This window comes from Agelaius phoeniceus, chromosome 6, assembly GCF_051311805.1.
Source record: "Agelaius phoeniceus isolate bAgePho1 chromosome 6, bAgePho1.hap1, whole genome shotgun sequence".
Taxonomy (NCBI): domain Eukaryota; kingdom Metazoa; phylum Chordata; class Aves; order Passeriformes; family Icteridae; genus Agelaius; species Agelaius phoeniceus.
In genome coordinates this window covers 25,583,609-25,868,547 of record NC_135270.1, presented here as the reverse complement: position 1 = coordinate 25,868,547, position 284,939 = coordinate 25,583,609, and the positions used below count along the sequence as shown (strand labels likewise).

At 46.0% G+C, this 284,939-nt stretch overlaps 8 protein-coding genes across 26 annotated transcripts in view; 4 read left to right on the top strand and 4 right to left on the bottom strand.

Annotated features, from left to right (window-relative positions):
• CHST1 (carbohydrate sulfotransferase 1) overlaps positions 1-6,118 on the bottom strand; it is a 9,697-nt gene extending 3,579 nt beyond the window's left edge. The window contains exon 1 of one of the 3 annotated variants that reach the window (XM_054635088.2): positions 5,900-6,118. The gene's annotated coding sequence lies outside the window, so the exon portion shown is untranslated. Of the gene's footprint in view, positions 1-5,134; positions 5,372-5,461; positions 5,755-5,899 lie in introns of those variants that run through there. The other 2 variants (XM_054635085.2, XM_054635087.2) reach the window with 2 other exon arrangements.
• A 56,472-nt stretch (positions 6,119-62,590) lies between these two features.
• On the top strand, positions 62,591-66,066 carry SLC35C1 (solute carrier family 35 member C1). Its single transcript, XM_054635266.2, has 2 exons — positions 62,591-63,203; positions 64,930-66,066. Exons 1-2 carry the CDS (start codon positions 62,657-62,659, stop codon positions 65,487-65,489), a joined length of 1,107 nt encoding a protein of 368 aa, XP_054491241.2. The 5' UTR covers positions 62,591-62,656; the 3' UTR covers positions 65,490-66,066.
• Positions 66,067-67,176: 1,110 nt separating this feature from the next.
• Positions 67,177-89,783, top strand: CRY2 (cryptochrome circadian regulator 2). Of its 3 annotated transcripts, none has more exons than XM_077180163.1 (12): positions 67,177-67,414; positions 70,240-70,348; positions 73,867-74,009; positions 80,806-80,990; positions 82,292-82,380; positions 83,355-83,495; positions 83,992-84,303; positions 85,327-85,478; positions 85,606-85,808; positions 86,281-86,370; positions 86,872-87,010; positions 87,496-89,783. In XM_077180163.1, exons 1-11 carry the CDS (start codon positions 67,218-67,220, stop codon positions 87,006-87,008), a joined length of 1,758 nt encoding a protein of 585 aa, XP_077036278.1. In that variant the 5' UTR covers positions 67,177-67,217; the 3' UTR covers positions 87,009-87,010; positions 87,496-89,783. The 3 variants fall into 3 exon arrangements, with proteins under 3 accessions (XP_077036278.1, XP_054491331.2, XP_077036279.1); XM_054635356.2 differs by having other exon boundaries at positions 67,178-67,414; positions 86,869-87,010; XM_077180164.1 differs by lacking the exons at positions 67,177-67,414; positions 70,240-70,348; positions 73,867-74,009 and adding an exon at positions 78,229-78,278 and having other exon boundaries at positions 86,869-87,010.
• A 3,568-nt stretch (positions 89,784-93,351) lies between these two features.
• Positions 93,352-118,543, top strand: MAPK8IP1 (mitogen-activated protein kinase 8 interacting protein 1). Of its 2 annotated transcripts, none has more exons than XM_054634688.2 (12): positions 93,352-93,503; positions 100,631-100,736; positions 108,230-108,463; positions 112,122-112,203; positions 112,735-113,607; positions 114,238-114,313; positions 114,750-114,922; positions 115,213-115,322; positions 115,445-115,564; positions 116,612-116,682; positions 116,989-117,087; positions 117,528-118,543. In XM_054634688.2, the coding sequence occupies exons 1-12, from the start codon at positions 93,418-93,420 to the stop codon at positions 117,598-117,600; spliced, it is 2,103 nt and encodes a 700-aa protein (XP_054490663.1). In that variant the 5' UTR covers positions 93,352-93,417; the 3' UTR covers positions 117,601-118,543. The 2 variants fall into 2 exon arrangements, with proteins under 2 accessions (XP_054490663.1, XP_077036276.1); XM_077180161.1 differs by lacking the exon at positions 93,352-93,503 and adding an exon at positions 98,547-98,632.
• A 216-nt stretch (positions 118,544-118,759) lies between these two features.
• FREY1 (Frey regulator of sperm-oocyte fusion 1) lies at positions 118,760-119,322 on the bottom strand. The gene is made up of 3 exons (XM_054635915.2): positions 119,255-119,322; positions 118,999-119,072; positions 118,760-118,896 (listed from the first exon to the last, which is right to left on the bottom strand). Exons 1-3 carry the CDS (start codon positions 119,320-119,322, stop codon positions 118,760-118,762), a joined length of 279 nt encoding a protein of 92 aa, XP_054491890.2.
• A 1,110-nt stretch (positions 119,323-120,432) lies between these two features.
• On the bottom strand, positions 120,433-127,331 carry PEX16 (peroxisomal biogenesis factor 16). Its single transcript, XM_054635607.2, has 11 exons — positions 127,127-127,331; positions 126,962-126,997; positions 126,660-126,736; positions 125,254-125,387; positions 124,842-124,948; positions 124,290-124,370; positions 123,172-123,324; positions 122,775-122,847; positions 122,372-122,491; positions 122,098-122,162; positions 120,433-120,965 (listed from the first exon to the last, which is right to left on the bottom strand). The coding sequence occupies exons 1-11, from the start codon at positions 127,296-127,298 to the stop codon at positions 120,907-120,909; spliced, it is 1,077 nt and encodes a 358-aa protein (XP_054491582.2). The 5' UTR covers positions 127,299-127,331; the 3' UTR covers positions 120,433-120,906.
• A 12-nt stretch (positions 127,332-127,343) lies between these two features.
• LARGE2 (LARGE xylosyl- and glucuronyltransferase 2) lies at positions 127,344-150,998 on the top strand. 4 transcript variants are annotated; one of them, XM_054634724.2, is made up of 15 exons: positions 127,344-127,443; positions 144,318-144,491; positions 144,774-145,030; positions 145,425-145,507; positions 145,776-145,903; positions 146,319-146,486; positions 146,642-146,746; positions 147,010-147,122; positions 147,230-147,355; positions 147,504-147,659; positions 147,768-147,931; positions 148,211-148,489; positions 148,824-148,970; positions 149,118-149,313; positions 149,422-150,998. In XM_054634724.2, exons 2-15 carry the CDS (start codon positions 144,392-144,394, stop codon positions 149,617-149,619), a joined length of 2,220 nt encoding a protein of 739 aa, XP_054490699.1. In that variant the 5' UTR covers positions 127,344-127,443; positions 144,318-144,391; the 3' UTR covers positions 149,620-150,998. The 4 variants fall into 4 exon arrangements, with proteins under 4 accessions (XP_054490699.1, XP_077036263.1, XP_077036262.1 ...); XM_077180148.1 differs by having other exon boundaries at positions 149,402-149,598; XM_077180147.1 differs by lacking the exon at positions 127,344-127,443 and adding an exon at positions 132,911-133,044.
• Positions 150,999-152,137: 1,139 nt separating this feature from the next.
• Positions 152,138-284,228, bottom strand: PHF21A (PHD finger protein 21A). 11 transcript variants are annotated; one of them, XM_077180154.1, is made up of 19 exons: positions 283,771-284,228; positions 283,052-283,137; positions 253,605-253,645; positions 249,717-249,852; positions 245,448-245,480; positions 243,248-243,334; positions 185,160-185,360; positions 181,200-181,454; positions 179,351-179,434; positions 176,799-177,095; positions 174,979-175,077; positions 173,890-173,941; positions 173,005-173,084; positions 172,500-172,560; positions 169,899-170,062; positions 165,191-165,346; positions 163,489-163,564; positions 163,053-163,156; positions 152,138-161,170 (listed from the first exon to the last, which is right to left on the bottom strand). In XM_077180154.1, the coding sequence occupies exons 4-19, from the start codon at positions 249,768-249,770 to the stop codon at positions 160,916-160,918; spliced, it is 2,058 nt and encodes a 685-aa protein (XP_077036269.1). In that variant the 5' UTR covers positions 249,771-249,852; positions 253,605-253,645; positions 283,052-283,137; positions 283,771-284,228; the 3' UTR covers positions 152,138-160,915. The 11 variants fall into 11 exon arrangements, with proteins under 11 accessions (XP_077036269.1, XP_077036270.1, XP_077036265.1 ...); XM_077180155.1 differs by having other exon boundaries at positions 243,248-243,313; positions 283,771-284,227; XM_077180150.1 differs by having other exon boundaries at positions 179,351-179,437; positions 283,771-284,226.
• Between the last annotated feature and the right edge of the window lie 711 nt (positions 284,229-284,939).

Below are 284,939 nucleotides of genomic sequence, written 5' to 3'. Positions count from 1 at the left end.
ACAGTGCAATGTTCCTGGTGTGTGGTCCCTGCAGAGCCCACAGCAGCTGCCATGGTGTGTTGTTCCCATGTCCTCAATATGTTCCACGCCCCGAGGAGACCTTGTCAGCCATCAAGTGATGCCAGGAGGGCAGCTCAGACCTACAGGTGAGTAAAAAAGCCTTGCTTTTTTAAAATTAATATTTTTATTGTTTACTGATTGCCCCAGCTGATTTGTGGAGGCAGGGAGCTTCAGGAACTATCAACTCCAGTGACCTCTCACTGGGAGCAGGGGTTTAGAGCAGGACCCCAGGACAGGAGGGCTGGCACAGCTGTTGCATGCAGCTGCCCACCAGCACTCCCTGTGTCTGAGCACTAAGAGCTGTGCTTTAGACCCAAAATGATGCTTTGAATACAGGGTGCTTTCACCTCGACTGCTGCCTGCCAAGGATTGTGGTACATGGCGGGAGGACCAAAGTCAGAGATGCTTGGCTATTGCTGCTGCTGGATTTGGGTTACCCACCCTGCAAAGGGGAAACTCCACCCCAGTGTCAACATGGGATTCTAGCCCTTGGATAAAGTGTTTTTCCAGGTCTGGTAAGGCAGAACAGGACAGGAGAGTCCCTGCTGGGGTCTCCTGGCCCAAGTGTCTTCTGCATGCTACCTAGGTGGAAGCTGTAGTGGGAATGCTTTCCTGCTCTCTAGTGATGGCCAACCACACTGCATCCCTCACACAACCTCAGCTCCTACTCTTTGCTCTATTGCTGATGGATGCTGGAGCAGATGAGACTCAGATTGTCCTGATTATAGCAGAAACCTGCTACCAGCTCCCCAAAAAAGGCAAACCAGAACTCAGATGCCTTCTTGGTCCCAATTCTCACCAGATCACTCACTGGCTGTGAGCATTTCAGGTTCTCCACCCACACTGACCCATTCCCCTTTGCAATGTCCCAAGTGGCAGAGGGGAAAAAAACGGGGCGTTGATTCACCTCCTTGACTGAGCAAGTGCTAAACCCCAGCCCAGCTTCAGCCTTTGCTGCCCCTTGACGTGTGCCCTGCCCATCTGCTGAGCTGCAATCAGGGAGGGGAAGGTTTTGGGAGAAGGCTTCCCTCCCTGATGTCTCATCTGTGGCCTTTAAAGCCAGCCAGAGCCTCCTCTCACCTCCCAGCTGGCTCTTCTGCCTCCTCCCATCACTGCCTGTCTCTGAGGGGCTGCAGTTCCTGCTCAATCCTGCCCTGGGCTCCAGGGACAGTGGCCACTGGCAGCTGGGTGCTCTGGAGGAGCTTCCAGGGCAGCAAAAGCACATAGCACCTGGGAGCTGCCAGGACAACTGGGGATCACTTTTATTCCCACTGCCCCTTGTTCATCTGTCAGACAGAGCCAGGCTGGTGTGACCACCTGCCAAGGAGGAGCTGTGCTGGGCTCCCCGTGGCTCGGAGGGGCCAGCTGAGCAGTGGCTGCAGCCACCATGCCCCAGGAGGATGTGTCCTGCACATGAGCACAGCAGGACATTCCCATTCCCACCCTGAGGAACTTTCTTCTTAAACTGGCCTGATAGCCAGGGCTGGCAGCTCAGACAGCAGCTGAGAGAGGGCCATGCCCACATGGAGCTGCATCTGAGAGTCCTGTGTGAGGCATGGATCGTTTTGGCTCCTCAGCCCCTGACCATGGGAGTCATTGGATACACTGGCCTCCTAGATGGTTCTGTGCTAGAAGTGTTCTCAGTCAAAATCACCCTCTGCTCTGTCTCCAGCTCAGCTCCACCAATGATGAGCAAATGCAGCCCAAGGGGGGAAGCCAAGTTCAGTGTGTCCCTCCAGGGAGTTGGGACTATGAGAGGGAGCATGGGGTGGGGGTACATCACTCACACCTTCCAGCCCTGGCAGTGCTGGTACTGCAAGGGGCCTGCCAGAAGGCACATGGGCTCTTTTGGGACTCTGCTGGGGCCACCACTGCCCCTTTCCCAACCCTAACCCCCTTGTGGTCACAGCATGACAGACGGCACTCTGCTGCCTTGCCTGCATTTCTGTGCAGCTGCCTGCAGTCGCACTGGGACCAGGCTGTCCGCAAGGGACACACAGCATCCGGCAACCGGCTCTAAGTGCAGCAGGAGGCCAGCCAGGGCCTGGCACAGGGACAGCAGCATTGTCTGTGCAAAGAGGAAGGTGCTGAGCCTTTCCTCTCCCCTGCTCCACTTCCCGCAGCCTTGAGCCTAGAGGAAGGGAAAGGATGGGCGCAGGCAGCGGAACCTCCCCCACCCTGTACACCTGCCAACGGCAGCAGATACGTAATCACCTGCCTTCCTCTTCCTCCTCTACTGACTCCCAGCACTGCTCTGAGGGAGATGAGCAGGCAAGAAGCCAGCAAGACAGCCCCGGAGTGCCGGGGAGATCGGAGGTGATGAATTAAGCTGAATGGCATCTGTGAGTCACCGGTGCGGGGAGCAGTGAATGCAGCCGGCCGGCCATGGTGCAGCAGGCGCCGGGAGCTCCTGTTCTGGGCATGGTTTGATGGGAATTACCTGCTTTTGGAGCCATGCAGCCAGGCCGTGGCACTGAAGGCTGCACTGGCAGCTGAGTTCAGGCACTGCCAGGCAGGCTGGAGTCCGTGGGGAAGTTGCAGGGGTCAGTACCTCTCACCTCTCCGCTCCAAAAGCAGCTAGGTGTAATGCAGGGCAGTGTCTCATGGCACTCTCATCCTCGTGCGGCACTCCCATAGCATCTCCACATGGGCAGCTGCCTTGACTCCTGCCCCAAGCCTTCCCTGAAATTCCCTTGCTCCCCGGAGTTGGCCATGTTCAGGCAGCTCAGGAATGATCGCAGCTTTATGCAGGAGCCTTTGCAGTTACTGCTACTGCTGTCCTGAAGGATCTCTCACAGGGCAGTCATAAGAACCCTGCTCTTTTGGTTGCCTTCCAGGCTGTCCCCCTCTCTCAACAGCTCCCCAGAAGCTGTACCCTCAGCCTGGCTGGGCTCATGCTGAGCTCCCTTTCCACTGTCAGGGAAACCTCTCTGCTTCCCCATGGCAGGAAGGAAGGGAAAAGGGAGCTAAAGAAGGTGTGAGGGTCTGTGCAACAGACATGCCTGCTCCAGCCTTTGTAAAAGCCCTGGCACACTGGAGGAGTGCCTGAGCCTTGCCAGTTCTTCCCGCAGGCCTGCCTGGTGCCAGTCCAGCTACCGGCACCCTCTACCCCCATAACCGATTCCCGCCAGCAAGGCTGTTTCCATGGAAACGGCAGAGTGACTCAGGACTTTGGGACCAGCTAGAAAACACAACTGTGAGCAGTGATCGCCTGAGAAGCGCTGGGCTGGGGTCTCAGTGCCAGGGAGAGGGGTGGATGGCTGCAGGAGTGGGCAGGGCTGCCTGCCCACACGCTGGGCACAGGCACGCTGGCACAGAGGGGCACACCCTGCACAAGGCCATGGGTTGTAAGGCAAAACCCCTCTCCTGACACAAGTGAGACTGCAGCAGGCTCACCAGGGGACACATCCCAAAATGTGACTCATGGCAGACAACCCCTCTTCCCCCTTTCCCTTCCCCCACCCAGAGACTCATGCATGCATAGTCACCCAGAGAATTCACAACACCAACTTCAGCGCCTGCTCAGCCCTGCACCTGCACCTCTGTCCCCTGCCCTGCATGTAACACCCCTGCATGCCGTGCCCACAGCAGTACGGCTTGTTGAGGGCTGCTGGAGGGGACAAGTGGCAGCCAGTACCCTGCAGTGCCCCCCCCGCCCAGCCAGCAGCTCCCTCCTGCAGCCCCACTCCTCCCCACCTCACCACCCAGGCACAAAAGTTAAGTTGCAGGCTTGCAAAACAACTCTCAGCCAGTGACCCACTGGCAAAGGCCCTAACACATGCCAGCATTCTCCCACTGAGCAAAGAGTTTATCCTGTACAACAACATTGTGGCCACCGAGGCAGGGAAGACAGGCTTCTGGTGGGGTGCAAGCACCCACTTGGTCGCAGTGGCTTAGTCATGCTGTTGGCTCTGCAAAGGCTGGTGGACACCAAACACGCCTGTGGGCTACCCAGCCTGGGCTGCACCCCACCACTCCCCAGAGGAAAGAGAGACCACTGAGAAAAAGCAATGCTGAGCTGTCCCCGATCCCCTGCTTGACTCTGGGCACCACCACAGACACGTGAGCAGGGCTGGTCTCTGCCCCCAAGCCTCCCCCTCAGCAAGCCCCACCAACATGAGATCCTGATGTGGTGGAAATGAATTCTCAGCCTTGCCTCCTCTTCAGCCGTACAGGATTAGAGCTTCCCTACAGTCACAGCTCCAAATGCCAGCTGGGACTCGTGCCTGCTACCTTCCTTGGGTGCCTCACTGTGTGCCAAGTGGAGGTGCTTCATGCCCCCTTCATTCTGCTCTTGCATTCATCACCTCCTGGAGCACTTTTCTTATGATAAGGCACAGGACTCCTGCGCTCAAAGCCATCCTGGCACGTCCCCTGTTCCCCTACCTCTGTTCTTGCTCTCTGCGTTTCAGTGGGACCAACAGATCCCTTAACACCAGAAGATTACTGTCCACTTTGACCAGCACTTAAACAGTGCAGGACTTTCAACAGGGAATCAGTCTCTTTCCTACTGGCACACAGCACACACATTTTCGCTTAATTAATCACTATCAAGTTATGCCAACCAACCCCAGCCGGTCCCAGAGTTTTCTTATCACAACATCCACCTGTGCCTGTTTCATCCACTGAACTGCATCTGCCTCTTCCCGAGGATGCAAACGCCTCGGTAAACCAAATACAGGGGGTTTTGTGCTCTCCACCTTCCCCTGAGCCACCCACCAGCCTGCTGGTTCCTGCTCACTCCCAGAGCACTCCCTGGCAGGAGCTGGGAAGGCTCTTTTGGGATGAACGCGCTCATTCACCACCTCAAAACACTCTTTTTGCAACGTCCCTAACCTACGGCTGCGTCAAGAGCCCAAATCTCGAACCGCACAGCTTTCCCGTAGGATTGCTCCATGCTATGGCGTGCTTGCACCCCACTCTGCGAGGTCTCCTCGTCAGCCTGCGCCCTCACGGCAGGTTTCTCAGACCGCCTGGAGGTCTGACAGTAAACGCCGGGGCATTTGCTCCGCCGGCTGGCGCGGCTACGCGGCCGGGCAGGGCATCTGGCCTCCGTGTGCCACCGGGGACTTACTTGCTCCAGGCGCAGCTCCTCGCCCAGCAGCAGCCCAAGTTTCGCGGCAGCTCGTTCCCCCGGGGATCTGGGGCCAGGGCTGCTGTGTCCCCGCCGCTAAGGCAGCCCCGGGCGGCGGCTCCCCCTGGGCGTTCGCAGCGCGGGCCGGGGTCCCGCCGCAGCCAGGCTGGGCACCAGCGGGAAAAGTCCTTCCCGCCGCTGCGGGCGACGTCGCGCTGCCTTGGAAAGTTGGTGGCGCGGAAAGGGTTACGAGAGAGCCCCAGCCCGCCGCCCCCGGGCACCCCCGCCGATCTGCGCCGCTCTCCCCCCACCGCCGGCGCCCCTTACCTGGCGGAACGCCCCGGCGGGCTGCCCCCCGCATCCCCGGCCGCGGATCCTGGGGCGGGGGACGCCGAGCCCGGCCCGGCCCGGGGGCGGCAGCCGGCGGAGCTCAGCGGGCGGCGCTGCGGGGGCTCATCCCTGCCCGCGCTGCCGCCCTGCCCTGCCCTGCCCGCGCGGGCACCCGCCGAGCGGGGCCGCCTCTCCACGCCCTCCGCGCCGGGCGAGGGGCGGGCGGTGAGGGGGCTGCGCCGCTTCCCTCCCTCCCTTCCTCCCTCGGGCCGGCAGCGCGCACGGGCGCACGCAGCACAGCGCCAGGCACCGGTACCGGCAGAGCCTCCGCTCCGCGCCTCCCCGTGCCGCCCGCACCGCGCCGCCCGCTCACCGCAGCCCGGCCGCCGGGCCCCCCGGCTTTGCCGGGCAGGAAACTCCCCTTTCCTTATTTACCTCCCCGAGGCGCCCGGCCGGAGCGGCCAGAGCCCCTCCCGTCGCGGGGGCGGGAGGGGGCCCGGTGAGGCTCCCCCCGTGAGATGTGTCCCCCAGGCTGGGTGCTGACAGGGACAGGCGATCCCTGCGGCCCGGCTGGACGCGGGGCAGCAGGTCCCTCACACCCTCCGCTCGCCCCACTGTGTCCCCTCGGACCCTGACGGACTCAGTAGTGACGATGGTGCACATTCATCCCCTTGTTTTCCGGTGGCCTTTGCTCATCAAAAACAATATTGTCACGGGGACTGGTTATCCAGTGCCAGGAATCCTCCTTGGGCCGCCTAAATCAGGGCTCGCCGCCACGGGCAGAGTCCAAAAACATCCTCAGTGGTGCCAGTGCAAAAATACTGGCAGGTGATGGCACCTTCCCACCATCCATCCCACCTTGGATGGATGAGGACAAGAGGAAAAGAAGCATGGGGGTGTGTCAGAGCAGCTGAAGTGGCTGTGCTCTGACAGTCACATTCCTCCTTCTGCTTCTGTTCGACCCCTAGAAACAGGTCAGACATTTACTCTTGGCAACTTTTGAATGTTTCCCTCTTATCTAGCGCTTGCCAACTAAACTGCATTTTTAGCAGTTTAACTGCAGCTCTGCTGAAATGGTAGCTGCCAGCAAAAGATAGGTTACGATTCTGGAGATGCAACAATGGATATTCATTTTTTATATCCCTGTTTTATTTGGGGTATGTTTGGAGCTGCCTGGACACTGGGCACAGCAGTTTTCTTCTTACATCCACGTGAGCAACATCCATCTCCTGAAAAATCCTGAGCTCTGCAAGCAGCTGTCTCCCAGCTCAGGGGTTTCCAAATCTTTACCTCTGACTCTAGGATTGGCAGCATGTAACTGTGGGATCACAGGACCAGCATGATCAGCAGCCTCTCGGAACTACACTTGGCAGAGAGCAGGCTACGAGTAGCAGTGGGGCCCAGGTCTCTGTGCTACACATGTGTCAAGAGAAAAATAAATCCCTGGGAACACTGGGCTCGCCTTCCACTCTCAGAGGCCTGCCAGGCTGCGACAGTGAGTTCAGAGCTATGAGATTGCCTTTCAAACTCGGGAAGCACAACGGCAGATTGTCACGTTTGTTGTTTAGCATTTTGGACTTACATTTGCTGTTTTAGGAGTACTCAGATCTTGTGTGTCCAAAAATACTGGTATTTCTCAAGTTTTTTACAATATCCTGACAGCCCTAGCCCTCTTAATCTAATTTTAGAAAACTTTGTAGGGATTTTATATTTATAAACAGTTGGTGCTTAAATATTATTTCCCTCACCATAGCAACAGCTCCCCATTGTAGCATTCGCTATACAGTGCTGTTACATTGGTGTATTCCTGTTTTGAATGAGAAAGCCCTGAAGCCACTCTCTCTCTTGCTTGTTTTCATACACCTCGCAAATGACAAGGACTGAGGCTCCTGCCTGTCTGACTCTTCCTGGAGCTGGGAAAGAGCCATGCCACCAGCTGCTGCTGGAAACAAGCCGGTGGCCCTGGGATTTCTGTTGCTGGTGCTTCTCAGGTGATGTGCTGCTTAGGCCATCCCCTTCCTGCTGATTCATTTGCCATGGTGTAGCCCGCCTGGTATCTGTGCAATGGCCCCAGTGCCACCCCTGTGTTGCTTACAGGCCTTGGGCAGCTCCAGGTGCCCATGGCATGCACCTGACCCGTGCGCCCACTTAGCTGGCACCTCCAGCGAGTGGTGGGGAGCAGCTGCGAGCAGGCGTCCAGCTGGCCCCCAGCCATGGCTGTGCTCCACTCCCACTGGGGGCCAAGGCAATGGAAGTGCAGGAATGGCAGGATTTCAAGGAGTTTGGCCAAAGGGGGCATAAACCAATCCAGGGACCAGTGCCAGGAAGAAATCAAGGGGCTCGCGGTAAGAATACGAGCCCTGCATGCTTCCCAGTCTTTCCAAGGAGTCAGGGTTTGTTCCTCTCTTACACATCACTGAGACTGCTCTAAACTTCATCTGCAGCAATCCAGGGTGTCCCGCAACTTGGAACAGTCCCAGAGATACTTGGACTTGTACCCTCAGGTTCTGTAGAGGCTGTCTCATACAAAAGAAAGCATTTGAGGGAATAGTGCAAGAAAAAAAAAAAAAAAAGAGGAATAAAACCAGGGTTGAAGGAGAAACAGATGCTTCTGATGATTTCAGCTGGGCATGATCATGTTTTCTGATGCTGCCCTGGTATTTTAAGTGTTAATCTAGAGAGATGCTGTTTGTTAGTACATATTACAGCTCTCTATCTCTGACTGTTGAGTATTAAAATATTAATTAGGCTCTGTGGTGTGTGTTTGTGGGCAGAGTGTTTTCAGAGGGAAGGACTGCTGTGGCTGTACCTCACCCTCATCAAGAAAATTTGGTTCTGTTTAAAAGGCATCATTTTCCCCCGCGTGGCTCCAGGCAGGAGAGCAGAGGGACTGCTGGTGACTTGGTGAGTCAAACTCACCTTGTAAATTTGAAAGTTTGAAAATATCCAATTTCCATGCTCTTCAGCAACAGATTACTGCAAAGGGTTTGTATTTTCCTCTCTAAAGGTCAAAAAAACCTACCTTAACAACATGTTTGGGAATATATGTAATAAAATATCAATGTGGCTGTTAAGGTGATATGAAGGTTACTGTTCTAATCACTCCAAATGCAGTCCGGAGCAAGGTTATGATTCCGTCAGTAACCAGCCCATGTCACATACCCCATATATCCTGCAAAACGTCGGTAACATAAAGAGCAAATCATTAGGGCACATAAATTTAAAGGCAAACTAATAGAAAACATTATTTGTGTGCCTAAGCAGGGCGTTTGGCAAGTCTGTGTCAGACGGCAGTGTAGTGTTTGTAAGCCCACCTGCGTGCTACGTGTTTTTTCTGCCGGAGGAGGGGAGGCTGTCCCCGGGCTGCAGCGCCGGCAGCCGCTCCGGCAGCAATGCAGGAGCCCTCCCGCCGGGATCAGGCTTCCCACGCTGGAAGGAAGCGCCTCTCTGGAAGGCCGAGAAGGTAAAAACTTTGCTGCCGTCCCCGGAGGATGTGGGGTGTGTGGCACAGGAGGAGCTGCCGTGGCTCGGTGGCGGCACGGCCGGGGCGCTGCAGCGGGCTGGGAGCCGCGGGAGGGCTGCGGCGGAGCGGGGCTGCCGCTGCCTTCGCCCCGCCCTGAGGCTCCCTTTGGAGGGCTGCAGGGTGCAAGCCTCCCTCCGAGGAGCTTCGAAAGTCTGCCAGAGCGCGATGGGGTTGCTGAAATCGTTCCTAAGCCCCGCAGGAGCGCCGGCCGAGATTTCTCGCAGAGTGATTTTTTTGATACCTTGATCTTAAGGGACAAAGACTGGAATATTTTGGGGACACCTGACTTTCAGAAAATGTTCTTTCTCATTGGCCTTCATGTAGAAGCTTTAACAAAATACTTGACACTTATCATGCTTCTGTAGTTCAGAAGGGGAGATAAACAGCTCATGCTATAATCCCCTCTCTTGAGCAGCTAATAAATTCTGTGTGTGCAGGAGTGGCAATGTCCCAAGGATGTGTTTATTTACTTCTGCCTTTCACTCCCCCTTCCTCTTCAGTTTGCCCTCCCAAGAGCTACAAGAAGTCAATATAACACATAAGGTAAAGGAAATGGATGAGGACAAAAGTAACTGCCTCAGTGTTATGCAGTCACTTTGACATACTCACAGAATCGTGGCTACAGATCAGTTTTAAATTGCTGGGCAGGCACGGTGGGAGAGATTCTCCTCCTCTATACAAAAATTAATTCAATCAACCACCCATTTGTAAAATCCCAGATTTTCTGTGCCAAATAGTCATGGTGGCTGATCAGCCTTGCCCTGTGGGTGACAGGCTACAGCCTTGTACCCAGTAATTCCTGCACCAGAGCTGTCAGCATGGGCACACCTTTTTCTCAGGAGAGAAGCCTTTGCTGCTGTGAGTGAGTTGTTCCAGAGCTTGATGTGCCTGATGGTGAAACATTCCCCTTATTTCTAGGCTGGAGACATTGAGTTTTGGCTTCCAGCCACTGGATCACATTATGCCTTTGCCTATTAGATTAAAGAGCTATCTACTATCTGAACTATTTCTCCTGTGTAGGTATTAATAGATCATGATCAAGGCACCTCTTAACCTTCTCTCTGAGAAGTTAAATAGACTAAACTTCTTTATCTCTCATACTGAAGCAGAGTTTTCTGGACTTTTAATGATTCTTGCTGGTCTCTCCAGCCTGCCTGATGTCTGTTTGAAAGCACACACCCCACAAGCACAGAGAGCATCTCAGGACTGACCATGAGAGCAGCTGTGCTAACTCAGCTAAGGATCCTGCCTTAGCTCAGCACACCTGCTCAGCACACTGTGACCCATAACAGCCTGGGCTGGTCACCCCCTAGCATCCCATCTTACTCCTGAGAAACCTCCCAGGAAAAGGTCAAGCCTTATAAGCTCCTGGGGTCTGCCTTACTCCTAGCACAGAAAAGAACATAAATGGGACACAGTGCAGTTCTCCCCCAGCTTTGCTCAGACCCCAGGTCATCCCTCCCAGGCCTGTTCCCACATCCCCTGAGGTGAGGTCACGAGGAAAATCATCTACTGCTGGAGACCCCAAGCCAGTATCAAAAGCCATGTTGGACTTACACATATCTTTGTATTCTTGTTTTCTTCTCTTTACAGGTGTACTTCAGGCTTCACCATGTTAAATATGTCCCATAAATCATGCTGTATCCAAGTCAACGCTTTTACTCAGCCTGTATCTTTTGTAGTCCCATTTCCTTGGGAGTTAGAAATACAGTAGTAACTTTAGAGCTGCTTCTGGTGTTTTTAATAAAAATCATTCATATAGTATGAATCTGCAGAGGGGTTGGGTGTGAATTTACTAAGACACTCCATATTTCACTGGACTGAAAAAGGGGGATTCATGAAAGTGTCAGTGAAGACTGGAGATTGAAAGCCTGGTTAAAGAGCAGTTTGTCTTTTTGACAACCCACACCCCTTCCTAACCAGTCCTGGGCTGCTGCCTCCCTGCCAGCCCCACAGAGCCTTCCCAGCTGCCTCACACAGGCAGAAAAACTCTCAGAAACGATCTCTCAGAAATCCCTGGTGGCATCCTTGGTGACGTGGGTTGCTTTGATCCCAGAACAAATGACAGGGCTGTCAAAGCCAGCCATGAGTGCTGCCTTCGTGCCATGCCAGGGTAAGGTGTTCCACGTTCACACGCTTACATGTCCTGAAAATTCCTGTCAGGGATTGAATAGTGGGGGTCATTCAATCATGATGCAAGACAGCAAGGTCTTACAGAGGGGAAACTGACTTTATTATACAAAACCTCTAATGTGTTGCCCCATTCATGTTCTCTTATGTACAAACACCAAGATGTGTGTCCCCAAGAGTTTTCCAGGATCTCTGTGACCCAAAGGATAGGGGATACTGGTTGCTGGGTCCTCCCTATGATTCCTGTGTTCCTCTTGCTGGGAAATCCTGAACTAGTTTTTTGGATTGATGTTGTCTGTCTGTTCAGAGTTGTCTTTTGCATCTATGTTCCTACTGGGTTAACAGGAAGAAATAACATGGTGCTGTCTTCTGCTAACACAGCATTTGTCCTGAGGCTTATCAGACCTGGGATTGGTGGTGCTCTACTTGACTAGCTAGAAGTGCATCCTTGCTTATGAATACAGCCCTTCTTTGAGCCCCCATTCTGCTTTTCCCCCAGTTCATACACGAGTTTGCATTTGTCTAGCATCCATACCAGCCTTAGTATTTTCATTACAAGACTCTGCAAGGACTAAGACATGTAGGGGGATAGAATATAAGTAAATAAAAGTAGTATAGAATGTAATTGTACCCCCTAAAGAATTGCAGCTGGGTTAATTATTAAGGATTATTAAGGAGCAGGCCTGATGTTAACAGGCCACAGCTGTAGCCAATCAGAAGCATGTTATAAATGAGTGGATTGGTTGGTTGAGGGAACTGGGGTCTGTTGGCTACTGTGAGGACAAGGGAGAATCAGTGCTTAGAGGAGATGCCTGCAAGAAAACATCAAGGAGGTATGAAACTCTAGCAATATGGAACCCTTGCAATGTAATGACAATGGAACTCTTGCACTATAACGACAGCAAAGACAGGGAACAGCCTGCCACCTGCTAGGCCTGGATGCCGTGTGTCCTGTGTGTAGGGGGAAATAAGACCAACTACTTACAAACTGCCAAGGCTGGGATGCTGGTCTGAGAGGAAGGGTTAGGCTCTGCTGGATCTTAGAGCAGGTCTGTCTCAGTATTCAGGCATTTTGGGTGAGATAAATTTCCTATTTTGTAAAAAAAGGATGCAAGGTCTTAGATTGTGTGTGGTGCTGTTTGTTACTTGCAGTGCTTTGGGGGTTTTTAAGTAGCTGTGAGGTCAGTACAACCGTGGCCACCACATTTGATAGGGATGCCCCCCAGAGCAGAGACACCCTGAGAGGAACTGGCCAGTCCCCAGGGAAAGTGTGGAGGCTGCTGTATCCTGCCTGCAGTACTTGAGACTAGAGAAAAGTCTGACTGGGGGGGACTATAGTTCTGTCCTGAGATAGTTTTGCCTCTATTCCAGCTCAGGGATTGCACTGGTGAGGGCATGTCTGCCATAAGGGATCAGGGTGCTTGCCCAGGAAGGGGCTGCTAGCCTGTCCATGCAGCAGCAGGAGGTGATGGGACCCACTGTGCCCCTGGCCCTGACCCCAAGAGGCAAGCACTGTCTCTGCCAGAGTGCCCAGGGCGGTGGAACTGGAGCATCCCAGAGCTGTGTTTCTGCTGGAGAGCTGGGTGAGCTCACCTCACCAGCATGCACAGCATCTGCTCTGCCTCCCCAGCCCTTTTCATGTGGTTGTCACACTTCTGCAGAACCTTAAATTAGCTTGGCATCAGTGGAGTCTCTCATTTCATCCTAAACTGCCTGAAGTTCACAAAGCCTCTGCTGGAGCCTCCGCATAACTAGGATGCACATGAGTTGGTGAAATTGCCACTGCAAGCGTAGCCCAAGCAGCTGCCCATCTCTCTAAGGACAGATGGGTCCCCAAGGAGACCCTGCCTCCTCCAGCTGCTGCTCAGAGGGTGCAGCAGTGTGTGCTCTGAATCCCTGTGCAGTGTTGGGTACCAGCCCCATGCCCCCTCCCCAAAACATCGTGGCATCCACGAGCCTGAAAGGGCTTCCTCACTGGCAGTGCACTGCTCCTTGCTAGTTTGCAGGGCTGCCCTGGGAGGGAAGGGGATGAACCTACTTTCCACTGGGTCTGTGCTGGCAAAGGTGGGGAGCTGCTGCTTCACCCTGCCCTGAAACCTCAATGCCTGAAACACTGCCTGTGTCCCAGCACAAGACATGGCTCCAGGGCTCAGAGAGAAAATGCTGTTTAACATCTGACAGGTCATGCACCCAGGTCACTGTGGAAGTAATTTTTCCTTTGACACACCTCTCATGCGAGTAGGGTGGGAGAGGCTCGGGGGCTTGCCTCTGGCACCCTGCCACCCCTTGTGAGGTACGTTGCAGCCTGGCTTCCCTTGGCTGCAGGTGCCGGAAGCCTCGGGGCCAGCTTCCCCAAGCAGGCGTCCTTCCTTCCTCTGGTTTGTGTGTGTGCTGGTGGCTGCAGGAGCTCCAAGGGCCAGGGAGGGCTGGCGTCCTGCCACTGTTCCCTCCCCAGCCAGGCTGGCTGCACCCAGCCGTGTCCCGAGGAGAGGGGGAGCCCATCAGCTGCTTTGGGGAGCACCGGAGTGGTGGTGGCCTTCCTGAGCAGAGCTGCAGCTTCACATGGAGGGCTGGGGACGGGCAACAAAGTCACGTCTGGAGAGCTCAAAGAGAGGGGATGCCCTGCCAGGGTGGTGGGAGCGGCAGGGTACGGGGCAGGAGGAGCAGAGCCGAGGTTGTTCTCATCTGGGAGCTGCAGAAGCGCATGCCGGGTGCCTCATCCCGCTGCAGCCCCTGGCTGCGGGCAGCGATACAAACCAGCCCTATCGAGGAGCCCTGCGAGCTCGGGGCTGCCAGCGGCCAGGCAAGGGCAGGCTGGCAGCCCCTCTGTGTGCCCGCGTCCCTGCTCCGCCCCTGCCAGCAGTGACCCCCTCAGGGAGCCGCCCAGCCCCGCCGGCCAGCAGGGACGGGCAGGCCGCAGCCAGGGGCTCCTCCTGCCCGGCCGGGGCCATCTCCCACCCTGCCGCGCCACCCTGCTGGTACAGCTCGCTCCCTTCCTGGGCCTGCAGGCTGCCTCATAACTGGGCTTCCCCTGCAAGCCAGGCTGGGGAGCAAAGAGGCTGGAAAGTCAGGGCTTTGCTCAGGATGCCAGTAGGGAATTCGAGATGGTCCCATGGGACCATGAAGGCCATGTAGGAGCTTAGGTTGGGCACCAGGCAGCCAAAGAGGCCCCAGTACCATGGCATGGGGCACAGGCTGGTTGGGGTCCACAGGAGTTTTCACTTCAGACTTCCACTTGTGTACCTGTGGTTACTGCTGTCAGTATCTGAGCATCAAAATCCTGGATTAGCTCAGTGATACAGATTCAGGAGGTGCCTTCCAAGTTCACCCAGCTCCCTAAGACCTCCTGCTGCTTCCTGCTTCCCTGCTCAGGGCTTGCCCATGCTTTTGGCTGTGCTGGAGGGGGGAACAGGGAGGCAGCCTTTTCCCCACAGGACACCTCTTGTGCTGAATCTGCATCTTGATGCTGCTTCTCCTCCAGGCATAACACTGGAAGCAATCCCCAGGCTGCTGACCCAGCACCGTGACAGGAGCAGGCAAGGACATTGTCTAGGGCAGGCACACTGCCTGGTGCCCCAGAGGAGGGCAAGAGGACGTCTTGGGTCCTCTCAGGCCGAAGCAATGAGCAGGGTCTCTGGGCTGGAACACCTCCACTCTAAATAGGGGCAGCCTGGCTCCTCCAGGAGATGCCCATGAAAAAGGTTCATGGCTGCAAAAGTGAATGACAGCGTACATTGTGTTTGTGCCCTGTTCTCACAGCAGCCAGCAACACATCTTGGGACTGTCTCAGGGCTGATCCTTCCCTGAGGAGCATGGTTAGATAGCATGCAGTGAAGGCAGAAAGAAGGAAGGGTCACACATGGAGCAGGAGGCACCAGCACAGGAGGTCAGCTGAGGCACAGGGCTGGGTCCCCAGACAGGTGCAGGACATCTCTGCAGAGAGCACTGCCATGGGCTCCACAGCAGGACTCATGGAGGCTTGACACTGGAAGTGTGATGTCTTGAGCCATTTTGTTGCCCCACATATTTTGAGCTCTTACTCTATCTTTGTTCTTCCTCAGTGACTTCTTCTGCTGTCCTAGGCAGCTGTGAAGCTCCTTGCTTGCACCTTCCAGTTTGATTTGGTGGGCCACTTGATTTTTCCACTTGTTCTTTTGTTGTGCCTCTTTTAGAGCTGTATTGATTTCTCTCTTTGCGTGACTTCCACAAAAGCTGCTCTTTGCTCCCAGCTGTGGATGCTGTTTTTTGCCATCCCTTCACTTCCCTTTGAAAACACTCGTTTTGCTAACCCCTGCAAGCAAGGAGACACTTAAAACCCCTGAGGATGGATAGATGAAAGGCTTGGATTTATTCCCCAGTGTAAACTGCAGCAGCTTGGGGTCTGCTGTAATTTAAACAGCCTCCTCTGGAGGTGCCTCATCCATGAGCCACCCCCTCTAGAAATGGTCCAGAGCTGGCAGCAATTCAGTGGAAACCGAGGGGTGATATTTTGGGTTTGATGAAACTGCCCTTTCCCAAGAATTTATTGGATGCCATCTCATTTCATTGTGGCTTTCACCTGCCCACTGCTATTCCAGCACCAAGGGAACCCTCCTGTGGCTTCCTAAGGATAGAATCAGAGACCATCTTGGTGCTTGCAGAGTCAAGGTTTCTTCTCACTTCCTGTAGCCTTTGGAGAGGCAGAGGAGAATGAAGCAGGGATTTCAGGCACTCACTGGGGATGGACTGTACCCACCATCTTTGCCAGATGAAGAGGTGGATCTGGGACAATGCCCTGCTCTGCAAAGGGTCATGACTGGCTCCCAGGAGAAGGGACAAAACCAGGTGTCTGACTGGACCCGAGTGGGTTTGTGTATTGCCCAGTGCCCCCTGGAAAGCTTCCTCCTGGCCCAAGGCAGTAGTTCCCTGGGAGAACAGGTGAGAGGGCTCACTGCTTTCTCCTGGAGCTGGGGCAGCCTGAGCCGTCTGACAGTGGGAGTGCGTCCAACATGCACAGGCACCATCTGCTGCAGCATGATGCCACCTGTCCCTGCTGCCCCCACTGCTGTCCCCTCTCCCCTGCACTGCCTGATCCCACCGTGCTCCAAGCAGAGCCAACAAGCCAAGCACATAAAAAACTTAATGTAAAACTAATTTGTCAGCCATAAAAAAGTGGAAAAGGCTTCAGCGGATTTTCTGCTCATTTTATTCAGCTCCCCCAGCAGGCAATGTGTGCCTCCCATCTCTGACAAGGCAGCTCTCCCTCAGCACCGTGGTGGGAGCCTTGCACTGCCAGGGGGAGAGGGGCTCCCTCAGGGAGTCAGTAAAGGGGAAGGCTGGAAGGGGCCTGTGAAGTAGGGGGAGGGAGGAGGGAGCTTCTGGCTCTGAGGGGAGAGCTTCAAAGATGCTGCCACCAACCTGAGCAAAGTTTAGCCCCTTGCAGCTTGGGAAAGGTCTGGGACCTCCTCTCAAGTTTGTGTGGGCAGGGGCTTAGGGCCACAAGAAAACTCACAGGGACTTCAGGTAGGTTTAAAGTCCTACCTCCTCCTCAAATCAGGATCAGCTATGGGGCCAGACTGGGCTGCTCATGGCATTATCCAGTCAGGTCTTGCAAAAGTCCAAGGATGGAGGATGCCATGATATTTGTGGGATTTTTCTCCTTAAATAGTGGCACCAGACCCAGTTTCCAGGACTGTGAAGTGTGTGAGAGACTTGGGCATCCACCTGCAGGGGAAGGGTAGGGTGAGGCATGAGAAGGGAAAGCTTGATGGGCATGTTTTGTTGTCTTGCTAGGGAGCAGGGATGGAATTATGATGGATCCCCACAGGACTGCAGGTTGAAACTGAGAGTAGCATTTGAGGTTGGGCATGTCTTTGGCATGGCTGATGCAATCAGTGGGCAGTCTGTGCCTCTAGAGAGCCCCAACAGCATCCTGGGGTACCATGTCCAGCCCAGGGTGGCTGCCAGAGGCTGAAACAGACTGGGATAGTTTGTTTAAAAGCAGGAGAACAGGCTGGGAAGCTGGAATGTAGAGAGCAAATGAGCCTTATATCTGCTTAAGAGATGGAGCCAGGGTAGCAAATACCTAAGGGAGGAGGGAGAAGAGGGATGAAGCTAGAGAGAAAGAAGTGGGTGAGAAGCTGCCTGGTAATCCCAGGTCCAAGGCTGCAGAATGGTCCCTGGGAAAGAAGTGTAAGTCTTTCACACGAGCCTGGACAAAGCTCCTCAGGGAATCAAGCACCAGGCAGAGAGCTGCAGGCTGTGGGGTTTGCCCACGGCATGGCCTCTCCCCAGGCTGCTGGGGCAGAGTGGCAGCAAGGAGAATGTGACATCCCTAGAGGAGTCCAGGTCATGCCGTGACTCGCTGGCACCATGGAGCTCAGTGGCAGCCAGGGCTGGTGGCTGAGCAGCAGGAGCTGAGACATCTGTCCCCAGGAGGGAGCTGCACAGAGAGGGCGTGGGTGAGCCTGTCCCTTGGGATGTGTCCATGTTAAGTCACCTCAAAAAGCATTATCTGAGAACCAAGATTGTTTGTCCTTTCCTGCTCTTCCAAACTTGAAGGACCCACAAACAGGAGCCAGCAGGGCCTGACCACCACTTAGCCCTCTGGTCATTGGGTGCTTCTCCAAAATATTGCCGTAGGGTCTTTGAAAGCTCTAGATTAGCACTGGTATTTGAATGTTGCCCATTTCATATTAGCACACAGAAGTGCAGCAATTCAATACAAACCATATACTGGTGTGTTGTACTAAATGCATATTAATCCAAAGTGCTTCATGTACTGAGTATGCAGTGAGGTATTTAAATTTGTAGCACCTGTTACTACTGCCTCACATTAAACCATATATTTATCAGAATTGGTGTTTTGATGTCTGTAATATACCACCAGAAGCTATGATTCTTTTTAGCCTTCCAAACTGTTTTTTCCCTTGGTTACCATATCTGTGATACCAGGTCAGGTTGGGTCAAATCCCTAGGAGCTCTGGAACAGCAATGCCCCCATGGAGACATCCCTGCCACAGGAGGTGTTATTGTGGAAATCTCAGAGGTGGAAGCACTGGGATTTCCCTGCTGTCATTTTTCTGCTAGATCAGTCAGGGCTAATGCTGTTTTGTTTCTCTGCTGTAGTCATGTGGCAGAACAGCGCATGTTTGCCCACTGCTGCCCGCAGAGCACACGGAGGGGCTGGAACTGCTCTGGGAGCCTGGCAGGGAGGGAAGGAGGGATGGGTGAGGGGGGGCTCAGGAAGGCAGCTCTGGCATATGTAGGAAGGCTGTACCTGGCTGTCAGGAGGGTTTGTAGGGGAGCAGCACAAGGAGTGCAAGCACTGGAATGCAGGGGTGCTGCGGGCAAAAGCCCCTGCATCGAGGAATGGAAAAGTCAAAGACTGGGAAGGAAACTCAACAGAAGTGGCAACAGGGAGAAATACCAGAGTAAGGAATAGGCTTCAGCCTCTGAAATTTGATGGTCTTGGGCAAAGTCATTCAAGCTGGGCAAAAACTGACCCCATCCTCTCTCATGTGCCTGTGCCCCTGCCTATGCCCTGGGCTGCTGGGCACTCCCAGCCTCCCTGCTACCCTTCCCCAAAGAGAAGGCACTGAGCTCCCTCCTGGCAATGCATAACCCATACTGCAGCCCTGGGGGGACTGGCCAGGACATGGCAACAAGGATGGGTTTAGCTGTCTGTGGTCCACAGTGGTGGTATTCAGAATGTCCCATCTGCCACAACTTCCATCTCCAAGGGTCACAGGTGATGCCCACAATGCCAGGCAGCTCCATGGACCTTGTTGGTCTCAGGAGAGTTCGAGCCAGCAGAGCTCCAGCCCTGCAGCACAGTCCCACAGAGCCAAGGTGTGAGCATGCCTGGGGTTCAGCAGAGGAACTGCTTGGTCCCAGCTGCCTTCTTTGACTGCTGCCTGGAGAAGTGAAGGATAATGTGCTCAGGCAGTCAGTGATGGATGGCAGGGCAAGTCCTGAGATGAGGAGATGGATTGCACTGCTTGCAGGAGGAGTGGGAGGGAGGCTGAAGGGCATTCCCTGGAGCTGTGCAGAGCTGCTGACGTGGGAGTTATGGCCCCTTGGCATTCAGCAGGGTCTCCAAAGGCTGGAGGTGTGGGAGAAAGGCTACAGGAACAATTGGGAGCAGTAGCAGTACCTGAGGGGCTGCTTAGATCCCACTCCCAGCACCTCCTTGCTGGATGTGTGGAAAACACTGTGGTCAGAGTCTGTCCCACAGCACTGAGCTGCTCCGGCTGCAGAGAGTAACATCCTGCCACAGAGGGGGGCTCCTTCCCAGGGCACAGACACACCTCTGGCTTGGAACAAGGGAAGAGAAGGAGCAAACAGGTGGGGACCTGAAACACCTTCTCAGGCAAGCAGCAGTCACAGCCTGTCCTGGGAGGCCAGGGAGAAGTGGTGTTTGTGCCCATGTAGCACAGCTTGGGTTGTGCTAGTGCTTACAGCATGATTGGGGTTTGCTTTTGTATTGATGGGCAAAAGAACAAAGGAATGATCTTTCTCCAAAGCATCAGGCAGCTCCTAAGCCTGCCTCCAGCAAGTTCTCCATTTCCCAACAAACCAGGCAGTGTTTTTGGGTGGAAAGGGATACAGTGAATCCATTACTGTCCACAGGGCACCTACTGCTTCTGTCATTTCTAACCAGCTCTATGAGAGGAGTGAGTGGGAGTTACTCATTTCTGCAATAATCTCTGTTTCCCAACAGCATCAACAAATGCAGGCTGTACCCCAGAAAATGGCAGGGGAAAAAAGCAATGTCCTTCTGGCTAAGGGCAGTACTTTTTCTCCAAGCAGATCACTGCTTAGATATGGAAGATTTGCCACAAATCAGGGGGACGCCCAAAATGTGCCCAAACCCACACAAGAGTAAACTGCTATCCTATCTTCCCCTCTCTTATTCACCTGGGAGGGAGGAAAGTCATGTGCTGGCATCCAGAGTTTCAAGCACCATCCTCTGATGGACAGTCACAGCTGAGGTTCTGGTCCAGAAAAGTGGGGAGAGGCAGCCCCTGGGGGCCTCTGTGACCAGTGCATTCTTGGGTTAAACATGAACCCACCTGAGAGGGAAAGTGGGTCAGGGCAGTCTCCCTCAGCTCCCTATCAGGTTAATTTGATTGCTCGTTTAGTCGGAGCAGAAGGAAATTGTGGGCTCTGACTCCCACCCTTCCCTTTGATCTGTTTAGGTTGCTGCAGGCTCTTGCTTCTCTCTGCAAAGACTGGATTCAGAGCCCTAAAAAGCTGATGATTGTTTGCAAGACAAGACTCTGGAGCAGGGTGAGATGGATGTGGGGGATGGGCCTGGGAAGAGCCCCTTCCCCCAGCAGAGCAGTGGCACGGGTCAAAGCACCAGCTTTTTGCACATCAGCCCTGCTAGCCTTGCCTTGCTGCTGGGCCGCAGCAGCAGCTCCCCAGGGCTCACCATCAAGGACACCTGGACAGCACTCTCCTGCCTGTAAAGTGCAGTGGTGAGTCCAGGTCTCCCTGGGAAACAGAGACACCATGAAGCTCAGCACTAAAATAACCTGTTCCCATCTCTGCTTCCAGTGGTGAGAGTCCAGGCAGAGTCTGGGGAAGGGGAAGGCCATCCTTCCCTGAGCTGATGGAATGGGATCTCTCCTGCTCACCTAGAGCCTGGGAGAAGTTGGACAAAGGGCAGCATGTTGCTGGCAGGTGGCACTGGTGCCTTTGTGGTCCCAGAGCTGTGTGTTTGTCCCATGTGCACAGCTGCCCTGAACCTGTCTGGTTCCAACATAGCTTCCCACACTGCAGGATATGGCTGTGCAGGCACAGGAGCTGTGGGCTTCACCTGCCCGAGCACAGGCCACATGGATCCACCTGTCCATCCGTGCTGCTGCTGCTGCCAGGGCTGGCTGCACATGCTTTGCAGGGGAGAGTGCAGCCATGCAAGTGGTGCTGGTTTATTTTGCAGGCGACACTAATTTTCTGCCTGCTGCACACTCCTTAATTAAGCGCTCAGAGGATGTGGGGCAGAGGCGTAATGAGCACTCCGTTTGCATATCAAAAGGCAGCATCATTAATATCCCTGCGTTCACAAGAGCTCTCAGAAGGCAGGCGGGTCAGGGGCAGGGAGGCTGAGGCCCTGCCCTGCTCGGGGTGCCAGGGCTGCTGTGCTGGGCAGGGGGCAGGAAGCCTCAGCCTCGGGCCCTGGAGGGGCAGCAGAAGGGCTTTGTCAAGGCAGGGAGGTAACAGGGCACTTTCTAAGCAAAGGGGGGGGTCTCCCTGAGGATTTTTGGCAATGTTGCCCAGATCCAGCCACATCCCAGGCTGCTCTGCAGCAGTTCCTTTTCTTGACTCTCCTGCCAGGCTGGAGGAGTTGTCCCCAGGCGACCCCTTGCTGGCCAGTTCGAGTGGCCCTGGAAGGCTGCACGAAGTGGCTGATTGTTCAGATAAAGCTTATACTGTTACCCAGGCTGTTTGTTGCCATACAGCATTTGCACAGAGAAGTCCCTGTAGATCTCAATTTGGCCATGCTCAGACAGCAGGATTAAATGTTCCTTTGCTTCTGTCTCCTGCATGGAGGAAATCAGCTACTCGGGTGATGGTTTACTCCTACACATGCACTTGTCTTTCTCCTTAACTCTCTTCTAATTAAATATAAAAAATTCCCAGGGGATAGGGAAGATGGCATGCCAGGGCATCCTTGGCTCTCTCTGCACGTCTGGACACAGTGTGCTTACTGGGATTCTGTCCTTGCCAGGCTCTTGAGGTTTTTTGTCAGCAAGAGGCTTGTTTTGAACACTCGGGTTAGCCCGTGCACTTACTGGCAGGCTGAGCAGGCAGCCCCAGGTGGGACTTGTCTGGCAGGCACTGGGTTTTGCTTCTGAAAAGCTGGGGGAAGTCTGTGTAGGCTTTGCAAAGTTCTGGGATGAGGAATGTAATGCCCAGGATTTCTTCTACTCTGCTCCCACTTTCTCTCAGCTCCTTCTGCTTCCATGGTGCCTGTGTTTTGTGTGGGTAACCTCACTTAGATGGTTTCAAGGAGATAAGGATTTCCAGCTCCTGGGGGAAGGGGACAAAAGAATTTCTAAGTCTTGATTTTCTCCCTTGATCATCCTTCCTTTTAGACAGGGCACTGAGAGATACTGTTAGGGGCTGCCTGTAGCTGAGAGCACATAAGCTGAGACACCAAGAGGGACAAACACCCTCGTGAAGGTGTAGCAAATACCTGGCTCTTTTCCTCCCTATTCAGGTGCACTTGGAAGTGCCTTTGGAGGAAGTAACCCTATCTGAACAGGAATACATGCACTCCCTCAGCTAAAGAAATCTTTCCTGACTCCCCTGACTCTGCCTGGCTCCCCAGCAGCCGTCTCTGTCTGAGCCCCTCCATGGCCATGGGAAGGACAGGGAGGGCTTTGTGAAATGCAGGAGCTCTGGTTCAGTAGCAGAGCGTGTTATCAAAGGGAATTCTACCCTCCAAGTTCATTATCCATGCTGCCAGTCAACAAAATAAACTGATTTCTGTGCTGTGCCTCAAAAACTTTATATAAAAGCCAACCAAAGATACACTTAAGTGGATCATATTGTAAGGCAAATTTACTACCAGGTTCCTTTAAGCCAGTTAGAGGTAGAACAACACAATGATCAAATTAAGGGCACAATTAAGATTAAATTGATAGGTCTGAATGTTCAAGTGCCAAGTGAACACCGCAGGTAATCATATCAAATGGTGAGGCTGATATTAGAAAGGATGACATGGTATTCATCTTCCATGTGCTCTGAGAGTCAGGGAGCAGCTGAATCACTTTCAGGTGGGGCTTCTGCCAGTGTCATGAGGGCATGGGAGCCGGGAAGGAGCTGCAGGATGTGCAGGTCCCTAAGGTCAAGCACCTGCTGCTGGGTGAAACTCCTGGTAGCAGTCCTCCACCTGGCTGAAGCTGAAGCCACTCAGGGTATGGTGGCACAGTGGTGGCATTGGACCTTTTGAGTCTCGGATTTGACTGTTGAAAAGACACACATAGAAGAATAAAAGTAGGTTTAAATGAGTATTAGTTCAAAGACATGATTGTGGCCACCCAATGCTTCCTTGAATTGACAGGTCCTTACAATACGTTGTATATGGATATTGAGCACATGAATTTTACTATTTTCATCCTGTCTAATGAGCCAGACATGTGCTTCCTTCCTTATTTGCTGGGATCAGAGCAAAAAAGTGACATGCATGGCAAGGTCTTGCACTCCTCCTGTTTTGGAGATCAATTTCCTGAGGATCATTTGGCAGCTTGTCTGGGAAGCAGAAGGAGGGATTAACCATGAGTATCATCACAGTCATACCTGACTGAAACATGGGGGCTCTCAGTACTGATGCTCAAAAAGGAGGAGCTGTTGCAGTGTGTGTCCCAAGCAGGTGCTGGGTGCTCTTAGTCCTGTCCCTCTTCACTGCCTGTTATTTACCTGCACTGCTTCAGTGTCTCATTCCCTTTCCCAAGGGGTTAAGGACAGCCAGATGCTCCCATCAGCAGTGCTGGCACATGTGCATGTGGCAATAGGTAGGAGAAGAGGCTCTATCCCCAGGCAGAGGGGACATAGCAGTGGGGGTGGCTGCCACAGCATCACTTTTTGGGGAGAAATCCTGACCATCCTTGTTTTTGTCCAGGACAGTTTAATTGCATTTCCTCAGGGAGAAGCATTTCCATCTAATTCAGCTCTTAATTAACCCCATGCACCCCAAAGAAGTTCCGCAACCACTTATAAATTAAATATGAAAAGCATTATTTATCTAAGAATAGCAGCCTAATGGCTGCAGGTCTGATGTTTATAGTCACTAATGATGATGTATATGGGAGAGAGAAGTTGGGAAGGAAATGGAGGGGAAGAGTTTCTTTGCTCTTAAAAGGTACAGACACAGATGTGTAAGGGATATGTTCCTGGGACAGAAATGGACTCTTTCCTCCCTTGATTAAAAATTATTGTGAAAGAAGCACCAGGATATTGGAGGAGCATATTCCCACTGTAATAACCTGTGTCCTATACTGTGTTGTGGCAAAGTGAGCCACAGGGCTGGTGTTGCTGGTAAAAGAGGAAAAACAAATCTTCCTGTTGCAGTGGGAAATAGTTTTGTGGCTGATAGGAGCCAAAGAAAAATGCTAGGACCATTTCCAACTTTCCAAAGGAGGGCATGAGAGATGAAGATGCCATTACTGGGCGGATGCACTCACCTGTTGCCCCTACAAGCCCTTTATGGGCCTGGGCTTTACCCCCAGCAGGGCGATTGCAGGGTTAAAACTGGCTTAAAACTGGCTCTGTTTGTTGGCATAAAAAAAAAATTATGCCCACAAGCACAGCTGCCTCTTTGGAGGCTCAGAGGGAGAGAAAACCAGGAGAGTGGCAGTCTGGGGCTGATCCCAGTGCGAGGGTTGGCTGGGGAGAAGCTGCGTGTGAGCCGGCCGGAGCTGGAGCAGCGCTGCGAGCCTGAGCTTGGCATTTCCTTAAGGCTTTCCACTTCCTATTCTGTCTCCGCTCAAAGGTTTTGTCCCTTTCAGCAGGCAGGAGAGCTGAAGCCAGCTGCCTGCCTTCTCACAGGGGAGGTTTCTTCCTGGCACAGATGGAAGATATTCCTGGTGAGGCGTTCCCCAGGGCCCAGCGTGGTTTCCGTGACAGGTACGCAGCTGTCACGCAGACCAGGACAGGGGTGGGATACTGCGGATCGGGGGGTGAAGGCCATGTCTGGGGCAGTTCCCCTGCTATGGGATGCTCTGTGCTGAGATTTAAGACTGTCAAAACTTTTCAGGCACAGGGTGCCAAGAAGGAGAATTTTTGTTCCTGGGAGGTTTCCTTGTGCCACCCTCCAGCTGTGCATTCATTGTCCCATTCAGCAGTGCAGGATTAACTCTTGATAGCAGGTAGGACCTGCTTCTGCATCTCTGGATGCAGATCTGGGGCAGGGTAAGGAGCAAGGAGCGAGGCTGGCACAACAGACATGGGGCAGCCTGGCCCCCCAAGTCAGGCAGAGCCCCAAGCACAAGGCACAAATGCACAAAACGTCACCAGTAGTAGTGATGCTCTGGGTTACGTGTTTATCTAATACAGCATCGAATCTCACTGAGTTTCTGGCCTCAAACAGCTATTTCCTGTGTCAAAGCCACTGTTATTTACTCTCACATCGGGTGAAGTGGTGTTTTCCCACATCATCCTGCTTTTGTCTCACTGACCAGCTCTTCTTCTAGGCAACTGAGAAAACTCTGCTTTCACATCTTCTCTCTGCCCCTTGTAAGGCTGGCTAGTGCCTCCCCTCCCTGGCAGCTGGGGTCCCCATCCCTCGGTGTCCCCCTCCTCTTGCTGTCCCCTGCAGCCTGGTGCTGTCCCTGTGCTGCTCTGCATGTCACCAAGCCTGGCCCGGCCTCATGGAGGCTTCCTTGGCTGCTTCTGCTCTGTCAGCAGGACTGTGGCCCAAGGTGTTCCTGGGGCCTTCCCAGCTTCTTCTGGAGGATGGTACAGAAACCTCCCCTGGTTTACAAAAGCGTGCAAGTTTTGTGCTGCAAAGTGCATTTCTTTGCATCAATATGATTTGTCACCATAGTACCCTTCGGGACTCTCTGATGCTCCTTGCTGTATCCTGTGCTCGTAATCACCTGAAAAATTTTGCACTTGTTCCTGCCTCCCCTCTCTGCTCCTCCATCCAGGCTGTTAATAACACCCCTGCGTAGCAGGAAGCCTAGCATGTGTCCCGACTTCCCCACTGCTAATCTTCTGCCATTATAAACCCAAACTATTTATCCTCTCTGCCTTGGGACTCCTTGCCAGGTTCCCATGCAAGAGAAAGATGGTGCCTTTTGCCCTCTGGCTAATTAGCTGTTTTAGCAGCAGTCTGGACAATCTTTTGTCGGAGGAGCTCTAAATAAATAGCCACTTCGTTGTTCTGCATCCGCCACTGGGCTGATACGTTCAAGGAAGTCTGGGAGATTAGTGACATGGTTTTCCTCTGAGACACGCACACTGGGCTGTATTATGAGATGTTCTGTTTTTAATTATCATTCCAATCAATTTGGTGCACGCAGATGTGCAATTTACTGATCTGTAATTCCCCAAATTACCCCTGGAGGCTTCATTTTTATTGTCAGTGTAACATTTGCTACCAACTATCTGCTATTTGGTTTTTTTGGGGGGAAGGCTTTCTTCTTGTTGTTTTTTTGGTTTTACACCTTCAGCCATCTGCTCTCCCGAAATCCATTTTGCCTCATTTTTTTCTTTCTTGTTACCTGCTGTAATTTCTTGTTGCCAGGCAAGGTTTTGATTTCCCCATTTGGGAGTACCCCTGTGTGCTGCAGCCAAGCTTGCAGGTACATGGAGCCCATTCTGGGCTGTCACAGCCATCCACTCTGCAGCCAAACCCTTCCTGCTGTAACCCCACCCGGGTTTCCCTGCCATAGCAGGCAGACACTGATCCCACTGCAGCTCCAGATATACAGCTTAATTAATTAGTGCTTGTAGAGTGCAGACAGGAGGTTCTGGGGAAGATGAACGTGTCGTAAGTGCCCTCTTTACAGAGAGATGTAATTGCTCCTCTCGGGGGGCTGCTGGTGTGAGGCAGAGGCAGCTCACAGGGCTGGCACAGACACACCCTCTGTGAGGAGGGGGCAGTTGGCTATATCCCCTCGAGGAGATACAATTTCCTCTCAGGAAATGGGCGAACAAAGCAAAGAAACGCAGCAGGATGGAGGTGTCTGTGTCTGGCCAACAGCTCTGCCACCTGGGGGCATTCCCTGTGGGGCCAGGTGCCAGTCTCACAGACCCAGTCCTGGTCATTCCTAGACTTGTCCATGCCCCAGCAGCCCTGGAAAATCCTCTCCTTATCTGAGCCTTGCATTTGTGTCCCTAGAGGATCCCAGAGCCAAGGGTTCTCCTAATAAACACCCACATCTGTGGCTCACTGGTCACCTGCTCAGCACTGGAGGTTCTGAATCTGCACTCCTGGGATGCTCTGTGTCCCATGGGCTGCTGCAGCCCTCCTCTGCTTATACTCTGTGGGGGCTTAATTATTGATAACAAATTCCTCCAGCCCTGCTCTGACAGGGAGCCACAGGCAAGCTTGTAGCCCCTTGAGTCTTCCATACTGGACCTAGGCAAGAGACACGGAGGAGATTTAAATCCAGCCCTTGGGTTGGTGGGGACCTGGGCTGCCAGCACTGCAGGGGGCAGGGGCTGCCCAAGAGGGAGATTTAAAAAGCACAGCGACCTGGCAGTGGCCATGCGTGCTAGGTTGGAGTTAAGCTCCATTTAATTCTTTTTCAGATAATCCAGTCTCGGCTGTGTCCCATGCTCCCTGACCCCTTAATCCTATTGCCACAGAACCTGTTTAATGGGGAAGCTGGTGAGGGCTTCTGTGAAATGGCTTTGGGCATCCCTCTGGGCCCCAGCTCTTTGTCTGGCCCACTTGCCTCCTCCATTCCTGCAGCATGGATCTGGCACTGACAGATCCCTTTCTCCCCCTTCTCAGCTCTTTTTCCTCCCCACTGGCTGAGAGAGATCCTCAGCCCCAAAGCCAAGAGCAGGCAGGGAAGGGGACCCAGCTCCCAGGCACATTTACTGGGCAGCTGTGAGGTGATCTATCTGGCAACACAAACTAGACACCAGTTCTGCGAGCTTTGCTCTGCTTTGGAGAGGGTGATTGTGATGGAGACAGCTGGAGGGGGAGAGCAGAGCAGCCATCCCTTGTGTCCCAGCTTTCAGGAAGGAGGCTGGTGCATGGTGAAGCAGCCAGTCAGCAGTAGTTAGGACATGGCCAGGAGGAAATTTGGGTTATAAATTTCGGAAATGGAGCTGGTGGAGAAGCAGGTGGGTTTGCAGTACAAAATCTCCCCCCCCAGTTCTCCTCCTTGGTAGTGAGCAGGCCGCTGGTCCAGGGGTCAGAGCAGAGCACAGCCACCGGGGCTGGGTCCTCCTGGCTTTGGTCAGCTGGGATCACATCCACCCTGCTGCTCCTCTGCTGCTGGCACACGTTTGCCTTTGTACTTCCAGAGCAGTGGGGCTGGAAGCATTGACCCTGATGTGCAGATACACACACACACACACTGCTGAGGGTTCACTTGGGCAGCTTCCCTGGGTGCCAGTGAGCAGCCTGCAGCTCCAAGCATTCCCTGGGGATGGGACCTCTGTGTGTGAGGGATCTACATAGCTCAGCTGAGGGGGTCATTGCTGGTGCCTTGCCAGTGCTTGCTGGGCTGCTGCCAGACCATGGAGAACTCTGATCCTCCTCTGTGGCTGTAGAGCCACTCATTCATGAACAAGTTGTTCCTACGAGTCACACAGTCAAGCAGTGTGGTGCTCTGGGGACAGGAGCCGTGCCCGACCGACAGACTGCACTCCCTTGTTGGCTTCCCACCATCCCTCTCTGAAAGGCTGGTGGGGTTTGGATGCTGCCATGCCCTGCAAGTTCCCAGCAGGAGCCTTTACCCTCCACTGGATTTGGGAGTGAGAGCACAGATGTTCAGCTCCTTGGAGCCAGACAACAGGGAAACAACCTGTTCCTGTTCCTCTTCACGCTTCCCTGGACTGACACTAAGGGCAGATTCAATCATTTGTGAGCCTGGAGAGGAAACAGAAAGGTGAAGCGTCCTGAATTGCCTGGGAAAGTTCATGTCTTTTCTGCCTTGCTCATCACCCCACATCCCTCCTCAGTGGGAGTAAGGCCACAGAAGACATGGGATCACAGGGTAGGGGGTTCAATGCAGGCTCTGAGTGTCTCCCAGGATGCTCTTTTCTGTCAGCTTTTCCTGCAGTGTCTCTCCTTGGCTCTCCTGCAGTGCCCACAAAGCTGGAACCCTGTGAAAGAGGTGGATGGCTCTGCTAAAACTCTTTTGAACCTGAAGTTTTGCAGGGAGACACTTCATCTCTTGCTCCTTTGCTCTTGCATGCATATTGAGCCAGAAAAAGTGCTGTTCCCCTAAGGTGAAGTGGTAGGATATTAATTTTCTGAAGTTCTCGATAAGCTATTGAAGATTAATTTTAGGGAAAGCCAGGGGATATGATGGATTGGAGCCCAAGCTTGTTTAAATATGCAATATTAAAAATTGATCGTTGTCTCTCCTTGTCATACACCCTGCCCTGGTGTCTGGGGCAATCCCACAGTCTGACAAAATGCCAGGAAAATACTCAATAAGCCCCACGCCCAGCTGAGTGCAGATTTTAATAACTTGTGTTGTCATTATTATTTTTTAAATCACTTTTATGAGTTTTTGTTTTGTTTTATGCCTGGCTCTGTTGTGCAGATTGGCAGCTGGGGGCTTGGAAATCCTCCTCTAGATGCCAGGCTGTGAGACATCAGCACCCAGCACAGCCTGCTTCCCTGTCCTCCCCACCAACCCCAGCCATGGGGGTGATGCTCCAGGTGACCGAGGAGCCACGGTGAAGGCAGCCCATGGTGGGACCAGGGGCAGTGGCCAGGCAGGTGCAGAGGGCTGGCTCAGCCTGGAGACATCCAGAGGTGGTGGATGCAGCATCATTGACACTTTTGAGGTTTCTTGGCTGCAGGAGGCAGCACTTGGTGCACAAGTGGAAGCTGCATCTCAGTCTTACCTTCTTCAGTTGGAGCTCGTGGGCAATTAATCCTTTTGCATCAACATGGCATTGCAAACATTCACTCTGATATTTCTCACTTGCAGAGAAACAACAACATTTTGCCAAAATATTGGAGTTCTTCAAAGCAGTGAAGAACTCTTACAGGTATTTTGGAAGCTGGCTGCAAAGTGGGGGTCCCTCTGCAGCAGAGTCCACAATGACTCCATCAGGGCACTCAGAAGCAAGAAGAAAGCTCAGTGGGATTCCCATTCGTTCCTGCCTGGCTGGGGGAAGCCCAGGCAAAATCCACCTTATCCACTCTAATCAGAAAGCTGCTGACATTATTTTCCTCCCTGCAGCTAATGATTGCAGGAGGAGGGATTTGCTGGCATTTGCACTTCACAGAGAGCTGCGAGAAGTGAGTCCCACCGAGGTTTCAGGGAGAACAAGAGGCATGGTGTAATCTGGCATCAGGCTTTTCTAGCCAAGGTCCAGAAGCAGCACAACAATACCGAGATACTGAAGTGCCTGAAGCAACATAACCATCTTCATAGCCAGTCTGACCACTGGCTACTCCTTTGTTGTTGGTGACTAGTTTCAGCTGGACTGCAGAGGCATGTGTTGGGACCCTGAGAGGTGGCACTGTGACCCATTTTGCTACGCATCCTCTGAGATGAGGTCAGCATAAGAAGCCACAGTTGAATACAGAAGAGTAGCGTGCTTGAGCAAAGAGCTATTATTTGCCAAAGGTCTAGTCATCCCTGATTTGCACTTGGGCTGTAGTGGCACTTGTCCTAATGATTCATCCATGCTCTTCATTGCAGCAGGCTGATGGTGAGGAGTGATGTGTTTCCACAGCTCCCAGGGGTGTGCTCGGAGTGCTGTGACCCTTGTCAGCAGCCCCTGCAAAGGGACAGGCTCAAAGCACTTATCTGGCCTGTTTGAAATAGATGCCAACTGGCCTCCACAGCTATAGCCAGTGGTGGCCACCTTCTTCTCACCCATGTCCAGAGGTCCAGGAATGGGGAGACCCAGCAGAAAGGGCAGCAAGCCCTAGCTTGAATGGACAAGCAAAGACTGATCTCAGGCAGTGCCATGCTGGTGTGAGTGCTGGGGGACAGTGGTGATGCAAGCACTGAAGAGTGGTGCCAAGCATGAGTGCTACATGGGCATTGGGGACAGGATGGTACAAGCTGAGGCCACCCTGGGTCACTTTGGGTGACACTTCAGGGCACAGCATTTTTGTGACTAGATTTAATGACACAATAGAATGTGACTCTGCAGTGTGACCCCCTCAATAGCCAGCAGCTCGGGCAGGTGTGCTAACCTTGTGCTCTTGTGCAGATAAAGCCACCCTGCAGAAATATCAGCTCCTTGCACACATCAGCAGCCATGGGTGCAGCACTGTGCTCCACCAGTGGCAAGGCCAGGCAAGGGAAGAAAGACAGCAGGAAGGGGCGAGGAGTGGGGCGTTTCTTTTCTCCACCAAATGCAGTTTTATTTCTACGTTAAAAATTTATTGAGCCCTTCATTTAATATTTATAAAGTGAGTGTCTTGGTGATAAATTACTAGGGAACACAACAGGGCAGCCTTACTGCTTGTCTTGGAGTGCTGGATGGGGACTGGGAGCTCCCCTTTCATCCAGTCTGCCCAAACCCTTCCTCCAGCATCCCCAGATCATATCTTGGTTTGTGGGACTGATAGAGATACAGGACTGGGAAGGAGGCTCCTCACTTTTCCTAGCCAGACTTCAGGGTGCCTCTGACTGAGCTGCTTTCTCCCACCCACCCTCAGTTTGAAGAGTGAGACTGCTTTGAGCCATGAAGTGCTGTGAGGAACCCTGGACTGGGATCAGAAGGGGTTCCCAGGAAGCCTGCAGCATGTGCTGGGGACAAGGAAAATAGGGATTCAGGGGAGGCCAGAGAGCAACCACCAAGAGCTCTTCCTGGAGGAAGACTGGGTTTCCATGAACTAGGACAACATTTCAAGGTGACCTGAGCATCCTTTGAAACTGGGCTGGATCAATGCTATTGATACTCTTAATTGTTTCCTCTCCAACAAATCTTGGAGCAGAACTCCTGAGTTCACAGACAACCCATCAGCCTCCTGCCACAGTGTTCCAGGGACTAGCCAGGAGCCCAAGGACTCCCATCCTCGTGGATGTGGACCTCTGTGACACCTCCAGTTCCTTCATGATGTGCCAGAGCTTGCACTCCCAGGGTAAGGGACACAGGGCAGTGAGGAGGGTCAGAGCCTGGGGAAAGCACATCCCTTCCACCCTGCTCCCCTCACCCCTGAGACAGGCACGGGACACTGGTGCTGGCAGGAGAAAGGGATGGTTATGGCACATTACCCAAGCTCTGTTCTACATCTTCCACGTAGCAGCCACACATCCCTGAGCTTTCCTGCTGCTGCAGGTCCTACCTGCAGCCAGCAAAACAGTGAAAGCATCAGTGTAGGCAAAATATCCTAAACTGCCTGCATTTCAGCCACAGAGTCCCTGTCTGCTCTGGACCAGGTTAAATGACGCTTCCCTGGAGCATTTCAGGAACATTTTCTCTCTCGCTCAAGCTTCCTAACTAGGCCCAAGGAGGCAGCGAGGGAGCAGGCGAGGTGGCCGAAAGCAATTTCAGCCCTTCTAAAGAAATAACTGGCATGTAACAGTGACAGGAAATTGTGCAATTAGTACAACAGGGCAGTGTCAACAAGCTCTTAACGCCAGTTGTTATGGCAACACCAGGAAAAGCGATGTCGGTGCTGGAAAAATCCAGAGACTGAGAAATCACAGCAGCAGCCGGGGCGGCTCTGGCTTTGCCTGCGGGGCTCCGGGGCCGGCAGCATCCCGAGAGCAGCCCCGGGTCGTGAGCACCGCCCCAAGGCCAGAGAGCACATGGGCGGAGGTACAGCACCTGGTCCAGCAGGCAGGAAGCCAGAGCCATCAGCGAGGACCAGGGAAGACTTTCCTGCATGCAGCCCCATGAAGCTCTTCCCTGTGGCACTGCCCCGCAGGAGGGACAGCCTGGAGCAGCCCCCATCATCCCTGGACACAGGAGTAGAGCATCAAACAGTGGAGAGCTGGCATCCCCAGCTTGGCTCATCATGCCAGTAAAGTGGCAATGAGTGAACTGGTGAGAGGGAAGATGGAGTGTTTTTCTGCTAGCAGAATTGTGGTGCCCTGGGTCTGGCAGCCCATTCTCTAATCCTGGTCAAGCGTGTGGCTAAGCATGTCAACCAAGTGTGTCTCATGTGGCTCTGTGGGCAGCTGGCTCCTTTGCATCCATGCCAGGCACAGCCAGACCTTTCTAGCCCCCTGTGTGCCCCCACTTTAACCCAGCACTCACTCTCCATGCCCACAGTGGGGTTGGTGCAGGGGAGAGGAGGGAGGCAGAGAGCTGCCCTGGAATAGGCTCAGCCCTCTGTTCCTGCATGAGCCCTGCTACAGCTGTGCCCATGCTACAGACCCTGAGCCACTGCTTTGGCTTTCCAGCTTGAGCCTGGACTCACCTGGCTGAGCTGAGGCTGTCCTGACTGGGTGTCACCAGCCCAGCTCTGCAGCCCTGGCTCAGCTCTGGTGGGAAGTTCAGCTGCCCAGAGAGGCTGGGATTTGTGCAGATGGAGGTGTCTGTGGTAATGTGAGAGAGAGCCATTGATGCTGGAGCTCAGAGCAACTGTGACACTCACCAGTAGAAAGGCAGGGAATTTCTCAACATGCACAAAATGTGCCTCTTTTACCCTGTCCCAAAAATGTCAAAATGGAAAGGATTTGATTTCAGCTCACTGGGGCGTACAGCAGCTCCCTCCCTCCCTTCCTCTCTCCCTGTGCTCCTGCCAGCAGGGCAAGTCCCTACAGCAGGGTTCCCCCAGGAGTCATTCAGACTTCTCTGGTTGTACCCTCTGGTTTACCCCAGCATGAGCCAATGCATGCTCCTTTCTCAGCATTGATAGAGCTCTCTTGCTACGAAATTTGGTGCCCACAGAGCAAAGCAAAAGATTTGAGTTACTCCCTGTTCCCTTTCTGTGTAACATTAGATCTTTTCTGGACAAAAAAAGCCTTTGCAGGAGGAGCAGGAGAGACTGTAAGATGCTTTCAGAGAGAGCCAGGATTCCCAGAGTCACAGAGAGCATCATCCTTTGTAGCTCAGCTCTGTTGTCCTCTAAGGCTTGAGAATCTGGAGGGGCAGCAACAGAAGGATGCTGGTCCATGAGAAGCTGCTGCAACATGCACACCCATGAAAGTTAAAAGCATATGGCTTCAAAGGAAGTAACATTCTGAGGCTTATGGAGAAAGCTGAGCAATGGAAAGATCAAAGCACTAGAGAGAATTATGTTTTGTTTAAAACTGTGGTCTTACAGCAGCTTTTGAGGGGAATCTTAAGAAAACATAATAGAATCTAATAGAATCTCTTAGAAAACAGCAATGCAAGCCTTGCAGCTGGTACAATGAAGATGACAAAGAATTCCATGTGCTGTTGGTGAAATGTTATTGCTCTTGCAGCAGTAGCTGACTTAGTCATTCAAGTAATTTAAGATGTTGGTGACTGAGTTTGTTTGTTGGTGACTGTTGTTGTTTTGAGTACAAGGGGGTGCTTTTCTACCAGCAGAGAGCTGTGTGTTGTGCTTCCATCTGACCAGACAGGAACACCTTTCTTCATTGCACAAAGCATCTTTCCTTGGGACTGCTCTTTTTGCTGGAGCTGTTTGCAGAGCTGTCGTGTGTCTGTAAAGAGGCACAACTGGGCCCTCAGTGAGGTGGAAGCTTCCAGAAGGCCAGTGAGCTCCTAATGAACATGGCTGATTTCCTGATGCTCTTACCTGTGAAGGCAGTAACAGCATGTGTACGATGGTAGATCACTATAGCACAGCCTTGGAAAACCTCTAGCACTGATCCTTCCCAAAGATGACAGAACCATCAGGTCTCTGCACTTCTGGGCCTGGTGGGATGTGATGAGGTGCATCAGTCCACTCTGCAGGTTAGGTCTAGGTGAGGGAGCATGACTGCAGAGTGCAGAGGGTGGGCTTGGATTGTGCTGCCTCTGCATCCCTCTGCAGCTGCTACATCAATTTCAGAAAGAGAAAACTGTTCCAGAGAGGTAACAGGGAGCTTTGATGATTCTATTTCCCATCCCAGCCCACCTGCTAGGAGACATCTGGAGAGCTTCAGCATGACATTCCCCCCAGCACAACTGGTTGGTTCCTTGCTGGGGATCACAGTGAGCATCCTACACTGCCTGTGGTTGTTCTGGCCCCTCACTCGTTTCCCACCTGGGATCAGAAGCAAGGCAGGAGTGATCCCATGCCTCACACTCAGCTCCATTTCATCCTTGTCTTATTCCTTCTCTTCATCTGTTTGTCCCCTGTTCCCAAGTTATCTGCTGGTGTTATTTAGAACTGAGGGAGGGAGACTTTCTCCCCATCCCAGTGAGCATGGTCACTCTCCAGCCCATGCCGGGCATCAGTGGTCAGGAGACACTTTGTCCACTCTAGGAGAGCAGCTCCAGCCTGTTAATACATTTCTTTCATCCTTGATCCTTGTGAGGTCACAAGGAGAAGGAGAGCAAGTCTCTGACGCCACAAGCAGCCCTGGGACACCTGTGGGAAATCAGCTTCCTCCTGAGGACACCATGGATGGATGTTCACTTACATCTGCAGCAACTCTCTACTCTGCATGAATACATAGAGTAAAGAAACTGGCAGTTTTGGAGTGTAGCTTGTTTGAGTTCCTGGTAAGTCTATCTTGGGGGGATTTCATCCTTTCTGGGAGGGAATAAAGTGAGTGGGCTGGAGAATATGTGTGAAGGAAATGTGGGCAGGAGGGCAGCACACTGGCAACACAGGAGGCAGGAGTTCTCCAGCAGCAATCCCAAGCTCACCTTGGCACACTTGGGCTCACAGCAGGGAGGGAAAGATGAAAAATCTTTGTCAGGATAGTCAGTTGTCTCCTCTTCCTGTGCTCCTTCTCTCAAAGACAACCTTGCACCTGGCAGCAGTGTTGGTGTGCTGCCAGGACACGTGGCTGCTGAAGGTGAGTGTGGCAAAGGCTCTGCTCAAACACTTAGTGCCTCTTTGTGCTGTAGTCTAAGCCCAGGAGAGGTCAGAAGCAAAGGGAGCCTGAAACATTGGAAAGGGCCTGCTTCTCCATCAGGAAAATCTCAGCAAGGAATTTTGAATATGAATGGTTACAGTTTGGGCAGAGGAAGAATGTGCAGAGAGCACCAGAAATAAGACATAGGACAGGGCCTGTTGCCCTGGAGTTTTTTGCAGGTGATTTTTTCACTCTTGTGTAAAGTTTTCCAGAGGCTGCAGCAAATCTGCAGATGAGAGGGATGATGTCCCTGGATCACTGGCTTCTCAAGGGCCAGGAAGCACAGTGTGAAAATACATGGTGAAAATAGTGCACGCAGTAGGACTTCTCTTAATGAATGGTGCAAAGAGGAGCAAGAAAGTAATCTGATTTACCCATCACCACGTATTTCAGCATCCCAGCTTTTGTGCTTCTGAGGCATGCAACTCAAGGGACTCTCCTTCCTCCAGTAGTCAAGGTTTCTTACGTCCTGGCTTTTCCTCTTGCTCCCAGCTCAGTTTTCCAAGTCCTGTGATCAGCTGAGGCTGACCTCACCTCCTCCCTCCTCTCTGGACCATTCCTTGGATAATACTTGCAGGAAGAAGAGAGAAGTCATAACTTCTCCAGCCCTGTTAGTGAGTGTGTAAGTTTAACTCCCAGTCCTCTTGCTCCTTGGCCATACTGAATATATGCTGGTTCTGTGCAGCCTCCTTTGATATCTGCAGAGGAAGCCTTTGCCAGCAGTGGATCTGTCTGATTTTTCTCACTTCACTGTGGCAGCTTTGGAGCTGCTGAGATCCCTGGAGACTCAGCAAGTCTTCAAACAGTCAAAGGAGCTGAGATCCGGTCTCCTGAGACATCTGAGCACAGCACAGCATCCGCTTTTTGATATAATGCTATCAAGACGTTTCTCTGTATTTCTTTTTTTTTTTTTTTTTTTTTGCAAATCAAGAGAATGGAGCTGGTTCCTCTCCTGCTGTTGTTGGGGGCTCTTGAAGAAGGAGGTGTTTAGGTGTTTTCATTTCAGCTCTTGAGTCAGAGAATAAAGGAGGAGGAGAGGGTGGGGGAGAGGAGGCAGGGAAGGAATATCTGAGAGGATGACAGGGGAGAACACCTGCTCATGGCTTTTCTGTGGGGCTCATCCTCTCTGAGCCACTGAGGAGGCAGTCAAAGGGCATTGCCTGGTGCTGGAAAGCAAAGCCCAAGTTGCTGGAGGTGAGCAGTAGTGAAGGGGAGGTGGACAGCTGGGGGGCTGCAGGGGGCTAGGACACACCAGGAGCCCAGCAGCACTTGGCAGGACAGGACTGAAGAAGCCACTGGCTTTGCTGAGCTTCCAACCAGATGCCTTGACCCTTTGGCAAGTAAGTTGGTGTGATTCAAGCCGACCTCCTCCTTTCACCCTTGCAGGGGAAGCATTAGTTTTGCCTCCTCCCAGTTCTGTGAGGCACCTTCTTGTAAAGCCCACCCTTCAAGGACTCGTGGCTCTCTTGTCCTGGGAACCACCTCTGGCAGTGCTTCCTGGATCCCAGTCCCTGCTCCTGCCCTGGAGTGCTTCTCACAGAGAGTGTCACAGGGACCAAGCTGCTGAGATACAGCAATGCTCCAGGTTATCTGGATGATCACCCACATTGTCCCTGGCTAGCACCTGCCAAGCAGCCGGGCCTGGAGCAGGATCTGGCAACATTCTGCCTTGAGTTGCAAGGCAAACGTATTATTCCTAATCCCCACTGAGCTCCTTCCTTGGGTTTAGCTTGCAACCATTAGTATAAAAAATAGCCTTGGCATACAGTACCCCTCCTGCTTGGCTTAGCTCCAAACTTCTGCCCCACTGGACATCCCAGAGCCTTCTGCAGGAGTCTGCTTTGTCCCAGTTCTGCTTTGCCATGCTGTAATTTCTGCCTCAATACAACCACCTTGAAACCAGAGCCTTGCTGGAGCCCTCCAGGCACACTCTGTGTCCGTGCAGGTACTCTCTGTTCACTTTCCTCTCATGTCCCTTGGCACCAGCAGGACACAGGATCTTCAGCCAAGCTTCTGCTGTCTTGGTGGGTCATCTCAGCAGGGACTTTGCTTTCCCTTGGAGCTGGCTGCAGGTATGGTGCCACTGATAATAGGCCCTTAAAAGTCTCTCTGTACATGCAGAGAATGCATCAGCTGTTAATACCCATATTTCCCATACTGCCCATACTTATTCCCTGCTTCCATATGCATATTCTCTGACAAGCTTCCTTTCTTCTGCCCGAAGCAGGTTCATTTTTAATTCATCTGTGATTTCCTCTTGCTGCTCAGGGCACACAGACTCTACGGCTGCATCCCTGCATGAGAGGGAAGGGAGAAATGAAGGATGCTGGCAGACTATGGCACTCCTCCCCCACCTCTCTGCACTTGAGCCCTGCATCTTGAGAGTGCATCTCTCCCTCATTCTCCCCACAGAGGGTCTAAGAGGCTTTTAAGCTCCCCTCACATAGGCACACACTCAACTCTCCACTAATCTGTGGTGCTATTTATTAACCGACCCAGCAAAGGCTGGGCAAAACTTGTGAGTCATTAATTCAGCTGGAATGATGAGCTAATGAGAGGAACCTTGCGAGCTTCCCTCCCCACTCCTGGTTGCTCAGTGCATATTAATCTTCCTGAGCACATGTGCCAGCAGCATCCCCAGCAGCTGAGCACACTGCTGCATGTTTGCTTTATGGGCCGTTGTCCCCCGTGCCCAAGACCTCTGCTTGACTTGCTATAGTTCTTCCCAGTGAATTTGTTCCAAACCAGATGATTTAGTGGCAAGCAGAGCAAGAGAGGTTGTGCACATTAATGAAGCCCCTGTTAGTGCTCATGTGCTGCCACCTGGGCGGGGCCACAGCCAAAGTCCCCACTCCCTTTTGCCTGGTGGGACCGAGCATGGTGCATCCTTCTGCACATGGTGAGGGGCTCTGGGGTATGGATTTGTCCAGATGGGCTGGATCACAGCACTTCAGCTGCTATAGGGCAGTCCTAGCATTGCTGAAGTATAATTAATTCTGTGCACTACCCAGGGGGCAGTGGGGAGTTTGAATATGAAGGCTGTAAAACTCTCCTGGGTGAATGCATCCATCCTGATTTGAGCTTTGTGAGCTTTCCCAGTTGTATATCTCCTAAAAATATTCCCACAGAGTCACAAATTCCTGTAGAGGAACTGAAAGGCTGCCAACAAGAGGCTCACTTTTCTTACTGTTAGAAATAGCCCACAGCACTCTTGAGATCCATTGACCCCTGGCTGTAAACCACCGACCTGCAGCTTGTAGGGGAGGGAAATGAGAGGGCAGCACTGTGATTTCCACCCAGATGAAGCTGTGCACTCCAAAGGTGCCAGGGCAGGCTGTCAGTTAAAAACCCCTGCCTGCCATTATACACCTGGCCCCATCAGGCCGAGGGCTGCAGGGTCCCTGAGATGCTGGGAACAGGCACCTGCCCAGTCCCTGCCAGGTCTGGCACAGGACGAGGCTCGGCACACGCTGGGCTCCAGTGCACATTGTCTGCAGCATGGCTTTCAGTTTGTCTTCTGACCATAAATGCTTTCTCTTTAAAGGAAAGTTTCAGAGGTCTGGTGGCTGCACCCAGTGGAAGGTTGACCAACCTCAACCTGGCCAGGAAACAGGAGCGTGTGGTTTGATGCCATCGAGTAACAACCCAGTTTTAGGTTTGAGCGTGGGAGGACTCTGCTTCTTCCTCAAGCTCAGATGGCTGCTATTGCCTGAGCCCTAAGAGCAGGATGTATTTAAATATTACTGCTAATTGGGAGTATTTTAGGTCTGTATTTCTCCTAGAAATTAGTTCTCTTGATTGGAAACTCTAAGTCAAGGCATGAAATAACTGTAGGTTGATAAACCTCATGTAAATGTAAGTACTCACAAAATGCATGTTTATTGCCTAAAAGCTAAGGCTGAGCCAAGAACTCAGGAGGTGCCCAAAACCTGGAATGAGGCACAGCACCAGAATATGGCAGCAACAGTGGCCTAGGTGCAGCAAAGCACTGTCCTTGGCTCAAGGATGAGCTTGGTCACACTTGAGAGTCTGCTGCAAACACCAAAAAGGAGAAAGGCTCATTTTCCACCCTTGTCCTAGCAGTGACATCTGCAAGGCTGAAATCTATACTGCTGAAAATCCACAAGGACCCCATAGCCAGAAACCAAGCAGAGTTCATTAACTGCCTCTAATGCTGCCTTTAATAAATTGTATGGCTTTTAAATGCAAACATATTTTGAGAGACCTCTTTTGTCTTGTATCTAGGACAGGTAAGGCAGGATCATAAAACCAAGCACAGATTCTGACTTTGCACATGTTTCGGTTAATTAACATCCAAATTAAAGCTTATTCAACTGATGAATTTTAAAAAATCATCTAGTGAATAAATGCAATATTAAGCCTTTCAACACAAAGTAAAAAAAAATCCGAATAAATGTTAATTACATAATAGCTCTAATAAGCTGGTTTAACTACAGTGGAAGCTGGCAAAAAGCAAGCATTGGGTTTTGCTGACCAGCACCAGTCAGCTTGCTTCAGGGAAACAGGGAAGTAGCTCAAATGTGAAACAAGATTAGAGTGGATTATTTAAAGGCTTCCTGTTTACAGATTTAGATCAACTTGAATTGAAATCAATTTATCCTTCCTGCCTGGAAGCGATTTGGTGAGGAAAACTATGATGGTGGCAGATCAGGGATTGTGGCAGGTGTGATTCCCCCTCACTACCTTTTCACCTCTCTCCACCTCCAGAGAGGTGCTGTACCTAGTTCATATTTTTCAAAAGAAGGCTATGAGACGAGTGGATCATCTAGCAGTACTTCTGCTGAAGAGACATTATTGAGCAAGGCATTTCCATTTAACCTAGGATGCCACAGCTGCTGGATCATGCCATGGAGCTGCACAGCTGGCGATACCCTCGCGAGGTCCTCACCCTTGCAAGGAGGGAAGCAGGATGCTGGGTGCCTGGCCACGGTCCCCAAGTACCCCAAAGCTGTGTCTGGACCCTTGTGTCCCCATGTGCCCAGCCAGGAGAGGGACTCCTCCTCGCCACCCCCTGACAGAGCTGCTGCAGACGGGGCCGGCGTGACAGACAAATCCCCAGCGCCCCGGCCCTGCCAGATGCCTGGCACGTCAGTGTTGCTAAGCAAGGAGAAGTTTTAACGTGTTGATTAATGCCCTGACTCTGGGTGAGTAATTAGAATTAATGTGGGATATCAAATCAGGAAATCAGGCATTATTAGGAGGAATTAGTGATTTATTTTCATTTTACGCCTGGCTCACCCCAATCCCCCAACACAGACGGGGGATTTGACAAGAGATGAAGTTCCTTACTTAGAGCACAAGGATGGAGAAATAAGTGGTGATGGGAGGAGGAGAAAGAAAGTGGAGAGACAGCTCCTACATAGTTAATCTCATCACAGCCAAGTCTCATCACTGCCTGTGACTCCTGTGAGCAAGGTGCACAGCAGCAGTGAGGGACCCTCACCGCTGCTTGGAGTCCCAGCCAGCTACAGCTGGAGATGTGGCAAAGGCCCAGAAGCCCCTTGAGCAGGGAAGTGCCATTCTGGCACAAACCCTGGCTCTTCCCTGCTCTGGTTGCTTGTGCTTGTACAGACTGTGGGTAGGACAAACATGCCAGAGGTAAATCCGTGCCCCTACAACAGGCAACACTGCAGCATGGCAAAGCAGGGGAGAACCTCAGTGGTGCTGAAGCTGGGGATCTTGGTCCTCAGAGGGGTCCTGCTCTGGCACAGCAGTGGTGGCCAAGTGTTTTCAAGCTCCACTGGGCTGCAGAACCTTTGTCCAAACACCCTGCCACATCACAGCCAGCACGTGGCTGCCAAGCCACTGTCAGTCAGCACGTGGTTGCAAGCTAGCACGTGTAGCTGACTAACAGCTTGCAGCAGACAGCTTCCCAAGCCACCACAGGGTGAAGGCAGGCTGGAAATCATAGAGTTACAGAATTGCTGAGGTTGGAAAAGACCTTTGAGATCACCAAGTCCAACCATTAACCTAGCATCACCAAGTTCGCCACTAAACCATATTCCTAAGTGCCACAGTTACATGTCTTTTAAATACTTCCAGGGATGATGACTCCAACACTTCTTTGGGCAGCCTATTCCAATGCTTGACAACCCTTTCAGTGAAGAAATTTTTCCTATTATCCAACCTAAACATTGCCTGGCACAGCTTGTGGCCATTGTCTCTTGTCCTTATCACTTGTTACTTGGAGGAAGAGACCAACCCCCACATCGTTGCAACCTTGGTGAAAGGAGCAGGAATGCTTGGGGTGGCTTAGCAGGGACAAACAGCAGCAGAAGCATCCCACTAGCCTTTCATCACCCAAGCTCTGCATTTGCAGGGAGAATTTAAATGCTAAGGAGACCAGAGATGGTGGTGGAATAGCAGACTCAGAAGTGCTGGTGCCCAGCTGGAGTGCTGGTAGGAAGAGGCAGGGGGTAACCTCAGGGGGCAGTGCCCCAAAAAGCTCCCTTTCATGATCAGACCCATTTGCAAATTCATCTTCTTAGGCAGAAGTTTTAGGCAGAATTTTTTCACTCTTTCTTTTTTTTTCCCCAAGATGAAAATGTCATTGGAATAGTTCATAGTACCCCCTGTAGCATCTCAGCCGTATTTAGTGCCTTTGATTTGTGCAGTGTGCGTCCTCTCTCCCTCCCATGCAGAGGGAGAGAGCTTCAGGAGCAGTGCTCAATATGCACAAAGGCTGTCTCTCAAGAAGTTTATCTTCACCAAAAAAGGCAGGCAACCTTTCTATTTATAATTACTTTGAGTCTATAAACAGGTTAAAAAGCCTCCTCTCTCTCACTCTCTCTCTTTCCTTTCTGTTCATTTGCCAGAGAAGAGAGGAAAGCAAACAAGCATAATACAAGATGCAGCACTGTGTGGCTCAGTCAGGCTGTGTAGTGGAAAAATCCTATGCTGTTCTGGGCACTGCAGATGGAGCCTGAGTGCCACAGCTCAGCCTTTACCTCATGCCTGAACTTTTCGTCCCAGCTGAAGAGACAGTCGATCTGCTCTTGCACAAAAAGGAAACAAGACTTAATCAATGAGGTGCCCAGGAAAAAAAACAGTCCCTGCCCTGGCACACAGTCCTGTGCAGGGAGGCAAGGATGAAGAGCTGGGTTTGGCAGGGTATGAAGACAGCAAGTCCTGTCTCCCAAGCAGGAGGGCCTGGGAAGTTTCAACCCCCACTAAGGTTCATTGACCATGCACTCTCAGAGGAGGCATAAGAAATTGCAGAGCCAACTGCTAAAATGCAGCCTGCTGTGAAACATCACAACGATTTACATGTAGATTTTAATCAGAATTGAGATGTACTTGTTTAATTAGCACCACAGGCTTGGATGGAAAAGCTTCACTGGGGAGTCAGGTTAATGCAGAGCTGGACACTGGGCACCCCAGGAGAACAGGCTGCATCCAAGAACTGCTACATTGGGACAGCTCGGTCACTCCTGCACGAGGAGCCAGAAGAGGCTTTCTAATGTGGCACTAGCAGGGAAATCAGCTCTTGGCTTTGACAGAAGATGCTTTAGCCTGAGGAAGAAGAGCTAGGGGCCATCACAGCAATCTGCAATCCCAGCCCAAGTGTGGCAGGAAACAGTGGTTTTTCACCAAAAGCAGCATATGTCACTCAGTTGAGTTAAGTGAGGCTTAAAAACAACAACAAAAAAAACCCAAATAAATCCAAAGAGAAAGAAACATGTCTTTAGAATAGTCTGCTTTCTCAGCCAGTGTCTGGAACATTGAGTCTCTGCCTGAAGACACCCCAGCCCAACCTGGAGCAGGAGGGAAGGGGTGGTGCCAAGTGGCACCTGCCAGCCCAAACACAAGGACACTCTTCAGAGCAAAACCAGGAGCTGCCTTAGCTGCATCTGAAGGGACAGGGTCATCCAGCTGGGGTTGCAACATGCTCCCAGCTGCTCTGTGGTGGCACTGACAGCCCAGATATGAAGTTGCACGTCAGCCATACCAGCAGCCAAGAGACATGAAGATACCACAAAAAAACTGCAGATGTCTGCATGTAAATTTTTGCCGTCTCGGGTGTTTCCAGCCTCACAGAAAGAAACTGGGCATCTGCTCAGACCTGCTGGCAGAGCAGTAGTATTCTGGGCCCTGGGCTTGGGCACAGCTACTGAGGGACACCATGGCAAGGAGCTGATGAGGGGCAAGAAGCAAAGGCAAGGCTGGGGGGAGAGAGAGACAGAACTATGTGAAGGGGAAAGCCCAGTACAGAAGGATGTGAAATCACCAGTGGGACAGGGCAGATGGCAAGGGACAGAAGTCCCAGGTGGCAGGTGCCTGCTGGCTGTGGAACAGGAACTGTGTCCTCCTCTGGCCATTTTCAGGGAGCAGCAAGTGGACAGTGACTTTCCCTGATCAGCTGGAGGGGAAAACTTGGATTACTGCAGGTGTCACTTTAGGTGCTGACTCCTGTACAGGGCAGGAGCAGGCTGAGGATGTTAAATAATGAGGAACGATATGCCTGTGAGCTCAGTGATGGATAGAGAGTGGCATTAAATGGGACTTGGTGCCTGTCTTTATCTTGTCTTTAGCCATCACAGAGTGGGTGACATAAATGCCAGGCACTGAGGCCATGGGATCTGCTGCCTTTGCTGGCCTGGAGGCAGGTAATGCCAGAAGCAGAGTGCAGAAGGGGCTGGGGGCATCACAGACTCCACAGCCCTCTTTGCTCCATGGTGCTCTGGAAGGTCCCTTCTGAAAGGAAATGTGTTTGGAGGTTCTGTAATCCTAGCTTACTAGAAATTCTTCTTATGTTCATCCTCAATTCAAAAGAATTTGAGGAAGAACAAGTCAAATCAAATCAAAGCTTTTCTCCATATGAGATACTCTATCTCATCACATGGAGCTAAAAGATGTGCCCACTGCCACTTATGTCCCTGTGAACTTCTTCCTTTGGTGCTGTCAGCCCTGATGTCACAGGGATGGGCTTGACTCACCCTGTCCAGGGCTGCAGCTCCTCCTCCCAGGGCAGTACTTCCAAGGGAGTGCGGAGGGGGAGAGGGTGGATGGGCAACCCCAGTGTAACCCTGAATGCCCAGCCCTAATCCTGGGCTCTGCAGAGCTTGTCTCAGGGGCTGCCATGCTACTTCCACAGTGCCCCTCTGCTCCTTTTTGTCCTCATCTCCTGCAGGGCACACCTCATCCAGCCCAAAGCAGGGGGCTGCTGAAACAAAGCACTAAGGAAGGGAGCAGCAAGTGCCACGTGGGGACAGGCCAGGGGCCAGAGCAGGCACAGAGGTCCCTGGCTGCATCCCCCTTGCTGCCCTGGCCCCGGGATGGAGCCCTGCACTCCAGTGCTGCAGGATGGGAGCTCCCAGGCAGGAGAGAAGGCATTGGCAGCAGGGTGGCCACGGGCAGGAGGCTGCAGGCGGGCTCTGGCACTGGCAGTGGCAGGCACACAGACAAGGCTGGGCTCCACTGCGGCAGATTGATAGGTGTCTGCTGGAAAACATCCTACTGATAGTCGAGAACAAAACACAAACAGGGAGAAATGACAGCTGTTCCTGTAGCTTTTCCATCATCTCTGCCGATAGCAGCCGCAGCGCCTGCAGCTCCACGATTGATGCATCTCCGGGGACGCCGGGAGTGCGGATGCCACAATCAGGAAGGATAAAAGAATTGCTGCTGGAACCCAGAGGAGACTTCGGATCCTTATCAGGAACAAAAAGGACATCAATCTGGTGCCAGCACAGGCCCGTCAGATGCAGCCACACACCCAGCAGCCAGCCCAGCAAGGCTGGCAGAGCACATCCATCGCTGCCCGGCCCCCTCCCTCCCTCCTAGGGCAGCTCTGTTCCAGCCAAGCAGCATCGGGCAGCAGCACCGAGACACAGCCACCGCTTGGCCAAGGAAATCCTTGGCAGGAAGGATGTGGTACACAGAGCAGGAGATGAGGCTCTTCGGAGTCCCAGCTGGCTCTGGAGGGTTGGCCCTCCTGCCTGACGCAGCCTGACAGACCAGCTGGCTGCCCTGTGAGCCCCAGCCAGAGCTGAGGTGCCTCCAGCTGGTCCCTGCTGTCCAGCCCTTCGGAGTCCTGTGCCCTCAGCACACGGGACTGCTTCGCACAGCACTGCCAGTGGTAAGCATCAACTCCTCCACAATGCACAAAGCTGGCATTTCTCTTTCAGGTCTACAATCAGGTTTAGTTTCTGGCTATGCTGAGAGGTGCATGCCTGTTGGCTGAAAAGTACCCACGTGCTTGTGTAAACTGGGCTCCTGGGACTTCCAGCCAAACCCTGCTGCAGGAAGCCCAGCTGCTGCACCTCTGGTCTGTGTGAGGGGCCTGGTACTCACGTGCCATAGCAAACACCTGATACTCATGTGCCTTGGCAAACACAAACAGCATCCCTTTGTGTGCCAGCACTCGTGGCCTGGAGCTCCCCACTCGGGGCACAGCGATCCCAAAGGACCTTGCTGCTGCCTCTCCTGATGCAACCTGGCTAGTATGCCTCCAGCTTCTTCTGGGGTTGGACAAACCAGCTGCTTGGTAACCATACCTTTCAAACATGCAAAGATTAAAGACAGCTTCACAGGACAGTCTGTCACCTGGGCACAGCCAGGTCCTGGGCTGGCACAGGTCCCTCTGTCATGGGTGGCTGGGGCAGCTGGGCTGGTGTATCTGGAGCTGGTCAGATGGATGGAAGCTGCCAGCACTGACTCTGAGGCTGCCTCCTGCTGAAGGCTTACATCCCCAGAGCCAGGTGTGGAGCTTCTTTACTCTCTGGTGTGTCATGACAGGGCTGAGGGGACCAAGGCTGCTTTCAGGACTGCACCCATTCCCATCACCCACTGTCCTCCACCCCAAAGCAGACATATAGCACTAGGAGCACCATCCCCATAAAGCTAGGAAGAGTTGATTGACATCACCATGCAAAGAGCTACTGCCTAATGCACTTGTGACAGCTTTTGGTGAGAATACAGCTATTTCCTAAAGTCCACTCCCTGTCTGATGGGTGAAGTAGGACAGCACATCAGCAGCCTGCTCTGAGCTGCTCCCCACCTGCAGACTGGCTCAGGGATCATGGAATGTCATGGCACTGAGGTATTCTGGGACATGCAGGTAGACCAAACCACTTCTTTAAGCTTTCCTGGTCATGGTGATCAGTAGCAAAACCAAAAGATTCGTGTGGCAAAACCATTTTTTAGCCAGAGAGATGTTTTGTTTGGCACACAGACACAGGGCCCTGAGGTGTGCACAGCCACAGGAGCGGCGCTGATGGAGTGAAGTGTGCCCAGACCTCCCTGTGCTGCAGAGCAAGGGCTGAGGCTGGACAGAGAGCTCTGCACAGCTCAGAACCCAAGCCAGGAGAGAGTTTTCAAAATCATGGGGAAATTACATTGTGGCTATTTGAATGTCCACTGCTATTGCCCTCTGGGGAAGGCTGGAGATACTTCTTCCTCTTCTGTATTGTCTGTGACTCAATTTTGCATGAGCACTTCAGCTGATACAGGGCTACTGGAGAGCTGAGCTCCAGAGGAGGAAGGGGTTTGGGATGGGTTTGAAGTGCTGCAGCCCACACACTGGGCCATGCAGGGCAAGCTGCAGTGGTGAAGGAAGGTAGTGGGAGACATTTGGAAAAATATGAGGATTTGGGGATGAGGTTTTGAGACTCACAGCAAGCTGGAGAGCTGTAAAGGGTGACCCCATTGCTGTGCTTTTCTCAGGACTTGCTGTTTCTTCTGCAAACCCAGTTCCCGATGGCAGGAGTATGTTTTTCTCTTTCTCCCACCTCACTTCACTTTTAAATAAGCTTCTATCCCTCACTGCTTGGAGAAACACTTTGAAAACCTGACCCTGATGCACCCTAAAAGCTCAGAAAGCAAGAAGTAAATAAAAAGAGCATTTTCTCTTCTAACTTAAAAAATCACATTTAAGAAAAAAGCCCAGCAATCTCCTAACCCTTCTTGCCCTGATTCAGGAGAAATTTTTTTCCTCTTTCCTTTCAAGACTAGTGCCTCTGGGGGATTTGGAGTTGTGGTGCCAGTGCAGAAGAAGCCAGTGTGGCCTCTGTGCCCCTTCCTGAGGACATTCAGTTGTCCCAGTAGCTGATGAATGCTGTTACCTGCCAGCCAGCCCCTAGTGGCTGTGGGGGACCATAGCACTGCTCTCCCCGACGTCCTTTCCTGATGTAGAGCTTTACCACGAGCATGGGTGCAGCCACAGAAGCTGTGTGCTTGTGCTGAGAGACTTGCCACCCTTCTCTGGCCACAGGGACTTTGCAAAGTCTAATTTATAGTCTGGCAAGGGGCTAATGCACTCCCCTGGAGCTCTCTGGTGGCCAGAGCTCTTCTGGCTCTTCTGGTCCCTGTCCCAGTCCCAGAACCATGTCCTGGGCACACGGGTGTCTCTGGCAGAGAGAGCATCCAGCCCTCAGAGCATCCATGGATGAAGGTGCTCCATATCTGCCCCCCAGTTCTGCTCATCAGCTGTAGCTGCTGGCAGGAGATCTCGAGCTGGAAGGCTGTGAGGCACTGGCAGGTAATTGCTAAGGCAAGCAGGGCTGCATTAACGGGGATGACAGCAGCCAGCAATGTGCTCTCCATTAGGCTTGGCTCTGCAGCAGCCTGTGGGGAGGCAGGAGAGACAGGGGAGCAGGGGACAGAGTCTGCTTGGCTACAGTGGTGCTTCAGGCAAGGCAGTGCAAGGGGACAGATGGGAAACCTGCCTCCCTCTGGGTACCCCGGGCATTGTTAGCGGCACCTCCACCTCTCACTGCGGCTCCACACCCCCTGGTGTGGCTGTGCCTTACCCAGCACCAGAACTGGCTTTGCTGATGTGCACTGAGGATCCCTGCTGCCCAGGGACAGTCGTGCCAAGGAGATGCAAGTGGCTGAGGCAGCCACAGGGTGGGAGGCAAGCAGCCATCTGTGACAGGCATGTGCGTGCCCAGCAGGGAGGGGCGGCATCTCCGCCCCCCTTTTCGCCCCCTCTCCTCCCACCTGTTCCAGAATCGTGCTTGGAGGCACTGCAGGCCCCGGGGGGTGTCGCAGCACCCTCTTCCCAAACGACTCCTTAATGAAAAGGGAAGGTATTACTCATGCAACACGTGAGAGTGGGAGAAGAGGGAGGCGATGCAGGCCGGGAGCAAGGGCTGTAAACTGAACTGAGGAGGGAGCTCAGGGCTGCCAAGGCAGAAATTTGGCCTCAGAGCTGGGGAGTGGCTGCAGACCTGGCTGGCTGAAGGTGCAGCAGGATAGAGGGACACAGCACAGCCAGATGTGGTTCAGATCCTCCTGCCTCAGATCTTGCCTGGGGCCACCCTGCCAAGCTGCTATCCAAGAGCAGGGATGCTGTGGGTTAGCTGGACCTGCCAGACCAGAGGATTCACAGCACAGTCCAAGGCTGCTCTGCCACTCTGGAGCAACTGGGAGCTGTGGCCACAGGAGCTAATGGTTGCAAAGTGAATGGGAAAGAAACAGGTTAGTTGGTGTGGTTTGTCTGCAGTGACAGTGAGATGAGCAGGGCTGGAACGGGGTGCCCAGAAGATGGGCAGCAGCCAGTGACCACTGTGCCATCCTCCCTGCTGTGTGTCATGGGCTGAGCTGCTCTGGAGATGGATGCTCCTGAAGCCAGTGTGTCCCATCCACCAGGGATGCACCACTGCCCAGGGAAGGCTGCCAGCAAGATGAGGGACCCTGCTCTGTGTGGGGCAGAAAACAGACACAGCTGCCCAAAGCTGTGTGCTGTAGAGATCAAAGCCACCCTCATCACAGGTGTTCCTTTCAGCTCAGCCACAATGCTGCCCACTGAGCTGCAGGGGAATGGTTCAGTCTAGGGCTTCAGGAGAAATGGTTCAAAAGACCATCCAGTGTCACTGATGTGCAATGTGAGAGCCAAGGGTGAGGGCAGAGCCCTCCCCTGTGTATGAGGGGGGCTTGCAGGCACTGCATGGCCCAGAGAGGCTCTTTCAGCAGGCTGTCTCTTCCACACCCAGCACACAGAGCCTGAGGAGGGACACCAAACACCTGCAGGAGCATAAATATCTCCTCTGGCCCTGACCACCAGGGACCCCAAAGGCAGAACCTCACTGCATCCCATAGTGGGGCAGCTGGCAGGGAGAAGGGAGGAGCTGGATGCAGCTGTTATGGCAACAGAAGTTCTCAAGATAGGGAAGGGAAAAGGCACTCTTTAAAGCATGTTTCCATGGTAACAAGCATCTTCAAAGGCCTCTATAAAAACAGAAATTTTAAAAAAATAATAAAAAGGTTTCCATAGAGGTGGGAACTTCTGTGAGCTGAGCTGTCTCAGGTGCTTTGAGAGATAAGTGAAGAGCCTGGGACTTCCTGGGAGGGGCAAAGGAGGAGTGGGGGGCAAAGTTTTGCAGCCTGGGGGCTGTGTCATGCCCCCTTCCTCCACCCCACATTTGCTGGTTTTTTGCTAGATGGGCCTTTGCTCTGTAAGATGGCCAAGTCTGGCAAAGATGACAGGAAACAAATAGCCTGGAAGAAGCTGAGGGGCAGGAAATGCCTGTGCTCTTGCTCTGGCTCTTCCAGCCTTGCTTTCCCTACCCAGGGAAGGACAACCCCACAACCTCCCTGCTGCAAGAGCTTGTGAGCTCTGCACCTCCCAGGGATGGAAGGCTGTGGATGGTGAGCTCTGGGCCAGCGCTGCAGCTGGGAGCATGCAGAGTGACTGCATCCCTGCTGAGGACAGGGATGTGGCAGCATGGCCATGGCTGATGTGCCAGCAGAGGGCCAGCTGTCCATGTGGGAGCAGCAGTGACAGCCTGCTCTGTGTGGGGATGGGCTGGCATGGCACTTCCTTCAAGTGTGTGAGGGAGATTCTACAAACCAAAAAGGTGCAGCCTAAAGGACTGTCTGAGCTAGCTGGATACCACAGGGCTGCATGGCAAAACCTTTTCCTAGCGTGGAGGAGGCAGGAGGGGAGTGACCCAGAGCAGGGCACTGACTGCCCAGGAGTCCCCTGTGCTGCTGCAAAGGCAGGAGGCACCACAGCTGCACTCCAGCCACTGTTAACTCCCACCAGCAGCTCCAGATAATAACACCAGGGTAAACCACTCACTTCAGTGACATTTATCAGGCAATCAGAGTCACATCAGCAGCCCCACTGGCACAAAATGAGTTATGAGAGCCCATGTGTTGTAGAGCTCAGCACGGGGTGTGTAACAGAGAGCGTGGTTAGTGATCCTGGGAGGATCAGGGTGATGCCATTCCAAGTGTGCTGGGAAGTATGAGCAAGGGATGAGCTGGGGACAAGATGCCACCAACAGACCTCACTCCTCTCCCTGTCAGCCCCCAGGCACCTGCATCAGGAGCAGTTAATGTGGAACATGCTGTGGGACTGGCTGTGCCCGTGAGATTATTCCCCTCCAGCCTTTGGTATCTGTTTTTCTCTAGTCTGCCTGCCTGTCCAGCAAAGGATCCTGGAGATCAGACAGAGCTGGAGTGGGGCAGCAGTTACATGAACTAGTGTTCAGTGAGCTCTTGGGCATTATCTTTATACCCTTTTTATATCTTTTGATGAATAAGTGGAAGCAAGGAAGGAGTGCCTGCCTTTTGGTTCTTACTATATGGACCCATACAGAACAGGGCAGCAGGGAGGCCATGCCACTAGATGCACTTCTGTTCTGTTATCAGAATACAGGCTGCTGCAAGGAGTCCTGCAGCTCCTATGATGTGTTACAGTAGCCAACAGCTCCTCTGTGAGGTGTAAACTGGCCCTTCTATGCTTTAATCCATGGAATAATTTTCAGGCTGCAACTTGCTGTGCATTGGAGCACTGTCAGCAGCCCTCTTGCTGCTCATATCCTGCGTTCTTGATCCACACAGAAAGATAAAAAGGATTGCTTCAGTTCCGCCCCAGCAGGAGCACTGAGCCACCTTCCTGGCCCCATGCCCAGCCTGAGCTGCTTCTCAGCCTCACACAGGCTTCTCCTCAATTGCATTTACCTTTCTATTCACACTGAATCACAGAAGATGCTGAGTTGGAAGGGACCCACAAGGATCATCAAGTCCAACTCCTGGCCCTGCACTGGATCATCCCCAGAAGTCACACCCTGTGTCCAAGTGTATTGTCCAAACCTCTTGAGCTCTGTCAGGCTGGTGCTGGGATCTTTTTCCTGGGGAGCCTGCTCCAGTGCCCAGCCACCCTCTGGGTGAAGAACCTTTTCCTAATACCCAATCTCAGCTTCCCCTGACACAGCTTCAGACCATTCCCTTGGTCCTGTCACTGATCACCAGAGAGAAAAGATCAACATCTGCCCCTCCTCTTCCCCTCATGGGGAAGTTGCAGACTGCAATGAGGTCTCCCCTCAGTCTCCTCTTCTCCAGTCAGAACAGACCAAGTGACCTCAGCCACTCCTCATACAGCTTCCCCTCCAGGCTCTTCAACATCCTTATGGTCCTCCTTTGGACACTCTCTAATAGTATCATGTCTTTCTTATATTGTGGCACCCAAAACTGCACACAGGGCTCAGCTTTACTGAAATCCAAAAAGATTACATCAGCCAGCTTCCCTTGATCAACGAGGAGGGTTTCTCTGTCATTAAAGGAAATCAGGTTTGATAAGCGGGACTTTCCTCTCATGAAGTCCTCTGGCTGTGGCCAGTGACTGCGTTGTCTTTCAGTTGTCTTTCAATATCTCCCAGAATAATCTCCATAACTTTACCGGGACCTGACATGAGATTGACAGGCCTGTAGTTTCTGGAGTTCTTGCCCTTCTTGAAAATCAGGATAACATTCACCAGCTCCCAGTCAGCTCAGACCTCTCTGGATTCCCAAGACTATTCAAAAAACATTGAGAGAGATTTTGTGATGACATCAGCATTTCACTGAGGCTTCTTGGATGAATCCCATCAGGCCCCACAGATTTGTAGGGATCCAGCTGGAGCAGCAGATCCTGCGCAATTTCAGGATCAACTAGGAGGTGATCATTCTCACAGTCATGATCCCCAAGCTCAGGGTTCTGAGACCCCCTTTGACCCTCATCTGTGTTGAAGATGGAGGCAAAGAATGCATTAAACACAGCTGGACATCCAGAAGCAGCTCCTGCCTGTGGGCAGCCCTCACTTGCTTTCCTGCTGCTCCAAGAAGTTCGGGAGATCAGGGTTCCTTGCCCCATTTCCTCCCATCCACTCATGAGTGCTGGACTCCTGTGTGTCTTTCCATTTTCTTATTAATATTCTGGACGAGAGAATGTTCAACATCATGTCAACAGGAGCCAGAGGTTAAAAAGCACAAATATAATGTCATGAAAATTCTCCTGTGCAGCCAAGTGGAATGGCAGGGGAGGAGGCAGCTGGAGAGAACTTTGCTGTCAGCCTCCACTCTGCCCTGGGTTCCTCTGACCAGGAATTTTTATTGATTTGGGGTAGTGCCTCCTCAGTACCAAGTTCCCAAGCTACAGGGAGGTCGAGGATTTCAGCTTATTAGTTTTGGAAGACACAGTTCCAATTTGATCCCCTGTGCCCCATGCCAGTTCCTGTCCTCCCTAATTGCTCACAGGTCCTTCAGGTGTACGGAACTGGGTGCTGGCTTTAAAGCATCCACTCTTGCATTTGCAGTGTGGTCTTCATGCTATACATATTCATTTAATAATAGCCAAGGCCCAGGGTATTCCCAGCCAAGCTTGACCTAAATTCAACAGCAAGGTTTATTCTGCAGCTTGAATTGCAGTGGCTGGAGGAAAAAAAAACAAACCTTGAAAGGGAGAAACTTGGATTGAATTAAATCTGAATCAAGTCACAGCCATCTCCTCTGTGTTTCTTTAATTGGAAGTTCGAATTCCATTTATTGTTCCCAACTCCATCATTTTTAGTTTCCAGTGTGCTGCAGGATTTGTGATCTCAAATGGCTGTAATTGTTATGCAGGGAAATTTTGACTGCTGTGGCTGCTAGAAATTGAGCAAGGGCTGTGGTGTAGTTTGGATGATGGTTTACCAGGTTCAGAGCTAGCCCTGGGCAGAAGGTTACTGCCTCTGTGAGGCATTACTGGTTTGTTCTTTCATCACCTGTAGAAGATATTCACTGGGCTGATTTATTTTGTGTTACTGCTGTGACATTCAGGCATAAAGGGCATAAAGAAGTAGCTTCAAAAAACTGCTCTCAGGGAAAAAGAAAATTTTCAGGGCTTAATAATGACAAGATAAACAGGTCTTACTCACGTGCCTTTAACCACTGTAACCCCAGGAGGGTTAGAGCAATGATATGCTTAATCCTGGCCTGCTTGGCCACCTCTTAACTTTGTTAGTCAGCTCCCTGGAGGAGGAACAAAGCTGCTCACGTCTGTACAGCTCTAAGCTATTGGCTGTGCTCCAGAAAACGGTCCTCTCTGCTGCTGGAGAAGGATGCTCATCAAAGCTTTGCTTGTGCTCATTCAAACACAACCCCTTAAGAAATTAATGCTCAACAGATCCCACCTGAAATGTGCAGAGAAAGGAAAATGCCACTCTTCCCTGAAGAGCGGCACGAGCACACTGTTGGCTTCAAGTGTGGGCAGGAGCCAATGCTGGGAGTTTTCTGTTAATGCCTTGTGCTCCTGAAGAAGCTCAGGCTCTGACACCCTCTTTAGCAAAGCCTTGGGTCCACCTCCACCATCTCAGCCAGCTCAGCAGTGCTGGAAGAGACTGGGAACAGAGATGGATGGAGTAGGATGAGGAGGGAGATGCCTTGGCTGGCCCTCCCCAAAAACGCATCAGAACACACCAAACACCTGAGGGAGCCAGGCAGGAGTTTTCAGAGCCCAGTTAGGGGCAGGCACTGGGCCCAACTGGCCAGCAAAGCAGATGCCACAACAGATCCACATCTTAGCTGAACAGCCAACTTCAGCCCAACTGCAGAGAATGAAGTCAGAGCAGAGCAAAAGCAGAGTCACCCTTTGGTTTCTCCACCCGACCTAGCCTTAAAAACTCAATTTGAAGGTGGCATTAGGGAAGTAAGACATCGTTTATCAGGAGTGACAGATACAATCTATAAATTAGCATGCTCAGCCTGGGAGTCAGGAGGCAGAGATATCTATCACTTCCTCCCCAGCAGGCTGATACAGACACACAAATTTGCCCAGATCCCCAGAGCATCATCTGGTCTCCAGCAGATCTGACAGCCCAGAAGTTCTGGGGAGGCAAGTGGGGATATTATGTAGGAGAGACCTGGAGAAGAATGCAGATCCTGACTCCACCCCAGCCTGTCCTCTGTGACCTGGGACAAGTGGACCCCCAGGAAAATGGGGTTCACATCTCGGTCCAAAGGCACACCACGTTTTTAAACACACTGTCAAGGCATCTGAAATAGGATGAGTTGCAAAATGGCTGCAGTCCATTAGAGAAAAGTTGGCTATTTTAAGATACTTCTACATTGCTTGCATCCAAAAGAAAGGATAATTTATGTAAATTATATTTGCTTTTTATCTATATAAACTACTTCTCTGTGCGCAGTAAATCTGGGGTGTTAGCCTAACCCTGGGAGGTTCTGGGTGGCTTTTGGTGATACCTGGCATGACTTTGCTGTAAAAGACACACAAACAAGGACATTCAAACATTGTCATGAGGCACTTGTCTCACTGAATCCCTTTTTTACATAAACCCAGGGAAACTGGCCCAAATGCTGGAAATGGGTTCATCAGGATGCCCCAGCACAGCCTCACTCCCACCCCAGGTACCTGGGTCTGTGAATCAGCCAGTCCCTGTGGGGAGGAATGGCTGTTGGGGTGGCTGAAGGGACCACTCCCCCCAAGGCACATGGAAAGGAATGATTAGGGGGCTCAGACGGTGCAGCCAGGAAGACTTTTAAAGGCCTCGTAAATAAGAGCCCATGTAGACAGCAGGTACTGTGGGGCTTTATAGGGCTATAAAACACCCTGAGCTGCCACTAAGGCTGGAAGGGTTGGGTAGGAAATCTAATTTCACAGGATTTAAAGCAGGTGAGAGAGATATAAATGTATGTTTTTAATAGTAATTAATGCTGCCATTTAGAAGCACTTAAGCACTGGGTTTGGAGAGATTCCAAGGGCTTGCCTCATAAATCACAGCCCACTACCTGCCTGCCCTGCTCCTAAGGGGCTGGGCTACTGCTCCCTCACCTGACCTGGCCTTGGCAGCAGGGGCATTTCCAGCTCCAGGCAGAGAGCTCAGCATCACTGCAGCCAGGCTGCTCCCAAGCCATGGCAAGCAGAGCCATCCCCAGCCATCCTTGCAAACCAGGGATCACCCTGGGATGCTGATCACCTTCCCTCATGCTATCCCCTCTTCTTCAGAGACAGAGGCACAAAGGAGCATCTTCTTCACGCTTTTTTTGCTGTGGGCTGCCAGTTTTCACCCTGCCTTGTTGTCATTTCTGCTGCACAGGCAGTCGGGCCCCAGCCAGCTCCTGCCTGGCACGAGTGGAAAGCAGAGGCTGCCGCAGCCCACGGGGATGAGGTGGATAGTGAGGGGTGCCCGGGAAACATTCAGGAACTGGGCAATGTATGCAATCTGTGCTGGTTTGTGTCATGCTGTGATTTCTAATTTGTCACCTGGGCCTTTAAGGCTTGATTCCATACCGTTCTTGGGTGGTGACAGAGGCCAGCATGGGCAGCTGGAGATGTACCCCTTGCCTTAGCATCCCCATGCACCCCAGGAAGCAGTCTGCACCTGCACCCTAGTCCAGCCCCAGGCTTGTGCCACCCCCGCCTGGGAAGGTTCCAACCGTGTGCCAGCCCTGCCCTCTAGTGTCACTTCTGCCACAGCCGCTCCCTGTAATCCAGATCATCCCCCAGCACCGTGCTACAGATGCGCAGTGGGGACTTCGGTGTGACTGTTTCCAACAGAGCTTGGCTTTCACGCCAGGGGAGCAGCAAAGGGGAAGCATCGAGGCTCAGATATTTGCCAGCAGATGATAATGTAATTTGGGGTGGAAGGAACCTCCTACCTTTACCTCCAGTCTCTGCCCATGGTTAAAGCAGGTACCCACCATTTCAAAATTCTGAGGAAGCCAGGAGGGGACAAGACAACCAGGAGAAACCTTCATTAACTCTTTCTTATGCCCTTCCACTTATGTGCAGTGAGACCATCCTGGCTGGGGATACAGCATACACCAGATGCAGAGTCTGAGGTGTGGCCAGTTTTATTGGCTGATGGGACACCTGCACTGCTTCGAGAAACAGCTCAGATTTGCAAAGCTCAGGACTGCTTGGATGTGGTTGAGCCCTTGTAGAGGTTCTGTTGCCTCTCTATAGAGCTGAGTCAGCATGACTGCTCCAGGGACCTGGCACCAGACGTCCAGAGATGGAAGAGCCCAGGCAGTGCTGGTTTTGATCCAGCTTCAAAGCTAGTTTGGATCCAGCTGGGAGTTAGCCCCTTCTGGGCTGAGCTCCAGCAGATTCTGTGTGATATTCTAGGGTCCAGGAAGGTGTCTGAGCTGGGTGCAGCTGGATCCAAGCACTTTCCAGCTAGTGTCAGCAGGCTGCTGGAGGACAGCATGTGGGGGAGGCACCAAAGCATCTTTCCAGCAGCTGTCTGGGCCAACAAAGCTGGCAAAGAACCACAGCTAAAAAACCCACCTAGACCAAAACTGTTCCAATTCTGCAGTGACACCAAGCCTCCTCTGCACTGGACTCCCCTGGAGTTCCATGTTTTTCCACAATGAAACTGCAGTAAGATCTATTATCCTGCTACAGCAGCAGGAGGGCTACAGCTCTGCCAGGGCCATGTCTCCTACAGACAGGCGGAGTCTGGAAAAAGCTGCATTGTAATGGGAAACACTGCTGCTAAAACAGGTGTTGTTTGAGGACAATACCAAGAGATTACTCAGTTGTCTCCCCTGATTCGTGTTTACTACCCTAGCAGAGAGAGACCTGATTCAGCTAATCTGATCTGATAAATCTTAGATTTTGAATTGGCCTTCTTCTCCTGTATTGATTATCAACAAATGCTAAATAACAGTATGACAGCTGAGACCTGTCCTTACCAGGCAGTATCTGCAGTTCAAACTTGAAACCTCAAAAGCTCCAGCTAATTTTAATTAGATACACGGCAAACCAGAGGAATCACCAGTAGGTCCAGTAAAGTAATACCCCTGTCACAATAAAGTAATGCTCCTGTCACAGATGAGCCCTCCTGGGTTGTTGGTCCCTGCTTGGACACCATTGTGGCACCACACCACCTGTACATATTCTGAGCATACTGACACACATATGCATATGTGCAGATATAAACATACTAATATGCTTGTATATATGTGTACATTGATACATGTATGAATCTGGATTGACATCTTAACTTGTAAGCTCCATACTTCATAAATGTCAGCATCAAGGATGTTTGTATTAACTGGAAATCAGATACATATGCTTCTAAGGAACAATAAATTCTTAAATACACTGGAATGACCTCTCTGCTGAGTGGATTTTTTCCCATGTCCCATTCTAGGTAGTGGAATAAGTCCTATTTCTAACCCTAAACCCAGAAACAAAACTGGCAGTGTTTTCTGCTGCATTGTTTGCTCTTCTACATGACTTACAGAGGGCCTATTCCCACAATAACACACTGCTCGATATGTCCAGGTCTCTTGTGTGGCCAGGAAATGCAATCTGTACTGTCTCACCACCAGGTTTGATATACACCCCAAAGCCTCTTGCTGTTTTATAAGCCAGGCTGCTGGCTATCAGCTGATTTGCATGCTTTCAAGTAGGTCACCTAATTTTAGTGGGAAGGGGAGAGCTCTCCCCTCAGAGGAGCAGCACCTCTCATAGTTAAAAAGGTTTTCTGATCACATAGGAAAGAAGTAAATAAGAGGCAGAAGTGTATGTATATGTGTGTGCACACCAGCAGCAGGCAGGGCATCAGGTGTGCCAGGCACCAGCAGCAGTGCAGGCATCTCACAAGACATGGGAGCAAGGACACTCCCAGCCAGATTTCCCACATAAAGAACCTGTCAAAGCTGCTTATTTTCCAGCCTCAGACCTTTACTAGTGTTAATTGCTTATTTTGTAAGCACTCAGGCAACATGGAGCAGCACATCCCTAAACCAGGAATAATCCTGTGCTGGCTCATCACAATATGTGCTACCATGTTAATACACAGCCAGGCAGCAGGGCAGGAAAATACTGAGGTCTCATCTGCATACAGAAGTGAATCTTTGCTGCTGTAGCATAATAAACACGCTCTGTAATGAAGTTAAAATAATTTATCTTCTCCAAAAACAAGGCTAAAAGGTAGCTTCATCTGCCTGTAACTGCTTGCCTGTAAAAGAGTCAGCAAAGCTGTAACAAGATCCATTGAACCGGGCAATGCCAAGCATGAAAAGCAGTGTGCATTATTTAGTGGGAAAGAACCAGCCATCAGAATAACATTGCTAGTGCCCTATTGAATTCAGTCTTTGGAATTATTTTTAATCAAAATTGATTTTGTTTTTCTCATAGAAAATCAGGATTAATTCAAGTAAGATTTCATTCAGGGAAGCCTAAGACTGATGTTGTGCAGGAGGCCAGGCTACATTGTCTAAACCTACTTATTCCTACCTTTATTCTGAAATTTCTAAACCTCTGACTTTAAACCAGCTTCTTCCCAAAGCAAAGCACCCTTGGGAGGCAGGTAGGCAGGCAGGGCTATGGCAGAGTAATTCTGCTGGTCAGTTTTTGCACCTAGGAAAGCCTTTATTCAAAGTGCTTGTCAAACCATTGCCATGCTGTAGACAAGCTCTGCCTAGGGAGACTGACCAGCACAACTATCACAGAACTACCTCATTATTCAAGAACAAATCACTTTTATTTTGGAATACACTGTCAGCAGCAGAGAGTTATATTGGCAGAGGTGAGAGAGTTATTCTAGTTGATTTTCCCATGCAGACGTGCCATACATGTGTGATAGGGCTGTAGGATAATCCCCCAGGAGAAGCAACAAGGATTTTATTGATTGGGATATTTCAAACTTCTGCAGGCCAAAGCAATCTTCTGTGAACAGAATGAGTGAACACAATGCAATGGGAGGGGGTTTTTGGCTTCTTCAACCCCCATGTTTAGTTTAGAGAAGGCACTTTGAACAATGCTAGCAAGTGGCAGAGAGAAGAAAAAAAATTATATATGACTCTGAATCTGCCAGAGGCATGCCATTCTTGCAATATTAGCGGTAGGAGAGGTCAAATTCCTTAAAATTCAAGCCAAATTATATGATGCTGAAGCCACAGGTATGTATAACAGGCCACAAGGACCTATGGAACAGACCTATGGAACACAGTGCCCTGCTCTCTTTGCTTTCTTTTTTTCTTGACTGACACCACTCATGACAGGAGTGCTGGGACAGGCACCGGAAGAAGGTGGATGGAAGGAACACAGGATATGAAGAAATGAGTAAATGCTGGCTGACCTCTAGCAGCAGGATCAAAGGCAGCTTTCCCTGCCTTAATGCCAGCCCCTCTGCACAGTCACAATCTGCTGTTTCCATGGCAGGAGCTGCAGGCCTGCATCCAGGGGATGTCACACCCCATGTGAGCTTGGGCGAGCACCATGCATGGGGTGGCTCTCCCAGCTGTGCAGGCAGAGCGGGGAGGTGGGTGAGGTGAGGTGAGCAGGCTAAACTCACTTGGGGTTGTAAGGGCTCCACCAGGCACATATCCCAAGGTGCAGTGCTGAGATGTTGCTCAGAACACAACCCTGAACACTCCCTCACCCTGCAGGCACTTGGGTAGCCCAAAGCAAGCACACCAGCACCAGCTTTCTTTGTCCAGAGGAAACATGCTTCCCATCAGAGCCCAGATGCTGCTTAGAAGGCAAGAGTTGTGAGGAAGGGCAGCATCATTTTCTAAACCCACTGATGCACCTGGGAGAAAAAAAATAGAGTGACTTCAGAGATTTGAGAAAAGCACGTTATGCCTGAAACATTTTCCACCCGCACCAAGTGGCCTAATTAAGTACTCTTCTCCCCAAAACCCCTACTATCCTTCCATCCTTCCCAACTGTAAGAGCAGCAAAGATTGCTATGGGGGCCAATTAACGCTGCTGGCTTTGCTTCCAAAATCCTCTTAATTATGCCCTGTGCAAATTGCTGGGCCCCAGGATATTGCAAACCAGACACTTTGCAGCAGTCTCAGCTGACATAAGTGAGGGTCACACTGACCAATGTTTGACAGAGCTCACTGCTGCCTCCCCCACCACATGGAATCTGGCATTAATTCTAATTTATTTCATCTTGTCCAGCAGTTTGAATTCACAACATGCTAGAGTTTCTTATTGAAAGGCTTCTTTGTTATAAAGCACCATTAAGAGAACATGGGATTTTTTGGCATGTGATTATGGGCAGAAGGGTGTTTTATACCTGGAATGATGATGTGGGACTGTGGGATAAGTGAGTTAGCATGAGAATGTGTGCAGCCTATCCTAACACCCAGGCTACATTGAAAGCATTAGCCCCTGTATTGCTTGCAATGTAGCAGGGTAGTGCACAAGTCAGCACAGGCTGTACCTCAGTTTTGGAGAGATAAATGGCATTGGCAGACATTCCCCTGCTTAGATATGAAAATTATTGATGCAGGAATGGGAACTAGGCAGCCAGCTCTTGCCTGTGCTGTCCTTGCTTGGACATATCACCATGCCTACTTCATTTAGGTCATATTGGGAAGGTTTTATTTACCACTACAAAAACTCAAATCTGTTTTCTGTACAGAAGGTTTAGGCAGCAGAGCACACTGTGCTTTTGATGTGGGCAAAATCCACACTAGCAAACCACTGCCTGTCCAACACCCAGATCTCACTTGCTCCAACCAGCACATGAAGGATGCTGACAGGAGTAACCACCGGTTACCTCCTGCCACCACTGCCCAGCGATGCCAGGTGGATACAGTGCTGGTCACCATCAATATCCATGAGTGTGGCAGCCCCTCTCCAGCAGCAAGGCCCTCTCTCCTGGCTGTGGAGGGTGCCCAAGGACCATCCTCAGGTCCTCGTTAAACTGCCCCAGTTGCTGTCTGTCCCTGTTTTCCCCAAACAGGTTCTTTCATGCAGTTTGCAAGACACCAATCCACACACAGAGTTGAGATATTTAATTTATTTACAGTTCTGCATGTTAAGGGGTGCTGGGTTGCAAATCCAGTGTGACAGCTACCAAAACTTTTTACTATTCACATATTTTCACAAACAAAGACATTGTTTGCTATAGAACAAAGCTAATTCTTGTTGACTACAAGTTCCCTAGATTTTTTTTTTTAATAATATTCCATCTTCTATCAAGATGATTTTCTCGCTTCTCATGTTTATTAGTCCACATGCTCTGTCTCTCTCTTCTTTTGGGTCAGTGGGCTTCCTGAGCTGCTGGTCAGTGAGTTGGTGGTTATAATCTCCCTGGGTTGGAATTACCTTTTACCCAGTTGGAGCTGATCTCAGCACAGTTGCTGAGTTGTCTTTATTAGTTTCTTCCTTATCTTAGGGGTCCTGCCAAAGGTCCTTAGGGCCAGTAAATTCTACATTCTTTGTGTGGCCTGTCAGCTTGCCCCCCAAGCTTTGCTAACTTCCACCTGGGTCTGAGGTCGTTGAAATGCGTGAAGACTTGAACCTTAACAAGGCTATTCTGCCGACAAGTAATTTCTTTTTGACACCCGGGCATCACTTAGAGCTTGCTTGTTCGCTGCTCTCTGTTCCACGGAGAGTCTCCTATCTTGTTGATTCGGCCTGGAAGTACAAAGTTTAAATATCAAAGAGCATCCTTTTTTAAGAATTTTTTAATAAATTCCATATTTGTCAGAGCCGCGCTGCCCCTGCGGCCGGGGCTGCCCCGGGGCGGAGCGGGCGGCGGGGCCGGGCCGGGCCTTCCCCCGCCATGGCGCCGCGGCCGGGGCGGTGCCGAGCGGCGCCCGCGGGGCGTGAATAAAGGACGGCGGGCGGAGCCGCAGCGCTCCGGGACGCGCGGGGCTGGCGGCGCAGGCGGTGAGCGGGGCAGGCGGCGGCGGTGGGCGGCGGGCGGAGGCGGGGGCCGGCGGGCGTCGCTGGCGGCCCGGCCCGCCATGAGCAGAGCGCAGCTGACGCGGACGGGGATCCTGCGGATGGCGCTGGGCGGCGGCGGCGGCGCTGACCCGCTGCTGCCGGCGGAGGGCGGCGGGGACCGGCGGGCGCCCTTCCTGCTGCGGGCGCTGCGCATCGCCGTGGTGGTCTGCCTCTACTGGTTTACGTCCATCGCCATGGTCTTCCTCAACAAGTACCTGCTGGACAGCCCCTCGCTGCGCCTCGACGCCCCTCTCTTCGTCACCTTCTTCCAGTGCGCCCTCACGGCCGCGCTCTGCCTGGGCCTCAGCCTGGGGGCGGCCTGCGGGCCCCCCTGCGCCGGCCTGCCCACCCTCCGCCTCGACCCCAAGGTGTCCCGCAGCGTCCTGCCCCTCTCCGCCGTCTTCATCGGCATGGTCACCTCCAACAACCTCTGCCTCAAGCATGTCGGCGTGGCCTTCTACAACGTGGGGCGCTCCCTCACCACCGTGTTCAACGTGCTGCTCTCCTACCTCCTCCTCAAGCAGACCACCTCCCTCTATGCCCTTCTGGCCTGCGGAGTCATCATAGGTGAGGGGGAGCAGAAAGGGCTGCTCCCACCCGACAGCCAGCCCCGGAGAGACGGTGGTGGGATGTCTTTCCTTTGGGAAGTCATCCCCACCTGCATGGCAGCTCCCTGGTGAGGTGGGGTAGCTCAGGGCTCGGGCCTTGCTCTGTGTATGGCAACCAAATTTGTATGTCTGGAGGATGTAAGTGACTCGCTATTGAGAAGAAATTGCTCTCATTTGACACAGCTCCCTTTTTCCTTCGAGCACTAAAACTTCTCTACCCTCTAATGAAGTTTAACTTGCCTTACCTTTTTCTTTCTTCCCCCTTTACAGGCCATAAAATAGCAGGTGGCTTTCTCCCTGTTTCCAAGTTCTTGTTGATTATTAACTTTGGTAACAATAACATTTATGTCAGCACCACTGGGACCATACAATAGGGTCAGCCAATTGGTTTTGACAATAGGCTGAATGCATGTGATAAAGGGTTAGCTGATCAAGCCAAGCGTAAAACACCACCCGAAAATCTGGGGGTGTGTTTAGGATGTAGGGCAAGGCATTGAGTGGCTTAACAGGAATGCTTATAAATCGTCCATTCCAAAGGCAAAATAATCCCAAAAGCTACCTTCCACTGAAGGGCCATTTAGATGCCAGGAATGGTGAACTGTTGATTCCAGTCTGGTTCCAGGTGTGCATGCATTCACTTAGTGTTAGACGGCTAGATGGAGTCAGATGAAAATACGGGAATCTCATCTCCATGGAAGAAGTGAACCGGAACAGGCTACTGTATTTTCTGCAAGTGATGAAAGCAGTTGCCTTCAGCTAATCTTTTGTTGAGGCACTGCCCAGGAGTGTGGTGCCTGGCAGCCTGACAGGGTTTCTCTAGGGTTAAGGCTCTGTCCTCCTGGCTCCATCTCCATTCTCTGTGAGAGGACTGCCTGTGTGCCTATAGCAGCATAGCTGAGTGTCCTCTGTGGCCTGAGGCAAAGCCCCTCCTGACGAGGGATGGAACCCATTTGTATTTGGGCTTGGTTTCAAGCAGGCAACTTCCCAGACAGCCTCCAACAAGAAGCAGCTAATGAAAATGTGGTGCAGTGCTCCTTCAGTAGCTCATCTCCCTTTTATGTTTTGCTTATGAGCTGGGTGGGGAGAGGTCTCCCTCTCTGCCCTGGAGAGCAAAGCCTGTAGCTCCTGTTTTGGAGGCGGTTAGACAGTGCTTTGCCCATCAAAATTTAACATGAAGATACTGCATACAGTTTCTGCCTTTTGATTTTTTTATCATGCTTAATATTACAGCCACGTTTTTACTATCTTTCCATCTTCTTCTCTGACCTATATTTTCCTTCCTATTAACAGCAGAGAAAAGTCTATAAAGTTAGGTTTTCTCAAACTTTGATGAGTATTTTTTCTACCCATGTGTCAATTTTCAGCCTTTTCAATTAAAAATAAAATGCTGTCCTGAAAATTACCCATATGCAAAGACTAGCTGGAATAGTAGTTTCTGAACTGCTGCCTGCTCAGTGTAGGAATTAGTCCTCTGAGGTGGCATTACCCGCAGAGTAAATTTCCTGCACTCACAAAATAAGTCTTCCCAGTCGTGGCATTTTGTGGGTTCGCATAAAAGAAGGGGGGAGCCCTTAAGCCTGTCTCTCGCTGTTGTTGTTCTCTATCAAGTAAATGATGAATTTTTGACTGTATATTTTGAGCCTTTCAGCAGTTGTTCAGATGATGTCTGATTTGTTTGGTTGCAGGTGGCTTCTGGCTGGGTGTTGACCAGGAAGGAGCAGAGGGTACTCTGTCATGGACAGGTATATTCTTTGGGATCTTGGCAAGCCTTTGTGTCTCTCTCAATGCCATCTACACCAAGAAAGTGCTGCCTGTGGTGGATGGTAGCATCTGGCGCCTGACCTTCTACAACAACATCAATGCTTGTGTCCTGTTCTTCCCCCTCATGGTGCTGCTGGGCGAGTTCCGCACCCTCTACCACTTTGACAAGCTGGGGAGCCCCAGTTTTTGGGGCATGATGACCTTGGGGGGAGTGTTTGGCTTTGCCATTGGGTATGTGACTGGACTTCAGATAAAGTTCACTAGCCCACTCACCCACAACGTGTCTGGGACAGCCAAGGCCTGTGCACAAACAGTGCTGGCTGTTATCTACTTTGAGGAGACAAAGAGCTTCTTGTGGTGGACGAGTAACTTGATGGTTCTGGGGGGCTCCTTTGCCTACACGTGGGTGAAAGGACTGGAAATGAGAAAGGTGCAAGAGGATCCTAATGTCAAAAGTGGTGAAAGAAATGACACTGGTGTGTAGGCAGCTCTGCACCTCTATTTTTGGGCCTGGAGGGGATAACCTTTGGTGCTCCTTTCCTCTTGGGGAGAAGAACAAGGAGCAGGAAAAAATGACCTGCAAAGTGTATGGGAAACTGTGTCAGGAACCAGAGCCAAAGACCTGACTGGATCATGTTTTATCTCACCCCGTGTCAGAGCCGGGGAGAGCACGTGTTGTGGAGATCAGCTGGGTTGGGTTTTTTTGTGATTGTTTTTTAAAATGGATGTTGTTATTTACCTATTCTGGGAAATTTGTATCTGGGGAGTGGGAGGGGGGGGCACATTGGGTTCATATCAGACAAAGACTGGAATGGGAGCTTTGTGTAGTTAGGGATCTAAAATTACCTGAATGAATGCAATCTGGAGTTATAAAATCCTGAACCTGCAGGCAAGGAAGGGGCAAGTAGCCAGACTGTTTGGGTTAGACTTCAGTAAACTGTTTTGCTGTATAAAGTTTTTGCAACAGCTGTTCTTCCTGTTGCCCCATTCAGTGAAGAGGATCGAAATTCTCTCCCTTCTGGCTATGTACAAGTCTAAGCAACAGCAGTGCCTCCAAAACACCTTTCCAAAGAGTCAGTATCACATCCTTCTGAGGTTTTTTCCTGTGTTGCTTTACACCTGGTTTCTCAATTTGAGGAAGCATGGTAAGAGTCAGGAATTAAACTTCTCATTCTCTGCGCTGTATGCAGTGAGGGAGAGCATGCTCGCTCCAGTGGCCTTTCTCACAGGAGAGTGAGCTTGGCCTCTGTGTCACTCGGTGACTCGCAGGAGTGGAAAAGTTACTCTGAAACACTTGTTGCTGTAGGGTGGGGATCCCAGTACACCAAGGGTTTGCAACACTTCTCCTTACCCTCTTTGTAGGGGGTAGGTGTGTATTGAAAATGGGGTTGTTGTCCATTCCCTTGTTTCAGGGGGCTTTTACCATGTTTACTTTGTAGCTCCTCTGTGAATCCTTCAATGCAATGAGTTTCGCTCTACGGTATCAATTCCTTTGCTTGGAACTTGCTGCTGAACAGGTCTGCAGAAATCTCTGCCCAACCCGCCCCACCTCCTCAGTCTGGTTCTATGCAATAGAATATGTCAGTGCTGTGATTTTTGATTCCTGGGGTCAGTAGCAACAAACATCCTGTGGTGAGCTGTGATGTTGCACCAGCTTTCTAAATGCCTGGCCCTTTTAAACATAAAGTTACTCCCATAGCAATCCTGGGCAGTCCATGCCATTGCTTCATACCCCGCTCCATGGATCCTACATGATGTACCATGTCCCGTGAGTGATGTCTGACCACACCTACCCAAGAACACTCAATTTCTGCCCAAAATATGTTCCTGTTGAATTTGGGGGGGTGGAAGCTGCTCCTGCTCCAGGGTTCATGGCTGCAGGTCCCTTTTCGATGCAGGCAGCCATTTGGGGGTGTTTGAAAACATTTTGGTTTTTTTCTTTTTTTTATTGGAATGGAGATTTTTAACGTTGACCTGTGGCGACCCACCCTGCTGACTAAACTGGGGGGTCGCTCTCTGGGGGTGGCAGCGACATTTCCGGGCCGGTTTCGGGCGACGCCGCCCCGCAGGCGGCAGCTGCGGCCTCGGCCGCTGGAGGGCAGCACAGCGCCCCCGCCGCGCCGCCCGCCCCGCCCCGCCGCGCTGATTGGCTGCCCCCGCGCGCGCCAGTCACGCGGCGGGGCGGGGCGGCACCGCGGCTCGGGCGGCGGCGATGGCGGCGGCGGCCGCGGCCGCGCTGGGCCCGGCGCCGGCCTTGTGCCGCTCCGTGCACTGGTTCCGCCGCGGGCTGCGGCTCCACGACAACCCGGCGCTGCAGGAAGCGCTGCGGGACGCCACGTCCCTCCGCTGCATCTATATCCTGGACCCCTGGTTCGCCGCCTCCTCCGCCGTGGGCATCAACCGCTGGCGGTGAGTGGCACCGGGCCTGCGGGCCGCGGGTGGGACCGTGCGGGACGAGGCTCCCGCGGCACCGGAGCGCTCTGGGCGCGGTGTGTGCCGTGCCGCTGGGGCCGCAGCAGCACCCGCTTCCGTGTTGGGCCCACTTAGTGCTCCCCCGGCCCTCCTGCAGGAGAGCGGCTGTGCCTTGTCCGCTTGGCCTCGCCGCGGTTTTCTCAGCAATGCTGCCTGCCTGTGTGGGAGGATGCCTTCAACTTTATATAATGTCATTAGACTTTATCAGTGGGGCGAGTGCGTGAGAGCAGCAACCGATGGACACTTAGCTTTGGGAAACCCTTTTCCCTGAATGTAGAGACGAGGGCAAAGAATGCTCAGCTTCGCGGCTGCAGCACGCCTCCCCTCTGCCCTTGGGCTGCCGGGCGCGCGTAGGCATGTGCGCACGCAGCTCCGGTCCTCCCATCGCTCCGGTTTTAGGGAAATGCACTGCGGCTGCTGCTACGAAACTAGAGATGAAGCTGAATGGGCTTTTCCTCATCTCTGCAAATGGAAAAATGTATAGCATGAGTCACGCCTGTGCAAAGATCAAGACCTCACGTACCTGTAGCCAGTAACGTTATATAATGCTGTTCTGGCAGGTCTCAGCAGCCTAAATATTTGGAACCCCAGTCCAGATAGGGATTCTCCCGGGCAAGACTTCCTTGCATACAAGTGAAGCAGATCTCCTACTACCCTCTCAGAGGAAGTCGACAGACAACCACCCGGCTAAAGATGCTTTGAAAGCTCTTGGAAATGTCACGTGGCTGTGCACTAGGGAAACTGGAGTTGTAATTGATTGCTTCTACTGTGCACCTTAGCTTCATTTCAAGGCATGGGATTGTATGGGTCATATCTATATGTTTCTAGAATCCCACAGCAGACAATGGCTTAAAAATTGTAAATGTGCAGAAGTTACTTAAGTGTAGTCATTCAAAGTGCAGAAAATTGTGAATTCTGTTATAGGAATCTGATTTGATTTTTCCATAGACCAGACTTTCTGCAGACAGCACCAGACAGAAATGCCTTTCACGTGCTGCTGTTGTTGCTGATTGTCCGCATTTGGAAGAACCAAAGTGGTGGCACAACAGATTAATTCCTGATCTGTTTAATCCTTGTTTGTTTCCACCAACATTGTGAAGGGAGGGAAGCAGTTAGGAGTCTTCTTTATGTTGTAATCATGGAATATATGAGCAAGCAAAGTTTTTAAAAATAATGTTTTCTTGGAGGTGTGGAACTACTGCAGAGGTCAGAAATGAGTGCCACTGGCTGTTAGGCAAAAAACGTATTAGCAAGTTACTTATGTTGGCTAAAGTCCCATTCATTCCCATTGTGAGCCTTGGGTTTGTTTTGCTGATTTTTTTAATCCAAATATTTTTTCAGAGTTTTCAGAGTTCTGTTCTGTTCTTCAAAGGCAAATGCTTATGTTTTACCTAGTTCTCACAAATTTATTGTGTTGGAAAACTTATGTTATTTAACTGCACAGCATGTGTGAGCCATATAGGACTAATTAATGCTTGTTAAAGTTTTTAGAACACCTCGGGCAGTTGATGCTTGTACTTAATAAGTTGAAAGTGGGCTGGGGCTCACGGAGTGGTTTGTTTAGGTTACCAGGTTGGACCTGGTTCTGGGTGTTCTCCTTTGTCATAGAGTGCCCTTCTTTTTGAGCCCTGCACCCTTTTCTCCTTCTAGAAGTGCAGAGCTAACTTGCTCTATCTGGAAGCTCTCAGTTCACACTGTGGGCAGTGCAGCTGAGGAGAGAGAAGTTGCCACTTTGCAGTGCAGTTGTAGTAGCTTGGCTTTCCTTGGTTGTGGGGGGTCTTTAGGGAGCAGAGGGGTTCTGGCAGATCACACTGCACAGTGGGCGTGGAGGACAGAGGGAAAGGTAAGGGTTGGCAGGCTCACTTACAAAGGGTTGTGGGTTTGCCAGCAGTGCCAGGTGCTGAGGAGACATTAAAGTTTTAAAGCTGGTGTCTTTTGCAGAGTTAAATAAAACAAAGTGAAGTTACTCTGTAGATGGGGTGATGTGTGACTGGAAAAGCAAATGTTATACGTTTGGTGGTTTATAGCTTAGTGGGGGATTAGTAAGACATACCATTAAATGCAGAAAGCACTTACATGGCTTTTTAGAGTTTTGGGGTGAGAGGGAGTAGAATAATGTCTCGGTATGCTCTCATCTCTGTGCCTTCATGGTGCAAGGTGAATTGCAGTTCTCTTTGCAATTATTCAAAGTACAGATGATTCTTGCCTTGGGAGATTTTGGTGCTCAGTCTTGTGCTACTGATGAGCTGGGAGAGTACATTTCTCTGCTGTGACATGATGTATTTATAGCTAGAACTGTAAAACCTGCACAGTTCTTGCAGTATTTCATTACTTTCTTTGGAGTAATGCATCAGAATTGTTCTTCTTCATATGCAACATCCCTTTTTGCCCCAAAACCTGTGAAAAAACATACAGTAGGGAATTACATGGTTTATGCTTTCTCCATGTAATGTGGAGAGAAGAACTGACAAGGGTGTTCTCCCACCTCTGAGGGAGAATGTGGGAAGTGGGTTGCAGTAAGAAGAACATCCTAGAAGCCTCTTGGATCTGGACAAGCACAAATTGCATGTGAGTGAATGGGAGCTGGCTGGTGCTGCAATCTCATAAAAGATGTTAGACAGACCAGAGGTAAATATGAATTCTTGTTTTCTGGTTCTTGTCCAAACTTCAGCTTCATTTGGTGATGCAGGTTTGCTGGAGTTCCATGCGAATTCTCATTTGCCTTTTAGCTGACACTAACTGCTGTTGTTTCTTCTCTGCAGATTTCTTCTCCAGTCCCTGGAAGATCTGGATAACAGTTTAAGGAAACTGAACTCTCGCTTGTTTGTTGTGCGAGGGCAGCCAACAGATGTCTTCCCAAGACTCTTTAAAGTAAGAGAGTAATTTTTTGGAGCATAACAAAGAAAAATTGGTGACCTGGTGCTAAACTTGCTTTCACTTCCTAATGATTGGTGATTCCTTCGGCATCTCTTTAACTATAACTAGTTCTTCACTATAACAAACTTTCCTCCTTAACTACAACTAACTAACTACTATCTATGAGGAACAGCTTGGGAGCCAGATCTGCACCAGAACTCACACTTGCAAAGAAATGTAGTTGTCAGGTGGAACAGTTACCAGGGTGTCCAAGCTTCTGGTTTTGGATGGTGGTCTTGAACTTAGTTTGTCTAAGTCACCTCTCACAGGGCTGTGAACACACAGACCCTTCTTTGTTGAGAGCTTCTTCCCTAGTGGCAATTTGCTTATTGCAGTTTTTACTTAGGAAGACTGCTGTGTCCATAGACCTTTACAGACAACAGAAGAAAGTTCACTGATCTGTATGTGAATTGCAAGTAGGATTTTGTGTTTAAAATTCAAAATTCAGGAGCTTTTATGTTAGCTGACCTTCCTTTTCTTTTTCTGTTCAAGACTGCAGTTTAGTCATCTCAGCAGCAGGATATAGCTTGGGTCCAAGCTTCCTGCTGATGTACTGTTTAGGAATATGCAGTTACCTTGGTGATCAATAATGGATCATTGGAGCACATTTCTAATATGATATGTCAGTGCTGCAGATGTCAGGGCTAACAAGAGCATCTCCTTGAATATCAGGGCTTCTCATACAGTGTCATTCTTCTCCATCCTGTTCTAAGATTGTATTTCCCAAGGTCTTTGAAGCTTTTTGACAATGTCTTTGATAGTGTTACAAAACTAAATGAAAAAAATGTGGCTCTTAATAGTTGTATGAGTTGGGGGTGTCATGTGGGCTGTGCCTTATATGGTTGACAGAACTAGTGTCCCCCAAATCCTACTGCAGAGCAGCTGCCAGAGAAGGAGTGGTGAACTTGAATATGTACCCTCCTTGTGTAAATGGTTCTGATGTGTATTTTCTGGAGGAGGGCAGTTAGTACCGGGGAGGAACTGGACTGTGCAGATGAGAAGGGGCACTGATACTTATTTTGGCTTCTGCATCTTAACACATGACACAAACTATGTGCTGCTTTTAGCCTTTTCAGAGTCTGGATTATTTTTATCTTTTGATCTGCAAGTAAGTTCCAGCTAATAGTAGTTCATGCCCTCTTTACTTCAGGGTATTCACCGGATAATTAAAACTTTATCGGAGGAAAATGCTCAGTTGGTTAAAGAACAAAAACTAGTTGGCAGAGTCTGAAGTTTGGAGACACTGGTTGTGTAATCAGCCAGAACTGCTTTTTGCTGCAGTCTGTTTTGTCTGGGTAGGTGAGCTGATGAGTATCTCAGGAGTACTGCAACAGAGCTGGAAAAGGTAGAGGGAAGTTTATAATTTACATGATAAATATATGGCTTTGGTAGGGATTGAGACCTCTCCAGAGCTGCTGCACTGAACACGGAATTAGCAGCAGCTTGTGCCTTGCTGTCAGCTTTTGTGAAGAGGAGAGTTATGTCACATTTGCTACTGCAATACTTAGGCCTAATGTAATTTCTGCTCTCTCTGCCAGTAGCTGAGCTATGTTGTCATTAACAGTCACCACAAAGGCACTGCTGTGTATGGATACCATGACAAGTGTACTTGTTAGCAGTGTGTTAACCTGTGCAGAAGTTTTTTGTCTCACTTCTTCTGAATAAACATCTGTAGTTTTACCTCTTCTATAAAAGTGCACTGTTTGTTCACTGAAGTGTTTTCACAATTCCTTTGGTGCCTTTTCCCCTACAGTTTTTCTTTGCTCTAGGTTAGATACTAAGAGGCAAGTCATTAGTCATAACTTTTCTTTTGTATATCTGCAGCAATTTACTGTCATAGAGGTAACAGATTTTCTGGTTGGTTGTGCTCTGCTTCCTGTGTACTCCTGCATCACATAGAGCAGTGGCCTTCTCAAAACTGTAGGAAATACCTGAATTTAAAGTGTTGGCTGCTTACCTAAAATTCCTGTAAGCCTAATGATTTTTTATTCCATTCTTTCAAGGCAGTAATGTGTAGTTCTTTGAGACCAAGCCATCTTTTCCAAGTCCTCTAGTTGCTCCTGGCTTTCTTGTAGAAGAAAGAAAAGTTTAAAATTAAACTGCTAAATCACATAGGAGCAGGGCAGGGCCTGGAATGTCTGTCTGACCCCTGCTCTGAGTTATGGATGCTGTCATGTTCTTACTTTGAAAAATGGGTGGGGGATCTCTTTAAGATGTACATTCATTGGTATATAACTTGTTAATTTCTCTGTCCTTCTTAAAATTAATTTTAGGCTTGAGTCTGCAAGTTTAGAAATGTAGGTGGCTTGTAAAGTTGTTTTCTGCTTCAAAATCCCCTTCCCCATATTTGGCATTATTTTTAATGGTCTTCAGGGAACTACCACATTTGTTCTTTGTGCTTTGCTTCTGTTTGGCAGGTAGAAAAGTCTCCTGTATATACAGGGGTGATTTAGACTCTCTCACTTGGAGAATGGTGGTTCTTAGTTGTGTGAGGGTGTTTTTTAAATGTCTGTAGATTTCTGGTTGTGTTTGCTAAACAAATCTGTGGGCTGCTGCTCTGCTTGATGGATGTCTTGGGAAGGTCGCTGTGGAAACCATTAAACCTCTTCTCATAGGATTCATTTTCTGAGGAAAACTAGGCCATAGACTTTGAGAACAATCTGTGCTCTAGAAAAGCCTGGAAGAGTCTGAGTGCTCTTTCATAAGGCCTATGCCATGTAATTTGTGAGGGATCTATTAAAGCTATGAAGATGAGAATAAGTGCATGGCTTGACTAAGGGGGTTGGAACTAAGTGATCTTTAAGGTTCCTTCCAGCTCCAACCATTCTATAATTCTAGAGTTCTAAAATAACTCCAGAAAGGCAGGACTTTAAATCTGAATTGCAGTATCATGTCCTTCTGTGCACACCAGAAAGGTTCACTCAGTTGCTGTCCTATGTCCTGCAATTTCCTGTTTCCTTCTGTTTGGGATGGATATTGGTTTCCTATTGTGTGATGTTTTTAAAGAGATATCAGGAAAAATTTAGACTGTATTGATTTTACTTAATGTTGCCACATAAAAAACATGGGGGGTTGAGCAGAACTTCTGTTGGAAGAGCTTTCTGAAATGCTTTTTCTGCAAATGCTGGAAGAGGATGGTAAGGTTACTTCAGGACAGCATGTGCAACAAAACGTGTTACTGGTAGGGCTCAGGAACTGAGCTGAAATCTAAGAACAGTAATAGACAAGAACTGAACCTCCTCTGATGTGTTTTAAACCTGACATTACAAATTTGCATAGCAGATCTGATGTTTGCTAGAGCTGATAAAATTGTTGCTTCTTTGCTTATCTCAAATTCAGATTGCTGTTCTCACAGCAACACTCAAAGCTTCCAGAACTTTAAATTGCTCAGGAATTCTGAAATCTTCATTTGTAACTGTGTTGGTTAGAAATAGTCTTCTGTTTGACAGCTGGGTGTATTGTTTTTCTTGCAGGAATGGGGAGTCACTCGTCTCACCTTTGAATATGACTCGGAGCCGTTTGGAAAGGAGAGGGATGCAGCTATCGTCAAACTGGCCAAGGAGGCTGGTGTGGAGGTGGTGATAGAGAACTCCCACACCCTCTATGACCTGGACAGGTATGGGCAGAGAAAGGGCAGAGGTGCTGTCAGGGCTAGGCTGGGATTGTCCTGTCTGCAAAGACTTCAGTCTGTTCCATTACACTGATCACTGTCATCCTGAGTGAGCCTGTAAGGATTACTTGGCACACTCCACTTTGATTAGAACACGTCAAAGTGCTGACAGTGACGTGAATGTACAGAAAGGTGTTGCCTCAAGCTTATTAAACTTTGTACTTGAGTGGCATTTAATTTGCTCAGCTGTGTCCTATTGGTTGCTCCCCTTGAGCATGTCCTCAATGTATGGATTGCTTTTTTTTTTTTGCTTCATTGTAATAAAGGTAGTTGAGCTGCTGTCTCAAACAGGTTATGAAAGCAGGGCTTTTAACTGATGGATGTGTCAGGACAGCTGGAAGAAGTAAAACAAGGTAGATTGGAACAAACTTCCCTTTTTCTAAAACCTGAATGCTTTGTCTTTGTTGTGTGTTTGCTATGTTTGTTGTTTTGATGTTGAGTTTTTATATATTTACTTATATGTATAATCCCTCTATATACATGTGATTTTAAATGGTGGTGACAGTCTTTCAGCTAAGACTCTAATGTATGCTTGACTTCAAAGTCAGTACTGTGTTTTAGAACTATTCTTACAGGTTGCTTGCTTTTTTTTCTTTCTCCCTTTTTTTTCCCTTTTCTTTCTGATGTGACTTGTGCCAGTAATGCTGAATGTAGATTTTCTCCTGTAAATCTTTAACATCCATAATTTCCTACGGGAAGGAGCTTTGCAGTTAGCACATACTGTGTGGAAATGTTTGTCCCTGGAGTGAGAAGGATTCTTGAACCTGTCTTGTGAGCAGGTGCTGTTTTCTAATTCTGCATTAGAATACCATGTTTATTACCAAAGTTTATTACATTCTCACCCCTCCAGTGTCAACGGCCATCACATTCTTCTTCATGTCACCTATGTCTTTTCCAAAGTGGAGTTTCAGATGGAATCTGTTCTAAATCTCTTGTTTTATCACCTTTCTTTATACTTCCAGGTATTTCTAGAGGTGGAGAGCAGTGATGAAAATGACAAAAAGTGCGAAAAATGTAGAAGCAACATAGATTTTTAGAGTGCTATAGTGTATCCTGTCTTTTCCTAACAGTAGCATTATTTCTGATTTTTCTGAGCGCTGCTAAACATTAAACTGATGTCTCAGGGCTTCCTTCGAGAATGGTCATAGCTATTTGAGAGGCTGCTACTCTGTAAATAAGTTTAGGATTGCATATGGAGAAACAACATGACCAACACTGCAATTTCATCTGATATTTTTGGCAGCTGGTTGTGGTATATAGGGAAATTGTTAAGTTGCATTTTATCTTTAGCTATCCCAGATGCTTATTGCGTCAGTAATCTTTATCATCATGCTCTTTTTTGTCCCTTCCCAGATATTTTTGTAAAAAATATTGAGCAGCACAAGCCCTAGTTCAGCTCTGTGTAGGATTTCTCTTCCTGTTGGAAAAATAGATTCCTTCTCTAATTCTGTAAATGAAAGAATTTTCTGTCTGCATGGATCTTTTCCTTTATTGCAAATTATTGTGGTTTCTTTAAATTTTTTCATTGAGGAATCTCAATGAAATTTCTCAAAATTCAGAGGATATATTGACTCCTTTGCCCCAGGCTCAAATGTCTCTAATAGATTTTTAGGCACAACTTCCCTTTTACCAAGGCCAAATTAACCCTCCAACATATTGCGTACATCCATGCATTCACTGTTTCCATTAGTGTTTTCTACCCATCTGCCTAATGTTCACATCAGTCTATTCATTTGTCCCTCTGATGCCCCTGAAATGCTTTTAAAATCAGGAGTGGTATTTACTTTCTTTTTTCCCCCACAGTATTTGGACAGTTACAATTTCTGGGTGAATAGTTGGTGGCCCTGGCAAGCTTTTAAAGTATAGCATGTAAAAAATGTACTTTTTTCCACCAGGCACTCTTTCCTGGTCTCCCAATCTGTCACAGCATCTGATAACATTTTCTTTAAAAAAACCAAGAGTCATAACCTCCCTAGATACCTCCATAGTGAATACACCTACAGAAATATATGCAGGTGCTCTTACAGTCTCTCTTTAATGAGTTTATCACCTCTTGGGCCTGTAAATATCTTGGAGTATCTGTAAATGGGATGGTCTTGGTTAGATTTTGTTTTACTACTTATGCTTTTTTTAAAAAGTTTCTCAAACTTTGATTTTGATTAGGAGATTCAAGAAGGCTGTGGTTTTTAATTTAACCCACCAAAGTTTGGTGGGTTTCTGTTTTTGTCTTCATTTTTTCAAAAGATTCTGCCTCTCTTGTCTTAGCTGATGCTATTCTTTAATTGTTTTGACTCTTGTGATCTTTCTGAAATAGCTTTTCACATCTGTATGATATTGTTGCTCCTGGAAGAGTGTTAAATTGATGCATGCTAAAGTCACAGAGCAGGCAAGTGATAACTAACATTTTCAGCTATACCTTAGCACTGTCTAAGACTAAATAATGAATTAACACTTCTTGTGGGTTCTTGATTTCTTGTTTCATGAAGCAGTCGTTTATGGCAACTTGAAAACTGGGTTTTGGCAGGTGATGGGGTGTGATAGATGCCCAGTCTGTGTGGATGTGCTTGAGGTGTCCGGTTACTCTGACATTTCTTGGTTCTTGGCATCTCTGAGATTTCTCAGCAGGTGGTAATACAGTTTGTGATACTGTATTTCTCCTGGAAGTCTCAGACTATCTCTCCTTCCAGCTTCTAACTCTTGGTATGTATTGTCCCTCTGCTCACCCTAATGTTTTTCCTGCATAATTAGCAGGTGATAGTAATACCTGGTGGTGGTATCCTACTTCTCATCTTTCTTTAATCAGGTTTCTGACAAGATTGTCAGCCCAGTTTCAAACAATTTAGACTAATCTTTCACTCCTACATAAATGAATCCAGCACTTCTCTTGTCCCCTGCAGTGTGTTCCTGGTACCACCTTCACCAGGTTCTTTTAAACATTTGCCAAGAGCCTGTTCAGTTAACTTGTGAATTTGACCAGTTTTACCCAGTAGGAAGATTACAGTTTGCCCCTTGTTGGCACTGCCAGCATACCTGTGTGATTATCAGAGCATCTTTCACCTCCTCTTCCCCAAAACAAGGAGAGAGGTGTAGAAAATTAACATCAGTGCTGGTAAATACTCCTAAGAAAATCTGGGAAATCCCAATCAAGCTGAGCAATGTTCAGATTGTAGAAGTCAGACAGAAAAAATAATTTCTTGGGTATCAGCTTAGCCTGTTCATAAGCCTTTACTTGACAGTTATTCTGTCTGACAGCTTCCAGGTGACAGGTTGCTTTGTCTCTTCCCTGGATCTGCCCATTTTCTCCTCCTTAGGATCGAAATCCTTTGTAGTGTGTTTACTTGTGGTCAGCACTGTGGGTTCTGTAATCCCAGGCAGGCTGGGTTGTTCAGCAGGAGTGGTGTAGGTCAGAAAAGAATGCTGTGATCTTGTGTGCTTGTAGCATACATCAGGATCAGCCTTGCCCGAGGCTAAGGCTGAAATGACTGTAGAATGTGTTCTCATAGGAGCACGTGCTAACTTAAATGAACCCCGAGCCTGGGGAGCTGTGCGTGCCTTGGTGCTTCTGCAGTTGAGTACACTGTGCCAAAAAGGTGGGTTATTTCTAAGAAGGTTTACTCAAACTTCTGCTTGCCACATCTTGTTATCCTCTCCTGTCTTGCATGGTGCTCTGGTGTCAGGTGTTTTCCCCCACTGCTGATACTGAGCCTGTCATCAAGTCACTTCTTCATCTCTCATCTTCTCAGTATGTGTTTCTGCGGAAGTTGAACTGCTTGTTCTTTGTTCAGCATCTGTTGGATGGACAGATCAGTTGCTTATCTCTCCATCTCTTCTCTGAACCTGTAGAAATACCCTTTGTTCTACTAGACAGAACCCTCCATGAGCTCTCTGGAGCGGGGATTTGGATCAGAGCAATTGCATAAGCTGGCAAGGCTAACAACACAGTCCGCGTGAATTGGTACTGGGCTGCCTTGGGCAGCCTGCGTGCCGAGTGCTGGCAGCCAGCTCTTCCTCCTGCAAGGAAGCAGGGCAGCACATTCAGTCCCTTGCCAGAACCCAGCCTTGTCATTTGCTAGCGAGCTGAGGTGTCAGGTGTTTGAGGCCAGCAGCTTTCCTGAGCCCATTAGCCATCCTGCAGGGGCACTGCTGTGGAGATGATTCAGAAGCTGACACCTGTGAGGACATGAATTTGAGTCTGCAGACACTCTGCTGTCACAGGTGACTGACTGTAGCATACCTTATAATCATAGCAGTGCTGGAATTGTTTGGTCAGGTTTGGGTTGCCTGCTTTCCTGAGGTGAAGTGTGACTGATGGTCAAACAGACCTTCATAACTTCTGGCATCAAGGTACTACTGTCATATAGTGCTGGGCAGCAGCATATTGCTAGTTTGGTAGCACAGCCAGTTTTGGGTGTGCTCACTAACTAAGGTAAGGTTCTGTGTGATGAATACAGCGATTCTCTGTTCCACTTCAGGAAAGCTAGAACAACTGCTGCATGTGGCAAATTGGGCTGGGGGAGATGGGTGAACTGGGAGTATTAAATCCTGGGGAGGGGCCTCCCATTTTGTCATTGAAAGTCATGTGAAAGTGTATGGCCTGGATTAGAAGGTCAGCCTGGTCAGAAGGACCCCTGCTTGGGGAGCTTCCTGTACAATTTTTTGTACAGAAGGCCTGAACAGTACTACAATACCCAGTAAGTGTAGTATAATACCCCATATTGTGCAATATCCAGTATTCAATACTTCTTTTCCTCGCAGTATTGTGTAAGGTCCAGATTTAGTGCATAATGCCAGTGTCAGGTGCTGTGAAATGTGCAACTTGTTCTAGTCCTATCTTAATATATTTGTGTCCCCGATCCAATAAGTCTTTATGAATTCAGGAGTGGTAGTAGGTAACTTCACTCATATTCACATCCTTGAGGATTTCAAGCACAGACACTAGCATCCATCTGCTAGTCACAGTGATTTGCTCCAAGTAGCCAGCTGTCCACAGAAGTTTTAGCTGTGGATCTTGTACAATGGTGTGGATCTCAGACTCAACTGCAGCTTTAGCAGGACTGAAAAAAGAGGCAGTGTGGAAGAAGTAGCTTCCCTGCCCCTGTCACAAGCACCTCAGGGCAAACACGGTGCAGCTTTGTCACATTTTCTCTTCCAAGCTCTGAATTCCTATGGAAACAATTGAGCCTCTCTAGAGTGCTGTAACTGGAAATACCTCACTTCTCATCCAGTGGAAACACTGATTTTTCTGGGAATCTTTGGCTGGTCTTGTCTGGGGACTCACAAAGCAGTCACAGAGAAGAGTGTGGTGGGTGATGAGTTCTGTCATTTCTTGCCATCTCTGGGGTGGAACGTGGAGACAGCAAAAAAGTGCACGCAGGAGAGCAGAGGAGATGCACTCTGGTGGTGATGCAGGACAGAACGTGTTGGCTGTAAGGCAAATGCAAATATATCTGTCTCTGTGGCTTTGTCTATGTCAGAGTGCTGTGCACATCCCGATGGCCTTCCCTCCCTCCTTGCCCTGTTCGTTAATGTCTTTATCTCCTAGTGTTTACAACTTAAAAGCAGAAAACAGGGAGGAAACTGCAGGCGGCTTCATTTTTACTCTGTTCAGCCGTGCTGCCCGTGGGGAAGGCTCCGCTTCCCTCGGCCGGCTGTGCGGGAGGGCTGGCTCCGGGCCGGTGCCGGGGAGCCGGGTCACCGCGGCGCACACGTGCGGGAGGGAGCCCCGGCCCCGGCGTGTCGCTCCGCCCCGCCACACGTGCGGCCCCGGGGGAAGGGGCGGCACATGGCGCCGCCGGAACACTCGGCTCTAAGCCCGGCCCCTTGCATAAGCTGTTGATTGAAATGGGTGGGGAAGGCTGCTGTGCTGCGGCTACTGTGTGAGCCGTGGGGTTGCCTGCCTCCGCTTTACGTAATGCTGGCGATCCCTGTGCTGTCGGCTTTGCTGTTAACTCCTTCCACTCCTACAGGAGAGGGGTTAAAAATGGCATCTTTCAGCCTGGGGAAGTTTACCGTGCCCAGGGGGCTTCTCAAAGTTCTCTGTCCCAGGAAAAATAAGACTGCATGGCCCCAGCAGGCTGTGGATGCTTGATGAAGTAGTGGAATGGAGAACCTTGACTGTCTTTTTCCATAGTGTGATCTGACACAGGTCAATACCATGAGACAGGGCTGCTCATGACCTTATGGCATGAAGGGAGGATAGTGATCTCTCTAATCACAGGGAGAGAGGAATGATGCAAACTGGGATTTGTCTCATCCAAGATAGGTGGAGGAGGGGTCACTAACAGGCTGAGTCTTCTGTGTCAGAAAAGAAGGAAGTACGGTCAGAATCAGATTAGGATATCACAAGGTGTCAGGGGACCCAGATGCAAGTCTAGGGTTTGCCACCTTGAGGAGACAGGCAGTAATCAGGTAGAGGTTTCATACAGGGGTCTGATGAGCTCCAGGAGAGAGATATGATGCTCAGCTTGATTCAGCTGGAGCTGTTTTGAGGTGTTTTTTTTTCCCCTGTGGAGATGTGGAAATATATGATATTTTGTCTTCTGATGTATTTCAGAATTTTGTTTGGCTGATTTTAATATCCCTTTGAGGGATGCATCAAGTGAAACAGGTCTATAAGGATTTCAGTAATCAGAGTGAAAGGCTATCCTGAACAGAGATAGCAGGGTCCAGTCTGGCTGTCATTTCCTTGTGTTGTCTGTGGTAGTGAGGCTGTGTTGTTTCATCTTGTTTATTTTATCTCCAGAATAATTGAGCTGAATGGCCACAAGCCACCCCTCACCTACAAGCGCTTCCAGGCCATCATTAGCCGTATGGAGCTCCCCAAGAAGCCAGTGAGCACTGTAATAAGTCAGCAGATGGAAACATGTAAAGTGGACATCCAGGAAAACCATGATGATGTCTATGGGGTCCCATCCCTGGAAGAGCTGGGTATGTGTCAAGAGTGAAGGCAAGGACTACTGCTAGCTGAAACAGGATCTAGTGGAACTGTTTGCAGTGGCTGGCACATGTTCTCACCTGACATGTGCTGCCTCTAGCCATAGCATGGCCTAATTCTTTCAGCAAGTGCTGGACCTTGTGATAACACACTGGCATCTCTTGCACTGCTGCTGATGCCCAGCATCCCCTTTAGCACAGCTCTGAAGGGCTCTGCATCTGTCATTGTGCTCTCTGCTATACTGAGCATGTAACCACTGTACTAGGATCTCATGTCCTCACCAGCTGCTTTCCTCCTACTGCAATCTCAGGCATGTTGTGTAACAGACCTGAGGAGGTAAACTAACTGTGTACCAGGTTTAGATAATTTCATTCTGGTATTGCCAAGCGGCACCAATTTGTGAAGTTAGCAAGACAAAAGATATTACAAAAATTCCTTCCACTCATCCTGCTGTGCCTTACAGTCCTGTAAGACTTGAAGAAGGAGAATGAATAGCTGAGGCATGAGGAATGCAAGACCTACATCAGGGAAGTGAATCTAAATGCAAGGGAAGAAAAGACTAGTGCAGAATACTGTCTGTGTGTCTGTGACTGGAAGCTCCATACCAGCTTTATAGGAAGTATCTCCTGACACCTTAAGGCACAGCTTCCACAGTCATGTAAAAGCATGGGGCTTCACAACAGGAGTATCCTGAGGGCTGCAGTCCTGCATGGATCTACTTTCTTTATTGTCTGGCCAAATGTGAGACTACCTGTAACCTTACACTGCTCTGCTTGCCGCCAGGGGAGGCTCCTCTGTGTGCCCAGAGCACTGTAGGGGGACTGCATTATTGCTTCCCCTGTTGCAGTGGTTCTTTTGCACTAATCCAGTGCCTTCCCCAGCACCAGCCTCAGCAGAATAGGAGCCTCACCAGGAGCAGCTGGGCTACTTAGTGAGCTGCTGATGTCGATGGCAAGGTGTTTTGTAAGGCAGAGCTTTGAAGCAGATGTTTCATTGTCAGCTGCTCTGGCCTGTGGGTAGTGCTGACATGCCAGAGAGAATGCTGGCTGTGAGCAATGGGGAAAGTCACCATAAGGCTCCCTGTAGCATTGCAGGGAGAGGCCCTTGAAGTGCTGTATCATGAGCAGGCTCTCCCTATATCCTACATGATTTGCCTGCTGTACAAGGATTAGAGCAGCAAGTAAGCCACGTTAGGTAACTGTAGTATGTACTGTCTTGCTGTTGTTAGTGCATTATCCATATCTATGCCCTTTGTCTGGCATAGCTTCAAATCTTACAAAGTTCTTTCTCTCAGGCTTTCCTACTGATGGTCTTGCCCCTGCAGTCTGGCAAGGAGGGGAGACAGAAGCTCTGGCACGGCTGGATAAACACTTGGAAAGAAAGGTAACCCCTTATTTAAGTGGTGTTTCTTGCAGACTGTGCCTCCAAACGAAAAATGTAGTGTTGCCTATTACCCCATTCCCTGCTCTTCCTAGCAGTGGTCATAATGTTCACCTGTGGAAAGGAGTGTATGGTCCAAAAATTTAGAGCAGTATGTTATTTATGCTGCTGTTTGAAGCACATTGGACTCTTTTTTGTGTCTACTTCTCAGTTTCCTTTAGAGGAGTGCAAACTTGGAAATTCTTCTGTTAAGTTTTTCAGTCCTTGCTGCACACTGCACACCACCTCTTGTTATCTTTGCCTTGGGTATTAGTGTGAGTACATGCTTATAAAAGAATGCCTTCCCTTTGTCCATCAGCATCTTAATAGGGTGTCTCACTGGCTGGCATTCCTTGAGCCCCTTGTTGAAATAATCAGATTTTTTTAAATGGAGCTGGTGTTCTTGATTATAGTGCACAAGGCAAACAATTTCAAAGTAATGAAAGGTGACCCAGCTGCCAAAGCATGGCTCAGTTTTAACCATTTTGTACTTCTTCAATCCATCCAGCTGAGTGGCTTGATATCAGTTGTGGAAATCAAAGCATAAATACTTGTGCTGAAGAGGAGATAAATTATCAACATAATGTTCCACAAAAGGGTCTGAATCTCCCCAGTTTATTTGTTCAGTGTGTAAAATGAGATAGATGTACCTGGACATAAACAGTTGTGTTAGCTGGTATCCCTAGGAACCCTCCAGGTTGTTAGCTCCTGTATGCAAAGCAAATTAATCCTCTTGGGCAAAATAACTTTGGTTTAAATCCTGGGGCAAAGGTTTTGCATTTCTTGAATAGGACATGGGGTTGAGCAGTGGTTGGAAGTAAATAAAAGAGACTGTGTTGTCAGATGTGAGTGTCCTCACCACCTGCACAGAGGCTTGCCTTTAGCAGTCTCCCACAAATACAAGGGGGTTTTGGCTCATTTCTCCTGAATCTGTCTAGGCATGGGTTGCAAATTACGAGAGACCACGGATGAATGCCAATTCATTGCTGGCCAGCCCTACAGGACTCAGTCCCTACCTGCGTTTTGGCTGCTTGTCCTGCCGCTTGTTTTACTATCGTCTCTGGGAGCTGTACAAGAAGGTAAGACAAAAGGTTCACCTGGAGGGCAGGTGGGGTTTGAGCATGTATAGCATGATGCTGGTTGCCAGACAGTGTGCCAGAATTGGTGCAAAAGATAAGTTGCCTCCCTAGCATTTAATTGTTGGGCTGAGCTTGTTGCTACTACCAGAGGAGGCTTTTGGGTAAGAAAGTAATTCTCCTGTATGTACTCACGCAGGCCTTAAATCTGGTGGTACCTTGTTCTTCAGTCTGGACTTCTGTTTTATGAGCCATGTAGAGCCATTTACAGCTAGTTTTACATCGTTCCAGTCACTTGTCATTGTACTGAGTGATCTCTGTCAGTGCTCTGACTTTACCATCTGGGCTTTCTGATAAGGGGGGATCCAGCACTGAGCTCCTTTATGGCAGTGGTCAGTAGCTGACTTGGGAAATGTGTGTAAGTGCATGGGTGCCTCACAGCTCAGCTTCATGAAGGCAGTCCTTCAGTGCTTGTGACAGCCATGTTCCCTCTCCACAGGTGAAGCGGAACAGCACACCCCCCCTCTCTCTGTACGGACAGCTGCTGTGGCGGGAGTTCTTCTACACAGCAGCCACCAACAACCCAAAATTTGATCGCATGGAGGGGAATCCCATCTGCATACAAATCCCCTGGGACAGGAACCCTGAAGCCTTGGCAAAGTGGGCAGAGGGCAAGACAGGCTTCCCTTGGATTGATGCAATCATGACCCAACTGAGACAAGAAGGGTGGATCCACCATCTGGCCAGACATGCAGTGGCCTGCTTCCTGACCAGGGGTGACCTCTGGATCAGCTGGGAGTCAGGAGTCAGGGTGAGTCCTGGCATTTTCAGATATTTGCAGGAGGCCATAAGGAAAACAAAGTCTCCCTGGCACTTGCTGCAAGGATGGGCACACAGGTATGGCTTTTGCTTCACGTGTAAAAGGTGCATGGAAGAGAGGGTTTGCTAGCAGGCTCTTGGCCAGCCAACAGCCTGACTTCTTTCTGCCTTCTACTGCAAGGCTCTGACTGTGTCACAAGCCTCAAGTAACCATAACTAAATGGGGGGGTGCTTTTAGTTTTGGGTTGTTTTTTTGTAAAAATTCTCTCAGTCCATCTGTTTTCTTTGCAAGTTTAGTGTCACTTCTTAACCTGACCTTTTTCCTCATTATAAAATCCATCACCGTGCCGGTCAGGGAGCGCTCCATGACTGTGAAATCTGAGTCTAGAGTCTCTCAAGGAAAGAGGTAAAAGACCCTCCTCTTGGGCCATCTGAAAGGACACACAGCTTGAATCTATCCAGTGTACATACTGCCCTACACAAAAAGTGGAGGCAGAGGCTTCCGGTCACAAAGCTGACAAAGAGCATAATTGAAAGTGCTGCCTAAAGTGCAGCATCTGTGCATGGATGTGAGTGAGATACTGCTGAAACTGTTCTGCCTCTCAGTGGTAGTGTGCTCTGGGACCTTCAGAAAGGTTCTTTCTTCTTGCTTTGGCGCACATTCTTCTGTGCAGCATCCTCTCCTTCCTGGGGCTCATGCTTTACATTAGTTATGCCTGCCAGGCTAGGATCAATACCCAAAGCTTGCTGCAACACTAGGTAGTGATTTAGTCTGTAGCTGCATGAGAGATAAGCCAGCACTTCATCAGTGTGAGCAGACCATGCCTCCCTAAGTGAAAGCGTCAGGAAGTGAGATGCATTGACCAGCCAACTGACTTCAGCCAGCAGATCACCTCTGTGCTGCTGCTCTGTTCTCATAGCTCAGTGCCTGCCATTTGAAATAGCATCTTGGGTCCTACTGCCACAAAGTCCTCCCCAGGGAAGGTCTCAGTGCCTTTTCCTCCAATTGCTGCAGGTGTTTGATGAGCTGTTGCTGGATGCAGATTTCAGCGTGAACGCAGGCAGCTGGATGTGGCTCTCATGCAGCGCATTCTTCCAGCAGTTCTTCCACTGTTACTGTCCTGTGGGCTTTGGACGTCGCACAGACCCCAGTGGTGACTATGTGAAGTAAGTGATGTTGACTGGAGCTGATCTTTGTTTCTGCATCTCTAAGCTGAAGTCAATCAGTGGCTCACAGGTGCATGGCACTTTCTGTGCTTTGTGTGTACTGCACTGCTTTCTACTTGTGTTGCAGGAGGTATCTGCCCAAACTAAAGGGTTTCCCTTCACGATATATCTACGAACCATGGAATGCCCCAGAGTCTGTGCAGAAGGCAGCCAAGTGCATCATTGGGGTGGACTACCCCAAACCCATGGTGAACCACGCAGAGACCAGCCGACTGAACATCGAGCGCATGAAGCAGATCTACCAGCAGCTGTCACGCTATAGGGGCCTCTGTAAGTACCAGCAATTGCAAAAGTTTGTGTCTTTAATAGGAGATAGAATGCTGGGAGAAGAGGTCATGATTTAAAATAGGTGTTACTTGCTTCTCTGGCCTGTCTTTGCAAGAGGAAGCAGTGCCTGCCAAATCTGCTCAGTTGGTTTCCAGGGAGAGCTCCATTATGTTCTCAGACAGCTAAGAGTGGAGTGCTTAGGTCTGAGAGCTGCTGATAGCGTAGCACCATCTATATTACCACCAGTGGTCCATTGTTCACTTTGTAAGAAAACCTAAGCAGTGTATTCTAAGTAAATGCACAGCTGGATCACAGTGTGTGTCTGTAGTCAGCACTGGGTCAGTGCAGCTCTGAACTCCTCCTGCTTTGGGATATGGATGTGCTGGTTGGTGATCACTAAGGTATTTCTGTGAAAAGCTTCTCCCAGCCCAGGTATGTTTTGTTTCTTAACTCAGATCCTCTTGCCATTCTCTAGGTTTGCTGGCATCTGTCCCTTCTTGTGTGGAAGATCTCAGTGGCCCGGTCACAGACTCGGCTTCAGGGCAGGGCTGCAGCACCAGTACAGGTGAGTTGGACCTATTTGTGTGCTTTTGATTTGCATGTCATGTTAAAGGTTACAGGCAGGAGAGGATCCTTTTCTAATAAGAAGAGGCTACGTAGCTAGTAAAACATTCACATTCCTTTACACTTTTTTCAAAAGTCCCCAGTGAGCCTTCATGTCTAAAATGGCTGAAGAATAAGAGTTCATTAATGTGAGTCTTTTATTGCCTGTATGGGATCATATGCAGCCACTTAAAGGAGAAGTGCAGATCACTGTAGGGTTAATCAGGTATAATTAAGCTGTCCTCTGTCAAAGGAGGATACTCTTGTGTTTGGGGTGACTTAATTCTGCTTTTAACAAAGATTTTTTGGTAAAAGTTTTCAGGGAAACTGTGACCAAATGGCTCTGTGCTTGTGCAGTCTTCTTTCTCCCAGCTCTGTGGCAGGTTAGGCATGAGTGTACTTGTGAGGCCATCTAAACACAGGGAAACCATTGCAGTGATGACTCTTCTTCCTTCTACAGCAGCGAGGCTGTCTCAAGCAGACCAGGCTTCTCCAAAACGCAAACACGAAGGAGCGGAAGAGCCATGCCCTGAAGAACTGTACAAACGAGCCAAAGTGACAGATCTCCCCACTTCAGAGATCTCTGGAAAGAGTTTGTGATTGTGAGTACTTCCTAGTGTGATCTGGCTTAAACTACCTTGTTCTGGAAGCTAATAAGGCTCCATTTTTACTCCCACCATTTTAATGAATGAAGTGGACTTCCTTGCGGAGGGATGTGTAAGGCTCCTAAGTGTAATTCCACAGCCCATAAATATGGCAGTGGTCTGCCTGCAGGTCGTTCGGATTTTGTGTGACACACTGTTAGCTCCATTGTCCGGTGGAGAGCGGTGCCCGGTGCTGGAGCTGTCACAAAGCACAGTTGTTGGTGCATTTGCTCTTGTGAGGTTGCTTCTCCTTCCACAGAGTGGGCTCACAGCCGGGTTCTCCCATCTGGTGAGGGGATGGGCTAGAGCAGATCAAGCAGGTCCAGTCATCTGCCTGCAATGCTCCAGATCCCTGGAGGCAAGGAGCTGGTCACATGTTCTGCCAGCTTTTCAGTATGACAAGGGAGGTCAAGACAAATCGTCTCTTTTACTGTCTCCTACAGCCAGCGACAAGCACCTTGCAAGTGAAGAGAGAGAGTGCTGAAGAGGTGACCAGAAGAGTAGGAGCTGCTGTCAACAGAGGGACTGGAACTTGCCATCTGCAACAGGAAATCCAGGGTCTCGTATAGCTGTGTAATTCCAATAGCTGCCACAGAAGGGCGCTGCATTACTTGTGCTTGGGAATATTTGGCTTTCTGGTCTCCAGGGAGCCAAATACGTCTCTTCTCAGCCATGCCCAAAATCTGCCCACATTTAACAGGACAGGAACATTCTGTCAACTTGCTCACTCCCAGGTGTATCCTTCTTTTCTGACAATGGCTCAGTGTGTATGAGTTGATGCATTGATGTAGGAATCAGCATCTGCACATCTCAGAAATAGTGAGCATCCTTTCTCAGCAATAGTACTTGGTAGTGATGTATGCTGATTAATTCAAATTATAGTAGGAGTTAAGAAGGAAGCTGCTACAATGTCAAAAATAGAGTACCTATCCTACAAGAGAACAGGGAAAACTCAGTATTTCTTTCATTAGGCTGACAAGGAAGGAGATGCTTTCTGAGTAAATCAAGGTAATGCTATGTGGGATGGAAACAAAATGAAGGTCAGCTGTAGCACAAGAACAGATACACTTGAAAGACACTTAAAACTTTCCTTGCAAAAGAACATTGCCACTGCAAGGTGAGTCATAGTGCTATTGCCTGGAATGGGCCACTTCAGAGCTGTTTGACATCTGGGGAAGAGGAGCTCTCTACAACTCCCTGTAAGGAGATTGTAGCCAGGTGGGGGTTGGTCTCTTCTCCCAGACAACTAGAGACAGGACAAGAAGACAAAGTTTTAAGCTGCACTGTGGGAAGTTAAGACTGAACATAAAGAAAAAGTTCTTCACAGAAAGAATAGTTGGGCATTGGAATGGGCTGCCCAGGGAGGTGGTGGAGTCACCATCCCAGAGGTGTTTAAGAAAAGCTTGGATGTGGCACTCAGTGACCTGGTCTAGTTGACATACTGATGTTAGGTCATATAGGTTGATCTCAATGGTCTTTTCCAACCTAGTTGATTCTGTGACTCTGAGAAGGAGGAATTCTTCAGAGAATAAGATCATGCCTTGATATGAGCAAAGCACTATCTCAGAATAGATCTGATCCAAGTAATAAGGAAGCTACACCTGGGCCCAGCACTCCTACAGCATTTCCTTCCCTGATTGAGAGCTCTCAAATGGAGCCTGTGTCTGGTGTGTATCCTGTGCAGTGCCTCATACTGACAGAGGATGTATTACACATCAGCTCCTTGAAGTGAGTCTTCCTCAAGTTCAGAGTCCAGTGTCCATTCTGTTTGCTCTCTTCTGTATTGGCATCTGTGTTTTGAATTTCCATACAGTGAACTCCTGTACCTGCCCACTGCTCCTCCTTGCCACTTGCATTCACGCTGGTGCTTTGTAGCCTAGCGAGGTGATTGTGTAGCTTTCCTGGCTCTTAACCATACACTCCTTGCTGGGTCCTGTTACTTGTCAGGTCAGCACAGTGCTGGCAGAGTGCCTCTGCCTGCACCAAAGAGTGCAAGGGAGGGTGCTACTGCAGGAGATTCTCTCTCGAGGTTGCTTCCAAGAGGAATTAGATGGAGTAGCTCGTCCCGTACAATGGGCTGCTGTTGGCACTGTTTTCATTTGCTGTCCAAAACCTTTCATCCCTGCCTAACACAGATAGTGTGGGGCTATATGTGAGCTTATGGAACTAACTGCTTGGGGAATACAGGAGTTCTCTCCCACTGGGATAATCAGATTCAGTTTTGGAGCCTGTGTTTGAACCCAGAGCAACAGGGCTGTGAATAGAAACTGAGTCAAATGTACCTGAGAAACCTAAAGTGGTTGAATTGAGTCTGTGAATAAATTTAATGAATAGCTGAATAACCTTTCTTTCCTATTCCCTGGGGCTTTGATCTTATGTTCTTTTTCCACAGAGAATCCACTGGGCAGACTGAACAAGTAAACAAAGAGTCACTTTTCCTAACCTTACTTTATTCTAAACTACTATTCATAGTCTGCCTGGTGGATAACCCAGTCATCAACAGGTCTTGTCCCCTTCAGTCTGACCCAGCTGTTACTCCCATTGTCTTGGGGGAAGAAAGGTATAAAGAAAAAGAGATACTCCCCTACCCCCCTCTTCTGCTACAGAGAGAAGAAAGGGGAAAGACATGCACTTTGTACACATAGGTTACAGAAATTGTGACTTCTGTCATTTGGAGAGTTTCATGCTTAGGAAATGGTCTGTAAATAAAACTTTTTATAAGTGTCTTTAACCCTCTTTTTGATGTCATCCAATTATTTCACTTGGTAAATGGAATTTTTGGGGCTGGATCTGTGGGAGTAAAGAGTCAAAGGGAGGGTAGGCTGCATCTCCTAAGTGATCTAGGAGGAGATCTTTGTGGAGGTGAGGATCTTTGTGGAGGTGAGGGAGATCACATTTCCAAGGTTTCTGTCAGTACCTGGGATATGGATGGTGGTATTTGGAAGAGCTGCAGCTCAGGTAGTAGCACTGGGAATGATACACACACATCAGGCCAGCCAAAGAAAGATAAGGGAAAAGCTCCCTTCAAGAAACCTTGTAAGTAGGCTGGGATTCACCCACTCTGGCATCTTTTCCCAACTGAAATGATAAAGGTGGGTAAAACTGTGTGACAAGTAGGGAATGACTGTTCATTGTTTTCATTAATATTTAGAATTGAGCATGCTTGGTTAAAGTACAGGATGGCAGGTTGAACAAGTCTATGCCTTGCTTAGCTTTGTGACAAGTTCTTCCTCAGTTATGGGTGCTAACAGTTTGAGTTCAAAAAGATTTGGCAAGTTTATGGGGAAAGAAGCAGCCATCAGTAACCATTAATAAAGATACCATCTTTGTTTCATAAGCAGCAGAGGACTGCTGGAGGCTGTTGTGAAGAAAGTAGCATGAAATGGATGCCAGTTTGGGCGTTTCTGTTTCCTGTGTTCTGTGTCAGGGGAAGCTGGCAATACCTGACACAGGCACCCCCAACATGGGCACAGTGTGAGCTCTTGGCTCAGGCAGAGGGAGCAGTGGCTTTGGGCTGCTCACCAGGATGGCCTGAAGGCTTCTTTCAACTGAGGGTAGACATTGGGGCAGAAAGTCCTACAGAGCTGTGAACAATTGTTCAACTAGGGTCCCCTGTCAGTGGTGGACCTTTGGCTAATGACTTCCAAGCTAAGTCATGAGCTTGTATTAAATACACTAGACTTAGCAATCAAATCACTAGCAAGGACACAGAGTACGCAGAGTCAAGTTCTTGTGCATCCTGCCCTCCTCCTTGGTGCTCCTGTGTAGACCCACTTAGTGGAACCTCTAACTTAGCAGAGTTCCATGAGGTACAGTACTTTTGTTAGTAACCAGCAGGACTTAGGAAGTGCACGAAGCCATGCAGTTCCTTGTCGAGGTTCAGCAGTGGGGCTGATCTGGGACAGGAGTGCCTCAGCTCATGGTATTGCTGAATTGTTCTCTTGTTTCTGGCAACGACCGTCTGGTCTTGAAAAAATAAAACTTCAGTGCTTGGGGTGGCTCACACATGGCTAAAACCTTTTGAAAACAGCAGCCTGTGCCTTAGAAGATGACAAGCCAGAATGACAGTAAACTCAGTCCAGCTTTTTCTAGCCTGAGTGGAATAATGTAAATTAAAGCTGGAGAGATTGGGTCTGAGCCTCTTCCTCCTCTGTGCTGGCCAGGATATCTGTTTTACCTGTCACAGGAATGATAGTGATGTGGCTCAGGATTGGAAATGGCCAACCTTGCATTTTTAGCAGAACTGCCTGCTCCATGTGCTGGTGCTTGAGAAAATTCCCTTCCTCCATGTCTCTTCTGTCTGCAAAAGGAAGGAGCCGGAGTGACTTCAAGAGAAGGTGGCTGAAAGGTCTGAAAATAGAAAACACACCTGGATATGAAGAAATGGAGCTGGAAATGTGGTCATTTCAGGCAGAGGGGGAAAGAGCAGTGAGAAGGATGACTGATGGAAAGAGAGCAGTCTGGTATCACAGCTGCATCTGGGTGGAGACCAGGTGGTTCAGCTGGGGAAGAGGAACAGCAAAACTTCTCTGAGCACATAACCTCTCCTCAGATTTCCTTTAAGGCTGAGTTGGTCTGAAGTGAACCTGACGGTCAGTTGGACAATTTGAAAGAGAAAAATCAGCTGATGCCTTGTGAGAGAGATGCTGGCTAGGATGGAAGTGCTGTCTCTTAATTTGCAGCAGATGTGTGTGCACGCTCCCAGGGGCCCTGTGCTCTGCTGTGCATCTAAGGAATTGACCTGACTGACAGCAGTGCAGGTAGGAAAGTCAAATTGGGTCTTCTGCCAGGCCAGCCTGAGGCAGGGCTGGTGGCCTGACTAAAGGTCAGGTCACTAAGGGGTGAGCTTTTGGTGCTTGGCATCCAAGCAGAAGGTGAGCTGCAGTGGCGGTGATCTGGCTGTGGGACAAGGCAGCACCTCCTGCCCCAGGTCAGAGGCCAAATAACAGCCATGCTGCAGAGAAATCACATTTTGGTAGGCGGGGTTTGTGCTTTGAGATGCAGCTACGTCAAAGCTCCCCCAAAGCTCCCTGAGTGAATGCTGGTGAGTCTCTTGGGTCCTGCATGTAGTACAGTTCAGTCTCTGTGCATCTAAACAGCAAAGGGGATGCATAGATCACCCTCAAGAGGCTGCCCCAGGGTTACCTGCACATGGTGACCCCTCGGGGGTGTGCTTGTCTCCATGCTAGTCCAGGAGTAACATCTCTTTTCAGTTTGTCTGGCAGGAGACTAAGACTCCTGAGAGAGAACAGGACTGTATGCCTTGGAGGGCTCTGCTTGCTCTTCTCTGGAGGAGCAGCTGATGTCCTGGGTCTTGGCCAAGAACTAATACATGGCCTCAATGGCAGTCAGCTCTGTGGTGTGAGAAACACTGGTGGGACCGGATGTTTGGACTGCTAAAGAAGTGCCACTCATGCCATCCAGGACTGTCACAGACAGGGACTGGGAGCACAGTGGGCATGCAGGGAATGAGGAAAGTTCTCCTGTTCAGGTACAGAAGTAGCCTTGAGATCTAAAAATACTGATGCTGTCCACTTCTGTCCACAGCAAAACCTGCACAGTTTTCTGAGCTTGCAAAGCATGGGGAGGAGAGGCAGGGAAGAGAAACCTGCTCAGGCTGATAAGGAGGAGTAGCAGCAATGAGTACCCACCCAAGACAAAATGCTTCTTGAGACATAGCTGGATACAAAAATGGGTCTACCCTTTCTGGGGAGAGACCTGAAACCTTGAGATGCATTTTTTCCCTCCTTTGTGCCTGTGGAAGGTGTGTGTATGCTGCTTTTTTCATTCCCTTTGCAGTACTTGCAGCCCTGGTGAACTTCGACAGGGACAGGGTTTTGCTGGGGCTGCCAGACCTGTTGCCAGGAGCGGTAACCATGCCATGGGTGCCAAAGCACAGCCTGGCTGCTCCTGCTGTTCCCGCTGCCTCCAGGCCCCTCCTCGCTGCCGAAGAGACCCCTGCAAGCGCCCCTCTATGCCCAGCCCCTCGCCCCGGGCTCCTGCCTGCCCGCTCAGCCGGCCAGCCCCCGCACCTGCCCGTAAGGGTGCAGCCTCCAGCTGCAGGCACAGCTGGGGGCCGGTCCAGCTGCGGACACATCTGTCCCGCCGGGGCCGGCGTTCCCCGAGCCCCGGGCGGAGCGGATGGGGTCGGGGTGCGAGGTGACGCCTCCATCTGTGCCGTGCCTGTCCTGCAGCTGCCGCCGGAGCCGCGGGATGGAGCCTCCGGGCCGCGCCCCCGCTCCCCCCGCCCCGGCGGCAGGTATGTCCCTCCCCGCCGGCACCGCCAGCATCCCCCTCCCTTCATCCCTCCTTCCCTGCCTCCCTCCCTCCCGCCCGCCCTCCGCCTGCATGGAGAGAGCCACAGAATGGCGGAGCGAGAGAAAGGAGCTGCATCCCCGCCCGCCTCCTCACCCTTCCTGGGGCTGCACCTCGCCTCGCCCCCCAATTTCAGGTACCGGCCGCCGTCCCCCCGCGGAACCCTCTCGGGGCAGCCCCTGCCCCTTGCCCGGGGCAGCGCTCCCCCTCTGCTGCAGCCCCCGACCGCACGGCCCCCGCCTCGTCCAGCGCTTCTGCCCTCGGCGCGCAGCCCCCCGCCCCCGCCATCCCTTTGCCCCCCGCCCCAGGCACCGCTGAGCCCCCACCGCGGACATCGCTCCAGCCCCCATGGCTGCTCAGCCCGCCCACCCAAGCCGTGCTGGCCCTCGCCCCACACATACACCACTGCAGATTCCCAGCCCCCTGCTTGGCCTCATGCTCCCCTCGCACCCCATCCCGCCCCCTTACCTGCCTTGTCTCCTCTTCCAACACCTCTTCCTCATGGAAGAAAAAAGCTTCATCTCTCTCCCCTCCCCAAGGAAAGCCTTTTTCCAGCCCTTTCCTAGAAATCCCAGTTGCTTCTGCTTCCTTCCTGCCCCTGTGAAACAGGAACCCCAAGTGAGACGGTGGGAGAGTGCCAGAATTGATTCTCTTAGCAATACCAAGTGCTCCCATCGATTTGGGATGCAGGGGGCTGTGTCTCCTCTGAAACCCAATGAGGCTTGTCACAGGGACTTCCGATGGCATGGGCCAGGCTACGGACGCCTGTGGGCTTTGGAGCCTCTGGTGCTTGCTAAGGGTAGCTCTGGGACAGGGATGTGCTAGGTGGGTAAGGGAGGAGCCCTGCCCCTGCCTGCAGGTGCGGTGTTCACTTGCCATCAGGGGTGGCTCGCTGCTCCTGGAAGCTGTGCCCTTGTCAGCCATTGCTCTCTGCTTGCCTCTGCCATCCAGGGTGCTGGGGGGAGCTGCCTGTGAAAAGGGGAATGGTACCAGCTGCCTTGCATGCTGAGATTTTGGGTGGAAAGGAGGGGATGGTCCCTACTTAGGACCACAGCAAAGATCATGCCCTCCTCTGTCAGGCCCAGCCCCTGAGGCTGGGGAACCAGTGGGTCCCGGTGAGAAACAGATGGGTGCAGTCGAGCAAAGGTAGTGTTCAGGCAATGAATATTTGAAGGGCTCTGCTGCTGGCCCCCCGTTGCTGGTGGCTCCAGCTCTTTGGCACTGCCTCCAATTGCAGCGCTGCCTGCGAGAGCTGCTGGGAGCTGTTGCAACATGGCTGGTGTGCCCTGCAAAGGCAGCGATTCAACGCTGCCTCTGGAATCCTCCACCACGGAGAGGGGCTTGGTCACCGAGCCAGGGGCTGCAGGCTGAGCTGCCGAGTATCTCTGGGCCCACCACCTGCTGTCCTGGAGGTGTGGCTGTGCCCTGGGCACCCTCCTGCTCCCCAGCAAACAGCCCTGCCCTGGGAGGGAGAACGAGCTGCTGCTTCTGCCTGTGCCTCAGATCTTTGCAAAAGGAGCCCTGTGTGCCGCCAGCCTGCTCCAGGGAAGAACTGACCTCATGAAGGAGGCTGGGCAGCTGGGTGGAAAACTGGGGAATCGAGACAGGAGTGCAAAATCTTCCCCGGGCACCAAGCTCATGGTGTAAGCGGAAGAAGATGCAGTGATGTGTCTGAGCCTGGGGCAGGGTCTGGCAGATCAGAGGCGATGTTGTGGCGGGGAGTGTCGTGGGAGAAGGGAGCCATGCTTGTGAAACACAAGCTGGGTTATGTGTCACAGCTTGGCTTGTGCATGTCCCAGGTCCTGCATCCCTGCTGCAGGGCTCAGCAAGGGGCTGTCCCCCGTGGATGACCCAGCAGCGATGAGTGCAGTTCAGAGTGAAGGCTCAGACCATGGCTGGCAGTGAGGTGGGCCCTGCCCTCTGCCCCTTCTTGCTGCCTGCAGGATGAGGTGTTTCAGGTTTCTGCCCTTTGGCACATGCCCCTGCACTCCCAGCTCCGAGTGGTGACACGCCAGCCCAAGCATTAGGTGATCGATTGGCTTGGATTGGGAGAGGGCTTGGTCCTGGCCAGCAAGCAGACTGAGCTCTCAAGAGACCAGGCATAGTGGCCTGCCCATGGTAATTTGGTGTTGTCTGAGAAGAAGTGGGAGGAAAAGGATGGTGAGGTGATCCCTCCTTTAGCCAGGAGGTCCTCCAGAGGTGTCTGTTCATCATAACAAGAAAAACAGCATTTTAGGAGACAGCAGTAAAAAAGTCATTCTCATCCATCCTCCCTGTTGGCCTTAAGCTTCCCAAAGCCTTGCAGTCCAGTCTGTGTTCACTGGAGCTCCTCAACATCTTTCTCTGGGACACTGTGTTGCAGCTCCTTGCCCTGCTAAGGAGCTTTGGCAGTGCTTTGTGGTAGGCTTTCCTGTGAGGGGCTCTCTGGGGCCTCTCTGGGTTAGAGGTCCCTCTACCCAGCATTAGAGGGACAGGGAGGACTGGCACAACTGGGGCACAGCTGGATGCAGGGCCCTGCAGAGCTCACGGTGTTGCCTGCCCTGCTGTCCCCAGGACTGTGGCTCTAATGTAGCTGGAACCTGGGAGGGGTCACTGAATGATCCCCTCTATCTCCTTCAGCTTTCCCTGATAAAAGCAAAGGGCATCCACCCAGCTTCTGGGTAGGAAGGCACCTAGGAAAAGAAACGCTTAGGGAGTTATTTCCACAGGTCAGGAAAGAGGGGAAACTACTCCCCTACTCAGGGAACTGTCAGAAATCACAGCCCTTTGGGAAGGGAGGGGCTCTCTGGGGGAAGAAGTTCTCTGTCTTGTCGCGAAGTTCAAAGAGGCACCTTCAGGCTGAGGCAAAAATCATTTTAGCTCTGTGGTTTATGTGTCTGTCGTGCTCCTCTGGAGCTGTCAGCAAAGCCTGTTTGGAGGCAATGAATGAGCTGGGCGTTGGAATGGGGCTACCTGTCTTCTTGTGAGGGGAGACGAAAGGGTTGTCCTCCTCTGATGGAGGGGGAGAGGCGCCTTCCCATCCATTCGAATGAAGCAGTCTCTGGCCACTGAGATGGAAGAAAGAGACAGGGGCCAGCCAAATGTAGGTTAGTGTTATTTTTTCCACCGGTGCTGGTTACATGACTTGCTCACAGCACCTAACAGCAGACTATCAGAGCAAGGCTTGGGCACCTGGGCCTGTTGGAGCACCCAGCTTCATCACATCATTTTTTTTGCCCTGGTTTTGCCCTGCATGGAAAATCCTCTGCAGTGGCAGTGGGCTGACAGGGGATGGGGTCAAGAGAGGCACAGCAGCCAGGACTGATTTTAAGGCTGTTCTTTGGACTGTGATCAAGCTGCTCCTGCCATGGGCAGGTAACATCTGCTTCTGTTCATTCACCCACGTGTGTACTCTTGCTCACGGTTCCTGAGAATCCCAAGTTTATCACTTCTCATGCATACAGCAGGGCTGCCCACCTTCAGGTGCCTCTTGGCACATCCTTCAGGAAAGCACTCATAACCTGCAAGCACAGGGTTCTCCTACCCTCATAAATGGAGACAGACTCCCAGATACCTGTGATGCCATGGCCATTGGCAAGGTAAGTTGGCCAAAATACATGTGTATTGTGTATTTTGTACAGTGAAAGTCCTGCTCAGACTTTCACTGCCAGTGATGGAGCTGAGAGGAGTCAGAGCTGTTTCATTTTGCTGGTATTTTTAGCCTCTTTGAGAAGGAAGAGAGAAAGGAAGGGGTGTTTCCACCACAGGGAGCAGAGGTGGGTAATGGAGAGCCTTCCTTGTGTTTCCTGGAGCATCCATGTGAGAGGAGCAAAGGGCGCAAGTAATAGAGAGATGGAGATTTCTTTATTCGTTGCATTAATTGAGGCTTCAAGCAGATGAGGTGCCTCCAGGCAGAGCTGATAGGGAAGATGGAGTCCTGCATGCTGTTCTTGTGGGGCTGAGTGACAATGACCGCAGTATCACGTGTGACATTCACCAGTGGTGAGGCACTGATGGGGAGAGAGCTTGCAACAGGTTAGCTGCGTAGGGCAGTCCAAGCCCTGAGCTGGGCTCCTGTGACATCACCCACCTTAATCTGCCCAGGAGCAAAGCAGGTGGTGGAGATGCACCCATTACTTGAAGCTCCTGGAGTGGGTGTCAGTGAGGTGCAAGAGAGCAGTGCTGTGATGGGTGGCAGTGGGGATGCCACCACACTGTGCATCAGAGTGGGGAGGGGGATGCCCTGTCCCCATCTCAGAGTCATGGTAGGTGCCTCTTCTAGAGCTACTTTGACTTCATCGTGATGGGGCAAGGAGTGAGTGGGTCTGAGAGGTGTGGGGGTGGTTTAGGATTATCTGAGGCTGCTGTACTAAAAGTTTGTCAGCAACACCTGATAGGCCCTCCTGGGAAAGACCCCTATTTCCTTCAGCAGCAGAAGAGGGGTAGGAGCTGGCAGAGCAGCTCACCAGGTATTTCCCTGGCCCTCAGCATGGGTTAGAGGTTGGGGAAGCCCAGGAATGATCCTGCCTGAGGCAGGAGTGGGTTTGGGGGTTAGGTGGGGGCAGACAGGGAAGGGGTAGTGCTGCTAGCACTGCTCTGCACTGGCTGGGCTTGTCCCTTGGCAAAGGCACTCCCCTCAGCTTGGAAGTGCAGCTGGCCATGACGCCGGTCCCGCTGTGCTGGAAACACTCTGGCCTTTGCATCAGAGAGGGGCCTCGCTCCACCTGGTGAGAAGCTGGACAGATGCTCCTGTCTGTGTCCCCCTGCTGTGGGGGACAGCAATGCTGCAAGGGCAGGAGAGGTTGGGTGCTGAGGGTTTCCATGATGGGGTTAGCAGATCCCCTGTGCCCGCTGTGGGTGCTGAGGAGCCGAGTGCTGGAGCAAGACCAGGAGCCAGGCTGGCTGGCTGGCAGGCAGAGGCAGTCAGCATCCCCAGCAGAGTGCAGGGACTTGGCACTGGCTCAGCTGGGGAGGTTATTTTTTTTTATTTTTTTTCCCCTCCAGGACAGCTGATTCCATCTATTTTTAATGAGCTTGCCCAGGTTGCGCAGTGAGGATAGAGAGCAGCGCCGGCAGCCACAGACTGCGACGGGGCAGGCAGAGAGGCAGTGGGCACCCAGGGTCAGCTGCCATCTCCCTCACCACTCCTCACAGCAGGTCTGGGGGTGTTTTTTGGTGTGGGAGTGTGTCCCCCGGTGAAGGGGGGTCCTCCTCAATGCAGCTGCCCTTGAAAATGGAGTCGAGCACCGAGGAGGAGAGCTGGCTGGAAGATCAGTGGGAGAAATGGTAGGGGACCGGCTGGGCCTAGGGAAGGGGGGGCCTGTCCCGCGGGCATGCAGGGGGGTGAGGGGCAGCCCCTTGCTCCTGGGCACATCACCCTTCTCTGCCAGTGATGGCCACAGGACAGGAGCAAACTTGGCACGCAGCTGAGCCCAAAGTTTTCCTGGCTGGGCAGGAGCTGTGTGACAGCCAGGCAGCAGAGTGGCAGAAGGTGTCTGGACACCTCCTGCTGCGCCCCAGCATCGGCAGGCAGGGCCAGTGCTGGGGAACCCGCTCAGCATCTCCCCATCCCGAGGGCATGGACAGGGCTGCCTGTCCCCATGCGGAGTGGGGGGCACTGCCACCCTGTCAGGCTGCTCCTGCAGAGCCAGGGAGCCCTGGCAGCCCTCGGCAGCGTTGTGCCCCTCAGCGGGCCCGCAGCACTCACTGCGCTCCCGGCATGGCGGGCGAGGCCCCGGGCATTAGCAACGGATGATGTCCCACCCTGGCGACCCGTGTAACCCGAGAAGAAATCAATTTGTGCTCTGAAGGCTCATCATGAGCCTCCTGCTCCGCGTTGTCTCCCTTCCACGGGCAGCAGGAGGAGATAGGCAAAGGGGGGTCCAGCCATCCCACCCTGGGCTGAAGGCTCTGTCCTTGCATTCCTGTTGTGTCTTGCAGGGGCTGCCTCCATGGGCGTGGTTGCTCCCAGTTGTCTTCACCCCAGGAGACCACTACTAGTGGGGTCCTCAGAAACACAGAGGGAAGATGCTGCTTCTCCCATGGGCTTCTCCCACTCTTTTCCCTCTCCAGGAGCTGGGGCAGGGGAGATGTTACCCCTCCATGCCAGTGGGTTAGTGGCACTGCATGTGGGGTCCCCAAGATGTGCAAGCAGTGCTTAAAGTGAGAGTGGGAGCTCTGCAGGTCACAAAGCACCATTCTGATTTCTTTCTCACTGCATTGTTGGGGACCAATCCAGAGAGGGGTGATGGACTTGGCACAGCCCTTTCACCCAAGTGTCTCCCAGCCAGTGGAGCTGGGAGCAAAGGGAAATGGTAGCAAGCAAAGCAGTGTCCATGGCCACTCCAGACAAAACTCAGGGGTCTAAGTAGGTTGGCCAAGGACTTTTGAGTTGGGTTCTTTCATTTACCCCTGTGGTAATGAATAAGTGAGAAGAGCATTGAAGTACCACTATGTTGAAATGTTTTAATGCTCAGAAGCCAGGAGCACCTCATCACTCCCCTGGGGCTCATCAGCACATTTTCAGCTGCTAAAAGGATCTCTCTTATTTTGAAGGGGTGTAAGGAGACTGTATGGCTGGGACTGAGAGCCCTAAGGAACCCTGAGGCCATGCAGACCAGCTCAGCAGCACTGATGTTCACAGGCATGCCCATAGTCACCCTGGGGAGTGATTTTGGTGCAAAGGGAAATCGCTGCCCTCTCTTACTGCAGGCAGCTGGGCTGGGACATCCCTGCCAGCTGCAGCTCAGGGGCTGGTTGTGCCATGGCTGAGAGGTTTGCTGTGCTTACAAGTTCTGTGGGTCTTGATATGGTCACCTGTCCCAGCAGGTCCATCCTCCAGCTGTGCCCTGGACACAGCCCTTCCAATTCCTGTAACCCCATCCTTTGCCCTGTTGGGTGTCTGTGCCCAGCTGGGACAATCCCAGAGGCTCCCTGGGATGGTGTGAGCAGAACAAGCCTCCTGTGATGGGGCTGGCTGTTCTGTCTGTTCCATGTACTCTCAACTTGCATGTCCCTGCTGTCTTTGGTCAGGCAGGGACTGCTTTGGGACACATTCCCCCTGCCTCCCAACAGCCATGGACTGTGCCAAGCCCAGCCATTCATGGGGACAGACCTATCCCATCTGGGAAGAAGCTGCCTTCCCAGTCTTTCTTCCTAGTAGAGACTGGGACAGCGTCTCCTGGGGTGTCAGTGCTGCTCCCAGCCCACAGGCACCACAGCACCCTGCACCCTCCTGTCCACCACTGGGGCAGTGGGTGACCAGGCCATCTCCACTCCCTCCAGGCTCACCCATGACATCAGCCTTGAGGAATTTGAGGATGAAGACCTCTCTGAGATCACTGATGAGTGTGGAATCAGCCTGCACTGCAAGGAGAGCCTGGCCAGCAGGGTAAGTGTGATGGGGATGGGGAGAGGGATAGGGATGGGCAGAATGTACCAGTGGGGCTGGCAGGACCATCAGCCCACATGCAGGACCACTGGGTCCCCAGATGAGTGATGCTTTCTCAAGGAACCCACTGCCATGGCCCCATCCCCTCTGCTTGGCAGTGCCCTCTCCTCACTCCAGCACAGTGCAGGTCCTTTCTGAACCAGCCAAACTCAAGGGACTCAATCTCAAAGCTGGTGTCATTTGGTGCCTACTGTGCTATTGGGGTTGGAGTTTGTTCCTCAGGGATGAGCCCAAGGATTTGGGTGCAAATGGTGGCATGCCCCCATTTGAGCAGGATAACCAGCGAGCATCTGGCACCTGGCAAGCATTCTCAGGAATCAAGGACATCTGCAAGGTGGCACCAAAGGTCCCACCTGGGCTGTGCCTCTTGTCCCCACATGCATCCCTAGACCTGGGGATGCAGCTGGGCTGGCATGGTGAGAGCTGCCTCTGTTCACAGGAGGTATTCTCTCTGGCTTGCTAGCGAGCTTTAGCTACAGCTGTTCACAGGTCTTTATGAGGCTGGAGACCTGGAAGCTCCTGAAACAGGGATGAAGGGGGTAGCTCTGACACCAGCAGGCAGCAGGCGGAATAAAGATGGGAGCTGAGAAGCCTGTGCAGGTACCTAAATTGGGTGTCCCATCCATCTTAGAGCAGGCTGTCAAGAACCTGATGGGGTTCACACCACTGTTTGAACTTCCCTAGAAGGCCATGGAGGCAGAAATGTGGAGATAAATTGATTATTACATTGGATTTGGAAATATGCAGGGTGTTAAAGGAAAAGCCACAGCCTGAGCATTCTCACACCACTCAAGTAATCACATACACACCACCTGAGACTTTAACTGCTGGGAGGGGACTCTTTGTAGCAGGCAGCTCCAGTAAGCTGACAGGTGCCCCTTTTGACCCCTCACTCAAACACACACTCTCTCAAGGCTGACTCCTCCTCCTTCAGGCTCAACCCTAGGTTTCCTGTAGCAAAGCCCCCAGCTCAGATTTTATAAAAATAGTTTAGTGGTACAGCACCAGGTCAGATCAAGCTGGGTGCCTGTGGAGAGGGACCCTGAGCAAAGAAACCCCTGGGTAATTATACCCATACAACTCATGCACCCACCCCTCAGACACTCTCCATGCACCTCTTGTCCAGTGGTGATTTTTGGTCTGGGGTCTTCTAACATCTTACTGGGTTCTTTCTCTGTGTCTGTGCAGGCAGGCCATACACTGTTCTTATCTTGTGGAGTTACAGCTTCTGCTGACAGCTGGAGTCTCCTTGTCTTCTGGTTTGTACTTCTGGTGCACCTGCTCGCTGGCAGAGCATGGGGAAATAAAAAAGCCCTAGGCTTGGGATAAACACTATTCAGCAACAACCACAGCAGCATCAGTGTGTTATCAATGCTCCTCTCATAAGAAAGACAAAACACAGCACTGCACCAGCTACTAGGAAAATTACTAGGAGAATTAAGTCAATTCCAGCCAAAAACATCTCTAGATGTAAACTCACGGCTTGTGTCCCAAGGCCTCAGCAGATCCAGCTACTGATGCTAGGCAAATAAAGCTGAGCAATCAACATAGTACATCACACAGTATATAACTCTATGAACCCATTCTAACTCATTCTACTGAAAGCTTACTTATTTAAGCTAAGAACTAATACCTCTCAACACAGAGTTTCTGCATTTTGTCAATGTGTTTCATGCTAAAGGATGCAAATGCTGGAGGAGCAGCCAAGTGGTTTGGGAATCATTCTGTCCCTCAGAGGAAATATTTCCTCTGCAAAACTGATAAAGACCCAGTGAGGACAGGAAAGGTACAAGAATTTGTCGCAGATTTAAAATTAGAAAGTGAATTTGTGTCGTTTGGAATTCCTCACTGCAGGCAGGACAGTACAGGCAGACCTCATCCTTGGGAGGTGCAGGTGTCTTGCTGTGCTTCTTGGTCTAATTCGTGACCTTCCCACCAAAAATTTGTCTGTTCCCAGCTATGGGGCTGCTGCTCGGTACCTCTGCTCCAACTGCAGGCTCCTACTGCTGCAGGGTGTTATGGCCAGACTTCCCTGGGACAGTCTGGGCTCATGGGCTGTGTATGCTGAAGGAAGGAGGGATAATGCTGCAGGGAAAACCAAGGGCAAACCCAGTGCTGGGCATCCATGAGGGCACAGCCGCAGTGAGGGCCTGGCATTGGGAACATCATCTGCCTGCAATAGGTGAGGCAGACAGAGACTGGGGGTTTGTTGCTGGATTCTTCCCATTAGCCATCCCAGTTCCCCACTGCTGATAGCACCACTGGGCTCAGGGCAGGATTTTTTTTTTTCTCTACAGATTGACAGCCCTTGGCTGAAGTTTGGCAGGGAGGGGAAGGGGCAGGGGGGACTTGCATCTCAAGTGCTGCAGCCCTTCCTTTAGGGAGAGGAAAACCAGCCTCTTTTGCCCATTTGAAACAGTTTACTCAGAGGTTTCTGAATCCCTGTGTTTCAACACAGAGACCAAACCTCTGTATCCCTGTGTTTCAACACAGAGACCCAAGCCTCATCAGAGGGTTTGCTCAGGCTCTGAGAGCGAGCCCCATGCCTTCCCTGGGGACAGCTCAGAGCTGCTTTACACAAATGTCCTGGTGCACTGAGAGTCTGCTGGAGTGGGAGGGGGATGTGAGGTTGCCGTAGGGGAAGCAATGAGTTATTCATAAACACAGCAAAGGAGGAAGCTTATCATGCTCAGAAAAAATGCCTGCTAAAAATACGTCCAAATGGTTTATATGGGACGCGGAGGATTGCCCGAGGAGCAGAACTGAAAGTGGTGACAACAATGGCTGTGAGAGAGGCTTTTCAATCCCAAATGTTGAAGGCGAGAGCCAGGGAGCTTTCCAAGCTGATTGCCATCCAGAGCGAGCTTGGGGCAACAAGGTTGCAGGATCTGCCTGATGGAAGCAGTCAGGCCCAGAGGGAGCAGCGTGGCCAGGTCTGGGGGAGGTGCAGGGGCTGGCAGGGCAGGAATGGCTGAGCAGGGCAGGAATGGCCAGCAGGGCAGGAATGGTCAGCAGTCAGCATCAGCCTGCTGATTGCATCGTGTGGAGCTGCTGGGGGTGGTGAGTCAGGGGTGCTGGGACCAGAGCGTGAGGGGGCTTTGCTGAGGCCCTGCCCGTGGCAGCACCCAGTGCCCCAGAGCAGCTGTGGTAGGGAGGTGGAAGGGTTGGCCCTGGTCACCCCTGCAGGCCAGGCAGCGGGTGAAAGCCTGGCAGTGGAGCAATGCGAGGTGAAAGCAAGCTGCTGGCTCAATGAGTCACACCAGAGCAGAGAGCCACGGGCAAGGGGCAAAGGATCTGGGGAGCACCGTGGGACAAGGGGCTGGAGTCATCCAGCTGCCCAGCAGCGAGTCTCTGGAGAGGTGGGCAGGCACAGTAACCCAACAGCGAGCAGGAAAGCACTGACCAGGAGCAAGGGGGACAAACCCTACCTGAGGGCTGCAAAGGGGACAATCTGTGTCCTTGATGAGGTGGGGGGGTCTGGGCAGAGCTGGTTCATGACAAGACCTGTGGCTGTAACAGAGATGGGTTTTGAGGATTTATTTGGTCCCAGAAAAACAACGACCTCGTTATGGGCTATTTTAGCAGCTCCTCAGAAACAGTGGCTCAGACACACAGAACTGCAAGGAGGCATAGACTGATGTTTGTGCAGGAGGGAACTTTCCACTGACAAGGACCACACCTCATGGATGGGAGACCATGCTCTAAGAGGAATAATAACATGTGTGGCTGAAAAGAAACTTAATTTCAACAAGAAGTCCCCAGTGAATGAAATGAGAAGTGAGATAGGCTGAGCAGAGGGCTTGTAGAGGAAGCAGAGCTGTCTTTGGGGCTGTTGAATGGCAAGGCAGGAGGCCAGCTGGGAAGGAGTGGAGGCCACCAGGGTGAGGGACACAACCTCCATGTCACCAATGGTAGCAGTCAGGTATGTTGAGAGGGATACTTGCAAGAAAAGCACCAGACTTGGGGTTTGGCCTTGTTTTAGTGGCTTGGAAATCCAGAGTGACAAGCTCTGGTTTCAGCAAGATGGATCCCAGCAAACAGCCAGGCAGAGGTTAATACAAGTTTAGTGCCTCATCTATTTTCCAGGAACTGTGGAAATGGTTAATGCAGGAATTTAAAAAAACAAAAAAATTAAAAAGAAATACCTCTCTTGGAAGTACCTAAGAGCTTGAGAACAAGCGCCCAAAGGGAAAAGAGCTGATGAAGGGCTGGGCTGAGCCTTCCTGGGTCTGCATGAAAAGGTCTGAAACAGCCATAAAGGCACAGAAATGTGGAGGAAAAAGACCATTTTTTTCAGCATAATAATATTGCTGGAAATGCCAGGGGCTTTTTCTTGATGTTCAGCGCCACTGATCCAAGTGTGCTGCTGCTCGCAGAAGGCCAGCGGGACCCACTGCAAAGAGGGAAGGAGCTGCCATGAGCCTGCAGCCCGGGGACTAGTGGGGAACTGGATGTGTGGGCTGGGAGCAAAGGACAGGGCAGCGAGGTGGCTGCTTACTCCATGCAGCTTTTCACAGGCTGTCCCTTGAAGCTGCCTCTGTGGTCCATGGCCAGCTGTGGCTGTGCCAGGCTGGGGGCAGAGAGACTTCTCTTTCTCCTGGTGCTCTGAAGCCAGCCAGTGGTGGGGAGAAGGAGAGCAGTTGTGCCTTCACTCAGCAAGTCCCCCTTGCTTCCCTGCACTCATAAAATGCTTTTCCCAGCTGAGGGTTTTGCCACTCCTCTGACAGTGAAGGCTGTGAGAGTGGGGCAGCAGGGAAGAGACTTGCAGCACTCAAGCAACATCTTGTGTATCTCTCCACTCTTTTTGCAAGAGCCTTTCATTCCTAGGGAAGCAAGCAGCTTCCTCAGGTGGGCAGCAGCCCCCACACAGGGGATTCCCCAGCTTAGACCGGTGCTCCAGGGGTGATCTCAGTACCTCCCAATTGCAGCAGGGTTCTTTCTGCTCCAGTCCCCTGGAGCCATGGATCACAGCATTGGGGCTGTCAGAGACCAGTTGCTGGGCACTAGGACTTTTTGCCATTGCAACAGCACGGTGCAGGTGGGAGGTAGGATCAGCAGGGGCACACCAGCATCACATCAGTCCCAGGGACAGGTCTGTAAGGAAGCACGAGTGTCCCCATGACTGCACTGAAGATAGGTGTGCATCTTGTGTTTATTCTGCCACAAGATTTGGGCACTGGTACTGCTTTCCCACACACCCTAATCTCTCCCACGGGGTGAAGGGACTTTGGGAAGTCACCTCACCATTGCATCTGTGCTGAGACATGAGCCTGCTCAAGCTGACCTTAGGTGATATTAACTTGTTCCTAGAGGGCTCCCAAGGCAGCCTGCTCTGGTGTGGCAGTATCCTTGCAGTCAGAAAGGCTTCCCAATGTCTAGTGCCTGCCCTTGCTTTGCAGATCACTGCAGGTCTCACTCACATGGTAAGGTGATTGATTTCTGTGTGGTTTCAAAATCACTTTGTTGAGCTACAGGCCACAAATAATACCTGCAGTGGCTGTAGTTTCCTCCTAGTTTTTGAACCTGAAATGCTGCACCCCTGCTAGGGTGCCTTTTTCTTCAGAATGACAGTGATTTACTTTTCTGCATCCTTACGGGACTTTTCCCTCTGTGAGTTTCCCAAGTGATTGTTACAGCTACAGGATTATGGAAGCAGCATTATTAGCAGTCTAGATTGAATGTCACCAGCTGACTCCAATACACCCACTTTGGCTAGGTATAATCTATTCAGTTGGCATTTCCCTGCAGTTCTTTTCCCGTGCCTCGGTTTCCTTGTTAAAATCCTGTGATTTGTCACAAACAGAAATGCAGAACTTGTAGCATGAAGGCTAATGCTCAAAACAAGAGATTTAAATGTTTAAAGCCTCAAGAGGACAAGTATCTGTGGCAGTGCTTCTCCAGTTGCTCACCCACTGCAGGACTTCAGCAAGGACACTGGAGGGAAGTGACTCCCATGAGAGGGTTTGTACTGTGCCTGCAGCAGGCAGAGCCCTGCCTGTGCTGGCTTTTGTCTGACAGGTCAGGAGCTGGTAGCAACAAGAGCTCTTGGAGTGGCTGCCTGAGCTGCTGGGGCTGTTTCTTCTCACATGACTCAGGGGGCATCCTCCATGCAGCTGGAGACATGGATAGTATTCAGCTGCAAAAACCCCTCCTTCCCCACCTCTGCCTGCTGAGGAGCTTGCAGTCACCACAAACAGCTGATAACACAGACAATTCAACTCCTCAATGCCAAGCTGCTGCCTTTATTGCTGGCTGCAGCAACTTGTGCATGTGCAGGTCCAGTTAATACAAGGAGGGGGCCTTGGGAAGGCACCCACAGACATTTAAACACACACAGAGGTGACACTGGTGCCTCTTCACCCAGCAGCACAGCCACAAGGAGTGTGGTGGCTCTGCACTTGTGCCCAGCCAGGGGGGTGGGATAGGACATCTGCTCCCCACAGACCACAGTGGTCACCCTGTTCCCAAAGGTGCAGGGGAAAGAGTGGAGCTGCCTCCAGCCAGGACACAGCCAGCACCAGCAGGCGACTGGAAAGCCAGTGCTGGGCATCCCTCCCATATGGCCTCAGGTCTGATATATGCAAATGTATGCAAGGAGAGCTTGTCCTCAATGAGTAAGACAAGGGGGAAAGAGCTGCTGGTCCAAGTGGGCATTACAGGGAAGGAGGAGCCTGACTCCTTTCAGAGGTGTGCAGTGAAAATTTCAACCCAGTAGAGAGAAAAAGTAGTAGTAACGCAGTACACGGTGCCAGCATGGTGGTGGGTTCTCCACCTGTGAGGATGTTCAGGTGTGATGGATGAGACCCCAGGTGACCTGCTTCAGGCAGGGGATAGACCAAGTCTGATCAAACTGATTACGTGCTTGTATGAGTCCCACCTGCCAGGACACGAACCAAGAAAGGGAACAGTCTGCCTTGGAAGGAGGAATCATAGGGCAGCCCAGGCTGGAAAGGATTTCAAAGGATCACCTGGCCAAACCCTGTGCGGGAAAGGGAGTCTGGGTGAGACGATCTGGCACGCTCTCTAGGGGCGTCATGAAAATCTCCAGCGATGAGGACTCTACCATTTCCCTGGGGAGATTGTTCTGCAGAATGGTTGTTCTCACTGTAAAAAATGTCCTTGTTATGTCGAGATGAAACCTGGGTGTGCACGTTTGTGTGCTGCGTAGTGAAAGTGACGGCTGCATGTACCTGCAGACAGACACCTGCCGGGAGTAAGCCCCATCACTAAGGGAGGAGGGATGCTGCCCACACCTGCCTGGGAGGCGGGAGGGGACGCGGGGCTCCCGGCTCCGCGAATAACATCGCTGCCCCTTTAAAAGGCAGCGGCCGCGGGTGCGGATGCGGCGGCCCCGGCCCCCCTGCCCGGCCCCGGCGGGAGGCCCGTCCCGCCCGCCCTCCCGGTGGCCTGATCGCGGGCACTAATCCCGGCAGGGCCATGTGAGCCGGGCGGGCGGCGCGGCCCGGGCGGCGGGCGGCGGCGAGGCCAGCCGGCTGCAGGCCGAGATGCTCCAGCTCGACCTCATCGACGCGGCGGGAGACACGCCGGCCGAGGAGCAGACGGCGCCCGAGCCGCTGCAGAAAGACCCCCCGGCCGGGACCACCGAAGTCTACAGGCCGAAGCGACCCACAACCCTCAACCTCTTCCCGCAGGTGCCTCGCAGCCAGGTGAGGCGGGATGGGGAGCTCGGGGCGATTGGGTGGTGCGGAGGAGGAGGAGGAGGAGGAAGGATGCTCCCGCCGTCTGCCGGGGCTTTTGTCTCGGGCGGATGGAGGGAGGGGGAGGAAATAGAAGGGGATGGTGGGGCTCGGCTCCGCTGCCCGCGGTGCTCGGCGCAGCAGCCGCCCCCGCCATCGGGGTCCCTTCTCACGGCCGCTCGCGTTACCCCGGGCCGGGGGCAGCGCAGGCCGAGCCGGAGGGAGCGATCTGCGGACCCGGGGCTCCCCGGGTGCCGGGGACCTGAGAACGCCCTGCCCGGCCGCCCCTGCGCACGGCCGAGCATCCCAGCACTGCGATCGGCGGGGGTTCTTTGAGGGGGCTTAGGCGCCGGGTGGGTCCTTCTTTCATCTCTGGTGCCGAGGTGGAGAGAAAACGCCAGGAATCCTGTCGGGACTGAGATGTGCCCCGGCAGGGTCCGGGTGGCCTGGCAGAGCCGTGCGGCAGGGGCAGGGTGGGAGCTGCGAAGGGCTTCCGTGGGATGGGGAGCAAACGAGGCACGGATACCGAACGCGTGAATGAGCCATCGCGGGACGGGGCACCACGCCACGGACTGGCGAGCCCAGGGCCGGCACCAACAGCTGGCTGGGCTCCAGCTGCCCCGCGTTGGGGCAGCACCAGCTCTAGGGCAGGTTGGTGACACCAGGTGCCCCGTGCCTGACAGTGGGGACCTGGTGGCCTCAGCTTCTGAGCGGTGGTGCCTGGCAAGAGAAGCATTAATGTCAGAACCCCATACAAAATCTGAGAGAGAGAAAAGCAACGCCCAAAATGGTGGCCAGGAGAACAAGGAGGTACTGTTGTCTCGCTCACACTCAGATTTTGTAAAGATTTTGGATGGTTTTAGCCAAGACTGCCTGCCCCACACAGCCATGGTGTTACTGTCACCCTGGAATGGATGATGACTTGGTGCCCTGCATCCTGACCCCCGAGGCAGCGGCTGGAGCCCCTTTGCTCTGCCGTTTCTGCAAACTTCACAAGCCCACGCAAAGTGCACGACGTGCAGGGCTATTTTTGCTGCCCTCCTCCATTCAGCTCTGCCTTCTGCCAAGTAGGAGGATTTTCGTTGCGGTGACGTTCAGCCGAGGAGCATGAAGTGAGAGGCAGGTGTCCCCGTGGGTGACAGATGGGGAGTAGTCAGAGCTGGGTGTCACCAGCCCAGCACCGGCAGCTGATGCCAGCTCTCTGCCTGAGGCCATGGGTGGGAGGAGGAAGGCACAGAGCCAAGGATAGGCGCCCGCAGGCAGCTGGCACCGGGGACAAAGGCGGCAGGGCTGGGGAGGCGGGGGGAGCTCCACTGAGCATAATGGACAAGGGGACAGCAGCAGCCTTGTCCCACCCTGTGCAGGGACCCCCAGGAGCAAGTGGTGTGTGGCAGCCACATCCAGCTGGGGGAGGTGGGGAAGATCAGGGCCTTCTCCCAGACACTTGGTCCTAACCAGTGTCCTGGGGTGGGAGCAGGTGTCTGGAGAGGGATGGGGGTGGGGGGAGTTGCAGAGATGGTAGGCTGTGGAGGGGAAGCTGATGGTCCCCTTGCAAGGAGATGGTGGAGGCTGTGGAGCTCACTGTGAGGTGTGGGCACAGCTGAGCTGAAGACATGGGGAATGGGAGAGGGGGCTTTGCTGCAGCTGGCAATGGGAGCCTGGAGCCAGTGGGGATGGTGGCACAGGACTGTGGCATGGCTGGCCAGGTAGGATAGTGTTGTTGGTAGGATCTAGTGAGAGGCTGGCTGTAAAGTGCTTGGGTTCCTGTTCTGGATGCCTACCTCTAGCCAGAGGCACTTTCTCCCTGTCTACATGGGGTGCCCTGAGGAGAGGGCAGGGTGCAGGGCATCCCTTGGGGACCAGCCTGTCCGCAGTCTGTTTCCACTTGTGTGAGACACTGCATCCCCTTGACCTGCTCAGCTCCCTTCTCCTACAAGTAGTCAGAAGAGGGACCATAGCCATGCATCCTCTCTTGAATGCCCAGTTGGGCACCAGGCACTCTGCCAGACAGGGTGTTCACAAAGCACAGCATCATCCCACCCTCTGCTCTTGTGGGGCCAGGATCCAGTCTGGTGATGTCTCAGTTGCTGCTGGGCGCTCTATGATCATCATCCCAGGCAGGTGGCCTGGAAATGGTGAGAGGAACATCCCCAGCTTCCCAGAGGGCAAGAAACAGCTATTGTGACTGGCTAGGTTCATCCTCTGAGACTTTGTGAATGCCTCTCCACCCTGGCAGGGCATTACAGACCCCTGAGTGCTCTGGCCCTGTGGGCATGGGTGGGCTCAGTGGACTGTGCCTGCTGCATTGCTGCCTTCTTTCCCAGTCCAGGCAGCCAGGCTGGCTTGTGTGTGCTGGCCCTGTGGCACTCTGCACGCAGAGGCCATCGTTGTGACAGCTTGCCTGGCCCACATCCCAGCCCAGCGTGTCCCTGGGAAAGGCTAGCAGGGACATGCTGTTATTTGCCTTAGCACAGGCAGGACTCATGGAGGCCATGGTGGGAGGTTGCCAGAGCTCTGTGAAGGGGGTTTCTCCCTCCCCACACGGAGGCAGGGATCTGGCAGGCATGGTTCAGCCGTGTGTGACATGATGGAATTTTGGGGCAAAGGCTTCCTTCACGTCAGTGAGGAGGCAAAGTAAGGACAGGGCAACTCCTGTGCTGCTGGGAACAGCTGTGGGTTGGTGATAAGGCTGTGAGAAAATCCAGGGAGTCCCAGAGGGGCTTTGGTACTTTAAGCAAGGCCTAACAGTGCAAAATGTTGCAGCTGGGGCAGAAACATTCAGTGCCCCATTGGAGGGGCTGAGAGTGGGGAGTCAGGGGCACACTGGGGATGGATGAGGGCTGGCACTGCACCAGGCAGGATGCCACACCCTGTGGAGACAGGCAGGGAAGACTTATCCCCCATCTGCAGGAGGGTCCTCATTAGAGGGGACTTGGTGCCCTTTGCTCCTTGGGTGTTGCAGCAAGGCTGAGCATGTGTTCCCTTGCGCCCATGCATGGCCCGCCACCCAGGGCTGGGCAGGCAGGGCACAGCACCCACAGAAACTCTCCCAGGCGTGGGCAGCATGGATGGTCTGATCCTGCCTCTCCTCTCACGCTGCTCAGGATTGACATCTGCTAGTGAACTGTGTATGTGTAGATTTGCATGCATACACACTATCTGTGTATGCTCCTGTGTACACCCAATATGGATGTCTCCAGAGGCAGGAATTAATCTATCCAGTAGCTGGCTTCTAGCTGAGGAGCAGCATAACACCTGCTCCTTGGCATTTCCCCTATTTCATTTAGCTAGGTGGTTTGAAGGTAGGCAGGGCTGGCAGGATGGGAGCAAAGCATGCAGGCAGGCTCAAGTCTTGAATTTTTTCTCTTGGGACTGTCCAGCTGTGGGCTTCTGCAGCCAAGTTTTCCCTGGTGGAGGAATGCTGCCCAGCTGGCTCCTTGCCCACCCTGCTTCAGCCATCATGGCACTCTTGCAGCAGCAAGCATGGTGAGCTGTGGGGCTGGTGGTCTCCCTGAGCATCACGTGCCCCAGCAGAACAGGGTGCTGTGGACCCAGGGAGGAATGGGTGCTGCTGTGCCACGTGCTGTTTACTGTTCAGGCTCTAAGGCAGCTTTGTTCTTCTCCTCAGGACACTCTGAATAACAACTCTCTGGGGAAAAAGCACAGTTGGCAGGAGCGGGTGTCCCGGTCGTCGTCCCCTCTGAAAACGGGTGAGTTCTCCAGCTTTTGGCCAGGATCAGCTCCTTGCACCCTTTCATGGTGCTCAGGAGCCTGAGGCAAGTGGTGCTGGAGCAGGAGGTTGGGGAAAACATACCACATGGATGCAGGGTACCTGTCCATCTTGCTCTCTACAATTACCTGAAAGGAGATTGTTAGTGAGCTGGGAGTTGTTCTCTTCCAAGTAGCACAGAGCAGGACAGGAGGAAATAGCCTCAAGTTGCACCAGGGAAGGTCTAGGTTGGGTATTAGAAAAAATTTCTTTGTTGAAATGTTGAACAAGCATTGGAAGAGGGAAGAGCTGGAATTAATGTCCCCGGAAATGTGGAAAATCGTGTAGATGTGGTGCTTAGAGGTTTAGGTTTAGTGGTGGGCTTGACAGTGTTAATACTTAGACTTGAGAATCTTAGAGGTCCTTTCCAACTTAAATGATTCTGTGAGTCTGGGTGGCATCCCTGGACACCTTCCCCATCAGGGAGCATTCCCTCTGTGTGGCTGTCTACACTGCTCTCCTCTCCCTACAGGTGAGCAGACCCCTCCCCATGACCACGTTTGCCTGAGTGATGAGGTCAATCACCAAAACAGCACAACCTCCACCAAAGACCGGGGCACATCCACGGAGAGCCCGTGCCGGCGCACAGCAGCCACGCAGATGGCCCCAGCCTGCGTTGCCTCATCCCGGCCGCCCGAGAAGCACCAGGCCCCCAGCCGGGCCCCACCGCACGGTGCCAGCGTCGTGGTGGTAACCAGGGGCCCCGAGGCCCACCGGGACCGCATCCGCTACCAGACAGATGTGAGGCTGGAGGCCACGGAGGAGATCTACCTGACGCCCGTGCAGAAGAACTCGGACCCCCTGGAGACCGACAAGCCGTTCCTGTCCCAGTCCAGTGAGAACCGCATGTCCATCAGCTCCGACATCGACACCTCCGGCTATTCAGCCCTGGCAGGGAAAACCAACCCCTCCATCAGTGAGGAGGATGAGGTGCTGGACTACATGTCCTCCCCTGACAAGACAAACCTGCCCAGGGCCTCCTGTGGTGGCGGGAGTGGTGGCTCCCGGCCGGGGCACAACCTTCAGAGAGCCTCTGTGAGTTCGGACACCAGTGCCCTCTCCTATGACTCTGTCAAATACACACTGGTGGTGGATGAGAACGTGCAGCTGGAGCTGGTCAGCCTCAAGCAGTGCTACTCAGGCTACAGCGATGAGAGCGACTCAGCCACGGTCTACGACAATTGCATCTCGTCACCCTATGAGTCGGCCATCGGCGAGGAATATGAGGAGGATGCGCTGAAGCGTGACTCAGTCTGCCTCTCTGAGGACTCCACCCCCGAGGCAGACATCCACTTCTCCAAGAAGTTCCTCAATGTCTTCATGAGTGGTCGGGCACGCTCCTCCAGTGAGTGCTGGGCACAGGGGGAAGGTGGGCTAATGGCTGCCTGCCCTGGCAGCCCTGCCTGTCTCTGGTACATGCTCAGGAGATAGGAAGCTACCAGCAGACCTCAGCCCCAGTTCTGCTTGCTGCAGCCTGTGGCTTTGTTCCTAGTGGTTCAGGAGGCATGGTGGGGCTTGGAAAAGTGTTGTGAGTGTCAAGTGCGGGTGGCAGTAGGTGTTTGAGGCTGCATTGAGGCATGCCCCAGATATGACCATGCTGAGGGGGAGGTTGAGTGAGCTCACAGGGGGCCATCATGTTCCTGGCATGCCACACTCCTCTCCAAGCCCAGAAGAGCACTGTTGGCATGCTCCAGCAGGCAGGGTTTCCCATGGTGTGGCTGGTCCCATGCCAGTGTCACAGCTGTTTGTGTTGGTGCAGGGAGGCCTTGTTCCCAGCAGGGACTGATGGGCACCAGCACAGCAGCTCCAGCCATGTCCCTCTCCTGTGGCATCACAGGAGTGTTCCCTGTGAGAGTTTTTCATGGATGAAAACCATCCTGCAGGAGCCTCAGCAGATGGCCTGGCCCATGTCCTTCTCTTGGCTGTGATGCTGATCCCTCAATGCTGACATGTCCTCCTCTGCCTTTGTCCCCAGGTGCCGAGTCCTTTGGGTTGTTCTCCTGCATGATCAACGGGGAGGAGCAGGAGCAGACTCACCGTGCTGTCTTTAGGTGAGCTTGCAGGCACCAGGCAGTATCCCCAGTCTCTATCAGGGGAAAGCTGGTTCTGCACTCCCACCAAGGTGGGGCCAGCACAAACTCCAGTGTTTCTGGTGTGGGAAGCCCTGGGGAACAAACCTGTAGCCTGTAGCTCATGCCCTGCCCAGGAGCAACATTTGCCCAAGCTGCTGCATGGGCAAGACCTCCAAGGGCAGTCAGGGCCTCTGAGGAGCAGCTTGGGTGGTGCAATAGGGAATACCCTTGCATTAGGTGTCAGGATGCTGCTGCTGCCTGTTAAGCCCAAACTTTCTTCAATGCTTTATTTAGCATGTCAGGTCCCCATGGCTACCAGGGCACTGCCGGGGTTGTGGGGGGTGCCCCAGCAGTGTGCCAGTGAGAAGGGCACCAGCGCTGCTGGCCAGCCAGCTGCTATGGCCTCTCTGCCCAGGTTTGTGCCTCGCCATGCGGACGAGCTGGAGCTGGAGGTGGATGATCCTTTGCTGGTGGAGGTGCAGGCAGAAGATTATTGGTATGAGGCCTACAACATGCGCACAGGAGATCGGGGCATCTTCCCTGCCTACTATGCCATTGAAGTCACCAAGGACCCAGACCATGTAACAGGTATCAAGCCTCTGTGTGCAGCCTGCTGATGTTCCCACATCCTTGTACCACATCCTCCCTGCTGAGCAGTCTGGTGCTGAGCAGGGCCTAGGGGGGAGGACCAAACTGGGCATCCAGCAGGGAGCAATGAGCAGGTTCTGCTGTGATGCTGGGAGTTGGTAGCTGGTGTTGAGGGAAGCTTTTTCTGGGCAGGGAAAAGCACAGGGGTGGGAAGGTGGAGAGCGGAGGTGGAGCTCAGCCCACATAGCTGGTCACCAGAGATGATCCCTGCCATGTGCTCTGTCTTCCAGCTCTGGCCAAGAGCAGTGACTGGGTGGACCAGTTTCGGGTGAAGTTCCTTGGCTCCGTGCAGGTTCCTTACCACAAGGGCAATGATGTGCTCTGTGCGGCCATGCAGAAGGTAGTGTCCCACTTCATCCCAGGGAGCAGGAGTGCCTGCTCCATCGGGCAGCAGGACAGAGCCTCAGTGGGGAAGCATCATCACTGCTCACGTGTCCCTCTGCTTTGTCTGTCTCTCTGCAGATTGCCACCACGCGCCGCCTCACTGTGCACTTTAACCCCCCTTCCAGCTGCGTCCTGGAGATCAGTGTGCGCGGGGTCAAGATTGCTGTGAAAGCTGACGACTCCAAGGAGCACAGCAAGGTAGTGCCCCCCTCCCTGCTCATCTCATCCCTTCCCTCATTGCTGCTCTGAACTGGCTCGTGCCCTCTGTGCTATAGGCCATGATTGCATATCAAAATTAAGGGTCTCCACCCCTTGCATATGAAAATTAAGGGTCTGAGGGTGTGAGAACACCATCCATCACCATTTTAGGCCCACTGTCAAGATCCCCCATGCCTCACAAGGCCCCAGCTCCGGGCGGTACTGCCAACTGATGCTCTCACAGCTGCCAGGCACGTCACTTGCTGGGATGCTGCGAGCTGAGCCATACCCGGTAATCTGTCAGCTGCTTCTAAACCTTTCTGCTGCTATTTTGAGTGGTGTCCTCCAGATCTGCCCTGTAATCTCTTTATCTGGCAAGGGCAGGCTGCTGATTAGCATTCTGCATAAGTAGCCTAGTAAAGCACATTGGGATGCTGAGCAGAGGAAAGTGAGGGCTTTGCAGCAAGCTGTTGGGAAACCTCCCTTCCAACTGAGGAATAGGAGTAGCTCATGGCTCTAAGTGCTGTGATAGAGCTGGCATGAGGTTTCTACAAATCTTGCCTAAATTCAGAGGATGCCATCAACTTAGCTGCACTTTAGACTTGTCTAAGTTTTCATTTCTGGCTGGGACCCTTTGACACCCAGGCTTGAATTGACTTGTTTAGTTCTAAGTTATCCATTCATCTTCTATGTACTAGTGTTTCTGGGAGCCTTTTTAGTGAAGAAGGAGGGCTGTGTGTGCTGGTGAACAGCAGCACTGACTCTAGCTTGAGTACAGTCTGACTCAGGGCCTCCAGGGAAATCCTGCAGGAGCTACTGGCGGCAAAGGCAGCTGAGGTGAGAGCCAGCAGGGCTGCCTGGAAAAGCTCCCTTTGTTCAGGTGCTTGGAACAATCCTGAAACTGCTGCTGGTAGCAGCCCAGGATTAGTCTCCAATTAATTTCACTCCTCAGTCTCCAAGTGCATATTTCCAGTGGCCAGAGACCAGCTGCACTGCAGGGTGTGGGGAGAAAAGCTCTGACAGTTCCCCCCTCTCTCTCTCCCCCAGGTAAACAAGTGTAGCCATTTTTTCCAGCTGAAGAACATTTCCTTTTGTGGGTACCATCCAAAGAACAACAAGTGAGTAGCAAGAACTGTAGTGCATCTCTCAACACCAGTAGCTCAGCAGCAAGGCTCTCCTGCCTTCCTGCTCCCTGGGGCTAGGAAGGGAAGAAGAGGTTTTCCCGAGCCCTGGCTTGGAGGGCTCCCTGTGAGCCCAGTGCTGCAGCTCTGGACACGGGCTGTGGCATGACCTTGGGGTGGCCACCAGGATTTATGGGGGGGCTTTCAAGTCCCAAATCCCTATGCTTAAGGGAGGGTACGCCTCAGAGATGCTGGGGTACCTATGCCTACTGGTCCAGTCACATCTACTTTCTTTGCCCTCAGATATTTTGGGTTCATCACCAAGCACCCTGCTGACCACAGATTTGCCTGCCACGTCTTCGTCTCAGAGGAGTCCACGAAGCCACTGGCGGAGTCTGTAGGGTGAGTCCTGGCTGGGCAGAGAAGGCTGGCTCATAAAGGGCAGGAGGAACAAGACAGCCAGGCTGAATCCTGCCCTCTCCCCCTACATGTGGGGCTTGGACCTGGCCCCAGGCTGGCACCTCTTCCTCCAGTGAGATGCTTGGCTTGAGAGTCAGGGCTGACAGAGCTATGGGCAGCATATTCCTGACAGTACTGGAAAAAGTCCCAGTGCAAGGCTTTGCAGGCAAATGGCTGAAAGTCATGCACTATGCTGGGAATCAGAGCAAGGATGGAGACCCTGTGGCTCTGATGGCAGCTCTGGGGCTAATGCAGAACAGCTCAGGGCCTGGGGGGGGTCAAACAGGCCACGGGGTAAGGAGTGAGGGTCAGGATGGAAACAAGGATCTATAATTGCCTTGTGGGGAGGCTGCTGCTAAGCTTTGCCTGGTGCTGTGTTGCAGGAGGGCTTTTCAGCAATTCTACAAGGAGTATGTGGAGTACACGTGCCCCACAGAGGACATCTACCTGGAGTAGGGGCTGGCACAGGCACCTCCTGCTCAGCCAGGGCTGCATCTCGCCCCTTCCCCGTGTTGTGCATGGACAAGAGCTGCTTTGAGCCTGGAGGAGGAGCGGGCCCGGGGCAGGGCTCCCCGGGGCATGGAGCGCCGCCTCTTTTCGTGACTCCCCTTCCTCGGGCTGGGGGGACGGGAGGGGGGAGGGCTGGACAAATTGTGTTTATTGTACAAAATACTCTTAGTTTATTCTATGGGAGAAGCACCCACTGGGTGCCCTGCTTGTGAGCAGTTGGTGGGGGCAGTAGTGTGCTCTTGCCCTTTCCAGCTGCAGGCTGGGGTGACAGCATCTCCTCTGTGTGACCATGGCACAGCTTCCTGTCACATCCATCTGGGGTGACTTTTAATTGCAGTGGCAGAGTCAGTCTCTTGCAGTATGATGACACAGCAGCTAAAGAAAACAAGACCCACATGCTGGCTCCTGCCTGGGAGATGGGATCACCTCCCTGCCAAGCCCTGGGGAGATGGCTGCTGGGCAGGGGTGGCAGAGGAAGCCCCAGTATCTCCTCTGCCAGATCCAGAATGAGATGAGACAGCTTTCCCCTGCCTCTGTCCCCATCCGTCCCCTTTCCATCTTGTATCCATGCCCTGGGGAGAGAGAACAATTCCCCTCATACCTTCCTGCAGTAACAGTACCCTCGGGACTGTTCTCTGCCCCTTTCCCCTCTCCCCCAAACTGCAGGTGGCAGAGGCAGGGCAGGGGCACCCCAGCTCAGTGGGACTCAGCCCCTGCACAAAGCTGGGTGTCTGCCTGAAGTGGGAAGGGCTAAAGGCTGCAGGGAGCTGTGTGAAGCACCAGGGAGGTAGAAGAGCTCTCCCGGTCCCGGTCCCTGCAGCCAATGATCTCTGTGCTTCAGCTGGATCTGCTGTGATGGCAACAGCTATTAAATATGATGGTTCCTGGAGCAGAGCTACTGTGGTGTTTGTTTCCCCACTACAAGGGGTTTGGGCCTTGGCTTCTTCTTTCCCTTGGGACCCCAAGAGGAACTGGAGCTTCTCAGTACTGGTCCAGGAGCCCTGGCTGCACTCCTGAGAGGCCAGAGATCATATGATGGCCCAAAGGGCCTTCTGGCAGCTGTTGCTCCAGCCCTCACCTGGGGAGCTGTGGGGGGCACGCGGGCTCACAGGCGCCCATCCTCGTAGTACTCCAGCAGGTCCAGCCCGTCACGCTTGCTTTTGCGGGCTCTGCGCAGCTCCGCCAGCCGCGCCGGGGCCGCCCGCGTCCTGAAGCCAGGCTGCTTGGGCTTGATGCCGTAATCTGCATGGGCAGGAGAGGCTGGGCTCAGCTCCAGGACGACCGCCCACCTGGAGGGGTGAGTGCATGGAAAGGGGCTTCAGAGGGGCAAGGAGAGCACTGTACCATCCACCAGGCCGAAGTGCTTCTGTGGAAGCTCCAGGGGAGCAGAGAAATCCTCAGGAACTGAGTAGCTGTTCCTACAGAGGAAAACAAGGACCAGGAGTGAGCCAAGATCCTACAGGCTGGCACAAGAGCTCCCACGTGCTGCATCTTCCAACCAGTCTGGCCAGCTCTTGAGGCCAGGTGCCACAAGTCCCAGCCCATGTCAGGGACCCTGCAGGTACTGGGGCAGGGAGGAGGAGGAGTGAAGTGCCATCACCTCTGGTGTGCAGGCCGTGGGAGGGCAGCCCCCAACAGCAGGGCGAGGAGCAGCAGGCAGCACAGCATGGTGCACACTGACCGGTTCCACTGGTTCCATAGCAAGGTCACAGAGGAGCCACCCTGGTTGCCCAGGACACCTGCTGGGTGGGGCAGGGGACTTGGCCCCTCCCAGCTACTGCTGCTGTCCCTTCCTACCTTGTCCCCTTCAGGTCCTGGGCTGCCTCTGCCTGGGCCCTGCCTGCTGCTGAGCCTTCACTGTTCTGGTGTGTGTCCCTCCATACAATCAGAGCTCCAGGGCTGTCTCTGTCTCTCAGCACCTGCTTGTGCCTTCCTCTCAAAACCTCCAAAAGCAGACCCTTGCATCTCATCCCGGTACCACTGTGTCCCAGGAGACAACAATTCAGCATCTTCCTCTGCTATAAGACTGAGCAAAGGGAGTACAATTCCTTGGTCATGGCTTTCCTGTGCTGCTGTTACCATGTTGCAGGGCCTTGCCAGCTGAGGGGCAACACACCCCTCACACTGGCAATGTCCTGTTGTCCCCAGCTGTGGTGGCCCATGAGGTATGTGTGTGTGGAACTGCATTTCCAGTGCTGGGTGCTGAGGCAAGAAGGCTGTGACCCCTGCATCCTGAGAAGCCCTTAGGGATGGTTCAGGTAGGAATGCTCCTGATACCCACTTGGGGACACACTAGCCAGACAGCTGGGTAGTAGCAGGGCAGGGAGCCTCCACAGAAGCTCTCTGTGCAGACTGGTGCCTCAACTGTCCCCCCATTAGAAGAGACACAGGCCTGTCCTAGGCCCTTTAAATGCAACAGCAGATTTGCTGAATTAATCACTTTTCCTCTGCCCTTGGCCAAGCCCTGGCTGGCAGCCATTCTGCAAACTCTTTTAACACACATTAGGTGCTAGGAAAGCAGCCTGCACACTGCAGCTCTGTGGACCCCCAGGGGCACCCCAGGACTCTGGGGACTGAGGCAGGCACTGGGAATTACAGAGGCTGTAGTCATCAGCTGAGCAACATGTGGGTCCCTGACTGACACAGGCCAGAGCAAAAGGCTTCTAAGGGACAGAGTACCCCAGGGTAGACAACTGCAAAAGCTGCTGTTTCTGACAGAGAGACCTGCTGGCACCCAGAGACAAGGGATCCCATGCAAAGAGGCAGAGGCTCTTCAGCCCAGTTCTCTCCATTCAGTCAGTTTATTTGACAGACAAGTCTGCTCCAAGCAGATGGGCCAGGCATGGCCAACACAAGCCGGTTGTGGGTCAACCTCAGCGCCATGACATGTGAGACAGTGCTCTCCCAAAATCCACTACGCTGCCTGGCTTTGTTATAGTGCAGCTGTACAAAAGAAGAAAAATCAAGTGCTTCAAAAAAGAAGTTGCCCCATCACCATCACTGCAGCCACAGAATGGTCCAGAGAAATAGGTGGCCAGGGTCTCCCCACACATTTAGTGTCCATCATTCATGCCTTGATCTGTTAAAAAATTGTATACAACCCCCTCCCTGCTCTGCAGAACAGGAACTTCTCATTTATGATTTAACTGAAAATTAGACATTATCAACATCCCTCCCCCAGCCTGCTTGCACTCCTTAGGAATGTCCAGCCATGATTTTAGCAGAGAATAATCGTCTTCTTTTCTTATCTTATCAGCCCCAGTTATAGAAATAGATTTTCTGCCAAGCAGGCAAGTAATCCATCAGTGGCCCTGAAACAAGAGAACAGAGAGATCATACATGTAGAAAGGCAACAATGTAAAGCAGTGTATCTATGGGGTATATCCCCCACTTCTCATTATGATCCAAACAACCCCAAATCTCCACTTACACAACTCAGATGAACCCAAGAATTCTATTCTGCCAAGATGTAAGGCAACACTGCAATGTGGTGCCAGAGATTAGAGCAGGACCAAGAGGGGTGTGAAACATGGTCAACACAGCCATGGTGTGGGACACCCACCATTCCCTCAGAGCTGACATGTTCAAACTGCAGTGGGAAAGGGGATCTGCAATGTGCAAGGGGAAAACCCACATGCAGCGAGTCAGGAGAACACTGCTGTGACAGGGAAGAAGGAAGATAACGCAGCAATAGTGAGCAGGTGCAAACAGAAGCATCTGCTGTAGAGTGAAAATGCTTACGTTGCACAGGGCTTAATGCAGGCTCCAAAGCCTCTCTGAAACACTAACTGGAGGAAGTGGCTCCTGAGCTAGCCAGCTTTGTGACCTCCCCAAAGAAAGGGCAATCCCATGATGCCAGGCTGATGTAATGTCATATCACCGCCATGAATCACTCCACAAAAGGATTAACATCATCAGGGGAAGAGTGGAGGGAAATGAAACGCTGGCCTATAATAAAGGGATCCTCTGGTGAAGAACTAGAACACAGACTTGGTTTGGCCCTTTGATTTACAGTCAGTTTCTGCCTGGTTCAAGACTTCTACACACCCGTTTACCCCTCATGTCCACACTATAGACTAGGGATCAAGGAAAAGAGCTCAGAACAGGGATGCAAAGCTGGGGCCGTGGTGTACCAGCTGAGGTACAGAAAGGATGCCCAGAAGAACAGGCCTAGGTGGCAGACACTGAGCTCTGCAGCCTCAGGGCACACAGAGGTTTACTACTGTCATCAAGCCAGGAAGGAATTAATCTTTTCCTTCAGCATTTAAAAATTATTCAGGCATCAACAACTGCTCTAGTGCTAACCTCTCTAAGGACTTCCCAACTCCTTCCCCAGACTGGAAACCAATTGACAAATGTTCCCAACTGCCCTCATTTTTCTTCACCAGGCAGAAATGGGGATATAAATAAATAAATGCGGATGTAACAGTGGGACCCACTTACGTGTGATGAAGCCAACTCCAGGCACATAATCAGCCAACAAGCGCAGAAGGAGGAGGATCCTGCCCCTAGAAAGGGAGAGAATATGAACAAGTCCAGCCGGACATCTCTTGCCCCAGCTGTTGAGCACACAAACAGCAATGGCAGCTGTTAGACAAGGGCTCAGATTAACCTGGTCACAGGCACCCACACATCTCCAGATCTACTCACCCAGTCCCCTGACGCTACCACAGTTAAAAGGGAAATTTTCAACAAAAGCCCATCAAGGGCCCCTTACTCTGAGTATCGGTCATAGAAAGGAGATCTCAGCAGGTAGTACAGCAGTAGGATCGTGCGTCGCCTCAGCTCCGCCCGCTCTCGCCTGTTCAGGTCTTTCAGATCACTCAGCAAACTCAGACTGGAAGAGGAGGGCAGAGAGCTAAGACACAGCAAAAGCAGCCAGCAGTGAAAACAAAGGGGGCTTCTAAAGTCCTCCACTCTCAGCTCCACGCAGAGCAGCCCGCACCAGCTCAGAACAAAGAGCACTGTAAGTGTTGTAGAAGATGTGTCAATCTCCAAGCTAAAGACCATCCCGGGTGCATATTTCTCTCAGTAGGGCCTGCCCAGGACTGGGAGCAGGGAAGTGTGATGCCCAGCCACCACCAAACCGAGCACCTAGAAAGACTGTTCATCAGACTGACCTCGAGATGTCCAGGACTGCTGAGAGGAGCCAGGGCTTCCATGATCTCTGGCCCCATACTCCTAGACTCAGTACTAGGAACACACAGTCAAGGAATGAAAAGATGAGAGATTCCTAACAAGAGGCACACAGAGAAGTGATCCCCTGCATACCCACAAAATTCTGCCAAATGCAGGCGAATACCCTGAGGCAGGGCTGGAGGCCCGGGGGAAAAGGGCTGGAGGACTTGCACCCACAGCTCCAGTGGCTGAGGCCAGTCACCAAAGCGTAAGAACGGGAAGAGACCCGGGTCCCGTGCCCAAGCAGAGCCGCTCCCTGCCCGGCACCCGGGCCGAGCCCGCAGCACCCTCTGCTGGCACCGCGAGTGCCGGGAGCCCGCACGGAGAAGGGCAGGATACGGTGGAGCAGGGGGCGGGTAATGTAGATGGATTCTGCGATGGTTTCTTGGAGACCCAGAGGAGTGGGAGGCTGGTTGATCTCCTCCGTTCTTCGGCTCTGCGACTCCTCCCTCTGCTGGGGGGACCCCCAGTGCCGGGACTGCAGGGACGGGGCTGAAAGAAGCAGGTCTGGTTACTAGCACAAATAAAAGCTTTGTCCGAGCTGGAAACTACGTATCACATGACTGCTAGCTCACTCCATCTAGCCCTGGAGCCCTTCACCTCCCCCCGCCGGTTGGATGGGGAGAAGAATCAGAAAAAGGTAAAACTCCTGCATTGACATAGAACAGTTTAATAATTGAAATAAAAATGATAACAATTTTAACAGTAATGAAAAGGAAGACAACAAAACCCAAGAAACACAAGTGATATACAACTACTCACCATCCCCAGAGTGATGCCCATCCCATTCCCAAACAGTGATTGGCCCCTCCCAGCCAGTGCCCCCAGTTTATACAGTGGGCGTGAGGTTCTTGGCATGGAAGATCCCTTTGGCCAGTTCAGATCACCCATCCTGGCCATGCTCCCTCCCAGCTTTTTGCGCATCTCCTCACTAGCAGAACCCAGGAAGCTGAAAAGTCCTTGACTTAGAGTAACTGCTACTTCTCAACAACCTACAGTATCAGTTATAACAATGTTATCAACATTAGTCTCATACTAAACCCAAAACTCAGCACCATACCAGTTAGCAGGAAAAAAACTAATTCTATCCCAGCCGAAACCAGGACACTTTCCTATCATGTTTCCCTGCTTTCTGCACTGTGAAGGTGTGAAAGGGGAAAGCCTGAAGAGGTACTTGTAAGATCCGTGCTCCTCAAAGCATAACCATGATGAAGAGCTGTCTCTGTTGCACAGCTCACTTGGGAAAACACAATTTAGTGCTAGCCTTGCAGCATGTCTCTGGTTGCTTTGATACGCCCACCTATCCACAGTGGGCCCAGATATGAGGCCCTTTGAGTGGCCTTTATATGTCCCATTTTTATGTCCCAAGGTTCTACCCTCTACTGCTCACATCCATGCCATCCATGAAGACACAGAGCAGGAACAGCTCAGGCTGAAAAACAGGCTCAGTCACTTACTGCTCTGTAGAGAGCGCACAACACGGCTGGAGCGCCTGCCAACATAGGTCTGATCCTTCCCTGAGGAGTTGTCTTCCATGCCTGCAGAAGGAAACAGCCACAGGGGTCAGGCTTCAAAGCTTCATACCTCAGAGCCGCCACCAAGAAGAGCAGATTGAAAGGCTGATTTAGTGCAAACTGGACAATTCTGCAGGGGCTAACAGTAGGCAGAGGGTGAAAAGGTAAATCTGTCTGACATTGCACAGGTCTCGGGCCTCTTTCCTCATCACTAGACCAGAGCACATACAGCCTGACTCATGGTTCAGCCAGAAATTCACAGCTTGGACTTCTCCATCCCCTCCTTCCAGGATGGTCCAGATATTGGACAACCCTGCCAGTAAGCTAACTCGTCCTCTGCAAAGGGTGGAAAGTTGAACACAGCTCAGCCTTGAGTACAGACACCTTATGGTTCCATGTGCTGCACAAGCCACTGCTCTCATGAGTAATTCTAGCAGGACAAGACATGTGGCTCAGCAAGGCACCAGGCCAATGATGACAACACCATGGGCTCACCTTGAGGGTGGAGAGGCTGTTGCTTCTCCCTGTTCAGTGGCACAATGGGAGGAGACATCTGGATGCCAGCTTTGTACCACAGCAGGAGCAGGAGCCGAAGGATGGCTCTGTGAACAGACATGTGGAAGTCTTCAATACCAGACTATGGAGCTGGGTTCCTGTTACACTGGACTGATGGCTTCCACAGAAGAGGGAAACACTCGGGTCTCCTCAGAGCAAATGGCAAGGTGAGAGGTCTAAGTGCACCCTTCTGTGGCACAGAGTCCAGTACACCATGGGGCTCCAAATTCCCCCAGCCTCAGGGAGTGGCAGCTCAGTCCTGTGTGGGATTTTTTCCAGGGTACTATGGAGTGCCCTTCAGGTCCCCTTTCCAAGCGCACACTGCCCCTTCCCCTCTGCCCACAGCACTTACTTAGCCAGCTGGATGAGGACAATGATGGTCCACCGGCCCATCTCCCCCCACACCCTGGCTGTCCCCATCTCTGCAAAGACCTCCACGCATTCTAGTACACTCAGCCAGGTCAGCAGCTTCTGCTGGGGCAGCGACTGCAAAACACAGAGGGGAGGAAGGGGACAGGATGCAGGTTCTGCTCAGGAGTTAAAGAGGGCAGAAACACAGCCCAGTCTGGTGGGACCCTCAGAAATAAGCACCAGATGGCCTTGGAAGTCACAGCTCCAGAAAAAAAAAAAGCAATGTCTCCACTGTGGCTGGAGCCTACATACAAGCCCACTTATCTACGTCCAAGCAGGGGCAGACTGCCACATCACAGATCACAGTTACCGCTCCAAAAATAGGGAGAGCATCACATCTGTGTTTTATATTGCCTCTACCCTAACTGACACAACAGGAAAGCCTCCTGGGTTGTGGCACTGTGCCTGAGCTGCACAGCAAAACCCTCCCCTCCCCCTCATCCCAGAGCTGAGACACAAGACAACCTCCTCTCTGGACAGAGCTGATGAGGGAGCGTACTTGAAGTAGAGGGAAGGGAACCCAGAGTCCACAGCCACATCAGAGTGAATGTTGACTGAACACAGCATCAGACTAGATTTCAGGCATGAACCCCAGGACAGTGGGTCCTCTTCCAGTCTAGGTCTCTGGTATCCACATGGGAACTTACTACTGCTGTCAACCACAGGGTTTGATTCACTGAAAAGCATCAATAAAGACAATACAGCTGGAATTCTATTCAATTTTAACCAGGGAAGCAAGTCTTGTGCATTTCTGTTTGTTACACACCTCATGCTCCATTCAGGGAGCTGCCAACACCCAAGCCACACACTGGGCAGGTTTCTAACAGAAGAACCTTGTCTGGAAAAAAACAACCTCTTCCCCATTCCCCAAAGGGTTTAGGAATGCTGGGAGCCAGCCTGGGGCTCATGCAAGATAGACATAGTAGCAAGCCGCTTACATTTGTTTTACTCAACACAGTACCCTACCCAAAGGAAGAGTCTCACGGATGGAATCAAGAGCTTCAGTGCTCCAGAGCCACTGCTGTGTAAACAGCAACGGTTTATTCATCAACACCTCTACCTAGTTCAAGTTCTGAGCTTCTCAAAAAAGCCTGTGAAGCTTCTGGTGCAAGTCAGGGCCTGATTTCTGTGGTCCAGGGAGTGCTCCGGCCACACCTTCAAGCCAGGAGCTAAGGGACAGGGCTGATATTTTAGTTGCATTCAGAGGTTGCCTCTGGCTTCTCCATACCTGACCACAAAGAGAGGCCTTAGCAAAGACCTGTTAAGTTTCTACAGACATTTGCTGAAAGCTCCTGCAAGGAAGAAAGCCTATGTCCCAAATCCTCCTCCCACACGCTCCAGCCTTACCACTGGCAGGCTTTCCTGCAGGTCCTTTCGGAGAATCCAGTCATTTAACAGCACTAGGAGGTTGGAGGCAGAGTACACTGGAAAAGGAAGAGAACAACGCAGAATGGATGCACAGGAAGCAAGCCAAACCGGCCCTACTGTGTCTGTCCGCGACAGGGGATGAGGGAAGGAGGGTAGCAGGATATGCAGACTCCTCCCAGGAGCTGCCCGAGAATGCATGGACAAGAGCAGGGCCCGGGGAGCAAGACCCGCATGCACCCGGGTAAGGGCACAGCACCGGCCCCGACCCGCTGCCCACCTACCCAGCTCCGACAGCGCGTGCGAGTCCGAGAAGCGACCTGCGAAGGGAAGAGAGCGGCTACAGCGAGCGCCCAGAGCCGGGGGAGCTCCCGCTCCCCGCTGGGTCCCGGTGCCCGCGCCCCCCCGGCCGGAGGGACGAAGGCTCGCCCGCCCCCCCGCTCCCGCACCTGGCAGCAGGTAGGAGAGCCCCCGCACGGTGCCCTCCAGCTGGGCCGTGGCGGCCGGGTGCCGCCTCACGTACTCCTGGTAGCGCTGGCACAGCAGGCGCAGCCGCCACACCGGGCCGGCTCCGCGGGAACGGGCCGAGGCACGGGCCGAGGCCGCCGCCGCCGCCGCCATGGTGCCGCCGCCGCCGCCGCGCTGCTTCCGGGGCCGCCCCCGCCGCGCCCCGCCCCGAGCAGCCGAGCCGGGCCGAGCGCCGAGCGGGCGATGGGCGGCGGGGCGGGGGTTTGAAGGAGCGGCGGTGGCGGCGGCAGCCGGGCAGGTAAGGCGGGCTGGGGGTGTCCCGAGCGGGGACGCAGTTGCCGCCGGGTGGGAAGCTGGGGTGCGCTCAGTTTTGGGGCGCCCCGGGAAGGAGTCGTTCCTGGAGCCTTGCGGCGGGCGGGGGTCTGCCCACGCGTGGGTCTGGCGCTCCGCGGCATGGCTGGGGCGGTGTGCGGGTTACCGGCCGCCCGTCGGGGGCTGCTCGGTGCAGCTGCCGGGGCTGGCTACGGTACCGGTAAAAAGTTCCCGGTGGCGCTGGGGAATGAGAGCGGCGCTGGGAGCGGTGCTTGCCCCTTCGTCACCCGCCGGGGAGCGGCGTGCGGCGACCCCCGTCCCAGCCGGGGGCTCCCATGGATACTCGGGTCGCTGCTTGCCCGGCAGTGGGGAGCCTCGCTCCGCACCTGGCGAGGGCTCTGCGTGGGGAAGGGTGAGGTGTGAGCGAGGAGGCAGGGACAGCCCCGCTCCGCTCGGGGCTGAACGGCCCGTGCCCACTCGCTGCCTGCGGAGCAGGGGAGGTGGTGCCCTGGGGACACGGAAAGGTCGGGGGACCTCGGGGACAGGGCTTTCATCCTCGTGTCCGTGCGTGACAGTGTCTGTCCCCGTCCGGGGTCGGGGGGACCGGAGCAGGGAGCAGAAGGGCGGTGGCCGGGTCGGGCCGTGCAGTGGGGGCTCTCCCGGAGCCCAGGGGCGGCCCCGCAGCGCTCAGTGCTTGCCGCACTAGCACGGGTGTCCCCGTGGCAGGCGGCAGGAGCCGCGGGGCCCGCCTGCCTGCAGCCTGTTGCAGAAGTGGCTCCAGCCTGTGCCCGGTGCCGCGACCTTCCTCCCGCCGTGCCGTGCCCTGCCCCGGCTCTGCCTCCCGCTCAGCCCAGGCTGCCGGCCAGCGCCCCTGCCCGCAGCCGGGCCTGGCTCCGCACGCTGCCCGGGGCAAAGATCGGCGGTGCCCGTGGGCGAGGAGGCGCTTCGTGGCCTCTCGGGTGCGCACAGAGCTGGGCCGAGCCACCCCTCCTTCCTCCTGTCCGGTTACCTCCGCACAATGGGCACAGTGTGTGCCTGCGGCTTCCTCGGCGGGAATTACAGTTGCATGGGCAGGCACTTTATCCTTCCTGATCTCTCCTCTTCCCCCGAGGGTTTGTTTTCCAGCAGGCTGAGTTCAAAAAGGGCACGAGATACCGCTGGCAGCAGTCTGGCGCTAAACAAACCTTTATAGTCAGAATCACATGGATTAGACCCAACTTTCCTTTCACATGCAGTGCTACCTGCGAGTTTCTCTGAATTTCACGGTGGCTGGGCTGCTACTGTAAGTGCGAAGGCGGGTGAGATAGCACCCGAAGCCTGTGACAGAGGTTTCCAGCACAGCTTACCGGGGTAGGTGTGTGCTGCTGGTGACTCTAGGGGCATATCCAGTGCAGACTGCCAGAGCCGCTCTCCTTCAAGGAGATGCTCTAGCTCTGCCAGACAGCAATCTGAGAGCTGGCTGCCTAGGAGACTGCCAAAGACACCTTGTCTTCAGCCAGAGGTGAAGCTAGATGCACAAAGTCCTTGGGCTGCTCTGAACAGCACAGCTAGATTCTGCCCCTGAGTAAGAAGCATTTTGGTAGATGCTTCCTCTTCACCCCTTGCCCCCAGACTGTCCCACCAACTGTCATGTCCCCTTTTGTTCATCTCCTGCTTGCAGCAAGTGAGTTTGGAGGACAGTTTGAATAGCATCATGCTGCCTTTTTATGGTAAGTTGCAAGGGAGCACTGTAGGATGGGCAGCTTCTCAGAGCAGCAGCAAGTCCGTGGGACTGGGCAAGACTTAAATTGCCTTGGCTTATGGTGCCCACGGTGTGTGTGGCAGCAGGAGGTGAAAGGCTGGGTTGAGGGACAAATTTCTCTCTTGACTGTGCCCAGAATGATCTAGGAGCAACTCTCTTTAGTGCTTACTGCCAGTCTGGGTGCTGAGGGCTTGTGCTTACTGAAAATCCACTGGCTGTAATCCACTGAGGCCAAATAGTTCCAATGCTCTGATGATGAGGGGTGCAGGCTCAGCACTAACGGTAAGAAAAGAAGCAAACAAAAAAAAAAAAAAAAGCAAGTGTTCTGCCAGCCCATCTGTGGGTACAGTGCTGAAGTCCAGCTTTCTTGGCTGCCAGTGTCTTGCTGTTTGCTCAGATCCATGAGACCATGCCATTTCTGGGAAACCTGACTCCAGGCACAGCACTGCCACGGGTATAAGGCAGCTCATCCTAAGTAAGCCTCAAACACGTCTTTCAGAGTGCTGGGGTGAGGATGTTTTTGTACAGGGTTGGAGCTGGGGAGCAGAATGTGGGAGGACACACTCAGTATACTGATGCTTGGCTGTGTCTTGGGAGATGGGTATTTGGGGTGGGAAGTGGATATTCTCCCCAACCTTGTCTTCCTGCTGACCTTCCCCTGCCAGAAGGGAAGTGGCCTGGCAGTATGAGGTCGGGGATGTGGGTCTTGTTGGCTGTGGTTGAAAGTGAGCAGTTGTGATGAAGAATGAGATGGCCCTTCTGGCCCTGCCTCTTTAGGGCATGCCTTCCTGCCCTCCTCAGCTCTCACACCATGGTCTGGCTGTGTATTTTCTTTGCTTCTGGATGAGCTCAGCCAATACTTTGGGATAGATATGGATAAATTATTACTTGCTCCAAATAACCTGTAGATGGAGGCATGTCCAGGGAGTATTTTAGTCCCTTTTACATGAACCCTCCCTAGAATGGAAGGCCTTGTTCACTCATGATATCCCACTGGAGGCCAACACCCTTTGAGAGAGCTCCAAATCTCTGTCCAAATGAGGAGACAAGGGCAATGAAGCACACATGCTCTGAGCATAGCAATGCTGGTGGTGGTGGCTTGTACTTCTGATCTTGGAAAGCCCTCCTGGGGTCTGGAAAGGCAACAGCTGGCAGGGGAAGCTGGTGGTGTAGTACCTGAGTTCCTGAAGTGTTGCTGAGAGGTCTGTTACTTGAAGCAGTAGTCTGATGGGAAGGGAAACACAGGTCAAACAAGCTTAAGGGGCCTTTTAATGTGTGCTTTGACTTGGAGGCATTTTGTTGCTGTTTTCTGTCAGGGTGCTCCTGCCCTTCCCAGCTTAGCTCAGACTTGGCATCTCTGGAGAAAGACTCTTTTTGGCTTCCCAGGAGGAACAACATGTCTGGCAATGTGTGCAGAGCCCTGCTGCGAGATACTGACTGCCTCCTGCCTCCAGATGCCTTTTCCAGAAAGCCATTTAGAGCCACAGATTGTTACTTGGATAACTCCCTTCCCTGATTCATTAGCAATGTGTAGTCTCTCCTGTAATACTCAAATCTGCCTGTGCCAAAGGCTGAAAGGGAGAGGCCATGTCTTTTAATAACCATGTGATGCAGTTGGAAAAAACTTTTGGACACATAGTTCTCTGGTGGCCTGAGTTGATGGAAACAGTCCAAGGGAGAGATACAGCTGGGTCCTGAGGGAGAGGGCACTGCAACTCCCTTTGGGTGTATGACGAGTAACTGCTTGTGGTTTCTGACCTTTCCTTCCCCCAGCATCACCCTAAGCTCCCCTGACCCCACCTGGAGAAGGCAGCAGACCTTGAGATTGGTCCCAGCACACTGCCGATCTTGCAGGTCCTGTGTGTGGTGCTGTGTAATAACTGCTGGTGGCTGGGTTGTGGCCGTGTGATATGAGGCTCCTGCCATGTGCAGATGGGAACTCTGCTGTCCCAGAGATGCTGTGGTGGATCCCAGGGGACAGTGCTGCTGTGTGACAGGCACATATCTGGGTCTCCCCACTCAGTATTATCTCTGCTGAAGGGGCCTTTGCTTTTTGAGCTCTTTGTTGTTGATAGCACTCAGTGTTGCTGTCAGCAGCTTCTGCTTCCTAGCCCAGGTGGAGGGACTTGGCTCTTACCTGCTGAACTGTTCCCTGGAAATATAAAACTCTGGTAGCACCTGGGCAAGGGCTGTGGGGTGTATGGCAGAAGGGTTTGGCACTATGGTTCTGTGCCTGCTGCTGCAGAATATCCATCTCCTGAGTTTCCCCTCTTAGACCCCTTTGGTCTGAGGTGGGAGCTGACCGATCAGGACAAGCAGAGTGGGGATGATGGAGGAGACAGATGTGTGTTTACTGACATGTGCTGTAGGGTCCATACATGTCCTCTCTCACTGGCTGCCACCTTGTAGCCAGAATCTGAGGGAGGCTCAAAAAGCAGAAGTTTTGTTGGGCCTTGTTGCTGAAGAAGGGTTTTGCTGAGCACTGCAGTGCTGTACTTCCCTCTTAGAATCGCTGGATTTCACTGTTCAGGTAGCAGCTGTTGTTACTATTTTTTATTTCCAGCCCTTGTTGGGATTGATGTCACCTCCCTTCTGTCATACTGTACTGTGCCAGGCTGGTCTGGGGTTTGCTGTGGCTAGAGGGGTGCAGGAATGCAGCACACTGCACACTTGTTTCTCTGTTTGGCCTTTTAAAACAGGTGGGACAGATCAGACCCATAGGTTTTACTAGGTTTTTACCTGCTTTTACTAGGTTTTTACCTGCTTTTAAGGTCCTGCTCCTGCTGCATCTTAAAGCAATGATGTGTGGATAGAGGGTCTTTAAAACAAAATTCCCAGTTCTTCTCCAATTCCTTTGCCCCAGCATATTAGTATGTCTGCACTTCTTTTTGGGGCTTTTTTCCTGATAATGAGCTAAGAATCTGTCTAGCCTCCTGGGAGAAGGGCTTATCCATTTCATCCTGCAGTTGTGGAATGTGTGTGCCCAACTCTGTGGGAATTGGAGCAAAGGGGTGCACTGGAAAGATCCCAGCAGAGGAAGAGGATTTCCTCTGAGGAGGAGTAACATGTGCAGACTGCTGTGCTCTCTTCAGCACAAGTTGCATGTGTGATGTTTTTTGCCTGCTTTCTCTCTCCTCTGCCTTTACTCCTTCTCTCTCCCTGTATTCACCTATTTGGATAGGCTCTCTTAGCTGCCATTATGGGGCTGCCCAAAGCATGTCATGGGGTCTCAAGTTACTGGACAAGATAGTTAATCCCTTTATTGCCTCACAAGTTAGACACTTGCTGCTGCTATCGTGTTTGGGAGGGGGCCAGAGAACTTGCATCCCTCCCTCAGCTCCTGATGCTGCTGAAGGATTGGTGTGAGGACTCACATGGTGGCTGTGGCTTTGCCAGCAATTCTGGGCACATGTGTACAGTCCTCCTTGCATGAGTGGGGAACTTGCAAACGACAGTGCAGTGAACTGGGACTGGGAATATGCAGGTAGTCATCGTCCCCTGGGCTGTCTGGGTAGCCTTGGGTGACACTGAGCCATGCTTTGTGGCAGGCTGGAGGATAGGGGCAGGACCAAGGTGTTGGGTGCTCTTATCTGTGACTCTCGGATGTGCAGGGGCCTGTCCTCAGAGCTCTCTTATGCAGTAGCTCTTCACGTGACTGTCTTTTGGGTTTCAGGTGACAGGAAGCTCCAAAACTCTCAAGTACAGCTGAGATGTCAGCTGAGATGTCTTATCTGCCCTTCAAGCTGAGAATCTTTGGTTAGAGGGGGGTCCTCACAGGCACCAGCAGGCTGTGCCAACTTCTCCAGCTGTTCCTAGCCACTCCTGCAACCTTGGCAGCCTTCAAAGGTTAGTTATCATGTATGTTAAGTAGATGGTTTACATGTGGTTGCTCCCTTGCTGTTTTAGTGCTTCTAAGTCAGTATACAGGAGATAATCATGTAGCAGAAGGGCTTGGCTCTCTGGATATTTGGGACCTGTGGGAGGCTCTGGAGACAACACTGGGACTTGCAAGCCCCCACAGCCCAGTTCTCTGGAGGGAAGGACCAGATTCTCCATAGCAGTCCTTTGAATAAAGTGTGATCCCATCTCTGTGGCTCTTCTCCTGAGTGCATGTCTGGATCCTTCTCCCCGGACAATACCATGGTCTATTGCTTATTTCTTGCGTAGTGGGCAGTAAGTCGCTGGGACCTGGACTGAGGAGCTGGAACAAGCTCTCTGGGCCGGGGAAAATGGGAAGACCCCCTTCTGAAGGCTGGGAGCTTGTGCTGGCATTGTTCTGTCCTAGCAGCATCTGAAGACTTCTGAAGGCTGTGAGCTTGTACTGGCATTGTTCTGTCCTAGCAGCTTCTTTTCCCTCTGTCTGTTACATCAAGTGTTTGTTTGGGGCCACTGTTCTCAGTGGCCACCTCTCTCTCCCTGCCCCTCATTAGTGTAGGGCTTGGCATGCCAGCAGGAGGGAGCCTCAGCAATGTCTATGCCTTGATCGGATTTGTCAAGGCTCCTTCCCTTTTCTTCCTGTTCATTGAGGTCTGAAACAAAGCAAACAGAGGAGAGGAATGCCAAAGAATAGGAGTGAGGGAAGAGAGGAACGCTGGAGTGACAGGCTGCCCCTGCACACAGGCAGCCCCCTGCCTTAGTCTGCTGGGGCAGAGCTGGTGGCAGAGCATTGAGGGAGGTGAGGCCATTCCTTGGCAGTTCTATTCCCAGCTCTGGCAGCAGCTGTCTGTCTCCCTGTGCTGTGGGACTCCTATCCTCACTGCTCAGGTAGCTTCCAGAGCCTCAGGCTCACTGCCTACTCTGCACAGGCACGTGCGCCTGAGCACAGCTTGAGGGAAACTGCTTTGTTTGTCTTGGGCTGTGGTGAAAGGTTTCCCTCTTTACCTGTGTCAGGAAATTTTCCTCTGCCAGGCAGATCCAAAGAAGCCCGACATGGAGCTGAAAGTCCTGCCTGGGTGCCAGGGCAGTGAGGCACTGGCCCCTCCCCATCTTGGAGCCAGATAAGTGCTGGAACAAGGCCCTTTTGTGCAGACAGGTGTGTGAAGTGGAGACAAACATTGCTCTGGCACTCATATTGCTTCCCAGGAGGCAGGAGACTCTGGAGGGGAGTCGTGGCCAGCCAGACAAAGCTGCCACAGGTAAAGCTTTGTCCAGTCTGATAGATCTCCTTGCTCCCTCCTTTGTCACCCCAGGCCCTCAGGCAGTTTGCCCTTCATCCTGCCCCTGACTGACCCATAGATTGGATCAGGGAAGGCAAGAGGATGCTCAACAGCCCCAGTATAAAGCACTTGAGGTGAAATACATCCCTGCTAGTAACACCTTCCCCTTGCATTTAAGCTGCAAGGAACAGCCTTTAAGCCACAGTCTCTTCTTCCCTTTCCTTCTTCCTCCTTGTTCTCTACCTTCTGGCAATCTTTGCACTCCACAGTTTAATTAAAGAGCAGAGCAAAGTGCTTAGACTCCAAAATGTGCAGATTAAGGGGTTACTAATCCTTTTCCTCAATGGGTGCTCACATCCTGTCCAGCCTGTTATCAAGCTTCTGTTCCCTGAGTGGAAACTTGGCCAAACTTGAGACCTCTACCTCTCTTCCTGCCTGCTGCGCTGAGGAGGAAGGGTGAGGAGTGACAGGAGAGCCATGGGGGAGAAGCCAAGAGAGTTGTGGGCCTACAGAATTCTCGAGGTGGATTTGTAGTCAGCACTGACTATCTTTGCTTTTTGTGTCCTGTCTCGTTTTGGTGCTCCAGGTGCAATAAAGCAGGGCTTTGGTGTTTTTCCTTGAGTGCTGTCTTCCTATTCTGACAAAATAAGCTTTCTGTCAGAGGAAGCAACTGCTTCCCTTTGTGTGTGTGCTTGTGTGTTTATTTGCTGGGTGATTTGGTTCAAGTGTGTGCCTTCCCTGTGCATACACCCCTCTCTTGATTTCCCAACAGTCTCCTCTGTGCTCTTATTCCCAGTATATGCACAAGTGCTGCAGCGCTGCTGAAAGAGCAGGAATCCCTCACAGCAGTGGGAGGCTGGTGCCTGGCAGTGCTGCATGAGGCCGGTCACATCCTCATCTGGGGAGGCTGAGATCCCTTCATAGGGACATACAGTGTCCGTGAGAAGAGGAAGGTGGATCCACATGGAGGCACTAGGAGGGAAGAGGGAGTAGTGAGGATGAGTGTGGTGGGAAGGGTCTTCCTAGAAGCATCCTGGAAGACCTGATCACAGGATGACCTGAGATGTTATGCCTATCCTGTTGCAGGCTGGGCACTGCACAGAGGTTGCTGTGGATTGCAGAAGACATGAGCTTTTGTCCTCAGCCGCTCATCTGCTGCTTGGTTGAGTTGAGCTGTGCTGTTTCTTCCCTGCCTTTGTCCTTTGGTGTGCAAGTTCACGGTTTAGCTCAGCAGTGTGAGAAGCCCCAGGGACAGGAACACAAGGAGCAGCAGTAATGAGTTTGGATGTTGGGAGTATTCTCCTTTCCACTGCCTGGCTTTGGGAGCTGCCTCCCCTCTGGGATCCACTTCCCCTCCTTTTTTGCCCCCATCAGTCGCTACCTCATTTCCAGTTTGCAAGATGCCCTATGTGGTTTTTTTGCAGGTAAGTTTTGTGTCTTAGCCTGGACAACAGTTTTTTCTCCAGTGTTGTCAGAGCCTCTAGGCAACGTGCAAGCTTCTCTGTAGCTCAGAATCCCTTCTGGTCGTACAAAATGCCCAGGGCACCCTGAGTGGATGGCACTATTGCTGCTTGGGTTTTTTAGAGCCTGCCCTGAGCCATTCTGGTTTGCTATTTATAGTGCAGTTGTTCCATTCCTGTGTGGATGAGCTCTGCTTTCAGCCTGACTTGGGCACTGAGGGCATTGGTGCCAGGAATAGCTCTGGACAGGGAAGATATAGGAGTGGCTGCTTGAGCACAGCTCCCAGTTTGAGCTAGTCCCTTGTGGAAGAGGTACTGGGCTGCATCCATGAGCTCAGCTGCTTTTCACACAGAGGAGAGGGATCGCCTTTCATTGTCGGTCAGTGCCTTGTGTGTGCCGGGCTGCTGGACTAGAGTTTGGCATTGTGAGAGATGGAATTTGGAGGAGTTGCTCCAGTGACTGATACCAGCAGGACTAGTGAGGGACCAGGGTGTCACGAGCCAATGGCATGAAGCTGTATCAGCAGAGGATTAGGTTGGTTATTAGGAAAGACCCAGAGGGTGGCTTGGGCACTGGAACAGGCTCCCCAGGGAAGTGGTCACAGCACCAAGCCTGACAGAGTTCAAAAAGCTTATGGACAATGCTCTCAGGCACATCGTGTGATTTCTGAGGTTGTCCTGTGCTGAGCTGGGAGTTGGACTTGATGATCCTTATGGGTCCCTTCCAACTCAGGATATCCTATGATTCTAGGCAGGGCAGTTGGCATGGGAAGCCCTGCTCCTAGCATGTCCTCCAAGCCCTGGTATGACCTTGTGTCTCCTGAACTGCTGCCCACTGAGCAGGTGGGTCCCTTGTGGTGGGGTACCTGCCATTCCTTGCACAGGGCCCTGCTCTCTTCTCCCCAGGGAATGTTTGCTAACCCCGAGGGAACTCAAGCTAAGGCCTGAAAGGAGCCTGCAGCACAAAAAAAATCAACACCCTCCTCAGAACTGCTGCTAGGGCAGAGCTGTTCCAGCCTTTTGGCTCATGATGTTCTCAGCTTGTCTGGAGACCAGAGCTAGACAAATAATTAATTACTTGATTTAGTGCCCAAAATGAAAAGCTGGAGGGAGAAAAACTCAACACAGACAAATTTGAGAGACCCTTTATCTTTTATTTTAAATGCAATGCAGCTCAATTGCAAACAAAACAATGCAAAATGAGACTTTTTTGCTTGGAAAACAATGCTTTTTGTTCTTGTCCAAAACTTGTAATGAAGGAGCAAATAGCTCTGAGTTGTCTGGAAACTGCAGTTTTCAATCAATAACTATTCAGCCAAAAACACCCAGTTCTGCTGGTAACAATGCACAGCAGGCACCTGACAACCTGGCTCACAGCCATGCCCCTGGCACCTCCCCAGAGGTGGATGGTGTCATACCTCTTGTGAGCTTTTCCAGGTAGAGTGCCAATATGGGGTTGTTGGAGTCCCTTTGTCTCCTTTTTTTTGCTGTAATTAACCTAATTAATTTTGCCTGAGGTGGTGTGGACTACAAGCATGTGTAGGGGCTAAGTCTGGCCTGTTGTGCTGGGATATGCACAACATATCCCAGTCTCCCTTGTCCCGCCAGGGAGCACCACCTGGTGCAGGGTGTTCAAGAGCATTTCATGGGAGCCAGGGGGATGTGGGGTTAGTCCCTACCCATGGGCACTGCTAGCTGGAAGCTTGGGCTATCAGTACCACACAGGATGAAACTCCCAGCCCTTGCTGTATTGGCAGGATGCTTGCTGGGTGTTCCAGCTGTGCTGATGGCAGAGCTGGAACTGGTGGAGGGCTTGCTGCAGGCTGCCTTGGAGAAAAGCTGGAGTTCCTGGCTGCTGGCCCTGCTCAGCTCTGACCCCAGGAACTGTTGCAAGCCCGCAGCAGTGAAAGTGTCAGGAAATGGCAGGGTGAACAGGTATTGATGCCCGTAGCACATCCGGAGACCAGGACACGGTGAACTTAATGGATTCAGAGCTGGCCATTAGCTGCAGCACAAACATCAGCAAAAATGCAGATAGTAGAAACCTAATCCCATGAGAGAGGAAGGGAGCTAGAGATCAGCCCCTGTTGCTGCTCCTGTTTCAAGAGGCAGTTGGGGTCCCACTGCACAGTGCCCAGGGCTGGTCCCTCCTGTGCCAAGCTGTGCTGGCCAGGGAGGCATGAGGAGGAGATTTGATTCAGTAGTTTGTGGCCTCTGTGTTTGTCCTCAGTTAGGCTTGAGCTTCACCAGGCCCAGAGAAAGGCCAGTCAGTGTTGATACTTCACCTGCTGAGTATCCTCTTAGCATCACATGACTTGTAGTCCAGGGAGGTAAAGCTGGTAGCAGTGTGTTGAACACCTCCGCTGTGAGTTTCTTGGGGTCCTTCCAGCTTCTTCTTGGGCTTAAGAGGAATGAGAGCACTTGGGGACTGTGTTGCTGTCTGGGTGGGCCCCCTTAACTTTGCCTGAGAGTTGTGGCAAAATGCAGCTGCCCAGCTTGTGAGCACTGCAGGATGCCTGGTAGGCTCAGGCCTCGTACGCCACACACTAGCACATTCTGCTGTGGCACTGCTCTCCCCGTGCGTGCCCCCTGTGGCTGATGCTCTGCCGGGCAGCTGAACCCAGTGCCTGGTTGCAGGCAGGGAGACTGACTCTGCAACGGCAGACTGTGCCTAGCAGGACCTTGTGATCGGAGTGCCTGCCAAGAGGAGCTGCTCCCCTGATACATTCCTGGGTTTCAGACATGAAGAGGTAAGCAGCACGGCATTCCTGTCAGTCCCAGCCTGAGCTTGCTGGTTTCCTCTGGAAACAAGGAAACAGTCTGGTGACAAGAGTCGCTGCTTCAGCCAAGCTTGGAGCTTCAACACCCTTCAGAGACTTTTAGCTCCTCTTCCCCAAGTGCTGTGGTTCTGCCAGAGAACGAGATGGTGGCTTTTCAGAGTCACCTCTGCAGAATAAAAAACTGAACTCAGAGTGGCAGAATTGTGTGTGTGGTAATCTTACGGGCCTGAGAAGAGCTTGATGTTTGAGAATGAGCTGTAACTGAGGCACAGCTGCCTGTTGTTCCAGGAGGGTCCTTTCTGGGATTTTCTCAGTAGCTTGGTGGTGTCTGGGAGCAGTGGGAGATGAGGATGCTTCCTTTTGCAGCATGTGTTGGTATCCAACTCTGTGAGTTCTACTGGATCCCACCTCTAGAACACTCTAGTGGCTCTTTTGCCAGAGGTTGCTCTTTCCAGGGAAATGCAAAGGTGAAACTCTCACTTAGGGTTTGCTTATCATAAGACTGGGGAGGGGAGGGACCGCATGGTAATCCGGAGCATGGGGTTTTAATCCTGCTCCCCTGGGCAAATTCCATTCCGCCTCTGTAAATTCCTGCAGCTACCCTGCTCTGCACTGCCTGTGTGGTATCTGCCAGCTGGCACAGCCCCCCTCAAGCAGCAGCATTTCAGGCATGGGGAGCAGGACAGGGAGGTGACCCTGAATCATAAGGCACTTTGTCAGATGGCTGCTGCAGTACACTTTAAAGGTGATCTGCTGAATGAGGAACCAGCCTGTCCCCTCCATCTGTAAAAGCAAAAGTGATTGTCCCCGGTTGCTTCTCTTCAAACTGTGGTGCCTTTTCTGAGTTCCTGGTCTGGCTGTGCAGCTCTTGTTGCAGCTTTTGGGCTCTTTCTCACCTTCTGCAAACCTGGGAAGCTGTTGTGTTGGGCTTCTACTGAGGCGGTCTAAGCAGGTCAGCTAAACTGTCACTCTTCCAAAAATGAGACCTGGGAGAAGAATTTGCAGTTTCTTTCACCTACACCTAGGTAAGACAACAGGCACCATAGCTCCATGAAATCACCCCTCTCCTGGCTGCCCTGCAGCTCTTTACTGGGAACAGCCAGGCTACCTCTTCCCCTGTAATGCCTAGGGGGGAGGCAGTAGAGGGGGCAGCAAGCCTGGGACTGTCCCTGTGCCCCTTCAGGCCTCTGGCTTGGTACCCACAGACAGTGGTTGTGCCTCAACATGCCTCTGCAGGTACACATTAGCTCTAGAAAAGACAACAGGCGGAGACACCCACCCTCCATGGGCCTTGCTGCCAATTGTGATGTTGTGGGAAAACAGAGCTGCTCCCCTCTGTGCTTGCAGGGCTGGAGGAAACATGGTAATGTGATGGCAAAATTTCTGCTGCCAGTTCTCCCTAAACATTAACTGCTCACCTGATTATTACTGAACTGTAGAGACCAAAGGCCATTCAGGCTGAGCAATGGGGCCTACAAAGAAAAGGGGATTTCCTGCAAAAGAGTGGATCTTGGAGGAGTGGAGTGCCAGCACATGGGCAGCTCTCAGGAGGAGCCTGGGGCAAGCAAAGTGGCTGCACTTTCCCAGGAATGAAGGTTGCTTGTGCATGGAAGGGTGGCCGGCATACAGCCAGCTTTGGGCTCCTGCCCACGCATCAGAGGTTGGTGTGAGCATGCACTGGTGTTTGTGCAGCTGCCCAGCTCTGCTGGCATGACATTCTCTGTCCCCTGGCCATTGCCCTGTTGTCACTGGAGGCAGGATGCCCCAGGCATGAGACAAGGCCTGGGTCCTGCCTGCCCCTTCCCTCGTATCCACCCTGGTCAGCTTCCTCCAGCTAGAGAGGGGACAGGGGTGCCTTTTTCAGTCCCAGTGGCTGTATCCCCTGATCCCTTCTGAAGCAGGAGCTGCTTGCTCCTGGGAAGAATGTGGGGGAGGGAGGATAACCTGCTGTGAACAGCACTTCTGCCCCGCACCCGCGCTGGGGTTGGAAGACGGCAGTATTGGGAAACCTCTCGTCTTACTGCTGGCTGCGCTTGTCTGGTGAGCAAGGAGAACTGAGGAGGGAGGGCAGAGAGGCCCCATTCCGTGACTGCAGGGACGGTGGAGTCGGGAGCTTTACGTGCTGAGCCATGGCTGCTAGTACCCGCTGTGCCCCTTGCCAAGGAGCCGCTTCCAGCCTTGCCCTCCGCTTGCTGTGCCTCTAATGTTTCACAGAGAGGCTGCTTCTGGCTTGCCATCTTCATCCCCGTGAAGGGCCCTGCCGTGCCTGTGCTCCCCAGCAGCCTACCTGTTCCTGCCCTGGCTGGAGAGGGCCTGGCTGGGTCTCAGAGCACTCGCTCTTGGTGCTGGGAACAAACGCGGTATGGTGGCCAGGACAAGCGTGTGCAGAGGCTGCGGAGGTCAGCTGGAGCACGAGGCGGGTTCCTCTGCTGAAGCGGTGCTGTTGGCCGCGGGCTGCAGGTCTGCACTGCTCCCAAAGCATGGGTAAGCCCTGCGTGGCACTGCCTCAGCTGGAGCACATGGTGGATATCGTGGAGCAGGGGCAGGACGGTTCCGGGAGCTGAGCATGTGCCCTGGGGGAGCGAAGGGAAGGGCCCCGCTGCCCTGGGGAGCCGCCGGATCAGAGGAGCAGCAGGGCAGCCCAGGCGTTTCCTCTCCCTGCCAGGGCAGGGCTGGGCTGAAGGGCGCTGCTGAGGAGCCGCTGCCTGTTGTACCGGGGCTCTGCAAGGGCAAGCAGGAGCTGCCCGAGCGTGAGGGAGGTAAGCGTGCCTCCCAGGGCAGCCATCCTGGTGCTGCCGTGCCTGCGCGGGCAGGCCGGGACCCGCCTCACCTCACCCGGGGCTCTGGGGTGGGGGCGATTTACATCGGAGGGCTGTGCAGGCGCTCTGCATCCCAGTCCTCTGCCTGCTGCCGCTCCTGGCCTTCTCCCACCGCACCCGGCCCCCTCCAGACGCCCGCGGTACTGGGCATTCCCGGCAAGGGCTTCTCCTTCTGCTGCAGCCCCGGGCCAGGGCCGCTGCCTTTCCAGCCCCGGGGCCTGCGCGGTGGGGAGGGGGGAGCTGCAGGTAGAGCCTCTCTCTGCATAGTTAGCATTCCCAACCCCGGCCTCCTGCTCCTCCTTCCACCATCCTGCTCACTCCTGGTACGCTGGGCAGGTCTGGTTGAACACTGCACCCTTTCAGTGAGCCCTGCGCTTCTGGGCCAGAGCAAGGCTGAGACAGTAGGGGAACAGTTCTTTCCCTTTCAGATCCACAGTGAGGCTTGCACTCTGCTAAGTTTATGGGCAAGTGCTCTGATGGTGGCCAGTATATCTTCTCTCTGGGTAGCAGCAAGGTCTGCATCCCATCCTCACCATAGTTGCATCCCGGGTAGGCTGTGGAACCATTCTTTCCCAGTCATGGGGAGAACAGGTGGGCTCTGCCGCCATCCCAAGGCCCCCAGAGATCTCTCTGTGAGGACAGTCTTGTGCACCTGCCCCAGTAAAGGAGGAGGCAAGTGCTAGGAAGGGGGTAGATAATCCTGATCTTTCCTTTTTTCACTGTGTGAAGGAGGGATTTTGAGGCTTGGGAGTGGGAAGGGAGTTGGAAGGAGGATGGATTCCTCCCAATTTACTTTGGGCAACTCTGCGCCCCTGGCGCTGGGGGCTCTTGAGTAGAAAGCGAATTTAATCTCTTGTTTTGTTTGTTCTTTCTTCCTCTGAAAGGGGGGCCGGCGGGGTGTGCGGGGGGAGCTTGGGTTTGAGAGCGGGGAGGAGGGGGAAAGTGTCAGATCTAGAAGGGAGGAGTAAAGGGAGGACAGGGAACGGCAGCCCCGGGAGGGAGCAGTAGCAGTGGGCTGCCAGCCGGCTTGGGAGGCGCCGGGGAAGGAGGAGGCAGAGGAGGCGAGGGGAGAGGCAGGTAAGGAAACCAGCGCCTGGGGGGAAGGCAAGCAGCCAGGTGAGGAGTAGCACAAGGGGTGGCAGGAGGGGTGGGGGTGTTATGAGGTGGGGGATGGATGGATCCTTGGGTGCCTCTGGGAGAGGTTGTGAAAACTGACTTGCTGCTGGTCCCATCTGGTCCCGCAGAATTCCCATTCTAGTAGTGTGTTCACATGCAGGCTGGGGACAGAGTACCATTCCTGCAGTGAGGGGCCATGGGGGCAAGTGGGAGCAGGACGGATGCTGCTGTGTGCCATCACCTTCTCTCTCTCCTTTGTTTGTGCTAAAGTTGTTTCCCTGCCCCTCTGCTTCCCCTGGGTGCTGGCTGACCTCCTCGGCCTTTTCTCACCATGCCCCCCTGCCATTCCCCTCCAGCATGGCCTGAACAGCCCTCCAACTTTGTGTGCACCTCGGCATGTGAGATGGTAGACAGGCTGGCAGCAGCATGTGGAGATCTCGCCATGTCCAGCGTATCCCGTGGCTGTGGCTGGGAGAAGGGGTGCCTGGGCCTGGTGTGCTCCATGTGTCAGCTCCCCGTTTTCCCTGCCATGCCTGTGCTTGGCCTGCTCTGTAGAGCACAAAAACAGGTCAAGCCCGGGCCTGGCTTGCAGGGAGCTGTGATGTCAGTAGGCACCTTCTCTGCCAGGAAAAGAGGTGCAGCTCTCAGGAGCCGTGCCTACTGCCGCGGGAGCTCAGCTGTATCTCCAGTGGGCTGGCGTGCCCGTGCTCCCGCGGGCTGGCCATGCCCCAGCCCTTCTAAAGCCTGGGTATCCCTCACCGAGGGTGGATGGGACCATCCGTCTGCAATTGCTCCAGCGGGCTGGAGCTTGCACCCGGCCCCAGGGGCCGCGGGGAGGGTCGGGGGCCGCGGTATGTGTTCTCCTAGGCTCCAGCCCCCGCGGCCCCACGGGCATCTGCACATCAATGGGCTCCAGCGGGGCGTGTGCAGGGGGAGCAGACCCTAATCCGGCCCATTCAGTCCGACGGCAGCTTTTGTTGTCCAGATGTTGCTGCGCCGAGGGCGCGGAGCCGCGGGCAGGGGTGCAGAGCGAGGGCAGGCTGCGGCGGGGGGCAGGCGTCTCCTTCCCCGTGGGGTTTTTGCCTGCCCGGGCGCCAGGCTCCGCGGGGCCCCGGCTCTGCCTGCCTTCGGAGCGTCCCGCCGGCGGCGGCGGAGTGAAAGCGGCCTAACACGCGTGGCAGAGCGCGGCAGGGGGCGGAGGCTGCCCCGGCCGCCCGATGCCCCAGTGCGGCCGGGGAGCGACTTTCGCGCAGGTGTTTGGGGTTTTCCCACCGAAGTGGGCGGGCAGCGGCGCTTAAGTGCGGGAGTTCCCCGAGCCCCCCGGCCCTGCGTGGGCCGCGCTCCGGCCGAGGCGGCGGGGGAGGGACCGCGCCTTTCCCACGGGCAGGCTCCGGGACCCGCCGCCCAGCTCGGGAGGGCCTCCTAGCATTATTACCCCTCCTCTCCTCTGTGAGCCCTGGGCCTGTGGGATGGCAAGGAGCAAGGCACAAAGCTGGGGTAGAATCTCTTGGAAACCTCCTTCCTATCCCATTCCCCTCCATGTTTGAGGCACCCCCCGCAGGCTCTGCAGTCCAGTCCGGATGGCGGGACAAGTCGAGGGGGGTAAATGTTCCATCATGGGCAGGAGTAGGCTGTCTGGAGAGGTAGTGGGTGTCTGTTTCACTCCTTCATTTGCCCAGGTACTGTCCTGGAGGAGCAGGTGATGGAGGATGTCCTGCTGGGGAGATGTTGGCACACCTGGGTGGGGGCTACTGGTGAGACCTCTCTCTTTTCCCCTGTCTCTCACAGGCTCTAGGATGCCAGGGCCAGCTGGACTCGGGTTGCCCACCTGATCCTTGTTGCTCGTGTCCTGCCAGCACATCATGTTGCTCTCCTGGCGCACGAAGCTGAAGTTGCTGCTCGCCACGGTGACCCTGGCCATTCTCCTCTCCTGGCTTTACCTCTTTGTGGGAAGCCTTGAATGTGAGTGAGTCCTTCTCGTCCTCCTCAGATCAAGGGACAGTCCACAACAGAGGGTGGGCAGCAGGGGATTAGGCCTTGGGGTGGTTGCTCTGGCCATGCAAGTCATTGCAGGTGAGTCTGACTTAAGGACATCTCCAGGGACATCTCTGGAGATCAGAGGAAAGAGCTGAGATGCTGGCTGGGCACTTGTGAGACATGCTGGGACCTCTCAGTTGTGGCTCTGCCCCAGCATTCCCACCTGGGCTCTCCTATGGCCTTTGCATGTCCCAATCTCTTCCACAGATGGCCGCTTCCTCCTGCTGCCACCCTGTCTGGGCGAGCAGCCGAGCCGGGATGTGGAGCGGGAGGCGCTGGCTTCACGTGTGCGCAGGGTGGAGGAGGAGAATCAGCAGCTCCGGCTGCAGCTCAGTCAGGCTCAGGCAGAGGGCAGCGATGGCAGCCCGCAGTGGGGGGCTTCTGCCGAGGACAGAGACCCCCCTGGGGGCGAGAGGAGCAACCACACGGCCTGTGCCAAGCAGCGGACAGTGCACAAGTGTGAGGTGGGTGATGGTGGCACCAGCACGGTGGCATTGTGGATAGGGAATGTCGGGTGGGAGGCTGGGACCCCGTGGAGCACGGATATATGAGCACCTCACCTGGCACTGCTCTCCCTGTGCTCTGGCCATGCTGGGGCCTCATCCCAGCTCTCCACAGTGCTCAGTGGGTGAGGGTATTTTCCTTCTCCAGAGAAGGAGACCAGACAGGAGGAGTGGCAGCAAGACTCCTGTTCCCCACTTCTGAGTTAGGGAACTCCCACCTCTCTTTGGGGCTCCTTCTGCATGGGAAAGGTGGGGTTTTGAAGCTTCTCCCTGTAGTGTGGTCCCAGGCAGGAGCTGAGAGCCCTGCAGGGAGGGGGTGTCCAGTCTCAAAAAGGCACCGTTTGTCTTTGGGCAGCTCCTTCATGTTGCGATTGTGTGTGCTGGGCACAATGCGAGCCGGGACGTGGTCACCCTGGTGAAATCCATCCTCTTCCACAGGTAATGGGGAGACCTTGTGCCAGCAGCCTGCTGGTTGGGGTTCTCAGATGAGCTGCTGCAGGCTGCAGCAGGGCAGTGCTGCAGAAGAGGGGCTCTAGGACCTCTCTCTACCCCTTGTGCTTAGAGTGGCACAGTGGAATTTGTTTCCCCAGAGGGTTTTTTTTCCATTTGCCCCGTCAGCTGATAATCTGTCTCATGGGTGGGATGGGGAACTATGTCCTCTTCATGCTGCTGTGATGCTGAATGTTGCTGTGCTTGCCCTTGGCAGAAAAAACCCCCTCCACTTTCACTTCATCACGGATTCAGTGGCGCACCAGATCCTCCATACGCTCTTCCAGTCCTGGATGGTCCCTTCCATCCACGTCAGCTTCTACAATGCCGATGACTTGAAGGCAGGTGCTTGCCCTCCCTTTACCCTGTCCCAAGCCAATGCTTAGAGGGTCAAGGGGAGCAGCAGAGAGGGATGAGTGGATGGAGGATGGGTAACTTTTTCTTGCAGATCCCTGGCCCACCCCCTCCTCTTTCTGGGCTTGTTGCTGGTGCTGCTGAGAGGGGAACACAAGGCTGGTACTGGCAGGGTGGGGAAGTGCCTTGCGGTGGCAGTGCCTCTGGGGCAAAGCTGAGTGAGGCACTGGGGTCCAGGTGGGGGTTTTGGTGGCTGGAGGAAATGCTCTGGGCTTGGCTGGCTCCACAGCTCTGCATGCCCTTCTGTTGTTGGCCTCCTCTGCATGGGGTTCTGGGACACACAGCTGCCCGGGCAGGGGAAGGGCATGGCCATGCCTGGCCCTGAGGTGTGTTGCCTTGCAGCCAGAGGTGTCATGGATCCCCAACAAGCACTACTCTGGCATCTACGGGCTGATGAAGCTGACACTTACCAAGGCACTACCCTCCAACCTCTCCAAAGTCATTGTCTTGGACACGGACATAACCTTTGCCACCGACATTGCTGAGCTCTGGGCTGTCTTTGGAAAGTTTTCTGGTGAGAACAGGGCGTCCCTGGGGCCCTGGCAGGGCCTTGGATGCTGGGCTCAGGGTGGCAGTTCCTGCCTGCCACAGCACCAGCACAGTGGGTTTGCTTGGGCCCTCTGAAACAACAGCAAGATGAGCTGCATCCACGTCCCTCTGTTTTCTCAGAAAAGCAGGTGATTGGGCTGGTGGAGAACCAAAGTGACTGGTACTTAGGCAACCTGTGGAAAAACCACAAACCATGGCCAGCCCTGGGACGTGGCTTCAACACAGGTGAGTGTGGGCTGCCAGGGTGGCAGGTGCAGCCTCATAGCACATGCAGCTGAGGTGGTACTTGGCACAGGGAGACTGGGAGAGGCTGAGGTACAGTGGGAAAGTGGTGGGTACAAGAGGAGTGCTACAGCATCCCAGGGTTGTGGGTAGGCACAGAGAAGTGGCATGTCCCAGGGGCTGAAGACATGCAGGCAGCTGTGCCTCAGCTCTGTAATGGCTGGGTGCTCTCTCAGTGACCCCGTGCCCTCTCCCCTGGCCCTCAGGGGTGATCCTGCTCCTGCTGGACCGCCTGCGTCGCCTGGGCTGGGAGCAGATGTGGCGGCTGACAGCAGAGCGGGAGCTGATGAGCATGCTCTCCACCTCGCTGGCTGATCAGGTAACTGTCCCTCCTCTGGGACAGGTTGATCCTTCTGCATTCCCACAGCACTGCAGGCACAGGGGATCTTCCTCATCCACCCATGCACTCACCTTTCTCTCTCCTAGGATATCTTCAATGCGGTGATCAAGCAGGACCCATCCCTGGTGTACCGGCTTCCCTGCTTCTGGAATGTGCAGCTCTCTGATCACACCCGCTCAGAGCAGTGCTACACTGAGCTCTCAGATCTCAAGGTGGGTGGGGTTGCTGCTTTTGAGACTGGGGAGGGCCTGAAGGACAGTGCAGGCACTGGAAGTCCAGGGGAGTCAGCATGGGGTCTGAGGGTTTGGGGAGCCTGGTACTGCTGACTTCCCTTACATGGGGTGACACACTACTGCTCAGGTGATCCACTGGAACTCGCCCAAGAAGCTGCGGGTGAAGAACAAGCACGTGGAGTTCTTCCGTAACCTCTACCTGACCTTCCTGGAGTACGATGGGAACCTGCTGCGCAGAGAGCTTTTTGGCTGTGCCAGTCTTCCCAGCCCGCCCAGGGACCAGGTGAGGCTGACTGCAACTCTGCCCTCAGCTGCAGAGCTCTGGGTGGGCAGAGACCTCATGCAACTGCCCCTGGGGTTCCTACTCCCCCTCACCTTCATGGTGTTGCAGTTGCAGCAGGCGCTGGAGGAGTTGGATGAGGATGATCCCTGCTATGACTTCCGCCAGCAGCACCTCATGCAGCACCGCATCCACCTGTTCTTCCTGCAGTATGAGTTCCTGGCCCTTCCCAACCCCACCGATGTCACCCTTGTGGCCCAGCTCTCCATGGACAGGTACTTGCTAGTAGAACTGGTGGGAGGTTGCAACCCACATCCACGCCTCTGGGTAGGCTCTACAGCTTTGGAGCTACCAGGGAATCTCATTTCATCCTTTTCACGCCAGTATTTGGCAGTGAGAAACAACACCCCAAGCTGGGAACTTCAGTTCTTCCTGCTCCCTCCTGAACTGGGCATGGCTGGCACGTGGCTCTCTGGAGGCACCCAGTTGTGGCTTTGGTTCAGAAGCTGCCCCGCAGGGCAGGTCTGGTGCTCAGGCTGTGCCCTCTGCTCCAGGTTACAGATGCTGGAGGCCATCTGCAAGCACTGGGCAGGCCCCATCAGCCTGGCGCTGTACATGTCGGACGCCGAGGCGCAGCAGTTCCTGCGCTACGCCCAGGCCTCCGAGGTGCTGAGCGCCCGCCGCAATGTGGCCTACCACATTGTCTACAAGGAGGGGCAGTTCTACCCCATCAACCTCCTGCGCAACGTGGCCTTGGCCAACACGCAGACCCCGTACGTCTTCCTGACAGACATCGACTTCCTGCCGATGTATGGCCTCTATGATTACCTCAGGTAAGGCTTTTACCAGCTGGCTCTTGCTCAGCCTGCTGGGTTCCCCAAGCACCAGAGTTTTCAGGAAATGCCCTGGGTAGCAGCTCTCAATAGGCTGTTTCCTTTGTGTTCAACCTTGGGGTCCGGCCCTTACTTTGTCAGACACCAGTAGATGAAGAAGGAGCTGTGGCTTTGAGAGTTCCCCTGTTCCTTCTATCCCTGCATGGTACCACTGCCAATTCTCAAAACCCATTAATACCTGTGTGGAGTGGTGGGCAGGCTAGAGGGGCTGAGGAAGGAGGCTGTGGCTATGTCTCACAGTCAGGGGGACCTGACACCCTTCCTACTACCGCAGGAACTCCATTCAACAGCTGGAGCTGCCCCAGAGGAAGGCAGCTCTCATCGTGCCAGCATTTGAGACCCTGCACTACCGTCTGACCTTTCCCAAATCCAAAGCAGAGCTGCTCTCCATGCTGGACATGGGCTCCCTCTACACCTTCAGGTAGGGACTAGCATTGTCCCACCATCCAAGCAGAAGTCAGCTCTGTACCCTTGTTGCTTGGGGCTGTGCACCCCCTGTCTCAGAGAGGGGTAGCAGACCCCCTGCATCCTCTACTGCCTCAGTCTCCATTTCCATCTCTCCCTGTAGGTACCACGTGTGGCCAAAAGGCCACGCCCCAACGGACTACGCCAAATGGCGGACGGCCACCGTGCCATACCGTGTGGCATGGCAGCCAGACTTCGAGCCTTACGTTGTAGTGAGGCGAGACTGCCCCAGGTATGACCAGAGGTTTGTCGGCTTCGGCTGGAACAAAGTCTCCCACATCATGGAGCTGGATGCGCAGGTGGGTGCGGGGCTCCTGGCACCACCGGGTGTTGAGGGCCTGTGGCTGGGCAGTGACATGTGGGTGCCACCAAGCTGATGATGGTAAGGGCTGCTGCTCTGTCCCCAGGAGTATGAGCTGCTGGTCCTGCCCAATGCCTTCATGATCCACATGCCCCATGCCCCCAGCTTCGACATCTCCAAGTTCCGCCTGAGCGCAGGGTACCGGGGCTGCCTCCAGACCCTGCGGGAGGAGTTCCACCAGGACCTGTCACGGCGATACGGGGCTGCTGCACTCAAATACCTCACTGCCGAGAGAAGCCTGTGACACCTGGGGACACTGGGTGCGGGGTACAAACAGCACACTGGAGAAGGGAGGGCGCAGGGCCTCCCTCCTGCCTCTGCCCACCACCGCCGCCCAGCCTGAGGGAACGGAGTCGGCAGCACAGCCTCTCCAGCCCACCAAAGGGATGCCTATAGATAAGGTGGAAGACATCAGCTGCAAGAACAGGCAGTGCCTGCAGGTCAAGCTGCTCCAGCCTTTCTGTGTTACAGGGGAACCTCCCCATGCCAGGGGCCAGGGGTGGGATCTCCTCCCTTCCTTCTTTTAGCCGATGTGGATTCCCAGTCTTCATTAGTTCACCTCACCTTGAGGCCTGGCTCCTTCAGAGATCTGGGAGCTGAACGTTACCCTATTCTGCCTCTGCTCAATGGCCCCAGGTCTCAGTCCACAAGGCCCTCAGGGGACTTGGTGAGTTGGAGATGAGGTCATACAGCAACCCTTTACATCCTTTGTGGAGCAGGCTCAGAGGAAATGTCCCAGCATCCTGAGAGGAGTGGCCAGGGAGTACTGCAAGTAGTTGGAGCCTTGATTCAAACCCAGATCAAGGCTAGCTGTTTAATGGAGGTAAATATTATTATTCCTCATCTGTATGGATGCAGTCTCCAGTGGAGCTGGCTCTGTACAGGTGGTGTGGGAGTCACCCAGAGCAGGATGAGCTCCCAGATCAGGATGGGCTATCTGCTGTTGCCAGCAGTGAGCTCCCAGGATGGACCTCCCAGCTGGGAGCAGCCATGCTGGTGACAGATCCTCTCGTGCTGCTATTGCCCCACAGGGCAGGGCTGCCAACCATCCCCAAAACAGCAACTTCATGGGCCAGCAGAGGCTGGGAGGAGTTCCCAGTGAGGACCGCCCTGCTCCTCCCCAGTTCTCGGCAGCACAGTTGTTGCCATCAACAATCAGGGACATGGCTGACACTGGACAAGAGCATAGCTGAACACTGTGGGGGAAGGAACCCCATGCTGGGAGCAGCTTGACTGGACACTGTTCTATCGCTATCACACACTGGAGCACAGAGGATGCATTGCCTTCCTCACACTATTTAAATTATTTAATACTTTTCTCATAAGAATTCAGTAATTAGATTTTCTGGGTTTTATTTTTAATCTTTTCTTCTTCCCAGATGATTTTGCTGGTGGCCCTGGAGGCTCTCCAGGCCAGCTGCTGCTGCAGTCTCCACTGTTCTCTTCTTAGCTTTGCTCTGGGCTGCAAGGGTCTGCTCTGTACAGGGTGAGGATTTCCGTCCATGGTGGGAGCGGCTAAGAGGAACCATAGAAAGTGCGGGGTATGGAAAGGGCACAAACGCCTCTTGCTTATTCTCTCTTTTTAATTTAATTTTTAAATTAAAGCTTTTTTATTCTTTTTCACATTCTTGTTAAAAACTGCCTGGTTATTAATTTTTTTCTGCTGTGAACCTGCACATGTCCCCTGGAGGGAAGGCAGCAGGCAGAGAGCAATGGAGGAGTAGCCCAAGGTACACAGGTGCCCTGCCAGCTCTGAAAGGGCTGGTGGTGCTGACTGAGGTGGGCTTAAGGCTTGATGGTTCCTGTGCTGCAGGGACCCCAGCAGCCTGCCTGCACGGCCAGCACCTCTGAACTGGAGCCTCTGTCTTAGCATAGACTCAGTTTAATCACACCCAAGTAGAAGAAGACGTGGTTTCATGTGGCAGTGCTGCAGCTTGTCCTTGAAAGCCTTGACTTTATAAGACTCTTGGGAATAAAAGCCAGCTCTGAGGCCCCATGGGACACCAGCCTCACTTCTGCAGGGAGGAGGACGAGGATGGTTTGCCAGGAGCAAGTGTTGAGGCTTTATTTGGGAAAGGGCTGTGAAGACATTGCTCATCACTGTAAAGCCAAGGCAGCTCCACCTCACCAGTCCCTAGCAGGCAGCTTTTGTTTAATACAGCCCAAGCTCACAGACACTGTGCTGCTGCTGCACTAAGCAAGATCAGCGGGTTAGATCAGATGTAGACACTGCTAGAGCCATGGTGGAGCAGGGCTGAGCTGGAGCAGGCCTCTTGCAGACGACTCCTCGGTAGATAGGAGGCAATGGAAATGCTGGCTCTGTGGTTGTTTGGGAGGTGCACTGGCATGCCTGCAGCAGGAGGGCTGTACACCATCGTTTTCAGATAATCCTTCAGATAATCCTAGATAGTCACTAGCCCAAAATGTTCCTGCAAGGGTGGAGGTACTTGGAAGTAAGCCCAGCTTGAGCAGGTCTCCATGTGCCCTCTGCCGGGCAGCATCAGCTGGGAGGCACCCACAGAGTCAGAGCCAGAGAGATTGTCTGAACTGAGCACAGCCCCTTTTGGAGCTAAAATTTATTTCTCCTAACGTAGTGCCCTTCTCTCTGCCAAGAAAATGAGCCAGGATGTTACACAGTCCTTGCGCAGAGCCATGCTCAGACACCCCTCCTGGGGCTGGGGACTTGCTATGGGCACTGCTACAACCCCTGTGCCTGTGGGACCCACTGTCCCCTCCTGGTACATACAGCTAAGGAGACAAGATATTTTACTGTGTTTTATTTAGTAAAATGTTAAAATAAATAAATACAAATTGATCAGATGCTCTGTACCCCCTCCCCCCAACTTTAATTTGCTAAAATCTAAACACATTTGTACCAAAACTGAAACCACAAGGAACTTGAAGGCAGCAGATACTGCAGATCACTATGAGCATCAGGCTAAAAAAAATAGAGATATTTAAAAAACCCAAACCAGTTCACAAGTGGGTGTTCTCATGGTGTGATTCTGTGACAATAGAGCAGTACCAGTCAGAAAGGGCATTTTACACCAGGGCCTGCAAGGAAGGGAGATGGGTGGGGAATGGTACAGCACAGGTGCCACTGGCTGGCTCATGGAGGACAGAGCCCGTGGCTTTGCCATTAGCTTTGCCAGTCTCCAGCTGGGAGAGAAGCTGCCATCATCCAGTGCAGCACCAGGCCCGTGGCTACAGGGACAGCACTGCCAGAACTGGGAGCTGGTCACCAAAATCCCCTGGAGAAATCAGACAGACTGGGAGAAGGACCAGGCTCAGACACAGAGCCCTTCAGGGTGAGCTCCTGTTCCAGGCCCATGCCAGGACTCCCACTTTACAGCTCAGTCTTGGTGAAACACTAGGTGGGCACGGGGGAATGGGATGAAGCATGGCACACAGGTGAGGTGGTGGCATCAATAAATCTACAGATATGGTGCTGCTGTGACTGCAGGAACATGAAGCCATGATTGGAGCCTGAGTATTTTCTCTTGAACAAGCAGAGGGTTGTTCACAACCCTCCTCCCTCAGCTGCAGACATGGGGGGTGTTTGCAGAGCAGAGCCAGTCAGCTTGCTAAGGAAAACTGGGCATAGGCAGCCACCCCATTGCTGCTCCAGGCCTTGCAGGTGGCAGCAGCTCACCACCACCTGTGTCCACTGCTGTTGACACAGCAAAGTTGTTTCCTTCCTCCACAGGAGCCTGGACAGGTCGGCACTAGCAGGCTCCCCTGCTTCGTGCTGTTATCTTGTTTAATCTTTGCTCAATGGAGTTTGGAACACATGCTTTGCTCCTGTGGGGCTGTGAGAGGAAGCCAAGACACCTCTGACCGTGTAAGATGGCACCTGGGGGGACCCTGCAGCTGTAATTGGAGTGAAGCAGCTTGTGGGATATGACTGCTGCTGGCTCTGCAGGGGCTGCCAGGAAGCTTGTGCAGAAGCAAAAACCTTCTTTAAGGAGGGTCTTGGCTGCCTGTCACATAAGACATCAGGAGCAACTCAGAGACAACACACCTTCTGGAAGGGAGAGCAGACAGGTAAGACACTGCCTGGCTCTAGAGTCAATCACTGTTTTGATGTCAGTGATAATTTAAGTGAAGAAACATAAGAGACTATGCTTAGAAATCACACATTAGCCCAGAACAAGCAGAAACGTGCAGCCTCCCACCGCACCCAGCACGGGGCTTCTTTCAACAGTGCCTAGCCCAGTGCCTGCAGCCGTGGAAATCTGCTCTTCCAGAGTCAGAACTGCCAGTACCTGCCTTACAGAGGGGAACATGAGGCACAAAGCAATCTCTTTTCCTACCCCAGCAATTCTGGCCCCACCTGAGACACCAATAACAAGCTTGGATAACAAGCCAGAGGAACCCCTGCCCTTACACGTGCACAGCATGTACCCAGTGCTGCTGCAGTATCAAACCTCAGTGCTGGGGATCCAAAATCAAGGGTGGTCACAGAACACAGCCCCAGGAGCTGCCCTGTGACACTGCCTCCCTTCCCCACCTGAGCTATAGCCCCAAGGCTCACTAAGTTCTGATTGCTCACTGAGATAAGTGTTCTCAAAGTACAAAGGCAACAATACTTCATTTGTTTTCCAACAGAACAGATGTAAGAAAGCTGGTCACAAAAGGGGAGGGATTGGTTGAGGTTTATTTTTGCCAGTGTAAATTTAGGGAAAAGAAAAAAGATGCAAAAGCCAGTGCTGAGCTGATTGATACTGCTCACTGCTGCTGCTGCCTTTCTGTGCCAGCTCTCCACCCACGACAGAGCCACGCTCTCAAGGCTTTTGAGTTCCCCAGGCACTCCTTATAGTAAGCAAGTCCTTAAGTGCTTCTTCCTTTCTAGAACTAAGGACTGGGCTGAGTTTCTCCATCTGAAGCCTTTGACACCTGCTAGGATACTAGAGAGAGAACAGGCACAGAGCTTGCCCCTGGTTACACAGGAGAGCTGGGACAGCTGCTTTCCCAGGAGGGTGCCCCATGGTCTGGCTGCTGAGTGTAGCTGAGGGGCAGGCCCTCAGCTCCTCACAGGTTACATTGAACTTAACTCATGTCCCTTGTTTAGATGCACTGGGGAAATGTCCCTTTCCGTGTGTCCCTAAAGAAACCAGATCCTGAGAAAACAGGGAGTCATTGCTCACACAGAGGGATTTTGGCACAGAACTGCCATATATGACAGGCCAGAGAGCAGGGATCTTCCACAGCTACTTCAGGAGGTGGCTGAGAAGTACCTGAATCACACATCCTACTCCATATCATCTCTTTCATTCACACAGAACCCAAGACCTCTGGGAGCTGATGCTGGTTTCAGCTAGGCTCATTGTAACACTTGAACTAGGAAGGTGCAACCACACCAGCAGAGCTGAACCTTTAGCTAGTTGGAAATGCTTATAGCCAAGAAAACGTTTATTTAATACAGTCCAGATTAGAGTAAGCTCTAGCTGCCTCAAGGTCTGCTTGATCTGCTTTATCCCCATGTTGTAGCTTAAAAGTCAAATAAGGTTCTCATCAGGATGGGATCACTCAGCAGCAGAAGCAGAGCTAGGGATGTGCCTATTTCCTTTCCAATCTGCACCTAAGTAGCTCTTTTCTCTCACCACACCTGCTCCTTTTGGAATACAGACCATCCCATGTCAGAAATTGAGGTAGGATAAAAGAGTTTTGTTCTACTCTTTCCACTGAACTTTCAAACACTGTAACTACAGGAATACCTATCTACTCAGAAGGGAGACCTGTCTCACTCCTGGATTTTTCCTACCCTCACTTTCTCACCTAATATGGAGAGACCTCCATATTTTTTCTCTCTGTTCTGCTTTACTCCAAGTAATCTTTGTTTCCTTTGCTGCTCCTGCTTTTTCTCTCTTCCTTTCCATCTCCAGCCCTGTACCACTTCTCAAAAGAGGCTTCTGACCTTTAATCTGTCCCTTGCAGCATCCACCTCTGGCCAAGGGAAATGGGAAGCCCTGGCCTGGCTGTTCACATGAGATACACTCCAAGGACTTGCACAGCACAGTGATTTCCACAGCAGCCATGCTCTTGGCAAGCCTCTGTTCTGTTCACTAGTCAGGTATTTCAGTAATACTGACAGGAACACAGACAGACTCCCACACAGGTAAGCTCTTGGTTTTCTGATACAAGCCCACAATTAAATTAACCTCTGGGAGAGGCATTTGTCTTTTCATGGGTCTTTAATTACCAAGCTTACCAGTGCATGGTATAAATAATTTTCTTTATTGGCAAGTTGATCAACTATGTGCTCAGCCTATACAAGACACAGTGATGCAGAAAGTTCTTGTCCCAGGTAAGAGAGAAACAGGAGGGGAATGGGAACTAAGGGTAAAGGATAGAGGGACTCATAGTACTTTTCAAGTATTACATTCCATTCTGTAGGAGTTAGAAACAGGACTGAGGCTTAAAGAAGAGAGCAATAACTTGCTCTCTGAGCAAGAGAGCAATAACCTGGAGACAAGACATATGCAGCTCTCCCTTTTCCTGATCCCATCTGATTTTTGGGTCATCCTCTGGTCCATGTCTGACCACTGAAAACAAGGATCCAGCAGCATGTCACTGCAAGGTTTGCTCACACATCCTCAGAGACCAGTACCTAGCTGGCTGCTGGAGGGTTCTTTGGACCTTTTGCCTTCTAAATGCCAGAAACTACAGAATCCATAGTGCTTGGGAATGGACTTTGCTGAGGTAGTTTGTTGGCCAGGCAAGCCTAAGCGCCAAATGAATCAGCTGCACAACAAAACATCTTCCTCTTTCTCCAGGTTCCTGACTCCTACATACTCATCAGAAAACTCTTTGCACTAATCCAGCAAAGTTTAACTTGCATTGGATCTCTAGAATTCCAAGGGAGGACAACAGGAGGTGAAGAAGAGTCAAAACAATTCTAAAAAGACACAAGGAGCCCTGCCCAAAGGGGCATGTCCACAAGGAAGTGTAATACTGGAATTTTGGTGGTTGTCTGAGCAGCTCACTGAGAGAGGCCCTCAGTAAAAGAGTGAATTTTGGTCTAACATCTTAATATGTTATTTTAAAACCACATTTCATTAAAAGCATGTATTCATCATCTGTGCTTCAGAATCAAAGACGGTGCAACCCAGCTGAGGAAAAGAAAAGAGAGAAACACGTGCACTGCAAATTCACAAATGTTTTCTGCTGTATCCACATGAGAAAGAAATTTCAGAGTTTATTTCCTGTACTGTGGGCTGCCACAGCTTGATGGGGCTAAGAGGGAGGTTTCACCTCAGGTTCTCCTGAATGCTGACCATGCTGCTTTTCAGGGCTCTCTCTGCAACAGTAGAGGGAAGATTATTTGAAGCCAAGGCAGTCAGAATTAGGTTTCACATTTCTAGACATTTGGAGTACAGATTTGCTTTCTTAAGTCTAGCAAAGCTAAAATGCAATATTACTTTTTCTGCCAACAATAAAACCAATAGATCCACCCATAAAATTATCACTTCTTTAATTTCCAGGTTTTTAATTCATATCCCCACTGACAGAAACCTGCTTGCAACATAGAACAAAGCCCTGTTTTGCTCATGCAAAACATTAGTTCATCCTACCAATATGGTAACTCCTGGATAATGATGTCTTGGAAGAATCAGCCATGCTACTCACCCTACCTTCCAATCATCCCTAGAAGTATTGCATCCTCCATGTTTTGTACAGCAGCAAACCCACTGCTGGCTCTGAACAAAGACAATGAAAACACCACTGATGATACCAATACTTCTAGCCAGGTCACAGGCTCACTTTTCCACTCTGACCACAACACACCTTTCCTGCAGTTTAAAGAACAGCCAGAGAAGGGGAAAAGAAACTTCTGCAAAGCTTGCTCTATTTCTGAGCAAAGGAGCAGGGTGACTTCTTAAAGCCCTTAGCACTGGGCTGAGAGCCAGGACCATCTTTGATATGATACTCCTTTGTGGTCTCATTTCTTCCCTTATAACAGAGATTTAAAAGCCACTTGTTTCCCACCAATGACAAGCAATGACATAAGAATTAGTTAATATCTTGATGGTCGTTTGGAAAAACAAAACCACAGCCAGTGTGACAGCTTCCCAAAGAGCAGAAGTTTCAGTACAAACTCATTCTATCTCAAATATTACATGAGAAAAAACCCCAAACCAATATGAACCCAAAAGAAAAGTTTGATCATTAAGCTGTCACAGTTTAAATTTCTCCCTTGATTGGAAGCTCTTACAGCAGCTAGGAACAAAAACCATTTTCCTCTGTATTTAGCAAACACCAATTGCCCTTCCACCCTACTGTTGGTAATTGGGTAGAGATAACCCAAATTCACTGTGTCTACACAGCAGCATCATTGCCAGTGTCAGTGCAGCCCTAGGAATGCTCCTTGCCTATTGGCCAATACTGTTGCAGAGCCAGGAGAAAAGCATCTCAACAGGATCAGTGAGAGAGAAAGAAAACTACCTAAGCAGCATCAAAAAGTCTAAGATAATTTTTCTGCCAAGTAATGATTAACTAAAGGCATCCTTTTACAGTCTGGAACACAAACGCTGTAACAAAAGGGATACAAAATTTGTACCTATCTACTTGGGTTCTGGAGACAAGCAGATGCCTCAGGAAAGCAGTAATAGCTGTTTTAACATCTCCTGGCTGATTAACTTTGTGCAAATTTAAATATGGCTACTAGTGAATTTCATTCCCATCCTCTCCTGAATCAGCAAAGAAAACAGAAGGACTATTGAGTCTCCAGGCACAGCCTCCTACCTCTAAATAGTGCACTGCTTCCAAGAGAGCTCAGGTTAACACGGAAGGAAGAGCACAAGAACCACAAAGACTCAGCACACCTATCCCTGGAGACGGTCTCTTAGCAGGAATGCTCAATGCTTCAGAAGATGCTGTTAAGAATCACCCAAATGTTCAGCTGAAGACCAACATGTCCCAGAAGGCAGCTTCTCTTGAATACCTGGCTGTTAGCTGGTGGCTCATATTTTATAGAAGGCTCATGTTCAGTTTGTTTTTCCTCTTCAACCCTTGAAACAGACAGTCCTTTGTTTAAATGCTGTGGGTTGCTGGCCTAGTACTGCCCAATGGTAATGACCCCATTGGTAACTGGATTGATGGAAGGACATTTTTAGCATGATCCATTTTGACAGTGCCCAGCTGTCTCCCTGCCACTTCTGCTAACTTATCCTCCCAGCTCTGCTAGTTCCAGAACAGAACTCACACATCAAAAGACAGAGTTAGGGTTATCACTGGTTCAGCTCAGAAGTGTGTGTAAGAGTCCTTTCCCAACTTAGACAAATGTGAGAACTCAGGATAACAGTTCTGAGCCCAGAGCTGAAAATAGTGCATACTTCTACAGAAGGAATAGAAGACCTTAAAGGGCAGAAGGGCAACCTAAAGGAGAGGGAATAAAACAGCTCCAAGAGCCCCACAGAAGCCCACTTGGCTGGGGCAGCAAAGAAACTTTCTCAGGCTATGTGGTGTCTGGAGTATTCACTTGCTCAGAAATGCATCCTTGAAATGCAAAGCTTTTCTATCTTCCACTATGAACAGCTGAGCAGGTCTGCCTCACCACCCAACACATGCTCTCAAGGCCACCACACTGGGGACACAGCCTCACCTGGTTGTGTGGGCAGTGGCTCACTCTGCTCCCATGGGAAGTAAGGAAGTAAAGGTAGTTTTCCTGATACTTCCAGTGGAAATGGCCTTTGCCCAAACATGTAAATGCAGCAGTGAAACCAGACAGCTCTGGGACACAGAATCATCACCCTAAACTGAGCCAGACCCCACAATCAGGAAGCACAAGGCAAACTCTGCTGTCCAGAGTGAAAAGATTATACATTAGAGATGAACTTCTTGAACAAGAGGAGATAACAGAGGGTGATTTCAGTGCAACTCACTGTCTCTCATTCTCAAGCTCCAGTCAGTCTGTGTGACAGAACTATGAAAGCCTTACACGAGCACACTGCCAATTGCTTTTCTCTGGGTTACAAACACATGGAAGAATGGGAGAGAGATGGTAACAGCAGAGACAAGCCTGGGAGATCCTCCAGTGGGATGAGATCCAGCACTGTAGGATTTGATTCTCTTTAGACTTTAGCCAGTAGATGTATGGTAGAACCTATGGAAACTGTCCCATTAGATTTTAGAACACAAACACAGCAGAATGTCAGCATAAATAAGCGAAGTCTGTGTTAAAAAATTCTAAGTACACAGCATTTTCTCCAGTTCTGACACCTTTTTAATAGAAATCACTTGTTTAGGAAACAAATAGCACTTTTGTAATTTTTTTTTTACAATGTTTCTTACCTTGATCTTATTTTAAGTAACACTAGGAAGACCTCAATATCTTTTATTTTCCTTTTTAATTTAAAAAAGTTGGTTTTTTTTCCCCCAGATACAAAGATTTTGCCCTTGCATAAAAAAACAGTGCCCAAAACGATGACACAAGGACTCACAAAGACTCACTGTATCTCACTGACACTATTACTTCTAATCTATACCATGCAAGGTCCCATCTACCTCTTTAATTAGACTGTCAGCCTGAAAAACAGCTTTTCTATTCCTTATTTAGTTCTTGTTACCAAAAGAAGAGAAAGGAAGTGAAAGAAAAGGACATTTCTCTGTTGAGTTCACACATCTGGGTTATGTGCTACTTTGTTCAGGATACCTGCGTCATTTATAAATACAGAAAAGGGATGGAATCTCATTTTCAAGTAATTGATGCACATTTTCTCTTGGGACACCTCCATCCAATGCTCCAAGCTGACCCTGGCCCTCTCTTTTCCCATTCCCAAAACAGACTTTCTGGATGAGTGTGAGGACCCATAGGCTCTCAGGCACATGGCGTGATTCTTGGGGTGTCCTGTAGGGCCAGGAGTTGGACTCGGTGATCCTGACTCAGCATATCCTATGATTCTATGTGCTGGTTACTCAGTGAAAAGTCCATCTCTTTTCCTTTTGTACATCTCCTGTCTAAACAATAGTAAATACTGCTTATTTGATAGACTTGTCCCTTCTGGGCACTGGGATTTGATAATTTATATTTCTGGTTTTTTGGTTTAATAGTACTGAGAGTTTAGAAACAGGAAAAGCCCATAGGCTCTTTGGACTTGTTTTTGTTTTCCCCTAGCTAAACAAACTGTTCTGCAAATAGGAACTTGAAACCTGCTCTCCTCCCTTATCCCTGCTCCTCACCCCAAACAAAAATAAAACAAACCTATAGTGGCTGTGGAGGCTGCTGCAGGCACACACTGGTGTAAAATATAGAGAGAGTAAATATATTATTTCACTTGGCATGGTGCTGGCAAAGAACCCCCAGCTGGCACTATTCATGTAACATGATCCAAACTTCGCATGTACACACAGAATAAGAAGGATCGATTGGCAAACTCCAGTGCCGCCTGGCACAAGCATCTTCACGCTCTCTCTGGAACCAAAGAACTAAAGAATTCTGCACTTTCCAGAAGAAATCCAGTTTTGCTTTTCTAGAGTTTCTTTATTTTGCTCTTTCTCCTCGCCGCCACCTCCCTTGGCTCCTTCTTAACTTGGCTGTGTTATTTAGTCTCATCGCCCTTGTTACAGTTCACCATGCAGCTCTGGGAAGGGGAGGGGGCTAAGGTGGAGGTGGCAGCATTAGTATTGTTAGTGGAGTCCATGCCGTTGGAGATGGCTACTGAATTGACCTCAGAGTTTATGGGTTTTGAAAGGTCGATGCCTTGGATGAGGCGGATCAGCTGTTTTACCTTCTCCAAGGAGCTGTGCATCTCCTTCTGTTTTGCAAGGATGGTATTCTTCATTTCCATGCATTTCTACAGCAAAGCAGAAAACCAGTAATAAGTTCGAGCTTATGAATGAAAGAAGGCAAGCGAAGGAATATGATGTTCACAGATCTAAATGTAAGTACCCAGAAAAAACTGCAGCTGCAACTTCACTTTTCCAGCCTAGAAGAAAAGAGTCTCTAGGCTGTGTTCAGAGGAGAATTCATATTTGCAGGCTGAGGAAATAAAATAGCTGTCACCTGGTATGGCTCCTTTTCATTCCAAGGTGTTGTGCAAATGAACACAGACAGCTCTGTCCTTTTGTGTTTCTTTTGAAGGAAAACTTCCAAGTGTATGTTCTTACAATTCTTTCTATTAGTATTGCATTACTGAAATTTCTTTAACTCAGATCTGCAAGCTCAGGCATCCCACTGCAGCTGACTGCTGACAGTGTGTGTGCAAACCATTAATGGGATACAGCCTTTGCTTTCACATACATTTTAGCAGGAACATCACTTCCTCTCTCAATAAGTAAAAGGGCACTTGAAAAGGAAACCAAACTCCTCTTCACTTGAAAATCTTATTTTGTGGCCACTTCATTCTCTTAGAAGTGGTAGTAACATAGCTAGCTCATCAGCTAAGTGCCAGGGCAAGGTAACTTTAAAAAAAGCCCACAGATGATGTTTCAAGAGTGAAAAACTGCTTATATGTATATTTGAAACTCACAAAAATGAGGAAACAGTAGCTATGTCTGTTACATTCAGGTTTTTACATGAAGATGGCAATCTTCCTACATTTTTAAAATCTTTTATCCACACTGATCTCCAGATACATTTAGCTTTAATGTTTTCACATGTAGCTCATGGCATCATAATAACCCTAAAGCATCTAGACCTAATATGCCTGTTTTGGACAGGTCCAATATGAACATTCTCCTTGCCCACTGCCAATCCCTCATGTTAAGGCCTTGTATCTGCCTGGGTACACCACTCAGAAATGGTGATAGTTGTCTAGTACTGCTCAGGTTACACTCAGCTACTGCTAACCAGAAGGTGACAGTCCACAGAACTGTTAGCCAGCCCCTCACAATCATTTTATTTGTATTGACAGCACTGAGGGGTCTGTAAAAATGGGACACTTTTGCTCTAATAGGCAAAGACAGGAAAAGTGCAGCCTGGAAAGTGCATCTGTATCTAAAAAGTCTGTAATTATGAATCCAACCTTACAGATGTTGCCACACAGGAGATTATATTTTCATTATGTGATACTGACTAGGGCTGCACCAAGAAGGGGCTCAAACTTTACACTGGCATCTCAAGAGACTAATCTGCACATTAAGGTGAGAAGAGTGACCAAATCAATATGTATGTTCCAATTACTGCAATAAACTAAGGTAGAAGCCAAGATTTCTGGTTTGAAGTATGACATTGTCTAGTTAATATCATGCAGAGACATGTGCAGTGTCCAGCTGCTGACTGCCAAAGCAACACAGCAAGGTCCTGAGAGTCAGCCACAAGGAAATGGTCACTTTTGCATCAGAAAGGTCTGGAGAGTGCACCAAGCCTGAAACTGTCACTACACACAGAGACCAAACCATTCTTGTTAAAGTGAGCCACTAGAGCTGGACTCCATCTACTGCCCACAGACAAAACCACTCTGGGTCATTTTTGTCACCTGCTGATGTGAAATGTCACCATACATCTACCTACATGTTCAGCAAGGATCATGTATAAGAGACTCAATGTAAGCATATGTTGCCTTTATTTCATTCCTGCTCCTCAAAGTCCTAAAAAGCAAAGGAAAGCACTCACTCAATTCTAAATAAATCCAGTGGATGACAGGTCTAGTAGATGGAGTTGCTCTGTAATAGTTTTCTCCCTGCATTGTGGCACCAGAACACAGGTCAAGGGTTATTTGGGAGGACAATACTCACTGTTATAGAATTGCTGAGCTGTTTGACCTTCTGCTCTAGTTGTTCTCTTTCCTGTTTTAAATCTGAACTCCATTTAAGTAGTTTCTGTTTTTCCTCTTCTTTTGCTGCAAAACAGAATATTAAACAGAATATTTTAAATATTTCTCTTACAATAGTGGATAGAGGGTCTAAACTGCTTCATGTAAAGGGGGGAATTGTGTTTAAACCAATGCTTAACAACTTGTGCACTGAATCACTCCCAAAATTTTACCTACATGCATGAGCATGACAGACTTAAGAAATATTTAGACTGCTATTTTCACTTCACTAGTGATTAAGGTTATTTCCTTTTGTATGACAAAATTTCCTTTTGTAAAGGAAGTACCATTCTATCCCACTCCAAAAATAACATCTTCCATTATTAAAAGTGAAAGAAAAGTGTTCATCATTTTCTTACCTGCTTTATATGCAATATATGAATGAACAATTGCTAAAGTTCCTGGCCATGGGATTGCTTCCTCCTTCTTTAGCATCTGAAAGAAAATTTTCATAGAGATTTAGCTGGTAAAAAACCTACCTCAGAAAAAGTAAAAAGGAGAGAGAGAAAGAGGGAAAGATTGAGGATTTTCTTTCATGGCTACCATTAGCCTCAGCACTGTTAACAAGAAGCTTCACAGACCTGATCTGAGATTTAACAGAAGGAATTATTCACAACTGTATTGTGGCTCCCACAAAGCAAGCCTATTTCTTACAAATGTCAGCATTTTCCTAAATTCCCTCCATAGCCACAAATAAAGTCTGCTAATGATACTGAACAACTTAAAAGAGGAATGAAAGGATAGTATATCTGAACACAAAACTTGCCAGGAGACATAAAAATTACTTCATGGTTCAGTCAAATTGCTGATCTTAGTTGTTGTGGGAAAGAAGTTTTCATGCTGCAGCTGAATCTCCGCACCCTAGATTCAAACATCACACTTCTGGCTAATAAAACACGAAACTGTCCCATCACTCCTTCTTATCAGAATCATCTTAATAGACTTGTCAAACTCTCTTTATAAGGGTAAGCACCATTTACGTCTTTCAGATCCTTCCTACATTTTGCTTCCTAACAAACTTTAAGAGGAAAGACACATATTTTTAGTACAGGATCAGAGTGGTGTCTCAGAATACAGAGGACTTGGTCAGTTTACAGTGAAGTTCCTCAGATTTCCTCCTTAATTTTGTTGGAAGCTATCACAGAAACATGAAGAGGAGGGATAAGGTGGGAGTAGGCAAGAGCAGGAGTATCCAAGTCAAATACTCCCTCCTCTCTGGCAACTACTGACCAAGTCACTTGAGTTTTGCATTTTCATTCTTTTGAGCAGCACATCATAGGTCAGGCTGTTTTCTCATGCTACCACTGGTACACCAAAGGCCACGTGGCTGACCAAGCAATGAGCTGTGTTAGACAGGACACAGCTCCAGACTGCCTATTATCAACAACCCTTTGCATCTCCTAGAGCTCCCAGGAAGGGTTAGGAATACAACAGTTTACTTCTTCATCTTGTATGCAATCTCAATGCAATTATAAACAAAATATTAAAATATAACCTGCTCACTTCAACTGTATATTTTCAGAGAATGATCTGGAAGGAAACTGTTCACCTATACTCAATATACTGATGCTGGATGATATTATTGAAGAGATCACTGAAGACAGTGATCAGACCTTCTACTTTTGATTTATATAAGCAAGCAGGGGCTTATATTTGCTCTATCTATTGAGGTGGGCTTGTGCAAATGCTTTATTTGTTTGTCCAGAAGAATATACTAATAACTTTTGAAGTAACAATGAGCTTAAAATGAACAGCAGAATTTCTATGGGTGGTAGATAATCTTTCAAAAAGTCCGCATACTTTGATCCAGAAAAAGAGTAAAAAGATAAGGGTAACAAATAGAGACCATGAATTAAGAAGCAAGACTTGACAGTTTTGTATTAGCACACATTCCAACAGAGGTAATTCAATGAAATTCACACAAGCCTTATTGCACACAAAATAGATTTGTTCAGTGTCAGGCTGTCTTGGTCTAAGTAACCCAAGCAATCTGGTTATTTTCTTTAACACCAAAAAATCTTCACATGCATTGCACATAACTCCCTGTCTGTCAAACAATACCTGGTCTTGACATTTGGGACAGATCCACATGCCCTTAGGAATGGTTTTCAGAGGCGGGTCCAGGCAATCCAGGTGATAAACACGTGAACATGTGTCGCACATCAGCAACTGCCCGCTTTTTCTGCAAACACTGCAAAAATCCTCATGGATATCACCCTACAAAATTAAGGGGAAAGGGTTTGGGTGAGAGAATGCAAGAGAGAAGGCAAAAAGTGAACTTTGACATTTGATATCTATATCTTAGTTGAATTCAAGGTTTACAGCACCAACTATTTTTAAGGTGATTCCAAAAGGTCAAGCCCTTTTTAGACTGTGAAACAGGAAAACCATGCCAGATGTCAGAAACACTGACATCTTTCCTCCCAAACACTCCTCTGTCCTCCCAAGGCAAAATGGTACAGCAAACACTTATTACTATAGCTTCTCTTAACTACTGCTACCCCATAGCCTTTCTTCTTTAAGATTCCCTCTTTACCCTAATCTTTTTATTTGCCTGAAGTGATGAGCTACCCACTTTCTTAACCCTCCTGATTTTTGGATGTAAGCCCAACTCCACTCCCAGAATGCTGATTAGGCTGTCTCTTGGCAGTAGTAGTATGTAAGAAACCCCAACTGAGTGACCTAAAAGAACACTGTTAAATATTTAGGTCACCTTTTAAAATGAAACTGTAAGGAAAAGGTGTTGTGCTTCTAAATGAAAAAGAATAGAATGAATTATGTTCTGAGACAATTCTTTTTACTTCACTTAGGCTTCCTCAAGTTGCACCAAAAAAAGCTGTGACTCAAAACTTTCTCATTGTCTACAGAGAGTGGATTGTTTCATCACTAACATAGACTGAGAGCTAGGATGAAAAAGTACCAAGAGAGATTTTTCTAACATTTTTTAAAAGAAAGAATTGAAAAAATGACTAGCCGTGTCTTTTAAAACAGCTAGGTTTAGTTACTATTGCATTTCCATCAGAGAGAGTTCTTTTCTACAGCCATTAACATCCCAAAAAGGCAAGTCTGATTTTTGTTTCTTCTTCTCTCTCTCTCTCTCTCCCCCCCTCCTGTTTTGATTTGATTTTCAGATATTTGAATGAAGAGGCATGATAGAAAGCTGGCTCAGCGATCCTAGAGGAAGCAAGGGGCACCCCACCCTCTCCTCTGACCACCAGGCTCTCCTGGCAACTCCACATGTCCAAGGCCCCACCTGGTGTCTGAAGTGCACCCTGTCACTGACTCACAACAAAGTTGCACACACACGCAGATCTGCAAGACTGCAATCATAAGATGTGTGTGTGGAGCAGAACTGTGGGTACACACTGTCCTGTATGAAATACCAGCCTATGCAAGGTTTCATTTTGGCGCAGATCATCTCTTCACACGTGCAAACAATTTCGATCAGTTTGGAGGGATAGCAGATTTGGCCGTGCACTCACATATTAAGGTGCCCGACAAGAAAAATTACAGTAATCTCCACTATGGATGACAAAATACACATGTAAGAAGAATGACACATGAGCAATCTGCTCAGGTTTCTACTTCCCAGTTCTATTGCTGATGTGGCCCTTCTTCAAAGGGAAAGCTCTTCTAAATTCCCAAAGTTAACACTGATTTCATGTTTTGTAAAGGATCAATCTTCAGTGAATTTTCAGTGCCATGTTTTGGATCCCTAACTCCCTGGGATAGTTGAGAGCTGAGTTAGGGTATTACTACACCTTTAACACCAAAGAGTTCCTCAGTGTTAAATGAAGATCTAAATGAGTGGCATTTCATGCTTCTTGTGAAGTTATGTGTTGTAACCAGGCTGGGAAGAACTTCTTTCCCTCTATCCTGCATTCTCTGAGTACAAGGAAAAGGCAGCAGGCAAGAGATATCATATAAGCTAAAATAAAATCCTCTTCAAGATAAGGAGAAGTTTAAGAGGGGAATCTCTCATTTTAGAAAAAAATTTCTAGAGAATTACGTATCTTAAGATGCATTAGTTGCCACAGACTACACAATGGCTTTTGGTAACAAAGTGCAAAATATTGGTGTGCTGAAAACCAAACCTGTTATGTCTCATATCCTGCAGAAAGAGCCCTACAAAAGAGACACATATGCAGTTTCTTCTTAAGGGGAGACATTTAGAAATTTAGACCCAGAATGTCCCAAATTCAACTGAGTGCTGAAAAACCTGTAGTGATACAGGTGACTAGTGCACAGTGCAGCTGAATGCACAGAGATGCCAACACACATGCACAGAAATCACAGTCCTATTTTTGGTAATGCAAAATTCAGGGCAATTCCTCAGAGTTAACAACTGTCCTTACCAAAATCGCAGTCAGTGTTTGATTCCAAAAAATTGCCCCAGGTCTTATGGACAGTTCATAAATATATGCATAAAGGGGAGGCTGGTATTGGTGTTGTGACATGCACCCACTAACCTCAGCTTCTGAAGCAGCTTTGTGTAGGCTACAGCCAGCCAGCTTAGGCTAGGGCAGAGCTCACTGAGGCTGCTCAGACATGCTACAGCCTGGAGTGACCGAAGAATAATTTCAGAACAGATACCATAAAAGGTGATTTAACGTCACTTTCTGCTCTACTTCCTCTTCACAAGGGACCAGGGAAGGGTCCCACAAGGGAGAATAAATTTAAGCTTTCTGGACAGCTAACAGTTTCATTTATTTTGATAAAGTGTCTAGAGCAGCGGGGCCTGGCTTTAGGCAACTGAACCGAATAATTCAGTAACAAAAGCAGCTTGTGTGCTTGAGTTTGTAATATCTATACTTATATGTACATTTAACTGGAATAAAATGGGAAAACTAAATATTCTGCAACATTTGTTCATGATTATATAAATAAAGATGATCATAGTGTATGATGTAAGTGAATTAAATGATCAGAAGCAATACTAATTCTGGCATATTCTAACTTTTATGGGCTTGACTTTGCAATCTGAAAGTTCTACAATGCTCCTCTCAATTGAAACACTGTTTTGATATAAATGTTCACTAATAAGAAGGCATTTTGTGACCAAATACTTGAATCATCACTAAAACAGAGATTTTTGCACAGTTCTTATTGCTGAGTAATTGACCTTCGAAGGCAATTGCTATTTTCGGGGTGAATGTGCCACTACTGCATGAGGGAGAGCCACACATAACCAAGTGCCTCATAAGTGGCTCACATAACCATTTGGCAAGACAATTGCCGAATTGGAAAAGAGAAAAAAAAGGGAGAGGAAAAAAAAAAGAGGTTTTGCTCAATCCTGCCTAGTGCATTATTTCCTTCCTTTTCCCAGGTTCTAGACCTACTTTCTACCCCTTCATCCTTATCACCAATCCTATCATAAGTTTCTGCTTCATCCTCCCTTCAAAATTTCTCCCTGTCATTCAGAGAATAACATTTTAGGAAAAATTCAAGAAGGCTGTTCTTGTCCACTGTGCCTCATGCCAAGTGCTTGGCCCAATTTGCAATTTTCATAGGCACTGCAGAAATAGGGCAACAACTCATCATACTCTTTTGAGAGCTCTTACACAGTAGGAAAACACTGAGCAGTATACACACACATGAGAGATGGAAAAGACCCCCACCACATTATCCAGTCCTTCTCTTGGGGCCAGTGTAAACTATGTGCTCTTCAGCACATTTGCAAGTAATCTGTATTTCGTATTTTTAAAAGTCCCCAGAGATGGAGCTGTCCCAACGTATCCATGAGGGGCTATTCCACAGTCCCATTTATTTGGCTGTCAGGAAAGGGGTTTTGCAGTCATGTGCTATCCTGCTCTAAAAAATGACTATATAAAAGAGAACCTTATAAGTCCACATGTGTATTCCCTGGCTATCTGAATTACATCTATTTATTTCAGTGCTTCAGACACACTTGCACTACTCCAATTCCTGTTACCTCTGCAGAACAAGTACAGTTCAGAGGCAAGGAACTGGCCTCTATTCCCTGTTCTACATGATCAGTAGAGTTGGTCTCTCAGTCCATGTTCTTACAATGGTGCAACTAGACAGATGAAAATAGAACAACCCAGCTTTTCCTTAAAGGCCATTTCAGATGGTTGGGCCTCAAGAATATGTGACTGTCTTTTCTAAAAGAAGAACTGCAGAAGGAGAGTGTAGCACCAGTGTGAAGAAATAACCAAGCACCTTTTGATTCTTAAACTATGCCTGTAAATACCAGTATTCTAAAAGCAAGCTCTTAAATGAAAGTACATTCCAGCTCCTGAGGACTGTTTTACCCCCACTGAAAAGTCCTACACACTTTCTGCCAAATCAGTGCCACAAATACTGCTCCTGGCTGTTCTGCATGATGAAGCAGTTTCCATCCTTCTCTCATTATAAAAACACAACTTTTTGTTATTATGGCCAGTAACTAATACTATTCATTCTCCTCTTCCCCACCCACCCCACACACCCCCTGGCCCTTTTCCATGGATGACAGATTCAATTCAGTCAGACAAGATCTCAGAAACTACACAAAGGAAATGAGCTCATCTAGCATGCCTGGTGCCTCCCAATGTTTCAATCCACTGAAGGAGTTATAAATAAAATCTCATCAGGATAACAACACAGGTGCAGGAGGAAAAAAAAGGGTGTTAAAAATGCTGGACTGTTTCATTGCACTAAGTCAGGACAAACGATGAGTGAGATTAAAGGAACAAAACCTGCAGTGATTTTCCTTGTGCCTGTTTTGAGTAACTTTCTAAAAGTAACCCCCTCCCCAAGAGTTACTTACGTCTGTGGAGCTGGGGCTAGGCAGGGACACAGGCTGAACAGCTGCGGGAAAAGTAAATGTGCTCTCTGTCTTTTCATTTTCAGGGGAGTCGGGATAACTGGAGAGAGGGGACGTGGGGGTCAAAGCCCCGAACCCCAACACCGTGTTGTATTTAGGTGGACGACCTACATATTAACAACAGGGAACACAAACGAAACAAAAAAAAAAGAAAGGAAAAATGATCTTACATACCTTTGGCCAGTGGTCCTCATTGGCTAGCGTGAAAAAGGAAATGATGTAGCACAGAGAGGAAGTTAATATAAAAGTCATAAGTGAAAGGACAGAAGCAAAGATTTAAACATTTTTTAGAAATCTTTAAGTAGAATTTTGCAAGGAAAGAACATTTAAAAGATGTATTTCAGAAGGAAACAGAAATAAGCTCTGTAGAGGGTCAAAGAATTATTCCCACAAAAGCAGCATGGGGACAGTTGCTACTCCTAAAAATGAGGCTATTCAGTTTTTAGGGGAAAAATGTCGGCATCGAAGCTCCACAGAAGCTACAATAACTACTAATAAATCCTTTCTGCTGTTATCCCACACCTCCCTATCTTTCTAAGTGTCAGCATAAATCTACACAGAGGTTAAATCCTTTATCAGAGGCCAACACTCACCACCCCCCCACTTTTCTTTCCCATTTTTTAAACCTCTCAGTTCACAGACCAGCACTTTCTACCCTACTGGTACATTTTTAAAATTAGGCTACCTAAGAACAGGTTTTGTTTTCTGACCCATAACTAATATCAGTTTTAACCTATCATTGGTCTTTTACTGTAACCCACTCCATATTCTGTGTTCTTTCTTAGACTTTCTCAGCCACGTATGTTTGATTATGCACAATGCCTAGATACTCCTTTAGACTAGCAGATGTGCAAAATGTCTTCATACAATTCTTATAAAATTACAAATGCAAAGCAAGACAGCAAAAAACCCAGTATGCAACCATCATTTCTGCCTTCCTTCTCCCAGGTAATTTATAGATATGTAAACATAAAGGAGTTAGGATCTAGGAATAATTCCCCAGATCTTATGTTTACAGATTGGCAGTCTATACCTATTAACATGCTAAACCTTGCATTTAAGGTCTGGATATGTTCCAGCTCTAAGTATGTCCTTGGAAATGGATTTCTGCTAGTGATGTCCACGGGTGAAATTTCTGACATGCTCAGCACCATCTATAATTAAACTAAAGCTCTCAAGGGCAAATGCTTACAAAAGCTTTTCACTCAATATATTGCTGTATTAAATTACAAAACAAATGTATACTTCCAAATCTTTTGTCAATTGAAAACACGTGCTACTAATTTGGTACCGATGCAACATAAAGGCTCACTCACAACAGGGTGTGATGAAAAAAATAGAAAATATAATAGCCAGTTGCAAAAACAGGGTAAGAGAGTATCAAGTACAAATGCATGCAATCATTTTCATTGATACAGTAATTGTTCACTATAGGGTCTAAAATAAAATTAAGAAATCATTACTAGAAGAAGGAACATTTACTTATCCACAGAATAAATGCAAAAACCTTCTATTTAAAATCTACATCATATTATTTAAAAAATACATTTAATGTTTTTAGGGGATAGCACCAGAGACACATCTTTTATTTAAAAACAGCATAGCTGCAGAAGTGTCAGCTTTGCCACGTTGTCTGCTGGACTGAAAACATGGATCAAGAACAGAATATGTCAAATTAATATTTCATCTTGCAGACAAAACCCCCAAAAGATAATGGAACTGGTCAGTGCTAGGTGAGAGACTGGTTTAATTTTTTTAAAATCTGATTTATTACTTTTTTTACACAGAAAACTTAGGATAGAGAAGGTATTATGAGTCTTTAAGGACTGTAGAAAATCATCAAAAATCAGGTAAACATTGTCAGGTAGGTGTGGTTGATGCCATGCACAAATAATGGCATCACATTCTCTCCCATACTGTTCTGCTTCACTTGTTTCACCATAAACTAAGTCTTAAAATTTTATCTGTTCTACAGAAGGATTTCTTCTGAATAGTACTGCATGCCTATATGAAAGATCATCTCTCATTTTAGGACAAGTGGCACTCTGGTTGCAGTTAAAGTGCTTAGTGTGAGCACGATAGCTTTTCTCACCCAGGGCAAGTTCTTTTGAAGGATTCATCCCTATTCCCAGTAGGAAACAAGGCTTTTGTCACACTAAGTTTCCCCTCCTATTCAGGGCACAGATGCTTTTCCCACAACCACTTTCTTCTTGACAGTAACAACACAATCTAGTCATTAACAAGGGGATCTTTACAGCAGCTTCATAACTAAATGATGTTCAAACATCTCACATTTCTAGTGAATAGGGTGGGTTTTGTTTGGGATTTTCTGAGAGTGAAACTGAAATGATACATTGAGCTGCCTAATAGATCTTGCCATGCTAATCCCTAGAGGTCATGGTCTTTGCCCACCATGGAAATTTACTGGACAAATGAAGTACTGTAGAGTCCATCTTGTTTTGCTCTTCAAATTGACATGGGGACTACAAAAGCAACATGGAGGAAGAGGCACTGGGCAGGGAGACAGGTCTGGGTATACCTCACCTCTTTTACGTGTCCCGGGATGCATTGTGCTGTTCAGGTACGTCACTGTACTCTTCTTGCGCTGCAGGGAACAATGGAACAATTTCTGTTGGGGAACATTCCTGACAATAACTATATGCAGTAGCTGAGGAACAGCACAGTAAGTACTAAGTGAGATTACTGGCTTTTGTGTTTTCTGAAGCACACCTTCAGAAATGTTAGCTTTTTTACACTGCTTCTGATATCTGAACTGCTTCAGGCTGATATGCAAGCAGACCAACACACATTGCCATTTGATGACAGGTTTATATAGGAGAAGGCAGAAAAAGATACAAGTACTAGAAATACCCCATTGTATTTTCTATTTAAAAATCTGAGTGTCATGTCATTGCAATGGCCTTTTGAACTATAAATGATAGCTTGCCTTTCTAGTTAGAACTGAGAAAGCTTACAAGGTAGCAAGATGTTAGAAAGACACTCAAGATCAGAATGAAAATACCAGCTTCCCCCAGCAAAAAATTAATACCTCAGGCTCAAAAACGGCTCCACTGTACACTGGATTTGCTGTTGTTCTTCTTTTCCTCTCTTGTCGCTTACTTTGGATTTCTTGTAAAACAAAGCATTCAGGTTAGAAAACAATGGATCTCAGAAATTATATAAAGTCCACAGAATTCAGTTTGCATGTGAGAAGAGCTGCAAAGATTTCTACAGAACACCAGTCATGCCCAGTATAGGCAACTGTGTTATACTTTTAACTTCTGAAGGTTTGAAAACTAACAGCTGACAAGGAATACAAATACAGTGCTCAAGTAACTGATTAAATCCTTCTTCTCACCAAGTAATCCATGACTAAGACACTTAAAACTCATGGTCAGTATAGCTGGGATCTTAAAAATCTCTGGTAACCTTACTGATACTTAAAAATACAGTAGAGAAATATGCAGGTGATTGAAATTATAGGCTGTCTTTCAATGTATAGGTTTAGAAGTTTAAATTATAAATCAAATTATAATCCGTTAACTCGTTCATTACAAATTACAGTTCCATGAAATAATAAAATAAATTAAAAATCTAGGCATAGGTTACAGTAAAATTATCCACGGTGTATCTTTGCAGATAGAGGGTTGTCCAGAGAGCATTGGTATTGCCACAGATTTCTACCATGAGATCATACACTTTCTTCCCAACCTCTGCTCCACTGCATAAATAACTTTATGCTTTGTTTCAGTGTCATAAGAAGAGCAAAATCATGCACAACAAACTAAGTTAGATCAAGAGTACAGACATCCCAACGGTACTATTGTACAAGAAAATACTGCAGTTAATACAAGAAATATTTTGGAATCCTACTTCCAATTTAGAATGACATGAAATCAGGAGCTGAACAACCAACCTAAGACGTTTTTCCTACCTTCCAGGTGGTCATGAGTAACTAGTCCCAGAGACACCATGAAGGCAAGTTTCTGTGAGAGGGAAGAAAAAAGATCATGAAAAGTGCAACTGTTAGGATGAGTCATTTATGCCCTTTAAAGGTAGCTGACTAGTAACTAAGCACCAAAATAATTTTTAGCGATACTTTGCTTCTATAAATCACTTTTCATTCATGCATGTCAAACTTCTTGGAAAAGGACAGACAAGAGTCTCGTTTCCTAGATGGGAACCTAGCCTGAGATACTGGGAAATACCCATTGCTCACGATCAGAGATGGCAGAGCTGGGAACAAGAGAGCAGTTTCTTTACTTCCATTCCAGCACTGAACTGACTATTAGAAGATACCAACACAGTTCAATTGTCAAAAAAAATATTGCTAGTTTAAGATCATTCTCCATCTATTGTGAACTATAAGGAGCCAACTCTAGCTTAGATTTGCTATTTGCTAAAGGCTATGGGTTTCTTAGAGGATTCTAATTTTAATGCAGGAAATGCAGAGACATGTAAAAATCAGAATTTTGTTGTCTAACTGACAACAGTTAGAGCTCACACAACAGGCAATTTGAATCCATCTATGGAAATAAATGTAGCACAGCATTTAGCTGTAATCAGTTCCAAAGCTCTTTCAACCCAGACTGAACTGGACTAAAACACAAGCAGAATGTGGATATATGTGACTCTTTCCTTCCTGCTCACCAGAGTAGAAATATTTTATAAAGGAAAACAGACATTTCTTCAGCTTTGAGAATAACTCCAGAGTCTAAAACCTCAAAGGAGTGGAAATCAACTCTGTAATCGAAACCCCTGTTTGAAGGAAGTATCATGGAAAAATGACGATCTTCTAACTTACAAAAGACTTAGAAGCCAAATGCACTCCAGAACTGAAAATGCAATGCACTACATCTATTTAGATTTTTTATTCTGTAGCCTTATCAACTACTGCTGTCCAACAGGAACGTAAGGAATGTTAAAGTTAAGAAGTCTTGAGGGAACAGAGGGAAAAAATATTTTCTGAAGGACAGTGTCCTTTTTTTTTTCTTAAAAGAAAGCTCTGGGTATGTTCTGATACCTGTGGATTTTCTTCTCGTTTTGGCTTCGGTGCAGCAGGTGGAGTAACTGTACGACTTTCTGTTTGCTTCTCTTCTGTTTCCACATGTGGTTTAATAGTCTGCAAGAAAACAGTGTTTCTCACATTCAGTGATAAGAATGACTTTTTTTACTTTGACTATAAAAGCAAAACAAATACTTTTGCAAATACAGGAGAGAAAATGTTTAAAGCTGACAGTGTGCTAACAAAGACTTAATTGAGGAATCTGATGCAAGAGGAATGTTAAGTAAGGTATTTTCATTTAACAAAGAATGAAACAGCCTTGTCACCAATCCATTACCCCACACAGCCACACAAGATAAAATAGCAATTTTAAGAGTTAACTTTGTTACAGAAATCACTGTAATGTATGGGAATACCAGACACTTCAAGAAAACTCATCCCATCAAGACTTCCACTTAAAAACCCCTCTGCATTGTACATACATTTTGTACTTCCCACTCCTCAGTCTTTGCATTTTATAGAATTATGAATGGCCCAAAAACTGTCTCTCTGAACTCTTCAATGTCAGATGTTTCTGAAGCCTTTTTCTTTTCTAAAGTCATAAATCTTCTGCATGACATCCCTCAGCCTACAGCATGGATGTTGAAGCTATAAACTGAGTAAGGTGAGCTACAGACAGACAAACTTTTCCCTTTATGATATGGAGAAATTATACAGAAAATTTCATGTGTGATTGAACCAACCACCATTCTTCAATGTTTTTCTGTAGTTGCCAGTAATTATTCAAAAAGCAAATGAATATTGCTGACATCAAAAGGAACAGGCATCAAAAGTCAAATATTGTAGAAGTACAACTTCACATGGAAAGGACACACATTGCTGAGTAACCTGTGCAACAGCCCTGAGGTATGCAAGAACCTACTCTTGAGATTTCACAAGCAGAACTGAGCATAAGCACAACTTTCATGCACATGATTTCCCAGTCTCCGTAAGTATTTCAAAAGCAGAAAGAAGGTAATTTCAAGGCACATTAGTCTAGGAAAGAGTTATAAATTATATATATATTACTATTATCTATATAAATTACATAAATATTATGTTATAGTATGCAATATAGTATACAATGTTACACTATTACTAACATACAATATACAAAAGAGTTAAAAGTGAATCAGAATATTGCTTTACTTGAGCAGACTGGCAAGGACGCTCAGTTGCAATCCACACTGACTTAAGTAATTTTTATTTTACAGAAGTCTTTTCTGGAGAGAGACTTTAAACATACAGAATTCTCTGCTTCTGAAGGTCTCCTTTCCACTCATTCAATTTGATTTAGACACAGGGAACCATCAGACTTCAGAAGCTGAGTGAGACTATTTTGCCTCCAATCATAAGATTGCAAGATCAAGGGATCATGGAAGAAATGGCTACATTTATCTGATTAAATATCCCTACAATTTTGTGCAATTTTTGCCTTTCACATAACCACCTTTTGAAAAACAAAAGGGCTTGATATGAAGATGGACTTCAGCTTGTAATTGTTCTTCAAGATACTAGTCAAACCCTGCAATGTAACCTGCTTATGAACTACTGATGTTTAAACAGTAGAGGGAGCATAAAAACACTGAAGCAGGAGAAAAAGGTGCCAATGGCCCATATTAAAGGAAATGGTAACATCTATCCCAAGAGCTGCAAGTCATTCCATAATTTGTACTGCCATTGGAACATGACTATCTCCAGTATCCACTGAAAACGTCTCCCTGGCTGTTGTCCTTGCCACAGCTGCACAGTAAAGCAATAAACCCCGTACCTTGCATTAGTAGGCACTTTATCTGTACCTGTTTTTCAATGTTTGGTTTGCTGATCTGTACAGTCTGAGGCCCAGCGAGCCTGGTCCCCGGTGCTGCTATCACGATGCTGGTGAGCTGTGCCATAGGGAAGGTTTTGGCTATGGTTGCTGTCTGCCCATTAACTACACGAACTGGATGGATGGAGTTCTGAGAGTTGGGTAAAGAGGTGGGTGTGAACTTTGTTGTCAACATCACAGGCCTCTGAATAAGCTGAGGAGCTGCAAGCATTGGGGGAGGTGCAGGGGCAATAGGAATGTTATTTTGGGCAACTGGTTTAGGTCGAACCTACAGAAACAAAATAAGAAAAAGAAAAAATAAAACCCAGAGATTTGTATATCAGTATTTCAGATCAGCTTTTCACTAAGTCTTTCAATTCATCCTGTATAATCTGCAGGAGGCTGCTTGATTTTTTTAGATAACGTCATTTTTAGCATACTGTCCTAAGTATGTTAAGAGAAAAAAGCACCACATTTTCAAGCCTACTTACATAAAACCCATCCATAACATTTGCATATATAGTCACCCTCCCTGAAATGGTATTTGGATGCACAGATACTTATACAGAATGTTTATTGCCAAATGCCTTATCTGTATCTAAATTAACATCTTGGTTTTACAGGCCAAAAAAATCCATGTGATATTTACAGGCACAGCTGAGGCACTCGTATTAAAAGTGTTACAGGGCTTTGTAATGAACCTCCAAGAAATTATGAACAGTTGACTGTGCCCTGAAACAATTTTTTTTTTTTTCCAGCAAACACCTGTTATCTGTCAATTCTCTATATTATTTAGATACCTGCACAACCAATCTTGATAAGCAAAAAAAGTGACAAGATTATATATTAATCCCTTACTGAAAGTGCTGAATGTACAGGTAAATGCAACCATTTCTCTTCTTTCACAAGAAAGAAAAGAGCCACAAGAATCTTCCAAAACTCCATCACCAATACTTGCTTATTTCCTGTCTCTGTTAAGTTTGTAATTTAACAATGGACTTAAAATATCATTCCAGAGTACAGAAGTAGAGCACATTACTTTAAAAATAAAACTCTTTTTTTCCTTATTTGATTCCTATCCACCTGCAATACTCCATAAAGCATTTTACCATGAAAAACTAGGTCACATTCCAACAGATCTCACCATACTCAAATCTTAATCAGATAGCAGCCTTTACTTTCCTTTCTCACTTTGCAAAATATTTACTTTTATTCACAGCATCACATACTTCATACAAATGAAGTAGTTCATCCAAGATATTTTTTTACATAAAGAAACAATCTGTGTCCTCCCCAAACCATGGGGAAAAAAAAGCAAACCACAAGTTTTACTACTCAGCTGAAAACAGAAGCCACGCTCCCTTGCAATACAGAAATACTTGGGAATAATCCAGAGACATATAATGTTTTCTTTTTTCACTCATGCGCATCAAGCAACAATTACAGCAATTTAAGGCCTTGGGTGATGCTTTAATTTTGATGACACCTATTCCATGGGTTCATTTCACTTATGGCATACAAGATCATTAATAATCATCATATGCAACTTTCATAATTACAAATTCATACAGGTGGAGGGGAGGGTGGCTGAGGAGGTCTCTAATTTGACCTCCTGCTCAGAGCAGGACCATCACTAAATGCAGACTGGCTGGCTTAAGGCTTTGTCCAGGTAAGTCTTGTAAAACTTCAAGGATGGAGCTTTCACAACATGTCTGGCAAGCCTCTTCCACTCCTAACTGTCCTCAAAGAGAGAAGTGTTTCCTTATATGCAGTCTAAAACTTCCCTGTCCTCATTTATGAGCATTGCCTCTAATTTTCCTGCCAAGCACCTTTGCTTCTATGCCTCCAGCTTCTTGTTTATTTCCTTGCTGATACTGGAAGCAACACTGCTGTTAGGGTGCCTCCAAAGCCTCTTCTCCAAATTTGAAAAGCCCAGATTCCTTGGTCTCTCCTTACAAATTATATATTCCTGCTGCCCCAAGCTATCTTAGTGGCCTTCTTTCCCATGCTCCATGCTTCAAATTTATCAACCAGGGATTCCAAAACTGCAGGGTGTTTATTGGACTCAGGTTCATGATTGCTGAGGAAAGGTGGATAATCTCTTCCCTGAATCTCCTGGCTATAATCCTGCTGGTACAGGTCAATATGCTAGTAGGTTTCTTTGCTGTTGGGGCACATCACTCATTGAGCTGCTGTCAGCCAAGACCTTTTAATCTGTGCAGCTCCTCAGCCAGTCAGTCCCCAGCCTGTACCTGTGCAGAGAGTTAGTCCATTCCAGGTACAAGACCGCCTTTTCTCATGCTGAGGCTCAAGAAATTCCTGCTGGCCTCTTCCTTTATCCTGTCTAGGACTGTCTGCATGTCAGCACTGCCTTGAAGAATATTGACTGCACCCTCAAATTCGTTATTATCTGCAAACCTGTTGAGGATGAATAGCTTTCTCCAGCACATCAGCAGTAAACACCACGCAATGTTCATCAAAAGTCTCTTCTATCTATGCTATAATTAAGTTCCTCCTTCTATTGTTTGTTCTCTGTATACTCACCTGTGGAAGAAAATTTGGACGAGGAGTAAGTCTGGGAGGAGGGATGAACTGCGGCACTTTTATGGGCTGAGGCGTAGCCTGAACCTGCTATAAGAACATGAGAAAGAGGTTAAGAGGAAACTTTAGCTTTGAAGTTTTTCACCAAAATCAACATCCTGAAGGTACTTTCAGACCTGATGTCCTCAGTTTTCACTCTGTAAACAATTTTTCATAGCAAGAGGTTCCTCATTAGAAATATATTAAAGACAGAACTAAACCTTATTTTCTAGATCTTACACACCTTGCTTCATAAATTGCAGACATATTTCCTTTAGTTCAACTGTACTAACTATTGTGCTCTGCAATCTAAAACCATTTCATTTGATGATAATAAAAACTCGTGTTTGTTTTAATCATTAAAAAATGGCATTACAACAGACAGAAAATAGTAACATTTTGATGTTCAGTTATATGAGCTATGGTCTTTTCATAGTGAATGACACACAGAAGAATGAGAGAACATCTCATGCAAATAGCAAAGATTTGGAAGTTACAACTCTTTCAGCAATATTAATGACACTGTGAGGGGCTCTAAATAGACAACTTGAAATTTTCAAAAGTAGGCCATTCATTTGAAACAATTAGGATCTGATTTTAAGGAAACCCAAGTACTTCCCTGAAAGGGTAACTGAAATCAGCTGCATGGAGCTGCCACATGATGAACCACTGAACAGCACTACCAGCTACCATGAGTACCTGGGGAGATTCTCTGAAATTAATGTCAATGTTATTTTAGACCCTCCTGTATTTCTGTCCACCCACATAAGATTGCAATTTTCTTCAAAAAGGTCTTGTACTGATTAATTAGTACTCTGGAAAATATTCTGATTTTTGGATGAAATTTGCTATAGAAACATAAATCATAGATTACTATTAAAATAGAATTACCTCCTCAAATCAAAGTTATTCACCAAAGAAATGAAGTACAGACACAAAGAACAGATGACAGTGGTGCAAGTGATGACACAGGAAAAGAGAATAGTAGAAAAAACTCCAAATAGTCTTCTCTATTCTGATCACAAATATATGCCTCATTAGGAAGCAAAATTACTTCCATCTGCATTAAACTGTATTTTAATAAATAGAGATAAATTGGATTTTATTTAATAAAGCCATAGCCTTTACTTCAGAAGTAAAATTTCCCTGTCATGTTGTTACATAATGCCTGGTTTCCAGACCAAGAAGCCTATATAATCCAGTTCTGAAACACTGGTTCTTTTACTTCTAGGTGGCTAACTATTCTGGAAAAGACTCTGTGATGTAGCTAAAGCACAAAATCTGTATTCCAAAATACATGTTTTTAAAGAAACAGCACCTGTTTATGTGTTTGAAAACGTGCTGAATGAAGACATGGTAGTGAGCAAACTTAAGGGATGTGTCTAACATCAGAGACTTTATCATGCAAAAAAACCCTAAGACGAAGACCCAAACTGATCAAATGAATAAAGTCTGACATCTCCTTTGCCTAAGAAAAGAGTAAGAATTCTGCAGAGCATAGCCATACAGATTCAGTAAGGGCAAAGCAATCACTACTGCTCCATGACTACGGTTACTAACAGGGGAAACTTTACACAGAGGTGATGACAGCACTGATTTAATTCTATAAAGCGAAACAGTAATAACAACCCACATGGAGAGAATATGTTTTTCTTATAGACTCTCACTTTAGCAATGTCAGCTAGTGGAGACTCACACCATGTCTTTACTATCCTCCTTTCTGTGAGAAACCCTGACTGTTTATTTTTTTCCAATAGCCCTCTTGTTAACCAAACCCACACATATCTGCAGGGCAAACACATGAAACGCTTACCAAAGTTACTGTGTTTTTTGTCACTATTTGGACTGCCTCAGCTCCTGGCCCAGTGACCTTATTTGTTGTCTGGAGGTTGACTGGTGCACTCTGCGCATCAGTGCTGAGGACTGCTTTCTGATTGTTGTTGATAGCAGTAACCATGGCAATGGTAGGTCTCTGACCCACAACAGAGGCAGGCATAGTCGCAGTTGCTGCTTTCAAGACGAGAGGTAGTGTCTTAGTGGTGATCATAGAAGCTGTAGTTACAGTTTTCTAAGGGAAACAGAAAATACACTGTAAGAGACAGAGACACTCTGTATCAGACAGGACGTGGGTTGGTTAGTCAGAAACAATAGACAGCATGAGAAAGAAAAGGCAGCTCTGAGCCTATCTACCTGCTGTTCAGACAAGCACATTATCTTATGCCTCTGAAAACTGGATAGCTAGAAGCATTCTCATCTGAGGCACCTGTTTGGTCTGTTTTAATCACCTGCAGCATTGCAGATTGAATCAAAACAAATTCCTGAGAAAATTACAATTAAGTGTTAGCACTGGCATATGTATTTTGGATCTTTTAGTTTCATATTACTTCCAAACATGCACTGTCAATATCAAACATGTAAGGTGGAGGTTTATGAAACATTGCAGCAAACTAGCTTCTCACTGAGTTAAACTCCTATTTTCAAATGGAAACTGTAGTTACAGTGATCCTCACAATCAGAGGAAGAGGGGAGGAAACATTCATAAGTTGGCTTTTTTAAAAACAAAAATATAATTTTTATTTTGGGCATCCCAGTCTCAGCTTTAGTGATACATACAATTACCTTGTATTTAACTTTCTTTCCTAAGAGCATCAGTAGGATTGTCCTGAAGTTGTAAGAGCTGGCTGTTAGTCTGCCCAGCTGCAGGCAATTAAGTTTAACTTCTGTGGAATGGGCTAGTTTTGGAATATGTGTTTGACACCATGATTACTCTTGGGCTGTTTTAAAAAGAGTGGTTTTGAATCATGTAACACCAGCATTTATCTGAAATGCCTCAGTACATCATGCCCAAAATTCCTAAGTTGAAGCAACTATCATTTCACAGTTTTAAAATATACTGTCTTCAAAGATGCTGAGGCAAATGGACTTTACAAATCTCATTCAAAAAGCAACAAGGTGAGAGTCTCCATATAAAACCAGAACACAATGCAAACAGAAAACTCATGACAGATGACATTTGACAGAATGGCAAATGATCTTATTTCTTTTCACTTTGGTGTAAAAAATCCATTGCACCAACAGCACTGCATCTTCAAAGCTTTAGTCACATGATGAAATGCTCTTAGTACTAAATAGCCACCATTCCCTCCTGATGTCAGCTCTGTGTTCTACAGAGGAAAAAATGGAAAACCAGGGATCAGGCAGTCTTTGTGTTCTGAACATGCCTGATTTAGACTACTTGACTTTAATCATACAAGACCTTTATCTTTTTTTTAATAAAATAATATATTTCCAGTTGACTGCTTCAGCATTTTCACCAATACTGTTCCCTTAAACAAAAACAGAGTTTACTTTCACACTTCTAATTTCATAATAATTAAACTATGTCCACTGACTGTTAATTATGCACAAGTGTGAAAAAATTCACTGTATAATGCCAAATCAAAGGATAATTTATGCTTCAGTTGTATACATTTATGAAAAATCCAGACATAATTAAATTGTCCTTGTTGAAACACTATTTTCTTAACTTTTTAGCTGAGATCTAACAAACTTATGAACCTCTGCTGCACCTTCTCTAAAGCAAGAGGCTCCATTCCCATAATGCAGTAACATTAGTCAAGCTTTCCCAATGAGATGTAACGTGGTATCATTTTCACAAGCATTACATTCGACCATAAATGTTTTAAAGAAAGGTGTAATCAATCATGTAATGCAAGACTGTGACTTTTCCAAGGGGTTCTACTAACTCCACAAGTACTCAGAGTACAGCTTCAGTGAGAAGATCATAGAGCTTGAATATCCCTGTTGCTTTGCTGAGTATTAATTAGATTGCTTATTCTAAAAAGTATTCAATGCATTAATTCATACTGAAGTTGAATTAATATTCAACTTAATATTCAATAAAACTCATTCATAGTGAGTCTGCATTATTGCACATAATATTGCAATAATATGACCTTTCAGCAGGCTTCTTACTTATGAAAATTTTAAAAGACCTTCTCACTGGACACATGTATATTAAAATGTCACTGTTAATTATGGCATATATACCTGGATTCCTAAATTTGATTGCTCTGAAAACAATCTCTGAAAACATTCTCTGTAGTGACACAGCCTAGAAAAAGGTGTTATTTACAAAAGCAGGCATGAACAAACTGTTCATAGAGAGACAAAGTATTTGACCTTTCTTTGCTGAAAAAGATTGAGAGACAGTAAGGCAGAGGCAAAACCTTAGATGCAGAAACAAGTGAGGATGCTTCACTATTTTAACAATATAAATAAAACCAGAAAAGTGTTACAGATAAAAACTGGCTTATTTATCCAAGAGACAGGACAAACTGCCTTCCAATTCGTAACTACTTTCCAAGTACCACTGTACCATGTAATACAGTACAAAATCAGAAGAGTGTAGCAGTTTTTTGACTGTTTCGCTAGAGGGCTCTTTAACTTTGAACAAAACATCAGTTTTTACAACCCAGGAGATGACCTGGAAGTTAATGAGTGAATTCAAAGTGAGAGATACTGAGAAACACATGAAACTGTGCTTGCTGCTCTCATGTTTCCTGTCTGAGAAACAGAGATCACTGATACAACAGTGATCCATTGTTTACCTATAAATACTTTAGGACACAGTAATATTTGCTTCTTTATTCCTTTTCAGCTTTGATATTGATGTTGCTGCTCAAAATGTATTTTCCTTAGTTAGGTTTGCTTCATTTCTTCAATGTACTTTTCTCAAAACTACAATTAGCTAAGCTTCACAAATGCATTTTAGAGTGCATCCAAACCAACTTGCTGAGTTAACAAGAGAACTAACAGTCCAACCATTTCTCTCGCCTCTGCTTTCAGAAAAAGGGAAGATGAGAATCACAACTGGTCAAAGCTGTGGTTGTGATTCACTGCAATGTGCATAAAGCAAACTTCATAGGTGAATTCTGTCATCTGCCTATCCAGGTAAACATGAGCTCCTAAGATTGCATCAACAGGAAGAAAAGACTTCATATACACTTCTTCTTACAGAACACCTCCCTGCATTTTCTAGCTGTTTTATTAGCACACTTTTGTGAATTCAAATATCTGAACAGGAGAAACTTGAAACTCCCCTCTTAAGCAAACCACTTTCTCTGTTGAGTTCTGGGATTATGTCTCTATCCTATACTGTACTAAAATTCAGTTCATCTTCCCAATAAAGACCCTATTTTCTAAAACTTGAACTCTACAATTAACACTGTATACTTTTAGACAAATCTTTGAAAATTCAGGTAAGTATTATTTGGTATGACCTACATCTGTTTAAAAAGAACCAAGCAAAAAGAAGAAGGAACTGTTTTCTTGCATTTTGTTCGCATTTGTAGAGGGCATTTTGTTAGTCGTTTAAAAATAAAGGGTTTTAATCATATACCTCATACAGAGTGTGTTCAGTATTTACTGTTTCTGGAGACCTACTAGGTATGGTCAGACTCATTCATGCAGCTAGGAAAAAGACAGGCTCATTTTCTTAACTTTCACTTATTTTTAGGAAAGGTCATACACTGCCACCCTTGTTTTCTGTGGGGTTATGATTCAACTTTGAAACAGTAATTGTTTTTTAAACTCAGATTAGATTTTTGCCAAAAAAACGAAGACACATATCTGCATATTCATAGAAGAAGAAATTCATTTGGCACACTAGCAGGCATAAGTGAAAGTTTGCAGTTTTCTCTCTGCACTTTTTCCTTTTTTTAATTTTCAGTGAGCTTTACCTTTAGTAAGAAAAAGAATTGTAGCTTTTTACCTGTGATCCTATCACGTTTGGAGAGGGTGCCGTGGACTGTTGCTGCTGTTGATGGTGATGTTGCTGTAGCTGTTGTAGTGGTTGTGGCTGTGGAGTCTGTAGTTTGTTTTCTGACTGTGCCAATGGCTGTATTTGAAATTTACTGTCTGGCTGTTCCTGCTTCACTATCAAATTCTTCCGAAGCTGCTCCACCACTCTTTTCTACCAGACAAACAAAATCATAAACAGAAATGATGACAGTTGTTTAGCTGCACGTACCAGAGAAAGTAATAATCCCTAAAGATACATTTATTTAGTGTAAATAAGGAACTGCTCAGAAGCTTAGTGGGACTTCTTCTTTTTTTGGAATTTTAAGTATTGGCGTTATCTAACAGGCACAGTCTAAAATTGGCCACAGAGGAGTATTACAGCCCAGCAAGGTGACTTCACTGTTTTTGTAGAAACCCACTGACCAAAATTCAGCCTATTCACAAACAACTGCAAGATCTCAGAAACCTGTATTTATGTGATTCCGCGTGCTTTGACACCTTCAAACACACACACTCCTAAACAGTGACAAAAAAGAACTTTGGGTTGAAGCTTCCCGGCTGACTTCAAGGCAATAGGCATGTCACTTTGTACCAGGCATTGAAACTGAGTGAGAGACAGTCAGTGCAAAGTGGGGATCAGGAAGGGCATGGATGCATGGTCCTTCTGTTCAATATTATTGTCACCTGAAAAAGAATCAGAAAGCACTCCCTACAGGGGAAGAAAATGCCACAGATCTATTTCTTCTGGCTTAGGGGCTTCCATTTTAGCTTCCATTAAAGTTTGAAATTATTTTACAAGAGGTTTCTTCTCCCAGGAGCCATTGAGCACCTTTCTGACAGTAAGAGGATTTAAGAGCAGATCAGGTGACTTGCAGCATAAGATACATGTTATCTGCATGGATAATAATTGTATTCACAATTTATGTTCATATTATACTTTAGTGTAGACAACAGTGAAAACACTGTGACACTTCTTTTTACCTTCTGCAGGCATGACCAGAAATGGACATTTTTACCTATGTTCTAACCACCCCCAAATTTGGACAGCTTTAAAAAGCTTTAGCTGTGTACCTAAGCCCCCTTGATCAAGAGCATATGCACACTTCCAAGAAATTACCCAACAAGGCACTCTTTGGAAGAGGACAATGAAGTCAACAGGCATGGGACAGGCTGAACCATGAAAGCTCTGTGGAAACAGGAATGGTCAGGAAACCTCTACCAGAGCCAGGTGCTGACAGTGGGTTGCCCCAAGAAGTTGCACTTACATGAGAAATAAAGTTAAAAATAACACAAGCATTTTGACAATACCAAATGCTTTGAATTTTTGTTTTGTTTTGTTTTGAAGCACTAGTATTCAGACACAGTACTAAACATAGAGATGAAAAAAACCACCAAACCAAAAAATCCAGCTATTTACTACAACTGGAAGAATATTTTTCCTCAAATTTCATTCACACATGGTTATGAAATTCTGAGCTAACAAAATATCTGTTTTCTTCATTTTGTGGATATACAGTATACTTATGATTTTAAGTGTTTTGCTTATGATGAGCTAATACAGCACAATGCCTCACGCAGTGAGTGTGTAGCTCTAGCCCAGAAGAAGATAACAAAAAGGGCAAGTTCCCAAATTGACAGAAAACTGGAACTTTAAAAAGCCAAATAAAATTCACAAGCAACAAACCCCACATCCCTGTTTCATAATGTCGAAATGTGTGAGCTCACATGATTGACCTTTTAGCAAGACTGAATTCAGCAACTTGAAGGTACAGAAGGAGTGCCCGACTTCTACAAAACCCACAGCCCTGGCTGAGGATGCCTGCTCAGCTCTGACAAGAGAAACACAGGCCCAACCTTGCTGAAAATTCGGGGAGTTAGTAAAGGACAGCAGTCTGATGGAACTATTTTACTCTGAATCCAGTGAAGTGCTAAAACCTGTCAAAGCCTAAAAGCTGTAAACTGTTTGCTCCCTTCTGAAACAAGGATAAAATAATAGAAGTGTAGAAGGCATTTCCCTAATTCAGATATTTCACATAGTTTTAAATGTCCTGTGTCCATCAGCTTGCTCATACACATAATAACTGAACAATCATTTAAAACTGCTTTCTGCAAAGATCAACCATGTTAACATGCAAATCAAAGTGCAGCATCAGCAAGCAGACACAAGAGCTGAAAACACAGCCAAGGGGGAGGAGAGGAGAAGGCAGCAAAGTAGGAGAGGAAATAATGCAACATACTTAGAGAATATCTTCCAAAAAATGGACTGAACATACACTCCTCCTGCACAGGAGGCTGAAGAATTACCATACCCAGCATGAACAGGAAGGGAGTTTTTGTCTTCCACAGCTGCATGTACAAATTTCAGGGATAATGATGCTCTTCTACTGATTCCCTGACTGGAGGAAATCAGCAGCAATGGCTCAAGAACGAATTTCCATCTTGTTCTTTACAATGGGAGGAACATTAGTGAAAAGATTAAAAAAAAAATATTAGAGAGAGGGGGAGGCAGGCTAAGGACTCCTCTGCCATACTGCTACAGCAGGACAAGAGCCAGCAAAGAGAGCAGGGGAGCAGGAGCGAGGTGAGTCACATGGCATTCACACACTGCCTGTTCCACCCCCAGGCCTGATCCACGGCCTGCAGAGATGGGTAAAACAGGACCGAAGCACAGTTTGTATTAGTGTCTTGTGCAAAAACTGACGCTCAGCATATTTGGCACAAGATGGATAACGTGAGTGGAAAAACGCCGTTGCTCTGCAAGTCTACGCTATCCTGTTGGAGGCTGCTGAGAGCTGCCTGGCAGCAGCATATCCTGCCATCCATATCCATTATGCAGATATTAAATTGGAAGAAACATCTAATGCTTTTAAGATTCAGAGAGTAAAACTGAAGTTTGCACTGCATGCCAATTGCTTACGCAGTTTAATAAGCTGCTTCTACCAACTGTCAGTAAAAATACCACATTGAAACTACTGAAATAATTTTACTCTCTGCAACATTGTTGGGATTATCTATTTGTTCGAAATTATCAAGAGAGATGCTCTGAAAAACATATTTCGAAGTCCATAGCTGAATTAGCAAAACCAGACGAGTTTCTCAGGGTTGCACCTACACCGGAACTCCGAGCAGATCTCTCCCGTTTTCAGCGCCACCCTCTGCGCCCCCTCTCACGGCTCAGCCCACGCTGCCGGACTCGGCCCGCAGCGCCCGGCTCCTCGGCATCCGGCTGGAAGCGCCGCTCTGCAGCGCACCAGCGCCCAGCACGTGTCTGTCGGCAGCGGCCTTAGCAGAGCCTCCTTCCGTACGGAATTAAACGGGACGGTGCCATGAAAGAAACTCTTGTTTACTGTCAAACTTCATAAACACTGTGTTTTTAAATTGTTCCTCAGTTATTTGACTGTTCTTAATCAATTTTAAAGACAGTTTGTGCTACAGAAAGTACAGTCTGACTGAGATTTGCCAAGGCTGATATCAAGTCCTAGCTGCATGTCCTAGAGACTTTAACACCAGTTAATTCAGGTGTTCTAAAAGTACCACAGGATTCTTAAGAAATATTCCTAATTCTTTAAATGTAATAATTGCCATTTTTCCTTACCATTCATATTTAAGAATATTTAATTTAATTCTTACTACTTCAACATTTTAAATTGAGATTAACTCAATCACAAACACATCATCATGCACACAACATGAGTTTTCTGCAGGTCTTAAAGCTCTAGTTCTCCTCATATTCCTAGAATAGTTTCTTTTCCTGCCATAGTATGAAGTGTATGAAAAGCATTTGTCTTTCAAGTTTATGGAACCTTCCTCAAAACTGAATGCCAATCCTCTCTTTACCTCCACGATGTGAAAGAATTGATTAATCTCATCCATTCTTCTGAACTGCATTCTACCCAAAGAGGAACTGCCAGCCCTATGCAATGGTTACTGTCAGACCACTTCCAAACCCACTTGTTGAACAGTGCCCTGTAAGCACACTACATCATCTCAGAGCTCTTGCTGCATTGACATCTTTATCGCTAATCTCATCAGGAACCGTTCACAGCGCTGAGTTCAGAGCTTGAGACATCTTATATGACCCTTCCTTAAAGTTAATAATTGCAATCAATATTGTGACATTTTGCTATACCACTTTCTCATTCATGCCACAGGCCAGATCCTAACACAGCACTGGAAGATTATTTTGGTTTGATTAAGCGGAAAATAGATCATCTTGATCACGGATCTGTGCCAAAAGACATCTCTGTACTCAAATAAAAAGTACCATGAATACGTTGTTAAAGGATAAGCAAAGTACTTGGAGCAAACTTTAAATACAGTTTAAGGTTTTTATCCTTATTAGCTAAGCATTATTTCCATTTTAATTGGTCAATCAAGCAAAAAATAGTTCTCTGAGTACATCTTGCTTTTAAATACTAGATCCCTGATTGTATTTTGTGACACATTTTCCTCTTCTTTCAGGAAACATGTTCAGAAAAACATCCATATCTAAAGAAAGGTCTGCTTTTAAACTTCAAAAATCAATAAAAATTAAAATATAAAGATATTTTTAAAATGAGACAGTAAACTAGCATACTAAATAACCTTGCAATGCATACATTTCATCTCACAAAACCAAAGCTGATGTGGTTTGAGCTGCTCAGCTGCCTGCCAGTGACATGTTTTCCTGCTCTCCCAATCTCAGGAAGTCAGCTATTATGGATTCTCAGTTACCAGTGCCCTCCAATGAGCAAGATATTGGAGATATCTGGGATATAAAAGCTGCCTACTGCTGTGAGCGAAATGGTTAAGAGGAAGTACTAATTTCAAGTATGCTCCACCTTGGAAGTGGGGAAGATAGAGGAAATTTCACGACTCTACAATCTTCCTTTCCAGCCTCCCTTCTCTCTCTTTATCAGTCCTATTCCCAGTCACTACCCAAAGAGAAAGATACCAGAATTTCCATGGCAGAAAGAAGCTACAAGGTTTTAGAGATGTGGTACAATTAGTCTTTATCCTGCAAAGAGGGTGTATTCTGGGAATGGAATTTGAGAATGGAAAGATTACAAGCAAGGAGAGTAATTGTACACTCATTTACTGCTTTAAGATGGTATCTAAAATTTAAAATAGTGAAATCCAATTATAGAAATTGATGACGCAGAATCTACACCAGTAATGAAAAAAACCCTTTTGTACAAACCAGCTTGAATTAAATTCCACTGAAAGAATGATCTAAGGACTATAGAAATATTTACAGCTATTTCTGTGGTTATACTCCATTTTTATGGAATTCTGCACTTGTGGCTGTGCTTCACTTATAGCCAGATCTTTTTATCAACTAAATCTAAACCAACTAAATTAGAAAGAATTTTATTTCCAGAAAAAAGAGTGATATAATTTCCTTTTTCTTAAAGGTGATCAAAATGGCCCCTATATCTTTCAGTCAGAAAAGGCTCCCCCTGAGGCAGAGGTGCTTGAATGCTGAACAGAAATGTAGCAGTTGGACTGGGAGGCCACTTCCATCTTATACTCGAATGCCTTACTGGGCATCATTACTGAAATGCACCCTATTTCTTTTTATAGCTGAAAAACCTGTATTTTTTTAAGCCTTAGTTAAAATACATGGGTATCTAACCTCACCAAGTCAATGGCTGCATTGCCAACACTCCAGTAAGTGTCCCAAAGAGCATGTGCTACATTCAGCTCACAGAAAACACAGCTAAAAGCAGCACAAAGACACGAGGACTTCTGCACATCTAAAAGAGGTTGCAGAGCATGTGAGGGCAACTGAATGCTTCTCCTGCCTCTGCCATGATGGTCCTGTGGGATGAACTTACACTTAGAATACAGATGGGCACTAGAGATGAACCACTTAGTTTTGGAACCCCTCAAATTAATGAGTTTGCTTTGCAGTCTTAACATCTTTAATACAATTTCTGACTATGGCATCTGGTACCTTGTGTAAAATGGAATTTACATAAAACTCAATTCCATAAAAATCGACTTTAATGTTATGTCAGATAAATATTATTAGATAGCATTGGCATGATGTGAAGAGTATTTTTATCATTAAAAAATGCTGGTAGACTTATCACAATTATATTTTAAATTAATTCCTATAGGTGTAATTCTGAAACAAACACACAGTTCAGACATGAACACAAATATTTTGAAAGACATACTGAATATTTCCTTTACGATAGAGAAACACCACTTAAAGCTGCTAGAAATCATTCAGAAGTGGATTATGACAGTTCTGAAAATAATGTTCATTCCTTAATTCTTAACAGGGGAGAATGTTTAATATTTTTTTAATTTAAAAACATAGCTAGAATTATAAATTAAAATTGTAAAAAAATAGCTGTTGTGCTATCCTGCTTTATGTGACTTCTTGATTGCTTTATTTTCAGTTCCGTGTCTTTTACCATTTGCAGCACCACAAGACCAATTAATTTCTAGAAGGGAATGCTGTACCATGAAACACCTTATGCATCACTGTCTTTTTGTTTTAGAATATTTACTCTTGCACAAAGCAGAGCACAGAGAATGAACCAGTAGAGACAGCATACATACAATGTTTTCCTGCAGCTTACATATTAAGTGTAATATCTAGCTTCTTACCCCAGCACTTATGTTAACAGAAAGAAATTTGAAAGCACAGCAACAATAATTAAACAATGAAGGAATTAATGAATGGGGAATTAATTGTGTGACAACAGGCAAAACAGAACAGGAAAAAGAATAAAGTGCAGTATTATATAAGGAATTATTTCTTTTTTTTAAATTTGACTAGGTTTGACAAAGTTTGTCTTGGTTTAGGTTTTTCTCCTTTACAGAAATACTTCGTAGTAAAAATACAAACTGGTAAAAGGATATGGGGACAAGCTCAACATGAAAACACTGAAGAAATTAAAGAATTAAACTGCTGACTACACTGGAAAAGGTGCTCATTCTACTTTTGTCCATCTTCTTGTTCTACCCCCATTTGTCTGTTTCAAGGTTAAAAAAAAAACATTCTTAAGGAAAAAAAAAAAAGTCATCTAGACATAGTTTCAGAAATGAAATAAAAGTCTTGTACTTCAATGTAAAAAAAAGTCTATATGATCTCCAACTCAACCTAGTTTACTAGAAGCATGTAATGTGGTCTTGTAAAATCTGTCATAGACTGACGCCTCCAATATAAAATCTCAGAACAAAAATACTGTGGATTTTTATTCTTATGCAGGAGAATACACAGGAATAGCTACCCCCATGGGAAAGCCATTTGCATCTAAACACAGTAGCTGTTTACTAAAGCCAAACACCTCTGACAGGCCAGTCCCACTATTTCTCTTCTCCTACCTGTGATTTACCTCATAACATGACATTCTTTAAACTGAATTTGTCTGCATTAAGCAAGTAAAGTAGGGCACTTAAAATAAGTAAACTTATTTCATGTTTTAGAAACAAACAACCTAAAGAGAAGTATACTTTTTAATCTGGTAACTCCTCATATTTTGAATAACTCAAAGGGAAAGGATAGTCATAAAGTAATTTTACAACATACTACTGACATTTTAATGTGCACAGTATCACAGTCCTTGACTAAAATTTAGTCAGCTTCAGTAGGGTTCTTGTGCATCCTACAGCTATTCTCATGACTGAATCACACCTCCTCTCTTCCTCACGAAAGGAAACACACACAGTTCATGCTCATGTGCCTCATGCATGATCAGAAATATCAAGCAAGATGACTAGTTTTACTAAACCACAGAATAGAAATGCATTCTTTTGTGAATAGAAAGATCTGGATGCTCAAACTTTATCATAAACCCCCCTATTGATAACTCTGATTTTGGTAACAGCATCTAATATTTCCTTTCCACAGCTGCTTTACAAATGTCACAAACTAACACCAGCATTTTCCCTGTTGTCAATTAAATACTGTTTAGTGCCAATTCAATTAAAATGTATCACTAATAACATCACATCACAGTTCACTGGTGATCTCTACTTCATAAGCGGAATGAGTCATTAGAGCAAAAAGTCACAGTTTCACCTCACTCAAATGAAAGATTTTTCTCTTCTTCCCAGTAATTTGAACAGTATATCAAATACAGGAGTTCTGTTCAGCTAAACATACCTGCTTGTCCTACTCTCTTTAGTTAACCAAGGACAATCAAAACAAAGAAAAATGCCTGCTTCACAGAGAAGGCATCAAATTAAATCACTGCAGAAGTTCCAAACTGCTGACCTTCAATTGCATCAAGGTTTGTGGACTCTCTGAAGCAAACTCTCTGAAAAACAAAGCCATGGTTCTTCCTTGCCTTCCCAATTTAAATGGTATGGGGAGAGCAACTGTGTTTATCATCAGTAAGTATGGCTAAAACTACTCAATAACTGAAGATTTGCTGAACTACCACCATCTTAAATTAAAACACCCAAGAACAGGCATTTTCCCAAGAGAACGGAAAGCTCCCCTTTTCTTGAGGGATGCAGAGGTACTGGAGACAGTTCAATGAAAACCACAACCATAATCAAGGATCCAACAAACGCTGTGTAATGTGAAGCTTACAGAGGCTCTGCATATCCAGTTTATTGAGAGGCAGCTACTCACTGAGTACAGATATTTATACACAGAAAAGAAATCCGGTGGCAGGAGAATTTTTACTTTCTCCGAGAAATGTTAAATGATGATTCTGTATCTGCAAGTTGAAGGTAGACAAATTCAACCAGGAAATAAGATGCAGATATGGTTAAATGCTGGACCAGCCCAATATGAGGGGTAATGGCATACCATGGTTTAAAGTCTCTAGAAAAAGGGTATACAACTTTCCACAGGAAATGATTAATCTGAGTTTTGGAGCAGACTGTAGAGTAGATTTGAGGGGAGAGGGATCTGGGACTTGGATCTGGGGAGGGAAGCCTCTGCTCATTCTCCTCTCTTACGAGGGACAGTGCAAGTGCCATCACTTTTCCCAGCATGCTTCTCCAGCACTGAAACTCCATATAAAGAAAGCATTACTGTTTAGAACATGGACATGTCCAGAGGCACAAGCAACCAGATATACTCAAGCTTCTTTTTTCACCTTCTTCTGAAACAGAAGATACTGGCCATAGGTAGAGAAAAAGAGGCTAAGCAAAGCAAGGTTTTCTTCTTCCTTTGATTGCCTTTTATTGTATGCCTTCCTTACATACTTAGGTCTTTATTGTTTTTAGACATGGAATGGGAAAAAAAATTCTCCGGGTCAGATATATTTGCTGAGATTTTTTTTCCCTTCCCTTCAGCAATGCAGAATGTGGATTGCCTGTTAGGACTAGCTGGGCAAATTTCCCCTTATCAACCTGCTGATATTGCAAGGGCCTTCAGAATATCTGGCAGAATAATCCAGCACCTTTTGTCTGAAAAACAAAGATGTGGAGGACAAAAATTTAATACACTTGATACAAACCAAACTGCTCAATTCTCCCTGAATCAAAAATTAGGTGTTCTTGCTTCCACCATAGCTTTCTCTATGAAAGCTTAATGCCTTGGTATCAGAGCCCTAGGACGGTGTCATCACTTCATCCTACAAGGTAATGGCTACACGATATGCAGACATGAAGAAGGCACACATGGCACACAAAGATGTTTCCGACATCCATGGATACTCCACAGGAGAATGGATTTGTGACCTGCTATATAACTATGGACAATATCCTGCATGAAAAAAGTACTAATAGAGTCCACATAAGGGAATATAAACATTCCTATCCATAAGTTCATACTACTTCTCCACAGTGTGACTGCTTGTTCAACAGTTATACTGTCATAATTTTAGACTGTTAAACCTCTGCTCTAGGGTTTATAAAAGATCAGAGCACTTGTCACTCTCAGTGCAGGTAGAGTGAGATAGAATGGTTGAGCAGTTCATTCTTCTTTCTAATTACACTCCATTAACCTTCCACATGAGAGCTCCCCTGTGCTTTCATACCAGCAGCACCAACTGGCTGTGTTTGATAAGGCTCGGCAGCATTTGCAAGACCAGCACGTGGCACGGAAGGAACAGCTCAGCTCAGCAGCGCTCGCAGGAGCTGCACTGGCACTCTGTCACTGAGCTGCAGTCAGATTCAGCTGAATTACACACACATGGACACCAGCCTCACCTTACCCACTTCCCTCACAACTCTACCCCTTGAACTTCAGAGATACATGATCTATTAGAAAGCCAGATGCAGAACTAGGGAATTATTCACAATGGGGACCCAACAGTTACCACACTTTCACTTCACTGCAAAGACCTGCCAAGAGAAATGTATTTAGAGCACTAAGGCATGCAGGGCAATAGAAAAGAAGTTGTTACATTATAATTAGATCACATTAGTGTATGCAACCAGAGTACAGAGAAGGAAAATTACTTTTGAAATGTAAATATTTTTTAAATGCACTTTCAGTATCCGGGGTTGTTTGTTGTATGTTCTGAAGACCACACTGCTTACAAACAGCATTATATTTCTCTATAACCTTTCTCAACAGTGACCACATAAATGAAGCTTTTCTAAAAGGACAGTCTTCAATTAATAATGTATTCTATGAAAGTTTTAAACTCAGTGCCAGGAAAGCTATTTTCCATGTGCATGAAGGTAGATTAGCATTTGTGTATACTGAGTAACAGTGTCAGCACATGCTTACACAGATAAAAGGGAAACAAATTTGGAAGGAGGGATTGTAAACAATCTGGAACAGAACCCAAATTATTTTAAAAATAAATGAAACATTACAAAATCTGCACTTTTGAATGACATTTTACACAACCCCTTGAATTTTTTAACTGTTTTAAATGACTTCACAACATAAAGTGGTATATGGAACTGGTCTATATAAATGAGGGATGGCAATACTGCTTTTGCTATTAGCTCTGTTTTTAACATATTTTGATACTTGCATATGCAGGTATCTCCATAAATAAATATAACTTACTTCTACTGTAGGTTGCCCAACCTTCAGCTAATATTTTGAAATGACTGCTGTTTTCTAAGACTTGGTAAGTTTGAAGAGTCTGAAACAAAATCTGTTTGTGCTAAAAGTCAAGCAATGAATACAGCCTCTTCCAGTCCTTGTTCAGAATGGTTCAGGAATTTTACTTCAGAGCTCTGGTGCCCGTTGTCAAAGATCCTCTCCAGTACAAAGAGAACAGAGGCGGTTCTTCTCTTATAACAGGAAGGTAAATACTGCTACTGAACCCACCTAAAAATAACCTGAAGACACTTGGTTCACAAGGGTGATCATTAAAGGCCATTAGACTCACCTTCTACATCTACAATAGATTTTGGACCTCCTTTCTCCAATTTTCTTAAATTTACTCTAAAGATGCCAATTCAGTCTTTAGTGCAATTTAACTTGTGCCATCTAAGCCTGTAATATATGACAGGAATTCAGAATTTGTGGATGTGATCAACTACAGTGAATCTAAAACTGTCAGGCTACTGTGTTTGCTTCAGGAAAGCTGAATAGACAGAGGGCAGTTCTTACCTCTAAGACACACTTGATCAAAGTATGAACACAAGTATCTTTTTAACAACAATTTTTTGGAAGAATAAGGAATGATCTTGTTGAGATACATTTGATATCAACAAAGTGCAAGATTAATTCTCTTGGATATAATTTCTCTACTAAATATCACTCTTAAACCTAATAAATTTGAAACAAACACAATTAGGACATTGAAGAAATTTAACTACAGCATCACTGTCTGCTGTTCTGTGAAAATCTATCCACAGGGCTTCAATGCTATAATGCAATGAAATCTTGTTTGAGCTAGGATTAAAATTTGTCAGACTAGGATAGCACTGAAGGAAAGCAGAACAACATTTCTGTGCCACATGTAGCTCTTACTTCTGTAAAAAAGATTTTTACACATGAATTGTACCCAGTACCTCTGTAACTTGTGCTCTCATATTTTTTGAAGTATGTGCTAGAATCATGACTTAAAGCTCCAAAATTCCTGGCTGTAAGCAGCTAGTGTTGAAACTGCTTTCAGAACTAGTATTGCAGAAGTGCTTCCACTTCCTGGAGCAGTCAGCCATCACTACTAACCCCATCTGGAATACTGTTTTTGGACAAGTGGGCTATGCTCACCTCTGAAAAATGCAAAATTTCAGCTGATGAAGAATTTTTAACTAACCACCTGAGAAATGTACCTCCTTTGAACTTTTTGGTAATGTTTGTTATTTTCCCAACACCTCTTGGAAAATATTTCAAAAGGAACTATTTTGGCTCTGCACTGTCTTATTATTCTCTGTGTACAGAAGACCTCTCAAAAATAATCCAAGTACCTTTCTTTTGTATTATGTCAGTGGAGAAGATTTCCTGAGCATTTGGGGGGCCCATGAGGTGGGTGAATAATCTTTTAACCCAGCACAAAGAGGTAAGAAAGAGAAAGTAAGCGCTCCTGTAATTCCTCTTTATGCAATTCTCAAAAATATGTTATATGTGGTTTTAGGGAAGTCCAAGATTTCTTCTGTGCCACTTCAGGCCCATATTAGATTTAAAAGGCAAATTAGGTTTTTTTGGTTTTTTTTTAAGATTAAACAAAAACATTAAACATATTTTCATCACATAATGAAGTGCAAGATCTTTTTCACACCATATGTTTGACTTGCTACTTACTGCAGAGAACATGCAATGTATAACTGGATAAACACATTTCATTCTACAAACTGGTCTGACAAGCTAAACCTGCACTAGGAGGTATCAGACAGTCTTAATGAAACTCAGAAGTATTATTTCATTGACATTCACTCAGCATTTCTTGTATGACAATTCAGCTGCGAATGTGGAAGCATTAGCTCAAAACCCACGGACCTCCAAGAAACTGCATCATTAGGTCTCTCTGATGTTTCTCTAAAAACACCTATACATCTGTCTCTAACAGCTGTAAATCACAAAACAGTAGTAAGTTTGCCTCCACATGGTTTCACACAGATGGATTTTTTTTTAAAGGAATCACATGTTGCACTTTTAAGAAGGACTGAAAGATTACAGAAACCTAGCAACTGAAGCACAGGTTGTTACATCAAGCCATCTTGCTTTGTCCTCAGGTCTGGTAGCTTTACCCATACTGGGATCTCAACCTCTTATTATTAACTCAGAAAATCACCTTAAAGCTGCATTGTCTTCACAACAAGGGTTTAATTAAAGTTTTATACATGTAATGTTTACCCTTTTAAACTCCCGTTCATAAAAATAAGTCCCCACGTAATTCTCTTTCTCAGATAACCTCCAAAAAATGAGAAGATGAAAGGAGCTTCAATATTAGGGAGCAGGTTCTGTGGAATCTGAGGTTGAGGGGCTATTAGATGAAAGAAACAACTGAGAAAACATTTTCCCTCACACTACCTCTGAACAAACCAAGTTGATGCTGAAATGCAGGGCTGTTTTAGGGAAAAAAACTTCAGGGTTTGTTTTTTAACAAATACAACAGGGCACATATTTAAGAAAATAGAGCATAATTATTCGTTTGTTTGGTAAAACTATCCTCTATTGTAATTCATCTGGAGTTGAGACAGGACGTAAGCAGAGGAAAGAGGCTTTTAAAAGATCTATCCTACACATGTAAACTTTTATATCACTAAATACATGCAAGTGCATGTAAGTAAATAGTGACCTAGCTTTACTTTGAAAAAAAAAACGACCATGACAAAAAGAGAAAATATCAACCAATTATAACAAGAATGTGTAACAGGTGTTGTAGAAATCAAAACAACAAAAACCAACCAAACAAAAAACCCCAACCCATTAACATGCAAACAGAAATACTTGACTGTGCACTGTACAGCCAGTAATAATTATGAGCCCAGTAGGACTTTCATGGCAATTGCATGGAGGATCATATAAACATGTTTGTGCTGAGTTGGTTAGAGCATGATGCTAATAATGCCAAGGTCATAGGTACAATCTCTGTATGGACCATTCACGTAGGAGCTGGACTCGATGATCATTCTGGGTCCCTTCCAACTCAGGCTATTCTGTGACTATATCAAAATCACAGTAAAATCCAAAACACGTCTGTCAGTTTGCACAGGAAGACAGTCAAGCTGTCACTGATTGTGAGGAAGCTCAGAAGACAACAAAGAGCAATATCAAAAAACAAAATCAGGAAACACAGAAAAAACAGGTTCACACAAGCAAAGAGCATTCACAGACAATGTAAAGCTGAATTGAAAAGTAGTGAAGTCAGACAAGCAAAAATTAGTCCTTTCTCACTGCCACGGAGGGCTTATAGAAGAAAGCATTACATTTTATCAGAATGACTTGAAAAAAAGGGCACACTTCAGTCATACTAATCCCTTTTAAAGTCCCTTTTCACTGATATGTCAGGCCTATGCCCAGAGGGAAGTCTGAGGTGACACAAGTAGTAGTGCAGGGAATACTTTGAGATTTTTTCAGTGTATTTTCATTGAAGAAAAAAGTCCATATTTCATGTATATTTCATATACACATAAGCAAGAACTGAGCAGTAAACCATGCTTGACCCCACAGACCCACATTCTTAATGGTTTTTCCTTCCTTGCTGTTAGGTTGTATGATTAGCACACAATGCTCTGTAGGCCGAAAACCAAGTCTGCAAAGATCTTTTGAAATATTTAACATATACTAGCACTATGTAAACAGTAATAATAATTCAGAGGCCTTTTCCTACTCTTTTCAGCATTCCAAATGTATTTATTATGAGCTAGACAAATAATGCAGGATTGGAGCACTCTGCCTCCACATTTCTCATCTTCCTCTTCCAATTTACCAGAGCAATGACGAAACAGGGGGTTTTGCTCCAAGCCTTTAACTCTTTGCAGCACAGATTCTCATACTGAGTAGCTCTCTGAACTAGAGGATTCATCTTTTGCACAGGGGCAGAATCTCATTTCCTTAATCAATTTAGAGAAGATCAGAAGCCTGCCCAGTGACCCACATTGCTCGAGAAACTGCACCAGCAGCAGAGGCTATAGAGGCAGCTGCTTTCAGGCCAGCAACAGCATGCTCAGCATGAACAGACTGTACTAAGATTTTTCTCCCACACACAAAACCAAACTGTTCCTGTGCCCCCTTTGTGCTGACGGAGCCTGTCTCTCAGTTGATGAGCAAGTCACTATTTAGAAAATTATTTCTCAACCTATTTTGGAAATCCACAATCATGTACCATTGGCAGCACTGGCGAGTATTCAGCAGCGATTTCAAAGGTTCTTTGTCCTGGGGAGGAGACAGGACCATTCAGCAGCAAGCCGGCAGAACTGCTGAGTACACAGCTGGAGCGTACGTGGGGGAAGGGAAGCCGTGTGTGATTCTGCAATTATATCTGTTAAATGCACACAGATTTGAAGAATGATCACTTGGCATTTCTACTATTTTGCAAGTGCAAACTTTCAACACATTTGCCAGAAGTATTTGGCTGATTTTTCTTGTAAGAGGATAGAAGATCAGTGCAGAAAAACATTAAACCACATGGACATGCTACATAATTGGTTCTTTCAGCCCCTTGCAGCGCAAATGATTTGCAGTAACATGCTCTGATCTCCTCACTAGTTAACAGTCCAGTCCAAGACAAATACATCAAGAACAGATAGAGAGGAAAAAGCTGTGGACAAGATTAACCACACAAGCTTGGCTTTTTTACGATCCTCACATTTTTTTCTATTGCCCAGCTACTAAATATTCAAGAGAAAACAGGGTGTACTGTAACAACTGCTACAACAGGCCACCGGAGCACAGGTCCAGTAAGAACCCTTTCTGTTTGGATCTTCACAGGGCTCTCACTTGTACTACAAAGAATGTCACTTTGATGCCCTGTTTGCATTCCATTTTCAACAACAATGAGGAGGATGGAGGTCTCCGGTTTCTATGACAACCCAGATGGGCCACAATACAAGATACTTACAAATGTTCGACTGCAGGGATGCCAGATCAAATTAAGCTAGAGTTTACATTACTTCATAGAAACTAAAATAAAAGAAAAAACCCAAACAAAACACGAATGTCAAAGGAAGGATGACATTTCCTTGGTACACTCCAAAAGATTTCTGAAAGTAGGTGGTAAAGAAAAGAAGGATTTTTCCCTTTGAAAATAAATAATATTGTCAACACAAGCAAATTGAAACCCTCATTTACATGAGTAAATGTTTTCATTAAAACTAGACTGCTGGAAAATTACCATCAGACATTAAAAGCAAAAAACAGACTCCAAAACATGATTTTATCAATTTACTTAATTCATTATGAACTGGCAAATTTGTAATCCGTGTTCTGTAGGGTTTGTTTAATGCCACAACTTGCATTTTGTGATATGGTTCAAGTTCTTGTTGTTTAACCTGATATGGTTTTTTGTGACATTTTGCAAAAGACATTCAGATGTATAAAATACCCCATATTTTACTTCAGGAAATTAAGTTAGTAACAGTGAATTATTTAACATTAACAAAATTACAAAAACATTTAGTATGTGCTCTTAGTAATTTAACTAGCCTGTTGTTACACAGGTGAGGTGATCTTACTTCTTAAAGGCATTGATTCACTCAACATCCTGGGAAGGCAACTATAATAGGCCATCCAGTTTAGGCAAGAAGAGTAAAGTGCCTTCTGAAGAAACACCTGTAAAAGCTTTTTATACGATTTTCAGATTTGACATATATAGATATGATTCCCAAAACAAACCAAGTTAAAGAATTTCTTAATAAATGTGTATTTTTAGGCACATTATTTTGAAAAATCTTCTGCTACGAGTCAAAGTACTGTTTTTCTATTCAGTCACTGTCCTATTCCAAGTTACTCTCCATTCTCTCTTCCAAATTAATCACCAGGTAGTTAATAACATTTATTCAATATGTGATAGCCAGCAAGGCTCATATTACAACAGATAACCATAGACTTTTAGAGGCTTATGTTCTTCAGGGAGAGGAGAGGCAAGAGAGAAAGGCTTAACAGCTGTGCCTAGTCAAAATAATCCAAAATTAGAGGGACTGTAACATTTAAAACTGGAACACAGAACCTTAAAATCTGGGTCTGTGCAGCTGTTGTAACACTTTATTTAAAACTGCAGACACTCTCTTCATAAATCGTTCCCCTCTGCAGCACTGCTACCCAGTACTATTTACAGAAGGACTCCAGTCTGGCTTGCAAGTGCCACCTCATCACTCGGGAGCGCCTGGCACTGCCAGCTGAGAACAACCACTCCTCACAGGGCTCGGAGCCGCCTGCTGCTACCTGAGCCTCACCTCCTGTTCAACCCCCGGGAGGAGCTGGGACCCCGGGTTAATGGAGCCAGAGAGCGTGCCCAAGGTGGGCTCTGAGACACCCAGGTTAGCACCTGCCCATCACCTGCTCCTCAGCAATCCTCTTCCACCCCAACCCCTCCCATTCAAAGCCGTGTCCCCCGAAAGCACCACAGCCTAAGGCTCCAGGGGCTCTCTCTCCCTGCTGCTGACAGGCTGGCACGTGGCACGGCAGGATGAGGCTGAAGAAAAGCTGCCTGCTCTGCTGTTCCCTGACTCGTGCAATGGCACGCGGAGCCAGGGAGACACACCGCGGTGATGCCAGCAGCATCTCAGGAAAGAGTGATTCAGGCATTTGCAAGGAGCTCCTGCAGAATGACCAGAGTGCCTCAGTACTACAGGCTGAAGAGCTGAGGGCTGAAATGACACATCTATTATAAAAATTAAAATACCTGACAACTCCGCACAGATAGCAGGAATTAGCTGCAAATGACATATTAGGATGCAGAAATGTGACTAAGGACATGGAGAGGCTTGGTTAGCCTTAGACTACGCTGCCTAAACTTCAGATACACAGCTGGGGCTGTGCTCCCACATCATATAAAACTGCTACCTGTGTTTCACATAGAAAGTGAAAGACAAGAAACAGCATAATGAAAAAGAGAATTTGTAAAGTGCTAATGCTTACTAAAATTTTAACAGTTTAACAGGAAGAGCAAAATGGACTGGAAGTAAGTAGGAAGGAGCTTACAACCTTTAAGTTGTAAGGGATGGTAGTGTTGCAATGAAGAAACTGCTTGATGTCATACAGTTGAAGTTACTTTAATCACAATTTAGTGTAAGTATCAACAGACTGGGACAAATAACCAGGCAAGTGGGTTCCTCTCACAAAGTCTACTGCCAATCACATACTGCACACATTTCAAAGCATGACATTCTACTCTGCAGAGATACTGCACAGATTAAAGTTGTGTTTGCAAATTGCACAGCATCTGCTATTGCACTGGGTTGTTCAACTATAAATTTCAGCCAAGCACAACAACATAACTGGTTAATAATCCCTATAAGGAATTTGTACCTAGGATAGTATCAACTCTTCTAATACTGTAATTAAAAAATAATTTCTTGTACAATCAACAACACAAACATACTGAGTAACTAATGCTCAGCATGTGCCCTGTCTTTACAAATTCCAGACAGTTTAGACTACTTTACATACCTAAATACTTTTGCTGCTGCATTTTCTTCAAAAATCAGAGTACTAAACACTTCTTCCTATTGTTTTCTGCTTTTATACTTTTTCCCACATCTACTCAATTTTACAACGTATGTGCACACTAAAATAAATGTGTTCTCCAAAACTTTCCTCTACAAATGTTTCTGTATTAATTTCTAATTAAATAGGGTCAGAATGATATTCAGAGTAAGAAATCTGAATAGTGAAATTCTGGCAGTAAAAAATAAGCACTGAAAATGAACTCATGCAGTTCAAACTAGTGGCTGCTCCATGCATCTCGAAGAATTTGTACTCCAGGATGTTTGCACTGTAAGACTAAAAATTTACTTTAACAGAACATGGAAGTTAGTAGCAGAAATTCTGACATCCTCAAGACCTGGTCTTCAAAGAAATGACCTATTTAATGCATGAGTAGGTCCTTCACATTAACCCAAATCTTCCCTCAAAAAAAAAAAAAAAACCCCCCAAAAAAAAAAACAAACAAACAAAAAAACCCAAAAAACAACAAAGTACTAACTTTTGAATTTTTTTAAAAAATGAGCTGAAACTGCTACAGAACAAAAACCACATAAACCTCACAAATTTACCTTAGAGAGAATTTAAAATAATGCATACTGCAAAAAACCAAACCATACTAAAGCAACCCAAAAATAAACAAGAGGCATCTCTTCTACTGCACTTTTTCTCGTGGCCAAACGACCACATTGGCTAATAAATCATCTAGTTGCTAATTCTGTTTTATAAAACTTTCTTCTTCTTGGAAGATACTGAGAAAATTCCAGGTGCAACGGAGTTTCGATCTTCACTTTCTAAAACGCTAACAAAGCAGAGAAACCAGAAGCTTACAGCCAGCGGCACCCGTCATTAAAAAGGCGCAGGCTGCAGGCGCTCACACGCAGCCGTCCGGGTGTCCCCGAGCGCCGAGGACGCAGAAGCTCCGTCCGGCCCAGGCGGGGGCTCCGCGGCCGCCGGAGCCGGGAGGGCACGGCCGCCATCTAGCGGGGACGGCGGCCGCTCCGCCTTCGCTCCCTCCCTCCCTCGGCTACTCAACAGGCACCAGCGGAGATGAAAATTTGTAGCAATGTAAAAGGCACACCGGCACTGTTGAACTTAAATTTTCAGGAGTTTTTTTCCGATCTCAAACCACACCTAAAGCTGTCTGCAGTGAAAGTGAAGTACCTCCATTACATTGTAAAGTTTTCATTCGCGCTCATCTCCTAACAAAACTGTTCTAGATTTAACTCCACAGTCAGCTCTAAACATCTCTCGTGTGACATTATTTACTCTTAATGCACATTATGGCGTTTGCATAGGCTCTAACAGAAGAGCGAACAAGACTTTTGAGGCTTCCATTGCCAATCCCATTCCAGCTGCTGCGCACTGCTCCGGTGGCTCATGGCAGCCGGAAAAAGCCAGTGGGAGGAGCAGCCCAGGCAAACCACCAAGACAGGGGCCCCTTCTCCTAGATGTGGCACAGCTGGCACATGAGCTTGGGCACTGCTCACTGCCAGGCACAACCAAAGCTGAACTTTACATCCACTCAGACTTATCCACCCTCGTGGCCAATGGAGGTACAGCCAAGCAGGTGTTCAGCAAAAGGCTTTCAGGCTCCTCCAACTTAGAGCAAAGGCTGGTCCAGTTTCATCTGCCTTCAAACAAGAAGAACATAACCAAAACAAACACACACATATATATAAGAAATGTGAATAAACTAATATTACAAGCAATCTGGCTCTGCATTTCTCTGAGTTATACCAAAGTATGATTTACAAAATCACTAGATATTCTGAGTTGGAAGGGATCATTGAGTCCAACTCTTAAATGAAGGGCCTGTACAGGGATCAGCCCTGCAACCCCCCCTTTATTGGCACCCTACTCTAACGTGCATGACATATGAGGAGAGATGCCTGATATGCCAAGATGCTTGAAAACAAATACTAATTTCCCCACGCTCCTAACAGCAATCTGCCCGGCCACATCCATGCACACAAAAGGTTTCACACCTAAAAGCAGCAGACACCTCTACTGCTGGCCTGCCAGCCAGGACTCTAACAAGCACCACTCAGAGATGTGTACCAGTGCCAGTTGTCCAACAGGTACTCCAGGCCTCTCCAGCATGACACATATTAATGTTTCAGATCTTGAGTTAGTAAGTCCCTTCAATATGCAAAGCCGCAGTTGAGAAAAAGGTTGTTCTACAAAATACATGGCCTTAGGGAACATGTGGTGAACTCTAAGGCAAGGAATGCTCACTCACTGCTATTTGTGTTTCTGTTCAGTTCTAACAGTTTACTATTGAACATGGACACAAACCATTCAATCTGTCAGAGTGACAATCTTTTGGTTTTTTTGCCTTATAAATGAATTAGCATAGATTGCACAAGGGTATTTCTCAATATCAGACATGAAACACAATCCCAATGTAAAAGAAATAAGACTCTCTCAGTCAGCATTTAAGTTGGCAGGTCAAATCCATATATTTGACTGTCCTGCATAAAACCACAGCTCTAATCTGGTACTTCTACTCAAAATAGGAGGAGGTTCTAGGAAATCCAATGCACATTCAAACATTACTTTAAAAATAGCTGTACTTTTGGCAAACACACCAACAAATTGCTTTTGTTACTTCTCCCACTATTCCATTAACTCCATCAAGACAAAGCCGTGCTGAGAGCTAATGAAAGGCCCTTGTTTCAAACCTTCCTGTAATCCACTTGCACAAGGATGAAAAGTATCATATTTATTATGATAGCCAGTAGCAAAATCTGTTGTTGGTTGGTTGGTGGGTTTTTTCTTAGTTTTCTTTCATAAATAACTGTCAGATTAAATACGCATGAATATTTTTTTTTAAAAAAAAAATCACCATTGACAAAAATACCATAACTGAAATTACACGGACACACAACAGAAGACAGGTGCTGGAAATTTCACTTGCTTCTCATGTATTTTGATGATGTCCCACACACCATATGTCGCTGTGTGCGGAGGCTGAGGCACCGCCCTCCTCTGTCCCAGCCGCTCTGTGGGAGCAGGAGCCCAAGGGGCTGACGGGTCAGCAGAAACTCCAGCATTGCAAAGAACAAGAATTGAATTTTCTTAACTCCACAGTTCTGAGATTAATCTGCTGCTCCCAAACGTTATAAATAAAACAGTTAAATGTATCCAGGCACTTAGGAAAAACTTCTCCTTTCCTCTGTCCTGATGTTTTTGCACTATTTGCAGGGGAAAAAAAACACAACTGTCAGTACAATTGTTTCATATACTAGAGACTTTAATCCTGACTAGGTCTTCTGTTTACATTATTAAGGAAAAATAAGCCTTTAAAAGTTGGAAGAGCTGAGTTAAACTGATATTGGTGAATGCAAAAAAGATTGAAAACATCAACCTTTTTATCCTTCAACTTAGGTTTGAACATGTAAGGAGGAATATGCTACAAAAAAATTCAAGGTAAAATTAGAATCCTGAAAAGGAAGTTTAAATAAGGAAAGTGCAAGGATGAACTTAGCTAAAAATAACAATGTAGTAATTAAGAAAACTTATCAGAACACATAGAATCAAACAAATGCAACCATTTTTTCTGTTTCATCTCGACAAGAACGTTTCTCTACTCAAAACAGAAGCACTTTTTAAAAAAAGTGTGGAAACAGAAAGAACAGAGGTTTTAAAAATGAGAAAGCCAGATGTTGAACAGAGCACTCTACTAAATTGTTTTCCGGGATACTGTTGGAAATCACTGATTGAAGAGCCTTACTCCAACAATCTTGTTTCAGGAAGCTACCGGTTTTGTTCCAGTACATTACATACTTTCTGAGGTGTTATTAATAATTAAACTTTTCTTTTGAAATTACTCATTAATATTAACTTTGTCTAAAGTCTTCCTGGAACCTAATACTTTTAAGGAAAATGAACCAGTAAAAATACACTAACCACACCAGTTAAATAAAAGAATACATTTAATTTGAGAAATAATCTACTTCCTGTAAATTCACTTTCCATAATTCATCCTCAGCTATACAGCAATAAAGCTGTACAAAAGATGTTTTTAGCCTTCACTTTTTACACCTAAGAGAAATGGAAAAGCAACAGCAATTTACCAATCCAATCTCCTTCCCTACTTTTGCTTCCTCTAGACTAATATAGAGATTAAGAATGCATAAACTGCAGTTCAAACCACTGTATATAAGCCTCAAAACTAAAAGGATAGCAAAGTCATTTGTCACCACTTGCACGTGAAATGTGAGGAACAACCATTAGTGAACTGAATCCAAAGGCATTGTACAAGAGAAGTCAGTCTAGCTTCTGGAGCTACTCCATTCTTACTTTTCTAAACTTTTTTCCTATGGCCTAGTGCAGGAGAGCTCCACACTGTGGAACCAAATGCTTCACCCTGGCTAATACACACAGACTCAGTGACCATGCTGGGGCAACCTCCGAACACTACACTTAGGGGGAGCGAACACAAAGGAAGTATTTACAACACCTGGAGTCCCATCAGTCCAAACCTGCCTGAAGAAAGTCTTGAAGAGAAAGAATGCCTAAAATCACACCTTCTGTATTCTGCACACTTAGGCATCTACCCACGTTACTCGGGCAATGCTTGGCTGCACATGTCCTTGTGGTTGGAGAACTTGCCCAAAAAGTGACAGATGACATTCATTTCCCCTTTCAGCTTAAGATAATACAAAAATACATCTCTTTTCCCCAAGAGCTTTCTAAGCCAAGGACACTTCTTATCTTCCCTTCTCTGCCTCAATGTAGAAAAAGAACACAAAATTTACAGGGATAGAATGAGAAGGGAAGAGGAAGTATAAAGCAGAGGGATTTCTCCTGAGAGAGAATGCTGCACAAGCACTAGCATCTGTTTGCTTCAATTTTGTGTTTAATGTCACCAGATACCACACATATGAAGTACTCCCATATAGTCTGGCTTATTGGGACTCCCCCCTCACCCCCTACTCCACTGCACACGAACTATAAAAATCCATCTTCTACATTCATTCAGTCACTGCCACATCTCCTCCCTTGGAGTGAACAAAGCTCTGCAAGACATCCTGGAGGCATATTCCTACCCAGACTCCACTAAGAATCACATGCAAGGGCTTCTGTCTGGTTTCAATTTAGTGGGAGGATTGTCTTAAAGCTCTACCTGAAAAAGCTATGTGTTACCTACAGGTTTCATCTGCTTCACTTGATGAATCAATTAAGTCAATATTATTCCTCAGTCTTCTTTGGATTCATTTATTAACTTCTGTATCAAATATTCTAGCATTTTTATTTTACATTCTTCTTGAAACACTGTATACAAAGCAATGAAAAACTGGATACAGAATGTACTGAAGAGAACTCCTAGAAATTCTCTAAGATCACAACTCAAATTCTGGTCTGCAAAACTCTACCAGCTATAAGCATAGAACAACTGTGTTGCAACATGCAAAGCATTAAATTGATTGTTTAAAGCTGTTCAAATAAGTCTCAGAGCCTTTTTCTTTAAAAACATTTTCTACCCTCAGTTGCCTCAGGAAAAAAAAAATTAAAATTAGGTTGTTATTTGTGGATAACTACACCTTAAGACTACAAATATTTTTCCTTGTTTCTTACAGAGAGGAAAAAATGCTACAAAAGATGACAGCTTCCAGCAAATAAGCACTGTCAGATGAGTCCAATGGGTTTTCTTATTTGTATTTTGCCTGTAACAGAGTTTCTGAGAACTCTCAGGTAACATGCACCACTAACTGCTGTTTCCCCCCTCCAAAAACCTTCTTTCCAAAGCAGAAAGCCAAAGCAGAAGCAGTAGCTTTAAGTTACTAGAGAACTATGAGGCCTGTCTGTACAGAATGGCTGACCAGTAGTAGGGCATGAGAATTCTCTCTGCCACTCAAGCTGAGGAGCAGCAGCTGCTGTCCCTTCTCAATCTGTACTAAACTTCTTCTGAAATGTCTATCATATCCATTAATATTTTTTAACCTTTTCTAAAAGTACCTTTTCAAGTTCTTTTTCACATTGAAGTGAACTCCATACAGTATAAACAGAATCCACTTAAAACAGCTACAGAATTCCCAAACTCATATGTGGACTAGGAAAAATCCAAATGTTGCCTTTTGATAATTTATAGTACATTTATTGCATGCTTTGGATTCTGAAACACACTGCACTAAGACACAGTTGCAGCAGAAATGACTGCAGTTCCCCAAACAAGGATAACGAATGTTTGTGTGTATTTATGCAGATGCTCTATGTAATTCCAGGAAGACAATGGGAAGGCAGTAGGAACACCAACTGAATGCATGACAGCAGGACACCTTTCTTTTCTTCATCTCTAATAACCTGCAGGAGTCCAGTTTACTTCTCATGGAGATGACAAATTACAATAATATAGCTCAGTGCAAGGCACTGGCAAAAGTTACAAGACTTATCAGAATAACGTATCTGTATCAAAAGCACATCTCCACTGTGACAGGTTCCAAGTTAGAGCTACAAAAGAACAGGGAGAGTAAGCAATTATTCAAAATTAAACTTCCAGAAATATAGAGAGGCCAGTATTACCTATTTGAAAGTCAGCTCCTAGAGGGAATAGTGTATTGAAAGCTTAGGCCTATCAGCGAATATCAACATTTTCTGAAGTTTGAAGTATTGTTGTTGATACATCAACCAAATATTATTTTTTAAATGCCTGGTTTTGAAGTTCTCCACATGGAATCAGCTATGTCCTTGATGATTAAAAATTAATATGGTTTCTTTGTGAGCACATTTTGACAGACACATTGTATTGTCTGGGGGCTAGCAATTTTTCATTTTAAATACTTGGCTTTTGCTTTAACTTCTTGAATATACAGAGAAAAGCCGCTTCACATGTTTTTTAAAGCCTTCTAAAGCATTTCTGGAGTGTCAGCATTCTCATTTGCCACTAGAAGCTCTTTCTGATGAGCTCAGGACTTCAGCTTCAAATCAAGTTACATCAGAATGACATCAGCTGAATATTAATCAGGGTAGATGAACAAACAGGTGTGACAAAACCATGCTGTGACTAAAATGTGACATTCTAATTCATATCAGCTCCCCCAAAGATTATCCATTTAAGTCTATCCAATAAAAAACCAGAAGAGCCTATTGAACATATTGAAATGACAGAAGTTTTCAGTAAAAAAGTCATGCCTTGTAGAATCATCCTCGTGAAAAATCAAACAGCAAAATATAAACTATGAGGTTAGCATAAGTCCAGTATGGAGAATTACACATTCACTTCTGGGCGCTGATGGTAAGGTTGTGGTTACATGCTGCTATTATCCACCGCTACATCACTGAAAAGTTCAGCCTAGTTGCTACTCATTTCTTCAGCTCTGCTGTTTCTGCTGTGGCTGGAATAAAAGACACACATGACACAGGGAAGGCAAGGAGGTGATCTACCAACCAACAGAATAGTAACAAGTTACAGCAACATACAATGTTGCAGAAAAAGCACAACACTGTTGACCTTCGCTTTTAACATACCTCTCTCTCCAGGTATGCAGATTAAGAAGTGAACATCCAGTGACACTGGATGGATAAAGTAGTGACATTATGAACAAAACAGATCATCTGGAAAAAGAGAGACCTGGGCAATGCTGTTGCCCTCTGTGACTCTGAGCCACAAAGATCTGTATGTGGTATACACTGCCAGATGAATTAAATTAAAATCTAAGGGTACATTTTATTCTTTAAGGTGCACAGGAAAGTTTGTGAAATTTGATTTTCATTTTTTCTTTTGAACATAAAATTCTTCATTTAAACAGCTGAGTTTTAATATTTTCTGAGTTTGTATTTCTTTTTAACTTTGTAGAAAAAAAGCTGGTTTGCACTGCCCGTGAATCTATAAGACAATGCAACAGTCCCTAAAATGTTTACCTATTTTTTTCCAACTCAGATCAATATAATTTTAAAGCAAAAACAAAACTAAACATACATTTATTCAAATCATGCACATATAGACTACTGTGTTCAAAAATTATTATTTCATGTTACTAGACACTATTGTTTTAATCTCTGACTATATATTATGGCAAGGAGAATATTAATATTGTACCAGAACACTACACATTTAAAGAAGGTCAGTACAAATATACTGAATGTGTTGTGTATTTGAGGGGAATGGAAGTTTATCAAGGATTGATTTGCATTTAAAACAGATGTATTAAACAGGGAAGGACCATCTGATAAGACAAAACTGAACTGTTTTTAGTAAACATGTCCTTCAAGATTTTCTTCAGCTGCTTTTTACTTATAGATTAAGATAGAAAACATTTTAGGCATTATTGTTTTTCAGCTCTTTATGAAGCAACTATAAACCAAAATCAACTGAATACACATAAATGAGGAAATATGCTCTTTACCTGCAGAAGGGACTACTACTGTCATAATTCAACACATTTTCATGAGGCAGTTCATTTGAGTTCTTTAGGATGTCAGAAACAACCTTGTAGTGTTTAATATTATCTTTATTAAAATTAGATTTATTCAAATTGAAGCAGGGCATGACATTGATTTGCAATAATTTTAAGTAGGTGCATTTTAAAATAAAAGGAGATATTTAAATGAACAATCTTTTTTTCTTGGCTTTTTTTTTTAATTATCAACTGCTAACTACTTATCATCGAGCAGTACACATTTATTTATAGGATGAACCAGAGAAATACCTAATAAAGCACAGTAATACTGCTGGCAATATTCAGGCCTTTATATAATGTTTACAAGCATAGTTAATCTTCACAATAACCTTGTAATGTTGGTAGGGAGTAAAGTATTCATTATTCTTTAACTTCACATATGGGAAAACTGAGACACAGAGATTAATTTAGAAACAAAAATCAAGTATAGGTCCCCCAAATGCAGTGTCAAGGCCTAAACAAAAAAAGACTAATTTTAAAGGCGCTAAAATCAATAAAAGCAGATGGGGCTCTGAGCCAGTGAAAACAAGTTTTCTCCAGGAGTATGACTTTAGACATTCGGCACTGTGGGCTAACATTTTTATTACATTATAATCCTGTATTATTATTACTATTATATTTTTGAATTTTATTACATTCTTTTCTGTAATTAATGAAATGGGTGTCCAGTTCTGTAGCATGGCTGGCCAGGTCCTGTTACAGTGTCAAGGCTGTTATCTTACCTACATTTTTCTAATAATTAATTACAACTAGGAATGCATGTCATTTCTTCTGATATAGAAATACAGAGAGGCCTTTATTTAATACTATGTAGAATATAGAATTGTACAGTGTGTCAATGCCACCTTTGTCAGAATTACAGCAACCAAAGTACCAGCATGGGACCATTTTTGCTTTGCTTTTAACATGAAGCAGGACAAAGCTGGCTCCAGACTTAGCCAAGGAGGACACCTTCCTGCGTGGATTTCTATGGTACAGAAGTAGAAAGACTACCATTGCCTCCTTTGGCTATCCTGATTATTCACCACAGGAAAATGCTATATGTTATGCCATATTAGCTCAAGGTAAATAACTTCCTAGCAGGACATTGTGCTCTTAATTTGTCTTCATTTCCCTTTAGGGCATAGCATTTTTTTCTAATAACCAGTGAAAAAGTTTTTCTCAGCTGCAATCTTACAGATTTGTTTTGATTTTTGGAACAAAACCTGACCTTGATTTGGCTCAGCACTTTCACTGCGACTTGGGTTTATTCCATCCCCCACAAACAAAAAGTTTGTTAAAATAATTACAGAAGGAACACTTCTTTGTGTGTGCTGAGGGAGGAGCAGTGAAAGGAAATATATTCCAACACACAGCTGACTTATGTGAGCACACGGAAATGAAAAATACATTTACTTGCCCAGAGCTGGTCTGGTCTTTGTTTCTGGGCTGGAACAGATTCCTGCCAGGGACATTAAAATCTAACGAGGAAACACGGTGCAGTAGCAGAAAGATGACACAAGGTGGTGATCACTGAAGCACGAAGGAGAGGAAAGGAAGCAGAAATCCTGGCTGGGGAATGCCATAAAATGGAGATGTTGGCTCCAACTGTGATATCTGTCTATTGGGCAGGGGATGCTCTAATGGAAAGCACTTCCTTTGAACGTAAGCCAAAAACTTAAAAGCATCAGCACAGCTGCCTGCATTGTGTTACTTTAGATTTCAAAAGGGGAGGAAAAAATCCAGAACTACCCCCTGGCTCAGTTCACAAGCTCCACTAGTTTTCTCTGGTTGTGCCTGGAAACTCCTACAAGCACACAAGCTAACTAAGCAGACACATACACACAAATGTGTGTGAATACTCCCCAGAGAGTATGCCTTTGGAAAAGGGCATGTGTTGGACACCTGGAATTCCAAACACTAACTGCCAGCTTAAAACATCAGAAAAATTATGTGGGTGGAAATGCATTAAAATAAAAGTGGGGAAACTGAAATACCAAGATCTACCAGAAAGCCTTTTACCAAAAAAGTTTATAGAAACCAAAAAATAAGCAAAAAACCCATACAGAATAGGAAGGAAAAATGTAAAAAATAACCCATTTCACTTCTGGTGTGATTGAAGCGGTTACTAGAGGCAAACATGTAACCTTGAAAGGGAAAACTCACCCCTCAGAAACTGTAGGAGGAAGCATCATTTATGACAGATGAAATGAAAGATGGAAATAAGGAGACACAAGAGGAAATGTGAACCGAAAAGAGCAGAGCTACACCAGCAATACCAAGGCATTCCCAAAACACATCAAAGCAGGAAGCCACCAACCTGATGGGCTGCTGAGGAATCAATGGATGGCTAAGGTCAAAAATTTGCAGAGAAATCAAAACTATGGCTTTGTGACAGGTCTTCTTCACAGAGGCTTAATATATGCCTGGAGGTGCCAAAGAGATGATGTTGGAATCAAGATGATAAAATTACAGGAGAAATAGGCACTTGAACATATATATAAAATACCATGAAAGTATGAAGGAATTTAATATGAAAGACTTGAGAAAGTGACAGAAACAGGCATTTGATATACACTACCAGACTAAAACATCAATACTATAACTATACTAACAGATGCAAAAAGAAATCCTAGAAATTACAGCTTAACCATCTTTTCTTCAGTGTAAGTCATTTTGCTTAGCTTAGACAAGCCAGTCAGCAATGACATAGCAAAATCCATCAACAAATATATCTGATATTGAAAAACTGGAACGTTTCTTTGGGAATCCCAGTTTTTGCACAATGTGAAAAATTATTTTATAAAAAAGCAAAGATATAATACAGAAATGATACGGCACTATATGAATTAGCAGTAGGCCAAGGATCCAGAGTATGTATTCTCTTGATTCTGATCTCAGAAACAACTAAAGTGTAATTAATTCAGTAACAGACAACACAAATAGATAAGATTTAGAAAGATTTTTGTATGAATTAGGCTTACATAATTGATTCAGATAAAATTGAGTGAATAAATGCTACAGAAAAAACTAAGTCCTCTTAGCCCTTTTAAAAACTGAACAGCAAACCAACATTGAAAAAAATTTATGTAAATAATGCTTAGAAAAATAGGAAATAAACTAATTTTGTTTAATAACTTTTAGAACTCATAGCACAAGGTAGTGTAGTGAAGATCTTGCATTCATTTGTTTATGTATGGGCACCGTTATGTAAAGAAAAGACTCTTTCTACCCTTTTATTTCCCATTTGTCCCCAAAAGACAGAAAGTCTAATTTTACTCAAGGGTTAAGCTACCAAATCAATTGTGATTTCATAGCATATTTTGAAAGCAGGAACGCTAATTACATTATTTCAACATATAAAAATATTTTACCTGTCTCCTTGTCAGGAGTACTCCAAAGAATAGATCAGGTCAAGATGAAATGCAACACTGCAAACTGCTTAGCTGTATATCAGCCTGGTTAGAATAATCTTATTGTGAAACAATTCCAAATGTAAAAAAAACTGAGTTTTTTAAAAGATTTCTGAAGCTTGCCAGAGTTTCAGAGTAAAGGAGCTGGGCCTACTGGCTAGGTGGGAGGCTGGAGAGATTTCACCTTTAAGTGAAATCAAATCAGTTGGTGAAACTTCTGCATATGAGTGGTGAAACAAGTCACTTGGGCTCTGTGCCTTTGTGTGTTATGCAGACACCTATGCAGAAATCACCTCCAAGTGGAATGAATGCCTGCCATTATAGTTCCCCCATGTGACTTATAAATGGAATTGCCCTAGTGCTTAAAAAGGTACTTTTAAGGCATTACATGGCATGTGTTTAAAATGTCAATTAAAAAGAAGGAAAAAAGGAAAACATGAAACAGGATGAAAACTGTTACAGACCCATTTTCATATGCAGCCAAGATTTGTGTGATATTCAATGTTACCTAACGTTGTCATTTCAGATGGCATTCAGGACATGTAAACAAGCCCTACTACTCCAACAGGTTTGATTCATACAAAAATTTAATAACAAACTGCTAAAGAGAGCTTCTTTATATGAAAGTACTACTACATCCAAAATTATTTAAAACACTGAAAATTTAGTTTGGTCCATTTATTTAATTTCTTTAGAATGTGAAGAATATGCATTGCTTTAAAAACAAATTGCTGAACATGTATATACAACCAGTCCCCACTGGTGTGTGATGTGTAAGAGCCCAGCAGAGCACTCCAGCTCTCAGCCTGCCCGATTATAAATAGGCTGCCAATCCGGGCAGCAGCAGCAGCAGCAGCAGCTGTCTCTCATCATTCTGCTTTCTCCCTCCATTTCTATTAGATTTCTAACACAATGTAGTGATTTCTGCATATTTCCTCCACATTTTGCAATAGGTATGACAAGCACAAGTACATTTGCTTTTAAGATTATTCACAATGAACACAATTCTCTGCTAACCTGTTACTGTTTACCCGATTTGTGTATGTGTACACACTAACTGGGCCTGCACATTTGCATTGTTTGCTATAAATTAAATGTTTAGTGCTATAATTCAGCTGTCTTTAGAGGAACAACTGAATTGACGGTGCTACAAGACACAGGTAAATAACATACACATGCCTGAACACTGAAGCCTGCAGCAACAATCACAAGATGGTCCAGTCTGTATCTATATCATGCAAGCAACACAAACTATGTAACTCAGTGAGGTACTTCTTCAAATACCAGCATACTGAAAAGCATACTTGGAAGTCTGCCAGCTCATTTTTAAACTACATATTAAACTAAAACCAAAGTTATAATCTAAACCAACTTATTTCTCTGTTATGCACAGAAATACCATTAAAATACTTTACAATAATTACCATTCTGGAGTGATTATATAAGGGGTGGCTCTCAGAGAACAGTTCTTAATACAAAAAATATAAGACATGATCTCTGGTTTTGTATTTTCTTGCATGAGGTCTTTACACTGTTTCCACTTGAACACTTACTTTCTGTCCTTAGAAGTACTTTCTCTTGACTATATAAAAATTACTTTGTCAGACAAGTATTACTTTTATCTCATCCTGTTGACAAAACTGTATGTTCAGATAGCACTATATCAGACTATGTTCTTATAAGTTGTATTTTTAAGACAAAGTACACAAGTGAAAACTTTCTTGAAGGGCTGTTAATGATTATAATGCTCCAAGTAATAAGGGATGCAGTCACAATTCTACACATTCCTTGGTCAAAAAGTTCAAAGTCCAGTTGGTTTAGTGGCTATTTCAGTAAAGGCACGTTATTTCATTTCAATACACACATGTGTTATTCAACAGTCTTTAGTTCAGAAAGTTCAGTGTGATCAATTTAAAGACTGTATTTCCTACTGCACATTTCCTCTAAAATACTGAAATAAACATGTACAATACAACTTCTGGTGTTTAAAGTTCAAGAAAACTGGAAGCAGATGCTCTCAGCAAAAGACATCAGAACAAAGACATTGATCAGGGTTAATCTTATATTTTCCTTCTCTTAGAGCAACACAGGACAGAGTTGTTTGCTTCAGACTTTTGTAGGCAGGATCCTACAACTAGAGACAAAACAGTGTTGTACCACTAAAAAAACAAACAAAAAACCCCAAGACCCAGCTACCTGCACTCTTACATCAATCTTGAGAAGATCATGCTGAACTCAAATTTTCAGTAGCTGCCAAAATTTTACCATGACTGCAGTACCAATATAGGTGACACAGACAAGTAAAGAAATAATGAGCAGAACTTTTCACTTGTTCTTCGAGTTTTGTCAGTATTAAAAAGTATAGATTCCTATTCCTGCTCAGGTTCTTACTGATACTACACAGAAACTCATTACTAATCTTTGCAAGCATAATACAAATTCTGTAGTTACACCTGCCTAAACCCACTGTATAGCACTGGAACACAAATGCCATACTGGTTGGTTACTTTCAGCTTGAGCTCCAGCAGAAACCATCTCATAATCCTCATTCCTACCTCTATGTTCTAATCTTCTGCAGATTAGAAAAGAAAACTTGAGGCCACTTAGTCCCACGTTTTGTCACTATCAGTTTCTAAGACATTTGAAGTACTTGATTAGCTGAGATGCTGCAAGATGTAACTGCTGCTGGTAATGCCTCAAATGATTCTAGACATTTTTGCAGAAGAGTATCTGTCTAGGCACTTAAAGGGAGCTGGTAATATGAGCAGCATACAGTTTATAGATACAGAAACAGAAGTTACAGAAGGAGGAATAATAAACAGGAAAGATTTTTTTTTAAATAAAACCCAGCTCAGCTCCATAAAAGCAGCTGAGGAGTGTGCAGTTAAAAGGGACTTGAAGGTGGCCAATCTAAGCGCTTGTGCAGGTGAGTCCTGGGAGGTCACAGGATGTATAGATGGTAACATGGAAGATGACATGGAAGTAACTGCCTAAGCAGTGACAGATGGATGTGTGGGAACATTAAAGAAGTGGAGCGAGTGGGGGAGAGACAGGAAACTCATCGAGGAACATAAGTAAGGAAGGGCAGAATTATATAGAACTTTGAAAGTACTGAAAAGAGCTCAAATCTGATGCAAGTATGGGTGGTGAACAGTAGGGGGAATGCAAAAATAAGAGTGACAATTAAATCAGCAAGCAGGAAGCATTATTTTAACAGCTACATGTTAGGAAGTGAAAAAAGTCTCTATTCCTTCTGTCATAATAGACATGTCTAGAACAGAGCTGAAGATAGTGCACTGGTTAAGACAAGGCATGAAATAAGGCTTGCTCATAGGGATTTAAAAAAAAAAACAAAAACATGTCTTAAGATGCTAAGAAAGCAAGCACCAGATTTATACCTGACCTAGATGACTACAACCAACGGAATGAACATGCTAAAAAAAAAAAAAAAGTCTAAAAATTGCACACCTGAATAACATAGAAACTGAAGACTGTATTGTCTGTAGCAGAAAATGAAAACTAAGAGTTAGAGACAGAAAGAGGACAAGAGATGAAACTTTGGCCTCACTGAAATAAATATGAAAATGTACATCAGCTTCACTGCTATCTGGATTTTAAAAAATGAGATAATTCTGGCCATTTTTCAGCTGATGACATGGTATCTGACAAACACTGTGTGAATAACTGCCTAATACTGGAAAATGGACCTGGAGATATCATGGAGAAGCAGAATAAAATACAGTTTCTTAACACATTTATATGAGTAAGATCTCATTAAATAACTGAGAAAGAGTCAAGAGATTATAAAAGGAGCTAGTTTTTTTTTTTGCCTTGTATCATCTCAATATCAAACCTCAGATATTTTTCACTATTTACATTCTAATTTTAAAAAGGACTACTCAGTTTAATTAATTCATTTTACCAATGTTTCAAAACAAACAGACCTGTATTCATACCACTGCAATAAAAGACTGAACACTGAAAAATTTTGCAAAATGTTTGCTCCACATTCTTTTCCAAAGAAATGTAGAGCCTGGCTATAGTTTTATAATCCTTTACACTTGCTGAAATCTTTAGAAAATAATTTCAAAGTTAAATAAGGACAAATTTTCCACAATGGTCCAAATGACTACAAAGTCTATTTTTCATTTGCACAAGCTGAGTAGATACTTGAAAGTCTGCACCTTCATGGAGGTAAGCAAGTCCTAACTTTGGAGATTTATTCCATTATTCCTCTTAAATATGAAATGGACAAAGCCAGGCTGTCTGCAAATAAAGTATATTTGAGAAAGAACTAAGCCCCACAAAAAGCAAGATTATCAATTTATTCCACAATTTTAAAAAACCCCAAAACATTATTAAAAGCAGTTTTGTTTAGACAGCAGCTCTTGTGTTCGCAACACACATATCAGAATCAATAAAGCTGATTAGAAACTAGTTTTTTTTACACAATAGGATGCAACAGAAAAGTTGGCAAAAAACTTAGCAAATAATGTTATTACATTAATTGCCTGGTTTAAATACTCTTAGAGATGTTGCTAATGTGTTTCCAGGATTTTGCTTTTACTTTCACTTTTACATATGGACTAAATACGTAAGCTACACACTTGCTTTTCATTCCCAGTATTCTAAGGCAATTTTTCACCAATTCAGTGAGTATTCACCCCAAAGAGAACTTCAAGAACTGGCCCTATTTTCTAGCTATCACCTTTCCAAAAGTGTCTGAGTCACATTTCTGGATAGGGGAAAATTGACAACAGGACCAGTAAAAATGCTTAAGAACACAACCACTTCCACTACAGACCTGCATTTTTACATTAATGAAAGACAATTTGTGCCTTACATGATCATTAACAATAATAATTTTTAAATACTCATAAAGTTCTGTCATTGGTGTAGGGATTAAAAGCATTATGAACACTGTCACCTTTATTCTATTTTACATCTTTAAGAGTTAACTAACAATACTGTTCAGAATGACTGCAGGGAATTCTGCCCCAAAGGCTGCTTTGATCAGCTTGTCCATGGTTGTAGCATGTTTCTGGGTTGTCCTCTGGACTGCATCCATTTCAAGATCTATAGTTTCATCTTCTCTGACAACAGGGGTAAATTTTTTATTTAAAAGATTAAAGGCAGCTTAGAGTTGAATTATTTTATTTCTTAGTGATATTCAGAAAATACAAGTTTTCCTTGGGATTCTTGATTCTGTACCAATTCAAGTGAACAGAAAATGTATTTACTGATGAGAATAAAATCTGGGGAGGTGCTGGAACATGCTACACATTGTACTAAATAATTAGCAATACACAAAGATAAACTTTTGATACGTTAATTGTATAATGTAAATATTCTGGTCCATTTGGCAGGTCAGACTTTTTGTAAGTTATAAAAGTTAAATAAAAATTTTGCAAACTTTTATTGTTAAATACTGCTGAATCCATCCACACAGAATTTATCCAATAAAATTTGTTATTTTCTGCTTTATTTCAAGACAAATTCAAACAAACTTTTAAAGTTACTGTTCGGTAACTTTGATCTATGGTTTTAATCTTATTACTTTACTCAACCTGCTTTAAAAAGCAGGAAAATATTTGTTGAGACCATTTTTTGATCTAGAACTTCTCCTCATAAATTGAAATTAGGACTGCCATTTTAAACAACAAAATAGCCCCTCCTTCTGTAAAATTACCTAAGTAGTATAGAAAGGTATCCTTAGAATTGATCAGAAGTGAATATTCAATAGTAACCAATGACACGAGGGCAAGAGAGTGAGCATAAAACAACAGTGCTTATGGCATCTAACTCCCCTGTGAATATTGTGACACATGTATAGTGTACTTAGCACTCCATCATATGCATCAACAGGTAAACAGGTCAGGCTTTCAATTAAAAAAAATTTAATATCATTTTTTGTGCCATTTTTATTCTGATGTTCATGAGTGATCTCAAGTACACCGACATCTCCTGAACAAGTGGTGTAAATTGATGTGCAAGTTAGCCATTCCAAGCACTGCACCTATTAACCTACTACTTTTCTAAATTAGTTCCCAAAAAAAAATAAGTCAGTAGAACAGAGGATAATTCTGTTCCAGAACCACACCTGTTCACAATCTGATGTCACTGTAAACACCAATTTACTACATTGATTTTGAGATATGAGACAGGACTGAACTGGCAATCAACATTCAACCTGTTCCTTCCCTCCACTGATGGGGCAGCAACCAGCAACAGAAATACCTTGGCTACTTCAAGGCAGAGCCCTACCTGCCAGAGCTGCCACCCACTCATACTTTTTGTGTCCTTCCAACACAAAGCAAATAACTAAAATCCATTGCCTTCTAAGGGCTTCTCCCAGAGCAAAGGAAAGCCATCATTAAAGAGAAATAGACAAACCAAAAACAAAGAACCAGTGGAGGACATGAAAATTTCAATTTTCTTCCTGAAGAAGCTCAAAACTTTCTAAGTAAGATTAAGTAAATATGTCAGAGTGAAGATCACCAGCAATAGATCGGACTATATTTTCTTCCCTTCCACAGTTCATTTTATAGCAAAATGAAGCATGAAAGTATGTTCCAGATTCACATGTGAAACTACTGAACATTAAGACCTTGTCCTAAATAGGTGTTTATATTTGTAGGCTCGTCTACACAGATGGTTCTCCACCTACACACATCTAGACGGTGTCCAGACATTATGGCATTATACCAAACCAATAAAATTGTAACAGTATTTGCCCTTCCTTGTGTATGAGCAACCAAAGTAGCTTATAATAGTATTTTGTCCCTATTGCATATGAGACAATTTAATACTTCAAAGGACCACACAAACATTAACAAATTGATCTAGAAAGTCTTTGTTAAGTTAGTCTACAGAAGTAAATTCTACAAAGTAGAAATTTTACATTCTACAGCTCTACAAGTGGAACAATTTTTGCGCTTTCATTTCATGCACTAGAAAATAAAATCTTCATTTTATGTGACTTCCAGCATAATTACTTCTAAATGAATTAGTTAAAGTGAGTAAGAAAAACAGCAGAACAAGACAAACTAAGCCTATACCACAATATATTGCTTTTCCCCATTTGCAGCCTTCTTCATATGGCTGTGAATGAGCTCTCTCCTCTCTACATGTGTGGATCTGTCAAGGCATCTAAGTTTCAGGAGAATACATCTACAAACCCTGCCACACAATTCCCCAGGTTTGATACAGTATTAAATACACACAATAAAAAGTGCCAAAAGATTAGCTTCAAAAGAAAACTACCCACTTTCAAAAATCAGCAGTTTTTTGTTCCAGGTCGAATATGAATATTTATATCTAAAAGCAATGATGCCAGAAGCAAGCATTCCAAACAGCATTACTGATGTGAGCATTTCACTTCAGCATCCTGAAGGACATTCCTCTAATAATTTTCCTAGCCCTCAGAACTATAAATTGCAGATTAGGTGGCTACATGTGAGGAAAACAATGAAAAATTAATCTCTCTTAGAACCATAAAATGTGCATTTAATGATTTATATCAGGCCATTTAATAATTGAATTTGCAGTAAATCAAGGGAACTGGGCAAGTTTGGATTTGTTGCTAAAGGCTTCAAACATGTTTCCATCTTTGCCATACATTAACAAACCTTTCTCTCTGGGCACTGAGGTTCAGGCCAGCATAAACTTACTACTATGGCACTGACTGAAACCCATTTCAAACCTGAGATCAACTGCTCAAGGATAGATTGATTCTGACAACTTTTAATGCATTATACTTGAAGACAAGAAGCTGAGAAACATTACATCCTACCCAAATCTCCACCAAAAAAAAGTTACATCAAGACATTTTTTCTATCTAGATTACGCCTTATTTAAATTCAGCAGAAAGTAAAACTAGTTTCCTAGTTTTTGATCAGCCTTCTTTGAACTATCACCCTGTTGCAAGAAGCTTTAACGAAGTTGCAGTTCCCCCAGTTTAATACTAATGCACATTTGTTTGCAAAGGATGAGCTGTTAAAATGTTGTATCTTATAATGTTTAAATTTACAATTAGCCTAGAATGGTTTTTAACTGCTTTTGTTGGGAGAGGAGCAGAGGTCCTGCAGAAGCTCTCTCTTTCTTCCCTTCCTTAAATTCACTATTTAAGCAATGCACTTGCACAAACATTACTGTCTAGTGAAATAGCTCTTATCACCTTCCATTTTCCCTTGAAAGACCAGAATACATCTGAAAGTTTTTGCACATATGATTTTCCACATATAAAGGATTTTTTAAAAATACAATCTTTAAAAAGATATGATTTTAGAAATTAGAAGACACAGAATTCATACATAGCTATATGTGTAGCTATATCGACAGCAATGTGTTTCCATGTCCATGCCCATGTGTGTAGCATCAGATCACTTATATTCAATAGTAATGTACCTCTTTGCATACACTAGGTAGTTTGTAAACAGAAATTAATGTATCTTCAGCTACTTAGTCATTTGATGAAATACTCTGAGCCATGTTTAATTGATCAGGGATCTGGCACAGAGAAGCAAAAGGCTTTTGTAAGTACATCCAGTGAAAGACAGGAAAGCAGGAATTAGAATTCAGAGCAGTTTCTAACTTCCAGACTATGATTTTTTTTTACCTACTCACTGAACAGAACGTGCTGCAAATGTGTTCTGCGAAGAGAGAATATGGTGAAATAGTAAGGGGAAAATACAGATGGTAGACAGCTTTTTCTCCTCCTCTTTTTTGTTTTAAACTTCATAATACGAATGACCAAAACTGTATTCCCCCTTTCCTTTCATGAGTACCCTTCTCAGTTCCTTCCTCCTTCCAAGCAACTGAAAATCATCCTCTGAGCAGCTGGGATGCTTTAGGGTGAACAACACAGATCAGCATATCATAAGTGTAATTAAATTTTAAACCAGCCTTTTAGGGAGCACTAGTTAAACAGAAAGCCCTTTGTATTTTTATCACTTCAACAGAACTAGAAATCAAACTTTCAAATCTGATTATCCCTGCTCTGAAGGTTTTCCAGATTATAGAGCATCCATGTGCCTTTCTGCACAGCCAGAGTGTGCCAACGTGCCCTTTTTCACAGTATGAGGAGGCACCTCCTGCCTCTTTTTAGTAAAACTCTTTTGACTCCTTCTCAGTCAACTGTGCAAAATGTGGAAGCATTCGCAGATGGGATGAAGACGCATGTAAGTTACAGGAAAACACTGCAGATCTTATGTTATTTATTGTGCATCCTTAAATACAGACTGACATCTGCCAGCTCACAGTAAAGCAAAACTCACATTTGAATCCACATTTCCAGTGAGCAACCTAGTCAAGAATTAAATTATGTCACATAACATGTATATGTATAGAAAGTAATAGGACTCAAAATAAATGTTTACATGCAAAGGCCAACCCTGTTAGAGCAAGACAGTCCCCATAGCCAATGTCACACACAGGAACCAAACAACCAGCAGCCACGGCTGGCCCTGCATGAATGTGCAGGTAGTGCCACTATCAACACAGCAGAGACCAAAAGGAAAGGTTTGGTGGAAATCTAAAACAAGGCTAAAACTCACCCTTCGAGCTGGGCAGAAGAAGGGCTTTAATTTCCACATCACCACATCCCTGAAGGTGAGCTAAGCACTTTGCATATCAATGCTGCAGTTTGCTAGTATGACTGGCATGCAGATTCAAGCTGGTGTGAGCAGGATACTCTTGCTATATCCCAGTTACTGTCTTCTTCAGGTAACAAAGTACTTACTATTTGCTAATCGGGTTTCAGGCCCTAGCACAGCTTGCTTTTGTGTTTTACACAGTTAAGTGGTATGTCCTTCCCAGGTTTATAACTTGCCTATCCTTCCAGATACACAATGGAAAGAAATTACAAAAAGCCATTAAAATGTATCACAATACAATGACAATGTTATTCAAAAGTGGTCGATTAAAAAGATGAGTCAAAAAAAATACTGTCCAATATTTAATGGAGAATCTGCTGCAGCAGCTAAGGAGAGTTTCAAAGCATGACAAATTCAGTGAAAGTGTGGTGTGTGCATTTTTATAGGAGTTTGTATAGAAATAGGACTGTGAAAACTTCTGAGAACTGGGTTAACTCTGCAATAAAAGTACACACCAAAAGAATGATTTTATTTCTTTCATTAAATTTCATTAAACACAAGCAGCATTGCTACCGTTTTTACTGATTTCCCAGAGTTTGCACCTTGTCTTCTTCTAGTATAGCATGCATCTGTATTTTAAGAGCACAAGTCAGTCTTTTAACAGTTACTTGTATAAGATTATTAGTTACTAGAGAGTTTTCAAATGCTTGAAATACTGAAGAACATTTCTAGGTTATTGAAGTTTTCATCTATTATTGTTTGTTCCTAAAGTAACAGCTTAAAAACTGACTAGTTATTACATACAATGGTAAGCTGTGCCTTTCTATAGTTACCTATCTTACCAGAAATCCCCAATTTCTGCAAGCTTTACTAGCATTCAGCATGACAGATTATGAAGCCACATGTTACCCCATCATCTTTCACTGTGTTTCTTGGAGGCTCTCTCCCTCTGTATAGCCTGCATAAGATTTTGTGTTCTGCAGTCAATTCACACACCTCACTGAACAGCAAGAGCACATATCTAGGCCCACAGCAGGGGGGTTAATTAACTGTATAAGGGACAGAGCTGCCTCTAGAGTTATCTTTCACATGTATACAGAGAATAAACTGAGCTGACACTCAGGGTGAAATGCAGTAAGCTTTGCACTCCTCACATTCTCATAAAACGACACTAATTTTAAAAAATGAATACAAGTTTAGCAGCAGCTCTAGATTATACTTGAGTAAGAAAGATCCCATCTGAAACACTGACAAAGGAACACTCAGTTTGAGACTCTTTTCAGGCTGGAATAAGACCTTGCAGATGGACAAATGAAAACATTTATCTCCTTGTCATATGCCTGTTCAGATCTACTGCATTTAATAAAGGTTGGATGCACAGGAGAGAGGCATTGGTTGATTACTTTCACATTAAGTTAGCAGACAATACAGTAACAAAAAACATTTGCATACAGCACCCCTCCTTTTGGTATTAGTGCCAGCAGAGCTGCAGCAACATTAATGCCCTGGAAAAGTTTTAGGAAAAAAAACACGAGCGTTTTCAAAACATCTTCCTAAAACACTTCAATGGAGGGGGCTTTCCATCCCAGGAAAATAAATTGTCAAATATACAAGTGAATATATTAAGAGCGATGGCACATGCACTGAGATCAGACAGGGATACTAAGTAATACAAATGGGAAAACAACTTACACTTCCATTCAAATAATGCAAGCCCAGCCAATCAATCCTTTTGGGAGAGTGGCATCACTCTGTATTCATGAAGTACATATGTGCTCTGAGCAGGAGGTTGTACTAGATGACCTCTGTAGCTCCCTTTGTATCTACAGATTTCAACTTACCCCATCAAAACACCAATTTTGGTATCAGCCCAGAATGAACATTAGAAAAATAAAACTTGCATTATATGCTCTTGAGTATACCCCAAGCCTGAACTTCTCCATCTCTTTCACTTTCCTGTCTCATAATAATCTTATTTCTTACCACTGAGGCATAACTCACTTCCAAGAAGCATCCTACAGGAGTTTGTGTCTCCAGAGTCAAGCTATGTGCTCTATTAACAGTGCACTTTGAGGAGGGTGAAATAGAACAAAGATAAGCCCCAGTCAAAGGATGTAACAAAGCCTACCGCCACAAAGTGAGCATCTCTGAGATGATCTGTGATATCTAGACTTTTTGACAATGGAAAGATAATTTTCTTCAAGTTTCTTTTTTCATTGTAGTGGTTGTGGTAGCTTGGTAGGGTAGGAAGGAGTTTTTGGACTGGTTTTAATCACCATTATGTTAGTCTTTGTCATTTACAATTTTTTCCTTGCGGACCCAGCTGCTGGCTTGTCCAGGAACATCCTGACTGCATCAGCACACAGCATGTTAGAAGTTTCACAGATGTCTTTCCTTTTTACCCCATATCCTACTACCATTTAAAGAAATTATGATGTGGAATTTTCAGGGTGCAGAGGAGCAGAAAACTCAGAAGCTGTCCTGCTTGGAAAAAGCAGAAGACCTTTTCTAAGCGCCTGCCCCAAAAGGTAAATTTTAATTAAATCAAAATGCCCATATTCTCATGCTTTAGGATTCTTTGAGTTTCTTGAGCACTTTTTTTAATGATCAAGGGATAAATGTCCTAAGAATAACTGCAACATATTAACTTAAAATGATGCTCTACAACATTGGACTGAAGTTACCATCTAGAATTCTTGATTCTGAATGTGATTCTGGTAAGTCATAATTCTAGCTTTCTCTCAGACTCAGGGGTACTTTGAAACATAAGTGCAAAAAAGCTGTCTTCTTCAGTAGCTTGATCACTACTTAAATTTAAAGTCTAAAAAAACACCAAAGCCATCTCCCCTGTGGTGGTTTGACCTTGGCAGGACACCAGGTGCCCACCAAAGCTGCTCTGTCAACCCCCTTGTCAACTGGACAGGGGAGAGAGAAAATATAAAGTAAGTGTCATGGGTCAAGAAAAGAACAGGGAGAGATCACTCACCAGTTAGTGTCACGGGTAAAATTGACTCAACTTAAAGAAATTAAATTTGATTTACTACCAATGAAATCAGAGAAAGATAATTAAAAGCAAAATCAAAACTTAAAAACACTGCCTCCTCCCCCCCACCCCCTCTGGACTTAATTTTATTCCTTATTCTCTACCTCCTTCTGCCTTGAGGAGCAGGGAGATGGGAATGGGGGGTTATGGTCAGTCTATCACATGTAGTCTTTGCTGCTGTTTCCTCCTCAGGAGGAAGACTGCTTCCCTTGCTCCAGTGTGGGGTCCCTTCCACAGGAGACAGTTTCACAAACTTCTCCTTCCCATGGGCTACAGTGCATCACAAACTGCTCAGAGTAGGACCCTTTCATGGGGTGCAATCCTTCAGGACTGCACTGCTCCAGCATAGCTTCCCTGTGGGGTTACAAGTCCTGACAGCAAATCCACTCCAGCATGGCATCCCTTCTCCTCAGGTACATAGGTCCTGCCTGTGTTCAGGGCTTCTCTAGGCTCCAGCAAGGGCTTCTCACAAGGTCACAGCCTTCTTTCAGGCCTCCGCTCTGATGTGGGCTTCTCCACAGGTGGATCTCCGCTCCACTGGACACTTCCATGGGCTGCAGAGGCACAGTCTGACTCACCATGCTCTGCACCAAGTACTTCAAGGGAATGCTTGCTCCTGCACCTGGGGAATCTTCTGCTCCTCCTTCATACTGACTTTGGTGTCTGCCCAGCTTATTTCTCTCACACATTCTCACTCCTCCTTGCTCTGACTGCAATCCTCTTCTGCACGATGACTTTTTTCCTTCTTAAATGTGCTAACCCAGAAGCACTACTGCCATCACTGATGGATTCAGCCTCAGCCAGTGGCAGGTTCATCTTGGAGCTGGTTGGAATACTTTCACTGGACGTAGGGGAAGCTTCCAGCAGATGCTCAGAGAAACCACCCCTGTACCTTCCCTGCTACCAAAACCTTGCCATGCAAAACCAATACAACCCAGATGTCCCAAACAAATGGCTTTACTGTTATTTAAGCTGAATCAATGCTGAAGAACTTAGAAGGAAAAAAACACCCTTGTTTCTATTCCAATTCACACATAAAAAACAACCCAACAATTTTTAACCAAGCTCCAAGTACAGGACAAATTCTCAGTATAGCTATGGCTGTGTAGGACCACTGAAAACAAAAGAACTAACAAGAAAGCTCACATCCTTCTAGGCAGAATTTACCAGCTTATTCCTTTTTTATAACTAGGCAGCAGGAGTGAAGATAGCCACAGTGGACCACCATTTAGGTCTGATTTCCTGTTGCCCATAAATTGTTTTATTCAAAGCCAGAGATTAAGCAATAAACAAGGACTTTGACTGCATTAGGTTTCAGATACCTCATTACTTCCTGCTTGGACCTACTACACATGATCTATATAAACCCTCAGGATTTGCAACATAAGCTCTCAAGCAGAATTTAAAAGTTCTTTCTCCAAATAATTCAGTTTGAAATTTGCTTAACAAAAATCATAATGCTGTAAGAAATCAGGTTGCTCTCTGCTGTCAGCTTCCAAAAAGTCTTCTCAGCTCTTCTTCATATACTCAACTCAAGGAATTCAGTTCTTCAAAGAACACTCAAGAACTACTTTAGATTTCTTTTTGTGCTTCATCTTCATACTTATAGTGTTAGGTAATACTGAAAATAGTATCAATTGTGACAAACAAAATGCAAAGCTTCAACAGAAATTTTCCATGTGCATCTCTAACAACCGCTATCCCCTATACTTCAATTCCAGTCATTTAAGTGCACTGCCATTGTTGTGCCTGCTTTATGCATAGGGCTACTATGTGGACCAGCTATACCAGTGGGAGAAGCAAGAGAGACACAGCCTACTTTCCTTTCTGCCATTTAGGAGCTGCAAGTACATTTACTGGATCTGCATCCCTGGAAAAGGAAGACTACCAAGCTACAGATTGGGTTCAAAGCTGTGGTTACACAGCTGTTTGGTCCAAGATAAATACAGGTGTCAGATGAAAACTGTTTCACCCTTTGTTTCAGTCCTTCCTTTCTGCCACTTCCCTTATGCCAAAAGCTGTGTTCATTCAGCTGCACACAAGCCAAGTGAGCAAAATGGATCATGCTCAAAAAATGGCACATCTCAGAGATCATCTTCAGCCAGACAGCTTTTTGACTCGGTCACTGCACAGCAACATGAGCACTAGTTCCTGCACAAGAGAGGGGCAGAAATCAGCAGCTAGACCAGGCCGGAGGACAGGTCACAGCTTTCATGGAGCTGTCCAATTTGAAACATAATCAAAGTGGCCATATAATCACAACCTACAAAATTATAAGGTATGGGATACTAACCCAGTTTTGTCTCTGAAATACAGTGAATTTGATGCCTTGGAAGCACAGCACTGGAACCACTGGTTCCAGAGGAAGACAACAAAAAGAAGTGCAATCTGACTTTCCTAATTTCTGCACAGTGCTTCAGTAATTCCACACAATGACAAAGTGTTATCATCAGCCCAACCACAGGATGTTCTTAAATAGATATTTCTCAGCAACCTGCTTACAGCCTTTCAAGAGCCATTAGCAAAACAAAGACAAAGAAAATAGCAATTTTTAAAAAGGAGGCTTGGGGGGTATTTTCTGTGTATGTCAAGTATTTATTTAAAAAAGCAGGTACTTCTCTAGTCTGAGTTACCCAAGGCCTGTTACAAAAATAAAAAGTGTAAAAGCTTAGTAAAGAAACATTTATGCTCCATAATGGTAACAGACAGAGAATAACTCTTTCTATACCTTATATGCCATATATCAATTAAATGATTTATGGAAATGCACTCAGCCCTACAAAAAAAGAACATTTCAAAACAGTCAGCATTTTTAGGGCAGGCAAGGTAAAAGAATGCACTGTGGGAAAAAAGATACATTTAGAGATACTTTCTTATTACTTTGTTTTCTATAGAACTTAATGAGACTTTTTACCAAAGCAGTTTAAATACAAACATTAAATTACTGAAGCCTTATAGTAAGTGATTTTTATTTCTTATGATACTACCTTTGCTACCCATCATCTTCACATCTTTCTCAGCACACTGAAAGCAGAGACCTTTGGGGTCCTCTTCCAGTTGTAAAACCACCACAGCATACATGGTGCAAACTGAATGTGCACAAGCTGCATCATCCTTTCAGGTGAGGCATCCCTCCCTCTCTCTAAAGTCTCTTCTCTTTGCTGACTCCCAGAAATAGCAAGTGGACTGCAAAAAGGGCTTCATCTCCAGTGAACAGGAATAGTCCAAGTAGAATGAGGTAAACACATGGCTCCATTAGGCAGCTTCCCTTAAAAGCAGGTATGAAAACTGAAACGGACACTGGGAAACATGGAGCAAACAGAAACTAGACAGGCAGACAGAATGGCAACTGTTCTGAAGAGCTGAGAGTGCATTTGGGTGTAACTGCTCTTACAATCCCAACCCAAGCACCAGAGGCAAAACTTCCTCTTTTGGCATCAATCAGCACCTTACGTCATGACTTCTTCAATAATGGAGAGGAAGCTACAGCCAGAGATATAAACGTTGCCCACCAAACACCAGTAAGGCAGTCAAAGAGGAGGAGAATTGGCCAATCTCCTACAAAACCTTCCTACATACCCCAATACCCAAACCCATTGATAAGAAAAAAGACCCAGTGGCGACACCAAGCTTAGTGCAAACTTTGTCCTCAGATCTGGCTGCTAAAAGGGCCTCTGCAGTCCTGCCTTCCTCACTTTCAGTTCAGACACTCCTGCCCCTGTTCTGGTCCAAGGTAATTGGTTCATCTTTCAGCCTGACATAGCAGTAATGCTACCAAGTCTTAGTGTAAAGTTTACCAAGTGAGCCCAGGATTATTGCAGCACCCAGCATTTCTGCATGGCCTTAGAATGTGAGGCTAATGTATTAGACACTGTTAGCAGAAAATGTAACTTCATAGAAATTTATACAATTAATTTTCAAAATATTAGGTGGGGAGGGAGGGGGCAAGGAATCTGTTTTCTGAGATTTACTGGCTATCTCAATCTGTTCAAGAGAGCACTGAGACTCTATCCCATGAGTTGTGGGTATAATTGTAATGAAAATACCCAAACAAACAAGAAAATACTACTGCCACATGCCTCAAAGTGGGGTAGATTTTTAATCAACAACCAATTTCTCCTCTCATACAGAAGTGTATGAGACATTGTGTAACCAATAAGTCAAACCTTGCCTTTTTAAGGAAGGGACTTAAACTAAAAAGATCTTAAGACTATTTAATATGGGTTCATACATGTAACTAAACACAGAAAAACCTCTAGGACCATAAGCACCAAGATGAACTTTTTGTCTCAGCATTTTCTAGTCCTAATCAGCATTTTGCAAGAGCTGATCATTAATATTTTAAAGGCAAATAAAGTATGTAATGAAATTTTGGAGACATCTGACCCACTAAAATATTTTTGAAAGCTAAGGCTCAAAATGACTGTATGTGTGTAAGTTAAGTGGGTCAGGGAAGCTAACTATCTGCTAAATGCAATAATACACATGGTGTTTAAAACACACTTTTCTGAATAGGGAAATTTAAAAGCTAGCAAAACAGGCATTGAAGATAATTCAGTGAAGTATGAAGATGACAGAGATTCTATCACTGCAAAGCTTCAAATGATCAGCAATTTTCATTCAACCAACTTCTGAATAACTTGGAACCCACAAAGATTATTCTCAGAAGTACATCAAGTTTAGTTCCACATAACTAAAACCAAATGATGTAAACCCATTATGAAATGCTGGAATAACGTGTTTACATCACTTAATACAGTAATCACTTAATACAATAAAAGGAGATAAGCAGGATAAAGAAAGAGGAAAGGGCAAAACCTGTGTATTTACCGTTTACTTTCTAAAAAGTCCTACCTAGATTACTTCATATGTACCGTGCAGTAGTGTCAGTGCTTTGAAAGCACACCTGACTATTGTAGGGGATATGCAAGCTTATTAAATAATAACTCTTGTTCTAAAGGAATTTAGTTTAAAAGTGGCATTTTCATTCAAAACTAAAAAGCAGAACAAAAGAAACACAGAATTTCAAATTAGAAACTTTGTTCTTGAGCATGAGGACCAGAACTAACTCTTGCTATTCAAATATTAACCCCAGCATATCATAAATTGACTTAAATTTACCACTGCCACAATGCAGTCCAAGGTGATTTTACCTTTAAACAGGTACACTATATTAATGTCCCATATAGTGCCATACCACTGCTGCAGGGTCATCCTACATAATACTTTGATTATTACCTGCAATCTCAAAAGAAAAAGGAAGGTTTAGGGATACAGAACCTGACACATTTTTATACTACCATAATGCATCTTCCTACAGCAAATGATAAATGCAATGCATTTGGGATTTACTACAAAGACACAACAAAACCATCAGCTGTCTTTTTACCTGGTTTATCCAGGAAAACATATTGTAGAGCATCAATAAGGTACACCCAGGTAGTAGAGCTGTTTCCAAAAATATTTGGCTATTTATTTCCTCTCTTCTGAGTACTCTGGTTTTATGACTAATAATACTCCTAGCTACTTTGGGGACCGCCAAAAAAATCGTGTTTGCAGATCCATCCTGCTGGCTTGTTTGCCCAACAGACCATTTTGTTTGTCTGCTATTGGTGAGACTGCTTGACTTCTTGCAGCACCCACAGACATTTGCATTTTAAGTGTCAGTTCTTGAAGTTTTCTCTCTATAGCTCTCCATGTAAGTGGGATTTAAAGGCCTTCAGACCTTCAGATAGCTAGTCTAAGAAGAAGAAGAGACGAAAAGCTGAAGATTAAGAATGGCATTATATCAGTGCTTACTGAACTCTAGCCATAGGATTCATTAGATTTTAAAATCTGAATTGACACTCACTGAGGGCCTGACCCAATGCTTCTGTTAGCAGGAGATGCACATAGCTCTAAATAAATATTGTAGAAAATATTCAAGAATGTAAATTGATCTCCTAATCCATAACTCCCAGATTTCATAACTAAAAGCCCTCTGCCAAAGATCTTTCCATTAACAGATCAAAACTGAATTTGTAGTATCTGCATTTCTTGTTTAACTAAATTGCATTTTGCTCAAAAATAAGGACCTTTGCAGAAATTTCATTTTTGATTCTTGAAACTGTTAGAAACAAAGCTATGCAACTACTTGAATGCATTTAAAAGTAATTTGAGAGAAATCACTGAGTCTCTTGTCAGTTCTAAGTCCAAATCTATTTTGTGATAGCCATGTCTAAGTGAATATTTCAAGGACATTAATATACAAAGTTATTAACAAACTAAGTTTCAAGCAGAGAACAGTACCTTTAGGCCACATAATTTAAATTGCCCAGCAGACAAATGTTAAGAGCTTAATGTACTGGGAAGCTGTAAACTGCTTTCCCCAAATTATTTACTTGGAGAATGGGATACGTCTGTTTCTTGAGATACATGACAAAATTTAGAATGAGTTGGAGAACCTAAGAACCTAATTTTATCCAAGTTGATTGCTGAAGCATTTATTACTAGCCCAAAGGTGTGTGTGGAGCTTTTGATGCTAGAAAGCTGCTGACAATCGCGCACTTCCACAGCACTCTGGGCTGGCCACAACTCTAAAGAACCAACCGCTGCTCTGAAAAACTGCCATACTAGACTGAAAATGAAGCAATTTATAAAGAGAGTGAATGGATATGGAGCAAGACTCCACAGGCTTAAATACTGCCAAGTATTCAAATTTTCAGAAGTCTAAAATAAAAGGGTAGCCACTCGCTGTTCTGCAGAACATCAGGCAGCTCTAAAGCATATATCTCAAAAATTCACATCACGTATTATAGTTCCAAAGTAATTTTTTTTGTTTTCAAAGGAAAAATAAGATAAACAAGTTCTGCCTTCTACAAACAGTACAAACAGTTACTGAGGTTTTTCTCATTGAGTAAGGAATAAACCAGCTCATTTCTCCTTGCTACACAGGGCAGTCTGGGTTCAACTCTTTAACACACTAATGGCCATTTAGTATTGACACATTGCCAACATTTTACTGAGGAAACCTTGAGAAAGAAAAGGCAGGGGGAAAAAAAAGTAATTATAACTTCTTAACTGTTTCTAACTTTCCTCACCTAACTTTGGAGTAAGTTCACAGGACAAAGAAGATATGCTCATTGGAACTTGAGGGCATTCTCCCTGCTAGTTTTTAAAAGTCTACTGTAAGAAGTCACTTAAATTAAAAAGAGACAGAATAGAACAAGAATTCTTTTTCATAGAACACATCAGATAAACTCTGTAGGGAAAAAAAGTAATGAACTGAAGCCTAATCTTCCCAGTAGTTTTTTATAGTCAGTAGAGTGAGAGTTGCCTTCACAAAGCCAACACAGAACAGTAAAAATTAAGTTCCCTTGTCTGATTTGCCTCCTGGTGGTGTCTCCACCATTCTAGTGATCCCCACACTTGGAGTTCATTTCTGCAGTCACCATAGCCTAATTAACCTGTTACATTACTATTAGTGAGAAAAGCTGAAGAAGACCCCTTGCACTTCACTATCAGTTTTGACAAACTTAGGACAAGGAAGGAGATAAAAAGAAACTCAAAGAATAATGGACCTAATTAAAACAAAAACAAAACCACACCAAGAAAACTTCCATTTCATCTGGCCACCACTTATCTTCCCTGACACTATGTCAGATGTCTCTGCTAACTTGCAATCTAACAGCAGTGGAAAAGTTGCTCCAAAGAAATGATACACTTTCTGAAGTTTCTGAAGGTCAGAACAGGTATTTGAAAAGTTAACTTAGAAGTGAATAGAATACTGAAAAAAAGTTACTCTATATAATGACTAGAAATAGGAGAATTCACATTGACTTGGCCCATATTTGAAGAAAATAAAACACTCTTAATTCCACAAACAGAAAATGTAATCTGAACCAGATTATCACTTCAGTGAACATCAAGATTTTCTAAGGATGAAGACTGCATTCTCTGCCTCCAACAGTGTCAATATAGAAAAGAAAGCACAGGGACTTCATTAAACTCTGTGAAGAGCATTCTTACCTTTTAATTCTTTAGGGATGTTCACCCTTTAAGCCCTTCAAGACTATCACAGTCTCCACAACAAAATGAGGAAAAAAGTCCATAGTGAGAGTAATAAAGACAGTCATCATTTAGTTAGAAAACTGAAATCCAAAAAAAATCTTTTTATAAAGGGTACATTCATTTGGCCCATTCATGCTTCTCTAATATGTCATCTCTCTAAATCACTTCCAGAAAGGTGCATTTCCTCTTTATTTGTTCACTACAAAGGATCCTTAGTCCACCTGTAAAAGCCAGTACAATTAACAGAAAATAATTCCAAACTAGCATTATAGAAGCAATGCAATATTATCACATCCATTTCAGTCCTTTTTGAACCTACACAGCAGGAGTTGAACTGAGTGGTTCCTCAATACCTTATGAGGGTGTTACACATGACCCATATGAGGGAAAACACCACCTAACACTGTTTACCTGAGTCAGTCTGGTTCTTGGTGTAGCACCAACCAATACGATCATATTTGGTAATAAAAGTATTTTAGCCATGGCTATACTACAGTCAGTAACTCACAGCACAAAAACCCCACATTTCAGGAAGTGGCTTCTTTTCAAATCAGTACAGGCAGAAGAGAACAAACAGCAGAGACAAGCTTTTGCCTGTATTCTAAACATAGGACACACTGTCTTTCTCTCTTCTCCCTTCCATAATTCAACACATATCAGAAAAGCTGGGGACCAAACAATTCCAATAGCAACTAAAGATCCATACATAAGGCTCTGAAAAGCATATCTCTGGATTTGATTCCTTTTCTAACTTGCAATAAATCAAAATACTGTTTCTGTGGCTGTGAGGTTGTTCCACCAAGGCATGCAGAACAGAGCAGAATGAACTACTTTAATCTGTTTTAACTTATAAAAATTCATTAGTAGATTTAATCCCTTTTCCCAGCATCCAACTAAGAGGCATTTAAGGGTGCTATACAAAACAGCCTAAATCCCAGTCATCATCATCTAATGCTTCGCTTGTCTTCCCTTCAAGTATAAAAGGGAAAAGGGAATAGTAGGCCTTGAAATAACTACTGATGTGTGAGGTTATCCGGCAAGTCAAAACACGCAGGAGCATCTAATAACCAACTCTCTCCATCAGTAGGGGATTTTCAAGGAAATACTGTAGTTTAATTGCCCATTTTCTATCTACAATGTTGATTTTCAAGCAGAGCAGGCTATTTTGGAGTTATGCCCTGGCTTATATGAAGATGAAAGATATATCCAACTAGGTTCAATTAAAAAAGTTCTCCAGCTGCCTCCAAATCTGGCTTAAATACAGCATGAACTCAAAAATTAAAAGTTGAGCCAGAAAGTCAGTGCTGAGGGAAGAGTAGCAGGGGGGATGTGTGGAGAGTTTTTCTTTTTTTAAATGACATCAGGAAACGGTCACTTACATTTCCTAAATGGAGTTATTCCAGTGTTAATTGTATATTAGGTATGCAAACATTAAGTTCACAAACCAAGGGTGAGAAGTCTAGGTGAAGTTGCATTAAGAGAAGAATGGGAAATCAAAGTTTACATGCCAGTATGGGTTTAATCATCATTTAAGCTTTATAAAAGGTCTGAGACAGCTTAGCAATATTTCAGTCATATACAAATGATTATAACATCAGTTTTGCAAGAGAATTTGGGGCAAAAGAGGCAGCAGGGAGAGATGCATCCACTCTGCCTATCTGCAATCATCTGTGCAACGCCCAAAATTTGCTTCAGCCAGTATATCTTGAGAATATGGAAGATGATAACTTAATGAGAAGTCATTATATTCGCATTTTCACACAATATTTGGATGCAAATTAAATAAATACCAAAGATTAAAATAGTAAGCTTATGCAGATTTTTTGAATATTCACTTCTAAACAGGTGCTGTTCACACCTATCAGTGGGTTCAAAAGGATCTGACAATTCACTGAGGCAGTTAACTTACTTCTCCTTATGTCCAGATAGACCAGTATTTTTCTGACAGGAAAAAATGACTGACTACTTCAAACAATCTAAGAAGGATTATACAAACAGGTTTTTTTCATGTATTTTACAACTGCTTTATAAACAGTTGGCATAAATGCATTCTTTTAGTTACATGCAAATTAGTATATCTTTATCATTCATGCCATTTACTTAAAAAAGATCAGTGTTTAGTACAGTTATATGTACAGTTCCAGATAAACAACTGGAACTGAAATTAGGCATCACCTGCCTCAAGCTATTAGTAATTAAATGCTCATATGGCGTATTTGCAGACTGATCCATTACTGACAGAATAACTGCCATTTAAATATGCCCTTGCTCAATTGTGGAAAAAGGAAGTATCAGAAACTCCAGACAAAACTGGCAGAAGTAGTGACTTTTTAAATTCATTTCGAGGTTTTTAGTCCTACGTTGTGATGGTGTTCATCTGGTATATTCACAACACACAGGCATAGCTTGCCTACCTTCTTATGCACAAGCATGAAGTGCTCTTTCCTACCTGTTAACTGTACCCAGTTTCCCTCCTGCTCTCTAGCTTTCTTGAGCTTACATTCCTCTCACCAAACACTGCTGCTTCTCTTTACAGAACATGATGGAACATGTTTCGGGAACAATTTTCTGATAATGTGCTCAAAAAGCCTCCATAAAAATTCTCCTTTACTATGATTGACACCTGTTCAAGAAGAACAGTCTCATAGGATGAATTTATGCACACTACCAATCTTTTCATTACTAAGTTATGGTACCTGTAATAAATATAGCAACAGTAATGCTTAAAAGCTATTCCTGACAGTTTTTGGAAAGTTAAATAACAAGCTTCCTTTGTCAATCTAAACCACATGTTTACATTTATTCAACTATACAAAACCATGGTTAAATTACTCTGTCATTTTTTATATCTATCCCAAATACCCTTTCTCATTACTTGCTATTTTGTGGCGAGGTTAAAAGGAGTCTTACCCTGAACATACAGGACTTAAAATAAACTCATCCATCTCAATTTGCTGTAAGCTTTAAATACAGGGAAAATTCCCTAGATTTGCCTATTCATAATATTAAACTTGCTTTTATGGTATGCATTTTTTTTAAATTATATTCCACAGTTTCAACTGCTCTTCACAATAAAGTATGTTAAAGTTTTTCCCCTGTGAAAAAATAAAACCACAAGTATCTCCATATATATGCTGATAACTATTTTTGATTACTTTTTCTTGCATATATACAGAAATCAAAATAACAAAGGGATTCACTTTATTATTTCAACGTCAAGAGGAAATACATTGGAATACAAGTCTAGTTTCCACAACACTTTGCTTAGAGAGTCAATGAATTTCACTGCAACTACAGGAAGAGACATTTGCATTTTATTCTCAAATATAAGCGAAAGATACGTGTGATTTCTTTTGTACGTGCTTACCACCATCACCCTTTCATCATAGAGTCAAAAGACCCTTTTTGTAAGCTTTCTTTCACATTTAAGACAGAATATCATTCTAACTTTTCCAGGAGATTATGATAAGGACACGTTTAGAAATTCCTCTATATCTGACACAATATTGCTAAAAAAGCCTACATCTTTTTACTGCCCACATGACCTCTTCCTTGTCTTCAAAATTAAGTACTATTATGATACATACTCAGTCATGATATATCTGTAAGTGCATATTCTTTATTTTTAGATTAACTGTGGAGGAAATGAGACCGAAGAAAAGGTACTACTTCAAGATTACATCCCTTCCTCCTTTATGCTAGCTCTGCTCTACCTCAGCCTTTCAACAGTGTCACTGGTAACAATTTCCACCCCATCTCCCCAAAACAAACAAAAAAGAAGTATACAATAAAAACTTCCTCACAGAAAATTTTTAAAAATACATTCTTTAAGTTTTTACATTGCAAAAAGTGTATTTCACCCAGACAAAAGCTGAGTAGTGTGAAGTAATTGTGAGTAAAATTCTACAAATCAGAATGCCAAGAGAAGATACTATTGTAGAATAAAAAGTAAAGGAAAATGGTTGACTTTGATCATGAATTTCTTCCAAAGATGTGAAAACATAGAAAAAAATGGTGCTCCAAAACAACAGATTAATTCACATTTACAACCCAACCTTAGATTTGGCAATTACAACTGCTCTGAAAAAACTTACTCTTGACTTCTGTTTACTGAAGAGGGGGGTCAGAGAAAGAAAGAGGAAACCATTTACAAAACCAATGCATTCAGAGTTTCCAGACTGCAGCTCTCCCATTTATAGCTGAGGAGCAAGACTATTAAGCTGAATTTCACTTATTGCCCACAGATTAGAAAAGTAAGCATAGTTTACAACTCTGTGAAAATAATACAAAGAGACTAGCAGAGGGAAATCTACTAGTCTGAAGGATTGAAGCTCACAGCCCTCTAAATGCAAGCTATCTTCAAGTAAGATTTTTCTCTTTTTGCTGTTTTCCTTTCAGGTGTTAACACACTCAGCATACATTGCTCCATTGTCTCTCAGGTATAACAAATCAAAGCCATTATTTTCACCTCTGACATTTTCAAAAAACATATGAATATATGACATACCTTATGCTGTAACAGTTCAACCCTGCATCAGCTTGGAATTTTTTTCAGCTTTAAGCCTACACACTGCACAGCCTACTTGCTTTCTTTTTGTAATTTGCCGGATCTCCTCAATTTCACAAACTTCTGAACAGAACTGTCATTATTAATTCTCAGCAAGACACCTAAGCCACTGTGAATCACTGCGGCGACTGGCAGCAAGTGTCGGCACTATTCCCACAATGCTTCACAAACAGAGGGAAGTCCTAAAGCAACTAAAAGCTTTTAGCTAAACCTACCGCTGACTTGGTTCTTGCACAAGTCTTCATCCAACTTCATTAAATAAGAGAGCAAAGAAAAAGTGTGCATTAGGGTGACATAACATTCCACAAGCCAAAAATATTTCATTATTCTGCCTCTCTAACACCAGCATCGCAGCTCCATGTGTCCAGGTAGGGACACCACACAGGCTGGAACTTCAGTTTCTCAAACTTCATTAAAAGCTTATTGAACAGTGACCATTATGCATCCTATAACTGTCCACAGTGGAGTTGGGCCCTCAGAGTTTACTCATTGACTACTTGGCTCTAAACAAGAGTACAGATTACACATGTTGCACTCCTTCTTAACACAAGCACTGCACAATGTAAACCATTATATTTACTGTGCAAAACTGCATATTTCTCCATGCTGTGTGAAAATTAAATTGCTGATTAATATTCTACCCATAAAGCAATTGATAATAATGATTTTTCCTGAAAAGAAGTGAAAGTGAAAACAGAAGAATGGCTTTGTTGCAGTCCCTAAGGTGCTGCATTGCTAAGCCACAGATTTCTATACAACAGATTCCTGCAAATAAAGAGGGAGTGAGCACTTCTCTGCACAGGGAAGTTCTGATTCTTTTCCCAGAATTTATATTTACCATGACGATTGCATTTAAGCAGGCATACTACTTTAACAACATTATCATCTAGAACACTGGCAGCTCTGCAGTCCAGTAGTAGAAATAACAAAATATATAAATTTCAACAATCATGGAGAAGTTCACTGTTGCTCTGATAATCAAACCCACAAAAATACAAAGAAGGAAACTACTGTGACTTCATACAGACTGTATTCACTGTGTGGTAGAAGAAAACTCAAACTTATTTTTCAACGTCTTTTGGAAACTTAACCCATGGTAACCCCATGAACAAGTGTACTTTAGCACTTTGAGTTAAATAGAAAAAATATAGCTCCATTTCTAGTGATGGGTAATTTAAAACACATGTTAGTATAGACCATTCTGCAGCTTAACTTGACAGAGTTATAAATACAAGTTTAAAAGTTATGGTAGGATGCTTTCTCACATTCCACTCAGTGTCTCCCTGCCTGTCCGTGCTCATTACACGAACTGGTAGTTAATACAGCTTGCTTCATGGCATCAAGACAAGCTCATTTTGAAACTACCACGGGCATCCAGAGCTTACCAGAGAATCCTGAAACAGCTTGCTGTGAGACATAGCCACATGCAGAGGCTCATGCTGGTTTTAGAGAATAAATCATCTTCAAGAGAGACATGCTATCACATCAGCAAAACTTCAGTTTTTGTTGAACTACTATTCTCATTAAAAATCATTTTCCTTATTATCCTTACATGTTTCGTCCTAGATTCACTGTTCCTCTATTAAAACATACTATATTTTTTTCAGTAAACAAAATTTCTAGATAAATGTAAATCACTGTCTGGCTATTTTTGTAGGGATAGTAATACTCAAAACAGAACACATGCAGCTAGTAGCAGACAAGTGGAGGTATCTAGTTGTGACACTCATGCATTTCACCAATGCTCTAACATTTTTCTCTCTTCAAAGGTCTAATCTATTGATCTAATTTGGTTCCATTATTGACATATTAAGCAACATAATTAAGGGACTGCTTAAGTCAGTTTACTTGGAATGGGATGATGGCTTTGTGCATGTGTTGCTCTTTCATGTTTTAAAAAAAAAGTGAGAACAAATTCTGTAGATATCTCAATATTACGTCTTTTTCTTCTTGTTATTCACAAGGCCCATGTTCAAGTTCAACAATCTTTCTGTTAAGCATTCAGTTGTAATTATTACTCATACTTCAGAGCTGTCAAACAGAATTCTACCAAATGGCAAGCATAAGACAATTGTGGTATAATTTATCATGGTAAAAGCATCCAATTAATTTTCAAATTGTCTATTAAGTACCCATAACTGACATACATTTAGCTGGTCTTGACATTAAGAAAAATTCCAGCATACTCACCCATATACACAGTGTGGACTTACTAAGTCAAAATCTAAAGATTTGCCTAAACCAGAATGGTCGAGTTTAGAAGTTTCAAGATAATAATAAAGAAAATGACAAAATTAATCCATTTTTCCATCTCCCTTAATATAAAATGTTAGTTTCAACATAAGAAAAATTGCTATAACTTCCACTGATTAAACTAGTTTCTTGTTTGACAGACTCACAATAACTCATTCTATCCTTTGTTGAGAAATCAAATAAAAATCAAAAATGTCTGGTTGCCCACGCTTATTTTTGCACTTTAAGATTTAGCAGCTCTCTTGGAAGCTGGGAAAAGAGACATCTCTAGAACACAGTGTTAAAAATACATCTCTGTTTCCCTACCTGTTTCTCACTCAGAGCTGTGATTTTGGCTTGAAGTTCATGAAGTTGTTTCTTCAAATCAGCGTTCTGATTAGAAAGAAAAAATATCTGTGAGAAAGATATTCCATTTGTTAACAAAGAGTAGTAGTAGGAAGGTGGGTTTTTTTGTTTGTTTGTTTTCTTCTTGCATAGTGTACTACAAATACAGCACCTCTGGATGTACAGCCAATAAAATTCAAACGGCTCAACAAAGCCTTATTTAAATCGCTGAGTGCAACAATAATCAGAGGACCTTTCTAGCACTCAGAGAGATAGCCCGGTTTGGAGAGAAGATTTCATTAAAACATCCATTAGTGCTTATCACATTATAAAGCACATTTATACATTTCATCAAGTTTACAAATTAAACAATAAATGTTTGTTAATATGTAATACAACAGTATCATACTGTATACAACAGTACTCTATGATATGTTATCTAAAACATTCTCACCTATGCTACTTATGCAAAGACATTCACACTTAACTATGTAGAATATAAACATATGTACTAAATCTGAATTGACACATATATCAATTGAAGGCAAACATACTTAAGTCCTTATTACCATGTATGCTTACGCCTTAGAGTGTGCTAAAGAGAATTACATTTGTCTGGACACATCATTCATATTAGCATTTTGCTTACACTAGCACTTTTCGAAGTTTCAGATTTTAAAGCCATAAGCAACACTAGAAAGATGCAGACAGAAAACAATTTTTACCAGGACTTTTTCTTTTCTACTGAAATAAAAAATTAAAGAAACGTCTGTCCTTAGCTGAAAACCTGTGAAGCTCTGCAGAAATGTGACAGGGAATCAGGTTTTCCTTAATTTTTGTACATTCTCACTTTTTTTGTTCTCAATTATGTTGTATAGTTTTCATACTAGATTATGCAGGTTTAGTCTGCTAGGCAGAAACATTAAAACACAAGACTAACATCATCACAGGAACCTCATGCATATCCCCTATTTTTATATTCCTCCAGTTTTGAAATGTATTTTGATCTTAGCTCATAGATAGTCTCTGATTCCAGCAAAACCAGATATTGACCAGTCATCCTCCCTAGTTCTAGATTCTACTTAATAATCTGGGATAAAAAATGCATTAAGAACATTGGAAACAGGGACCACATTTACTTTTCCTGACTCTAGGAACTCTGCATGGCTTCTTGCAGCATGACTTCACTTTCAGCAAGTATGAACTGAAAGCAAACTGCTCTGCAGACTAATTGTTAGCAGACCGGACCAGTGAATTTGAGCAGATCTTACCCAAATCCCATCAGAATAACAACATTCAAAAAACCAGATTTTCCAATACACCCTGCTTAACCCTCCCTGCCAGAGGTTTAACTACCTGAGTGCTATTAAAAGCTGTCTTCTCACTTCACTGAGCTTGGAAAAAAAATGTACATTCAGAAAATTACAGGACATTTACTATATTGTATGGGGATGGGAGGTCTTAAGCCTCAAGCCTCTGCAAGCCTCAAGTGAGCGGCCTTTATCCCTCTACTCAGCATTTCAGACTGGTTTGAGAGCTCCAGAGCACTCCCCATCCAGCATCCAGGAGTGTTTAACTGCTGTACAAGAAAACCCAGGGACCTTACGCAGTCTTTGAGAAAGGGATGACTTCTGCTGTCTATGCAGGGAGTCCAGTTATCCAACTTCAGAAGCTCTGAAACTTCCCAAGACCAAGTGTCTGTTCTATGGACACTACAGGGCTGGTAAGACACCCAAGACAGGCAATCTGAACACAACCTTAAGCTATATTGTTTGGACAAAATTTCTTGGACAGAATATCCTCTCTCTTCTTGTACTGTGTACCTTCTGATACTCCAAAAATGAAAAAAGTTATTACAAATAATGGCAGCTTTTATAGAGAGCAGCTTCCAATAGAATCAGAAACTTACTGCTCATCTGAACTGCACCATAGCCCAGAAAAGTCACTTGATTTAAACTATTAAGAATGTGTATAAGGTAAAAAGTTCCATAATAGCAAGAATTTTGGTTTTGTTTTAAACAATCCAACAGCCATTGTTCAAAAACTTAAAAATAAATTTTCTTCTAAACACTGTGTTAGCAAGGAAGAAGGTAATCTAGAAATATCTAAAATCATCAAGTTTCATGCACTGTTATTTCCTGAATTTTAATGGAAATGATCCAATATAAAAATAATTAGTTACCTGTGGATCTTGCTTCATTTGGGCAACCAATTTCTAGAAAGAAAAAAAATGCAACAATACAATGAAGATTTTCCTTACAAATATTTTGAACAATTTAAAATTCAGTATTTTTTAAGAACCTTTGTAAAAACAAAATATTTTGTTTACAGAGTTTCAATAGCAAAGCCTAGAGTCCAGTATTATAACATTTCCAAACCCCTTCTTATTAATACAGTAAAAGTACTGTATTAAGCCATCACTTTTGCTCCTCCTAAACAGCTCTTAAACAAGTGATGCTTTTTAAAGACAATTTAAGCCAGCTGGGTAAGATAATCTAATAGCTGTGTCTCCTCTAGAACTGCTGGCTTCTTTGCTTGCAGTCACAAGAAACACAAACCACAGATAACTGCTGCAGGCACAAAAGCTGTTTGTATATTCAAGGGCAGAATATTTCAAGTACTAAAGCTCTTCCTGTGTGTTAACTTGGCTGGTACCAGATGGAAGACCCATGTTCAGAAGCATCTTTGCCACTTTTCTCCCTCAGAGGAGATTGAGATCATTGTAGAAGAGATGCCCTCCACATCCAAAGGAAAACAGACAGATTGTTACCATTCACTATTCTTCCTCTCTCTCTTCCTTCAGGCAGCTGCAGGAGAATGCTGCCTATTGCTAAGCAAGGAAAAAGTTACCAAAGAAAACCAGAGCCCAGAATGAAGACACAATGTAAACCAAACACTCCTAATATATTTTTAAGTAAATTTGTAGACATTTATTTCTTTAATGTTTTCAAAGATTATGTCTTAGGTTTAGTAGCTACTAACACACATTTCTTTCACTGTTCTGCTTTAATTACTTTTTGAACCAGGAAACCATTCTAGATTCTTTGACCATAAATTAAATTACAGGATTCTTATGTAAAAGGATGACCTCCTTTTTCTTTTGAATCTGTTTCCTTACAATGCAAGCATGAAGGACTAATACGATTACAGAAAACCAGAGCTGACTTGAGTCAAGAGGAGTTGGAACCTGGACTTGATGATCCTTACAGATTCCTTCCAACTTAAGACACTGTATGATTCTATAGCTGCTTCTCTATGGAGCTCCTTCTTATATTTTTTCCACACCACATATTCCCCCACCAGTCTTCACCTCTTCAAATTGAAGAACTCCTCATGCACAAATCATTCCATTGCTTTGTTCACTCTTGGCACTCTTCCATAATTCTCTAGTTTGTCTCTATCATCTGGATACAAAGTTTAAAACTACGTGCAACACTCAGGTACTCTGTACTGCAAAAACTCCTTCCATGGTGCCAACAGCCAGTTCACAGCCTGCTATTGCAGATGTAAAACTGGGCCTGTTTTTCCAAAGTGCCTCACTTGGCATTTATCTACACTGAATGCTATTGTTTCGTCATACTGCCATCAGCATCACAGGAACAGACTTAGCTTATTTTTCCTCGGTGCTTCCTGCCACATTGGAGCTTGACAAGCAACAAATCTGCTAGTTTTTATATAAAATGCTCCTGCAGATGCAGTCATAAGACAATATAGTCAGTACTGCAAACTCTTCATAAAATATTGCTAAATTTTTGGATCACACAGTACTACGTCAGGCAATTCTAAGGAAAAAAAATATTCCTCTTAAACATAAGCTAAATTTAAGGTATTTTAAAAGTCACTAATCTTTCTGCCATGAAATAAGAAAAGGGCAAGGATGCTTATGGTTCCTTCTACACATCAGCTTGAGGAATCATCCATGAAACTCAACCTTTCTGTAAGAATACCTAAATATAAGTCCTTTAACCCCTCTTGTGATCAAAACTAGGAAGAGTAGACTGCTTCAAATTTATCTTAATTAAGTCAACACAGCAGCAGAATGAATTACTTAGATGCATCTCTTCTCAGGACAAGCAATATAGCTTTGACATGGAAGACATTAGAATATTCAAGTTGTACACTAATATAGATATGATCTGGTCAGGTGTCATTCATGGTGGATTCTCTGATCATAGAAAGCAGACAAAAAAGTAGCTTTTTCTGAACAATTAAACACCTTTTTGGGGTTCTTACTGGTAGTTTTAGATATACTTTGCCAAAGCAGCATTATGAAAGCTTCACATAGAGTTCTGCAAGTGAAACAAAAGAGGCAAAACCCAAGGAGCTATTCTACAAACAAAACCACATCCTACTGAGCATCACTTGTACAGCCATGTGAGCAGTCACAGGCAACATGCTGCATCAAGAAGTTAGGAGAGTTTGGCTACAGAGCTGAGCTGAATTCCTTATGCTCATCACAGACACCTGTCCACCACTTCCAACAGGACAGCAAACCATGACTGTGTGAGTGTTGGCAAGCTTTGTTATAAAGTCCTCAGAAAAAGAAATATTAGAGAAGTAAAAGATGACAAGAGACAATTCTTCATAAATCCTGAATGAAAAGTAGGAGCATATTATATCTCTTTAGGTTACAAAATTCAGAGCTATATGAGAAAGTTCAAGCATTTCGCTTGAAGATTTTTTTTAGTGACAAAACCAGTTTAATGTTTATCAGTGTGCATGCTGACAAGCAATAACCATGCAAGCATAGTTCACAAAACCTTTACTGAAGCACCCAACATTTTGTTGCGTTATTTTCCACTGTAAACATATAGACTTTTTCTTAGCCTTAATTATAGAAATATACAGCATCTTGAATTAAAAAAGACAACCTTCTGATATCATGGCTTTTCTAGTTTCACAAACTAAAACCAAATCTAATTAAAGCTGATTTTTGTGCAAAGCTCACTTTTAATGGCAATTGGGAAAAGTTAAAGCAAAGAAAGTCAAAAACCCCACCAACTTTAAGCTGCTTATTAAAGGTCCCTTTGGACATTTCTCAGTCTTCATCTCTGTTCATCAGTATCATTATGAACAGATACTAAAGGTTACAAAGGATACAAAAAAAGGTTACTAAAGGATACAAAATTCACAGTCTTAAAATTTTTGGTTCACTTGGGCATAAAGGGGAATGAAGATGCACACAAGGAGTAGTATCATACAAACACGAGCATAATTATTAACATTTTGATTGCTTTACAGTAGTTAATACTTGAAAAAATTACTTACTGGCCTTAAACATTCCTATGTCTGCAGCAAAATGTCATGGGTAATTTTTGAACTTCCTTACCTCCACAACAAAATGTCCTTGAAGTTTCAACTACAAAGGCCTTGGAGTTACTGAGGAGAGCAAAATACTCATCCATAGTTCTGGAAATCCACCCTTAGCTTTCTCAGGTTTTGCTCCCTGACTGTAAATTGTATTTTGTTAAAGCAGACATAGCTTGATTTTACCATTTCACCCATTCAAGTCCTTGCAATATGTGCAGCATTGCTGCAAGTACTGGACAAGACATTCAGATCACATTTTAGACAAGTCACCAAGCAATTTTGAAACATTCTCCAAATTTCATATGATGGACTATATTGATCAATGTTACTTATCATATACTTCTTTTATCCACTGTGTAACAGTTGTGAGTTTCAGATATCTGAAGAGCATCAGATATACTTGGAGAACTATGTTTAGAAAAGGTCTCATTGTTAAATTTAACATTTCAAGTTTGCAGCTAGTCTGCGTCTATGGCTGTAACAATTTTCTTCCAAGAATTAATATGCATATGTCCTCCTATATTTACTACATTAGGTTTTAGTATCATTACTTGTAGTAATACCTCATTGGCATTGTAAAACAATGGCAAACTGCAATCCTACTGCCATATAGTATTGAACACGTTAAAGTAAGAAGACCCAACATGTAAAAATTTACAAAGCCCAAGCACTACAACATTTTGGTTATCAAAAATATAGTTTAGAAGGTACTGAAGTAGAAGACATTCCATAAGAGAAGCACCAGATTAAACTATGCAGCACTATATACCTTTCACTTCCAAGTTCCTCCACCATATTCCTCCATTGCCAACTGAATACTGAAGCTGGCTTCAGAACATCAGAAAAACCTTCCAGACAGAGGCAGCTGAACACTGTTTTCAGAATGTTTCTATTACTGCTACAAAATACTAAAAAAAAAAAAATCACCACCCACAGTTTGATATGTAGATTTTTCACATGTGCTAAAAAACAACAGGTGGTCAGGTCAAATTGCAGAGTATAAAATTCTGAAGTAGTTTCAAGCTTATAAAACAATTATTACTATAGTTGTAGTGCTATTGCTTAATGCTCCCATTAGTAGTAATACTGTCAGAAGTACTAATGCTGCTATTGCTTTAAAGCAAGAAAGTACATAAACTACCTGGTGAACCTGAATTTCCACTTTCAGAGCCTCCTGTAGAGTCTGCAGCTCCATTCTCTACCTTCTCCACTTTCTCTAGAAGTGTCTTTGCTGATTCCAGTGCCTTTAGTTTCTGGTTTCCTCTTTAACACCAGTCCTATAGAAAAATAAAGGTTTTGTTTTGGTTAGTGAAGGAGAAGAGTCCATTTGAAAAAGAAGATTATAACACAACAGGAATTCAAAAGAGAACTATATTCAAATGCAGCTTTCTAGCCTAAATACAGTCAGTATTTTGAACACAAGAAATCTGCAGGCTCTACAAAATGCCTGCCTTGGAGTCATTTAGCCAATTTTGTTACTTCCCACATATCCCGAAGTTGACATACTTATCCCTTATCTTAGTTTGCAGGCAGCTATTTCCTACCAATATCATACTGCAGTGACATATTAAATTAGCAAATTTAACTACTGAGAATGTATTAAAAATCTATGTAGATGAAAACTTATTCTGGAGAATAGAATTCTACAACAACAATAAATAGTTAAACATTAATGTACTGCATGAACACACTTTCGTGATACTATAGAGCTGTTCTTAGATGGGACAGTGTGCATGTTAACAGAACAACATTAATATATTAATAACTCACTGCCTAAAGTTTGTGCCAAGTTAGTAATTTCAGTTGGAATCTGTTCTGAAGCAACAGAAGAGTGATATTAAGCAGCACAAGACATTTCAAAAAGATTAATTTTATAATCTTTTTAATCTTGGAAATCTACTTGTAGATCATAAGTATAAAGTTTAGCATCTTCACTTGTACTACAAACAAATTAATCCCCCCAATCTCTGATACAGAAAAGCATTATCAAACATACTTCTAAAAGCCCTGAATGCTTGACAAGAGAACGTCTTTTTTCAGAAATATGTTAAAAGTATCAGCTTCTGAAACAGGATTAAGATTCCCATATGCTCAAATCATAGTGGAACCTGTATAAAAACATCTATAAATGCAAACACATGCAAGTCACTGGAAAACATTATATAGCAATTTTACCAGTGACTTTTCCATCCAGACACCACAATTAAGGAATTGCTGCAGTGTTAAAATAGTTCCTATTTTTTTATTATTTGAAAATTGCTCACATTCATTGCACAGGTGTTGTTGTCAATTCAGAGGCCTTCCTAATGAGACTACAATGTTTTCAAAAGGATCCTGACAGCTTTGATTAGACATGCAGGCTGTAAAAAGAGAGCAATTCCCTAAGTTAAAGAATTTTATTTTAATGCTGTTTCACTACAGTAAACTGAAGTAGTGGACATATTTGTGAACTCCTGGAAAAAAAGAAAGGTTGAAGGTGAGTGTTTTGTTTTGTTTATTTATCATTTATCTTTTCAAACAAAAATATGTTACAAAAAGAGTAGACTATAAAGAGGAGTTAAAAAGCATTACATTTAAACTCTTTGTCAGAGTTGTCTGCTGTTAGCCTAAAGTTACTTATTTAAATAACAAAAGCCTGAGCAAACTTTCTAGCCAACACATGAAATGACCTTCTGCAAGGGCCTCTCCCACATATGACACAGATGAGTGAAAACAGCTGCCTTTGCAGCACTAGTCTCTATAAAATTGTAATCTGTATCAAGGGGTACATGGAAATTACATATAGTTCCCTGTCCTATTACCACAAACAGTAATGAGAAAACAGAATCAAGGATTATTACTTCCACTCACTGACAAGAACAATTATAGCATGCTTTGAGTCCCCACCACTGCAGTTTCAAAAGAATCCATGCTTCAGAATACCACATGGGAGACTGGTTAATGAAAACTGGAACCCACTGCAGAGGGTAAAAGTCTTTTTGACCCTTGGAAATTCAGTTTCAGGGTAAAGACAGGCAGATATGGCCAGTTTCTTTCTCAGTGTCTCTTCAAAAAATCAGAAGGCACACACGATGAATAGTTTGCATTGCTGTGTAGCTACATGCTAACTTCAAACTTGAGTGCAGAACAGCAAAACCGTTATCTCAACTGAATGTAAAAGAGATCCAAAAGAATGTAAAAAATATCCATCACTTAAATATATGTAACTGTAAGGTCCAAAATATGTTCACGGCAAATATGACATGGTATTTCTGTAAAAGAACATATAAAGATTGAGCAACTTCTATTAATGCGCAACTTAATTTGACAGATAGAAATTGCAGTATTGATGGTTCATAAAAACGAATCCAAGCTAATTGCATCTATGCCTTGAACAGCTAGCAAGATTTTTCAAAATTAATTTTTAAGAGGTTCAAGGAAAAAGTGACACTGCCTTGCAGAAAAAAAAGTAGCGGCTCAGCCTAACTATGTTTATAGGGGTATAAACATGAAAAAATATATTTTATTTAAGTTTGGTCAAGTTGCCAAATTCTGAATATGAAATATATACAATTGTTCCTTTCGAGAACACACACTTGTAGCTTCCCTTCCCAAGCAGGAATAAGTATTCTGTTATCCCTGTCTAGAATTCCCCCAAAGTACCTTTTACATAACCAATACAGTTAAAAAAACCAAAAAAGAACGAAAAATAAAAACCAAAAAAACCCCAAACATTCCTTACATCCAACAAAACCTAAACTGCGTTTTTCCGATTTACACAGAATAATGTCTATAAATATCTATCAGGGCATCTGGTTAAATATTGCTCACACTTCCTTTGAGAGGAGGTAAAAAACTACATAAGTGGCTATACATTTTGTAGTGCAAAAACTTTCACTATTTTTGAACTTTTCTTCTTTTAGACTGAACTTAAAGGGAAGATCGAAAAATTTAAGTTCAGTAGCATTATAAACTATCTATAATACCACATTCAAAGAGGTGTAAAACCATCTCTGAATTAATCATAGAATATGATGCATTTTCCAATTTACTCTTATGGTAGTGGAATTATTTCAAATAAAAAGCTTGTAGATGACTGAAATTGCATTAATGTCTTGGCCTGAAAAAATTCTTAATCTCATTATTTTTAAAGGAAAACAAGCAAATGCCTTACTCAATAACAGAACTGGTGATTTCCAAAAGGAAGGCACAGGATTCAGGAGTACATGCATCTCCTGTACATCCAGACATACTTTTTCCAAGTCTCAACCAGGAAGAACACTGAGCAAGAGGTAAATGAGGCATTTTTGGATGGATTTCAACTATTGGAGGCAGAAATCCTCCATTCAATTTCTTGCTTGCATTCATTTATTACCAATAATTGCTTATTTCTTAAGTGGTTGCTTCAAGACTTAAAATTTCATTCTGAGCTAAGTTCCCCAATGCACTGCATATAGACTATTTAAATATTCAAAGACTGAATGAAACCTTAAACTCTACAATAATCACATAAGTGATTCACAGTTCTGTTATCTCAATAAAATACAATCTACATGGGAACCTTTAAAATATCACAATACTATTTCAACCATGACTATTTTGGAAGCTACACTAGACACACAACTGACAAGGCATATATATTTATATAAACAAAGGTAGGACACACACAAAGCCATGAATGCCTTCTGTGTGTATGGAAGGACTCTGAATAACTCAGAATTTTAGAGAGAAGTCTTTCTGGGCTAAAAATTCCTTCAAATAAATTTGGTTTTCACATTACACAGAAAAAAAATATTATTTTTGAGTAGATGAATTTAACTGTCTATTATATTTACAGACCCTTAGGCCCAAATCTCAGCCTTAGAGAGATTTTATTTATAAGACTGGGGCTTCCATCAGCAACATTTACTTTCTAAGACTTAATTCCTGAATATAAGAATAGATAGAATTTCAGTTTCAGTAACCTTCAAACGTTTCCAGGAATGGATGCCAGCTCTTCATATCATCTATTCTAAGGTAAGCCATTTTAGCCTTGGGAAGAAGTACTTACCAGTTTTGAGTAAGTTATCCCTTTCAGCTCTCTACCCCCTCCTACAAAAGAAAAACAACAACAACACAAAAAAAGATAATTACAAATATTTTTAACTAGAGTTTGAAACAAACAAAAAAAATTCAAATATTTGAAAAAATGGAGAGGGAAGGGTTGGGACTTTAGAAAAGGGTTTTTGGTTGTTTTTTCTTCAGGGGAGTTGTAATTTTATTTTTTTTTTTAATGCTGAAGCTAACTATAAAACACCACTTTGAAAGAAAATCTGTTCGAAGTGGCAGGGAAAACTAAGGAGACCTACAATTTCAATCTGGATTAAAATACAAACTATTACTGTCACTAGGGGGAGAAGCAACTAGAGGTACAAGTCTTTCTAGTTCTGTGCAAGGTCACTGTCCCCCTCCCATAGTGGAGAGACCTGCTCTCCATTACATCTATTAAGATCTATATCATAAGCCTTCTCAGTTGCCACAGCTAAATACAACGAGGTTACCCACCCATGACATTTGCCCATCATCTCTGCTAGAGGTAACACCAGCCCCCAAAGATGGTAGACCAGGTGGTAGGTCAGCTCAGCCACCAGAGCTCAAATCCCAGAGTACTGCTAGGGACTGAAACAAACAGCAGAGTAAGCCAATACGGTGGGACACAAAAGGTGGAGGTCAAGAAGAGGCACTGCCTGTTACACTGCCTGGGTCATGGGTAGAACATTCTGTAGCACAGCAAGGTAATACCTCTGAAATCACCACATGAATCATAAAAAACTCATGAGTCAGAGTTCTAAAAAGATAGTTAGAATATAAATGATAACTCATTTGCTCAATTACTTTGCCTGATGCTAAAAAAAGGCTCCAAAATACTCCCAATTTTCTAGTAAAATACTATAATATTAGCGTATTTGAAGCTTTAACTTCACAGCTAACAAGATCTTTGCAGATGTTTCTATCCACACATAAGTCATCACAGAGCTGAAGTTTAAGCCCCAGCCTTATAAACAGATACAGCAGGAGAAAGTCACGATCATCTCTCTCTCATTGAAGACCAGCACAAGTGGAGAGTTTCCATTTACTATCCAGCAGAACTGGGTGCTGATGACCACTGAAAAGAGAAAGCCTGCTGGCAGTATTGTCAGTCTCCTAGTCTCAAATTTCACTGTGCATTTTGAACCACAGAATATTACAGGCGATGTTTAATTTTAGAGCAATTTCAGGTAAGTTTCCATAACATCCGGCTGCTACCATGACAGGTTATGAGCTGGGAAGTATGGACTGTTTTGAGGTTGTATTCAAAGTAAGTAAATTGGCTCTGGATGTTACAGAGTTTTAAACACTGTCATTTTTGAGGATGCTGAAGAGACAGGTATTATTCTCAAACTGTAGTTTCTTTTTGGTATTAAAATCCTACTTGTCACCTCCACCTCCCACTATCAATCAGTCACTGAATTGGTCCAGAGACCTACAGAGGAAGCCCTTTCATCATGCAAGTACTAAGTGCCCTCTTCAACAAGCAACTACAACTATCTGTCCATGCTTATTAATAAAAAACAATAATTAAAAAACATCTCACTGCTGTAGATTACTGCTTTTGGAAAGCTAAACAAAACAGTCAGTATTACACATCTGCAAACACAGTCTTAGAAAAAATAAGCATGATTTTTACTTTAAAAAAGAAAAACATCCATTTACTTGTAACACATGTACACACAACCTGACAAGAAAGCTGTCACTTAAAAATAACAGCAACTGTTCCTTCCTTCCTATTTTCCCCCTACGTAGAGACTCGCCTCCATAGCAGGACCCTAGCTCCATCAAGATGGAACTGTGCAGAAAAAAACTGCACAGTTACAAACCTTCAGATTGCATTTAATCTTGCTACAACCCCAGACTCAGAAGCCAGGAGCTCCCAAGGACAAAGTTTAGAACACAAGGAGTTTAATCGTGACTATCCAAGTGAACCACTGTGTTGCCTTGGAGAAGTCACTTAGAGAGGACCCATATAGGGAATGGAAATACATTTGCATCCTCTTCTGTAGATAATTTACTGCAGGCTTTTTCTTTAGTGTTTAGAACAGGTTAACCTTTGAATGTCAAACCTCTGGCAACACAAAATTCTGCCCTCATGCAGGTATACTATTTTTACTAACATCCCTGCCTCATTTAGTAGAGAGGACAAGCACAAAGAATGAAGTATCAATTGAATTTCTTGTAATTCTGAACTTTTGATTTGCGTGGCTTTTTAAGCTCAACATCTAAGCCCTAAGACAAATAAAAAATTGGTTTCCTCATAAGCAGCGCACTAATGAGCGCCACAGAAAAATTTGTGCCTGATACAGGCAAGTTTTCTTAAACAGAGAATTGAGAAAGAGAAATTAAGAACAAATACCCAAGACTGGTAATCCCAAGCATCTTAAACAGATATAAGTTTTCAACTGTTCTTAGCATTTTTATAGTAGAGAACAGCATATTACCAACAATATCTGTAAATTTGGTTCTTGACAACTCCCTGTACTTATGGATACTGGGAACCAACACAGAACAGTATTAATGAAAAAGGGATAAAGTCTGCTCTATAAATGAAATGAGATTATTTCTTCTTCATGGCAAAAGTACATCTAGAAACTTACACTGCCTCTCTCATGCTCATTACAAAACACATTAGAAAGTTAAGATTAGACAGCTCACAATCATTCATATCAATAGAGAAGTCTGAAGAGTTTAGCATTATACAGGGATTTGTAACAAAAACTTCAGCAGAAACTTATCACAAAATCTCAGCAACCTAATTTACTGAGGTAGCCTTTTGAAGGCTCTAGAAACATGCTGTAAATTGTCCAAGGTAGGAGCCTACAAGGTTAACTCTCAAATTGTTACAGTATATTCTGTAATATTCTGGGGGTTTTTAAACCCCAGGTCTGGGAGTCAAATTAAGAGCACTACCTTCTTCCCAAAATATATCTATGATCTATGATTAAAAAAGTTACTCATTTAATGGGACCATTATGAAAACGAAGATCTCAAAACTCCTATGTTTAAGGCTTGGTAGCACCTGAGGACAACAGAAAACAAATGGTGGTGAAAACATTTAAGCATACTGCACCTGAAGGCTTAAGACTGTTTAAATGGTAATTACCTGTATATTAAGATGTCTGATTATAACAATTATATACTTATTACTACCTTCAAGTTATACAATCAAGTTTATACTACTGTAACCAGAGACTCACTTGGAAAAACTGGAAAAAATTAAACGTCATGTTCAGCAATTTCTTCTTTACATTTTTTCTAACTCTAGAAACTAGCAAATGTTTACTGTCAGACCATGGAACTCTATCCATTCATATCATGTTACAATATTTAATTATGTATCTTTTTGCCAAAAGGATCTTGGTCTTGTTCGGTACACAGAAAAAAAAAAGGACTAAATGCTGTGCACAGGCAATTGTGAACCTGATATTTTTTCACATTTCAGAGAACTGCTCAACAATATGAGGGTTAGGGATTATTAATTTCGTGTGCGTGTGCACGAAACACACACCACACAGGAGGGATTCAGAGTTTTTTCTCTGGACTTTTGTTTTTAGATGTGAACTCCTCAAAGCATCAGCTCTCCCTCCCATATATGAAAGACAGCTTGTATCTAGAGAGCACTCTATCACTATCTTCTAAGAAAACAAGTCATGGCAGATACTTTACTGTGATTTTCAAGTCGGCAACTCATATTCCTTCACAGGGCAGGATTTCTGCAGTCTTAAGAAGACCAAACCCAGGCCAGACAGGGTACATAATCAATTTCATATTACATTATTATAAGGCTTATGTTTCAATGATGATCATTAGCAGTTCTGGAGCTGTTGCTTCCATGACAAAAAGAAGCCTCCTTTGTGCCAGATCACAGAATGTGATCTTCCTGTTGTGCTGCAGCTGGAAGAATTTCCAGTCAGCCCCAGTAGCACATGCCAGGCAGGTGTAAAGGGACCAATAGGATTGCTCAAGATAACTGAGACTGCACTGAAGTGTACAAGTCATGCCTTCCAGTTTGTCCATGTGTACAACTGATCTCTCCTCCTCCTTCCTTATCCCCCACAATACTGATAGATTAACTCCAGCTAAACTGGTCAAGGAGCCTGGATTTTCTGCTTATGCATGTAGACAACTTAAAGGATTCAAACTACAAACTTCAGTTCTACCTAAAAGTTCTTCTGCTGCTATGATTTGCCATGAAGCAAATGCAGTTTGGAGTTTAAGACACCTGAAGCTGACTTCACTTGAGGATAGATTGCTTCACCGTCCCTGAAACACTTTATAAAACATTCAAGCTAAGTTTAAATAGAAGTGTGCGACACCATCATTTGTCTTTGCAGAAGCAGTACTATATTTAACACATAGAAAATTAGCTAGAAGACTCAATACAGTTTAAAAGGCCATCTCTAGTGTAAAGATAAAACCACTTCACAAGCTGATTCTTAAAATATTCACCAAAACTTGCTGTGGCACCAAACACATGTAAACAGTTGACAATTACCCTCTTAGCTCTTGTCCTGTGACTACAGCTCCACTGGGCATTAGTAATTCTTCCTGAACACAGACTTTCCTGGCATCTTGGGGGTGGGATGGAGTATGAAATCACACTCTCGGGCAAAATTATAAACTACATTTGGCCTAGTAGAAAATTAGCACAAACATGTTTTAAAATCTCAGAATCATCTCTGTCACTTGAGCAGATTCAAGATATATTGCTCTACACTTTTTACCTGTGCATAATCCCCTCATCTTTGCACAGTCTGAGCCTATCTCTTGAATCAGAGAAGCCTCTCTAACCTATGACCATCAGTGAGCCTGGCAGATGTTCTTTCTGACTTGGTATCAAGGACTCCCCATTTAACCTAACATACATAAAATTACCATCAGTAAAATTCTCTTTTTTTGTACCCAGACACCAGTGTACAGGGATGTTTTAGCATTCAGAAGTTCTTGTATTGCAGAACCACTAAGCCTCACTTTGCTCAGTGAGTTACTTTTCACTAGGTTCTAGGTACACACAAAATAATCCTATATGCAGTGTGGCTAAATTCTTGCTCGCGTAAAAAAAAAGTTGTATGATCTGGATTTTTATTTCAGTGAATTACTTTTTAGAAGGACTGTTTAGCTAAGCACACACCAAGAGTACTAATAAGGTCTGTAAGTTTATCTTTTACTAGCACTGCAACAGCAAAGTTTCATATTTGAAGTGGGGAGCTGAGGAATCTTCTGCAAAATTAAAATATTTACATGATGTGAAGGTATAAATTAGCAGAAGGCAGAGTTTGGCATTTGTTTCTAAAAACATTTTGCTGCATTATTTGATATTCCATAAAGTTGCTGGAAACATGGATCATTTGGGATTTTTTTTAAACATCGTTTAACAATTTAACTTCAAAAATATGTCAGTTAATCTGTAAAGTCTTAAACCTGTAATTTTTCTTTTTTAATTATTTTCAAGTATTTAAAAAGTATATATACCACTGGGAAGGAAAATAAGATGGAAGGTTAACAGAAAATGGAAGGAGCTATTCCCTCCTAGCCGTAATAGTCCAATGATTGGGTCTCAAAATTTATAAGAAATGCAAAGGGAAGTTATTTGAATGTCTGTGCTTTACAGTTTTGTTTTGTTTCTTAATAGTATGTCTAGCAAAATCAGTTTATTAACCTATATTGTTCTTAACCTGCGTTGCAATTTTCTTATTCCAGTCCCTGAGAAGTTCCTGCCCTCCTTTCATACTTCAGAGACAGAGGACTCCTTGGGAAAAAGGGGAGGAGAGGCAGTTGAGAGGAGAAGAACTCTTTCTAGAAAGAACATACATGACAAATCCTAATAATAGATTTAACAATCACAGATGCAAGGAATTAGAAAAAATTAAGAAAACTCTACCTCAGTACCTATTAAACTATTTTTCCCTCTGAAATTTCATTAAGAAGGGAGGGACCTCTGATTTCTAGTTTTAACCTTTTAAACATAAGGAGAAATTTCTTATTGAGTGCCAAACCCTTTTTCCCCGTCCTAGCAACCCACTTTATCTTGGAAAGAACTGGCCCATGGGAATGATACATCAGTGAGGGAGAAGTTACGAGTTTTGGGATGAGGTCCAGGGTACAAAAGGAGATGATCTGGATAGTGTTGTATGAAATGCAAAACTAGAGGTACCTCGGACTATCATTTGAAGTGCTACTGCACTTGTGTTGGAGAGAACCTCAGGTATGTGCACGTCCTGCTTGTACAGACTATTCTTTGAATTTTATATGTCTGCCAGAGACATTCAGAGGACGCCAAAAAAATGTCAGAAGAGCAGCCCAACGCCTCAACGACACAGCCGTGACACTCAAGGACAGCCTTGGCCCTCCATTTCCACGGGGAAAGAGGTGCTGTTAGCGCAGTCGGCCAGCAGGGGGAAACGCCAAATAAGTGAAGGAAAAAAAAAAAGTTTTAAGAGGAAACACTAAACATGAGGAATAAAATTCGGCAAACCACACACATCTCCCCAGGTGAGATGGAAGGAAGAGATTCTGTTCTCGGAGAAGGAGAGCAGGATAAATGAAGCATTCTTCGAAGCATTCTTCCAGAATTTAGAGAGGAAACAGTGAAAGTGCAAGTCCAAAACACAAGCAAGTAAAGGCAAGCTTTCAGTTTCGTGTTAGCACAGAGTGACTGCAAATCAATTCAAGTCTTCTTACATCTAGCGTTTTGATGAAAAGCAAAATATTGTGACTTAACAAGTGAGAGGACTAAGCTGAAAGATTATATATTTTTAAAGGGTTATTCAACATGAATGCATAAACTAATTTATTTAAAGTGAGCACACATATCCTAGAAGATCATTCAGCATTACAGAAGACTTCATATTACATTTATACAGAATCCCAAGAGTCTGGATTTTTTTTTCCCGAAGAAATTTCAGAACAGCAGGGCTCCAATTAGAGACCCTGAATTTCCTTCTACCTTATAAATATTACCTATGCAGCATTTCCATGCTTACAAAGTATAGTGTAAACTACTCAAAGGGAGTGTTGGTTAAGTGAATAAATCTGTGTTAAATGCACTTTGATAAAGGGCAACTTGCATGTAAGAGACAGGAAACAGACACAATTCCACAATGTATTTTAAAATGAAGAAATAAAAAGCAAAATGCGATAATTTGTTGAACAAAGAAATTTAACGGGCATTTGCAATGAAGAAAAAAAGACATACCCTGCAATCACAAGGGCTTTCTGTTTAAAATATCACTGGCTGAGAATCACAAGGAGCAGCAGTGAGATTTTCAGTGACAGATTTAGAGAGATTAGCTACACAAGCTTCTACTGATGTTACTGTTCCACAAATATCGGACAGAAGCAAGTACACATGTAATAACATGCAAACATTTAAAAATGCAGTGATTGCATGGCAGGGTACCTTAAAACAACAGGTAATCTTTTATAGTTCTGTATTTATAAAGTTCTTTCAAAATCAGATGCTGTATTTTCAGTAAAACCCTTGTCTCAATGTGTCCATGAAAGCTAAATGCAGTTTGCCAAGCATGCACAAGGAAAGTTTAGATTACTAGTATATCAAGAGACCTAAGTGAAGCCTAGTTCTGCTCAAAGTTTATAGTTCTACCTTCAGTTTCTTTCTTATTATTTAGCGTGCAGGCTACATAACACTCCCAGAGTCAGCTAATCTAGCTGGCCAAGGCACCCTCCTTCACGTCCTCTTCCAGCTGAGAGGTCCTACCTCCAGCAGTCCTTACTTTCTGGGGGGACTGGTGGGCGAGGGGGTGTCACACTCCACAAAAAGTTGAAGCGATTCACAGATTGGTGTGGGCAATATCATGCACAAGCTTCAGCAGTAGAAGCACTGTGCTGGCAGCATGAGGGAGACTTTCCTTCCTTTTTTCAGCAGTTATCAAGTTCCATTGTGCTATACTGGGTACAGGACTGTGCACTTTGCTGATTCTTTTTAAATAAAACGATCATCAAGAAGTGACTTTTCACCTTCCCCACATGGTCAGAAATTTGGATTGTGAGCTACATTTTCAGTGACAGAGTCACATTTGAACATCCTTTTCATTTTGAAACTGGAAGACCTACAGAACAACTAGGGGTAAAGATGAATCTGAGTTTGGCAGTCCTGAATTCTTTCTGTTCTGCTTGTTACTCAGGCAGAATAGAAATCACTATTATTTTCTGTGTAACCTCATTATGGCACAGGCATTCTTTAAATACTAAGACTAAGCCAACCTCTGCTGACTTTGCTATCGTCAACTTTCATGTCAGTATACTGCAACAGGTACTGGTCCCCATTTAGTCTGTCAAAGTTCTTATAATAAACTGGACTCCTCAATTTAATTATTTCATCACATGCATTAAAAAGAAACCATTTAATGTATATAAGGTACAGTAGATAAACTTGAAAATTAGCAGATAATACACATTCTTGTATTCTGTACTTTATAATACTGAAAAATACTTGAAAGAATATTTGTAAGAATATAGGAGTTCATTTCATGTGACATGGATCTTCCATTCTAACAGGAAGCAACATAGCTCAAAATGAGAAACTTCACATAAATTCTTGCCTTTACAACACTACAGATCACTTGCTCTAATATGCTAGGCTTCTAAATTATTGCCAAAAGACAATACGAAAATGATTTGTTGGTGAACAGATGTTCACATGAAAAAAGTATCAAAAGAACAATAATTTGTTTTTTAATCGGTCTTCAGATTTTACAAACAAGACGAAAAAGGTAATGCTCACCTGCTAAAATTGGGGTTTTTTTCTAGAATGAATACTGGCAATTCAATTTGACAAAGTTCTATGTAAAACAGTCTCAGACTTCTGTTGATTCTGTCGAGTGCTCTGGACTCTGAAAAGGTGGCTGGGACCCTCTGCTGCTATCAGACGGGTATCACATTTTCCTCTCCTTTTGACCACAACATCTAAGTACAGCCTGATTGTATTTAGTAAAAACCACTCTCATTTTATATTTGTATTTGATTTGCTTTTTAGCCAAACTTATTTCAATTTCACCAGCTATTATTTCTTTAAACCATGTTTTCATTTTGGCATTCCTGATCTCCTGAGCACAGAAACCAGCAAAGAAAGAGAAAAAAAAAAAAGAAAAAAAAAACAGCTTGAGACACTCCAACAATAAGTACTGTATTCCCTGTGTAGAGATTAATTAGCTAAGGATCAATAAGGTTTCTATGAGTTTCTAGTTTTGTGTACTAATAAATTATGATAGAGTATGTAAAGGTATCAATGAGTTTCACGCATAGCCTAAATAAAAAGACAGTAAACAGAATTAGGTAAAACATGCTTGTTTCAAACTCTGAATACACCAGAATATCGAAAGCTCCTTTCTCTCCCCCTCCATCCCAAAATAAAAGCATGAGTGAGAAGGGATTTCATTACATTCTTAGAACAGTGAGAAGCAAAGTCGGAGGCAGCACTGGCGCTCAGCACGCAGGCTGTGCACACTCCCAAGTACGTCACGCTGACAAAACACACTGCCAGAGCGATCTGCCTTCCCAGGGCCTCCAACGCGCTGTCGGCTAGGCCTAAATCAGGTAGCTCTGTGTGCAGGGCTGCTGCAGATGAGCAGGAGTCCACCCCTTCTCCCCATTTCCCTTAGATTTAACTACCAGATTGTTCCAGCATCAGCTTTTTCTCTCTGCTTCCTTCAGCTGTAATGACTGTATTTAAAAAGACGACAGCATCACAATTTACTGTGAAAGATTCGGCCCTAATTTTTTCCTTCTTTACTAGACCAGCTCCCCTGCAGCTTCTGAGCCATTGTCAGTTGTTGTTTTTTGTTCCTTGAATGCAACAGGACTTGGCCTGCCAGGCTGCATCACTGTTTTCACAGCACACCTCTAAGAGGAAGAAAATCTCCTCTTCCCTGCTTCCTGCTGAGCACTGTGAATATTTGGATTTTTCCTTTCTCCCAACAGATACACAAGTCCAACACTGTTGAATATTCACACATTCCTCTCTTTCAACACCAATTCCTTCTTTCCCTGTTTATTTTCATACAAAATTATTAAATGAAGGTCTAACTAAGCTGTGGCCCAAGTACCTCAGAAGTTTTTATAGAGAACTTCATTCTTCTGCCAAGGTAGTCCCATTCTGACAGTTACACTGAGCCATTTACTTTACTTAATGCAGCATTTTCCTGCTCTTAGGATTTTTAGTCTACTCCATAGCTCTGCAACATTCATGTTCAGGACAAAGAATTTTGTTTCTATAAGCCATGAACTTTCTCATTCAGGCAAGATGGAATAATGGTGAGATAAATCCTGTATTTTCTCATAGCTTTACCCTGGATGACACTCAGGTGAACTACTCAATGCAACACAGCTTCATGGGACTGACACAAAACTACTGGAGAAACACAGTGGTATCAACTAAAGTACAGATGAACTCCCAAAATTCATCTTCACCAAGCCAAGCAAAATGGAGTAACCTTCTGGAGGTCAAACATGTATCAGAATACTGCATTAAATAAATAAATACACACAAAAAAACCCTTTAAAAATCACTAACACTTAAAGGTAAGTATAGAGATGCAAACTTTACCTGAACACTGGAGGCAAAAATTGACTCAATTTTTTCTTTAAAAAATGTAATTCTACACTCAAAAAAATATCAACAGGAAACCTAAAATGCCACCAGTTTGTTTCTTCCAGGGAAAGAATCAATTCAACCTCAATTCAAAGATTTGTCTAGGCAAAAGTAGAGTTTCTAGAGTATATGCAACTTCAAAAAAAAAAAAAAATTATTTAAACAGTGATTTAATTAGCTCATTGCAATGGAAACCCTGACAACACTTCAGAAAACATTTATGACAGAGTCCCAATGAACTATTAGACACAAAAAAAGATGGACAAGTGAGAACAAGTTTATATACACACCTTGGAAATACCTGTTTTCTATCCTCCATTACAGATTTGTTTTCTGATCTTAGCAGCTGTTTCCTTCTCTCTATTCTGCACAATATACCTCAACTAAATCACAACTTTTGTTTCGGTCACTTGTCATTCAAAAAACACCTGCCCTAGAAGGAAGGAAAAGAAGGATGGTACCATTCTCCACACTCTTTTCAGTCCCCTCTGCTTAAAAAAACATACATGCTTGTTCCATACAGAAGGTATTTAGGTTCCCACAGCCAAATATGAGCATTTTAAGGAATTCTAAACTCAGAGGTATTTAATGTCTCAGAAGTCACTCCCAGTGAGTAATAGTCCCTCTTGTCATTTTAACCTGTGCTAAATGGCATATTTTCAAATCATCTATTGGAGAAACAGTAAGAATTTCAATTATTTCCGCCCTTCCTATTTTCTCAAGTTGCATTACCAAGCACATAACATCTGGCACAAGTTCTGTGGGGGAAGAGGCTTGTACATCATCCTTTCATATACTCTACAGGCCCCAGTCTGGAAGAGGGCAGAAAGGCAAGAAATACATTTTTTCTGAAGAGGACAGGAATGGCTGTTTACTGAGCAGACCAAAGGACCCTGGGATCAGCAGTAACATGTGTTGCCAATTTCTGAAGATCAGGTGACTTGCTTCTGTCAAGTAATCTTCCAAATACAAAATAACAATACCTGATTTATAACAATGCAAGTATTTATTTCTTGGCTTTGTATGTTTTTAGAAGTGTCTATTCACTAACACACAAAACCATGCTTTGTCCAATTAGAGACTGACACTAAAGCAAGCTTCAGCTGCTTAACTTCATGAGCTACAAAACCAAAACACAATATTCAGTCTTCTCATTCATGAACATCAAAAACTGTCAGTCTTACTTTTCAAAAATCTTCAAAGTTCTTACTCAAGCATTCAAGGTAACAGCAATTTTTATGAATTAAGCTTTTTGTGGTTATTAAGTATCTGCTGGAGTAACACAGTACACTAGAGACTGTTCAAATTCTACAACGGCTTAATACTAACCTACTAAAAAAATATTTTTTCCACAACTTGCAAAGCATCACAAGCATGCACCCACACAAGAGTACAAAGTGCTGTGAGCTTCTGAATACAATGATGTAAAATTGTAATTCAAATTACTAAAGGAAATTACAAATAGCAAGAAGTTGAAGGAGGATTGATTCCCCCAACAATAACCTAAACCACCTAGATATTTGAAAATTTGTATAATCTATGCACACTGAGCAAAACTGAAGTAAAGGATGCAATTCCTACAGCAGGTAAATCAGCACTACCATGTATTGCCAAGTTCTGAACTAGTTCATTTGAATATCCTCTGTCAAGTTACAGTCTGGGTGTCACATCTGCATGCTCCTACATGACACATTAGTCTCCTTGTCCTCTAGACCAGGAGTCTTCTGGACAGAAGTGTCTGTTGTAGGCCTTCTTTCTACCCCCCAGATATAGGAACAAACACTCACTACTGTGTGAACTTAATTATTTAACACCAAATCAATATTTAGAGCAGCAAAAGACAGGTAAATTCATATATATAGAAGCATAATATTAAAAAGAAATATTATTTTCAAGCAGTACTTATTCTCTGGAAAGTATCTGTTCTAACAGATACTTGAACTGTCCTAACAGTTCAACTAGTTAATACAAACGTCCCCCATAATCAAATTAAGATATTCTAGCTAGACAAGGAGTAAACCTATGAAAATTAACACCTGCCATTTGCCTAGCAGTCAAACTGCCTTAAAACTCATTGATAGCAATGCTAGGTGAGTGAGAAGTTTCAAGTTTCAAACCAGAGTATCAAATAAAAAAAAAATTAAATTCTACCACAATAACAAAATGAGATAAGCAGGGGATTCTTGGTATCTATTAAAAAATAATAAAAAATAAGCTGGTCATAGTAAAAACATCACAGACTTGGTTAAAAAGGCAAGACAAGGACTTCCACAAACTGGAAGAGAAAAGAACTGAAGAAAAGAGGCTGGAATGAGGCAGGATGTAGGAACAAATTATAGAGGCAGGAATGAATTATATCACCCTTTGAAGGTGACATAATTCATGATACTGAGATTACAAAGCACTGGCCATTTAAACAAAAACCCAAAACACAGAAAACAAAACCACACACACACAAAGGAAAAAAAACCCAACAACAAAACCCACAGTTCTAAGGAACACTCTCTGCCAAGTATTCATATAAAAGATTGCAATCTTAATGAAATGAAGCTTTTGGACATCCAACTTCAAAGCAAATGAAAAGAGATGCTGGAAGACCTACATCTCAAATGCCAAAATGTTCATACACCATATTGCAACAAAAACAAAAGGAAGCAAAGCCATTTGTACATCTCACACCACCTTACACAGTAAAAGTCATGAGAAGACCTCCACAAAAGTAATAAAGAAAACACTGAACAGTCAAAGAGCAGGGAAGTTACCACAACAATGATCAGGGTTAAGTCTGTGAACATACTTTTAACTTATCTGGCAAAAAGGAAGGTTGCACACATTGTGATGCTTTCCATCATTTCAGATAGTTGTAATTAAAATAAACTTCAGAGAGTTACAGGGGATCTGATAATACCAAATGACTGGTTTTCATTTATCATTTTGTTGTCCCAGGTCGAGAAGTGCAAAATAATATACTCAGAGGAAAAAATAATCTAGCTATAAATACACAACGATGAAGTGAAACTAGGCATGACTACTTACAAAAAAGATTTCAAGATTGCTGCAAGCAAACAGTTCAACTCTCAGCAGCAAGAAGTCCGAGAAAAGTCTCAGAAGGTATTAGAAACAGAACAGAGCAAAAACAGGGAACATTCTGCTGTGATGCACACTGCACATAATTCTGGCTGCTCCACCTCAAAAAAGGAAGAAATAGAAATGGTACCGAGAGGAATGACAACAAGACAGTATGTTTAAAACAAATGAAACAATTTCTTTTCTTGGACCAATCTATCTCACACACAAAAAATGCAGGTAAACTGCACAGAACTCAGTGCTGTGAAACACTATGTAAACCACAGATATTTATAAATTAGTTCAAAAAGGCAGCAAATTCACCTATAAATAGTTTGATGTTGCTATTCACAGTGCAATAGCCCAAATGTAGCTTCCATCTCAGACAGCAGCTAAACAACTGTAAGAAACCTACTGTTAATATTTCAGCGGCTGACAGAATGCACCCATTTCCTACACTGTTCAGTCAGCTGCTGCTGCTAGGCAGTGATAAAGGCAAGATGCTGGATTAGATGGACATTTGGTCCAGCAGAGTATGTTAGTTCCTATGTTTAATCACATTGAGCAGCCATGCTGGTATATGTCTTGGTTTGTTTTGGAGATTGGTTTTCTAGTAAATAAACCAGGCTATAATTCAAGCACATAACATTAAAAGCAGAAATCACAACTTCTGAAGCGGACATCAAACTGGTTTGTGTCATATAATGCAACACTGAAATAAAGCCATAAGCAAGTACTGAAAGGCTATAGAGCTTTTTTGTTTTTATATAACCCACCAGACTGCTGAAAAATTCTCCTCCAAGCCCCTCACCAATCAGGGTGTCTATGGAAGGAGACTCAGGCAGTCTCTCCTAACTGACAAAGACTCAAAGTTGGAAAGCAGCACTAAACATAAGCCATGGATGTTTGCTGCAAAAACTGCCAAGACCCATTTAAGACTGGCAATGATTTGGCATCATCCCAGCTGACCAGAGGGAAGATCTCCTGAACCAATGGATTCAAAAGGAACATGTAGATGACTGTCTGACTTCTCTCCAAGAAAACTGAACTTGTTTCAGGTCCTGCATAACCCTGGAAGAGTGCAGGATGCTCTCTGCTTTAATAAGGAAGTCTAGGTGAAAAAGTACTCCTGTCACAGAAAATGCATAAGCTCAAGCTGAGGCCCAGGACAAACACTGAACAGAATTCTGCTACAAGTATTGCTAATCCTGCTAGAAAGCACTGCCTAAACAATTTGGTGATTGTCTGCTTTCTCATCACTGTCAGCTTCCTTCTCTTCTGACAGATGAGCTTTTGAAGATAGCCAAACTGAAAGCCATGCAGGATAAACAAGCAGGTCTCAATCTGTGGGAAACAGAAGTTTCATTTTCTAAAGCCCAAAATTACAACAGGTCTGGAAAACAACGCAAGTGTCCAGTATATAAAACCTTCCAGTATTGCTGTAGGCAGTAAGATGAAGATGAACATACCCAACAAGCTTATCATCTTTACCAAGAACAAGCAACTATCAAGAATAAAAACATGCAAAAAACCAGAAACAGCTTTATGAGCAGTTTCATGAACTCACAGATATTGCCTCAGTGAGATTATTGCTCATCTACACTGTTGAGAAAGCTGACCACAATCGAGTTTATATGAGAAAGATCCAGTTTACATGAGAAATCCCTTAAGTCACATAAAAGGACAAGAAAATAAGAATTTCAGGCAATGCTATTTTTTCCCTTCATTTCACATAGGAGCTATTATAACTTTGTTATTTAAATAACCCTCTCCTTACAGAGTCATACAGATTGGTTTAGGGTTCTTTCATTTTGTTTTGCAGGGGGAGGTATCATCTAGACCAGTAATAGCATTGGAATTGGTCTTGCTGAAAGAAAACAGCAACACAGTGCCCTTATCCTAGAGAAGTTTGTGCGAAACTACACCAGCAACAAATAGCACTAAAAAACTAACAATTCAAAGAAATTGGCACTTTTGTTTGTAGATGGGAACTTTGGATTTACTATATGTTTTCTCACTCCATGCTGACGTAGGCTCAGTGTTTCAGGTTGAATTTGTTGGTATCTCTGAGAGAAACACAGGAAGATATAATCGTGTGTGTGTACTGAGTTTATTCATGCTTCAGTACTTCTGTTAATCATCCACGGGGCAGTGTTTCTCTCTTCTCCATTCCACCAGCAAATCTACCAGACATGCATAATTTGTCTTCCTGATACATAACTTGGAAAGTTTTCTCAAGTGCTCCATGTTTCATTAAGAGTAACTTCTAGTGTACTCCCAACAGTTCTTCTCAAATCTTATTCACATTTTTTGCTCACAATAAAAAACAAATGCTTATCCTCTTGCTCTCATCTCAAGTTCTAGGTGAGTTTCTGCTCTTCCCTCATATCTACTGATACTTCTTCAACTACTACACAGGAAAACTCTGTTGATTCCCATATATTCCAAAATATAGGCATTTTGATTCCTCTTCCTCCCTTCTCACACACTAGGATGCACACAGATGGAGGAACAACTGGAAAACTGTACCGATATGTTCCTTTTGTTTTTGTTGCAATTTATGCATACTTGCCTGCAATTCCAAGCCATTGGTCCTAGCGATGACGAAGGCTGATCTTCCCAGTGCAATACAGTTCTCATGAAGTTGCATACTTCACATTTCCATGACACTTCCACACAAAGCAAAACTGCTTTCTTTCGCAACACAAAGAACAAGAATTGAAAGTCTTCTCTCAGAGGAATGCAGTGCCAGCGAACAATGTCTCTTTGGATCTCAGTTTCTTTAATGCCAAGGCAATATACACTGCCCTGAGATTTATTTTACAAACATTTCATTAAGCAGTGGTGATGTATGCTGGACTAATTGCACATGAACAGAAGCACGCCAATCACTGAATTGTTAACACAAGATACTCTCCGAAATTTCATTAAACCTGTCTATAAATCAAGACATGACCAAAACAAGAATTCACAGAAATCACGCTGCAGAGTATGAGACATAGTGGTTACCTAAGCTGCCTTGTATTTGGCCTTGAATCTGTCTCCACAGCTACAGAGTAGAGATGTCACAACACACAAATAGTACAGTAAAGACACGGTACTAACCCAGCTTACTGATGAAAGACAGCTCCAGGCTTATGCAGAAGCAGTCTCAAAACATGAACAACTCTTAATGAAACATGAGAGGGGCATATGCCAAAGATTCTGTGTTCCACAAATACCCTAAGACACCAGCAGAGACCACCAGCAGTGACACTAAGGGCTATGGCTGTAGATACTCCAGAACAAGAGAGATGCATTTAAAAGATCATGATTCAACATCCCACCAGAGCCCAAGAGCTTAACAGCATGGGTAGTCACAGACATGGGGTTCTAAGCATGAGACTCACAGTTTTAAGTGAGCCGTTTACGGTAAACAGTGAGGTGTATAACAAAAAAGGAGCCGTACTTTTCATGTTTGCATTGGAACATAGGTCCCTTATTATGCAGCACTAAGAGATAGTGGAAGTAACACTGGACCCAGCCAGCTGTGACAGATGCAGAAACTTGAGTATTGCCAACTCTGCTGATTTTTCACTTGGAAAAGGCATTTTTAGAAATTAACAGAACAAGATATCTGTCCCTGAAAGTATTCACTTGGGAGGATTGAAGAATTCTGCACACATAAGCTGTACACAGAATAGTTTTAACAAGCAGTTAAGACTTCAGCACTGCCGACACTCATTACTCAGTGTTACTTTTGCTGTGCACTGACCCATTCCACCCAACCAGACCTGTAAAATCCTTTGTACCAGACTTAAAGTATGGCACAGAAACAGTGATGCTATGCAGTAAAGCTACTGGTACTTATTCATATGCAGGACATAGACAAAGTACATTCAGGAGATGCTTTAGAAACAATCATACCTACATGATAACATGCAATTTCTTGTATTCATACATTGCAACAGAGCTAGAAAGGTAGAAAAAAAAAATCAACAGCAACAACCACCATCACCTTTCTTCTCTTTTTTCATGTTCTGCAGAACTTAGGACTGTTTCTTTGCATCAGTGCTTACCCATGCAACTCAGATTTTACTGGATTTCAAATTCACATTTATCATTATCTCCCCACGTATCGGAAGGTCTCCCGTTCCCAATTCAAGCCTTTACTTTTCCTTCAACCCAAGATAACCTACAAAAATATATCAAATATTTCAAAAAATAAAAAAGTACTAAATTTATTTTGTACAACCAGTTATACAAGAATCTCACTTCCATTGGGACAACACTACCTATTTGTACACCACCCATACTTAATCAGTGTATCAGTTCTAGGCTCACTTTGGTTTACAATATAGCAACATTAAGGATATGAATGAAGCAGACAGTTTTCTGGATTAAACACACAAGGGAAGGCCTCCCTTCCTAGTTTAAGGTCTTCAATAAAATTACTGTAATGCAGAATAAATCAATTTCTCTCTCTACCACAGTTTCTAATCCAAACATGGGAATGATGCTACTTACCAGACTGACCTGTTATCTTTTAAGTAGAGCAGATTCTTGAATAATAACAAGCACACCTATACTTCAATGAATAAACTATGCTGATTCACATCAGCAGATTGCCTGGGCCAAATTCCATGTTGCATTAACAAGTCAACAGGAAGCACTCCAAAATTATTACACTGATGTGCTCTGTCTTCCTTCCCCTACATACCAGTCAGCTGGCATTCTCACTGCTCCCAGTACACAGGTATCAATCTCAAATACTGTCTTTCCTTCCCCTTTTATTATATTCTCCCTCCTTACCCCCTAAAAGACTTTTTTTCCTTCTTTATCCTCCTCAAAACATACACAAATGGGAACTGTAGCATCTGGAGAAAGGTATTTGTAGCCGGGGTAGTCGCACTCAATGTGGGAGTACTGATGGTAGTCACAAATCTGAAAGGAAGAATTCAAGTAACTGTACACTTTATAGTTGCTTTCTTCATAAAACCATGATTACTCAACACAAGTAAAGGATTTACACACTAGGTTACAAACATAACCCTGAATCACTGGGCCAATTTAACATGGAATCACATAAGCATACAATTAGCATTTAATGGCAGAAAAGTGCAAGACTGCTGTACAATGGAAGTAGACTTCAGCTACAAGAAAACTAAGTGACCAAAACAGTTTTACTCACACTGATTGCCACAGATTTTTAACTGATTGTTTACTTAAAGTTGGAAGAATAAATTGTAGGCGTACCTAATTTTAGTGGCTATTATAAAAAATTGAAAGGCATATCATTTTCAACCTTCACAATGCTGACAGAGTGAAAGGTATCACAGAACATGGTATGATTGCACTTTCTGAACAAAGGGCAGTTTTAAGAAGGCTGTTGTGGCAGCCAATTATTTTTATTCCCAAGGGGCCAGGGTGCTTCACCCAGAGGAGAAGGCAGCAACATGCTGCTGAGGGCCACTCCTTCACATCCCCTCACACCAACACCATCACAATCTTCTCCTGCTCTCCTGGGATCCACTGACTACATGTATACAACAGCCCTACACCAACATTGTCCTAGAAGACGGAGCAAACCACCCCGTGGCAGGAAGATTTACCACAACAGCAGAGAGTAAGACAAGACAAAACAGTGAGGAGCACTAAACTAGTGCTGTGTACACCAGTATGCATTTGTATGTGCCAATAGGCAGTTGTACCAAGAGCAACACTCACACTGCTGTGATATCAGTGTAGTGCCCATCATTATGGAGACTGATTTGCAAAATCACTCTTTAAACAAATAGTTTTGTTTAAAAATGACCAGATTTTTAATGATCCCATTGTTGTACCACAAAAGGTGTTTAAACACATCTCTCTACACACAGGCACATGCACACAAATTCTCATGCACTCCTCTCATTACTTTGTCCTTACATATTCCTCTCCTTACCATTTCAAGAATAGGGTTGTTGTGGGTTTTTCGTTTTTTTTCTTTTTATAATGTCTTTGAGAAAAATCACAGTTCCTATCAATTTAAACTCTGGTTATTATCCTGTGGGGGGGAGAAGGGGGTGGTGGTGGAATCCATGAGGACTAGAAATGTACAAGAACATTTACTGTATTATTTTAAGTCCCCTTCTAATGTAATTTCTGATCCCCAAGAAACCCATATAAGCCTTACTGCCAATTGGAATACCAAAGAGGTGTCATAGGTAAAGGGTTAAAATGCATCCTGCATATGTGGGAATATCGAAAAGCTATGTTTAAAAATATGCAGATAGTATTTAACTCCATTTCCCAATTTATGCAAGAGTTTCTGAAAAAATGACAGGAGCTTCTGGCTTACGTGAGAGAAAAGTACTGGCATGTCTAATGTATAGTACTTTCTACACACAAACAGAGATTTAACAGATACTTCTGCCCTTCCTTAGTTTAAGCTTTCAAGTGACTTACAGTGAGATGATCTATATACATGATGATGAAATCACCTAATATATTAAAAATTAATTAAATATAAGGAAAAAATAGCATTTTTAAACAAAAACAACCACAAGCACAGAAGTGTAGATTAAGTTAGCAAAAGGAAGCCAGAAAGAAGGTCCCAAATGGTGAGGAAGATACTGTTACCACAGTAGGGTACTAACCCTGTGTTTATTTTAGAGGCTGACATTCAAAAGAAAGTAGAGTAGGTGAAATACATCAAATTGCAGGTAGAAAATGGAAACTAAGGCTGATTCTGAAACAAATTTCATAGTGACAAATCCATTGACTTCAGCACAATCCTCTAAGATCACAAAATACAAAGTATGGCGTGGTGGGTTTCCTCTTTGGGAGAACTGCAGTAGACTCAAGGGCAGGTACCTGGCATTCAGAAAAAGCACAAACCTGGCTAGTGCTTCCCAATTTATTTCTCACCAGAATGTATTCTCTGAAAGGGTAAAAAGGGAAGCTCAGGTAGCCACATCCTTTCCTTTTGGGGGTCACTGATACAAGCATCCTTAATACAGCAAATTCATGCTACACACAATAGATTTACATGATGAAGATGCTTATCAGAGACAATTACTGCAAGCTAAGCAGCAGTGAAATGGTATCCGGAGCTCCAGCTAGATGCAAATTACCAAAAAACTTCATTATTAGTAATATAGGCCACTGTAGCCCTTTTATAGAGTTATGAAAAAGGCTTGTTAGTGAGGTTGGGGGGTTGGATTTTTATTGTGCTTTTAATTGTTTGGGCTTATTTTTTTTAAAGTCCATCACAAATCAGGTTATTCAAATTTCAGACCAAATATCTCAATGTCACACTAGCAAGAGGGATAGAGACAGTAAGTATTCCTCGGACACATCAAGGACTAATTTCTGGCTTTCATGCAAAATTTTGTCGCGCTAACAAATTAAGCAAAAGCCCTGAATAAATAGATTCCAAGTTCTTACAAAGCATTACAAGAGCTCAATATTAACCCCTTTTAAAGGCATAGCAAAGACACTAGGAGACAAAGTACCCAGAAGGATCACCAGCAGCCTCTGGTGCCAAAGTACCCCCAGGGATCACCAGCAGCCTCTTAAACAGATGCCAGATTCTTCAAATTTTGTCCAGAGCTTCAGGCCTGCAAAATCCTAAACCTAAAACTCTATTTTGGGGGGAAAAAATCCTGGTACTCTCAATTCAACTGTGAAGTTTCCCATTGGCTTGAGCAAGGCCACAATTTCTTCACAGATGAGGACAGATTTGCTCTTATGAGATAAGAAGTACTTACAGAAGTTCTTCTTTACAACTGTGCATCAAACCCTTTTGTACATCCCTACTTCTCACTTTCCTTATCTAGGATACCCTGATACAGCAGCGTTACAAAGGGCACTGTTGCAGGCTCTCTACAGAAGGTAAAACGTCCCTGAAGGACAAGATACATCATCTTTCCACTACATATAGATTTATCTTGGTTTCCTCTCTTGCCTGTTGTATAGGCCCAAGCAGCCAATGAACGGGAATTTCACCCTCGCATAGCAACAATGTCAGCCTTCTAATCATGTCAAGATACTAATAGTAACTATTTCAGCTAAGTGCCTGTCCTGTCAGCAATTTGCTCCACATGGGCTGTCAAGGGGCTGGGAACACTTAAAGAAAGCTATATTACTGTTTACCAAGTCCTTACAATTACAGCATCTGTAAGGTTTTTGACTAATCTCTTCACCTTTTTGTATCAGTTCTAAACAGTGTCAGCAACATATAGTGTGTACAATGTATCAGTACTGACAAAATACAGTCCTGACTCAAGGAAGCCGTTACCACCTAAATATCTGTCATACACATAATCTGTACAGGTGAAGGAATGCGAACTTTTTTTAGGCTTTGGGTGTTTTTTTGCACAACCTATAAAGCACAAGTGAATTCTGAATTTATAATGAGCAGTATTTCTGGACACTTACTAAAAGAAAAATAATTTTGTCACACAGACCTAGATATTAGCTAATTATGGTGATTACAAAGAAGCTACTTTACAACATTAGAAGCCTGGAGGTCTTAATCCTGTTGCTACTTATATAGATTCTGATTTCAGGCATTCAGCTATTCTCTCTAATTTCTGCAGGACATAGTGTTAAATAACATGACTTCTTGCAAGACTGGAGCTCTAATTAATTTCTCCAAAAACATAAAAACAAAGTGTATTTCATATTGTCTGACACTTAAATACAAGCCTTTTTATATTAATATCTCATACAAACCGAAGAACAAAGAAATTTACAGGGATCAGTTAAAGTCAAGTGTTTGCTCACTTGAAAATGAACTGCATTATCCAAATCATGGCACATGAGATTACAGCGAATACTAAACTTGTTGCTGGATGAACAACCAAAATCAACTTAATGTCCATTTGAACTTTGGCAAATATGACTGAGTGTTGAGTGAAAATACACAATTTCTACAGATATAAATGAAGTATTCTGACAAGTTACTATTCCTCTACACCTACTTCAGAAATACCTCACATTCTTTGATGCGAGTCTGACGTGAGTTCAAGCGCAGCAGTCAGGACTAAACACACCTGACAAAAACTGCCAGATGTGTTCTGCTTCTGGTGGCACCTGCTAGTACCTGTGTTTGTGACTCTGTGTCCCCTTGGGAACCAGCAATGGAGTCACCAGCCCCCACAGCATGAACATAAATTGGATCCCCTGCTCTGATGCATAAGACACCTATGTCATCACTCACTCTCAAGAAACACAGCAGAGAAGTGAGTTCTCATCAGTTAAAAATGCTGTTAAAACTCTCTTTCACTGTGTGTAAAGAAGTCCACTGTGACCCACTGTCCTCCCAGCAAATGGAAAGGACAACATGACTGCCATACTGCCAGTAACAGAAATCCCCTTCTGCCAAATGTTTCCATCCATAGCATTGCTTTGAAAGATTAAAAATCCCCAGAATATCAAATAAGATACTTGCAATAACAGATGAAACAAGGTGTTAGTACAATTAATGTATTCTTTGTACAAAAACACATAAGCAGTTGGAAGACTTCCTTCACAGACTGCTTTTCTCTAAACATATTATGCAACTATAAAGCATTTTTGACTTGTAAACAAAAATACCTGACTGCTGCACAGGCTTAATCTGACCAACAAGAACTGGATAAGGTATTGAGAACTGCGTTTCTAGAATATGATAGCATCTTATACGCTTCACTCCAAATCCCCAACTTCTGCTCAAGAAAACTACAGATCCCAGGATGCCTTAGGATAGCACAATCCTGGCAGGCCATTGCAATAAAAACAGAGCACTGCACACTGGGGCCTGTAGTTTCCACGAGCACATTCTTACTCAAGATGAGACCAGATGTAGGCCATATTGCACACTTCCACAGGCCTGCAAACAACACACACACCCCAAACGGGGAGACCACTGCTGGTAAACGTCAGGTAAGCGGGATCAATAGCCAGTTCTCATGTGCTGAAGTTAAGAGGCCAAAGATCTCTGCAGAAATAAACATCAGCTAACCAAGAGTGCTCACAGAATAGCAGTTTGGCTACTTTTAAACATGCACAGTTTGCTGTAGCTTTTTAGCATCTTTTACTGAAGTGCAACAAGAATTTATGGGGCTTTCCTCCCAAGATTGCTACATTTAATAACATTAAAGAGTATTCTTTTGAATAGCAATAGGAAAAGTATGTTTGGTGAGGGGCATATTCTCCCAGTCCAGAATTCAGTTATCTGGAAACAAATTGCTCTCCTCCTCAATTTCTACAATGTGCTGAAGCAGGGGCTTGCATCTCTTTTCTGAAAAGAAGTGGCTCTTAGCTGAAAATTAAATAACTGTGTCTCAGCGTAGGCCTCAGAGAGGAATACGCTGTACTTCAGTAAAGGGAATGGCAGCTCCCCCTACCAGTCTGTTCTAAGAAGGTTTTAATCGAGGAAGGAAACAACCAGGGAACAAAATGAAAAACTCCTTTTTCCCCCTCCCACTTTCCTGAATTCTGGATTATTATTATTATTAAAACAATTAAAAAACAATAATACATATATAAAATTCCATCTAAGAACTTATATGCTTCCCTAGTGCTTGTAGTACAAGACAGTCTTTGCAGCATTTCCAGGCTAGCAGGCAGCACCTGCAGAAACATGCAAAAGAAAAAGGACCATGCAAAAGGAAAAGGTTGGGCCAAGAGAAAGACAGCATCCCACTACAAGAGAAAGAAATGGTGATGCTTCAGTCACCTGAAAGTCATCCTGATGCACTTCCCTATGGAGGCAAGAGGCCTCAGGAGCATCTAAAGGTTTTGTCAATACAGCAATGCTGTCCGTAGGCCAGACAGCTGTTGCCATAGTTACTATCAGCCAGCTTATCAGAAAATAATTATTGTGATTACTCAGAAGTTTTGTTAAAACAATTTAAAGCTTCAATAGGATACCACTTGATCTCTTCAATTAACTGTTTGCAACTATGCTGCCTTTGGGATCCATACAGTTAACTTGGATCTGCAGGGTTGAAGTGGAAGAGGGGAAGGAATCAATGTTCCTTCTCCCTTTCATACTGACAGCTTGTATTTCATACGCAGAAACAAGGAAGCTGAACCACCCCTAAGCCTGGCTGCTCTGCTAGAGTTCTCTCACAAGCCATCTTAGACTCACAGGCTCAAATCTGCCCTCATTTGGTTTAACTACACATACATCCACACTGCAATTCAAGAAACACACCAGCTACATTTTCAAAGTGTACTTTTAATTACGTGTGCAAAGGTAGAGTCTCTCACTTCAGAGGCAGGTGACACAGCTTCTGTACCTAGTGAACTTTCTCTCTTGTTCTACTTGTCAGGTAGAAGGGCAGAATCAGAAAACTCACATTTTAAGAAATCGGACATTAAAAATGCACAGAAGCTGTATGAATGTGGCCTAGAACAGAGCTCAGAGGAAGCAGAGCCTCACTACTCCTGTACCACTTATAGATGCATTCCCACCAGTAACAACAAACATTAGGCTTGGGCTGGGGTCTGGGGGGTGGAGGCAGCGTGTTTGTTTTGTGGTGCGCGGTTTTTCAAAGCATGCTTTGAGCATACAGTCTCTAATCAAAAGAGTGAGCATTTGTAATGACAGCAAACAAGAAATCTCGGGCAAGAGGGAACAATAATAGGTCAAACCATCTAGGAAAAGAGCTTTTAAGGCATGGGGAACTTATTCCACCAGAGATATTAAGCTGGTGTCAACAGTATACCAGAAAATAATGCTGCAGATAAGCTTGTATCATGCAGCACATTTTTTCCTCAAAAACCTGGAATGATCAAAGTATTAAAACAAAAGATTCTGTGGCAAAGTTGGGGGTTTGTTAGGACAGTAGGCAGGGAAGACCAAAGGAAGGGACCTGTTAGAACTTTCTACACTAAAAAAAATATTTTAGGGACGGGTGATTACGATGCAAATGCATCTTTCCTCAGCAATAAGTACTTTTTAAAAACTCTTTAGATTTCTGTACATTTTACAGCCTTTCTATGATCTATGCTTCACTTTTGTGAAGTTTTTACATAACAAAAGCAGAATCAAACTTTAAATCATACTTTAACAATTTCAGTCCAGAGAGGACTTTGTAAAGTGCAGGAGCCATAAATAAAAACTTATGAAAGAAACAAAGTTGCTGCATTTAATTTTTTTTTAAATGAGACTCTATGTGCCATAAGGAAAAAAATGAAAAGAAAATGAGAAAATACAAAGCTGCCCTCCCCCCACACCAAATGTAAATAAAATTATTTTTTGCCTGCATAATGCATATCTCCACCACCAGCACAAGCCAGACACTGGCTTTGTGCTATACTGAACAGGAACTATTACTGTAAAATACCTATAAAAACTATCCTTCTATACCCTCTAATTACAGGGTACAGAAGTAAGTACCAGCCCTTTGCATTCAGCAGACACCTCCAAACCCTTCTGTGCTCTGCCCCACCTTTCCACTATATGGTTTGTTCCTAAAAAACCTTTGTTCTGTTAAAATACATCAGAAACAGGATGTGAGCTGCTTTCTGGCACAGAGTAATTGAACAAGGGCAATTCACGAACGTACAGGAGCCAGGCCTTTTGTAGAGTCTTACACTTCTAGTATACAGCTACACATGTGACTGCACAGTTGTGAGCATAAAGGGTGAAGGGGACAGTGAAGAAATATTATTAGAAGCTTAATAATAGGTTTTTAGCACTGCCCCTTCTACACAAGAAGCCTCTCCTGAAGGAGATGCTTTACAGCTCACATCCCCGTGAAGATGGCCCTCCAAAAAGCAAAGCTCTATCACCCTATGAAGTTCTTTCTTATATTTAATATTTGAAACAAGCAAAACCATCAAACCTGAAACAACAGCAAAAAGGTTAGGGTCACCAACACGTTTCTCACATGACATTCACCTTGAGTTTCTGGTACCCATGCAAAATGCCAGTAACACATGAAATAAGATAGTCCATCCAGGTTCCTTCAAACTAGACTAAAATAAAAGAGAAATCTCCATTGCAAACAATTTCCAGTAGTATCAATTCATTTGACAAAATAAAATTCTTCATGGTTCTGAGAAAAAGGATAAAGGAACTGAACAGCTACAATGCGTTCATTATAAACAAACTGCACAAACAACACAAGTGATAGCCAAGCTCACTATCAAAGCTTTCCAACTGCATACAGAATTATACAACTTTTTAAGGAGTCAATAAAACACATTTTCTAAAAAAAAAAACCAAACCAAAAGTCCATGAAAATTGTGTCCTTTGCAAGGATCCACACCAAGATATTTTTCATTTTTTTAAAATCATAATTTCTACAGTGAAGTTTAACAGGCATACACAAAACCTCATCTCTAAAAAAAAAAAGTAAAGTTGGAATAAGAAACAGTTAGGAGCAATATTTGAAACACAACTGAAGCTGAATAGCCTACACTGAGATAGCTTTACAAAACCTAAACTTAAAGCTGAGATGTCACTATTGAACCTGGGAAACACAACAGCACTTTTTTTCTAAGCAGCTTAAGTTTTAATTTCCTACTTTTGATTTTTTTGAAGTTCTTTGAAGGAAAGTTTTTTTTATTTTTCCTAAAGGAAGAAAATCCCTTTCAAATGCCTGATTCCATCAACAAAACTAGTTCAGGACGTACACAGAGGAGAGCAAAGATTAAAAACTTTCAGGTAAAAATCTTAAAAACACTAATGGCAAAAAAAATTATTAATAACAAAGACTTCTCCACATAACATTTTGAATCACACAACATAGCTAGTTAGCTTTGCTAGTTAAATGAAAAATCACCAAAACCCATAATGGGATCCACTCCAAATTTCTTGTTGCTCAGGTCACTAAGGCTGAAATGCTGGGATATGACATAGCTGACATCCATCTGGTGGCAAGTACTCCCAGTGAGCAAGCACCTACCTTCTGCTGGACAATGGGACTCAAGACCTTGAAGAGATACTCTATGCACACTACTATACAACATGAAATGAATGGATAGAGAGGCTGCTCCATAGTCCCTCTGTATCAGCTCAAACCCCTATCTGATATAACTATCATAAAATAATCTCTCTACCATAGTGAAGTTGAAAGTTTTAAAAACATTTGAGAACCTCATCATCTATTTTTTTAAATACAGTTTTAAAGTTTCATTTACTGAGCTGCAGAATTTCTTTCTAATAATCAACATTTAAAAATGCTCCCAAAGAAAGTTTCATATAGCTATCATGAAGCATGCACAGATATAAACAAAATTTCCAAAGACTGTCCTCCTTCTCCTAAGATATGATAATTAACTTCTTGAACTAATATGGGTAGTTATGCTATTTTTTTATTAAAGATCCTGTTCTCAGTAGTAATGTTACTATTTAATAAAAACGATAAAGTTGTATTATACACAATCACTAACAAGTTTAATATTAAAGTTCTGTAGTTAATGTTAACCTGGTAGAAGTAATGAATTTTAGAATTTTAAGTGCTTTTTTTTAAACAAGGCATTGAAACACATGTCATTTTTTTCACAAATGAAGCCTCAAAATAAGCCTCCCTTCATCAAAGTTAGAAATTCTCCTGCTAATGTAGCAGGTCTAGTCGCACCAGCTAACTCTGGGAAATCACAGGAAAGCCAGAAGAAGCCAAGTTACAAAACTGAAACTAAGCAGGTGTCTTCATTGTTAGAAGTGAGCACAATGAGAAAAAGGGGCGGGTGGGGGGGGGGGTGTGGAGGGAGGAAGAGAAAAAAAAAAGAGTAAACAGACAGCCAAAATCCATTTTATTTCTGACATCTGAAAACCTACAGCTAATCAAAAAAAGATGCCTCTATCTACACATATGGGTATATAGGAGTATCTATCCTTTAGCCTGATAAAAGCAACAGCACAAGAAAATTTGCCTGGCCCAAAGAAGCCTGCCTTCTCCTCAAGCCCTGCCATTACAGAGCACACATCCCCCCACCTGATTTTTCCATGCTCAGACCCACCGTACATCACAGGACACAACTTTCTCGTGACACGCAGTTATTACCCCCAGTGGGACCTTTTTACACGCAGGCTCCACAGTGAACAAAAGTTCATTGTCAAGCTCAGTGCTTGGGCCCAAACAAATATCCAAGAGGATAGAAGAGGGAGAGAAAGGGAGAAAGTGCTCCTATCTGCAATTATAAGATTTGCAGGCAATCACAGTTACTTACAATTAAAAAGTGGGAACAGGTGTAGCAGATATCATAGTTTGATAGCTGAACAAAGAATATTACAGCACGTGACTGAAATGTGATGACATTTGTTCACCAATCGAAAACAAAAGCCACTCTCCAATGGCACTCTTTCCTCCACCCCCAAGAATTAGGAACTTAGAAATTTCTCCATATCGAAACACATCTGTTCATAGCCTTATTTTTTGACACTTGAGAAGAAGTTGAATGAAGAGCTCCATGCATTAATAAAATACGAATTTACCCTAAAAACCTCAGCATACTAAACCATCAGCACCCACCAAACTGCAGAGGTGGTTGAGAAGAAAGCTCTACCGGCAGTGAAGCACGGAATAATAAAGAACAGGAAAAAACAAAACACACATCACCACAAAAAGAAAAAAACAAAGGCAGAAAAAGAAAAAAAAAGAAAAAATCCTGCAGGAAGGCAAGTGAAGAAAGGAAAGGAACATGCAAAAGAGGACTACACCAAATGGCAGAGTCCCACATAGAGCCCCACTCCACCTACACGGGCGCAGGAGGGAGGGAAACAAACCAAAATAAAGAAGTGTCCGTGCCCAGTGCTGGGGCAGGCGTGGGCACCCCCGGCCCCGTACCTGTGCGGGAAGGGCAGCCCCAGGGCGGGGGGAGCAGGCCCGGCTCCGGAATAACAAGTTGCTGAAGAAACGGAATTTTCCCGGCGCTGCTCGGGCCACAAAGACGAATGAAAGGAAGGAGGGAAGCGAAAAAAAAAAAAAAAAAAAAAAAAAAAAAAAAAAAAAAAAAAAGAAAAAACCGCAGCAGCGGATTTACTACGAATTATCCATCACCGAGAGCGGCATCATTTCCCAGATAATAATAAAACTTCCCCGACAGCATCGCGGCGAAGGACCCGACCGAGAGAAAAGGGCCTGGAAATAATCATCCTGAAGGAAACCGGAGGGGAGGGGATAAGCCTCCCTCCCCCACCCCATCCCCAGTGCAATGTGTCATCTCCTTCCCCTGCTCCTCCCCCCAACCCCAATGTGTCACCTCCTCCTTTTACCCCAAGTGTCACCCTCCTCCACCTCTCCCGCTCCCGCTCGCAAACTTCTGCCGGGGAGGCCGGGGGGCCGCCCCGGGACGCTCCGCTATTCCCCGCCACCCCCCCGAGGGAGGGGCCGGGGGCCGCGGCGAAGTTGCTGCTCCTCATCGCCAAGTTGGCCGGAGAGTGCGGGGCGCGCCGGCGCCATCCCGGGGGGCGCGGGGGGGAGAGGGGGGGACGGCGCCCGGGGAGCGGGGGGGGGGCAGGGAGGAAGAGGAGGAGGAGGCGAATCCGAAAGGTGGGATACTACACCCTGCTGGCGGCGGCGGTGCTGCTGCGGGCCGGCCGGGGTCCCCCTGGCAGGACCTCTCTGTGAGGGGGAGGACTCTTCTTCATAGGGGGAGGGTGCCGGCGCCGCCGCTCCTCTGGGCCTCCCTGTCCCCCTCTTCTGGGCGCCTCTCTCTCTCTCCTCTCACTTTCTTTAAGCTAAGCGGGGAGTGGAAGATGGTAGGTTGCTCCCTTCTCCTCCTCCTCTTCGCTCGCTCTCGCCTCTGTGGGGTCCTTTTCCTTCCCCCTCTCCGGGGGGGGCTCCTCCTGCGGCGGGGAGGAGGGAGCGGGCGGGGAGGGCGGCACGAAGCCGAAGAGGCGCAGGAGGAGAGAAACTGTAACACAAAAACAAGCCGAGAAGCTGAACTCTTCTTCAATCCCATTCACCCGGCCCGGCCGCAGCACACCGCTCGCCGGGATCCCTCCGCCGCCGGCCTCCCTGCCTGCCTGCCTGCGGCGCGCTCCCGACACGCCGCCGCGCGCGCCCCCGTCCGCCCCGGCCCGGCCCGGCCCGCCGCTGGAGATCCGCCGGGAAAGCGGGGACCGGCGGGCCCACGGCCACGCTCTCCCCTCCCCGTTGTAACGGCGGGACGCCGCCGACCGGGCCTGGACCAGGGCAAGGGGGGCAGCCAGGAGGGCGGGCTCGGCGGCTTCTCCTGAGGGGGGACTACTTGACGTGTCGGTGCGGCGAATTTATTTCCCTTTGCCTAAGGAACGGGCTGTGCTGCGGCCCCCATTGCCTAGGGAAAAAGCCCGGATGTAAAGTGAGTGAAACTAAAGTAGAGTGAAGTAGGGCACCAAACTCTGCCGGAGCAGCGGCGCCGCCGGCCGCGGCCGCGGGGGGCACTGGGCGGCCGCACCACCCCGTACCGCCGGTACCGGGCGGCCGTGAGGACGCGGGGGCCAGGGAGAGCAGTGCGGGGGTGGCCGCGCGCCAGCCGAGACCCCCCCCCCCCGCCCCCCCACATACACACTCACACACACACACACACACACACCCCTCCCTCCCCGCGCCCGCCTGGCCGGCCCGGCTGCGCGGAGCTCGACGGGGGCGCGCGCAGGGCCGCGCGCAGGAAGCGGAGGGGGGGGGGGGGGGGGGCGCGCGCGGGCGGGAGGAGCCGGCGCGCGGGGCCCTGCCGCGAGGGGCTCCGCAC

Bases quoted from the DNA above. Each gene is read 5' to 3' on its own strand.
- LARGE2 (XM_054634724.2), top strand. From the start codon at position 144,392: ATGTTGCTCTCCTGGCGCACGAAGCTGAAGTTGCTGCTCGCCACGGTG. The intron at 147,123-147,229 runs GTAACTGTCCCT...TCTCTCTCCTAG, and splicing joins CCACCTCGCTGGCTGATCAG to GATATCTTCAATGCGGTGAT. The intron at 148,490-148,823 runs GTAAGGCTTTTA...CTACTACCGCAG, and splicing joins GGCCTCTATGATTACCTCAG to GAACTCCATTCAACAGCTGG.
- SLC35C1 (XM_054635266.2), top strand. From the start codon at position 62,657: ATGAGCAGAGCGCAGCTGACGCGGACGGGGATCCTGCGGATGGCGCTG. The intron at 63,204-64,929 runs GTGAGGGGGAGC...GTTTGGTTGCAG, and splicing joins GGCCTGCGGAGTCATCATAG to GTGGCTTCTGGCTGGGTGTT.
- CRY2 (XM_054635356.2), top strand. From the start codon at position 67,218: ATGGCGGCGGCGGCCGCGGCCGCGCTGGGCCCGGCGCCGGCCTTGTGC. The intron at 74,010-80,805 runs GTATGGGCAGAG...TTTTATCTCCAG, and splicing joins ACCCTCTATGACCTGGACAG to AATAATTGAGCTGAATGGCC. The intron at 86,371-86,868 runs GTGAGTTGGACC...TTCCTTCTACAG, and splicing joins GGGCTGCAGCACCAGTACAG to CAGCGAGGCTGTCTCAAGCA.
- PHF21A (XM_077180150.1), bottom strand. From the start codon at position 249,770: ATGGAGCTGCAGACTCTACAGGAGGCTCTGAAAGTGGAAATTCAGGTT. The intron at 175,078-176,798 runs GTACAGATAAAG...GTTTTCTTGCAG, and splicing joins AACCAAACATTGAAAAACAG to ACTATTAAACCACATGTGGA. The intron at 173,085-173,889 runs GTAGGAAAAACG...TTGTTTTACAAG, and splicing joins TACTCATGACCACCTGGAAG to AAATCCAAAGTAAGCGACAA.
- PEX16 (XM_054635607.2), bottom strand. From the start codon at position 127,298: ATGGCGGCGGCGGCGGCGGCCTCGGCCCGTGCCTCGGCCCGTTCCCGC. The intron at 126,998-127,126 runs GTGCGGGAGCGG...TTCCCTTCGCAG, and splicing joins GCTCTCCTACCTGCTGCCAG to GTCGCTTCTCGGACTCGCAC. The intron at 123,325-124,289 runs GTAAGTGACTGA...TGCTTCTTTCAG, and splicing joins TGTGCGCTCTCTACAGAGCA to CCCCGTCCCTGCAGTCCCGG.
- MAPK8IP1 (XM_054634688.2), top strand. From the start codon at position 93,418: ATGGCGGAGCGAGAGAAAGGAGCTGCATCCCCGCCCGCCTCCTCACCC. The intron at 100,737-108,229 runs GTAAGTGTGATG...TAATCCCGGCAG, and splicing joins AGGAGAGCCTGGCCAGCAGG to GGCCATGTGAGCCGGGCGGG. The intron at 115,565-116,611 runs GTAGTGCCCCCC...TCTCTCCCCCAG, and splicing joins ACTCCAAGGAGCACAGCAAG to GTAAACAAGTGTAGCCATTT.
- FREY1 (XM_054635915.2), bottom strand. From the start codon at position 119,322: ATGCTGTGCTGCCTGCTGCTCCTCGCCCTGCTGTTGGGGGCTGCCCTC. The intron at 119,073-119,254 runs GTGATGGCACTT...TTTCCTCTGTAG, and splicing joins CCACGGCCTGCACACCAGAG to GAACAGCTACTCAGTTCCTG. The intron at 118,897-118,998 runs GTACAGTGCTCT...CTGCCCATGCAG, and splicing joins GCACTTCGGCCTGGTGGATG to ATTACGGCATCAAGCCCAAG.